The sequence below is a fragment of the Mobula hypostoma genome, chromosome 27 (genome assembly GCF_963921235.1).
Source record: "Mobula hypostoma chromosome 27, sMobHyp1.1, whole genome shotgun sequence".
In the NCBI taxonomy this organism is placed as follows: domain Eukaryota; kingdom Metazoa; phylum Chordata; class Chondrichthyes; order Myliobatiformes; family Myliobatidae; genus Mobula; species Mobula hypostoma.
Window position 1 is genome coordinate 36,533,692 of NC_086123.1, and position 288,358 is coordinate 36,822,049.

The following is a 288,358-nucleotide window of genomic DNA, read 5'->3' on the forward strand; positions in this document are numbered from 1 at the left end:
CTTGCTCTGACCATCGAAACATGGAGCAACCATCATGAACTCGCACAGCTCTCGATGATCCTATGATTTCAGTCTGAGGCCAACGTGTGGGCAGCCTTCGGGAAAGTGAACCCACGGAAAACATCCGGCCCAGGTGAGGTACCTGGCGAGTACTAAAGACCGATGCTGGTCGACTGACTGGAGTGTTCCACTGAGGTCTTTAACCCTCGCTTCAGCAGTGTGAGGTACCCACTTTCTTCAAGTGAGCTTCAATTATAAGAAGAACATTGTAATCTGCCTCAATGACTATCGTCCAGTAGCACTTACATCCACTGTGATGCAGTACTTTGAGAGGTTGGTGATGAAACATATCAACTCCTACCCAAGAAGCGACTTGGATCGGCTCCAATTTGCCTGCAGCACAACAGGTCCACAGTTGGCTCATCACTCAACCCTGGAACATCTGGACAGCAAAGATGCATACATCTTCATGCTCTTTATCGACTACAGCTCAGCATTCAATACCATCATCCCCACAAAATGAATCAATAAGGTTCAAGACCTTGGCCTCAATACCTCCTTCTGCAAATGGATCCCTTATTTCCTCACTTGTCAGTTCAAATTGGTAATGACAGCTCCTCCAGGAATTAAAATTTGCTGGCGACCTTTGTGGGATTTGAAATCCTTGGGTCTGGATAAATAATCCAGGCTTCTAGATATCAATACCATCACCCTGCAACTCAAATGAGCCGCTCTTTCCGCCATTCAGCGTCAGCACACACACCAACATCCAACAAGAGAAGATCTGCAGATGCTGGAAATCCAAGCAACACACACAAAATGCTGGAGGAACTCAGCAGGTCAGGCATCATCTATGGAAAAAAGTACAGTCGACGTTTTGGGCCAAAACCCTTCGGCAAGACTGGAGAAAAAAAGCTGAGTAGATTTGAAAGGTTGGGGGCCTGGGGGAGAGAGAAATGCCAGGCACTAGGTGAAATGTAGGGGGTGGGATGAAACAAAGAGCTAGGAAGTTGATTGGTGAAAGAGACAGAAGGCCATGGAAGAAAGACAAAAAAAGGGGAGGGGGAGGAGCACCAGAGGAAGGCAATGGGTGGGCAAGGAGATAACATGAGAGAGGGACAAGGGGATGGGAAATGGTGGGAGGGGGGGTGGAGGCATTACTAGAAGTTTCTGAAGTCTATGTTCATGCCATCAGGTTGGAGGCAACCCAGACGGAATATACGATGTTGTTCCTCCAACCTAAGTGTGGCCTTATCCCAACAGTGGAGGAGGCCATGTTTGGACATATCGGAACGGGAATGGGAAGTGGCTCGTTCGGCCAGGGCGGTATCACTCAATAAAGAATAATGAGAAATGGAGAATGATTGTCAGCTTAATGAAGAGTTTATTACTTTCCTGTTTGACAAATTAATTAAAACAATTGGAAAATACTTTCTCCTTGATCCATTTCATATATATACACACATACAATTATTGGGTTAGTGCAAAAGGTGCTTTCTTGAAGTTTCTCATTTATACAATCAGAACTTCACATTATTTTCTCACAAGTGTAAAAATCAGCTACATAAACGTGTTCACCTTTACATGTCATACACAGTCAACAGAGACACACAAACCTCATGGTTACATCGTCATGGAGATGAATGGGTACACCGTCAGCAAGGGCAGGACTTGCTACAAAGTGCAGTGGGCAGTGGTCAGAATAGGTCAGCCTTTTCTTGTCCCTTCACAGTCATCTCGATTTACCTCTTAAAAAACTGCACGAGTTCTACCAAAAGATTCCAGAATATGACTTTTTAAACAAAGAGCCAAGCTACAACAGTTCCAGCTTTGCTCAGTCATCTGGTCTGTCCCTCGTGAGAAGTTACCTCTCTTTTGCACACTTCTCCTTCTTACCCTCCGTTACCCCGTACACATGCAATATAAAATAGAGCAGACTTTGTCACAATACAAAGCTACAGGCACTTTGAGGAGAACCCGCTCTCGGGTCAATACAGATATACATACAGTATGTCACCTATAATCTAACTGTTACGGTTAAAATTGTTCAGGTGAGCAGAATAGATCTGGGCTCTGTCATGTATTTAACAATACGCTAGGACATGGTCTTGGATCCAAGTGATTTAGATGAAAACAGGAATCTAATTTCAGTTGAAATGTGGAGCCCTCACTTATTATAAAATGTTGGAGCAAGGGAAACTAGATTTTAGAGACTTTAGCATTCTTTGAAATACCCGAAACCCCAAGTGATGAAAGGTCACTGACCTGCAATGTTATCTGTGTTTCCCATTTCACAAATGCTGCCTGGCCTGTTGAGTGTTTCAAACACTGTGCTTTATTTCAGCTATTCAGCATCTGTACTATATTCCTTTCTGTCTGGCAATTCAATAACACATGCAAGGCCACACCAGCTAAATTAATAAACAGCCTCTTGAACGTTTACCTGGTATGATATTACCATATTATACGACCTTCACTAACTTACCAGCACTAGGGGCAGTTATTAAAATACTTGAAAATCAAAGCGTAAAATATCCCAACTCCAAATTTAGTGAGGACTAACAGGGAACAATTAAAATTTCAATCAGAAAATATTCTGGTAAAGCTGTCCAAGGTAGAAGTGTCGTATCAGTAATCCCATTGCAAACAGATCCAGTCACAGTCAACATGCTGCTAAACCATTGTCTCAGCGCATCAGCCAGCCTGAAAATGAACCAGGCAGATCTCAACTTCAGATCCCTGCCCTCTGTGGTTGGGCTAAAATACAATTAAACATCAAATCCAGAGATCTCTGGGACTACACTCCTATACAGTTGACAAATGGGCAAGGTAGTCAAGAGGGTGATTGACCTTCAAGTAAGAACACATCTTGGAATTCTTTGTGAAGGATGAGGGATTTTCTGAGAGAAGAATTAGAAGTGGAAGGGGTGATAATATGAGAATCTTTTGAAGACAGATTAAAGGAGGAGTTCCTTTAACCTCTGGGATCCATGGCATAAAAAGGATGGGAACCCCTGGATTAAAGGATTACATCTGGCAATCCAGCCCACCCACTCATCATCCTTGTATCAGACTGATCAGGTATCATTACTGTTCGTGTCGACCTTTTTAATTGACCACAAGATGCAGAAGAATGAGGCCATTTGGCCCAACAAACACACCCTATCCAACACTATCCTCTTCCCCAAACACTTTCTGTTCTATCAATTTGAAAGCATGCATTTCAAGGATAGGGATTAGCCATTAACACAATTAGGTAGGACATCAGGATTCTAGAATTGGAAGAAAGTGATAACTAATCCACCTGGAACTATGCAGTGGGGATCCTTCATTTGAGAGCCAGGCTATGGGTACCTGGATAACATTGGAAACCATTGTATTGTGTGATGCTATTCTCCATGGATGTGCACACCAGTGCACATTAGGGAGATCAGCTCACTGATGTGAAAACCCATGTTCACGAGATCGCCTACTGATGTGAGCACGTTCGGGAGATCGGCTCATTCTACTCAAATCTTTGGCCAGCCTTAATTGTGCAATTCAGTCTCAAATAGGATAGGCCAAGTAAACAGGTGGGACTGTATCTTCTGTCCACCAACGACAGTGGCAGGAAGTGTAAGCATCTCAGATGATGGCTGCAATCTCGTTCTGGTCTAGGAGGCGGTGCAGTACTATGGTGGCCCAGATCCGAGCTCTTCAGAAAGGCTAACTTTCCACCTCTCAACACAAATTTTTTATGAAACACAATGCTGAATCTAGCTTCTCGCATATTCAAGGGTAACAGCAAGTGTGGCCCGACCACTATCTCAGTGTGAAAAGGTTATCACTCCTCACTGGAAGAGCCAGATCTTACTGAAGTGCAGCAGCTGACACTTGTCCATGAAAGGCAGAACTGACACTTGCCCACTGCGCACACTGACCAAACCAACAGATGACCGAGGACACTGAACAGTTACATTCTGTAAAACTGAAGGTGGTGCAATACTCCTGGGGCAACAAATAAAAGGAAGACCATCAGAAAGGACAACTATCAGCTCTGAATCTGGGGAAACTCCGGTTAAATTCAAAACTGTCAGATGCTATCATTGACCCATTGCCTGCGGCAGCAGAAGGGAAGAGAACTGAAAGGATAAAGGTGAGTTACTTGCTGATTCCTACCCCTCCAACCTTCTCTAAACCAGACTGACAGATAAACAGGTACCCAGCATTACCAAGCATAAAACCTTGGCACTCTAGCTTGTAAACCTTAGCAATTCTCTCAGAGTTTATGATGCTTTATTCTTCTGCCAACATACCCAAAGCCTGAATAAAACTAGTAGGGTTTCCTTTGTTATGTCCAATTGGGAGGCAGGAGACAGACACTTCATTAAAGGGGTCAACCCTTTGTAATTTTGTATAGACAGATGTATCCATACAAACTCTGCCTGGAGTCCTCTGAACACCAACTCTCTACCAGTAAGAATTCCCAATAATCCATTGAGGGAGAATTCATTGACATACCTGTACTCCACAAGTGACAATTGCCTCGACTGGTCTGTTCAGACTTTGCACCAGCTCAGCTACAATTATTTCCATTGTAGTGAAATTAAAACATAGGCAATTCATACAGACTCCATTATTTATTAACCCTTCCTCTCCTGAAGGCATCAACTCTAACTGGGACATGGTAACCCTCGCATGAGACAATGAGGTTGGCAGTGCAAAGTTCGGGTACAGGCAGATGCTCTGACTTGGACAGCACAGCCTGGTGCTCTCCTCACACAAAATTCAATCCAGCAGCAAGAATGGGGTTTTCCTATTATGAGTCAGGGCCGATTCCAGAACCCCTCACTGCTGTTGTTGATTAATGGCACATATATCTGAAGTGAGAAGGTTTCTGGGATCTTTCTGGCCCTATGTATGGGTGCATTCACACAGTCAGTCAAGGACGGGATTTCTAGAACCTTACGTTGAACCTTCAGAGCTCAGCCAGGAATGTAGCAAGATGCCAGAGTACTAAGTACAGCTGTTCCTCCACTGTGGTCCATTTGTCCCTTTATGATTCTGACTCAAGAAGGCAACAGGACATTCCCATAATATTCAACCACTTCACGTAAAAAGTTCTCACCTAGTTCCATCAAAGTCCACATATACAGGATACAATTTACTCTCCTTATGGAGACATTAACTTTAGGTAATAAATTAATATTTTGATTTATTCTCCTGTTCTTTTGATTCACTGCACAGATTTCGAGGCAAGTATCAGGTCGGCATTAACCAGACTCCAGATCTTTTCAGATTTTAATTTCCCTTCCAGTGGTAAAGATTATTTGTCCCTTTACAGCACCGGCCTAGTACTCCAGCCACACTCACTCCTCCAGCACAAACTCGTGGCTCGTGTGCCTCACCAGGGGCCGGACTCGCTCGTAGAAGAGTAGGTAGGCATTGGAGGCTTGGACTTCCTGTAGGCTTGCTCTGCGTACCGTGTCGTCTGATATCCACATCCACTGGCTGCTCACTGCCAACGGGTTCCTTGAGGTGGATGGTGAGCGGCGGTAGGTGACAAAATGTCCTGAGTGTATGTTGCCATGGTGGACCACCACAGACATCAGTCGGAACAAGTACACTGAAGACCTGGGGGATTGCAACAGGAAGTAGTGTTTGTATTGAGGGAAAGTCTTCTTTATCACCCCTGCCACTATCACAAGACGGTACGAGGCAGCACAGTAGTGCTGTGGTTAGCACAACGCTTTACATTGCCAGCAACCTGGGTTCAATTCCCACCGCTGCCTGTACGTTTTCCCCGTGACTGCATGGGTTTCATCCAGGTGCTCCAGCTTCCTCCCACAGTCCGGAGACGGACTGCTTAGTAGGTTAATGATCATTGTACATTGTCCCATCATTAGGATAGGTTTAAATCACGGGGTTGCTGGGGGGGCACAGTTTGAAGGGCCGGAAGGGGCTACTTAGCACTGTACCCTAATGAATAAATAATTCTCCCCGCCTTACCTTGTGGTGCATCCAGTAAATGAAGACCTCACTAAAGAAACTTGCCCAGAACTTTATCTTTTGAAAATGCTAGAGTGGACATGCAGAGGATGTTTCCTATAAGGGAAAGTCTAGGACCAGAGGACACAGCTTCAGAAGAGATGGACATCCCTTTAGAACAGAGATGAGGAGGAATTTCTTTAGCCAGATGGTGGGGATTCTGTGGAATTCACTGCCAAGGATGGCTGTGAAGGCCGTGTCATTGGGCTTATTTAAAGTGGAAGCTAATACACTCTGGATTAGTAAGGGCATCAATGGTTATGGGAAAAGGCAGGAGAATGGGATTGAAAGATAAATAATTCAGTCATGACTGAATGGTGGAGCAGACTTGACGGGCTGAAAGGCCTAATTGTATTCCTGTGTCTTATGGTATTCCAAGAATTTCACTGTCTCATCTCTGGCTCCCATGAACTAAGAGGTTTGTTGAGCCAATTCAGAGGGCAGTTACGAATCAGTCATATTGCTGTGGATCTGATGTTACATGCTGACCACAGAATCAAGAGAGGCGACTTGTCCTGTCAAGCCCACACCGGCAATCTAATAAACCTGTAGGGCAAGGGGGTTCTCGAACGTTTTTATGCCATTAACCGAAGGGTCTGTGCACCCCAGGTTGGGAACCCCTGCTGCAGGAGAACAAATAACCATCTCTGAAGGATTTTAGTGAGCCAGACTTTTTCACAATTTTATGTTTAATGCTGTTGATAATGGCTTCAAAAATAACTTTCAGATAAATTTAAAAATTGAGTTTTTACATTCTCCATAATTTGCATCATACCACCGCATCCACTATGCTGTTAAAATCCGCATGTCTACATTAACTTTTTAATGTGGGTCTGAATCAGTGGGGAGTGTCAGAAGAACAAAATATTCATCATGTTTCCGCTTGCACAGTGTTGCATATTACCGACCATCTTAGTCGAGAAGATGGGAGATCATATCCACAGCATCATACTGTGACAAAACAGATAAGTTACTACTGCCTGTGACAGATCTTTCAAGGATCATCCAATTTTGTGCCACCCGACTCTTTCCAAGGAGAAACGAGAAGAACTGTATTCACAGTCTTTACTGCATTTGGTTTTGTGAAGTTAGGAACCATGAAACAAATATACCTTCTAAATCTGATTTGCCTCTGTACAAATGGAAATGATGCAATATTTGCTTCCACCATTACAGGGAGCACTGTGTTTTACTAACTTACTGTGGATCTCTGGCGTTCTGTATTACTACCTCCTAACACCAACTGTTTCCTTGGAGATCACCTGAAGGACCTTTTGATACTGGAGTAGATCCCAAAGGGCCTGCAATTTAATTTATTTCTATGTTTTGTAGAACAACATTGGGGAGGTGAGGGGGGGGGGTGAGGGTGAGTGGGATGAAGGAACATCAAATAGACTCACGGATAACTTCTAGTCCCCAAAGGTGGCATCGTTGAGAAAGGTGATAGCAAAGATGAACATGCTCCATTTGCAACTTGTGTTTTACCAAGGATGGGTTGTGTGGATCCTGCAAGAGAACATACAAGAAAGAGATTTATAGATTAATGAATTAATGGTGCTCTGGTTTCTCCCGCATTCAAAAAATACACAAGTTAGGATTAGTAAATCGTGGGCCAGCTTTGTTGGCGTTGAAAGTGTCGTGACACCTGCAGGCTACCTCAGCACACCTCTGACGCAAGTGACACATTTCACTGTGTTTTGATATTTCGATGTACAAATAAAGCTAATCTTTATGAAATTCCACAGCACCTCCAAGTCCTGTGTAACTCATGATAGCTTGCTCTATTTACCTTCCCAGCACTGTACACAGTTATGTGCAATACATCTTCAGTGAAATTTCGCTTTAGATCACGTTAACAAAATGACCAAATAACTTGGAGATGGATACTGACGCTGGATGAATTTTTGTGCATTAAACAGAAGCTGGGAGCAAAGGTTTTATTAAAAGACATAATTAATGTGTGCAGCTGATGCTGCCTAGATGTACCAGCTTCAATCTTTGTCTCATGTTATTAAATAAACATTAGTCTATCGGCTGAACTGTTTCTACAGACAGGGGAAGGGGCAAAGGTAGGTTACTGGCACCTTAAAACCAGTCACTTTGGGCCAGTGGGGCTTGTCAGTTGTGGTTGGCAGCTCAGCTCGGAGAAAGAAAACTCTGATCTTAAACCTCCACTGCCTTGTGGCTATACCCACTCATGGAGAAGACTTTGAGAGTAAACCCCGAGGGAAAAATATGGAGCTGGTGTCCCTAAGGACACCAAAGGACTCCATAAGGCAGTCCTGCATTGAGATCAACGCTGACTGGCATCTCCTGTGACGGTGCCAGTGCTAAACTGTATCGGTCTCTGTCGTTCCTTTGGGTTCATCGGCAACATGGAGAGGGGGAGTCTGCTGCATGGGCAACAGCTTGCTCTCCATATTGTGCTGCCCTGTCTTGCATATGTAGACAGCTAGGATGCAATATTCATGGTCAACGGAGACCTCAAGTCTACTAAGAGATATGAATGGTTGAGGGTGTGAAGATGAAATTGAGATAACAAAGCAGACAGCTGCGAAGATGATGGTGCTAAAGGAAGAGAGAGGAGGATTGAAAAAGGCGGAGGATGAGAGCATGGGGGTGAAGGTAGTTAATATCTAACTCATTACACACAGCTGAAAAGTGGAAGCACAAACCGAATGCAGATATTCCAAAAGAACATGTTCTACTTATGAATTTTTTTTCGTGAGAAACATAGACAAGATCATTGTGCCACTGACTTGGGATGCTGCCCGGCCATTTGCTGTTTTTTCCAACAGTACCTGACTTGCCCAGCATGGTGGCTTCCAGCACGTGAGGCAAGCTTCCAGTGCTGGCGGGTCTGCTCAGTCCGCAGTGCCCTCGTCTCTGGGATGGGCTGCGGTACTTGTAGGCATCGAGCGAGAGGAACTCGCCAAACTGCACGTGCTCATTGCGCTTCAGGGGGGTTCCTTGGCTGGACCACGACAACCTTTGCAGGTGGATACACAGGCACTGAGGAAGCTGAGGAGGCAGACAGGAGGAAAAGGTCAGGAACAGTAGCACACATCGGTTTTCTCAGCTGATGATGCCTCACAGAGATAATTCTCCACATTTTAAGTTAGACAGGTTGTCTGCAACTTATCAATGGATTCCATAATGTTTAGGTGGCGCGTTAATGTAGTGGTTAGTGTAATGCTTTATGGTGCTAGCTGTAAGATCAGGGTTCAATTCCCGCCACTATCTGTAAGGAGTTTGTATGTTCTCTCCATGATTTCCTGCCATATTCCAAAGGTGTACAAGTTAGGATCAGTGAGCTGTAAGCATATTTGGTGAAGAAGCATTACACTTTGGAAACACAGTGAGCACATTCTGTAAGTGTTAAGGTCGTTATAGTAGGAGATAAGGTTGATCTTCAAGTTCAGATCCAAAATTGGGGGAAGGCTAATTCCAATAGGATGCTTGCGGGTGAAACAACATCTGACAATTGGGAGACATTTAATGGGAGTTAGCAAGAGTTCAGGGACAGCACATTGTGGTAAGAGTGGAAGGAAAAGATGGAGACATTTGGGCACCTTGGATGAGAAAGGCTTGATCAGGAAACAGAAGCACGTGACAAGTGCAATCAATGAAAATCTAGTGAGACCCCTTGAGTAATACAGAGGAAGTACTTAATAAGGAAAGTAAGAGGGCAAAAGATGCTTTGGAATATTCCCGACAGGTAAGATTAAAGAGAATCCCAAGTCAACTTACAAGAATATTAGCAGAAAGACGGTAGCAGAGGAAGACTGGGCTCCCTTAGGGATGAAAGAGTAATCAATGTGGGCAAAATCCTAAATAAATGCATCTTCCACCAAGGAGAAGGACGTGGATGATAGCAAGTTGCTTTCCATCATAGGTTGGGGCATGCAATGTAAGAGATGGAATGTTATAATTATAACACAAACAACTAGGATTTGTGTAGATGGACAGAACAATCAGCTTGGAGGGGCTGAGTCAAAGAGTCCTCTTAAGTGCTCTACATGCTTGACTCTACTCTACCGTCAATATCCTGGTCCCATCATCACACCACCCCCACCATCAATAAACTGGGAACACCACTGACCAGAATCTCATCAAAGGCTGAAGGGCTTGTTCCTGTGCTGTTCTTGGGATTTGGCCTTTTGCTTTGAATGCTCAATCAAAAATAATTCTTTAACGCCTTTGTGGTATACAACTATTTACACCCAAAAGCAATTCCAATTCTTGATGCAAGCCCACCTTTCCAATCTTCAGCTGTTTGATGAAGGTTGTCCTCTGGTTTTCTGTAGTCTGTCCACTTTGGTTCTCCCCTGCCTGAATTTGTGAAAGAACAGAAAGGGTTGCCAGAACTTAAGAGTCGGTAAATCGAAATCTGATGGTCGATCCTCTCCAACATTACACACTGCACAGGGATGAGGCGCAGTGTATCCTTTTCCTTCCCTCCCTTTTCTCATCCTAGTGCTCTTGACTCATCCACGGTTAATCTAATGAACATATTGGAGCTGCTGCCAACACAACAATACCTTTAGTAGTATTTCTGGGAATTATACAGTACTGTGCAAAGTCTAAAGCACATATATATATCTAAGAATTTTGCACAGTTCTGTACATCGGTTAAAATAGGACGGTGGTTGGGAAAAGATATGAGTACTTAGTTTTATATTAGCTCAATAGTATTAAATGCTATTTGGTATCTTGGAAAAACATATTATACAGTACTGTGCAAAGTCTTAAGCACGTATCTAGAGTACCTAGGAAATTTTGCACAGTACTGTACTTGAAGGGTTACAGGTCACAAACTGCATTAACATGCATCATCATTAAATGGGCTGTGCAAACCCAAGAAGCTACCTACCACACTGGGGCTTTTTGCACCATTTTCCCTGAAGACTCCAATTCTTGAGGGACCATGTCTATCAGTTGTTCAATTACAGCCCACGCCTTCATTCAACACACAGCTTCCCCTTTAGGATTCATAAGGTTACCAATCAGGATAAGGAATCACTCCCTGTTCCCCCGGTCTCAAATCATTTCCACCCATCACTAAAGCCTTGTCATCAGCTAATTTCAACATAGACCAAAAATTAAACACATGACCGTCCAGATCAGCAAATTTCAACATAGACCAGGAACTGATCAAATGTTCCTCCTCCTTTGCATCATGTGACATTTACAGCTCAGCCATTGGGAAAGATCACAAATTTCTACCCTTGCCCAGTAAAAAAGTTTCAGCCCTCCTTTCTCCTCAATAACGTGGTTGCATTTCCTGACTCCCAAGTTATTCCATCCAGTGAGCGATCTCTGCGTTTTAATATGCGATTCTTTCAGACCAGCAACACTGAGGTAACAAGAACGAGCGGTGCGGTATTGCTCACCTTGCTGCAGTTCTCACACACCACATCCTTAATGGTTTCTGAGGAGATGAAGTGTTGCAGGCAGAGATCCAGTGACACTGGTCTACCCTGGGAGGTATTAACAGTCACAGAGTTAGAGAGGCATGCCGCACAGAAACAGGCCCTTTAGCCCCACTGACCATTAACACAAACAGTCCTTAGGATGCCTCAGACTTTAGCACAGTACTGTATAAGGATTAAAATAGGAAGGTCATTGGGAAACAAAAGTAAGAGTACTTAGCTTTGTATTACCTCAGAAGTATTATGTGTTATTTGGTAACTGGAAAGACATCTTATACAGCACCTTGCAAAAGTATTAGGCACCCTCGATATACAGTGGCATGCAAAAGTTTGGGCACGCCTGATCAAAATTTCTGTTATTGTGAATAGCTAATCGAGTAGGAGATGAACTGATTTCCAAAGGGCATAAAGTTAAAGATGACACATTTCTTTAATATTTTAAGCAAGAAAACCTTTTTATTTCCATCGTTTACAGTTTCAAAATAACAAAAAAGGAAAAGGGCCCGAAGCAAAGATTTGGGCACACTGCATGGCAGTACTTAGTAACACCCCCTTTGGCAAGTATCACCGCTTGTAAACGCTTTCTGTAGCCAGCTAAGAGTTTTTCAATTCTTGTTTGGGGGATTTTCGCCCATTCTTCCACAGATTCTCGATGATGTTTAGGTCAGGGGACTGTGAGGGCCATGGCAAAACCTTCAGCTTGCGCCTCTTGAGGTTGTCCATTGTGGATTTTGAGGTGTGTTTAGGTTCATTATCCTGTTGTAGAAGCCATCCTCTTTTCATCTTCGGCTTTTTTACAGACCGTGTGATGTTTGCTTCCAGAATTTGGGGGTATTTAATTGAATTCATTCTTCCCTCTACCAGTAAGTGTTCCCCGTGCCACTGGCTGCAACACAAGCCCAAAGCATAATCGATCCACCCCCGTGCTTAACAGTTGGAGAGGTGTTCTTTTCATGAAATTCTGCACCCTTTTTTCTCCAAACATACCTTTGCTCATTGCCAAAAAGTTCTATTTTAACTTCATCAGTCCACAGGACTTCTTTCCAAAATGCATCAGGCTTGTTTAGATGCAAACAACAGGAATTCTGCAGATGCTGGAAATTCAAGCAACATACATCAAAGTTGCTGGTGAACGCAGCAGGCCAAGCAGCATCTATAGGAAGAGGTGCAGTCGACGTTTCAGGCCGAGACCCTTTGTCAGGACTAACTGAAGGAAGAGTGAGTAAGGGATTTGAAAGCTGGAGGGGTAAGGGGGAGATCCAAAATGATAGGAGAAGACAGGAGGGGGAGGGATAGAGCCGAGAGCTGGACAGGTGATAGGCAAAAGGGGATACGAGAGGATCATGGGACAGGAGGTCCGGGAAGAAAGACAAGGAGGGGGGGGTTGACCCAGAGGATGGGCAAGAGGTATATTCAGAGGGACAGAGGGAGAAAGAATGTGTGCATAAAAATGAGTAACAGATGGGGTACGAGGGGGAGGTGGGGCCTTAGCGGAAGTTAGAGAAGTCGATGTTCATGCCATCAGGTTGGAGGCTACCCAGACGGAATATAAGGTGTTGTTCCTCCAACCTGAGTGTGGCTTCATCTTTACAGTAGAGGAGACCGTGGATAGACATGTCAGAATGGGAATGGGATGTGGAATTAAAATGTGTGGCCACTGGGAGATCCTGCTTTCTCTGGCGGACAGTGCGTAGATGTTCAGCAAAGCGGTCTCCCAGTCTGCGTCGGGTCTCACCAATATATAAAAGGCCACATCGGGAGCACCGGACGCAGTATATCACCCCAGTCGACTCACAGGTGAAGTGATGCCTCACCTGGAAGGACTGTTTGGGGCCCTGAATGGTGGTAAGGGAGGAAGTGTAAGGGCATGTGTAGCACTTGTTCCGCTTACACGGATAAGTGCCAGGAGGGAGATCAGTGGGGAGGGATGGGGGGGACGAATGGACAAGGGAGTTGTGTAGGGAGCGATCCCTGCGGAATGCAGAGAGAGGGGGGGAGGGAAAGATGTGCTTAGTGGTGGGATCCCGTTGGAGGTGGCGGAAGTTACGGAGAATAATATGTTGGACCCGGAGGCTGGTGGGGTGGTAGGTGAGGACCAGGGGAACCCTATTCCTAGTGGGGTGGTGGGAGGATGGAGTGAGAGCAGATGTACGTGAAATGGGGGAGATGCGTTTAAGAGCAGAGTTGATAGTGGAGGAAGGGAAGCCCCTTTCTTTAAAAAAGGAAGACATCTCCCTCGTCCTAGAATGAAAAGCCTCATCCTGAGAGCAGATGCGGCGGAGACGGAGGAATTGCGAGAAGGGGATGGCGTTTTTGCAAGAGACAGGGTGAGAAGAGGAATAGTCCAGATAGCTGTGAGAGTCAGTAGGCTTATAGTAGACATCAGTGGATAAGCTGTCTCCAGAGACAGAGACAGAAAGATCTAGAAAGGGGAGGGAGGTGTCGGAAATGGACCAGGTAAACTTGAGGGCAGGGTGAAATTTGGAGGCAAAGTTAATAAAGTCAACGAGTTCTGCATGCGTGCAGGAAGCAGCGCCAATGCAGTCGTCGATGTAGCGAAGGAAAAGTGGGGGATAGAACTTTCTGGCTGCAAAAAAGTGTCATCTTTAACTTTATGCCTTTTGGAAATCAGTTCATCTTTTACTCGCTTAGCTATTCACAGTAACAGAAATTTTGACCAGGGGTGCCCAAACTTTTGCATGGCACTGTATACCAATGTTTCAGAATGGGATCATTAAGGTGAACTATCCTTAGAGAAATATACCAACGTTATAGAATGGAACCATCAAGGTGACCAATCCCTATCTAAATATACCAACGTTTCAGAATGGGACCCTGAAGGTAACAATCCCTATAGAAATATACCTTCGTTATAGAATGGGACCATCAAGGTGACCAATCCCTATCTAAATATACCAATGTTTCAGGAAGGGACATCAAGGTGTACAATCCCTATAGAAATATACCAATGTTTCAGAATGGGGCTATAAAGATGAACAATCCCTATAGAAATATACCAATGTTTTAGAATGGAACCATCAAGGTGAACAATCCCTATCTAAATATACCAACATTTCAGAATGGGACCATCAAGGTAACAATCCCTATAGAAATATACCTTCGTTATAGAATGGGACCATCAAGGTAACAATCCCTGTCTAAATATACCATTTCAGAATGAGAGCAGTACATTATGAGCACACATTTCTAACAATGCTGTTACACACCAGGTGGCAATGTGACACATTCCTTTTCTACAGGTCTATCTTGTACCTCTTTTCCTCCTTGAATGCTTATTTTTATATATTCCCGTTACTCTTCCTTGTACATGAGCTTAATGTTTTTCTGGCGTTCCACATTATTAATTCTCACAGCAGTTCTCTTGACCAATCGTCCTTTTCATTGCGTAGGCAGATTCTGCTCTAACTCCACTTAGGAGTTTGCAGATGATACTATCACAGTGGGCCGTAGCTCATATAACAATGTGTCGAAAGGAGATGGAGAGCTTACTCAAGTTTTCCCTTTCCCTCAATGTCAACAGAAGAGTTGGTCATTGACTTTACGAAGTGGGATGGTGCACACGCTCCTGTCTGCAACAATGATGTTGAGGTTGAGAACTTCAAGTTTCTAAGAGTGAAAATCAAGAATAACCTGTCCTGGTCTAACCACATGGGTGATACAGCCAAGAAAGCTCACCAACAACTCTTACTTCCTCAGAATGCTAAGGAAATTTGGCATGAGCCCATCGATCCTTGCCAATTTTCATTGATGTAACATTCTATCTGGATGCATTACGGCTGGGTATGACAACTGCTCTGCACGACACTGCAAGAAACTACAGAGCTCAGCATATCATGGAAACCAGCCTTCCTACATTGGACCCTGTCTATACTTCTTGCTTAAGCAGCCAGCATAATCAAAGATTCCACCCACCCACTCTTCTCCCCTCTCCCATCAGGCAAAAGATACAAAAGCCTGAAAGCACGTACCACTAGTCTCAAGGGCAGCTTCTACCCCACTGTTGTCAAAATATTAAATGGATCTCATGCAGTAAAATGGACTTCTGACCTCATGATCTACCTCATTATGATCTTGCACTCTATCGTTTACCTGCACTGCACTTTCTCCGTAGCCGTTACATGGAAACTGTTTTATCTTGTACTACCTCAATGCATTGTGTAATATGATCTGTATGAATTCCCTCCCTTCTGCAACCCTGATCGCTGACCAATTCTTCTTTGGTTCCTCACTAGCGAATCTGCAGGGTTCAGTAGCTCATCCAGTGAGTGATTGGTGGAACCAGTTCCCTATTTTCTGGTACTAAACATACACAGCCATTTATTTTTTTAATCTTCAACTGGGGCACTTGAAGGCTGTTTCTGTAGTACTGCACCATTCACAGCCTTGAAACAACCCAAAACCATCTATAAATCTTGTTCTGGTTCTAACTCAGTCAATTTAGATTTAGAGTCCTACAGCACAAAAACAGGATCACTGTATCCATGCAGGCCATCAAGTACCTATCACATTCCCCAGAAATCATGCCACAGCCTTCAACAACATGGTATGCTGACTGCTTGTCTAAGTACCCCTTAAATGTTGTTAGAGTATCTCCACCATCCCACCATTTCTCCTGATCCTTCCTCAGGACCCAACATGACGTATGTTCTAGCCAAAATGTAACACATACGTTTTTTCAGGATTCCACCTCCCATCTCTCCAACTCCTGCACATAGCAACTTCCATAGTGCAGTAATAATAATAATCAGTTCACTGTTTTAGTAATTATTACTTGACGACTGAATATTGCTCATAGTTCCTGTGTTCTTTAAAGAGATCCTTTATGTCCGACTAACTGAGCAGACAAGCAAGTGTCAGTAACATCCTCAATGCTGCACAGGACAAGCAGCTTGGAATTGTGTTCCTACAATTCCGGCTTTCATTACATAAGGCCACTCTAAAGTGACACAGCCAAATTCAATGCCTTTATAAATATATGGTACAAAACAATTAACTGTTTAAAGTGCGGATGGTACGTACCCAGGTCACTGTTGGAATGCTGAGGGAGAGACTGTCAAACGTGTCGTACCTGACAGGACTCTGATGAAAAAAGGTGTAGTTAGTAACAGTAAACACGAGGAATTCTGCAGATACTGGGAATTCAAGCAACACACATCAAAGTTGCTGGTGAATGCAGCAGGCCAGGCAGCATCTCTAGGAAGAGGTACAGTCGACGTTTCGGGCCGAGACCCTTCCTGACGAAGGGTCTCAGCCCGAAATGTCGACTGTACCTCTTCCTAGAGATGCTGCCTGGCCTGCTGCGTTCACCAGCAACTTTGATGTGTGTAGTTAGTAACAGCATAGTTTCTCCCTATAGTGACAAATCTAATATGCCATGACTGGAGGGTGGGAGAGTACTGATAGTGATTGTAGTGCTAGCAGACATGGTCTGTTTGTCCTAGTTTCACAGCTCACTGGGTTGCGATGCCAGGGACACCGACAATGAGCAAAACTTGAGCAAACTCAGTACAGGCAGACGTAGTGGTCGGCAGGAGTAACAGCATACAGAGCTCAAAGACCAGTCTCTTTGCATCTGGCCATTTATTTCACAAATATATAACTTTTAAAGTACTCGAGGAAACTTAGTTCACACTGGGAAATTTTTATTTTATGCTATATATTATTTTGTTTTTAATTATTAAGAGAAACAGCACAGTAACCAGACCTTCGGGCCCAGCAAACACACGTCGCCCAGTTACATCCAAGTGTACAATTAGCATACTAACCCGCGCATCTATGGAATATGGGAGGAAACCAGAGCACCCAGAGGAAACCCACACAGTCACAGCGTACACTGTGACAGACAGCGTGTTTCAGTATGCCAGACAACTCCTTACAGAAAGTGGCACGAAATGAACCACATTGCTGGCACTGTAATAGCTTTATGCTAACTACTACGCTGTTACCCCAGCCAATTGACTGGCCAATTTCTGTTATCCAACTTACAGGCCCCTGGGAGGGAAATTCAGCGTTAGTGTTAAACTCACTTCAGTGACCATTTCTACCATCAAACACTGACAGCAACACATAGAATCTGCAAGGAATGATTACAGGCTAACAACCTTGCCTATGCTCAGCACTGGTGACAAAAGCCACATTACTCCACCCCTTGCACTTTACATCCATAAGTGCTGAAGCCTTGTGATGGAAATACTCAGCAGGTCAGTTAGCACCTGGTAAGAAGGCAGCTGTAATTGCTGAGTACATATCAACTAGTCAGATTGGAGATGATTGGATAATCTCCCTGTCAATCAAGTTTCATGGTCACAATGGTGTGAATGCCTAAGATTAATTAATCCTCATACCCATATCTAGCAATCCTCTACTCTTTAGATTTTGTTTTGTAAAATAAAATTACCTGGCTATTACTGGGAGAAGTTGCTATGGTTTGTTTCTGGTGCTCTTTGAGAAGACTAGTTACTGAATGAATTGTTTTCGTTTGCTAAGCTGACTGCTCTCTGAAAACTACACGCTTGGCCCTACCTCCAACTCATCAGCTCAAACAATACAGCTCATTCTAGAGAAATGATGATTGGAAGATAGATGTTCTGTTCACAGATACCAGCCAGCATGCTGAACATCTCTTGCACTTTCAGAGAGGACTTTCTTTCCAAATCTCCAATTCAGGGAAAGGATAGGAAGACTCTGGGCCATGAACAGCTCCAGCTAATCATTAAGAGGAGTGAAGAGTTTACACAATGGCAAATAACCCTGTTGTATTGCAAGCCAATAGTCCATAAGACAGAGAGCAGAATGAGGCCATTCGCTCATTGAGTCTGCCCTGTCATTCCACCATGGCTGATTTATTATCCCTCTCTACCCCATTCTCCTGCCTTCAAGCCCTAATCTTTGGCATTTTTTCTATTCTAGAACTTATCAACCTCCGCTTTATATATAGCTGATGACTTGTCAAAGAAGCACCTGCCCCTCTTACGATAGTGACACAAGTGGTTTTCAGCATTTGACTGGCACACAAGGGGGCAAATTGATATCTGATAAGTAAGACTAATATTTAGGATCCAAGTCTGGTTCTCCCTGCCCCATCTCACTCCACCATCCAAATCATCGTCAGTTTGAGTTCACAGCACTTTTGCCTGAAGGCTGCTAGAGTCAAGTTGAGATCAACTTGAGATCCCAAGCCAGATGAGATTGGACCAGATTTGGGCGAGGTTGTATACAGGTGCTGGTAAAGTATGCAGGTTGAGGTCGGACTGTGCTATCAGCCTATTCATTTGTTGAGATCACGATGATCTGTTGCATGTCCTTGATCAGTACCTGGTGTCCCATCCTCGCACAACAGTCAGTTGAGCTTCTAACATCTACAGCACTGGTCAGACTGGTTATGGAAAATCTCTTAAGTCCTTGTATCAGCCAGGATCAGGTCAGATTTCAGTTTTATATAAAACCATAAGACCATAAGATATAGGAGCAGAATTAGGCCATTTGGCCCATCGAGTCTGCTTCACCATTTCATCATGGCTGATCCATTTCCCTCTCAGCCTCTGTCTCCTGAATTCTACCCATATCCCTTCATGCCCTGACTAATTAAGAACTTACCAACCTCTGCCTTAAGTATACCCAATGACTTGGCCTTCACAGCCACCTGTGGCAATGAATTCCACAGATTCACACTCTCTGGCTAAAGAAATTCCTCCTCATCTCCATTCTAAATGGATGTCCCTCTATTCTGAGGCTGTCCTCTTGTCACAGAAATCCAACCTGAACAGAGCTCTAATGGAGCCCCGACAGAAAGAGAAAGGAGTATCTTGCTTCATGGATTCACTGGTATCACAAACACTGCAGAGCAGTCACCACACACACACCCCACCACACACCCACCTGTTGCTCACACTGTTTACACACCATGTTACTGGTTAGCCGGCCGTGGAAGGGGTGCTGAAACTTCCAAGGACGTGGTGGTGGCAGCAAAGGCCCTTGAACAACGAAAGAAATCAATTAGCAAATGCTGGAAACGCTGATCAGACCAAGCAGCATCTGTGACGGGAGAAATGGGTCCTTCAACAGTCCTGACCTCTCAGACCTGAAACATTAACGGTATTAATCTTTCCACAGACCTGCGGTGTGTTTCCAGTGCAACACACACATCACGCTGAAGGAGTTCAGCAGGTCAGGTGGCATCTATGGAAATGAATAAACTGTCGAAGTTTTGAGCCAAGACCGTCCTTCAGGACTGGAAAGGAAGGGGGAGAGGGGAAGGAGGAGAGTTATAAGATGATAAGTGAAGGCAGGTGGGTGGAAAACGTAAAGGGCTGGAACGGAGTGGAAGGAATCTGATAGGAGTGGAGAGTGGGCCATAGCAGAAAGGGAGGCAGGAGGGGAGCCGGGGGAGGTGATAGGCAGACGAGTAAGAGGCCAGAGTGGGGAATAGAAGAAGGAGGGATGGGGAAGGGAAATTTTTTTACCGGAAGTTTGGAGGCTACCCAGATGAAATACAAGGTGCTGCTCCTTCACCATGAGGCACAAGAGGAGGCATGGACTGCCACGTCAGAATGGGAATGGGAATTAAAATGTTTGGCCACTGGGAAGTTCCGTGTTTGATGGATGGAGCGGAGGTGCACAACGAAGCGGTCCTCCAATTTGTGACAGGTCCCACCAACGTAGAGGAGGCCACATTGGGAGCACCAGACACAATTGCTAATCCCAGCAGATTCTCAGGTGAAGTGTTTGGGGGCCCTGAATGGAGGTGCATGAGAAGGTGTAGCACTTCTTTCACTTGCAGGGATAATTGCTGGCAGGGAGATCGGTGGGGAGGGATGAATGGATAAGGGAGTGATCCTTGCCGAAAGTGGAGGCGGAGGAAAGTAATGATGTGTTAGATGGTTTCCAGTGTTTTAATTTTTGCTTTCATTTCACAATTGCACCATCAGCAGCTTTTCCAATTTTCCACTAGAAAGGGAAAGATACACAAATAGATCGGAACAGCTGGGAGAGCTTCACAGAGCATTGACTATAAAAGGCTCAAAACAACCTCCGAGAGATAGCAACAAAATCAGACTGTAACAAGGGGGCAACAATGAATTATTTTGTGTGCTGTTGTCATCTTGTGGAGCAAGTCATATTCATCTAGATATTATAGATGAAAAAAATTTATTGAGACAATCTCCAGAAGAAATGCTCAGCCAAATGTGTTGGGAACATCACAAAACAAGGAAATAGAAGCAGGACACCAGGTCCCTAAAGTCTACTCGATATGATCATGGCCTCAGTTCTTCATCTGTTCCAGTTTACAGCCCCCAATTCCTCAATCTGCCTAATACACTAGTGAGATGACGGACAGGAAGGAACCATGTTTCAGCTCTTGAAATGTGCCACATTAACTTGTATGTCTGTAGGGCAGAAGGAGTTTGGCATCTGACTCTGGGAGTGCTGTGATAGGGAATGAGAGAGACCTTCCAGAGGGCACACTGGTGATCGCTATTCAGCAATTCCTTGCTGGAAGTGGTTATGTTGGGATAGCAGGGTAGGGAAGAATGGCCACTGTGCCTTTGCACAAGTCTGTTAGTTCAATCAGGATGGTTTCTGGGGCTCAGGAAGCTGCTGTTAACTTCACTCTGCCACTTAGTAGGAGGGTGTAGGAAGATGGATGCCACGGTGGCTGATTGTTTCTGGAGGAGAGACATGCAGTTGGGTCAAAGCTGATGGAGCCTTACTCTGACCCTACTTCACCTAGTATTCTCGCCAGCCTCAGAAAGTGGAACACTGTCTCCCAGTAACAACAATTGTCAGCATTAAATCTAGAGAGGTGAAGATAAGGAAGATGATATGTAAATATAATTGCTCCTGCATATCTAATTCTGACTCCACTCGCTTCACCCGCCAGCGTGCAGGCTCTGCAACGGGTCCAAAACTTCAGCACTTCTGCCTTCCCTAATCTGTGTCTTTGACCAACTTTTTGGTTACTCGGTTGAATAGCCCTTAATCAACTCGGTTCAATTTTAACCAATGAGTAAAGTGTTTTTAAACTGAATGCAGGTCTTTACATGTTATTACACAAAACTGGTCACAATGGGTACCTTCAAATCAGAAATGATTCCCACAATTTTTCAATGGACATTCTGCTGTCTGTATGTCTCATGGGTTTAGTTTCTCAGCTGAGGTTGTGCTTGTTGCCCAGTCCTTCACCGTATTGACTTGGTTACTGTCACACTGAATTGAGTGCCAACATCACTAAGGTACATTTTACTATGAAGATTCTTACTTCGGCTCCTGCAGCTCATCTGGCTTTCCTCAAATTCTGGTGGACTCTATGAAAACCAAGGAGATAGAGAGATTACCAAGTCTGATGGAAAGCAAACAACAACGTTTTCTAAACTAAACAGTGTTTGCTGGTTTCAGCTCTGAGCCTTTGGGAAATAAGTCAAGTTGGCTCCAACCAGCTCTGAGATGACATGACTTTGCAATACATTTCAAAATACACATTGCTCACTGACCGATAAAACTTCCAATGTTCAGTGTATTTCATAATGCAGGATATCCCAAAACTCATCACAAACAATGAACTACTGTTTGTAGTGTAGTTAAGCATTTACATACAAGCATGGCCAAAAATGTTCAGAGGGGCTACTTTCTCAGGGGGCTAAAGAAATTTGACATGTCCCCATTAACCCTTAACCAATTTTTCTGAACGCAGCGTAGAAAACATCCTATCTCGATGCATCAGTTTGGTCTGGCAACTGCTCAGCAGGTGACTGCAAGGAAGTGCAGAGAGTTGTGGACATCTCATCACGGAAACCAGCCTCCCCTCCATGCGCTCTGTCTATACTTCTCGCTGCCTTGGTAAAGCAGCCAGCATAATCCCCACCCCAGACATTTTCTCTTCTCCCCTCTCCCATTGGGCAGAAGATACAAAATCTTGAAAGCACGTACCATCAGGCTCACAACAGCTTCTATGGAATAGTTCCCTGGTACAATAAGATGGACTCTTGACCTCACAGTCTACTTTATAATGATCTTGCACCTTATTATTTACCTGCACTACTGTTACACTTTATTCTGTATTGTTATTGTGTGCATATGATCTACGCTGTAGGAGCTCACCATCCTAAGATGATCTATGGTGTGTTTTCTTTACTACAACAAAGACACCTCAAAAACATATCTTAGATGTGGAAAATGACGTGAAAGATGTGCAGAATGCAGAAGTAAATGCAAGAATTCCTCTCGTCCAGTCTTGAGTTCAATGGGATCAGGAAAATTTCAATGCAGTGTTAATACTCACTTTAATTGTGTGACGGGGAAAAGTCACCCTCCTTACTTTAGCTTGAGCCCACTGATGTAAAACATGTCAGTCAGATTCCCAGCTGTTTGTCACATGTACGTCGACACATACAGTGAAATGCGTTAACATCCGACACAACCCAACCATGTGATGGGGCAGTCTGCAAGTGTCGCCTCATATTCCAGCGCCAGCACTGCTTGTCACGCAATTGTAACTTATTTCCAATTCTCTCTGTGGAAAATTGTTGCAGTAATCCTGAAATGTGAGAAGAGAATGCTCAGGATATTTAGTTCTGGACAAACTTTTGTTTTAAACACACCAGAAGGTAATCATCCTTCTCTTGCAGGGAAGATCAAGAGACCTCAAGACCCTGATCATGTTCACAACTGTTGGGACACAATCTGCTTTACCTCCAGAGACTGAATGTCGAATAAATGTGCAACTCGAGAATGGCGGTCTTGTTCATCCTCCAGAGCAGAGGTCAGGACGTGAAACAGTTCGTGAGCGTCCTGAAAACAGAAGAATAGTGTCAGCTAGCAGGAAAGCACTCAGACCAAGAACAACACACAATATAAACCAAAACCTTATGCTGTGAGACAAGGAACACTATGGCAAGATTGAACAAGTTTGATTTTATATCATATTACTGTTTAAGGGCAGGTGTACAGCACAGGAGCTGATATCAGCAATAGAAACTCAGCAGGCTACTGATTAACTCAGAGTCCTTAAGACATAGGAGCAGAATTGGGCCATTCAGTCCATCAAGTATGTTCTGCCAATTAGGCCATCATGGCTGATTTATTATCCCCCTAACCCCATTCTCCTGTCTTCATCCCATAACCTTTGACGCCCCTGGTAATCAAGAATCAAATGACCTCCACTTTAAATATACCCAATGACTTGGTCTGTACAGCCGAATGTGGCAATGAATTCCACTGATTCACCACCCTCTGGCTAAAGAAATTCCTCCCCATCTCTAAATGGACATGCTTACATTCCAACGCTGTGCCGTCTGGTCTTCGAAATCCAATCTGAACAGAGCTCTAAGGGAGCTCCCCCACCGTAGGAAACATTCTCTCCACGTCCACTCTACCTAGGTCTTTCAATATTTGATAGGTTTCAATGAGATCCCCCCTCATTCTCCTAAAGTCCTGTGCCTACAGGCCCAGAGCCATCAAACACTCTTAATACATTAACTCTTTCATTCCCAGGATCATCCTTGTGAACCTCCTCTGGACCCTCTCCAATGTCAGCAGATCCATTCTTAGATAAGAGGCCCAAAAGTGCTGACAATACTCCAAGTGTGATCTGACTAGAGTGTTATAAAGCCTCAGCTTCTACTGTGAAGTAATAATCAGATGAATTCTTCAATGTTTGCACATTGCAGCCAATTCACTTGACAACAGGCCAATTAGCTTAACTGTAGTGGGCAGAAAATTATTTCTGAGGAACAGTTTAAACCTTGATTTAGAAAGATTCAATCACAGCATGGATTAATGGGAGGTCATATTGGAGATTGATAAAGGCAGTAGGTTGATGTAGTTTTAATGGATTTTACCATGAACTTTTGACAAGTTCCCATATGGGTCACTGATCAATAATATAAAAGCAGTTGGGATTCATGAAAGGGAAGTGGATCTATAATTGGCTCAGTGGCAGGAAAGAGGAGGCTGTTTGATGGGAGTTTTTTTAGACTGGAAAGTTCTTACCTGTGGGGTATCATATTTGGCTCCATATTTGACTTCTTGCACAATATGTTAATCTGCTAATTTTGAAAGTTGTGGTGCGGTGAAGAAGATGGAATGGTACAGAAGTGTGGTTGACAGTGAGTGGAAGAGGGAAAGACTGCTGGAAGATAAAGGTGTTCTCAGCTGAGCAGAAGCACTGCAAATGGAATTCATTCCCAAGAAGTGTGAGGGAGATGTGACAAACCAAGACGACGTATAGTTAATGGGAGGATACTAAGAGGTGTTCAGGTAGCAGAACAGTTCAATTAAACATGGCAGATGAGATGCTCTCTTTTACTATCTAAGCACAGAAGATAAGAGCAGAGAAGTGATATAACGGCAAGGAGTAATGTCAGACCACAGCTTGAATACTGTATGTATTTCCTGTCACCACGTTGCAGGAGGGTGTGGCTGCAGTGGAGAGAGTTCAAGGGAGAGTTACATTCATGGAGTTCTATAGCACAGAATCAGCCTCCTTCGATCAACTGACCAAGATCTCCATCCACACTAATACTGTTTGCTTTCATTTGGTCCGTACACTGAACCGCTAAACCTTTCCAGTTCTATGTCTGTGTCAAAACATCTTTTGCAAATTGTGTAATTGTACTAGGCACTACCACTCACTCTGACTGCTCATTTTGTACTCATCACCCTCTGCACTTAAAAACTTGCCCCTCAGTTCCCCTTTAAATCTTCAGCAACACACACAAAACGCTGGAGGAACTCAGCAAGTCAAGGCAGTGTAACGCTCAGTTATATTGGCTCGTATATGTCTAGGGGAAATCCCACCCAGCACCTGCCTCAACGCTTCCTACAGAGTCGGTTGCCGCCCGAATCAATCCCAAACATCAATCAGCCAGCCAGCACACCCAGTACGTTTTACCAAGTACACTTTATAGATATTACTAATTCTATGACATTAATATAAATTCGATACAGAAAAGGAAGTAATGAAAAAAAGGCGCCAAGCCTTATCGAAGTCCAAGTTCTTCGTGCACAACCATTGGAGCTCAGTCGATTCCTGACGACCACCTGAATCCTGTCGACTCACGGCTCGGGATCACCCGGAGTGATCGACCGGAGCTTTTCCGCACGTCCGCCGTCCTCCCTGTCTCTCCCCCGACTCCCCGTCTCTCCTCCGTCCTCTCTGTCTCTCCTCCGACTACCCGCCAAAACTCCGTCCACTGTCCTCCCCGTCTCTCCTCCGACTCCCCGCCAAAAACCCCATCTCTCCTCCAACTCCCCACCGTCCTCCCCCGACTCTCTGTCTCTCCTCCGACTCCCCGCCAAAAACCCCGTCTCTCCTCTGACTCCCCGTCTCTCCACTGTCCTCCCCGTCTCTCCATCGTCCTCCCCGTCTCTCCTCCGACTCCCCGTCTCTCCTCCGTCCTCCCCGTCTCTCCTCCGACTCCCCCCAAAAACACCGTCCACTGTCCTCCCCGTCTCTCCTCCGACTCCCCTTCTCTCCTCCGTCCTCCCCGTCTCTCCACCGTCCTCCCCGTCTCTCCTCTGACTCCCCCCAAAAACCCCATCCACTGTCCTCCCCGTCTCTCCTCCGACTCCCCACCTCTCCGCCGTCCTCCCCGTCTCTCCTCCGACTCCCCTTCTCTCCTCCGTCCTCCCCGTCTCTCTGCCGTCCTCCCCGTCTCTCCGCCGTCCTCCCCGTCTCTCCGCCGTCCTCCCCGTCTCTCCGCCGTCCTCCCCGTCTCTCCGCCGTCCTCCCCGTCTCTCCACCATCCTCCCCGTCTCTCCTCTGACTCCCCCCAAAAACCCCGTCCACTGTCCTCCCCATCTCTCCTCCGACTCCCCGTCTCTCCGCCGTCCTCCCCGTCTCTCCTCCGACTCCCCGTCTCTTCTCGGTCCTTCCCGTCTCTCCACCGTCCTCGTCTCTCCTCCGACTCCCCGCCAAAACCCCGTCCACCATCCTCCCAGTCTCTCCTCCGACTCCCCGCCAAAAACCCCGTCTCTCCTCCCACTCCCCGCCAAAACCCCGTCCCCAGTCATGTGATACAGTATTACCATCCGCAAAAAACGATACATGACCACCCATTGGCTAATAGCACCCTGCTATCTGTAGTAACCCAAGCAACTGTCTAGCTGGAGACATTCTCAGCACTTAACATAACAACGAAGCATTCCCCAGTATAACATAGCAAAGAAGCCATTTTAAATTTAATATAAAAAAAAGACCCCATACAGCAGCATCTATGGAGGGGAATAGACAGCTAATGGTTTGGGCTAAGTCCTAATGAAATGTCCAGGCCCAAAATGTCAACTGTTTTTCCCCTCCATGGATGCTGCCGGACTTGCTGAGTTCCTCCAACACTTTGTGTGTGTTGCTCAAGATTTCCAACATCTACAGAACGTTGTGTTCCCCTTTAAATCTCTCCCCTCTCACTTTAAAGATATGCCCTCTAGGTTTAGACTCCCTTACCCTGCCTAAAGGATTAACTACTTACTCTAGATTGTATAAACCTCTGTCCCGTCACATCTCAGCTTCCTTCCCTCCAGGCAAAACAGCCCCAAGCTATCCAATCTTATAACTCAAGTCTCCATCCCGAGCAACATCCGTGGATCTCTGCTGCTACCCTCTAGCTTAATTACATCTTTTCCACAGGCTATCAATCAGAACTGCACACAGCACTCCAAGTGCAGTTTAACCAACTGTAACATGACCTCCCTACATGTATATCCAAAGCCAACCCATGAAAACAAGCATTCCATGCATGTTCTTCACCACTCTGTCTACCTGTGTCACCACTTTCAGGAAACTCTGTACTTGCACTCCAAGGACTTGCTGTTCAGTGACATTTGCTGGGGCCTGCCAATATGTCCTGGCTTGGTTCAATTTTCCAAATTATAACACTCCGCACCAAGTTAAATTCCAGGAGATGTTGCTGGGACTGGAAAATGCTGGCTGTGAGAAGACACTGATAGACTAGAATCGTCTTCAATGGAACAGAGGAGCTGAGGGGAGAATTAATTGAGGTGTATAAATTACATGGGTCACAGTACATTGACCAAATACAAACTGTCTATTTCCCCTACCAGATTGGTCAGAAAACAAGGCCACAGATTCAAAAGTAGAATAATTGGAGTGGAAGTGAGTATGGGGTGGGGGGGGGGGGGTTCTGTAAGGATGAGGTAGAGTCAGAAATCTTTGCTATGTTTAAACTGTACCTCAAGAGCTAGGATCAACCCAGTGGTGAGTGGTGAAAAGTGGGACTAGGCTGGGAGCAACACACACAAAATGTCGGAGGAACTCAGCAAGTCAGGGGAATAAACAGTTGACATTTCAGGTCCGAGATCCTTCATTAGGACTTCACCCCTTCTCTCCCCAACTTCTTATTATGACTTGTGTCCCCATCTCTTCAAAGGGGTATCAGCCCAAAACCTCAACTGTTTACTTGCCTCCATAGGTGCTGCCTGACTTGCTGAGTTCCTCCAGCGTTTTGTGTGTATGGCTCAAGATTTACAAGCATCTGCACAATCCTGTGTTTAGGATGACGCTGGGAACCACTTTCTTGACCAATACAGAGGTGATGGGCTGAATGGAGGGGGCACTCCTACAGATACGACACACTAGGAGATCAGCTATACTGGATTGGGTGTTTCTGGAGGTGATTAGGAAGCTTCAGGTAAAAAACCCCTTAGGAGACAGTGATCACAATACGACTGAGTTCAGCTTAAAATCTGATAGGGCAAAAGTCTGACATAGCAGTACTTCAGTGGACTAAAGGAAATTACAGTGGAATGAGAGAGCAGTTGGCCGAAGTAAATTGGAAAGAGATGCTGGCAGAGGTGACAGCAGAGCAGAAATGGTATGAGTTTCTGGGAAAAATGAGGAAGTTGCAGGAAAAGATGTATTCCATAAACGAAGAAAGACTCAAAAGGGAAAATAGTACAACCGTGGCTGACAAAGGAAGTCAAAGCTAATGTAAAAGTAAAAGAGATTGCAAGCTAGCAAACAATATCAAAGTGGATAGTAAAAGCTTTTACAAGGATGTAAAAAAATAAAAGAGAGATGAGAGTGGATATAGGACAGCTAGAGAATGAGACCAGAGAAAAAATAGCAGGGGTAAAGAGATGGCAGATAAACTAAATGAGTATTTTGCATCAATCTTTACTGTGGAAGATACAAGCAGTGTGCCAGATGTTGAAAGGTGTGAGGGAAGAGAGTGAGTGCAGTCACTATTACAAGGAAGAAGGTGCTCAAAAAGCTGAAAGATCTAAAGGTACATAAGTCACCCGGACCAGATAAACTGCACCCTAGGGTTCTGAAAGAGGTAGTGATAGAGATTGTGGAGGCATTAGTAATGATCTTCCAAAAATCATTGGACTCTGGCATGGTTAAGGATGAAGTTATGGAGTACTTTTTTTTAGATTAGATTACGAAGACACACAGTCCTCTTTTATTGTCATTTAGTAATGCATGCATTAAGAAATGATACAATATTTCCTCCGGTGTGGTATCACAAAACACAGGACAGACCAGGCTTGGTGACATAGGACAAGACAGGACAAAGTCAGCATGGTTTCCTTAAGGGAAAATCTTGCCTGATGAACCTGTTGGAATTCTTTGAGGAGATTACAAGTAGGATAAATAAAGAGGATGCAGTGGATGTTGTATATCTGGATTTTCAGAAGGCCTTTGACAAGGTGCCACACGAGGTTGCTTACCAAGTTAAGAGCCCATGGTATTACAGGAAAGTTACTAGCATGGTTAGAGCATTGGCTGATTGGTAGGAGGCAGTGAGTGGGAATAAAAGGATCCTTTTTTGTTTGGCTGCCAGTGACGAGTGGTGTTCTGCCGGGGTCTGTGTTGGGACCGCTTCTTTTTATGCTGTATATCAATGGTTTAAGATCATGGAATAGATGGCTTTGTTGCCAAGTTTGCAGATGATACGAAGATTGGTAGAGGGGCAGGTAGTGTTGAGGAAACAGAAGGACTTAAGACAGATTAGGAGAATGGGTAAAAAAGTGGCAAATGAATACAATGTTGGAAAATGCAAAGTCATGCACTTTGGTAGTAGAAATAAATACGTAGACTATTTTCTAAATGGGGAAAAAATCCAAAAGGTCTTTTTCAAGAGGTCTAGAACAGCAGTCCCCAACCACCGGGCCGCAAAGCATACGCTACCGGGCCGTGAGGAAACGATATGATTTGGTGATATGAGTCAGCTGCACCTTTCCTCGTTCCCTGTCATGCACTGTTGAGCTTGAATGCATGTGAGGTCATTACGCACGCATCATCCATGTCAGCGCGGGAAGGAGATCAACTCCTCGAGCTTGCAAATGATGGCGGGCTGAAAAGTATATTTGACATAACATCTCTGCTGGCATTCCAGATCAAAGTCAAGTCTAAATATCCTGAGATAGCCACGAAAGCACTGAAAACGTTGCTTTCAACATATTTCTGTGAAGCGGAGTTTTTTGCAATGAATGCAACGAAAACTAAATTGTAGAATAGACTGGACATAAGGAACCCCCTTTGAGTATCGCTGTCTCCCCTCACCCCTTGATGGCACCGTCTTGTTTCAGGGAAACAAGCCCAGGGCTCCCACTGATTCAGCGATATTGGTATGTTGCAATGATTTTATATGTTCATATGGGGAAAATATGTGCTGTGTGTTTAATGTCCAAACGTTACTTAAAATGTTATGATGCTATTGATTTACTTATATAACCATATAACAATTACAGCACGGAAACAGGCCATCTCGGCCCTTCTAGTCCATGCCGCACGGTACTCTCACCTAGTCCCGCCGACCTGCACTCAGCCCATAACCCTCCATTCCTTTCCTATCCATATACCTATCCAATTTTTCTTTAAATGATAATATCGAACCTGCCTCTACCACTTCTACTGGAAGTTCATTCAACACTTACTTCAAGCTCCACTGATAATTGACTTATCACTGTATTCATGCGAGGAAAATATGCGTTGTGTGTTTAATATTAAATTCGTGAGATAAACCCTTCTGGAAACGAAACGGAGTGTATTAGCCACTTATCACCTATATTCCGGTCGTGATTAACACCACCCCCTCCCCCCCGAACAGAATCGCCAAAACGATTTGCAAGGAAAATAATCGGGAGGCGCATGCATGCGCACTGGTGCCCGGGCAAGGCTTCATGGTCACTGTAGTCTTTCTCTGGGTGAACACAACGCATTTGACCGCTACTCTTGTCCGTTGGCAACCCTACCCCCCCCTCACCCCCCGGGTCGGCTGGTCCGCAAGAATATTGTCAATATTAAACCGGTCCACAGTGCAAAAAAGATTGGGGACCCCTGGTCTAGAACATAGGAGCAGGGATGTGATGTGGAGACTTTATAAGGCACTAGTGAGGCCTCACCTTGAACACTGTGAACAGTTTGGGCTCCTCACCTAAGAAAAGATGTGCTGGCATTTGAAAGGGTTTAGAGGAGGTTCACAAGGATGATTCCAGGAATGAAAGCGTTATCGGTCAAGGAATGCTTGAATGCTCTGGGTCTGCACTCACTGGAGTTTAGAAGGATGGGAGGGGGTGGGAATCTCATTGAAAACTTTCAAATGTTGAAAGGCCAAGACAGAGTAGATGAGGAAAGGATGACTCCCATGGTGGGGGAGTCCAGAGCAAGAGGGCACAGCCTCAGGATAGAGGGGCATCCGTTTAAAATAGAGTTGTAAAGAAATTTCTTTAGCCCAAGGGTGGTGAATTTGTAGAAATTGTTACCTCAGGCAGCTGTGGAGGCCAGGTCGTTGTGTGTATTTAAGGCAGAGCTTGACAGGTTCTTGATTGGACATGGCAACAAAGATAATGGGGAGAAGGCGGGGAGTGGGGCTGAGGAAGGGAAAAAAGGATCAGCCATGATTGAATGGCAGAGCAGAGTCGATGGGCCAAATGACCTAATTCTGCTCCTGTGCCTTATACCCCTGCACCCCTAAGGTTAAACACACTGAATACCCTCGCAACTCCTATATTCTTGGTATTTACCTGCTCTTCAAACAAAGACATCTGCCACTTGTACATCCGTAAGACTTCCAGGAGATTTCCTGCATCCACCACGTCCTCTGAGGAATCTTCAGCGTTGGAGAGCACTGCCACAGAGGAGACAATGAAGCTTGCAACTTGCAGCCTTCCACCCACCTCCACTTCTTTGCTACCATAAGTGAGAAAAGTTTGGGCATTGAAAGGGTCAACTGCAGCTCAACCAGATTGTGCAAAACTATCAGTGAGGAATTCGACAAAACGCTGTATTCTTGATCGTTTCAGAACCAGGCAGGTCGAATCTGCTATGCTTTTAAAAAGAGTAACTTGGTCACTATCTTAGTGTGCACAGATAATGAACTTCTATCTTTATACAAAACGTTTCTGACCAGGATATTTTTCCTGCTGCCTTAATGTACCAAAGGAATACTGTCTCCCATTGGAGTGTTTCAATGTATGAGAGAAGGAAGGAAAATTGGGAAATAAATAAGAACTGCTGTGGTTAATAAACAGAAGGAATTAAAGCAGGTTTTGAATGCAAGGTAAAGAAATCCTTGTTCACTGCATCATTCTGCTGTGCCTATGCAGTTCTTTGAAAGAGTTCCAATTAATCCCACATCCATACAAATTATTTCCTTTTGCATATTTATCCAATTCAGATCGAAAACATTTCAGCAACCTTTTGAGCAGTTTAGTCCATTGCATAACATGCTGCTTCATTAAACAAATGAGTGTCCCTCACCTGGTTCAAGACTATTCAACCCAAAGTGCTGAGAGAGAGAGAGAAAACAGGGAACACTGCAACCAACCATGACATGGAACTGCACGTCCACACTCAGGATTTCTTACAGCGAGTGTCAACTTTAATCATTCCAAACACAGATAATAAATGAGAAGCAGCAAATGTTCTCCAAATGGTTAGTTTTTAAAGAGAATACAAAAATGAAGAGCTATGTGGGAGGGAAGGCACATACTGATCTTACAGTAGGTTAAAAGGGAAGCACAGTAGCATAGTGGTTAGCACAACACTTTACAGTACCGGTGACCCGGGTTAACTCCTGATGCGTTGCAAGGAGTTTGTACGTTCTCCCCGTGACCGCGTGGGTTTCATCCAGGTGCTCCAGTTTTCTCCCACAGCAAAGACATACTGGTTGGTAGGTTAACTGGTCATTGCTAATTGTCCTGTGATTAGGAGAGGGTTAAATTGGACGATTGTTGGGCTGCACAGCTCGAAGGGCCGGAAAGGCCTATTCCGCGCTGTATCTCAATAAATAAACAAAATATTGTGACCCAAAGGGCCTGTAGTGTGCTGTGTTGTTCTATGCTTTTTAACTAAGCCCATGTATGTCAAGAGCACTTCTGAATATCCACCTCCCGGTTAATTTGGTGTCTGTGATATGAGACAGAGAATGGCAATGGGTGTGATCAAGTCAGAAAGTAAATGTCCACTGAAGCCACTGGGTTGCCAGTGAAGTGTTAAACAAGAAGTGATCATCACCACTGTCTGCTAAGCTTGCGCAAGCTCTGAGACTGACACCAAAATGTTTTTAAAAAATGGAAAAATAATGGAAATCTAAAATTTAAAAAGTAACATTTAGTGCTCTCTTTTTGCACTACTTATTTTTTATATTTCTGATTGTAGTGTACGGTATTTTTTATAGTTTGCATTGCACTGCACCAACAAATTTCATGACCTACATCAATGACAATAAACTTGATTCTGATTCTGAGGATATATGACTTTAAGATTAATTGCTGACAATCTGATCCCTGATTACTATCAAGTCAGAATGGTATTAGATTAATGTTCAAGCAGATAAAGGAGGAAATCTAGAGAGATTAAAATTTAATTACAGATCATTAGTACAACACAACACACAGATGAATGGGAAGCAACAAGAAGTTATATTACCATGACAACATTAAAAAGCAGACTTTCCCACTGCTGACTGTGCACCACCTCACACCTATCTCCCAAGAAAAGACCCATTTTCATTTAATTAATTAATTTATTTTCATTAGCAATACAGAGCGGAGTCAGTCCTTCCAGCTCGTCAAGCCACACCACCACAGCAAACCCAATTAACCCTAACCTAACCAAGGGACAATTTATAATGACCAATTGACCTACCTGGTACATCTTCGGACCGTAAGAGGAAACTGCAGGACCCAGAGTAAACCCACTCATTCCACGGGGAGGACGTACAGAGACCCCTCACAGAACGGCGCCAGAACTGAATGCTGAACTCCGTAACGCCCGGGGATGTAACAGCGTTGTGCTAACTGCTACACTACCGTGCAGCACATCTTAGGCCTTCAGAAGACAATGTAAAACTTCACCGTTCCCCAGCCCCAGGTCTCACCTCGGAGTAAGCGGAGAAGTGTGATAGACAGATACGGACACTGCTCTTCCTCTGATGTGTCCAAACTGTAATGCGCCGTGAAGTCACCGAGCCAGCGAATGAACGACGGACAAGCAGCCAGGCCCTGTAGCAGGGAGTTCATAAAGCAGGTGTTTCCGAGGTTCAAGAGACCAGGAACGAGTCCTAGGGAACAACAACATTGAATGAATAGACTGCAGCAAACTTGTTAGAATGCTTTTCTGCTAATCATAGCAAACTGGTTTGGCTATATACCATTGAAACTTGGGTGTCACATACATAATATTTAAGTCAGTACTTCTATTTAGCTGCACACACAAAATTCTCGAGGAACTCAACAAGTCAAGCAGCATCTATGGAGAGAAATGTAGTCAATATCTCACCTGGTCTTACCTACTACTTACAACTTCCCTCTCTCCCACCTTTTCAGTCAGGCTTCTGACCCCTTCCTTTCCAGTCCTGATGAAGGGTCTCGGCCCGAAACGTCGTCTGTTCATACTGCTGACAAGCTGAGTTCCTCCAGCAATTTGTGTGTGTTGCTCAAGACTTCCAGCACCTGCAGAATTTCTAGTGCCTATTCTACTGAGTTGCATGCATTTTGTGCTAACCAATCTATTTCTGATGTATGTTCATGGAAGAGCCAAAAGTATAATGAACCATCCTTTCCAAATTTCAGGCTCAAAAGCAGGTGTCAGTGGAACTGAGCTGTCTGGACCAGGAGCTGTATTACCTGGGCTCAGAGGCGAAGCAATACACGAGTTGTATTACCTGGGCTGAGGGGCAATACTCTGCCCCAAAGGCCACAGCTCAGACAACGCTGAAGATAAAGGAGACTGAATCTGCTGGAGGAGTTCAATAGGTCAGGCCACAGCTGCTGTAACACCATCATCTTAAGCGGAGTTAGATTCATTGTATAAAACACCATAGAGAGACAATTCAGTCCAATGTGCTTGTGCTAATGAACTGGCTCTCAAATAAGTCCTACGTGCCCATTCGCTTTCATGGACAGGCAGGATTTTCCCCTTTGTGTATTCTATTGCCTTCAGGAAGCTACTCTTGAAACTGCTTCCACTGACACTTCAGATTACAACTGCTCTCTGGCTAGAAAATAATTTATTTTCCCAAATCCCTTAAACAAGCACAAACTTCATTTGTTGTGTTTTTCTCCAGAATCCACCTTTAACTTTGCTTTTAGGAGGGGGCAGAATTATGGTCATTGGAGGCAAGTATAGGAGGGATGTCAGAGGTAAATTTTTTTCCTACACAGAGAGTGGTGGGTGCAGATACATTAGTGACATTTGAGTGAGACAGAACCTGATGCTTGGACAACGATTTGAGCCCTGGGTCGAATCGGAAAGGTTGGGTACAGGCCAAATCGAGGTGGCAGGGTCCAGGCCCCGGAGAGTATCAAGCGACACAACCTGCTGCTTGGACGATGATTTCAACGTTGGGCCAGATCAAAAAGCCGGTTCAGCTCACTCCTCTGCAATGTTTACTCGGCTCTGTGCTAAACTGGATCCTCTTTCGTGGACTTCAGTTCTGAACTTGCTTTTATTGTTTGCAGAGTTTGTTTTTATTCCCTCTCTCTGCACATCGGGTGTTCGATGGTCGTTTTTTAATGGGTTCTTTTGGGTTTCTTTGTCTTGTAGCTGCCTGTTAGGAGATGAATCTCAATGTTGTGTATTGTATGCAACAGACATAACAGTTGCTGGTGAACGCAGCAGCCCAAGCAGCATCTCTAGGAAGAGGTACCGTCGACGTTTCGGGCCGAGACCCTTCGTCTGGACTAACTGAAAGAAGAGCTAGTAAGAGATTTGAAAGTGGGAGGGGGAGGGGGAGATCCAAAATGATAGGAGAAGACAGGAGGGGGAGGGATGGAGCCAAGAGCTGGACAGATGATTGGCAAAAGGGATATGAGAGGTTCATGGGACAGGAGGCCTAGGGAGAAAGAAAGGGGGAGGGGCGAAGCCCAGGGGTATAGTGAGAGGGACAGAGGGAGAAAAAGGAGAGGGGAAAAAAAAAATTTATATATATAAATAAATAACGGTTGGGGTACCAGGGGGAGGTGGGGCTTTAGCGGAAGTTAGAGAAGTCGATGTTCATGCCATCAGGTTGGAGGCTACCCAGACGGAATATAAGGTGTTGTTCTTCCAATCTGAGTGTGGCTTCATCTTGACAGTAGAGGAGGCCGTGGATAGACATGTCAGAATGGGAATGGGATGTGGAATTAAAATGTGTGGCCACTGGGAGATTCTGCTTTCTCTGGCAGACAGAGCGTAGGTGTTCAGTGAAACGGTCTCCCAGTCTGCGCCGGGTCTCGCCAATATATAGAAGGCTGCATCGGGAGCACCGGACGCAGCATATCACCCCAACCGACTCACAGGTCTCTTACTAACTCTTCTTTCAGTTAGTCCTGACGAAGGGTCTCGGCCTGAAACGTCGACTGTACCTCTTCCTAGAGATGCTGCCTGGCCTGCTGCGTTCACCAGTAGTTTTTATGAGTGTTGCTTGAAATTCCAGCGTCTGCAGACTTCCTCGTGTCTGCAGTTGTATATCGTATACATACTTTGATAATAAACGTACTTTGAACATGCATGACAGAAAAATGAAGAGCTGTGTGGGAGGGAAGGATTAGATTGATTTTGGGGTCAGCACAACATTGTGAGTCAAAGGGCCTGGGCTATGCTGTACCGTTTTATGGAACGTTCTATGTTTAAGAATGAGCCCAGTTTACTGATGCAAACTTACTACATCAACTTGTTCTGCTAATACTTCCCTTTAAAACCATGTAAATTGCATTATACGTGATTTTTAAAAGGATTTTGGTGTAAACAAAAGTACCCAATGAAAACTGAGAAGATCAGGCCAAGGAAAAAGAAAGATTTTCAAAGGCAGAGATAAGAAAAAAAACAAACTCCTGAATGTTGGAGGAACTCAGCAAGTGAGGCAGCATCATGGGGAATAAACAGTTGATGTTGTGAGCTAGAAGCCTTCATCAGGACTGGAAAGGAAGGGGGAGAAGACAGAATCAGAAAGTGGGGGGGGGGAAGGGAAGGAGTACAAACTGGCGGATGACAGGTGAGAGGGAAGGTGGGTGGGTGGGGGAGGAGGATGAAGTAAGAAACTGGGAGGTGATAGGTAGAAGAGGTAAGGGACTGAAGACAGAGGAATTTGATAGGAGAGAAGAGTAGACCATAGAAGAAAGGGAAGGAGGAGGGGAACCAGAGGGAGGTGATGGGCAGGTGAGGAGAAGCTGTAAGAGGGGAACCAGAATGGGGAATGGAAAAAGAGAGGAGGAAATTACCAAAAGTTAAACAAATCCATGTTCATGCTATCAGGTTGGAGAATACCTGGGTAGATCATGACTCTCCTGAGGCCATCCCAAAGCATTTTACAACCAAGTAAGTACTTTTGGAGTGTGTTACTATACTGGAGTTGAAAGTGAGATGCCAGAGCCAGCTCCCACAAAATGCAAAGTGATAAGAATCAGTTAGTAAGTTTCTATTGATGAAATATGAGGGATAAATGTAAGTCAGCAGAAGAGGGAGAAGTCACCCTATTATGAATGGTAACATGGGATCTTTCATATTCACACAGAGAGCTAAATTCCCGGTTTGGTTTCTAATCCAAAAGCTTCAGCACAGCCTGCAGTCAGGGTTGATTTGCGAGCTCAAGTTCCTGCACAGATCCCGATGCCAGGTGCATCCACTGACATATAACTTTCCCTTTGCCGTGCAGTTCACAACAGTCAAAAACACTAGAGCTGGAAATGTGAAATAAAAACAGAAGATGCTGGAAACACTCAGCAGCCAGCCAGCACTGGGGGTGAGGGGGTGGAAACCATGTACATTTTATGGCAAAGACTTGACCGGACAAATAGGCCTTAACCTTATGCATTAAATCTGTTTCCCCTTCACAGATGCTGAGTGCTTCCAGCACTAATGTCATTGTAGTTTCGACTTGAGCAATATTACAATGCAGAATGCAGAGAACAGCTTACACTAGCAAAGCAACCTGGGGGGTTGGGGGGGGGGGGGGATCTGCTGCTAGTACAGAGGAATACGGCCAGCCAATTTCACAACAGAGTGAGTGGGCACCATATCAACTAGTGGTCAGAAACAATGTTGCAACAGTTTTAATCTCAGAATTTATGCACTTAAGAATTCTGCAGTGCAAATCTACAGAGTACAGAATGAACCTTATGTAAAATGTGTCAGGGGATGTCACTTAGGCTTGAATACAAAGAAAATAAAGATTACAGTGGAAACACAGGAGACTGCAGATGCTGGAATCTGAAGTTTAAAAAGCAGTCCAGACAGGTGGTCTCGACCCGAGATGTCCACTGTCCATTTCCCTCTACAAACGGAGGGTCTCCACCTGAGATGTTCATTGCCCATTTCCCTCTACAAACGGAGGGTCTCGGCCCGAGATGTCCACTGTCCATTTCCCTCTACAAATGGACGGTCTCCACCTGAGATGTTCATTGCCCATTTCCCTCTACAAACGGAGGGTCTCGACTGTCTACTTCCTTCTACAGAGGGTCTCGGCTGTCCACTTCCCTCTACAAACGGAGGGTCACGACCGTCCACTTCCCTCTACAAATGGAGGGTCTCCACCTGAGATGTTCATTGCCCATTTCCCTCTACAAACGGAGGGTCTCGACTGTCCACTTCCTACTACAAACGGAGGGTCTCGACTGTCCACTTTTCTCTACAAACGGAGCGTCTCCACCCCAGATGTCCACTGTCTGTTTCCTTCTACAGATACTCCTGAGCCACCGGGTTCCTCTGGCAAATTTTCTTTTACTGCCAAGTGTTTGCAGTGAGAAGGGGCTGAATGGAAAGGAGCGAGCTCTGTCTGAAACAACACTTGTGAACGTACCTTTCCTGCGTTTCTTCCTCTCTGTAATCGGCCCCCACAACACGTAGATGCTTGCTGCCAGGGCTGCTGCTATTCCGCCAATGACACCCCAGTTCTTCATTATTCTGCTTCTGTAATCAACAGGTTTAATTTTTATTTGTCAGTGTCAGATTTACTTCTCCTTCCTCATCTCCATGGAGCACCACAATCCCTTCACTGTGAGGATTTGTCAGCGTCAGATTTACTCCCGCTTCCCTTCCCTCTCTCCATGGAGCACCATACTCCTTCACTGTGAGGATTTGTCAGTGTCAGATTTCCTTCCCCTTCCCTATCTCCATGGAGCACCATACTCCCTTCACTAAATTGCTTCAATTTATTCTGTTTTCAGGACTGGGGCAATGCCCCGACCCCAGGGTGGGGGGCGGGGTGGGCACAGCCTGGCGCCCATAAGTGAGTGAACTTCACTCTCCTGTCCCTGCTGACACTGGCTGATGACAGGGAAAATAGGGACAGGAGCAGACCGTTCAGCCCCTCTAATCTGTCCCATCTCTCAAGGTATATCATTTCCAATGACCCATTTTCCTTTCTCTCTCTCTCCACCCCCCCCATACTCTTTGCTATTAATACATCAGCTTCCCTCATAAATGCATTCAGAGATGATGCCTCTATAACCCTGTGCAGCAGTGAATGCCATGGATCACCACACTGTTGCTGAAGAAATTTTGATTAATCTCTGTGTCTAATCTCTTGCCCTGCAATCTGGGACTGTGAGCCCTTGTTCTGCACACCAAAGGAGATACCTTCCCCATGTACAGCTAGTAATGTTGTAAAGTCCAATTAGATCCACTCTCATGGTTGCAAATCCACTCGACCTAATTTCTCCTCACAAAGCAATCACGCAACCTCAGGAATCAGCAGTTTACAGGAGGGCCCTGACTCAAGGATTATCTGACAACCAATGCCGCTGCTGTCTGTAAGGGGTTTGTATGTTCCTTCTGTGATAGCATGTGTTTCTTCCAGGTCCTCCCACATTCCAAAGTTGCAAGGGCATGTTGGTGGGCTGCTCCTGCCATATACTTGGACTGACCCAAACGACACATTACACTTTATGTTTTGACGTACATGTGATAAATAAATCTAATCTTTAATTCCACTAGCTCCACGGCAGCAGAAAGCAGAAAATTCAGCACAGGCTGCAATTTGCCGGTCTGAGGAGATCAGCCTGAGATAATATAAACACTGCAGGAAGTGAAGATCCATGTTAACAACCTCCACAGATAGCCGAACACAAACTCTCAAACACAGTCCATTCACCAACCTCCCACATTTTAGTTTAGAAACGCAATGTGCACAAGTTCAAAACTAAAGCCTGATGTCTGGAGTTTTTCCTTCCATCTTTTTGATGGAATCTCTCTTTCAGTGCAATCCACTTGCTTGTCCAGCTGTCAGCGCTGTCCACTTGACCTCCTGTAACGTAAGCTCTTAAATGAAAACCATTGTTTGAAAGGCACATTTTTAATATTGCCCCCATCCATCCCTCCCCTCCTCATTCACCATCCTACCCCTCACTCACCCATCCCTCTCCTCTCCCCACCGTCCCCAACCTCTGGCCCGGGAGAAAGAACAGCGCCCGGCCCGGGCCCACGCACCTCCGCCCACCTCACCTCACAGTCCCTCCGCCGCGCAGAAACTCTCGCACCAGCCTATCGCCCGCCTCTGACCGAGCGCCAGGCCCAGTCCGCATCACCCCTCCCGCCGGCCGCTGCCCCGAGCCGGTAACCGGGACCCCGGACCCCGGACCCCACCGCCGAGGCCGGAACCAAATACAACGCTCGGCGCCCTTGCCTCCTGCCGAACTGGAAATCGCACGCACCCGCATCGAGGAGCGCCGGGAGCGATAAGAGTTACGCACATGTTTTCGGAGGCCAGCGCGGTCCTCCCAGTGGCCGGGAGGCGCTCGCTTCACCAACGAGGCCGAAGTTGTCTCCAAACTCAAGAAAAGTTGGTACTTGTTTTTAAACCCCCCAAAAAGACAAAACGTCTATACCGTGATTTTCTGTGCTGGGGTTAGTCACTGTGCAGATGTTTCAGGAATTTGACTTGCAAACCTTTCATTATAATGAAGGTTATAATTGTAATTATAATGAAACCTTTTATTGTCTTGAAGAAGAGTCTGGTCCTGAAACAAATTCTCGTCGACTGTATGTTTACTCTTACTCAGATACCTGACTGGCTGAGTTTTTCCAGCATTTTGTGTGTTGCTCTGGATTTCCAGCATCTGCAGACTTTCTCGTGATTATGATGAGGTATTTGGTTTCACATCACCAGCGGAGTAAATCAAGTGCCAATCCTCTCGGCGATGAAAGGCGGTGGGGTACTGGCACAGAGGGGGAGCTGAGACCAGCATAGATCAGCATCGTTATATTGAATGATGGGTCAACTTGAGGGACGAATGGCCTACCCCTCCTGTTCTTTTGGAGTTCATTATCAAAGCCAGTTGTGACAAAGGGTCTCCGATCTGAAAACTAGTTCTGGCTCTTTCTACAGAGGCTCCCTGCCCTGCTGAATATTGCCAGCATTTTCTGTTTTCACTTCAGATTTTCATGATCTGTAGCCTCTGGTGAAGCTCCCAAAGACAGGAAAATGGTTATTCATAAACACAAAATGCTGGAGGAACTCAGCAGGTCAGGAACCTCTATGGAAGTGAATAAACAGTCGATGTTTCAAGCAAAGACCCTTCTTCAGGACTGGAAAGGAAGGGGGAAGATGGCAGAATAAAAAGGTGGGGGGGGGAGGGGAAGGGGGATAGCTAGAAGGTGATGGGTGAAGCCAGGTGGGTGGGAAAGGTAAAGGGATGAATCTGGTAGTTGAACAGAGTGGGCCGTAGGAGAAAGGGAAGGACGAGGGGACCCAGGGGAATGTGATAGACAGGTGAAAAAAAGGTAAGAGGCCAGAGTGCGGAACAGAAGAGGGAATGGGGAGGGAAAAAAGATTACCACAAGCAGAAATCGAATGTTCATACCATCAGGTTGGAGGCTACCCAGAAGGAATATAAGGTGTTGCCTCTCCAACCCAAAGGGGCCTCGTCGTGACGCAGGAGGAGGCAGTGGATCAACATTTTGGAAAAGGAATGGGAATCAGAATGTTTGGTCACAGGCTCTGCTTTTGGTGGATGGAGTGGAGGGGCTCAATGAAGCAGTCCCCCAATTTACAACAGGTCTCATCGATGTAGAGGAGGCCTCAACAGTACTTCCATACTCCTGTATTCTAGTCCTCTTCCGGGCACGGCCATTCAGAATTCTGAGAATAGACCTGTTCAAGCTTACAACCAAGATCTTAAATAAATTAAAATCATAGAACTACCAGAGGCTGGAAATCACCAAACAGTCAACGGTTTGGGCAAAGACGTTTCTTCAGGACTGAGAAGAAAGGGGGAAGATACCAGAATAAAAAGGTGGGGGAGGGGAAAGAAGTTAGCTGGAAGATGATAGGTGAAGCCAGGTGAGTGGGAAGGGTCAAGGGGTGGAGAAGAAAGAATCTGATATGAGAGGAGAGTGGACCACAGGAGAAAGGGAAGGAGGGAAGGAGGAGGGGGCCCAGGAAGACGTGATAGTCAGGTGAGAAGAATTAAAGGGTCAGAGTGGGGAATAGAGGAAGGGGTGGGGGGAGGGGTGATGTTGGTAGTCTGTTCACCGTAAGGAGAAGTCGATATTCACGCCATCAGGTTGGAGGTGATCCAGAAATATGAGCTTTGTCCCTCCACCCTGAGGGTGGGAGGCCATGGACTGACATGTCGAAACAGGAACGGGAATTGGCCTCCTCTGCATTGACACAGCTCTTCCAGGTAAGGAAACCCTGAAACTGTCTGTCCAGTGCTCTCGATGCAGCCACCTCTACATCGGTGAGACCCGTGGTAAATTGGGGGACTGCTTCGTCGAGCACCTCCACACCATCCACCACAGGCGAGTCTTCCCGGTGGCCTAATGATTCCCATTCTCGTTTCCACCTGTCACCTTCTAGTTATCCTCCTCCCCCTCCCCCCACCTTTTTATTCCAGTGTCCTCCCCCTTCCTTCTCAGTCCGGAAGAAGGGTCTCGGCCCGACACATCGTCTGCCTATTCACGCCCATGGATGCTGCCTGGTGTGCTGAGTTCCTCCAGGAAAGTGGTAGTTGGTCCATTGCTTCCGATAAGCCAGCGAACTACGGGCTGCTCAACCTGCCGTCAGTTACTAGAGGGGGTTCTGGGGGCGTCATCTACCAGCATTGGCATAGACAGTCTGATTAGGTGGAGGTACAGTTGCTTTTTGCTTTTTTGCACGTGTCATCATCGATTGACTTGACTCTGAAAACTTGCACATGTTCCACAATCACACTTTTATTTACTTATGCACAAGGAGAACAGCCGGACTGTTACCAAACTCTTCTGAAATTGAACAAAGATATTTTTATATGGAAATTGATTAGCTAGATATAGTTGGGAGTGTTAAGGATGGGGTTATGGAGTACTTGGTGATGCATAAGGGAAAATCTTGCCTGATGAACCTGTTGGAATTCTTTGAGGAGATTACAAGTAGGATAGATAAAGGGGATGCAGTGGATGTTGTATATTTGGACTTTCAGAAGCCCTTTGACAAGGTGCCACACATGAGGCTGCTTAACAAGTTAAGAGCCCATGGTATTACGGGAAAATTACTGTGATGGTTAGAGCATTGGCTGATTGGTAGGAGGCAGCGAGTGGGAATAAAAGGATCCCTTTTTGTTTGGCTGCCAGTGACGAGTGGTGTTCTGCAGGGGTCGGTGTTGGGACCGCTTCTTTTTATGCTGTATATCAATGATTTAGATCATGGAGTAGATGGCTTTGTTGCCAAGTTTGCAGATGATACAAAGATTGGTGAAGGGGTAGGTAGTATTGAGGAAACGGGTAGGATGCAGATCCTAGCTACAGGTAGGGGAATGGGCAAGAAAGTGGCAAATGAAATACAATGTTGGAAAATGCATGGTTATGCACTTTGATAGAAGAAATAAATGTGCAAATAATTTTCTAAACGGGGAGAAAATCCAGAAATCTGAGATACAAAGGGACTTAGGAGTCCTTGTGCAGAACATCCAAAAGGTTAACTTGCAAGTAGAGTTGGTGGTGAGGAAGGCAAATGCAATGTTAACATTCATTTCAAGAGGTCAAGAATATCAGATCAAGGATGTGATACTGAGGCTTGATAAAGCACTGGTGAGGCCTCACCTTGAGTATCATGAACAGTTTGGGCTCCTCATCTGGGATAAGATGTGCTGGCATTGGAGAGGGTTCAGAGGAGGTTCACAAGGATGATTCCAGGAGTGAAAGGGTTATCATATGAGGAACTTTTGATGGCTCTGGGTCTGTACTTGCTGGAATTTAGAAGGATGAGGGGGGATCTCATCGAAACTTTTGAATGTTGAAAGGTTTAAACAGAGTAGATGAGGAAAGGATGTTTCCCATGGTGGGGGAGTCTAGGACAAGAGGGCACACCCTCAGGATAGAGGGGTGTCCATTTAAAACAGAGATACAGAAACATTCCTTTAACCTGAGGGTGGTGAATTTGTGGAATTTATTACCACAGGCACTGTGGAGGCTGGGGAGTGGGTCTGAGGAGGGTAAAAAAAAGATCAGCCATGATTGAATGGTGGAGCAGACTCAATGGGCCAAATGGCCTGATTCTACTTTTATGTTTTATGGTCTTATATAGATATTGATCCAATAGTAACTTGGCACACTTCTGAATCCCATCATTTGCATATATAAGTACCAATCATAAGACATATTTCAGGTGTTTAACAACCAGTTAAATCTACTGTCTGTGTTAAATTTCAAAACAACTTTGTTATCAAATAATTGTCCAATAGTAAATGTTGCCCTGGAATCCTTTGTATCTTTCCCTTGTCTTGGTATGCCTGGTGACCTTGCTTCTCAGGGTTGAACTGAAATTCTGTACAAAGGAGAATTCAGTCAGATACCGTTTTAACCCTTGTGTTACTGCAAATTTCACACATGGACAGTTGTGCTTGACCAGGGGTTCCCAACTTGGGTCCATGGACCCCTCAATTAATGGTGGCGATCCATGGCATAAAAAAGACAACTCGACAAACCTTTTAGATTTTCGTGAAGTAACCTACAAGGTAGATGAGGGTAAGGCTGGTGATGTTGTCTTTTGGTCTTTAGCAAGGTTCTGCACGGTAGGCTGGTCTGGAAGGTTATCTCCCATAGAATCCAGGGAAAATTGGCTGAGATCTAGCAGGCAGAAGGTGGTGTTTGAAGGTTGTTTTGCAGAATGGATGCTGTGCTGCAGGGATCAGTGTTGGGACTCCTTTGTCAATATAAATGATTTGGATGTAAATGAATGAAACTTGATCAATAGTTAGTGGGTGATACAAGATGAGAAGGTGCTGTTGACAGTGAAGTTCAGTGTACAAAGTAACAGACACAAAATGCCAGGGGAGCTCAACAGGCCAGGCAGTATTGTGGAAAAGAGTAAACAGTCGACATTTTCGGCCAAGACCTCTCCTCTGTCCTGACGAAGAGTCCCAGCACGAAACGTTAACTGGTTACTCTTTTCCATAGATGCTGCCTGGCCTGCTGAGCTCCTGCAGCATTTTGTGTGTGTTGCTCTGTACATTAAACTTCACTGTCAATAGCATCTTCTCATCTTGTGTCATCCACTATTGATCAAGCCTAGTTCATTCACATCCAAATCATTTATATGAATAAGGAATAACAGCATCTGCCAACTTTCCCTTGTTAATGTCCAATGTAGTGCATATAAATAATGTAGATTACAGGCGTCTCCTGATCAGTTAATGACGTGGGCTGAAAATGGCAAATGGACTTCAATACAGCTAAGTATGAGGTGATGTACTTTGGAAAGTCAAACCAAGCTAAATGTAGAAAAAACACATGGTCCGAAAATATTTGGAACATTTATTTATTTATAGATATATCTCATATTTAAAATACACTCACCATAGAATTCATATATATTTATATATCTCTTTTTAAATCATATAATTTTACCCATTTGACTGCTAAACAGGATATGCTCTCAAGTCTTAGAAAAGAAATTTAATGATAAAATATATATTTTACTATAAAGTTACAACATAGGCTTCAGCAAGAGGCTCACGGGGCAGAAAACTGAACCATGGCACCATGTCAAGATATACACCACGGAGCGGTAAGGGGTCCAAAACTGCACTTCACTGCATGAGGAGATTCTGCAGACAAGCTCTTCATAAATCCACCAAAGCGTTATTTGCTTTTCCTTCTAAGGCTGGGGTCCATGGACCCCTCACAGTTAATGGTAGGGGTCTATGGCATAGAAAGGCTGGGAACCCGTTCTTTGAAATAAAGTGCATTGGGATCGGGGAAGTAAAGAGTGGATACTGGTTTCTTTCTACTTGGACTGGGATTGGAGGTGTGAGAAAGGAGGACTAAAGACACTGACACTCAATAATGTTACTGGAAAGGGAAGAAGCCACAGAATGGATAATTTCACTCACCACAACTCTGAACCGATTCCACATCCAATTCTCACTTTCAACCACTCTACAACTCATGTTCTCAGTTGTATTTGCAGTTTGTCTTCTTTTGCACATCGGTTGGTTGTCACTTTGTAGCTCTTTTTCATTGATTCTATTGTACTTTTCTACTATGAATGCGTGCAAGAAAATTAATCTCCGGGTAATTTATGGTGACCTACACAGACTTGATAATATATTTACTTCCAATTTTGAATGGAATGTAAGTTTTCTTTAAATGAGCACACTCCAACATCCAGAAGTTTGGTACCAATGATGCTCCTCAGAGTGTCCTCCTTTGGACTACAAAGCTCCCAATGCTTGGTTGGTATATTAACCAGGCACTAAGTTGCCTCTAGTGCAGTAACCTGGGGTCCACACAGCCCTCGGTTAATGGTAGGGATCCATGGCATAAAAAAGGTGGGGAACCCCTGCTCTAGTGTATAGGTGAGAGGCGGAATATGAATCAGGTTTTCTGTCGCTGTCGCATGTGATGTGAAATTTGTTGTTTTGTAGTAGTGGAAAGGCAAAAGACCAAACATTACTATAAATTACAAAATAACTAAGTAGTGCGAACAAAGGAATAACCACTCAGAAATCTGGTGGTGGAGGTGAAGGAGCTGTTCGTGAATCTCGAGCTGAGTGTGGGTCTTCAGGCTCCTGTAACTCCTCTCTAAAGATTCTAAGAAGAAGAGGGCATGTCCCGGATAGTGAGGGTCTTTAGTGATGGACGCTGCCTTGCTGAGTTGATGGGGGACATACGGAGACTAAAATAGCATTGGTGCCGGAGTTCCCAACTGTCTTTATGCATCAACCAATACCATTAAGCAAGGGTCTCAGCCCAGAACATCCGCTCTTTATTCCTCTCCATGGATGCTGCCTGACCTGCTGAGTTCCTCCAGCATTTTCTGTGTGTTGCTCTGGATTTCCAGCATCTGCAGAATCTCTTGTGTCTATGAACACATGTTAGTAAACCACTTTCAGAAGCCTGCAGTGAACCCAGGCACTAAACAGAACTGTCTGCAGTCAAATGCCCTTGTGCACCACACAAAGATTAATTGACAGTGTTCCTTAACTCAATTACCTGAAATCACACGAGCAGTGAAGTGTAGTCTCGGGCTTTACCAGAACTGCAAATACTGAAGTATGGAGCAGTGTTAGCAGACCACAGCGCAGCCCCTACACTGGAACAAAGAATCAACGTCTTGCATCATGTTCATTAATCTCATTGTTGAAACTGAGCAACTTTCTTTTCTTGGCGTTCTCATCGCTGGCCTAACTGCTGATTCCTCTCGTAATACTGTGATTGGAAGAGGCCAGCCACTGGCAGGACTAACCCGTGTCTGGGGAACACAGTCGACTTGCGCTTCTCATAACGTCTGTTGAGATTGAGCTTTTGTGTCTCTACGGGCTGTCACGGGTTCCCGGTGGTTGGCCTAACATTTTACATCGGCAGTTGGCTGTAAGGAGTCTGAATGTTCTCCTCGTGACGGCGTGGATTTCTTCCCGCATGTGTGGTGAGCGCTAGCAAGTTGTGGGGCTGCTACGTTGTTGCTGGAACCACATTGCCATTTGCGGGCTGCCCCCCCCGTACTGTGTTACCCATTGACATAAACAATATATATCTGTATGTTTCGATGTGCACATGACAACTAAAGTTAGTCCAACCTCTGTCTATGAATTTAAACCCTTTCCACACAACCCAGGGGCTAATTCAACACTTGAAATTACTCCACCTTCAAACAACTGCAAGAACTGTTTTCAACAAAACCCCTTCAATGTGGTTTGTAATTGGAGCTCTGATTGGTGAGCCAGTCTGAAACTTGTTAACCATGGACATGTGCAGAAGAAGGTTTGGAACTGCTAGTGCTTGTGGCAAAAGGCCCAGCAGGACAACATGGACCTGTCACACTGCTTTTCAGTGCCACACATTGGCTGATTCATTTCACTCGAGCACTGCTGGTGACTCACTAGTCTGATGCCCAGGATGGAGAGAGAGGCTCCCACTTGCTGCATGGTACTCTCTACGTTCTGGGCGTCAATATTCCAACTCAAAGGCACTGCTTGCCTTGTGGAATGGGCCACTGTGTCGAGCTGAGGCTCCAGCCTTCATTCCCTCACCCTCACTCGAAATACTGAGGCAGGCAGCTCACCCTCGTTATCCAGACTGGCCGGGCAGTGGGGGTGACTCTGGCCGAATGCCATGCTACCATGGATTCTGGTCACTCAGATGCATCAACGTTGTACATTTGCTGGCTCTCTGTTAGGATCATAAACATGACCTCTTGCTTTACCTAACAAAAGGAAACCCTCACAGTGTTGCTGCAGGTGAATCCCAACCCCAGGGTTGGTTAGATTTGAGACTTCAGCAAGAGATCTTACAGTCAATTTTCTTTTATTAAAAATAAACACTTTGGACACTGCTGCTGGTGTAAGATAATCCAATTCTGGGTTCCCATCAAACATTAACCAACCAAGCCATAAATATGACAAAGGGCAGGAACTTAGCATGTAGTGCAAATTGTGGTCCAGGGTATAAAGCACTAACTGGCTTTTTTATATCTCTGTAGAGAAAGCACAATTCACTTCTACAATATATATATTTTATATATGTTCATCTGTGTATATATAACTTTTCTGGGTTTAGACATTTAGATAACTTTACCACATTTAAGAACCTCTGTTTATAGAACGACATTTCACAACAAGGCAGTGACACACAGTTTCAAAGTTTACAACCAATGTGAATAACACGACTCAAACTGACGGGCACTTGGACTGGAAGGGGGCCACTTCTTCTCCATGGTGAAGAGGGCCCAGGTGAACATCAGGCTCCCAGCAGCCGATGGGCCCAACCCAGGACAGGATACCTGCACTGCTTTTGCCACTGATCATCGTTCATCACGAGAATCAGGAATGACCTGTCAAGCTAGATGCTTGGTCAAGAGGGGGAGTGGATAGTGGTGAAGGATCTGACCGTTCTGTCAATTGTCCCTTTAACAACGACACAGCTATGTAGTGGTTAGCGTGATTCTTTACACCACCAGCGATCAGAAGCTCGGGGCTCAATTCCTGCTGCTGTCCGTAAGGAGTTTGTACGTTCTCCCTGTGACCACGTGGGTTTCCTCCGGGTTCAATTCCCACCACTGTTTGTAAGGAGTTTGTATGTTCTCCCTGTGACCACGTGGGTTTCCTCCGGGTTCAATTCTCACGGCTGTCCGTAAGGAGTTTGTATGTTCTCCCTGTGACCACGTGGGTTTCCTCCGGGTTCAATTCCCACGGCTGTCTGTAAGGAGTTTGTACGTTCTCCCTGTGACCACGTGGGTTTCCTCCGGGTTCAATTCCCACGGCTGTCCGTAAGGAGTTTGTACGTTCTCCCTGTGACCGTGTGGGTTTCCTCCGGGTTCAATTCCCACGGCTGTCTGTAAGGAGTTTGTGCGTTCTCCCTGTGACCATGTGGGTTTCCTCTGGGTTCAATTCCCGCCGCTGTCTGTAAGGAGTTCGTACGTTCTCCCTGTGACCGTGTGGGTTTCCTCCGAGTTCAATTCCCACCACTGTTTGTAAGGAGTTTCTACGTTCTCCCTGTGACCATGTGGGTTTCCTCTGGGTTCAATTCCCGCCGCTGTCTGTAAGGAGTTCGTACGTTCTCCCTGTGACCGTGTGGGTTTCCTCCGGATGCTCTGGTTTCCTCCCACAGTCCAAAGATGTACGGGTTAGGGTTAGTAGGTTGTGGACATGCAGGAAGCATGCTGACACAGCGAGCTGCCCCTAGCACATCACAAGCAATGATACAAATAATGTATTTGACTGTGCGTTTCAGTATTCTGTACACGTAACAAATAAAGCCAACTTTTATCTTTAACCAGGGCTCGTTGACCCTTGACCGTAAAGCCAGGAGATTACAGCAGGGATTAAGGGGTTGCAGTACTAGAGGTGTGCCATTCACAGGAGATGAAGGCAGCCTGCCATAGGGAGCACAGGGCTCCCAGCACCAAGTCTCCTGGGCGGATAGAGAAACGGGGCAGAGGCAGAAAGAGAATCTGATCTGCGCTCCATCACTTACTCTGAATTATACTCCACACTGCAATCAGCTTCTGATGTGCACAGGGATAAATATGGATCACAGTAAGTCTTTAGTGTGCCTTTCCAATTTGAACTTTCCCACCTTTGGAGAGTACATCTAATACAACCCACCCTTGAGGAAGCAGGACTGACTTACAAACAGGAAAAAAAGGGCATAAAATCAGAAAATCTTACAAACTGCGAGAAGACATCCCTGTATCCAGAAACCTTTTACGGCTCACAATACAGGGTACGGTTAAGCTCCTCTATAGCTGTCCTCCCACAGGAATATCAGGGTCCTGCACCCTCCCTCCCTGAAACTCATCTTAGTGGCGGGCGGCATCGGTAGGTGTGTGTGTGGTCTTAGGTCATTCCAAAGATCCAATGATGGGAGGCAGGAGAAGGCCACACAGAAACTCTCAGCTCACAATCTCTATCTTTTCCAGGCCAGGAATAAAATTCCTTGATTCAGTTTTCAAACCCAGGGTAGGGAAATCCCTTGATTCAGTTTTCAGTAAGTATCCAGAGGCTGAATCATCTCTCTGGAGTAGCAATTTCTGAAGTTCTGAGACCCGTGGATCTAAATCTCACTGAGGATCACTCTGGAGCCCTGGCCAAGTGCAAGGTTGGAAAGTGGAGGAGATGAGAAGGGTTGAAAGATTAGGGAGTCATCCTAGTCAATGACTTCCCAAAATTGTCACTGAGTGTGGTCCTTGCTATAGTGCAGTTCACTCCCTCCAGGGGGACGTGGCTGTTGGTCCAACGGGAGTGTGTTCAATCCCACACCACTCATTCGTAAGGCCAGTGATGTTGTGGGGATGGAACTGGACCCTCTCACGGTGGTGTCTGAAAAGAGGATGCTGTCTAAGTTGCATGCCATCTTGGACAATGTCTCCCATCCACTACATAATGGACTGGGTGGGCACCGGAGTACATTCAGCCAGAGACTCATTCCACCGAGATGCAACACAGAGCGTCATAGGAAGTCATTCCCGCCTGTGGCCATCAAACTTTACAACTCCTTCCTTGGAGGGTCAGACACCCTGAGCCAAGAGGCTGTCCTGGACTTATTTCATAATTTACTGGCATAATTTACACATTACTATTTAACTATTTATGGTTCCATTACTATTTATTATTCATGGAGCAACTGTAACGAAAACCAATTTCCCCCGGGATCAATAAAGTATGACTATGACTGATCGGATTTTCTAATGCAGGGAATGTAAATAGAGGAACACACACAAAATGCTGCAAGAAAACAGCAGGTCAGGAAATGAACAAACAGTCAACGTTCTGGGCCGAGGACTGGAAAGGAAGGGGGAAGAAGCCAGGATGGGAAGTTGGAGGGAGGAGGAGTACAGGCTGGAAAGTGATAGGTGAAGCCAGGTGTGGCGAGGGAGGACGAAATGAGAAGCTGGGTGGGGATGGGTCAAAAAAGGTAAAGAAGAAGGAATCTGATAGGAGAGGAAAGTGGACCATAGGAGAAAGAGAGGTGGAGGGCAGCAGAGGGACGTGATAGACAGGTGAGGTGCAAGAGGAGGGGAGAGAGGGAGCGAGAATGGGGAATGGAGGAGAGGGGTGGGGGTGGGGGGATGAAATTGCCATAAATTGGAGAAATTGATGTTCAGGTTGGAGGCTACCTGGATGGAATATGAAGTATTGCTCCTGCAACATCATCCACCTATCTTCCCCCTCACCTGTCATCTGCCAGCTTCTCACTTCACCCCCACTCACCCACCATCCCACTCACCTGTCACCTGCCAGCTTCTTATTCTGGCTTCTTCCCCCTTCCTTTTCAGTTCTGATGAAGGGTCTCAGCCCGAACCAGCAACTGTTTATTCCCCTCTATAGATGCTGCCTGACCTGCTGAGTTCCTCCAGCATTTTGGGTGTGCTATCTTACATCAGAGACCAAGGGGTCTGTGGACCCCAATTTGGGAACCCCTGGTTTAGAGGTATAAGGGCCAATTAGGGCGAATGGGACTGGCTCAGGCGGGGAACTTGGTCAGGAAGGATGAGATGGGCCGAAGGGCCTGTTTCTATGACTCTGAAGATCTGTGGTAACTACATACTCACCCTGGACCTTGGTAGAGGGTGTCGGGGTGTCCAAGCCGAATCTCTGCAATAGATTTTGTTGGAATCACCTCAACCATTCATTCATGCCTGTTCTCCCCATCCCATCTGCTTCCAGTCAAACCATCCCATCCCAATTCTCAGCAGTAACCTTCGCTTCCCCATTCGCTCGGAGCACAGATCATCAGCTTGAGCTCCACTGTGTATGGAATTGGTTGTGGTTACCAGGATGAGGGCAAGCAGGGTGGCCTTAAAGGTCAGCTTAGCACCAAGGGACTCCAAACACAATGGGGAGAGGTGCCAGCGGGGGCTCCAAACACAATGGGGAGAGGTGCCAACAGGGGCTCCAAACACAATGGGGAGAGGTGCCAACAGGGGCTCCAAACACAATGGGGAGAGGTGCCAATGGAGAGCGGTTGGAAGAAGAGGGAAGGAGCTCCACCTCTATCAGGTGAGTGACCGATGTGCCGGTAGTTGAATGAATAGGCAGTCCTCAGGTTTGGTTCCTGAGAAATGTCCATTTGCTGATTTCTCCTACAGGTCCCATTTTATCAAGTATTCATTGTAAAATGGCTCATAATTTAATTATATACCGTAATCCAGTCTTCATTAACCTTTAACATCTGCCGGACGATGCTGAGGATGTTCTATGAGTCTGTGGTGGCCAGTGCTATCATGTTTGCTGTTGTGTGCTGGGGCAGCAGGCTGAGGGTAGCAGACACCAACAGAATCAGCAAACTCATTCATAAGGCCAGTGATGTTGTGGGGATGGAACTGGACTCTCTCACGGTGGTGTCTGAAAAGAGGATGCTGTCCAAGTTGCATGCCATCTTGGACAATGTCTCCCATCCACTACATAATGTACTGGGTGGGCACAGGAGTACATTCAACCAGAGACTCATTCCACCGAGATGCAACACAGAGCGTCATAGGAAGTCATTCCTGCCTGTGGCCATCAAACTTTACAACTCCTCCCTTGGAGGGTCAGACACCCTGAGCCAATAGGCTGGTCCTGGACTTATTTCATAATTTACTGGCATAATTTACATATTACTATTTAATTGTTTATGGTTTTATTACTATTTATTATTTCTGGTGCAACTGTAACGAAAACCAATTTCCCCCGGGATCAATAAAGTATGACTATGACCACCACTGCCACCTTGAAAACTGTACAGGAGAATTGGTGTAAAATGGGATTCTATAAAGTCACCCATAACATGGGACCCAGTGTACTTGTACAAAGATTAGAGCAAATTAAGAAAAAGACAAGTGGTTTACTAGCCACTATTGAAAGGGTTTGGATCAAAAGGGAAAGGAGATTCTACTCCAAATGTACAGATGAACCGCACATTATAGATGCTCAGTTTATGGAAATTACTCTCACAGTATTTGGACCAAAATTCACTGTCACAGAACTTGTGTCCAAAAATATTAAATTAATATAAATTCTCTTTTTTTTCCAAATCACATTTCTGGATGGATGCATGGATGAAGTAGATTTGAGTTATGAAAAATCGCAACACGGCCCATTTTCTAGGAACTCAACCCCGTTAGCATGGGGATTACCTGTGTAAGGTGATACAGGTGTACCATGCAGAGTTTTGCTCTCCTTTCCTATTGATGGAGATTAACTCCCGGGATTCTCACCATGATTCCTGGAATGCAAGGGTGAACTTCCAAGAGAGGTTGAGTATAGAGCCCAAGGTAACCAACGCGGAACCAGGCACAACTAGTCCGTGCCAGCTATGTTACCTGTAATCTGGCTGAGCCCAAATTTTCTGTAATTTAGAAGAATGGGAGATAAGTTTATTAAAATATACTATATACTTAGAGATGTATGGGTCCTAATGCTCTTCCGTTGGACAACATTGGTGCCGTGGAGAGGGGAGACTTTCAGCATAGGCAACTGCTGGTCTTCCATACAACCTTGCCCAGGCCTGCGCCCTGGAGAGTGAAGACTTTCCAGGTGCAGATCCATGGTCTTGCAAGACTAACGGATGCCTTTTACTTAGAGATACCACATTAATAATTATCAAGAGGCCTGTTCTGAAGAGGTGGATAGCTATTTAAGTCTGAGATGAGGTGAAATTTCTTCATGAAAAGGTTCTGACCTTTAGAATCGTCTGCGTTGGAGATCTGTGGACGGTCAGTCAGTAAAGATACTCACAATCAGTGGATGTTCTCACTGAATGGCAGAGTCAACTCGAGGAACTGAGCTCAAGACTCGGTTATGTTGTGGCTAAATCCTGCTATCATTACAATCCTTTTGAAGAGTAACCAAGTAATTTTGTTTTTCTGACCTGGCTAAAGATTGGATTCAAAAGATGGCTTCAAACTTAAAATCACAACCTCCAGATTCAGAAGTAATATACCTGTTAAATGAAACACTGCAATTCCAACCCAAATTGTTCAAATGGTGGGAGAATATGAAAGAGCAGGTTTGTGCTTTGGACCTGAGGAAAGTCCTGAAAGAACCAGGAAACTTTTCAATTAAAACCAGGAGAAAATTGTAAACACAGAAGAGAGAACAGGTTTGGAGGCTGCAGATTTGGTCTCAATAACAATCACCATAGGTCCCTGGACGTGGCATTTTCCGCCCCCTAGTGGTAGTCAGTGAATCCTGCAGCTGATCACAATACAGTACACGGCCCAAGTTGGCAACAGAATGGCAGTCAATCAATCTATCGCTGGCTACTGTGTAGGAATCTTGGCACTGGACTGAAATAATCCCTAAACACACAATGGCAGGGCATCAGCGAGTGAATGGCAACTTATTAAGAGCAAGGAAGGAGAACATCGTGCATCAAGTTCAATCCATCGTTGTTGTGCATCGAACATGGTCTGCTTGGCCTCTGACAGACTGTCCATCTCCCTGTCCTGTTGAACTCTTTTGCACCATCTGCTTTGATGGTCACCCCTGATCAAACTCCATAAACATTGGGTTTAAAACATCACCTCCTACAGTGGGTGCTCCACCTCCCACTGGCCCCTGGCCATTGAGTAAAAAACACAGGGAAGATCACACACAGGAATGGGGCCCCTGGACAGGCAGACTCAGCAACTTAAACAGAGAGGTACAAAAGTTGTGAAGCCACGACCTCACGGAGACGAGGGAGCAGAGTCTTTAATGTCACTCCCCAAGCGCACAGTGGCTAAACCAGAGGTCTCAGCACAAATGCAACACCACAAATGACAAGGTTTAGACGGCTCGAAGGCTTCACCCACCACCGAGGTGCTGCCCAGATGCTGTTGTCTCGCTGCTCCTCGCCCTCCTCCGCCTCACTTATTCTCGATCAGCTTCTGCACTTTGTAAACCAGATCTCGCGCCAGCTTCAGAACTTGCTTTGCGTCGTGGTGCTCAGCCATTTCTGGAAGGCAAGATAGAAACCATAGAAACTATAGCACAGAAACAGGCCTTTTGGTCCTTCTTGGCTGTGCCGAACCATTTTCTGCCTAGTCCCACTGACCTGCACACGGACCATATCCCTCCATACACCTCCCATCCATGTATCTGTCCAATTTATTCTTAAATGTTAAAAAAGAACCCGCATTTACCACCTCGTCTGGCAGCTCATTCCATACTCCCACCACTCTCTGTGTGAAGAAGCCCCCCCTAATATTCCCTTTAAACTTTTCCCCCCTCACCCTTAATCCATGTCCTCTGGTTTTTTTTCTCCCCTTGCCTCAGTGGAAAAAGCCTGCTTGTATTCACTCTATCTATACCCATCACAATTTTATATACCTCTATCAAATCTCCCCTCATTCTTCTACTGATGGGAAATTCAGGGGGGGTCAGATGTCACAGAGGTTCTGGGGAAGTCGAGGGGAGTGTTGGGTCAACTTTTGAACTGGCACTTGGATATTGAACAACCTGGCCCATTCTGAGTTTAATGGCAAGCCAGTGATTAAAGGGTATAATGGTCCATCACGGGTAAAGCTCCCCCCCCCACCAATTTAGCCCATCTACATGAAACACAGTCGCAGGGAAGCAGGGGCTCCCACCACCCAGGACGTGCTGTCTTTTCAGGAAGAAGGTACAGGAACCTCAGGACTCGTACCACCAGATTCAGGAACAGTTAATACCCCTCATCTGGCTCCTGAACCAAAGGGGATAACTTCACTTGTCCCATCACTGAAATGCTCCCACAACCAAAGGACTCACTTTCAAGGACTCTTCGTCTCATGTTCTTGATATTTATTACTTTATTATTATTTCTTCACTTTGTATTTGCACAGTTTGTTGTCTTCTGCACTGTTATTGAATCCTTAAGTTAGAGTGGTCTTTCACTGATTCTGCTATGGTTATTATTCTATAGATTTATTGAGTATGCCCTCAAGAAAATGAAACTTAGGGTTGTACATGTTGACATATATGTACTTTGATAATAAATTTACTTTGAACTTTGAACTCCAGGGACCTGCTTCAATCCCGGATGGGGTGGGCCTGCTCTGGGCATTCCATTTTCCTTCTCCATCCCGAAGACACATGTTAATTGGCCGGGGGTAAGCTGACGATCGTGTGGGCAAGTTACAAAGAATCAAAGGGGAGCTGATTGTGAGACAGGAAATAAGTCTCACGGCTATAGGGGGGTGAGAGTGATGGGGTTCCTCAGCTGTGAGTCAGTATTGACCCAATGGGCCAAAAAGCCTCTGTAATAACATCTTCTCTGCTGGAATATTCAATAGATTATTGTGTGACTCCTGAATGGGTAGGGGGATGAGTTTGTTCCTTTAACAACAATGTCTTCCACTATTAGCATGAGAAAGCTACTCAGAGTACGATACATACACACAGGAGATTCTGCAGGTGCTGGAAATCTAGAGCAAAACACACTAAATGCTGAGGGAATTCAGCAGATCAGGGAGTGTCTATGGAGGGGAATAAATGGTTAACATTTTGAGCTGAGACCCTTTGGGCGATAATAGTTGCATTCCACTGTACATTTTAGAAACATAGAAAATAGGTGCAGGAGTAGGCCATTCCGCCCTTCGAGCCTGCACCGCCATTTATTATGGTCATGGCTGATCATCCAACTCAGAACCCTGCCCCAGTCTTCCCTCCATACCCCCTGACCCCTGTATCCACAAGGGCCATATCTAACTCCCTCTTAAACATAGCCAATGAACTGGCCTCAACAGTTTGCTGTGGCAGAGAATTCCACAGATTCACCACTCTCTGTGTGAAGAAGTTTTTCCTAATCTCGGTCCTAAAAGGCTTCCCCTCTATCCTCAAACTGTGGCCCCTCGTTCTGCACTTCCCCAACATCGGGAACAATCTTCCTGCATCTAGCCTGTCCAATCCCTTTAGAATCTTATACGTTTCAATCAGATCCCCCCTCAATCTTCTAAATTCCAACGAGTACAAGCCCAGTTCATCCAGTCTTTCTTCATATGAAAGTCCTGTCATCCCAGGAATCAATCTGGTGAACCTTCTTTGTACTCCCTCTATGGCAAAGATGTCTTTCCTCAGATTAGGGGACCAAAACTGCACACAATACTCCAGGTGTAGTCTCACCAAGGCCTTGTACAACTGCAGTAGTACCTCCCTGCTCCTGTACTCGAATCCTCTCGCTATAACTGCCAGCATACCATTCGCCTTTTTCACCGCCTGCTGTACCTGCATGCCCACTTTCAATGACTGGTGTACAATGACACCCAGGTCTCGTTGCACCTCCCCTTTTCCTAATCGGCCACCATTCAGATAATAATCTGTTTTCCTATTTTTGCCATCAAAGTGGATAACTTCACATTTATCCACATTAAATTGCATCTGCCATGAGTTTGCCCACTCACCCAACCTATCCAAGTCACCCTGCATCCTCTTAGCATCCTCCTCGTTTTGATGAACATGTGATAATGAAATGAATCTGAAGGGAAATGGATCATCCAAGAATGACTCTAATGGAGATCTGTCCTGTAGGGCTGCCCCCGTTACTTTAACCCTCAGTTGCAGTGAGAGTGGGAGTCTGGTGTACTCTTTCCCTCCCTGACAGGTAGACAGCTCATCCGCTATACCAGCGGCGGTCTCCCCGGAGCTTCTCCCCAACAGATAGCAGCTCCTCCTCTCACTCACCGTTGAAGAACTTGATGATGTCTGTGAAGTCCATGTTATTCTCCAGAATGATGTCTCGGTAAAGTTCCACCATGGACAGCGCAATGAAGAGGACAAAGTGTGTAGACGAGGTGAACTTTGCGGCCCAAATGGTCTCCCAGACCGAAAACACGTCATCATAGACCAACTCTGTGCAAAGGGGAAAAGGCAGACAAGCTGCTGAAACTCAACAGGAATGAGGGACCTGCATTTAAAGATCACCAATCCACAACTATCATCAAACACCCATTAGCACTAAACAACACAGAACATCAATCAATACAACACAGTACAGGCCCACAATATTGTTCCAGCCTTTTAACCTCCTCCAAGATCAATCTAACCCTTCCAGCATAGCCCTCCATTTCTCTTTCATCCACCTGCCTATCTACTTTATACTTTATTGTCGCCAAACAATTAGTACTAGAATGTACAATCGTCACAGCGATATTTGATTCTGCTCTTCACACTCCCTGGATTACAAATATTAAATATTAAAAATAGTTAAAATTACTAAATATTAAAACTTTAAATTATAAATCATAAATAGAAAATAGAAAAATGGAAAGTAAGGTAGTGCAAAAAAACCGAGAGGCAGGTCCGGATATTTGGAGGGTACGGCCCAGATCTGGGTCAGGTTCCATTCAGCAGTCTTATCACAGTTGGAAAGAAGCTGTTCCCAAATTTGGCCGTACGAGTCTTCAAGCTCCTGAGCCTTCTCCCGGAGGGAAGAGGGACGAAAAATGTGTTGGCTGGGTGGGACATGTCCTTGATTATCCTGGCAGCACTGCTCTGACAGTGTGCAGTGTAAAGTGAGTCCAAGACCGGAAGATTGGTTTGTGTGATGTGCTGTGCCGTGTTCACGATCTTCTGCAGCTTCTTTCGGTCTTGGACAGGACAACTTCCATACCAGGTTGTGATGCACCCTAGAAGAATGCTTTCTACGGTGCATCTATAAAAGTTAGTGAGGGTCTTAGGGGACAGGCCAAATTTCTTTAGTTTTCTCAGGAAGTAAAGACACTGGTGGGCCTTCTTGGCAGTGAACTCTGCTTGGTTGGTCCAAGTCAGGTCATTTGTGATATTGACCCCGAGGAACTTAAAGATTTTGACCTGTTCCACTTGCGCACCACCGATGTAAATTGGGTCGTGCAGTCCGCTACTCCTTCTGAAGTCAACAACCAATTCCTTTGTCTTGCTGATGTTGAGGGATAGGTTATTGTCTTCACACCATGCCACCAGGTTCTTAATTTCCTCTCTGTACTCAAACTCATCATTACCCGAGATACGGCCTACAATTGTTGTGTCATATATTTTGAGTTATATATATCTAAGAATCTCTTTAACGTCCCTAATGTATCTGCCTCTACCATCACCCCTGGCAACACGTTCCGTGCACCCACCACGCTCTGTGTAAAAAAACCTAACTCTGACATCTCCCTAAACTTTCCTCCGATCACTCTAAAAGGATGTCCTCTGGGATTAGTCAGTGCCACTCTGGGCAAAAGAAGCTGTCTGCCCATTCTATCTCTGCGTCTTACACACCTCTATCAAGTTGCTTCTCATCCTCCAGCTCTCCAAGGAGAAAACCTCTAGCTTGCTCAACCTTTCAAATTCAAACAGAATGACACTAAGGTCTCAACCTGAAACGTCAACGGTGCTTTTTTCCATAGATGCTGCCTGCCCTGCTGAGTTCCTCCAGCATTTTGCGTGTGTTACACTAATGCTACAGAGTTTTTCATGTTTGTGTTACACTCATCCCAATTCTATATGAATTCCAGTTCCCCTCAGCTCTCTTCTGTTATTATAACAGTTTCCAAATAAGGATCTAATGCCATGTTACATGCAAACAGTGCAGGAGATGTTCTGCACGACTGAACACCCGAGCAGTCACACTGTCAAGTGTGCTGATAACACAACAGTGGTGGGGCTCATCACCAACAACGATGAGACAGCCTCCAGAGAGGAGGTGGAAGAGCTCGAGGCCTGGTGACAGGCAAATAACCTCTTACTCAAAGTCAACAAGATAAAGGAGATGGTTATCGACTTCAGGACTCGCAGTACTCACACCCCTCTTCACATGGCACCACAGCAGTTTCAAACTCCTGGAGTGCATTGCATTTCCTGCAAGTCTCTCATGGTCCCAGAACTTCTCATACACAATCAGGAAAGCTCACCAACTCCTTCACTTTCTGAGGAGGCCAGGCTATGCACATCTCGACTCATGTCATTCTATAGATGTGCAGCAGAAAACATCCTCACATATCGCATCACTGCCTGGTAAGCAAACTGCACTGTAGTGGACAGGAAGGCTGTACAACCTGCAGTCAAAACTGCACAGGCAATCACTCACACCAGCCTACATGCCATCGAGGACAGCTGTACAGAAAGTATACATGGAGTATACAGAAAGATGCTGGGAAAGGGCCAGTATCATCATGAAGGATCCCCCTCCACCCTGCTCATGGACTGTTTGTCCCACTCCCTCAGGGAGGAGGTTATGCAGCATCCACACCAGGGCCACCAGACTCAAAAACAGTTATTTTCTCAGGCAGTAAGGCTGATCAACATCTCCACCCACTAACCCACCCCTCCACACCCCCAACCACCACTACTTTATCATCCTGTCAGTCACCATATGTACAGACACTCCTGTACCTAGTGTCACTTTATGGACATACATTACAATCATGTGTATGTAAGGTGTTTATACATTTACAGTATATTTATTGTTTTATTATTATTATCATTGTGTTCATTATCTTTCATGATTTTTTTGTGATGCATCGGATCTGGAGTAACAATTATTCTGCTCTCCTTTACATCTGTGTACTGGAAATAACGTTAAACACTCTTGCATCCTAAATTTGAAGACTGTAATCACTTACTGTAAAGACACAAGGAATTCTGCAGATGCTGGAAATCTGGTTCAACCCAAACAAGATGCTGGAGGAATTCAGTGGGTCAGCATTTTGTTTATACCGATCACTCATTATAATTAGTAAGCATCCACGCTCAAGTTGATGAATACAAACGGTACAGCATTACTCCAGGGTTAAGGGGCAGAACACAGTAAGTCATATACAGTTCAAGGCACGTATATCAGTGAAATACAGTCAAACAAACAAAAACATTTAGTCTGAGTGGCCCTGAGTGCATGATGTTGGAACAACCTGCAGCTGAACACAATACAGCTTGTCTTGTGCCGAGCAAACACTGAGGGGCAGCATTGACTCCAGCGTGGATTCCACTCCACATTGCCTCCGATGCCTCTCTGCTGGGCAGCTGTAAACAGGCCACTCTGCAGCTTGATGCCTAGTCTTTGCTACAACTGAGCATTACAGTCAGCATTACTATTACTAATCTGTTGTTTAGGTGGGGGGAAGTGGGTTTAATGAGACACATTTCAGACAGAGGTAGGGGATTGGGAGTGGGATCTTTAGGTAATTCTTTCCCATCACGGGACACTACGATGCTCCTGCAGTGACCACATTTTAATCTCCCCACACTCCTCCCAACTCTCCCAAAGTTCTACCACTCCCTGACAAACCAGAGACTATCTACAGTGACAGGCTACTCCAACAAGCCCCGCATCTTTAGGATACTGGAGAAATCAGAGCCTCTGGAGGAGCTTATCCCCGAGGATGAACAGATAGCACCAGATTAAACTGGGGTTACTGGAGGTGTGGGTAGCCAATCGAGAACACGCATTGCAGCCCTGGTGGGCACCCTGTATTACCTTCCAGCCACAAAGCATATTTGAACCGTATTGTGGAAAATATTACTCTTCATCACACAACAAATGTATAAACCAGATCATCTGCTTCAGTAATTTGTGCATTTATTAATGAATCAGGAATGATACCAATAACACCAATGGTCATGAAATTATTAGTTTGTTGAAAACTCATGCAATTCACTCGTGTTCATTAAGGAAGGGTATCTGCCCTCTGTACAAGGTTGGGCCCATTGTGACTCTCAAACACTCTCTGAAATAGATAGGGTGGTTAAGAGGGTGTATGGTGGGTTGGTTTACACTAGTTGGCAGCTGAGTGTAAGAGCTGTGAAGTAACGTTGATAGGACAACAAGACATGGGATCAGAATTAGGCCATTCATTCCATCGAGTCTGCTGTACCACTCCATCATGGCTCATTTATTATCCCTCTCAAACCCCCTCTCCCCCAACCTTTGACGCTCTGACTAATTTGGAATCTATCAACCTCTACTTTAAATATACCCAATGCTTAGCGTCCACAGCTGTCTGTGGCAATGAATTGCACAGATTCATCGCCCTCTGGCTAAGTGAATTCCTCCCCAACTCTGTGCTTGCAGCTCTGTTCAACGCCGGTGAGACCACACCGTTGTTTTTCACAATCCAAAGACAAATCTACTTCAAGAACTTCGAGTACTGCAGGACTACTACATCAGTGAGTTGCTTGTTGATCAGAGTAGCTGGACTGGGGCCAACGGTGGAGCCAGACGAGGTGTCAAAGAGGGAGGCTGAGGTGCCAGAGGAGCTGGTTTGGGTTCGGAGGTGCCAGAGGAGCCGGTTTGGGTTCGGAGGTGTCAGGGGAGCCGGTTTGGGTTCGGAGGTGTGAGGAGCCGGTTTGGGTTCGGAGGTGTCAGGGAAGCCGGTTTGGGTTCGGAGGTGTCAGGGGAGCCGGTTTGGGTTCGGAGGTGTCAGAGGAGCCGGTTTGGGTTCGGAGGTGTGAGGAGCCGGTTTGGGTTCGGAGGTGTGAGGAGCCGGTTTGGGTTCGGAGGTGTCAGGGGAGCCGGTTTGGGTTCGGAGGTGTGAGGAGCCGGTTTGGGTTCGGAGGTGTCAGGGGAGCCGGTTTGGGTTCGGAGGTGTGAGGAGCCGGTTTGGGTTCGGAGGTGTGAGGAGCCAGTTTGGGTTCGGAGGTGTCAGGGGAGCCGGTTTGGGTTCGGAGGTGTGAGGAGCCGGTTTGGGTTCGGAGGTGTGAGGAGCCGGTTTGGGTTCGGAGGTGTGAGGAGCCAGTTTGGGTTCGGAGGTGTCAGGGGAGCCGGTTTGGGTTCGGAGGTGTGAGGAGCTGGTTTGGGTTCGGAGGTGCCAGGGAAGCTGGTTTGGGTTCGGAGGTGTCAGGGGAGCCGGTTTGGGTTCAGAGGTGTCAGGGGAGCCGGTTTGGGTTCGGAAGTGTGAGGAGCCAGTTTGGGTTCGGAGGTGTGAGGAGCCGGTTTGGGTTCGGAGGTGTCAGGGGAGCCGGTTTGGGTTCGGAGATGTCAGGGGAGCCGGTTTGGGTTCAGAGGTGTGAGGAGCTGGTTTGGGTTCAGAGGTGTCAGGGGAGCTGGTTTGGGTTCGGAGGTGTGAGGAGCCGGTTTGGGTTCGGAGGTGTCAGGGGAGCCGGTTTGGGTTCGGAGGTGCCAGGGAAGCCGGTTTGGGTTCGGAGGTGTCAGGGGAGCCGGTTTGGGTTCGGAGGTGTCAGGGGAGCTGGTTTGGGTTCGGAGGTGTGAGGAGCCGGTTTGGGTTCGGAGGTGTGAGGAGCCGGTTTGGGTTCGGAGGTGTGAGGAGCCGGTTTGGGTTCGGAGGTGTCAGGGGAGCTGGTTTGGGTTCGGAGGTGTGAGGAGCCGGTTTGGGTTCGGAGGTGTCAGGGGAGCCGGTTTGGGTTCGGAGGTGTCAGGGGAGCCGGTTTGGGTTCGGAGGTGTCAGAGGAGCCGGTTTGGGTTCGGAGGTGTCAGGGGAGCCGGTTTGGGTTCGGAAGTGTCAGGGGAGCCGGTTTGGGTTCGGAGGTGTGAGGAGCCGGTTTGGGTTCGGAGGTGTCAGGGGAGCCGGTTTGGGTTCGGAGGTGTGAGGAGCCGGTTTGGGTTCGGAGGTGTGAGGAGCCGGTTTGGGTTCAGAGGTGTCAGGGGAGCCGGTTTGGGTTCGGAGGTGAGAGGAGCCGGTTTGGGTTCGGAGGTGTCAGGGGAGCCGGTTTGGGTTTGGAGGTGTGAGGAGCCGGTTTGGGTTCGGAGGTGCCAGAGGAGCCGGTTTGGGTTCGGAGGTGTCAGGGGAGCCGGTTTGGGTTCGGAGGTGTCAGGGGAGCCGGTTTGGGTTCGGAGGTGTGAGGAGCCGGTTTGGGTTCGGAGGTGTGAGGAGCCGGTTTGGGTTCGGAGGTGTCAGGGGAGCCGGTTTGGGTTCGGAGGTGTGAGGAGCCGGTTTGGGTTCGGAGGTGCCAGAGGAGCCGGTTTGGGTTCGGAGGTGCCAGAGGAGCCGGTTTGGGTTCGGAGGTGTCAGGGGAGCCGGTTTGGGTTCGGAGGTGTGAGGAGCCGGTTTGGGTTCGGAGGTGTGAGGAGCCGGTTTGGGTTCGGAGGTGCGAGGAGCCGGTTTGGGTTTGGAGGTGCGAGGAGCCGGTTTGGGTTCGGAGGTGCGAGGAGCCGGTTTGGGTTCGGAGGTGTGAGGAGCCGGTTTGGGTTCGGAGGTGTGAGGAGCCGGTTTGGGTTCGGAGGTGTGAGGAGCCGGTTTGGGTTCGGAGGTGTGAGGAGCCGGTTTGGGTTCGGAGGTGTGAGGAGCCGGTTTGGGTTCGGAGGTGTGAGGAGCCGGTTTGGGTTCGGAGGTGTCAGGGGAGCCGGTTTGGGTTCGGAGGTGTCAGGGGAGCCGGTTTGGGTTCGGAGGTGTCAGGGGAGCCGGTTTGGGTTCGGAGGAGCTAACCTGGCTGCTGCTTGTTCCTCGGAAACTTCAAAGTTGGACTGTGGGAGATTGTCTCAACGACATTTCACTTGCAGTCACAAGACTCTCCTCTGTTGGACGTTGATAATGTAAGTTGCTGCAGGCCTGTTACCCTTGTCTGGTGGAAGGACAGTCGACGTGGGAGCTGTGTAGCCTCAGGCTTGCCTGCTGCTGCAGACCAGGAAGAGACACGGAAGCGATGCATCAGGGCTGAGCCCCACCCATTGGTGCTGCCCTCCTGTGGTCGAACATTGGAATGACAGGCTGAATTGCCTGCATCTGTGCATTGTCACTCCGGGTCTTGGACTATGTATGTTTTCTTCTCAAGTGACTATGCTTCTTCGCTCGATATTTTGAATTAAGTTCCTCACTGTTTTTGAAAGTTTGCTTGCTATTTTGGATGTTTTGCACCTTGGCCCCAGAGCGACACTGTCTCATTCAGCTAGCTGTATCTATATATGGTTTGAATGATAATTAATCTTGATTTAATTTGATTTGATTTGAAGGGGCATAGTTTTAAGGCGATTAATGGAAAATATAGTGGGGGATGTCAGAGGTAGTTTTATGTTACACAGAGAATGGAGGGTGCATGGAATGTGCTGCCATTGATGGTGATAGAGGCAGATACAACAGGGACGTTTGAAAGACTCTTCCATAGGTACATGGATGAAAGAAAAATGGAGGTTTACGTAGGAGGGAAGGGTTAGATTGATATTCATCATCATTATGAGCCGTGTCATATGACATCATCATTACGCGTCATGTTGTATGACGTGGGTGATCGTGGTCCTTCCATGACCATGATTGTTCTTGGCAAATTTTTCTACAGAGGTGATCTGCCATTACCTTCACCTGGACAGTGTCTTTCCAAGATGGGTGACCCCAGCCATTATCAATACCCGTCAGAGATTGTCTGCCTGGCGTCAGTGGCTGCATAACCAGGCCTTGTGACATGCACCGACTGCTCGTACGACTATCCACCACCTACTCCCATGGCTTCATGTGACCCTGATCAGGGGCTAAGGAGGGTGCTACACCTTGCCCAAGGGTGACCTGAAGGCTAGCGGAGGGAAAGGAAGGCCTCACACCTCTATCCCGCCACCCATAGATTGATATTTGAATAGGTAAAGAGATCATGGGCCGAAGGGCCTGTACTGTTCTATAGGTTTGTAAGTTAGGGCTTGTATGGTTGTACTGTATGTGTACTGTAGGACTTGCACTGTTCTATATATTTGCAAGTTGCCCTGTCCAAGGGCAATTAGTGATAGTCAATAAATCCCAACCCTGGAGAATGGATTGCATTAAATCGCCATGACAATGGCTACCTGTGGTCATTGTTGCAGGTTCTCTCTCAGAGTGAGGTGCGCTCTACGTCCTGCTTGCTACAAAGCCTCTTCATGCGCAGGTGCTCAAGGGAGAGGCTACTGAGTGAACGAGATAGCGGAAGTGGTACGTAGGGTTCGGTGAGGTTTAACACAAAGAGCGAGGAGTCCAGGATAGACACGTACCTCGTTTGAAGTCCAGCAGGAACCATCGGTAACAGAAGTAGAAGTGGGTGTAGTCCCCATTCTGATGCATCAACTCAAAGAGTTCCGAGTCAAGGATCTAGGGCAGAAATCTCATTAGAGAGCACGGCCTTTCTGTAAGGGTAAATTTGGCACACATCCCTGCCCTTCAGCCACTCGTTCCCCACCAATTCACCCTACCTCCATTTGTCCAAAGCTCCAACAGCACCAATGTTCCTTCGAAAGCCCTGCCACTTGCATCCCAATCTCTGCTTTTCTTATTCAGCAACTCTCGATGGGGGAGACTTCTTCCAACCCCTATCTTCCTCCAGTCCAACACTTGCACCATAAACCACTCCTTTCGTCTCCCAGTCTCAGCACACCCAACAACACAACACAACACAAACCTCACTGTGGAATACACCGGGAGCCCTCTGATTGAGGAAGATAGAGTCCAGCACAGACACAGGCCCCTGGTTCAAAACCGTGCTGACCATCAGCCATCCAGTTACACTATAGAGCAATGTCGTTTACCATTACTTTAAACTATGTTCCCCAAGTTCCCAACAACTACCCCGTCCCCCGATTCTACCATTCCTAAACATGGGGGCAATCTGCTGTGGACAGTAAACAGGACTGTAGGGATACAGGACAGTAGTGCTGAGACCAAGACTGTGTGAGTCACTCATTATCATCAGTACGTGGGCAATCATGGTCCCATGACCATGATTGTTCTAGGCAAGTTTTTCTACAGAAGTGGTTTGCCAATGCCTTCTTCTGGGCAGTGTATTTACAAAATGGTGAGCCCAGCCATTATCAATACTCTTCAGAGATTGTCTGCCTGGCGTCAGTGGTCGCATAACCATGACTTGCACCAGCTGCTCATACGACCATCCACCACCTGCTCCCGTGGCTTCACATGACCCTGATCAAGGGGCTACTCTTGCCCAACGGTGACCTGCAGGCCAGTGGATGGAGGAGTGCCTTACACCTTCTTTGGTAGAGACGTATCTCCACCCCACTGCCCAGTGTTACGAATGTGGATGGAGCCGGTTGCCATCTTCCACCTCACACTCAGATGCATTGATTTATCACATGAACGTTGAAACACACGGTGAAATGTGTCATTTGGGTTAACAACCACCACACTGATGGATGTGTTGTGGTCTTCAGACATTCCGATGGTAAGACAGCAATCCTCACTGTGTTCCACTGAATGTTCACCTGGTCTTGTAAACCAAAAACTAGCTTAAAGTAATGGTAGATGACATTTCTCATCAGAGCCCTCTGGTCCTTCAGGAAGGAAGTTATTCTTCACTGTATTCAGTATCGAGCTGCAGATAACAAACACTGAGCTGAACTGAATAAGCCCGGACTCTTTCGATTTTCTGTTTTATACTCGGTGTTTTCGCTCATTTCTTTCTGGTTGCCGACTGCCTTGGACCTCCAACCTTATTAGACCTCCCATGGAACCCCATCCTTGTAAAAGACCACATAGTTCCCTACCAGTTTAGTTATCACCCCTTCACTCTGCCCAACTTGCGCCAAGGACTACTTGGCATTCCAAGGACTGTGAGCCACTGTACCTGAATGAGAGAACGCATGTTGGCAAAGTGAGTGTCCATGGCCCCACCATGCGGAAAATTCTGATTCATTCTCTTCATCAGCTGCGAGAAACAGCTGAATGCCATGACCTCTGCGTGTGAAGAAACAGACCACGGTCAGTACAGAGCAGCGATGAACTGGAACACGATCCCTGACCTTCTCACCAACAAGGTCAGTGTGGTCGGGAATTCTCTCTCAGAGAGCCACGTCCTCCAGTTCAGACCGCTGCAAAAGCAGAGCTGAACACACCCTCTACTGTGTATAAGCTGCATCTGGTAGCACCTCTCACATCCCCTTCAAGCCTGGAGCATAGGAGAATGAGACAGGTATACAGAGGTATACAAAGTTATGAGGGGGTGAATACTTGCGGGCTTTTTCTCAAGTTTGGTGAGAGTAGAACTAGAGGTCACAGGTTAAGGGTGAAAGGTAAAATGTTTAAGGAAAGCATGAGGGAGATACAAGTGTGTAACAAGCTGCCAGCAGAGGTGGTAGACGTGAGGTCAATTGTAACAGGTAAGAGAAGTTTGGGTAGGGACATGGATGAGAGGGCAATGGTCCAGGTACAGGTAGATGGGACAATGCAGAAGACTAGGCTGGCATAGAACAGGTGGGTCAAAGGCCCTTTTTCCGTGCTGTAGTACTCCAGGACTCTCTCCTAAAGCACTTTGCTGTGAATGAACTACTTTTTAAATGCAGCCACTGTTCCAATATGAGCTACTTGGGTTAGTATTTACATAAAAGATACTCCTAATGTTTCAGTTCTACTAATGTTTTTTTGGTACAATAGTTTAAACCCAGGCTGAAATGTATTCACCATGGAAGCAAAGAGTTCTGATGGAAGAGTATATTCAGAGGAAAAGGGGTGAGCCTCGTCAGCCAGAGTAAGCCATTCGAGGGTGATGTTAAGAATCCATTCCTCACATGAAGAGTAAACACAAGAGATTCTGCAGAAGCTGGAAATCTTGGGCATTACACACAAAATGCTGGAGGAACTCAAGAGTTAGGCAGCATCTATGGAGAGGAATGAACAGTCGACAATTTGTGCCTAGACCTTTCATCGGGAAGAGTCTTGGTCAAAAAGCAAAGTTAACAGATGAGGAACATTTGATGGCTCTGGGCCTGTAGTCGCTGGAGTTTAGAAAAATGAAGGGTGATCTCAATGAAACTCAATCAAAATTGGAAGGCCTAGATAGCGTGGTTGTGGAGAGGATATTTAATTTAGTTGGGGAGTCTAGGACCAGCAGGCACAGCCTCAGAATAAAGGGACGTCCCTTTAAAACAGAGATGAGGAGGTATTTCTTTAGCCAGAGAGTGGTGAATCTGTGAAATTTGTTGCCACAGATGGCTGTAGGGGCCAAGTTATTTGGTGTATTTAAAGTGGAAGTTGATAGGTTCTTGATTTGTAAGAAGAACGGGGTTGAGAGGGATCATAAATCAGCCATGATGGAATGGCAGAGCAGACTCAATGGGCTGAATGGTCTAATTGTATTCATATGTCCTATGGTCTAAAATGCTGACTGTTTATCCCCCTCCATAGATGCTGCCTGACTTGTTGAGTTCTGTATGTGTTTTTCCCACACAGAGGTTTTGTTTTAAAAGAAACTAGACAAGACCAGGATATATTATCCAGCCCTAAATGCCCATCAGAAGGTGGCAGTGAGCTGCCTTCTTGGACCACTGCTCTATTTGGGAGAGAGATGCAGCGTTTAGACCTGGTGGCAATGAAGGAACAGCGATACTGGTCCAAGTCAGGGCGATGTGCGACTTAAAGGGGAACCTGCAGGTGATTAAGTTCCCCTGTACTCCAAACTGACAGAGGTGGGCAGGTTTGGGAGGTGCTATGAGCTAGTTTCTACAAAGTGCCTTGAGCTTATATATCACCGGCAGATATATCAGGGACACTTAAGCAACTCTTAGAGGCACACGGATGATAGGAAAATGGAGGGCTATGTAGGAGGGAAGATTATATTGATCTCAGAGTAGGTTAAAAACTCAGCACAACAACGTAGGCTGAAGGGCCGATACTGCTCAATGTTCATGTTCTAACTGAAAAATTGAAAACTAATTAACAAATTGTGATTGTTGTGGGTCTATGAGATATGATACATGCTACAAAGACGAAACTGAACAGAGGAACAAGATAGGAGAATTTGCTGGAGAATTTCTCCTGAGGTTACAGAAGCAGAGAAGATCTGCAGGTATAAATAGCGAGACAGAAAACAACAGGAAATTCATGAAAATATATTTAATATTAGCTCAGAAATCCCGTTTAGATTTATGACGGACAATTAGAAAAGAGTAACTTGCCATTGTCCAGAACAACCAGCAGAGGGGCCAGGAGGTCACACATCCCTTGCACATAACCAATTTCCAAATGCTGCCAGATGTAACTGCAAAATGAATGCGCAGATGTTAAAATAATCATCACGGGATATTAACAAAAAGGAAGCTGAGAGAGAAAAGAGTTATTGGAAGGAGAAAGAGCTTTTGTACCACCTTCTTGTCTCAAACAGATATATTTATATTTTACTTAGAGATACAGCATGGTAACAGGCCCCTCTGAACCAACGAGTCTGTGGTCCCCAATTACATAAGAAATAGGAGCAGGAGTAGGCCATCTGGCCTGTTGAGATAAGATCACGGCTGATCTGACCATGGGCTCATCTCCACCTACCTGCCTTTTCCCCAGAACCCTTAATTCTTCCACTATGCAAAAATCTATTCCACCTTCTCTTAAATATATTTACTGTTACACTCATGTGACCATCAACCTACAGACCCGTACGTCGTTGGAATGTGGGAGGAAACTGGAGCACCCCAAGGAAACCCATGCAGCAATCCTGAGATCAGAAGCCTGGAGGTCCTGCCCTTTAACCTAGCATCTAACTCCCTAAGCAGAATCTCATCATTTGTCCTGCACGTCCTTGGTACCTACACAGACCACAACCTCTGGCTGTTCACCCTCATACTTAAGAATGCTGAAGACTCTATCTGAGATTTCCCAGACCTTGGGACCCGAGAGGTGACATACCATCCAGAATCTCGTTCTTGCCAATTGAACCTTCTGTCCGTTCCCCTAACTAATGACTCCCCTCTCACCACAGTCTGCCTCTTCTCCCCCCTTCCCTTCCGAGTCACAGAGACAGACTCAGTGCCAGAGGCTCAACCATTGTGACTTTCCTCTGCTATCTCATTCCACCACCCCTCCGACAGTTGTTAAGGGGGACAGCCAAAGGGGTACTGTACTGGCTCCTTAACTCCTTCTCTTCCAGACTGTCACCCAGTTTCCTGTGTCCTGCACCTTGGGTGTAACCACTTCTCTATATGTCCTATCTATCACCCCCTCAGCCTCCCAAATGATCCAGAGTTCACCCAGTTCCAGCTCCAACTCCTTAACGCTGTTTGTTACTGAGGAATTGAGAAGGCTGTGAAAGAATTTGGAAGAGATTTGTAGAATCATGATGGGACTTGACAGGGTAGATAACAACTGTTCCATGGTAACAAAGTGATGGTGAATGGCAAAAAAAAACCTCATTTATATTCATGTCCGTGTCCGCACAGGTTCATTGAAAAACTCAATTGCAGAAGAATTACAGGCACACAACATAGATGCACAATATTCACAAGAAAAGCAGCAATTAGACACTTACTATACAAGAAAGAACACAATTAGAACCAAAACTTCTGTTGGAAACTAGAGAATCTGCAGGTGCCAGAAATCTTCTACAATACACACACATTGCTGGTGAAACCCAGCAAGTCAAGCAGCATCTATGGAGGGGAATAAACAGTTGTCATTTCAGGACAAAGTCCTTTGCAGTGCAAACTGGTCAGAGTGTTGCTTTTCTGGGGTAGTGATTAGAGTTGTGACATTTGGTTCAAGAACTGAATGGTTGCAGGGAAGGAGCCGTTCTTGAACTTTGGGTGTTGCGGGTATGACGAAAAACCAAGTTATCAGAAGATTGATACTGATGAGAGAGATAAGGGAGACAATGGAGAAGCGCTCAAAATGTTAATGAGAGAGGAGAGAGGTAACGGAAAAGAAACACAATTAAGAGTATTGACAGACTGGTTGCTTTGAACCTGAACTGTTTGAAGTTTGATGGACAAGCGATACCCCGGCAGGGGGATAAAAAGAGCGGGTTCGCTAAGGCACGACACACACCACGAGATCACGAGATAACGAGACCCTGGAAAAGCGGTGTGCCCCCACAAGTTGGTGGAAGTTTGGAGGTCTGGTCGTGGGAATCGACCATAGACGCACAGTGTGAAAAGGTACGATCGGCGGGAACCTGGTGTGTGTGTCCGCCCTTGCCTGGGTGCCGGGTTCACTGCGGAAGAACGGTCGTATCCGGAACGGAGGGGTCACAGTCGGTGACCACAGAAAACATAAAAGGGTTCGCCCGAAAGCTAACTGCGAAGAACGAAGGTCTGTGTGAATCAGAATTTGCATATTATCTCTCTCTCTCTCTCTCCAACAGCACAACAGCGATTACTGCGAACTGTACTCAGCTGAACTGAACTCTGCGTCACTTGAGACTGATCATTTTACCCCTAGACTGCAATAGAGCTTGATTGATTCCTATTATCCTAGTTCTGTGTACACATATGTTTTATCATTGCTAACCTGTTGCATTTATATCCTTACGATTAGAGTACTGTGTTACTTATTTCTTTAACAAAACTTTCTTAGTTCCAGTAATCCAGACTCCAACTAAGTGGTCCATTTCTGCTGGTTTGGCAACCCAGTTACAGGGTACGTAACATGGGTTGGCACAAGGATCCAAGGATTAGGAGTTCTGGTAGATTCTGGTAGGTGTGTTGAGGCTGGTCATTGGAAGGGTGGATTTCGATGAGCTATGGGGACAGGGTGGGTGAGCAGAGTTAGCTGGTCAGCTCATGGAGAGGTGTGGTACAGACAGTCCCAGGCAGACTAGCCCTTGAATCCACAACCCATGATCCTGGAATCCCTGTAGGTACTCTATCAGAACTCAGAGCAGTGCCCGTACCTGCACATGAATCCACAACCCGTGATCCTGGAATGTGTTCTCCCTGTAGGTACTCTATCAGAACTCAGAGCAGTGCCCGTACCTGCACATGAATCCACAACCCGTGATTCTGGAATTTGATCTCCCTGTAGGTACTCTATCAGAACTCAGAGCAGTGCCCGTACCTGCACATGAATCTACAACCCATGATCCTGGAATGTGTTCTCCCTGTAGGTACTCTATCAGAACTCAGAGCAGTGCCCGTACCTGCACATGAATCTACAACCCATGATCCTGGAATGTGTTCTCCCTGTAGGTACTCTATCAGAACTCAGAGCAGTGCCCGTACCTGCACATGAATCTACAACCCATGATCCTGGAATGTGTTCTCCCTGTAGGTACTCTATCAGAACTCAGAGCAGTGCCCGTACCTGCACATGAATCTACAACCCATGATCCTGGAATGTGTTCTCCCTGTAGGTACTCTATCAGAACTCAGAGCAGTGCCCGTACCTGCACATGAATCTACAACCCATGATCCTGGAATGTGTTCTCCCTGTAGGTACTCTATCAGAACTCAGAGCAGTGCCCGTACCTGCACATGAATCCACAACCCGTGATCCTGGAATGTGATCTCCCTGTAGGTACTCTATCAGAACTCAGAGCAGTGCCCGTACCTGCACATGAATCTACAACCCATGATCCTGGAATGTGTTCTCCCTGTAGGTACTCTATCAGAACTCAGAGCAGTGCCCGTACCTGCACATGAATCTACAACCCATGATCCTGGAATGTGTTCTCCCTGTAGGTACTCTATCAGAACTCAGAGCAGTGCCCGTACCTGCACATGAATCCACAACCCATGATCCTGGAATGTGTTCTCCCTGTAGGTACTCTATCAGAACTCAGAGCAGTGCCCGTACCTGCACATGAATCTACAATCCATGGTCCTGGAATGTGTTCTCCCTGTAGGTACTCTATCAGAACTCAGAGCAGTGCCCGTACCTGCACATGAATCCACAACCCGTGATCCTGGAATGTGTTCTCCCTGTACGTACTCTATCAGAACTCAGAGCAGTGCCCGTACCTGCACATGAATCTACAATCCATGGTCCTGGAATGTGTTCTCCCTGTAGGTACTCTATCAGAACTCAGAGCAGTGCCAGTACCTGCACATGAATCTACAATCCATGGTCCTGGAATGTGTTCTCCCTGTAGGTACTCTATCAGAACTCAGAGCAGTGCCCGTACCTGCACATGAATCTACAACCCATGATCCTGGAATGTGTTCTCCCTGTAGGTACTCTATCAGAACTCAGAGCAGTGCCCGTACCTGCACATGAATCTACAACCCATGATCCTGGAATGTGTTCTCCCTGTAGGTACTCTATCAGAACTCAGAGCAGTGCCCGTACCTGCACATGAATCTACAATCCATGGTCCTGGAATGTGTTCTCCCTGTAGGTACTCTATCAGAACTCAGAGCAGTGCCCGTACCTGCACATGAATCTACAACCCATGATCCTGGAATGTGTTCTCCCTGTAGGTACTCTATCAGAACTCAGAGCAGTGCCCGTACCTGCACATGAATCTACAACCCATGATCCTGGAATGTGTTCTCCCTGTAGGTACTCTATCAGAACTCAGAGCAGTGCCCGTACCTGCACATGAATCCACAACCCATGATCCTGGAATGTGTTCTCCCTGTAGGTACTCTATCAGAACTCAGAGCAGTGCCCGTACCTGCACATGAATCTACAATCCATGGTCCTGGAATGTGTTCTCCCTGTAGGTACTCTATCAGAACTCAGAGCAGTGCCCGTACCTGCACATGAATCCACAACCCGTGATCCTGGAATGTGTTCTCCCTGTAGGTACTCTATCAGAACTCAGAGCAGTGCCCGTACCTGCACATGAATCCACAACCCATGATCCTGGAATGTGTTCTCCCTGTAGGTACTCTATCAGAACTCAGAGCAGTGCCCGTACCTGCACATGAATCTACAATCCATGGTCCTGGAATGTGTTCTCCCTGTAGGTACTCTATCAGAACTCAGAGCAGTGCCCGTACCTGCACATGAATCCACAACCCATGATCCTGGAATGTGTTCTCCCTGTAGGTACTCTATCAGAACTCAGAGCAGTGCCCGTACCTGCACATGAATCTACAATCCATGGTCCTGGAATGTGTTCTCCCTGTAGGTACTCTATCAGAACTCAGAGCAGTGCCCGTACCTGCACATGAATCCACAACCCGTGATCCTGGAATGTGTTCTCCCTGTAGGTACTCTATCAGAACTCAGAGCAGTGCCCGTACCTGCACATGAATCTACAATCCATGGTCCTGGAATGTGTTCTCCCTGTAGGTACTCTATCAGAACTCAGAGCAGTGCCAGTACCTGCACATGAATCTACAATCCATGGTCCTGGAATGTGTTCTCCCTGTAGGTACTCTATCAGAACTCAGAGCAGTGCCCGTACCTGCACATGAATCTACAACCCATGATCCTGGAATGTGTTCTCCCTGTAGGTACTCTATCAGAACTCAGAGCAGTGCCCGTACCTGCACATGAATCTACAACCCATGATCCTGGAATGTGTTCTCCCTGTAGGTACTCTATCAGAACTCAGAGCAGTGCCCGTACCTGCACATGAATCTACAATCCATGGTCCTGGAATGTGTTCTCCCTGTAGGTACTCTATCAGAACTCAGAGCAGTGCCCGTACCTGCACATGAATCTACAACCCATGATCCTGGAATGTGTTCTCCCTGTAGGTACTCTATCAGAACTCAGAGCAGTGCCCGTACCTGCACATGAATCTACAACCCATGATCCTGGAATGTGTTCTCCCTGTAGGTACTCTATCAGAACTCAGAGCAGTGCCCGTACCTGCACATGAATCCACAACCCATGATCCTGGAATGTGTTCTCCCTGTAGGTACTCTATCAGAACTCAGAGCAGTGCCCGTACCTGCACATGAATCTACAATCCATGGTCCTGGAATGTGTTCTCCCTGTAGGTACTCTATCAGAACTCAGAGCAGTGCCCGTACCTGCACATGAATCCACAACCCGTGATCCTGGAATGTGTTCTCCCTGTAGGTACTCTATCAGAACTCAGAGCAGTGCCCGTACCTGCACATGAATCCACAACCCGTGATCCTGGAATGTGTTCTCCCTGTAGGTACTCTATCAGAACTCAGAGCAGTGCCCGTACCTGCACATGAATCTACAATCCATGGTCCTGGAATGTGTTCTCCCTGTAGGTACTCTATCAGAACTCAGAGCAGTGCCCGTACCTGCACATGAATCTACAATCCATGGTCCTGGAATGTGTTCTCCCTGTAGGTACTCTATCAGAACTCAGAGCAGTGCCCGTACCTGCACATGAATCTACAACCCATGATCCTGGAATGTGTTCTCCCTGTAGGTACTCTATCAGAACTCAGAGCAGTGCCCGTACCTGCACATGAATCTACAACCCATGATCCTGGAATGTGTTCTCCCTGTAGGTACTCTATCAGAACTCAGAGCAGTGCCCGTACCTGCACATGAATCTACAACCCATGATCCTGGAATGTGTTCTCCCTGTAGGTACTCTATCAGAACTCAGAGCAGTGCCCGTACCTGCACATGAATCTACAATCCATGGTCCTGGAATGTGTTCTCCCTGTAGGTACTCTATCAGAACTCAGAGCAGTGCCCGTACCTGCACATGAATCTACAACCCATGATCCTGGAATGTGTTCTCCCTGTAGGTACTCTATCAGAACTCAGAGCAGTGCCCGTACCTGCACATGAATCTACAACCCATGATCCTGGAATGTGTTCTCCCTGTAGGTACTCTATCAGAACTCAGAGCAGTGCCCGTACCTGCACATGAATCTACAACCCATGATCCTGGAATGTGTTCTCCCTGTAGGTACTCTATCAGAACTCAGAGCAGTGCCCGTACCTGCACATGAATCTACAACCCATGATCCTGGAATGTGTTCTCCCTGTAGGTACTCTATCAGAACTCAGAGCAGTGCCCGTACCTGCACATGAATCTACAACCCATGATCCTGGAATGTGTTCTCCCTGTAGGTACTCTATCAGAACTCAGAGCAGTGCCCGTACCTGCACATGAATCTACAACCCATGATCCTGGAATGTGTTCTCCCTGTAGGTACTCTATCAGAACTCAGAGCAGTGCCCGTACCTGCACATGAATCTACAACCCATGATCCTGGAATGTGTTCTCCCTGTAGGTACTCTATCAGAACTCAGAGCAGTGCCCGTACCTGCACATGAATCTACAACCCATGATCCTGGAATGTGTTCTCCCTGTAGGTACTCTATCAGAACTCAGAGCAGTGCCCGTACCTGCACATGAATCTACAACCCATGGTCCTGGAATGTGTTCTCCCTGTAGGTACTCTATCAGAACTCAGAGCAGTGCCCGTACCTGCACATGACGTTGCGTAGCTTCTCCAGGTTGCTGGGCGTGAAGTACCAGTAGTTGCGGTCACAACGCTGGACGTCTTTCTCTATCCGGTGCAGGTTGACCGTGTACATGTCCAGAAGTTCTTGCTGAAAGGTGTTTAGAAAGATTAGAAAGAAAGATTGGCTTTATTTGTCACACGTACATCAAAACATACAGTGAAATGCATCATTTGTGTCAACGACCACCACAATCCAAGGATGTGCTGGGGACAACCCATACATATATATTGCCATGCTTCTGGTGCTAACACAGCATGTCGACGTCTAACCTGTACGTTTTTGGAATACTTCCTACTTCACCCTCCACTGTCCACCTCCATGGTCACCTTGAGAAGAATTGCAGATCGTGGATATGTTCCACAAATGTTCAAGGCCAGTATGTATTGCTCATTCCTAATGGCAATCTGCCTTCTCAAACTGCAGTCGTCCTGTGGTGAAGGTGCTCCCAGTGCTATTGGACTGGGGGCGGGGGGGGGGGTGGAATTCCAGGACATGGACCCAGCGGTAATGAAGGGACAATGATTCAAGAAGCAGGATGGCGTGGGACTGAGAGGGAAACCTACAAGTTCCATGTGCCCATTCCCTTGCCCTTGCTGGTTCACGAGAATGATTTGATGGCTCTGGGCCTGTACTTGCTGGAGTTTAGAAGAATAGAGCAGGAGGGGAATCTCATTGAAATCCACCCGATACGAAAGGTCGAGATAGACTGGATGAGGAGAGGAGGTTTCAAATAGTGGGACAGTCTTGGACCAGAGGGAACAATCTCAAAACAAAAGAATGTTCATTTGGAGCAGAGATGAGGAGAAATTTCTTTAGCCAGAGGGTGATGAATCAGTAGAATTCATTATCACAGACGGTTGTGCAGGCCAAGTCATTGGGTATAGTTAAAACAGAGTTTGATTAGTCAGGGCATCAAAGGTTACGGTGAGAAGGCAGGAGACGGGGGTAGGGGGGTAATAAATTTGCCATGATTGAATGATGGTTGGGTTGAATAGCCTAATTCTGCTCCTAAATCTTCAGGTCTCGTGGAAGAGGTTGCGGGTTTGGGAGACAGAACTGGAGGAGCCTATGTGATGCATTTAACAATGCAGTCACAGTCAGCCGGCAGCAAAGCGAGTGACCTGGCCGAGAACTGCAAATGCACGGTGGCACATCATGCTCCTGTGGTGTAGCTTTAGGCTCAGGCTCAGTCCCAAGCTGCTATGTAGCTTTAGGTGTTGGGTCACCAAGGGGTCAGTCCCTCACCGGACAGACCCAACCTTCTGTGTAGCTTTAGGTGTTGGGTCAAAAAGGGTCAGTCTCTCACCGGACAGACCCAACCTTCTGTGTAGCTTTAGGTGTTGGGAGACCAAAGGGTCAGTCTCTCACTGGAGGGACCCAACCTTCTGTGCAGCTTTAGGTGTTGGGTCACCAAGGGGTCAGTCCCTCACCGGAGGGACCCCAAGCTTCTGTGCAGCTTTAGGTGTTGGGTCACCAAGGGGTCAGTCCCTCACCGGAGGGACCCCAAGCTGAGTGTCTGGTCAGTGGTTACCCCGCAGATGGTGGAGATCCAGCATTGATGGTACCATCGATGCTCAAGGGTAGGTGGTGAAAGTCACTGCTGATGGAGATGGACACTGCCTGGTACTTGTGTGGAGTGAACCTAACTCATGTAGGTCTTAGCACAATGCTATTACAGTACCAGCAACCTGACATAAATTCCTGCCTCTGTCTACAGTAAGTTTGTTCTTCCCGTGATCGCGTGGGTTCCCTCTGGTGCTCCAGTTTCCTCCCACTTTCCAAGGGCACCACAATAGTGTAGCCATTAGCACGACATTTTTACAAGTCAGGGCATTGCAGAGTTCAATTCCGGCACCGATCTGTAAGGGGTCTCTCTACATCCTCCTTGTACAATGTGTGTGTTTTCTCCAATTTCCTCTCTCAATCCAAAAACGTACTGGGAAGGTTAACTGGTCATTGTAAATTGTGCCCTGATTAGGTTACTGTTGAATCACTGGTCATTGTAAATTGTCCCGTGATGAGGTTAAGGCTGATTTATACTTCTGTGTACTAGCTTACGCCGCAGGCTACACAAGTGGGCTTCGCCGTTGTGAGCATTTATACTTGTGCGTTGGTGTGTCTACATCGTTCTGCAATTCACTGCCAAAACGCTAGTTGGCGGTGGGGTTTCTATGCCACTATGTTGAGTTTCTTCGTGTTGAAACTCAACACAAAGAAACTCAAACTTAAAACAATGGCGACTGAAACTGAAGGAGGGTGAATTTTCTCTGCTTGTCCGGCCACTGAGAGACATGGACGAGGAAATGCATTTCAAATATTTTCGGATGTCGGCAAGTAGATTTGACAATTTGGTTCATCGTCCCCAACCATGTATTTTGCATCAGTGTACGCACAGTATACTCAGAGAATGGCGATCACCATTCGAGTTTTAGCTTCCGGTGGAAGTCAACAGGCTGTAGCAGCTAGCTACAAACAGGCGTCAAGCACAGGGTCCTCCATAATTTCGGAGGTCTGTAAAGCTTTATGGAAAGTATTGCAGCCAGAGTTCCTTCCCTGCCCTTCAGTCGCCCAGTGGGAAGCTATTGCAACTTAGGAGGAAATGTGATGCTACCAAGCGGACCAATCACAGTTGTTACGGTCGGCGTCGCCACGACGCGTAGTTACATTTTTGGGGAGGTGCGCAGCAGGGTACGGTGTAGGGTACGCGGCTACGCCGTACCTACGGCATCAATTTGACGCACAAGTATAAATTGGTCTTTAGTGTTGAATCACTGGTAAATTGTGCCGTGATTAGGTTAGTGTTGAACAACTGGTCATTGTAAATTGTGCCGTGATTAGGTTAGTGTTGAATAACTGATCATTGTAAATTGTGCTGTGATTAGGTTAGTGTTGAATCACTAGTCATTGTAAATTGTGCCGTGATTAGGTTAGTGTTGAATAACTGATCATTGTAAATTGTCCCGTGATGAGGTTAGTGTTGAATCACTAGTCATTGTAAATTGTCCCGTGATGAGGTTAGTGTTGAATCACTAGTCATTGTAAATTGTCCCGTGATGAGGTTAGTGTTGAATAACTGGTCATTGTAAATTGCTTCATGATTAGGTTAAAGTTGAATAACAGATCATTGTAAATTGTGCCGTGATGAGGTTAGTGTTGAATAACTGGTCATTGTAAGTTGTCCCTTGATAAGGTTAGTGTTGAATCACTAGTCATTGTAAATTGTCCCGTGATGAGGTTAGTGTTGAATAACTCGTCATTGTAAATTGTCCTGTGATGAAGTTATTGTTGAATCACTGGTCATTGTAAATTATCCCGAGATGAGGTTAGTGTTGAATCAGGGTTGTTGGGGCTTGCTGGGACAGTGCAGCTCAAAGGGCCGGAAGGGCCCATTCTGTGTTGTACCACTAAATAAATAAAAAGGATCTAAGGGTTAGCAGGTTAATTGGTGTATTTGGGCCAAAAGAGCCTGTTTCAGTGCTGTGTCTCTGAATGAATGGATGAATCAATCAATCAATAAGTAATTAAACAAACAACAAACTAAAAGAGTGGGTAGAGGTGCCAAAAGAAACCTTAATGAGTGGATATATGGGGAAGGAGGAGCACTGGGTGTCGAACAACCCTGATGAACTGTCATTATTGGGGACCTGACTGTCCAGCCAATATGAGTGTGAGGCCTAACGTTGTGGCCAAGCCGATGATTCCCTGCCCGTCAGCATCGTCCACTGAATGTGGACACTGCCGACATGGGGCAGAATATATTTATCATTCTCCATCATAGACACTCATCCTTGGTGGGTGGAAGGAGAAAGCAGATGCTGGCTTGACTCAGATCACAGTATTTGCACCTCAGGTTACAAGATAAGATACAGGAGAAGGCCACTCATCCCATCAAACCCACTCTGTCATTCAACAAGGTCAAGGCTGATCTAATTTTGGCCTTGACACCTAATGTTGGACTGAAGACCACAGGTGGACTCTCACAGCTCTCTCACAGTCTGGTGGCGTCTGTACTCTGGTACTCACTGCGTATGTCACTCCAGTAGATGAGACCGGTGAAGCCACAGGGACGATACTCTCAGCCACACTCTGCACCTGGGTGAGTCCTTCTGTTCCCTCTCCAACGAGCAGCCCTTCCTCAGTCACCATCCCTTCAGCTCTGGATGTAGGGAGGCTACCTTCCAAACCCAACCCCTCACTGCCAGGAGCTTCCTGCCTCACAGACTCCGACATAGGTACAATTTCTGATCCATCAGACACACAGAGAACATCTTTGGATCCATCCACTGTAGGAGCTACTTCCAATCCATCTGCCACAGGGAGCAAACTTTCTAATCCGTCGACCTTAGGAACTACTTCAGATCCATCCACCGTAGGAACTACTTCAGATCCATCCTCCATAGGAACTACTTCATATCCATCCGCCGTAGGAACTACTTCAGATCCATCCTCCATAGGAACTACTTCAGTTCCATCCGCCGTAGGAACTACTTCAGATCTATCCACTGTAGGAACTACTTCAGATCCATCCGCCGTAGGAATAATTTCCAGTCCATCTGCCATGGGAACTACTTCAGATCCATCCTCCATAGGAACTACTTCAGATCCATCCGCCGTAGGAACTACTTCAGATCCATCCTCCATAGGAACTACTTCAGATCCATCTGCCGTAGGAACTACTTCAGATCCATCCTCCATACGAACTACTTCAGATCCATCTGCCGTAGGAACTACTTCAGATCCATCCACTGTAGGAACTACTTCATATCCATCCACTGTAGGAACTACTTGATATCCATCCGCCATAGGAACTACTTCAGATCCATCCGCCGTAGGAATAATCTCCAGTCCATCAGATTCACAATGCATACCTTTTGGTCCATCCACTTTAGGAACTACTCCTAGTCCATTTGACATGCCATGCATACCTTCAGATCCATCTGCCTCAGGAACTATTTCCGATCCACCTGACGCATGACTTGCATTTTGTAATTCACCTTCCTTAGGAACTTCAGATCCATCCATCACAATATCTGCTTCTAGTTCATCCTGCAGACGGAGTCCGCCTTGGAGCCAGTTTTGGGTGGGCAGTCCTTGGGGAAGAGGTTCTTCCTCTGAATTTGACTCTCTTGGCTCCCCCTCGCGCCTCAGTGCAGAGGAGCTGTGGCCACGCTGCTTTGCCTCCTCGGTGCTGAAGCTGTGCTCCGAATAGCCAGCTGTTGTGGGATGACTGCACAAGGATGGGTGCCCAGAGTCTGGGAAGCAGGGGCCATTCCGCACAGTGCCATTTGGAATGGCTGCTACCTGCTTATCGCCGCTGATCCCAGCTTCCTTCTCAATTTGCTCCGTCTCGGTATCTTCCACTGATTCAAAGACCTGAGGGAAAAGACAGCCCAAAGAAAGTTAACTTGGAGCAAAAGAAGCAAGCCGTTCTGCCTAGTCCTATCGACCTGCACTGGACCATAGCCTTCCATATCCTTCCCATTCATGTACTTATCCGAACTTCCATATCCTTCCCATTCACGTAATTATCCGCACTTCCATATCCTTCCCATTCACATACTTATCCGAACTTCCATACCCTTCCCATTCAGGTACTTATCCGAACTTCCATATCCTTCCCATTCACGTACTTATCCAAACTTCCATATCCTTCCCATTCAGGTACTTATCCGAACTTCCATATTCTTCCCATTCACGTACATACCCGAACTTCCATACCCTTCCCATTCAGGTACTTATCCAAACTTCCATATCCTTCCCATTCACGTAATTATCCGCACTTCCATATCCTTCCCATTCACATACTTATCCGAACTTCCATACCCTTCCCATTCAGGTACTTATCCGAACTTCCATATCCTTCCCATTCATGTACTTATCCGAACTTCCATATCCTTCCCATTCACGTACTTATCTGCACTTCCATATCCTTCCCATTCACGTACTTATCTGAACTTCCATACCCTTCCCATTTAGGTACTTATCCGAACTTCTATAACCTTCCCATTCACGTACTTATCCAAACTTCCATATCCTTCCCATTCACGTACTTATCCGAACTTCCATATCCTTCCCATTCACGTACATATCCGAACTTACATATCCTTCCCATTCATGTACTTCCCTGAACTTCCCATACATGTTGCAATTGGACCCACATCCACCACTCCTTCTGACAGCTCGTTCCAGATTCTCACCACCCTCAGGCTCCCCCTACATATTTCACCTTTTACCTTTGCCTATGACCTTTCACCCAACCTCAGTGGAAAAAGCCTGCCTGCATTTACCCTATCAATGCAGCTCATAATTTTGTATTCTGGCCAACCTCTGCAGGACCATCCAATTAGTCATTGAGCATCATGTATTCTGGTCTCACCTGCCGATAGCTCACCACCAGGTTCAGGTACCTACCCCATTCCAACAGGTCCGTCCATGCCCTCCTCTATGGCCGTGATGAAGCCACTCTCAGGTTGCAGGAGTAACACCTCATATTCCATATGGTATAAATGTTAATTACTCTAAGTTCCAGTCATTTCTCCCTCATCCTTCATTCTTTCTTTTGCCATCCTATTCTGGCCCGTCTTACACCCCTTCTCTTCTCTCCACCTGCCCATCACCTCCCTCTGCGCCCCTCTTCCTTCCCTTTCTTCAACAGTCCACTCTCCCCTCCTATCAGATACCGTCTTCAATCCTTTACCTCTTCCACCTGTCACCTTCCAGCTTCTTACTTCATCATCCCTCCCCCACACACCCAATCTCACCTATCACCTTCCAGCTTCTTACTTCATCGTCCCTTCCCCCCCCCCCCAACACCCGGTCTCACCTATTACCTCACAGCTTCTTATTTCACCGTCTTTCCCTCAGCCACCCACCTTCGCCCTCACCAGATCATACGACATAGGAGCAAATTGGGCCATTTGGCCCATTGAGTCATTCAATCATGGCTGATCTTTTTTTTCTCCTCCTCAACCCCAGTTCCAGGCCTTCTCCCCGTAACCTTTGATCCCATGTCCAATCAAGAACCTATCAATCTCTGCCTTAAATACCTGGCCTCCACAGCTGCATGTGGCAACAAATTCCACAAATTCACCACCCTTCGGCTAAAGAAATTCCACAAATTCACCACCCTTTGGTTAAAGTCCTGATATAGGATCTCAGCCTGAAATGTCAACTGCTTATTCCTCTCCATAGGTGCCACCTGATCTGCTGAGTGCCTCCAACATTATGTGTGTGTGCACTGGAAACTATAATTAATTCACCTAAATAGCTATATTTAATTTTGTTGTCAAAATACACACCACCTCAATATTGGCCCAGAGCCTGAGCTGGTTTGGTTGGTTTGAACACGAATGCACTTCATAGTCACTTCTCTGATTCCTATTTCCATTCCCATTTAGCTTTTTATTAATTCCAAAAATAGACTTTATTCTTGTTAAAAATAATAAATCTACAAAAGCCAGTAACAGAGCAAGAACATTTACGTAGAGAAAACATTAAAGAGAGAGAGAAAAAAAAACACAAATATAGCTCCATCGGCTCAATGTGAGGTGACAGCCCTTTCATTGTTTGAGGGGCTTCCCCATCCAAATCCTGCCCCTCAGTGTGTGGAAGCAGAAGGGGTCTACTCTGTGATCCCTCACAGACCCTTAGTGTTGGCTGCACCTAGCTTCAGTGTGCCCCCCTCTGCTTTTTGTAAGGTAATAGATAATTCAAGACTAAATTCGTAGTTTTTATCATAGCTTCTTTTTCACTGACACAATTTGTATTTTTAACAATTGTAGATTTTTTACAGCATGTGGTGTTTAGTCCCCACTTGGTATCAGAAACACAGTATAGTAGTGACATAACGGTTTGTCACCTTTTCATTTTTAATTGGCTGAGTGTTAGCACATTACACACCTGCTGTGATTGTGTGGCCTTTGATTGGGCTCTTTTATCTAAGGAACTTGTCTTATCTGAACTCTAAAGGTGATAGATTTTTCAAAAGCCCCAACTTTTTGTTCTCAGTCTGTCCCTTTAGTTTCACATGTCCTGTATCTGTTCCTTTGTTTAAACTTTAAAAATAAACGATCATGGAGAAATAATGTTTCACTCATTCTTGGACTCCTAAAAGAACCTGGGGATCGAAAATGACCAAGATCTGACACTGCTGAAGAAGTATTCGCTCTGACACTCAGTTCCAGCAGCAAAATTGCGCCCAACCACTTGCTGGTCGTGTAACCTCTTTACTTGATATGAGAGCTTTAGCAGCAAGGTCCCAACTGTAAATAGCATGAGTTCTGTAAAGCGAGAAACACTTTGTAAGTACCTGAAAGGAAAACAAAAATATGAGGGGTGCAGATGGGGTAAATGCAAGCAGGCTTTTTCCACTGAGGCTGGGTGAGATGACAATTAGAGGTCATGGGTAAAGTGTGAAAGGTGAAATGTTTAAGAGACATATGATGGGGAACTTCTTCACTCAGACGGTGGTGTGACTGTGGAACGAGCTGCCAGTGCAAGTGGGGATGTGGGTTCGAGTGCACATTTGGATCTGTACATGGATGGGAGAAGTATGGAGGGCTATGGTTCAGGTGTGGGTTGATGGGACTAGGCATACAAACAGTACAGCATGGACTAGATGGGCTGAAGGGCCTACTTCTGTGCTGTAGTGCTCTATGGCCGTGATTCTACGAATAATGCTTTAATGCTATTTTATAGTTTTGTGAAACACTGTATCTGAGGTATTGCATTCGTTTCTGGTCAGTCAGCTGGACAGCTGGGTCATGACTGGACCAAATGATCGATTAGCCAAACTGGGATCTAAACTGCCGATCTTGCACTTTGTCCTAGCAGCTTACACAACGTCAGCAACACGGTGGACACATGGACACAACCTTTAGGGATGACCCAGGAATCCCAGGCAGAAGGCACTGGAAAAGGCGGGTGGGGTGGGGAGGGATTTACCTGTGTGCTTGAGCTGGAATCACTCTGCAGCCGGGCGTGGTCCTGCCTGTCCGAGCTACAACTCTGCGAAGACTGAAACGTGAGAGTCAAATCCGTGAGCGAGAGAAATCCAGCAAATAAACACCAGACAGCTTCTTGTGAAGTTTGTGTCAACCAAGCTGTTAATTTCTACTTGGAGAATCTCTTCGGGAGGGAGGAGGAAAACTTGCTTCCAGTTGTGGTTCTGAGGTGACTAATGACACTCAAGCTACAAACTGTCCCTTGATAATGAACAAGCTCCTTCCCTGCACGTCTGTATACAGTATGTCCATTAGATGGAAAATACACAAGAAACACTCGATATTGTAACCACACCTCACATTATTGTAATGAAAGACATTAAAAACACATTAGACTGATAAGAAAGAACAATTAATTAAAGTAGAGAGAGGAAACGAGCTCTGCCATTCATAGAAATGAGGATATGCCAGCATATTGGACTTTTGAATTTAATAAGAGATTGCTTGTACGTAAACTGTCCGTAACTCAGGAATTTGCAACCGGGGGTGACCTGTGCTGACCAGTGATCTCCAGATTCTTGTAGCTTCTGCCCTGCAGGAGGTGTGAACGACTGGGTGTGAGGGGCTTTAATTTTTCCAAGGGAGGGAAGAGCCAATTAAATGGCTCCTAACAAGTGACCCAGCTGCCCAACAACCGTGTGCAGCCAGCTCCTGGGATAGGAAACCATTTGGGAGAGGTCACCCTAATCAGCTAGCAATCAAGTAAGCTGAACAGAAGAGCAGGTTAGTTACAGTACTGTGTAAAAATCTTAGGCAGACATATATATAACCAGGGAGCTAAGACTCTTGCACAGTAGTGTACTGCTGCCCCCAAAAATTACAAATTTCATGACATATGTGAGTGATGATAACCCTGGTTCTGATATGGGCCTCTATGGTGGACTGAGAGTGGGAAGGGGGCAGGGAGAGGGGAATCATGGTTAGGAAAAGGGGAAGAGAGAGGAGAGGGAGTGGGAAGGTCCAGAGAGACATTCTGTAATGATCAATAAACCAATTGTTTAGAATCAAATAACCTTATCTGGTGTCTCAGGGCTGGGTGTGTCTACACCTGCGCCTGGCACTCCCTCTCTGCCAGTTGTCCCACACCCCTCCCGCGGTGCTCCACTCTCCCCATTCCCAACATCCCTTGCTCCCACCAGATCTACAAACACGCTCTCCGCTTCATGTTGACAAACCGTACTGTGCAAAAGTCTTAGTTCTCTGGTTTAAGATGGCGCTACCAAAGGCATGTGACAACTTACTGGTAGTTCAAAAGCAAAGGAATTTGATTAAAAATATTACTAAGAACGTTTTTTTTTTGAACCAAACTGCGGTAAACTATCACTGCAAACAATCAAGAGAAAAGCAAAGGCAAAACAAATTCACGAGATGTGCCCTGCTGGTGCTCTGCTTGGAGCAGGAGCCGTGCTGGTTGGAGTGAATGATTCAGAGAAGAGGAAGCGAGTCAGAGGAGTTCCGATGCCCGTCCAGCTAATCTGGGTGTGAGGGTGGAGCGCTCTAACTGCTGAGCTGACTTGGAGATGTCCAGAACGGCCTCTTCAGCAGTGAAGTCTAGGCCTGGAACGGTTCACCACAGCAGAGCCCAAGTTCTAATGTGAGGCACGATCCGCTATTTGGACCATTTAAACACCGGCCCAGATAGACTGGAAAGGTAGTGTGTCGAGAGTTGGGTTGGAGTGCTCCTCTCTTCACAACATTAAGGCTGCAAGTCTGCCCCCAGCTATTGTGCTTCATGCCTGTGAACTTCGTGGCGACCTGCCCCGCTAATATGATGAACTGAAAATACTGAGGCCTTGGGCCCACTCCGGGGTGCTCTGGGGATTCGGATCTAAGGCCTCAGTTTGGTTCGGAATGTTGTTGTTGTTGCTCTATACTATAGGCATCCATTAGTCTCATGAAACCATGGATTTGCGCCTTGGAAGGTTTCCAGGGCGCAGGCCTGGGCAAGGTTTTATGGAAGACCAGCAGTTGCCCATGCTGCAATTCTCCCCTCTCCACGACACCAATGTTGTCCAAGGGAAGGGCACTAGGGCCGATACAGCTTGGCACCGGTGTTGTCCCAGAGCAGTGTGTGGTTAAGTGCCTTGCTCAAGGACACACACGCTGCCTCAGCCAAGACTCGAACTAGCGACCTTCAGATCACTAGATGAACGCCTTAACCACTTGGCCATGCGCCACTCCTATTGTTTACAAGATTTGTTTTTTCCTCTTTCACTGCAGGCACTGGGGGAAGGTCTTCAATTATTTTATTGGGTCCTTTCGGTTTTCTTGTGTTGTAACTGCCTGTAAGCAGACAAATCTCAAGGTTGTATAATTTATACATTCTTTGATAATAAATGTACTTTAAATCTTTGAATACACGTGGCAAAGACTTTTGCACAATACTGTATGTGAGATAATACACAGTATCAACTCAACTCCAATGCAAGTTAAACTTAAATGAAGAAACTTCAGACAATAACTCTGCTGGATTGGACTACAAAATTGTGATTTTTCTTGTGGTTTAATATTCCTCTGCTTGTTTGTATTTCACCTTAAAACATGTGACTGTTCAGAAAGTTTTTCAGTGGTTACCGTTGCCTCTGTATTCTTCCAGAAACTTCTAGATTTCAGTGGTGGATATCACATTATTTGAATCTGGCTATGTGAGTGGTTAATGTTATCAGTCATCTGGTATAAGAAGACCACACTATCTTGAATCTTTCTCTTTTCCACTCACTATTCCCGTAGTTTGTCTCTCTCTTTCCTCTCTGTCTCTCTCCACGCTTCTCCCTTTGTCCTGTTTGCACATGTAACAAATTTGAAGCAACATATTTTATGCCTCAGTGTGAACTTCCAACAAGCCTTTGGACTGCAAGAGCATTAGGATCCAGCAGCTTTCACTGTACTTTCAGTAAAACAACATGAAGGGTGGTTTAAAAAATGGTGTTAAGCAGCTGCAGTTCAGAAACAGCCTGATCAGCTCTCCCTTCTCCCTCTCTGGTGTGCTACATGTCATCTCTTTCACTATGTACCATCCTGACGGTCTACCAGAGGATCGTGCAGTGGCTGGCACCTACACTTTTTACTGTCCCCTCCACCTACATTCTTCATTGCCCCTCCACCTACACTCTTCACCGTCCCTCCACCTACACTCTTCACCGTCCCTCCACCTACACTCTTCACCGTCCCCTCCACCTACACTTTTTACTGTCCCCTCCACCTACACCGTCCCTCCACCTACACTCTTCACTGTCCCCTCCACCTACACTTTTTACTGTCCCCTCCACCTACACTCTTCACCGTCCCTCCACCTACACTCTTCACCGTCCCTCCACCTACACTCTTCACTGCCCCCTCCACCTACACTCTTCACTGCCCCCTCCACCTTCACTCTTCACTGTCCCCTCCACCTTCACTCTTCACTGTCCCCTCCACCTACACTCTTCACTGTCCCCTCCACCTACACACTTCACCATCCCTCCACCTACACTCTTCATTGCTCTTCCACCTACACTCTTCACCGTCCCTCCACCTAGTCTTCACTGCCCCCTCCACCTACTCTTCACTGCCCCCTCCACCTACACTCTTCACCGCCCCTCCACCTACACTCTTCACCGTCCCTCCACCTGCACTCTTCACCGTCCCTCCACCTACACTCTTCGTTCCCTCCACCTACACTCTTCACCGCCCCCTCCACCTACACTCTTTACCGTCCCCTCCACCTACACTCTTCACCGTCCTCTCCACCTACACTCTTCACTGTCCCCTCCACCTACACTTTTTACTGTCCCCTCCACCTACATTCTTCACCGTTCCTCCACCTACACTCTTCACTGCTCCTCCACTTACACTCTTCACCGTCCCTTCCACGTACACTCTTCACTGCTCCTCCACCTACACTCTTCACCGTCCCTCCACCTATACTCTTCACTGCCCCTCCACCTACACTCTTCACTGCCCCTCCACCTACACACTTCACTGCCCCTCCACCTACACTCTTCACCGTCCCTCCACCTACACTCTTCACCATCCCTCCACCTACACTCTTCACCGTCCCTCCACCTACACACTTCACCGTCCCCTCCACCTGGACTCTTCACTGTCCCTCCACCTACATTCTTCACCGTCCCCTCCACCTACACTCTTCACTGCTCCTCCACCTACACTCTTTACCATCCCTCCACCTACACTCTTCACCGTCCCCTCCACCTACACTTTTTACTGTCCCCTCCACCTACACTCTTCACCGTCCCTCCACCTACACTCTTCACCGTCCCCTCCACCTACACTTTTTACTGTCCCCTCCACCTACACTCTTCACTGCTCCTCCACCTACACTCTTCACCGTCCCTTCCACCTACACTCTTCACCGTCCCTCCACCTATACTCTTCACTGCCCCTCCACCTACACTCTTCACTGCTCCTCCACCTACACTCTTCACCGTCCCTCCACCTACACTCTTCACTGTCCCCTCCACCTACACTCTTCACTGCCCCTCCACCTACACTCTTCACTGTCCCCTCCACCTACACTCTTCACTGCCCCTCCACCTACACTCTTCACTGTCCCTCCACCTACACTCTTCACCGTCCCTCCACCTACACTCTTCACCGTCCCTCCTACACACTTCACCGTCCCCTCCACCTGCACTCTTCACTGTCCCTCCACCTACACTCTTCACCGTCCCTCCACCTACACTCTTCACCGTCCCTCCACCTATACTCTTCACCGTCCCCTCCACCTACACTTTTTACTGTTCCCTCCACCTACACTCTTCACTGCTCCTCCACCTACACTCACCGTCCCTCCACCTACACTCTTCACCGTCCCCTCCACCTACACTCTTCACTGTCCCCTCCACCTACACTTTTTACTGTCCCCTCCACCTACACTCTTCACTGCCCCTCCACCTACACTCTTCACCGTCCCTCCACCTATACTCTTCACCGTCCCTCCACCTACGCACTTCACCGTCCCCTCCACCTACTCTTCACCGTCCCCTCCACCTACTCTTCACTGCTCCTCCACCTACACTCTTCACTGCTCCTCCACCTACACTCTTCACCATCCCTCCACCTACACTCTTCACTGTCCCCTCCACCTACACTCTTCACTGCCCCTCCACCTGCACTCTTCACTGTCCCTCCACCTACACTCTTCACCGTCCCCTCCACCTCCACTCTTCACTGCTCCTCCACCTACACTCTTCACCGTCCCTCCACCTATACTCTTCACCGTCCCCTACACCTACACTCTTCACTGCCCCCTCCACCTACACTCTTCACTGCTCCTCCACCTACACTCTTCACCGTCCCCTCCACCTACACTTTTCACTCAGCCCCTTTCACCTTTGACACAACACGCAGGGAAAGCACTGACTTCCGGAATTCTCTCCCTAAACCCCTCCACGTAGAGTTGTACAGTCAAACAGCATGACATTCAAACACCAGATTACCCTTATCCCATCGTTTGCTTGGCACAATTCCATCAAACTCACCCCAATTTCAAACACTTACCAGCAAGGTCACTGTTTCTAACTTCGTGCTGTCACCTGTGACTGATTCCTCTGATCTACAACAGCTGATTCACAGCTCACACGTCTTTGAAATGTGGGAAGAAGGCGGAGCACCGGAGGAAACCCTCCGGGTCAGAGGGAGAGCGTGCAAACTCCACGCAGGCAGCTCCAAAGGTCAGAATTGAACCAAGGTTACTGGAACTGCGATGCAGTAGCCTTACCCTCAGTCCTCAGTGCCACTCTCCGTTCCCTTAAAGCAACTAGATTCAAACTTATTTATTTCTTCAGCCCATGTACATTGAAACCCACAGTGAAGTGTGTCGTTTGTGTTAACAACCTAAGGATGTGCTGGGGGCAGCTTGCAAGTTTCACCACGCTTTCTGGTGCTCCATATCATGCTCCAATGTTCATCAGAACAACTGCAAAACAAGCCCCTATCCCACCCACCCACCCACCCACACACAGACAAGCGTCCAACCCCAGGAGAGGCCCCCTGTCCTTGGTCCCAGATTTGCAGACTTGCAGAGGCCTAATAGGTATCTGTGTTTGGAATTGTAATTGTAATTGGTTTATTACGATCACAGTGAAAAACTTGTCTTACATGCTGTTCATACAGATCAATTCATTACACAGTGCACTGAGGTGGAACAAGGTTACACAGTGAAAGGGCACAGAATAAAGTGTAACAGCTTCAGAGAAAGTACAGTGCAGCTAAATGACTATGAGGGCAACAATGCAGCCTTGCGGTTCCCCCATCCCCCCAGCCCCGGACCGCTGCCCCAGCCGGTACCTCAGTGCTGACTGTGGAATCCCGATGCATCATCCGCTGGATCTGCGCGTCCAGGCTGACTGCAGACGAGCACTTGGCCAAGGCTGCCGCGTGCGACTCCCTCTCCCGTTGGCGGACCACGGCCTCACAAGCCATCCACTCCCCCATGGTCTGCTCATAGCAGTTCCGGATCTGATCGTCCACCTGGGACCAGGGGAAGAACAGGAAATGCACTTCACCAAGCCTGCCTCATCTGAGCACTTGCTTCAAACCAGCTGACCCAGCGGGAGCTCCCCCAACCCTTCCACAGGCAACCCAGAAGCACTCTGCCAATCCTGCCACCCTTACAAGTGGCTCACACACCAAATGCTGGAGGAACTCAGCAAGTCAGGCAGCAGGTATGGAGGGGAACAGGCTGTCGATATTTTAGCCAAGCCCCTTCATCAATTCACTTTGCCCTTTTTGTGCGTGTTGCTCAAGGATTCCACCATCCACAGAATCTCGTGTTCAAGTGGCTCGTCACCATTTGTACAGCTAGACAGAGGAAATCCAAGCTTCCCTGCTTCCTCCAGCTTAAAGAGGGCAGGTCCACTCAGATGATCAGGATCAGGGACCCAGTCCTACTTAAATAAGAACAAAAACATTCCTGAAAAGCTCAGCAGGTCAGGCAGCATCTGTGGCAGAACAGCCGACATTTCAGCACCAGTCACTCCTTCAGAACAGAAGGTAAAAGACCTGAAACTTTAATCATTTCTCTTTCCATAGATGCTGACTGACCTGCTGAGTGTTTCTAGAATCTTCAATTTTTATTTCGGACTTCCAGCTTCTGCATTTTTTTTTCTAATTTTCACCCCATCCAATGTCCTCACATATTGCACCAGAACATGAATATGGCTTATAGTGGTACCACTTCCTACTTTCAAACTCCCAAGGTACTGCTGCATCTTGCTATAACCACATCAGGCACTACCTCCTAACTTTGGTCAGCCGTACTGCTTCACAACAAACTTACATTCCAGGTGTACTGCCTCCAAATGGACAAGTCCTGAAGTCTGGAATTCCCTTCCCACATCTCTCTTTGCTGAAATGCAATCACTGAAACCTAGGCATTTGTCAAAGAGTTAAGTCACCAGCTTGGCTTAGTCTTAGCTCCTATCTGAATGTAATTCCTGTGAATCCTCCGCCATCTAGAGGGCCCAGAAACATTGGCCACATTCTCAGGATACCGGCCTTTCACTTAAGATTCGTCGTGGCTATCCCTCGAAGTTGAGGATGATGGTCTTCGTTCCATACAGAGCGAAGACACCTGTGCGTGTATTTGTTTAACGTGTACTTGATGTTGCACTCCAAGAAGCACACGATACTTCACAAATCAACCAACTGATTCCAATGTCACTTAAGATTAAGTACTGTTCACTTGGAATTCTGAATTGTTTAGAATTTTACAGCTCAAAGGATAGTTCTTTCATTATGTGCCGTGTCGTGTAACATGGGTGATCATGGTCTTTCCTTGACCATGATAGTTCTCGGCAATTTTTTTTTACAGAAGTGGTTTGCCATTGCCTCCTTCTGGGCAGTGTCTTTACAAGACAGTTGACCCCAGCCATTATCAATATTCAGAGATTGTCTGCCTGGCACCAGTGGTCACATAACCAGGACTTGTGATGAGCACCAGCTGACCATCCACCACCTGGCACCTGGCTTCATGTGACCCTGACCAGACGCTAGTCTGGCACCTCCTTTGGTAGAGACATATCTCCACCGCGTGCCCCGCCCCCAACCTACCAAGGACAGTCAATACTCAATAATTACCATCACGGTTACATACCCTTGTAACTGGGCTTTAATTAGGTTCAAGCCTTTAGTGTCTGATTTAAGGATTCCCTCTTGGACTTAACACAAAATTCTATCACACTTCTCCAGCAGTATTTCTTGCTTTGAAATTATTAATTACCTTGCACAAGAATAGCCGTTTCATAACAGGTGCCATGATACATTAATTTGAAATCTGTTCCATGAACTCCCCCTTCCAAAACAATTTTGCTACTTTGATTTGGGTGAAGTTCTGCACGATTAATATATATATTTTTTCTTGGTTACGCTATTCCTCACATCCTTTTTTACCTGTTACCTTTGACCCGACTGTACTGCATACTTACAGGAGAATGAAGAGTGATCTTATAGAAGTATACAAAATAATGAGGGGTATACATCGGGTGAATGCATACAGGCTGTTCCCCTAAGGTTGGCTGACACTAGAACTACACATCACAGGTTTAGCGGGAAAGGTGAAATGTTCAGGGGAAACTTCTTCACTCAGAGGGTAAAGCAAGTACATGACAAGCCACCCGAGGCAGTGGTAGATGCAGGATCACTTGTAACAAAAAGAAGTTTGGATAGGTACATGGATGACAAGGGCTTGGAGGGACATGGTCCGGATGGGAGGAGGAAGAAGGTCAGGCCGGCATGGACTATTTCTGTGCCGTAATACGTTACAACTCTGTGAATATACTTCGATATTAAATTTACTTTGAACTTTGAATTCAACATTGAGGTGAGACTTTTGGGTGCCCAATGAAACGAAGGATAGTTTGGGATGTTCTCAAGGCCCAGGTGTGCAATATGGATTGCTCCCCACTTGCTCAGATAAGTGCTGGGCCCGGCACTTAGATACAACCTCAGGGAAGGTGTCCCTAGTGTCCTCACTTTCTTCAGGAAGTTTAGCGTGTCACCGAACACTCGAACAATTGTCAGAAGTATCCTGACTGGTTGTATCACGGTCGGGTATGGCATTTTGAGTGAGCAACAATGACGCAGAGGTTTGTGGACTCAGCCCAGTGCATCAGGGGCACATCCCTCCCCACTGTTGTTAGAATCTACGTCAAGCGCTGACTCAAGAAAGCAGCACCTTATTATCATACCATCTTCTCACAGGTACCATCAGGCAGCAGATACAGAAGCCTGAAGTCCTACACCATTCAACCATTCAGTTCTCGACCAGCCTGCAGGGCCCTGGTTACTACCTCGGTAAAGCCCCACTACGACCAGGTTAAAATTGAAACTGTCATCCCATGTCCTTCTCTGTGGAGTTGTGTACACTGTATATGAATGTTTTTCTTGTGAATGATGTGTATTTAATGCGACGTGCCTGTGATCTGCTGCAAGTAAGTTTCTCATTTCACCTGTGCATACATGCACTTGTGCATTTGACAATAAATTCAACTTTGAAGGCAGTTCCGATGACACCACAACCATAAATGTTCAGCGCCTGCATCACCGGGGGCCTCTACCACGTGCACCATAGTTACTTGGCAGGGCTACTCTGACCGAGCTTGCCAAATGGGGTGGTACAGTGGTGTAGTGGTTAGCATAATGTTCTCTGGCACCGGCCTCCCCATGTGTCTAAGGAGTTTGTATACCCTCCCTATGACCTTAAGGGCACCTATGGGTGCTGCAGCTTCCTCTCACACTCCAAAGACATACAATAACCGTTAGTAAGCTGTGGGCACGCTATGTTAGTGCTGGAAGCACAGTGACACTTGCCGGCTGACCCCAGCACATCCTCAGACTGTGACACAAACAAATATTTCACTGATGAGAGAAAATCTGCAGATGCTGGAAAACAGAGCAACACACACAAAATGCTGGAGGAACTCAGGAAGAACTGATGAAGGGTCTCGGCCCGAAACGTTGACTGTACTGGCCTGCTGAGTTCCTCCAGCATGTTGTGTGTGTTGCAAATATTTCACTGTACGTTTCGATGTACGTGTGACAAATAAAGCTCATCTTTAAACCTATAAACTTTGCAAAAATGATGAGGCATAATTTTAAGGTGACTGGAGGGCTTCAGGTTTTTAGATAATTGGGCTTTGTTCCCGGGAAGGTGGGATCTGTTCCGACGGGACAGCTTACACCTGAACTGGAAGGGTACTAACATTCTTGCAGGAAGGTTTGCTAGTGCTGCTTGGGGGGTTTTAAAACTAAATTTTCAGGGGGCAGGGATCCAGAATGTGAGAGAGGATAGCGAGATGAAGTATAAAGGACAGGTGGGGATTACACGGTTCCGGAATATTAAGTGTGAAGTAGAGAAAGGTGAGGCAGAACGAGTGATAAGGAGGATACATGTGCAGAGGGATGGTCTGACGGAGCATGGAGTTAAATGTGCAGAAACAGTAAGTAAATTTAAGAAGGACAACAAAATTCAAGGGGCGTATAGCCCGGTGAGAGTTCAAGGAGCTGGGTTATGCACAATAGGCAGCGATTTAAACAGAGAGGGGAGAAATGGGTTAAAAATTCTATATCTGAATGCACCAAGTGTCAGAAATAAGGCTGATGAGCTTGAAGCTCAGGTGCGAATGGGTAACTATGATGTTGTTGGGATAACGGAGACATGGCTGCAGGGGGATCAGACCTGGGAATTGAATCTACAAGGGTATACGTGCTATCGAAGGGACAGAAAGGTGGGCAGAGGGGGTGGGGTGGCCCTGTTGGTGAGGAATGAGATTCAGTCCCTTGCAAGGGGGGGACATAGAATCAGGAGAAGTAGAGTCAGTGTGGATAGAGCTGAGGAACAGTAAGGGCAAAAAGACCCTAATAGGTGTTACCTACAGGCCCCCAAACAGTAGCATGGATATTGGGTGCAAGTTGAATAGGGAGTTAACAATGGCATGTGGCAAAGGAAATGTCGCAGTAGTTATGGGGGATTTCAAGATGCAGGTGAACTGGGAAAATCAGGTTGGTACTGGACCCTAGGATAGGGAGTTTGTAGAGTGCCTACGGGATGCATTTTTGGAGCAGCTTGTACGAGAGCCGACCAGGGATAAGGCTATTCTGGATTTAGTGTTGTGCAATGAACAGGATTTGATAAGTGATCTTGAAGTAAAGGAGCCATTAGGAGGTAGTGACCATAATATGATAAGTTTTTATCTGCAAGTTGAGAGGGATAAGGGCAGATCAGAAGTGTCAGTATTGCTGTTGAACAAAGGAGACTATGGAGCCATGAGGGAGGAGCTGGCCAAAGTTGATTGGTCAGATATCCTAGCAGAAAAGACAGTGGAACAGCAATGGCAGGTATTCTTGGGAATAATGCACAAGGTGCAAAATCAGTTCATCCCCCGGAGAAGGAAGGATTCAAAGGGGGGAAAGTACCACAGTGGTTGACAAAGGAAATCAGAGATAGCATTGTATTAAAAAAGTATAACAGAGCTAAGGTGAGTGGGAAGACGGATGATTGGGAAATTTTTAAGGAGCAACAGAACTTAACTAAAAAGGCAAAACGGGGAGAAAAAAATGAGGTATGAACGCAAGCTAGCTAGGAATATAAAGGAGGATAGCAAAAGTTTTTTTAGGTATGTGAAGAGAAGGAAGATAGTTAAGAACAATGTTGGGCCCTTGAAGAATGAATTGGGAGAAATTGTTATGGGAAACAGAGAAATGGCAGACGAATTTAATAAGTACTTTGGATCTGTCTTCACTAGGGAAGACACAAGCAATCTCCCAGATGTATGGATGGGCCAAGGACATAGGATAACAGAGGAACTGAAACAGATTGACATTAGGAAGGAAACGGTGATGAGTAGACTGATGGGACTGAAGGCGAACAAATCCCCAGGTCCAGATGGTCTGCATCCTAGGGTACTAAAGGGGTGGCTCTGGAAATTGCAGATGCATTGGTGATCATTTTCCAATGTTCCTTAGATTCAGGATCAGTTCCTGAGGATTGGCGAATGGCTAATGTTATCCCACTTTTTAAGAAAGGAGGGAGAGAGAAAACAGAGAACTATCGCCCTGTTAGCCTAACATCAGTAAGGGGGGAAGACGCTAGAGTCCATTATTAAAGATGAAATAGTGGCATATCTTGATAGCAGTGATAGGATTGGGCCGAGCCAGCATGGATTTACCAAGGACAAATCATGCTTGACTAATCTATTGGAGTTTTTCGAGGATGTAACCAGGAAGATAGATGCGGGAGATCCAGTGGATGTGGTGTACCTTGACTTTCAGAAGGCATTTGATAAGGTACCACACAGGAGATTGGTGGGTAAAATCAGAGCTCATGGATATTGACATGGATAGAAAACTGGTTGGCAGATAGAAAGCAAAGGGTAGCAGTGAATGGGTGTTTCTCGGAATGGCAGGTGGTGACTAGTGGGGTGCCACAGGGCTCGGTATTGGGACCACAGCTGTTTACGATTTACGCCAATGATTTAGAGGAAGGCATTGTGAATAACATCAGCAAGTTTGCTGATGATACTAAGCTGGGTGGCAGTGTGACATGTGATGAGGATGTTAGGAGAATTCAAGGTGACTTGGATAGGCTGGGTGAGTGGGCAGAAACTTGGCAGATGGCGTTTAATGTGAATAAGTGTGAGGTTATTCACTTTGGGAGCAAGAACAGGAAGGCAGGTTATTATCTGAACGGTGTGGAGTTAGGTAAGGGAGAAATACAAAGGGATCTAGGAGTACTTGTTCATCAGTCTCTGAAGGTGAATGAGCAAGTAAAGAAGGCTAATGGAATGTTGGCCTTTATTACAAAGGGAATTGAGTACAAGAGCAAGGAAATCCTTTTGAATTTGTACAGGGCCCTGGTGAGACCACACCTGGAGTATTGTGTGCAGTTTTGGTCTCCAGGGTTAAGGAAGGACATCCTGGCTGTGGAGGAGGTGCAGCGTAGGTTCACTAGGTTAATTCCTGGGCTTGTACATGCTGGAATTAAGGAGATTGAGGGGGGATCTGATTGAGACATATAAGATTATTAAGGGATTGGACAAGATAGAGGCAGGAAATATGTTCCAGATGCTGGGAGAGTCCAGTACCAGAGGGCATGGTTTATGAATAAGGGGTAGGTCACTTAGGACAGAGTTGAGGAGGAACTTCTTCTCCCAGAGAGTTGTGGAGGTGTAGAACACGCTACCTCAGAAGGCAGTGGAGGTCAATTCTCTGGATGCTTTCAAGAAGGAGCTAGATAGGTATCTTATGGATAGGGGAATCAAGGGTTATGGGGATAAGGTAGGAACCGGGTATTGATAGTAGATGATCAGCCATGATCTCAGAATGGCGGTGCAGGCTCGAAGGGCCGAATAGTCTACTTCTGCATCTATTGTCTATTGTAAGTAGAAGGGGAGGATGTCAGAGAAGTTTTTTACACAGAGAATGGTAGGTGTGAGGGAAGTGCTCACAGCAGTGGTGCCAGAAGCAGATACATTGGGGCATTTAAGAAACTCTTAGGTAAGCACATGGATGATAGAAAAATGGAGGATTGATCTTAGAGGACGTTAAAAAGTTGGCGCGACATCATGGGCCGAAGGGTTTGTACTATGCTGCAGTGTTTTGTGTTCTGAGATATGACCTCTGATGACCTCTAGCAACCAGCAGGGCAAAGGCAGCAAGTACATGAGGACACGACCACCCGCAGGTTCCCTTCAAGTTTGTAAATACATCGCCAGTACTTCATTATCTTCTTATTGGGCCGTTAGCTCCCAGTCGGCCATCGAGGACCTCCCACCTCCATCAACCTCTGTTCTGAGCCAGTTTGTCGAGAGTGGACCAGGAGTGTCCCCATTGTCAAATCTTGGCCTCGACGTCTCTCTTCTATGTGTTCTTTGGATGTCCCTTTTTCCTCTTTCCTTGGGGATTCCATTTCAATGCCTGCCTAGTGATGTTGTTGGTCAGCTTCCTCGAGCTGTAGCCAATCCACCTCCATTCCCATTTGCATATTTCTATCTCTATGGATTCCTGGTAGGTGTTTCCCCACAGTGTCTGGTTAGTTACTTTGTCACTGTGTCCAAATCCTGGAACACTTTCACAGAGAGCATTGGGGGAGCATCACTTCCAGAGATTAAAAAGGCTCACCACCACCACTTCGTGACCATAAGACACAAGAGCAGAATATAGGCCAATTGACCCATCCAGTTTACTCTGACATTCCATCATGGCTGATTTATTATCCCTCTCAATCCCATTCTCCTGCCTTCTCCCATAACCTTTGATGCCCTGACTAATCAAGAATCTATCAACCTCTGCCTTAAATATAAAGACTTTGCCTCCACAGCTGCCTGGGACAACTAATTGCACAGATTCACTACCATCTGGCTAAATAAATTCCTTTCCATCTCTGTTCTAAAGGAATGTCCCTCTTCTCTGAGGTTGTGCTCTCTGGTCCTGGACTTCTCTGCTGGAGAAACATCCTCTACACATCCACTCAATATTCAATATTCTTTCAATATTCAATAGGTTTCAATGAGATCCTCCCTCATTCTTCTCAACTTCAGCAAGCGCAGGCCCTGAGCCATCAATGCTCTTCACTGGCTGTGAGGGGCTGTTGGGGATGTGCAGCGATTGGTGGCCTTGCCTGGATCCTAAAAACGAAAATAAAAGATACGTGTATCCACCAGGAACAGAGACTTAAAGTTCAACCATGGTGCAGTAAAGCAGCTGGAGAAGATGTACGGCCTGAACCTACTTCTTGTGCTTAATTACATTAAATATGCTATAAATATTGTAACCTTGGCTGAGAGAAGGGGGAGGGCATCTGCTTAGTACAGCAGGAGTAAATCCAATCTCCATCAAAAGCTTCATACATGAAATACTGCTTTTCTCGACAAAGGATTGATGGCCCAGTTGGAAAAGTTTAATAATGCTTGGATAAATCTTACATTAAAAGTATGGCAGAAGGTGGTTAATTCATGTGGAATTAATAACATGTTAAAACTCTTTAGATGGTGTGCATATGATACCGAATTCCTTCCCAACAGAGGAGATAAAAGATTTGAGCTATGGATAAAGAAAGGTCTTACAACCTACCTCTCATTTATAGATAAAAGAGTATTACAAAGTTTCCAAATCCTGCAGGACAAACATGGCCTAGAACATAATGACTTTTTTAGGTACCTTCAAATACGAAACTATGTTAACCAGAGTTGTAGATATACAGACCTATCAACAGTAGAATTAGAATTTTTCAAGATTCTGAATTCGACTTGCAGTTCAATACCTAGTAAATCAGTTTCTCGCCTATATAATGCACTCTCCCATGCTAAAAATGTAAATACACTGTATATTAAAGAGAAGTGGGAGAAAGAAGCGGGGTTGGTACTTTCAGAGGAGGCTTGGGGGAAGATCTGCAGCTTTCAATGGTCCTCGACTAATTCTTTGACTTGGAGAGAACATTGTTGGAAAAACATTATAAGATACTTCAAGACCCCATATCAGGAAAAATATAAAGATACAAATGTGATGTGTTGGAGAAGGTGCGGCTCCAAGGAGGCAAATCATTTTCATGTTTTCTGGGATTGCCCTAAATTAAGTCTATTTTGGGAAGGTATTCATAGAACATTAGTTAAGGTACTTAGGTCCCAGATACCTCTGAACTTTGAGACGCTCTATTTGGGGCATGTATTGTTCCTTGAACAGAAGGAAGATATAAAGTTGCTGCAGGCCCTCTTAGCGGCAAATAAGAAATCAATCACTAGAAAATGGCTAAATCCAATACCACCTACATTAGAAGATTGGTACGAAATTATCTTGGAAATATTTAAAATAGAAAAGTTGACTTACTCCCTGAGAACTCAAAAAGAAACATTTTATCAAATCTGGAATAAATGGATTGAATATATAACCCCAATGCGAGCAGACTTTAGATGACTCTCCTAATGATTTATATTGCTCTTCTCATCAACACAGTAATATTGCTAACGTAAGCACCCCTAGTCTAAATGTTTTTTTTTGGAAAATAGAGAATTAACACAAGTAAAGGGAAAGATTTGGGAAAGGGATAAAAAAAATGAAAAAATTAAGTAAATAAGTACATAGGGATTGGATAATTATGTCTGTGGGCAGGAACAAGCACGAACAAATTGGGATATAAACACCTACAATGGTTGGTATACAGGCTTGTATGCAACATTTTGGACCAGTGGAAATGGTCCAGAAGGGTTGTATGGAAACTATTATTACAATTTTTCTTAACAACTAATTTCATTACTTAGCCTAATAGGTTAGATTTACCACAGTACATAATTATCTATTTAAATGTTTATTTTCCTTTTATATCATCTCAATGTGTACTTAAGAATGTATAAATAATTGTAGTTTTATACATATAAAAAAATGGAAAAGGTTATATGTGTGAAAAAAGTACATGATAATTGTGAATTCCTTATCCAAATAAAAATAAAATTTAAAAAAAAAGAAATACTGCTTTTCTCACCTCTTTCCCCACGGTGAAAGTGTTGAGTCCTTTAGGGAGACATTACATAAGCAGCAGCATTAAAGAGGAGACTCAATCCCACCCCCCCACCATTGAGCACACTAATGTGGAGCACTGCCAAACGAGAGCAGTATCCATCACCAAGGACCCCCAACGTCCAGGCCATCCTTTCTTCTCATTGCTGCCTTCAGGAAGGAGGTACAGAAGCCATAGACTCACTTTCAAGGACTCTACATCAGCGGTCCCCAACCACCGGGCCGCGGACTGGTACCGGGCCGCAGAGCATGTGCTACCGGGCCGCGAGGAAGCGATATGATTTGGTCAGCTGCACCTTTCCTCATTCCCTGTCACGGCCACTGATCAGCCATTACACATGCGAGGTCATGACCCGCGCGTCATCCGTGCCAGGGCGGGAAGGCGATCAACTCCTCGAGCTTGCAAATGTCGATGGGCTGAAAAGTATGTTTGACATAACATCTCTGTTGGCATTTTGGATCAAAGTCAAGGCTAAATATCCTGAGATAGCCACGAAAGCACTGAAAACGTTGCATCCATTTCCAACATTTTTCTGCAAAGCAGAGTTTTCTGCAATGAATGCAACGAAAACTAAATTGCAGAACAGACTGGACATAAGGAACCCCCTTCGAGTATCGCTGTCTCCCATCACCCCTCGATGGGACCGTCTTGTTGCAGGGAAACAAGCCCAGGGCTCCCACTGATTCAGCGATATTGGTGTGTTGCAATGATTTTATATAGTCATACAGGGAAAATATTTGCTGGGTGTTTAATATCCAAATATTACTTAAAATGTTATGATGCTATTGACTTATAAGTGACCTATATAACCATATAACAATTACAGTACGGAAACGGGCCATCTCTCCCCTTCTAGTCCGTGCCGAACGCTACTCTCACCTAGTCCCACCGAACGCTAATCTCACCTAGTCCCACCGACCTGCACTCAGCCCATAACCCTCCATTCCTTTCCTGTCCATATACCTATCCAATTTTTCTGTAAATGATCGTATCGAACCTGCTTCTGCCACTTCTACTGGAAGTTCGTTCAACACTTACTTCAAGCTCCCCTGATAATTGACTTATCATTATATCCATGTGAGGAAGATTTGCGCTGTGTTTAATACTAAATTCGTTAGATAAACCTTTTTAGAAACAAAATTGAGTGTATTACCCACTTATCACCTATATTCCGGTAGTGATTAACACCCACCCCCACGAACAGAATCGCCAAAAAGGATTGGCTCGGGGGGTGGGGGGGGGAAGGAATCGGCAGGTCACGACGTGCATGCGCATTGGTGCCCGCGCAAGGCTTCATGGTCATTGTAGTCTTTTGGGTAAACAATGCATTTGACTGCTATTCTTGTTCGTTGGCAACCCTACCCACCCCTCCCCCCACCCCACCCCGGTCGGCTGGTCCGCAAGAATATTGTCAATATTAAACCGGTCCGCAGTGCAAAAAAGGTTGGGGAACCCTGCTCTACATCTCTTGTTCTCAGTATTATTTATATGTTATTTAATTTGCACAGTTTGTCTTCTTTTGTATGTTGGTTGTTTGTCAGTCTTTGTGGGTAGTTTCTCATTGATTCTACTGTATTTCTTTGTTCTATTGTATTTGTCCGCAAGAAAATGGATCTCAAGGTAGTAGATGGTGACGTATAAGTACTTAGATAATAAATCCACTTTGAACTTTGATCGACAACCTGGATAAAATCAAAGCAAAACTTTTCTAAGCATTGTCACTAATTTGCCATAGTAGCAATGAGAGGCGTTTGCACTCAAAGGATCAGAATGGAATTAAAGGTAAGGATTAATTTTGTCATGGTTAATCCACTGTAAAAGATTTGTTAAGTCCACCAAGGGAAGACTGGAAAACCAGTCCCAAGCATTTAACAGCCCTGTTTTGGTGGCGAAACAGCACAAGGTGGTTCTTAACTACTGACCTCTTTCCTCTCCGCATCGTTCATCCCAAACTGGTAGTGTCCCAGGAGGAATGGCCACACTTCCTTCCGAATCTCTGCCTCAATTCCTCCATAGTAAATGAGTCGCAGCAGCTCCTGTTCCTCGTAGCTCTGCAGTTTTGTATAAAGAAGGAGCACACCTCATTATTTCTTCAATCTATTCATGGGGCAAAAGTCAACACTGAATGCCTCCCCCCTTCCCATAACCACAAAGGTTAATGCTTGGAAACCTTACATGTAGATCCCCTGATCAGGAAAAATATGCAATTATTCCTCGGTCTAGAAACTGGATGGCTTATCATTGGAATGAAAACAATGTCAGGTTATCAAGTTCTAACCTTACCTGGGCTAAGCAAAGATTTCTGGGTGAAACAGCACCGATTCCATTATCAAACCCGGTATTTCTGAGTGAAACTGCACCGATCCCATTATCAAACCCGGTATTTCTGGGTGAAATTGCACTGATCCTATTATCAAACCCGGTATTTCTGGGTGAAACAGCATTGATCCCATTATCATAGAAATATAGAAAATCTACAGCACAATACAGGCCCTTCGGCCCACAAAGCTGTGCTGAACATGTCCTTACCTCTGAAATTACCTAGGGTTACCCATAGCCCCCTATTTTTCTGAGCTTCATGTACCTGTCCAGGAGTCTCTTAAAAGACCCTATCATATCCACCTCCACCACCATCGCTGGCAATCGAGCCTGGCATTTCTGGGTGTAACTGTACTGATCCCATTATCAAACCCAGTATTTCTGGCTTCATTCCACACCCACTGTACCCTTGTGTCAGGCAAACATTCACTCTTGTCCCCCTCCTACTGGGAAGAAGATACAAACTCCGGCAACCACGTAACACCAGGCTCAAGGAGCGCTTCTATACCGCTGTTCTAAGATTACTGAAAGGACCTCTTGTATGGCAGGATGGACTCTTGACCTCATCATGGCCCCTGCACCTTATTGCCCGTCTCCACTGCACATTTTCTGCAACTGACTGTGGTATTATTGGTGATCCCAAGTACGACCTCAATGTACTGTTGTGATGAAATAACCTGTACATTTCTGTCTTAGGTATATCGATATAGTTAGGGTGATTTTATGTACTGCACTGCACTGCTACCACAAAAAATTAAACAGATTTCATGACATATGTGAGTGATGATCAACCTGATTCTGATACGGGTCTCTACTTGGGACTGAGAGTGGGAAGGTGGCAAGGAGCCAAGAATCATGGTTGGGAAAGGGGGAAGGGAAAGAGGAGAGAGCGGGAAGCACCAGAGGCCCATCTTGTAATGATCAATAAACCAATTGTTTGGAATCAAATGACTTCGCCTATTGTCTCAGGGCTGGGTGTGTCTGTACCTGCACCACCCCCACGCCCCCGGCACTCCTTCTCTGCCACCTGTCCCACACCCCTCCCGTAGCACTCCACCCTCACCATTCCCAACATCCTTTGCTCCCGCCAGATTTACAAACTCGCTCTCCGTCTCACGTTGACTACTGTGCAAAAATCTTAGGCATCCTAGCTACACACATGACTTTATACGTATATACATGCCTCAGCAACGACCTGGCACTCGACGTCAGTAAGACGAAAGAGCTGATTGTGGACTTCAGGGAGGGTAAGATGAAGGAACACATACCAATCCTCATAGAGGGATCAGAAGTGGAGAGAGGGAGTAGCTTCAAGTTCCTGGGTGTCAGGATCTCTGAGGATCTAACCTGGTCCCAACATATTGATGTAGTCATAAAGAAGGCAAGACAGCAGCTATACTTCATTAGGAGTTTGAAGAGATTTGGCATGTCAACAAATACACTCAAAAACTTCTATAGTTGTACCGTGAAGAGCATTCTGACAGGCTGCATCACTGTCTGGTATGGAGGGGCTACTGCACAGGACCGAAAGAAGCTGCAGAGGGTTGTAAATCTAGTCAGCTCCATCCTGGGCATTAGCCTACAAAGTACCCAAGACATCTTTAGGGAGTGGTGTCTCAGAAAGGTAGTGTCCATTATAAAGGACCTCCAGCACCCAGGGCATGCCCTTTTCTCACTATTACCATCAGGTCGGAGATACAGAAGCCTGAAGGCACACACTCAGTGATTCAGGAACAGCTTCTTCCCCTCTGCCATCCGATTCCTACATGGACATTGAACCCTTGGACACTACCTAACTTTTATTAATATACAGTATTTCTGTTTTTGCACGTTTTAAAAAATCTATTCAATATATGTAACACACATCAAAGTTGCTGGTGAACGCAGCAGGCCAGGCAGCATCTCTAGGAAGAGGTACAGTCGACGTTTCAGGCCGAGACCCTTCGTCAGGACTAACTTTGTTGTTAGTCCTGACGAAGGGTCTCGGCCTGAGACGTCGACTGTACCTCTTCCTAGAGATGCTGCCTGGCTGCTGCAACTTTGATATGTGTTGCTTGAATTTCCAGCATCTGCAGAATTCCTGTTGTTTGCATATTCAATATATGTAACTGACTTACTTGTTTATGTATTATTATTTTTATTTTATTATTTTTTTCTCTGCTAGATTATGTATTACATTGAACTGCTGCTGCTAAGTTAACAAATTTCACATCACATACCAGTGATGATAAACCTGATCCCGATTCCAATTCTAATTCTGACTTTTGCACAGTTTGTGTGTTGTATGTTTGTCAGGAGAGCATCCGATGATGAGATCCCATTTCCAGGTTTAAAAGACTGGCACAACATTGTGGGCCAGAGGGCCTACACTGTGTGGTACTGTTTTATATTCCAGTTTCAATGTACACTCAGTGGCCACTTTATTAGGCACCTCCTGCACCTCCTGTACCCAATAAAGTGGCCACCTAGTGTATAGTCATGGTCTTCTGCTACTATAGCCCATCCACTTCAAGGTTCAGTGTGTTGTGCATTCAGAGATGTTCTTCTGCACACCACTACAGTAACACATGGTTATTTGAGTTACTGTCGCCTTCCTGTCAGCTTCAACCAATCTGGCCATTCTCTTCTGTCCTCTCTCATTCCACAGTCAAAGTCACTTAGATCCCATTTCTTCCCCATTCTGAAGTTTGGTCTGAACAACTGAACCTCTTGACCATGTCTGCATGCTTTTATACATTCAGTTGCTGTCACATGGTTGACTGGATGTTTGCTTTAGCGAGGTGTACAGGTGTATCTAATAAAATGGCCAGTCAGTATGTCTGAACAATGTTTTATACAATCGCAACATGAATTACCCAATTTCTCCCCATTTTGTCATCATCTCTACCCTTCATCTACCCACACAGCCAATACCCTACCAAACAAACATGGAGACCCTCAAGGTCCAAAGAAAGATATTAAGTGCTGGTCAGGTCCAAAGGGCCGATCTGACTCTGCTCTACAAGCTCGTTTCTGCCCCTCCTTCGCCACTCACCCTTCTGTCCTGGAGGAAGCTGTGCCAAATCTCTCTGGTGAGGCCACAGCCTGCGTTGGAGGGTGCCACTGGACTGATGATGGTGTGGTTGACGAGCGCGGACAGGTGCGTCCTCACAGTGGACAGGTGCCTGCAGTAGGCGAGCCCTGAGAAGCAGAACAAGGCACAGGAGCTCTAAGCCGACAGTTGCATTTACATTTCCATCCCCGGTCAGTAGCATTAGATGTGTTGTACAATCACATCGGTGCATCCTACCCTCCTTCAGACCGCCATTCCCTCTGACCTCAACCCGATCAATTTCAGACACAAAGCACAATGTGTCAACGCCATTTACGTTTCTTAACTGTACTAATGTATCTGCATCTACCACAACTCCTGGCAGAGTGTTCCATGCACCTACCCACTCTCTATTAAAAAACTACCTCGATCTTTCCTCCAAACGCCTTAAAATTATGTCCCTTCATATTAGTCATTTCTGCCGTGAGAAAAAGTTTCTGGCTATACACTTGATTTATGCTTCTTTTCATCTTGTACACCTCGATCAAATCACCTCTCATTCTCCTTCACCCCAAAGAGAAAAGCCCTAGCTCGCTCAATCTGTACTCATAAGACATGCTCCCCAATCCAGACAGCGTCCTGGTAAATCACTTCTGCACCCTCTCTAAAGCTTCCACTTCCTTCCTACAATGATGTGAGCACAGGTGTGGTCTAACCAGGGGTTTACAATATTACTTCATGGACTGGACTAACCCCGTTTTTATTCCCTACGTTCCCATCAACGTCCCCCAGATTTCACCATTCACCTACACATGGGGGGAGCAATGTACAGCAGCCAATTAACTCACATCCCTGGTAATGTGGGAGAAATTAACCCTCCAGCCCCCACATCCCTGGTAATGTGGGAGAAACTAACCCTCCGACCCCCACGTCCCTAGTAATGTGGGAGAAATTAACCCTCTAGCCCCCACATCCCTGGTAATGTGGGAGAAATTCACCTTCTGACCCCCCCATGTCCCTGGTAATGTGGGAGAAATTAACCCTCCGACCCCGACATCCCTGGTAACATGGAAGAAATTAATCCACCCACCAATCCGCACGTCCTTGATATGTGGGAGAAATTAACTCTCCGACTTGATTGCACAGGATTGAATCGGGTCGCTGGAGCTATAAGGCAGCAGCTCTGCTCACTGCAGCACTGTGCCAACCCTTACTTGCAAAAACTCTTCGCATCCAAGCAACACACACAAAACGTCGGAAGAAATCAACAGGCCAGGCAGCGCCTATGGAAAAGAGTCAACAGTCGGCGGCTCAGGCCGAGACCTTTCATCAGGACTGGAGAAAAAAGATGAGAAGTCAGAGTAAAAAGGTCAGAGAAATACCAGATAGTAGGGGATAGGTGAAACCAGCAGAGGCAGAGGGGTGAAGTAAAGGGCTGGGAAGTCGATTGGTGAAAGAGCTACAGGGCTGGAGAAGGGGGAATCTGATAGCAGAGGGCAGAAAGCCATGAAAGGGAAGCGGGTGGGGCACCAGAGGGAGGTGATGGGCGGGTAAGAGAAGGTGTGAGAGGGAAAAGGGAATGGTGAGTGGGGGGGGGGGCATTACCACAAGTTCGAGAAATCAATGTTCATGCCATGTGGTTGGAGGCTACCCAGATGGAATATAAGATGTTGCTCCTCCAACCTGAGTGTGGCCTCATCGCGGAAGTAGAGGAGGCCATGGACTGACATATCGGAATGGGAATAGGATGTGGAATTAAAATGGGTGGTCAGTGCTCGGCAAAGCAGACTCCCAATCTACATCGGGTCTCACCGATATACAGGAGGCCACACAGGGAGCACCAGATACAGTAGATGACCCCAACAGACTCGCAAGTGAAGTGCCGCCTCACCCGGAAGGACTGTTTGAGACCCTGAATGGTAGTGAGGGAGGAGGTGTTGGGGCAGGTATAGCACTTGTTCTGTTTGCAAGGATAACTGCCAGGAGGAAGATCAGTGGGGAGGGATGAATGGACGAGGGAGTCACATAGGGAGCAATCCCTGTGTAGTAGAAAGTGGGTGAGGGAAAGATGTGCTTGGTGGTGGGATTCAGTTGGAGATGACAGAAGTTATGGAGAATGGTAGGTCAAATATGATGGCAGAATGGAGGATCAGAGGGATCTTGGGGTCCGAGTCCATAGGACACTCAAAACTGCTACGCAGGTTGACTCTGTGGTTACAAAGGCATACGGTGCATTGCCCTTCATCAATCGTGGGACTGAGTTTAAGAGCCAAGAGGTAATGTTGCAGCTATATAGGACCCTGGTCAGACCCCACTTGGAGTACTGTGCTCAATTCTGGTTGCCTCACTGCAGGAAGGATGTGGAAACCATAGAAAGGGTGCAGAGGATATTTACAAGGATGTTGCCTAGATTGGGGAGCATACCTTATGAAAACAGGTTGAGTGAACTCGGCCTTTTTGCCTTGGAGCGACGGAGGATGAGAGGTGACCTGATAGAGGTGTACAAAATAATGAGAGGCATTGATCATGTGGATAGTCAAAGGCTTCTTCCCAGGGCTGAAATGGCTAGCATGAGCGGGCATAGTTTTAAGGTGCTTGGAACTAGGTACACAGGAGATGTCAGGGGCAAGTTTTTTTACGCAGGAAGTGGTGAGTGCGTGGAATGGGCTGCCAGTGGCAGTGGTGGAGGTGGAAATGATAGGGTCTTTTAAGAGACTCCTGGATAGGTACATGGAGCTTAGACGAATAGAGGGCTATGGGTAAGCCTAGGTAGTACTAGGGTAAGGACATGTTCGGCACAGCTTTGTGGGACGAAGGGCCTGTATTGTGCTGTAGGTTTTCTAATTATATGCTGGACAGGGAGGTTGGTGGATTGGTAGGTGAAAACAAGAGGAACCCTATCCCTGGTGGGGTGGTGGGAGTACAGGGTGAGAGATGTGTGCGAAATAGAAGATGGAAGAGATACAGTTGAGGGCAGCACTGATGGTGGAGGAAGGGAAGCCCCTTCCTTTGAAGAAGGAGGACATCTCCTTAGTTCTGGAATGAAAAGCCTCATCCTGAGAGCAGATGCAGTGGAGACAGAGGAGTTGAGAGAAGGGGATGGCGTTTTTACAAGTAATGGAGTGGGTAGAGGTATTGTCCAGGTAGCTGAGAGAGTCCATGGGTTTATAATAGATATCAGGAGACAAGCTGCCTCCACAGTCAGACAGAGAGATCGAGAAATGGAGGGAGGTGTTGGAAATGGACCAGGTAAATTTCAGGGCAGGGTGGAAGGGGAGACAAAGTTGACGAAGTTGATGAGATCCACATGGGTGCAGAATAGGCTTGGAACATAAGACTATTCCATGTAGCCGACAAAAATGCAGGCAGAGATGGTACCCATGTCAAAGAAGTGGGAGGAGCCGAAGGAGAAATTATTGAGAGTGAGGACAAATTCCGCTAGGCAGAGGAATCCAGTTAATTTCCTTGTGGAAAAGGCCAAAATAACTGGAAAACAGGACGTTGCTTTGCAAACTGAAAGACAGAGTGACAGAACTGGGAGCTCAATGCACTGAACTCAAGGAAGGACATCAAAGCAGCGTCCATCATCAGGGGCCCCCACTACCCAAGTACGTACCAGCCCTCCCCACCAATGAGCACATCTACATGGAGCGCTGTCGTAAAGAAACAGCATCCATCGTTAGGGACCCCCACCACCCAAGACATGCTCTCTTCTCACTGCTGCCATCAGGAAGAAGGTACAGGAGCCTCAGGACTCACACCACCAGGTTCACGAACAATTACTACCCCTCAGCTATCAGGGTCCTGAACCAGAGGGGATAACTTCACTCAACTTCACCTGCCCCATCATTGAAATGTTCCCACAATCTATGGACTCACTTTCAAGGCCATCTTATGTTCTCGATAGTTATTGCTTATTTATTTTTATAATTATTTCTTTCTTTTTGTATTTGCACAGTTAGTCATCTTTTGCACATTGATTGAACACCCAAGTTGGGCGGTCTTTCATTGATTCTGTTAAGGTTATTATTCTATTATGGATTTATTGAGTATGCCCACAGGACAGTGAATCCCAGGGTTTTATAAGTTGACATATATGTACTTTGATAACTTTGAACATACATCCATAGAATGCTCTGGAGAGGATCTGGTACTTCATGTTGTCGCAAAGCATCTTCAGAGGTGTCCTGGTGGGAAAATGGAGAAAGATCACAGCAACTCTACTTTGTTTGCCTCTACTTTCTTACAAGTTTCGGCATGTCACCTTGAACCTCTATAGATGCACAGTGGAGAATATCCTGACTGGTTGTATCATGGCCTGGAATGGATTTCCCAGGAACAGAGAAGTCTGTAGGAAGTGGTGGATACTGCCACGTCCAATACAGGCAAAGCTCTCCCCACCATTGAGTACATCCACAAGGAGTGCTGGCACAAGAAAGCAGCATCCATCATCAAAGCCCCCACCATCCAGGCTGAGTTCTCTTCGGGCTAATTACAGGAGCCTTAGATCCCACACAACTAGTTTTGGGAACAGTTATTACCCTACAACCATCAGGCTCTTGAACCAGTGTGGATAACTTCACTCACCACTACTCTGAACAGATTCCACAACCTACAGACTTATTTTCAAGAACTCTACAACTCGTCTTCTCAGTATTATTTGTTTTTATTTGCACAGTTTGTCTTCTTTAGCACACTGGTTGTTTGTCAGTCTTTGTTTATGTAGTTTTTCATAAATTCCATTGTGTTTCTTTATTTTACCATAAATGTCTGCAAGAAAATGAATCCCATGGTGATATATTTGTAATTTGGTAATAAATTTACTTTGACTAAACCCATGAACTGGAAAAAGCATCATCACATCGAAGGGGCAGACAGCATCATGGCTTGTATCAGTACAAAACCACTCTTCTCACTGCCACCATTGGACAGGAGGTACAGAAGCCTAGGGTCTCACACCAGCAAGTTCAGTAGTGTTACCCTGAAACCATCAGGGTCTTGACCCGGTGTGGATAGGGTAGGTTCACTCACCACTGCTCTGAACTGATTCTACTACCTACAGACTCACTTTCACGGACCCTTTACAAGTCATGATCTCAGTATTACTTTTATTTGCCCAGTATGCCTACTTTTTCCATTCTGTTTGTCAGACTTTGTCTGTTTACGCACAGTTTTTCATAAAATTCTATTGTGTTTCATTTACCCTGTAATTATAGGCATCTGTTAGTCTCATGAGACCATGGATTGCGCCTTGAAAAGTTTCCAGGGCGCAGGCCTGGGTAAGGTTGTATGGAAGACCAGCAGTTGCCCATGCTGCAAGTCTCCCCTCTCCATACCACCGATGCTGTCCAAGGGAAGGGCACTAGGACCCATACAGCTTGGCACCGGTGTCGTCGCAGAGCAATGTGTGGTTAAGTGCCTTGCTCAAGGACACAACGCGCTGCCTCAGCCAAGGCTCGAACTAGCAACCTTCAGATCACTAGACAAATGCCTTAGCTACTTGGCCACGTGCCAACATTTATCCTGTAAATGCTGTAAGAAAATGAATCATGAGGTAGTTCATGGTAACTTATACCTACTTTGATAATAAATTTACTTTGGCATTTGAACTTAAAATGAGGTTCAGGCTAAGACTTCAACAATCCTTCAACACCCTCACCCCACCCATCGTTTTATAGCCTGACATTGGCCGAGCGAGCCAAAGTGTCCTGAACAAACGTGTCCTTGTGATTCACGACACACTGCACTCAGAGACAGAGCTAACTGCACAGCGTGCGCCAGTGTCAAGGCTGGAAGAGCTGCTGCCTCTCAGTGACAGTGGTACTGTCTGTGTGAGGCTGCACATTCTCCCTGTGGCCATGAGGGATTTCCTCCGGGTGCTCCGGTTTCCTCTGCCATCCCAACATTTCTGGTTGGCCACTGCAAACTCTCCCTGGAGTGGAAGAATCGAAGAAGTCAATCAGGGCCTTCGAAGGGGAATTGGAGAAGCACATGGGGAGAGAATAATTTGCAGTGCTGATGGGGAATGGAAGTATTTGACTCACTCTGCTGGGAGGTGAGATAGATCTAGGGGCGAAGGGCCACCTTAACCACTCTGTGCTACCACTGAATGATACATTTAGGATGCAAGGTTAGCAACAATCTGCTGAGGCAACCTCAGGGTTGGGGACGTGTGAGTGGGTAGGGGGAGAGCTGTTAGCGTTTTGGGTCAAAGCTTTACATCAAGGTGGGATTTAATGTCTTGTTTTATAGGGGCGGCACGCCAGTGTAACAGTTAGTGTAACGACTCAGGTTCAATTCCTGTCGCTATCTGTAAGGAGTCTGTACCTTCTCCTTCCTCCCACATTCCAAAGATGAATGGAAATAACAGGTTAGTTGGTCGTACAAGTGTAACTGGGCAGTGCAAGCTCGAAGGGCTGTCTCTCTAGCCAGACAGATGCTGGCCAGTTTTTCTAGACCTTTCGAAGAAGCTGTGCAGGTGTTCCCTCAAGCAGTGGAGAATTCCATCTATAACATTACTATTCAACCCCATCCCCAGCCCCCCACACTTTCCATTCCCCACCGTACCTCTCGTGATTGCAGCCATTGGATGGCCCGCCGTCGGACGAGCCGCTCTGGGAGCACGAGGAGCAGGAGGACTTCCGGACATTCGGCTGCCACATGAGAGGGATGCCGCCCCCCTGAACGTCCATCAAGTCCTGCGGTACTGCAACCAGACACAAGAACCAAGCGTAAGCCGCCAGCCGCCAGCCTCCAGGGAGTGAACCAACCGAGCACAAGGAAGAGGATGCATGCAACACTGGGAACAGCGTGATCATGGGCTGCCACAGGAAAGCAGCATCCAGCATCAAGGAAGCGCAATATCCAGGCCATGCTCTCTTCTTGCTGTTGTCACTGGGAAGGAGGAACAGGAGCCTCAGGTCCCACTCCACCAACTTCCAGAACAGTTACTACCCTTCAACCACCAGAGTAACTTCACTCTCCTCAACACTGAACTATTTCCACAAGCTGACTCACTTTCAACGGCTCAACAACTCACTTTCTCAGAATTATTAGTAGGTACTTAATTAATTAGTCAAAGGTTACGGCTACGGGGAGACTGCAGGAGCATGGGGTTGAGAGAGATAATAAATCAGCCCATGATTGAATGGCAAAGCAGATTTGATGGGCCAGATGGCTTAATTCTGCTCCTATGTCTTATGATCTAGATACGCTGGTTGAGAACACTTGTCTTCATAAGCCACGTTATAGAATATGGTCTTTTGGGCTGAAATGGCTAACTCATCTTTGCAAGAACCCTCCTTCTGAGCAGACCTGGACGTCAGTTACTTGAGACCACACCAGTCTAGTTCCAAAGACACCACATTCCTGCAGGAAGAATACCAGCAGTGAGCAGCAGTCCAACAACTCATACCTCACCCACCTAATACCAGACTCTTTGGGACTGGCACACCTGGTGATAACTTACCAATCTCGGGGTTGGTGCCTGGGAAGATGATTCTGAAAACGTAGTCTGTCGCCTCCTCCTCCTCCTTGTCAGAGTTGGACTCGGCAGATCCCGGGGGGCTTCTTTTCCGCAACTTTGGGAAGACCTTGCCCTGGAACCGAAAGTACAGAAAGGTGCCACTGGACCAACTAAGCCAGCCTGAGCTTTTGAAGTGACCAGTCTACAGTTCAGCAACATTTGCAATATTCTTCATTAAATTCCCTTTATACACAAAGGGGAATAAAAGTCCTAAATCTGCAAATGTACACAATAGCTTGTATTGGTTCAAAAGGTAATAATGCACACAATGAATTCCTTATTGCTAACTCCGAATATGCATGGAAGGGTATTTAACAGAGGGCAGCACAGTATCATAGCAGAGAGGGTAATGCTGTAAGTCTGTGGTTCAATTCCCACAGCCGCCTGTAAGGAGTTTGCATGTTCTCCTCGTTGCGGACAGGTTTCCTCTGGGTGCTCTGGTTCCCTCCCACAGTCCAAAGCCATGTGGGTTAGGGTTAGTAAGTTGTGGCCGTGCTAAGTTGGTGCCATAAGCGTGGTGACACTTGCGGGCCGCCCCCAGCGCATCCTCAGACTGTGTTGGCCATTGACGCAAACGATACATTTCATTGTGTGTTTCGACATACACGTGACAGATAAAACTCACCTTTAAATCTTTAACAAATCACAGAACCTGGATGATGATGGCATTCTGCAACTAATGGTTACTGACCTGAAATATTATCTCCTTACAGATGCTGCTGGACAATTTGAATATTTTCAGAATTTTCAGCTCCTTTCCATATTATACAGTAAATGTTAATGTAGTGATACAAATTTAGCAGGCTGGAATCCTAATTCCATGCGCTTACTGTGTGGAGTCTTCTTGTTCTCCCCGTGAGTGCATGGCTTTTCCTATAGTGCTCTAGTTTCTTCCTACATACCAGAGATGTGCCGTTTGGTAGGTTAACTGGTGTAGGTGGATGATAGGAGAATTGAGGTGGGCAAGTTGCTGGGTGGGTGTTGGAACAAGTTGATAAGCATCTGAGAGAAAAGGTTTCAGGAAAACGCATGTCAAATTGGATTTCTTCCTACATCCTACACACATGGAGACATAGAGAGGGTCAGAGGGGAGGGACAGTTTTGAGGTGATCAGTGTAAGGCTTTGCAGTGCCAGCTGTACCATCGAGCTACACTGGAGTTTGCACGTTCACCCCATGAATGCATGAATGCACCCCGTCTAGCCTCCTCCCTCATACCAAAGGTGCACAGGTTGGGGTTAGTAAGTTGTGGGCAAGCTCACCAGAAGTGAGGTGACACTTGCTGGCTGACCACCCACCCCCCCTCACCCCCCAGCACATCTCTGGATTGTGTTGGTCATTGATTCCACATCTAATCTACTTTAATGAATTGGCCAGTGGTGGTTACAACAATCAGTGTAAATTGCTTGCAGTGTGTGAGGGAGAGGTAGAGTGTGGGCACAGGGTGGGGAGTGGTTGTTGGTGGATAGGAGTGGGGCAAGGAAACGTAGGTGTGGTTTAATGGGTGTTTTATGGTCAATGCAGACTGGGTGAGGCAAAGCACGAACAAGAGAAAATTAGCAGATGCTGGAAATCCGAGCAACACACCCAAAATGCTGGGAGAACTCAGTCCTGCAGAAGGGTCTCAGCCTGAAATGTCGACTGTACTCTTTTCCATAGATGCTGCCTGGCCTGCTGAGTTCCTCCAGCATTTTCTGTTGGATGAGGCAAAGATCAGCTTACGTCACCATGACTGGAGAGGGTATCAGCTAGTCATGTCATCTTCGGTCAATCTCTCGTAGGTTAAAGATTTAAAGTAGCTTAGCTTTATTTGTCACACGTACATCAACACAGTAAAATTTGTCTTTTGTGTCAACGACTAACACAGTCCAAGACTGTGCAGTTCACACGAGTTACCACTACCAACACAGCATGCCCACAACTTACTATTCCTTACCCATACGTATTTTTTGGACTGTGGGAGGAAACTGGAATATACAAACACCTTACAGACAGTGGCGGCAATTGAAACCCGATCTTAAAGCTGAAGCTGTAAAGCTTTATGCCAACGTGCTGGCCCACAAAGTGCAAGCTTCCTCGTGACTGTGCTGCGGTGTAGAAGAACCCAATTCCCTCTGCCTTGAGGGTAACGGCATCTGCACCCGTCCTTAGCATCACGTTAAAAGAGCAAACAGTCTGAAAACATGTTACAGACTTTTGTTACCATAGATTCGACTTTGCAGGTGCAGGGTGTCAGTGCAGGGAAATTCTACTTCCTCAACTCTAGAACCTGGGTAGATGTGAACGGTACTTGGACAGTCCCCACACCCAGGTGAAGTTTGTCCACAGCACCATCACTTTCACTGGCAGTATTCTGCTCTCTGACAGTTCAGCACTCCTGAGATTAGAAAGGTTCAGCCCCATGGAAAGCAACACTGTTTCCAAACTATTTCCTAATAAAACCGACATTCCCAATGGTAGTGTGGCTGTTTCAAGCTTCTTCATCTACTGGGATCCCTCTAGTCTAATCTAAACAGACTTACATGAGATTATTGAAAGCTACAATTCTAAAATGACAAAATACCATTTAACCCTTCAAGCCAAATCTGCCATTCAGACATAACTTCTTATTTTTAACTCTATTCTCCTGCCTTCTGTCTATCATCCTTACCAATCAAGAATCGAGCAATGGCTTGGCCTCTACAGCCCATAGCTGTAAAAATCTCTTTCATATCTCCTTTTATTCCGAGACTGTGCGTCAGATCCTAGACCCTCTTACTAACGGAAACATCCTCTCCATTGGGTCGTTGTTCCTTTCCATGCCTTGTGGTGCATCGGGCCAGCAACCATGCCATTTTTTTTTTAGCATTTCTGTCCGTTTTTTTACGAGGCCAAGTTGCTAGCTTGATGCTCCATCCAGCACGGATAGAAAGTGTGCAAGGAGCTGGCAGGAACTGAACCTGGGACCACTCGCCTGAAAGTCCAGTGTGGAATGCACTGCACCACCGGCCAGCTACCTTCCATCGAGTACGTGCCCAAAAGCGACACCTTCCTCAAATCTTAAGCCTTTCATTCTCTCCAGGACCAGCCCAATATTCCAAATTGTCTGAACACAAGAAAGTCTGCAGATGCCGGAAATCCAAAGTAACACACACAAAATGCTGGAGGAACTCAGGTCAGGCAGCATCTCTGGAAATGAATAAACAGTTGACCCTTCATCAGGACTCGAAAGGAAGGAGAAAGATGCCAGAATAAAAAAGTGGGGGGGGGGTGGGGGGAAGGATAGCTAGAAGGTGGTTGGTGAAGCTAGGTTGGGCTGGAGAGGAACAAATCTGATCGGAGAGGAGAGTGGGCTTTTGGTGGATGGAGTGGAGGGGCTCAGTGAAGCAGTCCCCCAATTTACAACAGGTCTCACCGATGCAGAGGAGGCCTCAACAGTACTTCCATGCTCCTGTATTCTAGTCCTCTTCCAGGGATGGCCATTCTGTTCAAACTTATAACCAAGACCTTAAATAAATTAAAATCATTAAGATTACCAGAGGCTGGAAATCTCCTAAAGTGGTGCGAACAGTCATCAGATCAGGTTCTGTCTATGGGAAAGGGACCAATGCTTCAAAGTAAAGTCAAATTAAATTTATTATCAGGTGCGTACATGTCACCATTTACTACCCTGAGGTTCATTTTCTTGCAGGCATTCACATTAGAACAAAGAAATACAAGAGAATTAATGAAAAGGGACACACAAAGACTGATGAACAACCAATGTGCAAAAGACGACAAACTGTGTAAACACCTGGAGGAAACCCACATGGTCACGGGGAGAACGTACAAACCGCAGACAGGCAGCGGCGGAATTGAACACAGAACGCTGGTACTGTAAGAACCCACAAATAATAAACAAGTAAACAAACAATACAGCTCTGAAGCCCTTCAGTAGAACTCGGAAAGAGAAAGTAAGCTTTGTTTAAGTTGCTCTGAACATGGCAGGGAGGGTTAAGCTGTTGGTGAAACCTCTGGTTGATAGGTTAATGGGGGCAATTAGAGAGGGGAACACGGGATAGCCTCATCAACAACATCTCAACAACCCTGACACTTCCTGCTACCACAGAGGCTGCCTGACCTGCTGAGTGTTTCCAGCGTTTCAAGTATATACCTTTAAACCACTGTTTCACATCAAGAATGTCAGTGTGAGGAACCTCTCTTTACCTTCCCTCGCTGTGACCACAAAGGAGGATCCAGCTGCCCACGAGGCAAGAGGCCGTTCTCAAGACAGGAGAGGAATGCCAGAAGATGTCCTCCCTTGGGAAAGCGGAGCGGAGGTCTCTGAATGCCATCTTGACTCACCAGGACCACTGTACCACCACTGTCAACTGTGGATATAAGGGAGAATGAAACCAAAGCATTACCACCAGAACTGGCACACTACCGTATTGGGTGGCCATTAACATTTCAGGCTCTTTGGCCAATAGCTGGCCTAGCTGGAAGTACTCTCTAAGGCTGTTGTTAGCTGCATCTCAAATGATTCTGAGAAGCTCTGAGTGAAGGTGAGGACTGAGAATGGGCTACAAATAGATTTAGTGTACGTAAGTCAGGAAATCATGTTATTGACATATAAAACTCTGGTTAGGCTGTATTTGGATTTTGTGTCTGGGTCTGGTCACCATATTACAGGAAGGATGAGGAGGCTTGGACTTCATGCAGAGGAAGCTGACCAAGATGTTGTCTGGATTAAAGAGTATTAGATATTTTTTTAAATTTATTGAGATACAGTGTGGAATAGGCCCTTCCAGCCCATTGAGCCGTACCGTCCAGCAACCCTGGATTTAACCCTACCACAATCACTGGGCAATTTACAGTGACCAATTAACCTATCAACCAATACATCTTTGGAGCACCCAGAGGAAACCCACGCGGTCATGGGGAGATTGTACAAACTCCTGACAGGCAGTGGTGGAACTGAATAGAGAACGCTGGTATTGTAAGATGTTGTACACTACTACGCCATACAATATTTTACATATTAGAGACAGGACATTTTGGATTGTTTACTCAGTGGTGTCAGGAACTGAGGGAAACCTATTAGAAGTTTATAAAGTTCTAAAAGGTATGACAGAGCAGATGACTAGAGTCTTTTCCCAGGTACATATAGCAGAGGACACAGGGTTCAGGTGATAGGGAGATTTAGGAAGGACAGGTTTTACAGAGTCACAGGTGCCTGGATTATGCTACCAGGGAAAGAAGTGGAAATAGATATGACAGCTATGTTTAGAGGCAGGTACATGAAGGGGTTAAGGATGGAGGGATATAGACCACATTCAGACAGACGGGCTACGGGCTTGATCGGATTAGCATCATAGTTACCCCCTACATGCGGGCCAAAGGGTACTGTTCTATGGTCAAAGTAAATGGAGATAAAGATGGAGATAAATGGCTTAGTTCTGCTGCAGTATTGTCCAGAGGGCAGCAGTGGGGACCAGTGTTAGAAAGTAACTTGGTGCCTCAGTCTTTAGGATGAACTGGTGTAAAGACACAAACTTGGCAATAGGCGTTTCCGTTTCAAGGTGAAGATAAATTCCTTGCTGATTTTGCTGCATTTGCAACCTGCATCACGTACAGTGACGTTAGAAGGTTTATGGTCTGTGGAAGATCATCTGATTTATTTTCCAATTCACTGAGAGATTGTGGACAGTATTTATTGCTCATTGTTCACCGCCCTTGAGAAGGAGGAGGCGCCCTCAGAGCGAGCTGGAAAAGTCGACTGGCTTACTCAGCCAGAGATGCATTCATTTTTGGATATGAAGGGAAACAAGGTGTTGGGGGACAAGTAGAGGAAAGCGACTCTCCCACCACATGGACTGCAGTGCTTGAAGGCGTTGGCTCGTCACCCCCTCCCAAAGTCGGAAAAGGGACAATAAAGACTCGCACTGCCAACAAGCCCACAACCAACAATAAACCCTGAGGTGGTTGACTCATAATGACCAGACCCTTGGGCTTCTCCAGGCATCAAGAAGATGTGAAATTAAACTACAGAAATGGTGAAATATGGGACTGGAAATTTAAGCAGCATCAGATTTGGGTAATCTTCCCTAAACTGCTTCAGCAAGGATTTCTTTGACTATCTGTTACCTGTCTTGTGATCATTTCACCTAGTACCATAATTTAATTTTTACAGACCGGAGAAGTCAAACTCTTGGGCTATTCCAATGGGATCAGAACTCATTTAAGTTTGTTTGATCAATCCCTGCCATGCTGGGATTAGAACTCGTTTTCTCTAGATGATCAACCTGGTAACATGTCGTGCCAGCCCACATAAACTTTAGGTTAATCCCACTTCTCAGTCCGCACACAGATCTGCCCGTGGTTGGACTTCGAATGGTCGTCTGAGCTTCAGTAAATTTATTGTTAATAGTAATTTTGGCTCGTGGATCAGGGTGGCATGCATGTGCCCGAGAGTTGTGCAATGGAGTGAGAGGTATGACATGCAAGCAAGAAATCCTTTTCTTCTTACTCTGCTGGTGACAGTGAAGGTAAACAATCTCCTCCAGGCGGATGTTCATGGCATAGTCCCAGTACACGCTGGAAAACAAGATCAAACCTCATGCAGATCACCCAGCAATATTTCCCAGCACACATACATTTCCCACTCTTTGAACCAACTAGACCAGCTTTTGCCTTGGTATGACACACTGGCATGTCTCTCAGTTCATTTCTAATATTGATCTGGTCCAGTGTATAACTTCATCATGTAACCAAGCTCCAATGAACTTACCATGTGTCTTCCATTCATTATGAGGGGTATAGGCAGGGTAAATGCACGCCAGGTTGGGTGAGACTACAGTTCGAGGTCATTGTTTAGTGTGAAAAGTGAAACGTTTAAGGGGTGTCTGAGGGGGATCTTCTTCACCCAGAGGGCGGTGAGAGTGTGAAATCAGCTGCCAGTGAAAGTGGTGCATTTCAACTTTTAGGAGAAGGTTGGATAGATACATGGATGAGAAGGATATGGAGGACTATGGTCTGGATGTGGGTAGATGGGGCTTGGAAGGAAAGCATATCAATGCAGATTAGAAGGGCCTGTTCCTGTGTTGTGTGTTGTATGTCGTATGTAACTCTATAACTCTATTCACTCCTTTCACAGCTTTCCTTGTCAGTGGAGGGACCACCTTCCCTCGAAGGATAATCGAAGGATAGACAAGGTAAATGACCCAGTGGGATTTCAGTCCTGCAGATCCGGACAGGAATCTGGTGGTTCTGGGACCAGACATGCAGCTCGGACAACTGGAGGTCAAATCCCATTAGGGCTGGGGTTGCCAACCTGGGGTTCGTGGACCCCTCAGGTAATGGTAGGGGTTCGAGGACACAGAGGGACAAACAACCCGTTTCCTTGCTTCACACAGAAAATGCCGGAGGAACTCAGCAGGCCAGGCAGCATCTATGGAAAAGGTAGTTGACTTTTCAGGCCAAGATCCTTTGGCAGGACTCTCTTGTTTGTTTCCTGGCTGTGTATCTCTACCTTCTTTAAGGAAGGGGTTCCCAACCTGGTCCATGGACCCCTTGGTCAATGGTTGTTGTTTAGTGGGAAAGGTGAAATCACAGAAAAAGGGACGGGAGCCTCTGCATTAGAGTAACTTGCACTACCAGAAAGGGCAGTGACGCTGCTGAGCTGGTGTCAAAAGCCAGCAGATCCTTCAGTGAAGAGAACGTGGTTCGGCCTCCAGTCAATATTAACCATCAGCACGTGGTCTTTGACACGAGATGCACAATAAACCCAGTAAAACTGTGTTGCTGCTGTCAGCCATCTCTGACCACCATGCACAGGAGTGAGTTTTAGCCAATGTATGTGATCTTTTCAGGGGTAAACTTGATGGAGCGCCAACTGGGAGATAAAGAAATAGATTCATATATCCAGAGAGCACAGGACAGGCCCAACAGCTCACTGAGTCGGCACTAATCAAGCAACTATTTACACTCACCCCATTTTAATTAATTAGTTATTTAGAGATACAGCACAGTAACAGGCCCAATTACACCCATGTAACTCATTATCCTACTAACCCAGACATCTGTGGACTATGGGAGGAGACCAGAGCACCTGGAGGAAATCTCCCCATGGTCACGGGGAGAATGTATAAACTCCCTGCAGAATCAGAATCAGGTCTATTATCACCAGCATGTGACGTGGAATTTGCTAACTTGTCAGTGGCAGGAGTTGAATGATAGTCGCTGGCTACAGAGTCACCCAACCCCTTCCCAGATTCTGATTAATTCCCCCCCCCCCGCCACCCCGGGTCCATATTCTATCACTCACCTACACACTAGATTAATTACGGTAATTAATTAACCTACCAACCCACACATCCTTGAGAACGCACATCCAACGGAAGTGTTCCGCACAGGTCTGGCCAAGAGCTTTAAGAAGCCAGTCTCTATAAAAGAGAAGTACCATACGGCCTGGTGGAGTGGTCACTGAGGGAGCAGTCATCGTCAGAGTAGTCTGAGGTAGAGTAGTAAGGCTTTGGCTCAACAGGGCTTCGTCGAGAACAGGCAGAGGTGAGGTAATCAGGTATTATGGGAATCATGTACAGGACTCCAAATAGCAGCCAAGAAATGGGGTTGAGATTGCAAAGTGAGCTGGAAAAGGCATGTAATAAGGGTAATGACACAATTGTAATGAGGACTTCAATATGCAAGAGGATTGAGAAAATCAGGTTGGTGTCTGATCACAAGAGGGGGAATTTGTTGAACGCCTGCGGGATGGCTTTTTAGAGCAGCTTCTGCGTGAGCCTACTCAGGGAAAGGCCATCTTAGATAGGGTGTTGTGTAATAACCCAGATCTTATTAGGGAGCTTAATGTAAAGAAACCCTTAGGAGACTGATCATAATATGATTGAATTCATATTGCAATTTGAGAGGGAGAAGCACAAGTCACATGTATCAGTATCACAATGGAATAAAGGGAATTACAGAGGCATGAGAGAGGAGCTTGCCCAGATGGATTAGAGGAGGATACTGGTGGTGATGAAGGCAGAGCAGAAATGGCTGAAGTTTCTGGGAATAGTTCACAAGGCGCAGGATAGATGTGTCCACCAGAGGAAGAATTTCTCAAGTGGCAGGGGTAGGCAACAGTAGCTGATAAAGGAAGTTAAAGACTGCTTAAAAACCAAGGAAAGGGCATATAAGGTAGCAAAAGTGAGTGGGATGTTTGAATGATTGGGAAGCTTTTAAAATCTGACAAAAGGCAACTAAAAAAGCTATAAGAAGGGAAAAGATGAAATGAGGGCAGACTAGCCAATAATATAAAGTTCAATACCAAAAGCTTTTTCAGTTATATGAAGAGTAAAAGAGAGGTGAGAGTTGATATTGGACCACTGGAAAATGATGCTGATGAAGTAGTAATGGGGGACAAAGAAATGGCAAATGAACTTAATGGGTACTTTGTATCTGTCTTCACTGTGGAAAACACTAACAGTGTGTCAGAGGTCTGTGATTGTCAGGGAGCAGGAATGAGTGCCAATGCTATTACTAAGAAAAAAGTGCTAGGCAAACTCAAATGTCTTAAGGTGGAATGGCACAGCAGACTTGATGGGCTGAACGGCCTAATTGTGCTCCCATGTCTTATGGTCTTATTTCAGAGGAAAATGCAACACCCAGAAGAAACAGGCGGAACTTGAAAACTCCATGCAGACTGGAGGTCTGGACCAGATCTGAGTGCTGAGTCCGTACAACCATGAGCCAGTGGATCTAACAATGGTGCCAGCATGATGCCCAGAGGCAGGCTGGTAGAGTAATACTTAGATTTTGACCTTAATAGGCACGTTCCTAATCTAATGCAGCAAACATTGTCTACAATGATCCCAGCCGTTACAGAGAGGTTACCTTTTCTCATAATCCAGGTCTCCCACAGAGCCATTCATCAGCTGGTTGGGCGTCCACTTTAACGTCATCGTGTCTGCTGTCTGATGGAGTGAGAGGTATCCTGGGGTGGGCTCCATATCATCTTTCTGTAGGAGGAATGTAACTTTAAATGGAGGACTGAGCGACCACGCAGGGCCCATAGGGACTGAAGCTGGGGCGTAAGTATCTGTATACCATGGGCCAATGAGAAAATGGGTTAAATCGTCCCAGAAAAGAGCAGGATAGACCCAGGAGCTCTCATGTCCCACCATAAAGTGACAATCCCCCAGAACTTCAGGACTGGTTCAGCCCACATTAGCTCCTAATGAAGAAATAAATACATGTTTTCCTTAAGCAGATTTCTCATTCCATAATAATACTCTTGTGCTCCTTGCGATGTAACTGCAATATCCTCAAGGCCTCTGTGTAGCCTCATGGAGACACCAGAAGCTGTAGATGCTGGAAGTCTGCAGCAATGCACATAAAAACAGTGGAAGAACACGGCAGGACCTATGGAGGGAAATGCACAGTGGATGTTGTGGATCGAACACACACACACACACACACACCATAGAATAAAGATTAAAGCCAACAGAGTTGAGTCAGTGAAGAGGATTTTGATGAGAAGCTGTGGAAATTTGCAGCAGCCAAATCTTTGGCAAAGGAAATTCACTAATTCTACTTCCCTCTCCACAGAAGCTGCCCGAGCTGCTGAATGTTTCTGCTTCAGTTTCGGTCTGTAATTCCAATCAATGTTTCAGTCTTCTGAATGCTAGTTCAGCTACATAGTGACTACCAACGGAAAGTGTTTCAGTAACACTGGTTTGGAGAAAGATCGGCCAGGAAAATGCTCTTGCTGCTCTCTGGAACAGTACAAAAGAATCTCTCACATCCAGAGAGCAGATGGGGTTTTACGATGGATCAAGTCGAGTTTATCGCCTTGTGCACAAGTACGGTGAGGTTCAGGTACCATGAAAAACCTGTTTGTGGCAGCGTCACAGCCACGTAGGTGCAGACAACACAAGAAACAGAAATTATGCAACACTTCAACAAGGTGAGTAACTTTAGGCCCCTTATCTAGGGAAGGATGTGCTGCCATTGCAAAGGGTCCAGAGGAAGTTCACGAGAATAATCCTGGGAATGAAAGGGTTAAGGTATTAGGAGCATTTGATGGCTCTGGGCCTATACTCACTGGAGTTTCGAAGAATGAGGGGGGATCTCACTGAAACCTATTGAATACTGAAAGGCCTAGATAGAGTGGATGTGGAGAGGATGTTCCCTATAGTGAGGGAGTCTAGGACCAGAGGACACAGAGTCAGAGTACAGGGACATCTATTTAGAACAGAGATGAAGAATTTCTTTAGCCAGAGGGTGGTGAATCTGTGGAATTTATTGCCACAGGCGGCTGGGAAGGTCAAGTCATTGGGTGTATTTAAAGCGGAGTTTGATAAATCCTGGATTTGTTAGGGTGTCAAAGGTTATTGGGAGAAAGCAAAAGAATGGGGTTGACAGGGATAATAAATCAGCCATGCCAGAATGGCAGAAGAGAAATGATGGGCCGAGGGCCCAATTCTGCTCCTATGTCTTACTAACAGTGAAGAAAATGAAGCACAACAAGGCATTAGAGCAAAAATAAACACAGAGACAAGTCTGTGGCTGTGCAAGGGGTGGTCTGTAATGGCAGCGCCAGGGTTGTGCCTCACCGGAAAACAGCCCTTCAGTACTTCCTCACTGCTTCACTGGACTGTCACTCAAGCTCAGGTCTGATCAAGGCTGAAGTGTGAACCTCTGTGCCCCGTACACAGGCAGAGGCATCCCTCGAGGGATGCAGAGGGGAGCACATTTCTAGTTACCTCACTGGCAGGCAGCCTGCTGGAGAACTCGGCAAGTCAGGCAGCATCTGTGGGAGGAAAGGAAATGTCGACGCTTTGGGGCAAAACCCCACGTCAGGGCAGTTACTCACCGGCTGAACCAGGACGTTGTTTTTGCCATACAGCAATGTCGCTCGGGAATTCTGGTGCAGAGACTCGACGTAGTCACGGGCAGAGAGTGAGATCCTGTCATCCATGCTGCCACTCGAATGCCTCTTCTGAATCTGGGGAGAAAAACGGGGACCGAGTTAGTGAACGACCGCAGGAGAAAACGGGTTGTGAAGCAGATCGAACCAATGTCTTTCTGTGTGTTCCTGGAATGTGATCCGTACCAGAACTCACAATGAAGCATCACTGCACCAGAACTGAATGGTTTCCTCTGCCATTTCATGCGGTCATTCTGAATCAATGAATCAGCTACAGGCCAGACTGAGCGGCAGCAGATCCCCTTCCCTGAGGTGTACGGCTGAACCTGATGGGCTTTTATAACAACCACGAGTACTGAAACCAGCACGGCAGCCTCGGCCAAGACAGCTCACCAACACCTCGACCTGCTCCAAACATTTGTTTCATAGCACACAGAAGACAGCAGCACAGTACCAGCCCTTCGGCCCAAAATGCTGTGACAACCTTTAGAAGCCAATCTAACGCTCCTCTCCTACATACCCTCTAGCCCCCTATTTTCCTTTCATCCAAGTGCCGATCTAAGACTCTCTTAAATGTCCCCAAGGTATTGCCTCCATCCCCACCCCAGGCACACACCCCTCCTAGTGTATCAGTCTTTGACGTCTCCCCGTGTATCAGTCTTTAAAATCTGCCAGAAACGTTTCTCAACTCATCCTAAACTGATATACTATGGTATTGGCCATTGCCTCCCTGGGGAAAGCCCTGGGACTGTCTGTCCACTCACTCTATGAAACTCCTGGGACTGTCTGTCCACTCTGACTATGAAACTCCTGGGACTGTCTGCCCACTCTCTCTATGAAAGCCTTGGGACTGTCTGCCCTCTCTCTCTATGAAAGCCCTGGGACTGTCTGCCCTCTCTGTATGAAAGTCCTGGGACTGTCTGTCCACTCTCTGTATGAAAGCCCTGGGACTGTCTGCCCTCTCTCTGTATGAAAGTCCTGGGACTGTCTGTCCACTCTGTATGAAAGCCCTGGGGCTGTCTGACCACTCTCTCTATGAAAGCCCTGGGACTGTCTGCCCTCTCTCTCTATGAAAGCCCTGGGACTGTCTGCCCACTCTCTCTATGAAAGCCCTGGGGCTGTCTGTCCACTTTCTCTATGAAAACCCTGGGACTGTCTGCCCTCTCTCTGTATGAAAGCCCTGGGACTGTCTGCCCTCTCTCTGTATGATAGCCCTGGGACTGTCTGTCCACTCTCTGTATGAAAGCCCTGGGACTGTCTGTCCACTCTCTCTATGAAAGCCCTGGGACTGTCTGACCACTCTCTCTATGAAAGCCCTGGGACTGTCTGACCACTCTATCTATGCCTCTCATTATCTTTCACCTCTTTCAGCTCGCCTATACTCCTCTGCCACTTCCAAGAGAAAAGCCGTACCTCGCACAACCTTACCTCATCAGTGAAAGCCAATGAAGAGTCCTGGTTTCCATAGCTTTCACAGGGACATACTAATGGTGTCAGGCAGCTAGTCTGAAGGGGTTGTGCTTGTCCTGAACACATCCAACAGTTTTCTTGTGTGCACAGCGATCTTTCCCCTTGCAAAGGCTGTTCTGACTTGGGGTGGGGCTTGGTAGGATCTAGCAAGCTTCAAGTGAACTTACACACAAGGCCGGCCGTTTGGTTGGTGAATCCTGGCGACAGTGCGCGCTGTGGATGCGATGCCTCTGGACCAACTCGTCAGCTGAAGGGTCTGTCCAGAAATGATCAGCTGTCTTCATCTTGGTGTACTCGAGGGCACAAGGCCCAACTAGTGAGAGAGAGGGGGCAACAGTGAGGGCTTGGTAATGTCTATCTCAAGCTTTACAACAGCAGGAACTACAGGGAGGTAGTCACCCCTAGGTTGCAGGAGACAGGTAACTGGGTGACCTGGGAGAAGGAGGGGAAATGCACAGCCAGTACAGAATACACCTGTGGCTATTCCCCTCAATAATAAGTATACAACTTTAGGTACCATTGAAGGGGAACGACCTGCCTGGGTGGAGCCACAGTGACTGGGTCTCCGGCTGTGGCTCAGAAGAGCGGGGAAGTGACGAAGAATGCAGTGTTGATAGGAGATTCCATGGTCAGAGGGACAGAGATGAGGTTCTGTGGGCATGATAGAGACACCCGGAGGGTAAGTTGCCTCCCAGGTGCCAGGATCGGGGGGTGTCTCTGATTGGGTCCATGGCATTCTCGAGGGTGAGGTTGAGCAGCCAAAAGTCATCGTACATATTGGCACCAATGACACAGGTACACAAGGTGAGGAGGTTCTGAAGAGAGATTTTGGGGAGCTAGGTAGAAAGCTGAGAAACAGGACCACCATCGAAGTAGTAATCTCCGGATTGCTGCCTGTGCCACGTGCCAGTGGGGATAAAAATAGGATGATCTGGCAGGTGAATGCGTGGCTGAGGAACTGGTGCAGGGGGCAGGGGTTCAGATTTATGGATCACTGGGATCTCTTCTGAGGAAGGCATGACCTGTACAAAAGGGACGGGTTACACCTGAACCAGAGGGGGGCCAATATCCTTGCAGACAGGTTTGATAGAGCTGTTTGGGTTGGTTTAAACTAACTTGGCAGAGTGTTGGGAACCAGAGTGATAATGCTGAAGATGAGCTAGTTGGTTTACAAATAGAGCCAATGTGTAGTGAGATTCCATGCAAAGGGAGGCTGATAACAGAGCAAAATATGCAAAGAGAGGGTATATAATAGAACAAAATTTAGTGGAAAGTCTGAGGATTGGGAAGCTTTTAAAACAGAAGACAACTAAAAAGTTATTAAGAAGGTGAAGATGGAATGTGAACGTAAACTAGCCAATAATATTAAAGAAGGTAGCAAAACTTTCTTCAGATAGATAAAGTGTAAAAGAGAGGTGAGAGTGGATATTGGACAGCTGGAAAACGACACTGTTGAGGTAGTAATGGGGGACAAGGAAATGGAGGATGAACTCAATAACTACTTTGTGTCAGTCTTCACTCTGGAAGACACTAGCAGTATGATGGAAGTTCCAGGTGTCAAGGGTCATGAAGTGTGTAAAGCTACCATTACTAGGGAGAAGGTTCTTGGGAAACTGACAGGTCTGAAGGTAGCTAAGTCACCTGGACCAGATGGTGTACAACCCAGGGTTGCGAAAGAGGTGGCTGAAGAGATTGTGGAGGCGTTGGTAATAATCTTTCAAGAATCATGAGATTCTGGAATTGTTCTGGAAGAATGGAAAATTGCAACTATCACTCCGCTATTCAAGAAGGAAGAGAGGCAGAAGAAGAGAAATTATAAGCCGGTTAGTCTAACCTCAGTGGTTGGGAAGATGTTGGAGTCAATTGTTAAGGATGTGGTTTCAGGGTATAGTCAGCATGGTTTCTTCAAGGGAAAATCTTGACTGAGAAGTCTGCTGGAATCCTTTGAAGAAATAACAAGTGGGATAGGTAAAAGAGAACTGGTTGATGTTGTGTATTTTTTGAGAAGGCCTTTGACAAGGTGCCACACATGAGGCTGTTTAATAACCTATAAGCCCATGGTATTACAGAAAATAATCTAGCATGGATAAAACAGTGGCTGGCATGAGGCAAAGAGTGGGAATAAAGGGAGCCTTGTCCGGTTGGCTGCCAGTGACTAATGGTGTTGGGATCAATTCTTATTACATTATATGACAATGATTTCGATAATGGCTTTGTTGCAAAGTTTGCAGATGATACGAAGATAGGTTAAGGGGCAGGTAGTTTTGAGGAAATAGAAAGGCTTCAGAAGGTCTTAGACAGAATGAGAGAATGAGCAAATAAATGGCAGATGGAATACAGTGTCAGGAAGTGCATGGTGATGCACTTTGGCAGAAGAAATTAAAGGGTTGACTATTTTCTAAATGGAGAGAAAATACAAAAAACTGAGGTGCAAAGGTTTTGGGAGTACTTGTGCAGGATCACCTAAAAGTTAATCTGCAGGTTGAGTTTGTGGTGAGGAAGGCAAATACTTTATAAAGCACTGGTGAGGCCTCACTTGGAGTATTGTGAGCAGTTTTGGACCCCTTGTCTCAGAAAGGATGTGCTGAAACTGGAGAGGGTCCAAAGGAGGTTCACGAAAATGATTTCAGGATTAAACAGCGTTGTCATGTGAAGAGTGTTTGATGGCTTTGGGCCTGTACTTACTGGAATTCAGAAGAATGAGGGGTGACATAACTGAAACCTATCGAATGGTGAAAGGCCTTGATAGAGTGGACTTGGAGAGGATGTTTCCTATGGTGAGAGAGTCTAAGACCAGAGGTCACAGTCTCAGCAACGAGGGGCATCCTTTTAGAATGGAGATGAGAAGGAATTTCTTCAGCCAGAGAGTGGTGAATCTGTGGAATTCGTTGCCAAGGGAGCTGCAGAGGCCACGTCTTTATCTATATTTAAGGGAGAGGTCGATAGATCCTCAATTGGTCAGGGCATGAAGAGATACATGAAAAGGTTGGAGATCGGGGCCGTGAGGAAAAATAGATCAGTCATGATGAAATGGTTGAGTAGACTCAACGGGCCAAATGGCATAATTCTGCTCCTATATCTTATGAACAACCTGAACAATCTTTCTGAAGTTTCCAGCAGGCAACTCTCTTTAGTCTCATGAAGGCATCAGGTAGATGTACTGTAGAATGCTCACCCAACAGAGATCCCAGTATCGGCCCATCCACAGGGTCCATCAGTAGTGCCTCCTTCTCGTAGTATTTACTGCGGGGAGAAGAAAGATATTACCCGCCACATGTTCTGTTTTAATATGTTGTGTTACCATTTCTTTCCCCTACCTTGAGACATTTTCTCTGCGGAAGACATTTCTGTACTTTGGGCCAGTGATCAACACCAGTATTCTGCCCAGTGGCAAGAGTTATCCAGGTTTGGGAAACATCAGGACCATGCTCACTCATATATCTGCTGTTGACCTTTCAGACCACAGCCCTTCAAATGACCATCCTTCTACCTTCCAAATGTGGCAAGGACTTCTGTATCTACCGCCCGACTTTTTAATAACAGGGCTGCAATCTAGTGAAATGTGAATGCAAGGATCTCCCTAACGTTCTTCTTTCCTCCTTCCATTATTCACAGCTCCCTTCTGAGAAACCGTCTCGCCTCCGTAATTCTAGCAAAACCCAGAAGGGTCACTGCACTCCTGGGAGAGGTAATGGGGCTGGAATTAAGAGAGTATGGCCAGAGGTTGAGTATTTCCGCCAACAAAATCAGAATCAGAGTCAAAAGTTGTGAAATTTGTTGTTCTGCAGTGCAAAACATAAACATTACTATCGGCTATAAGAAGAAATACACAAAATATAAAGAGTGCAAAACGAGAGCAAAATGGTGAGATAGTGTTCATGGGTTCAATGTCCATTCGGAAATCTGATGGTGAAGCTGTTCCTGAATCACTGAGTGTGTGTCTTCAATGTCCATTCAGAAATCTGATGGTGGAGCTGTTCCTGAATCACCCAGTGTGTGTCTTCAGGCTCCTGTACCTCCTCCCTGACGGAAGCAATGAGAAGAGGGCATGACCTGGATGGTGAGAGTCCTTCATGATCAATGCTTCACTCTTAAGGCACCGTCTTTTGAAAATGTCCCAGATGGAGCAATATATCAACGAGAAATGTTGTAGAAAGTTAACATACCATGTGAAATGAATAATAAATACTAGATTTACTAACACACATCCCACGAACTCGCTAACAACACACATCCCAGGTTAGTATTTCATTGCTGACTTTCCTTCACATGGGAATCCTCCATCATTGACATCAGCCCCCCAGAGCCAAGGTTGTTCCGCACCTCAGCAACAACATCACTGCACCTGATGTGAGCACCCTGACCCCTGACCCTGCTCACACCAGGATGTCACACGTCAAAAGCTAAGTAGTGCAGGACTAGGAGATTTCTTGGGGATGGCAGCTGGGAGCCAGGGAGAACAGTTGCACAGAGGAAAGGTTCCAAAAACACATACGGGCAGGATAGAAGGCATCGTTCTCTCAGCATTCTCTACTTATTTCCTCCTCAAGTTTATGAGAATCCTCTATCGTGACCCCATTAGCCATGACAAACTGGGAATAAAACAGCTTGGAGGCTGGATTAGTTCACTGAACACAGGAGAGGGCGGAGTTCAAAGTTCAAAGTAAATTCATCATCTAAATTTGTATATGCCATCATCCACGACTTTGAGATTCATTTTCTTACAAACAGTTACAGGAAAATAAAGAAATACAAAATAATTATGAAAAAATGTACTTAACAAAGACTGACAAACGTCCAGTGTGCAAAAGGGGTCAAATCATGCAAAAAATAAAATTAAAATTAAATAAATAATGCTGAGTTGTAGACATTATAGATTGTGGAGAGACCTCAGAGTTGAGGTGAGTGATGTTACCAACGGTGGTTCAGGAGCCTGATGGTTGAAGGGTAACAACTGTTCCTGAACCTGGTGGTGTGGGACCTCCTTCCCGATGGTAGTGGAGAGCAATGGTGCAACTCTAAGAGCTACTGTTCCAGTGTGTTAGCACAGGTTCAATCTGCCACTGTCTGAATGGAGTCTGCATGTTCCCCCAGTGAGTGCCTGGGTTTCCTCTGGGTGCTCTGGTTTTCACATGCAAGTGACACTACGCTTCCTGTGCCAATATAGCAGCCCACAACTTGCTAACCTTAACCTGACCTGTACACCTTTGGACTGTGGGAGGAAACCAGAGCACCCAGAGGAAACCCACGCGGTCATGGTGAGAATGTAAACTCCTTACAGACAGCAGCAGGAACTGAACCTAATCGCTTGTGCTGTAAAGCGTTGTTGTAACCGCTACACAACCGTGCCACCCCCAGGGCCCGAACGGCGTCCCTCTGTGTCATAAGGAGAAAAGTTGACCATGGGATGGATCTACCCACCTGCAGTTCTCCACCAGGTGCTGCACGATCTTGTCCAGGACCTTCTCAAACAGAGCAGTGCGGATCCACAGGTGCTTGAGGGCCTGTGCAGACAGGTTTGGCACTTTCTGGGATTTCCGTGTGTTCTCCTGAGGGACTGCACCTTGGGCCTTCCTGCAGAATGCAAGTCATGCATCATCAGAATTATAACAAGCAAGTCCCATTTAGCCCCACAGGCTGTGAATAAACCAATTTTTAAAACTGTCCAAGTGAAGGGTCACACCCCACAACATTGTCTGTCCATTTCCTTCCATAGATGCTGCCTGGCCCACTGAGTCCCTCCAGCACTTTGTACATCGTTATACTGTATGTTACATTGCATCTTTGGTCAAGTCATATGTCCACAGACACAAGTCTGTACTACTAAATATTAGAACAGGTGACCAGAATCTCGGATGGAGCAGAAGACCAGGAATGGAATTCCTCAGCTTGGGGTCTATTACCCATTCACCCTGCCTATACTTGCAACCACCCTGACTCATTCCAAAGTCCAATCACCTGGCGGCCGGTAAATAGATTTAGGTCAACTCCCACTCTCAGTCCCAAATTCTGAACTTTTTAAACGGAATGGGTCAACAAATGTCACGATCTGCAGCAGCTCCCTCCACCCATGATCCTTCACTTCTGCTATTGCTGGTTGTGGCACACTGGTTAAACTACTGGACTGCAACACACATCAAAGTTGCTGGTGAACGCAGCAGGCCAGGCAGCATCTCTAGGAACAGGTACAGTCGACATTTCTGGCCCAGACCCTTCGTAAGGACTCCTCGTGTTTGCGTTTTTAAAAAAACTACTGGACTGGCCTGGATTAACAATCCGGAGATCTGGGTTCAAATCCCACCATGGCAGCAGTGGAATTTTACTGGAAAACAGCTAGTCACAGGCAATGGAGGCACAAGAGTCTGCAGATGCTGGAATTGGAGTGACAATTATTATTATTCAAATGATTATTAACGTTTTTCTCCAGATTCCAACATCTGCAGTCACTGATATCACCAGGTATTATTTTGTGATCACAACTCCCTGTTCAACATTGCTAATGTGGAGTGCTGCATGTCTGATTCACTCAAGCTGTATTGTATTCAAATGCAGACTGCTACAACATTCATGGACTCAGGGTCTTGGAGATTTTTTTTGTGTGACAGTATTTTACTGGTATCTTACATGTGCTTGCTATCTCGTACTGTGTGTGCTTTGTGCCACATGTGACTGTTGGTACTATGTTTTGCACCTTAGCCCTGGTGTAACACTGTTTCATTTGGCTGTATTCATGGGAATTCATGTATGTTGATTGACAATTAAACTTGAACTTGAACTGGAGTTATTTCTTTGCTCTGGACATTAGCAGGTTAAAACTCCCCTGGTTCACTCACATCATTCACGGAAGGGAAACTGTCAATCTGGTCTGTCTGGAGTGTGACCCCAGTCTCAGTCATGTGCCTGACCTTTTCTTTGTCCACCTCTAATGGGTGAGCGACCCTGAGGCTTGAAAAGGCATTTGTCCGACCACACATGGAGTATTGTGAGCAGTTGTAAGAAAGGATGTGCTGGGATTGGGAGAGGGTCCAGAGGAGATTCACGAGAATGATCCTGGGAATGAAAAGGTTAACATACGAGGGGTCCCAGGGCTTTCGTACAGAGAGTGGACAGACAGGAGAAAATCTGCAGATGCTGGAAATCCAAAGCAACACACACAAAATGCCAGAGGAACTCAGCAGGCCAGGCAGCACCTACGGAAAAGAGTAAACATTCAACGTTTCAGGTTTACAAGTCGTGATGAAGGAATAGGGTTAAGAGGGAAAATAAATCAGCCATGATGGAATGGTGGAACAGACTCAATGGGCCGAATGGTATAATTCTGCTCGCTTGTCCTATGGTCTTATGGATCCAAGCTCAGTTCAATGACAATAAAGAACAGGAATCAAATGCTGCTGTTACTAGCGACATCAAGAAAAATGAACAGGAAAAAAATTTGTGATGCAAAGGATACCAGAGGTTACTCAAGGAAAAGCAGGTCCTTGGAGATAGTCAGAAACGGACAGGATTTGCAGATGATAGCTGACACTGTGCTCCAGACAGGTCTCCTCCATTTGTATAAGGCATAGTGCTCTCTGTAAGTCATTCTGTTGGGCTCCAGGAGTGCTGCACTGTCAGACGTGCTGACTGTCAGTTTGGACATTATATCTGTCCCCATTCTGAGGGATGTTGTGAGAAGCTCTCACCGTCCTGACCAGTATTTATCCCCTATCCAACATTTCTCAACATTATCTGATCTCTGCTGCTTGCACAAAGACTACAACATGTTAATTACTGGATGTAAACAACTGAGGAGATGACAGACTCTACCCAAGTCCTCTTACTTCCATCTCCTGTCTGCTGCTTTACTGCTAGGAATGATTGACTGGTACCGTACTGTCTCACAGCTCCCACTGAAGCAGGTTCAATCCTGACCTTGGATGCAGTGTCTGTGTGTGCTCTTCCCTGAGATCCTGTGGGTCTCCTAGATTCCTGCCTTATCCCAAAGACACGCTGGGTGGTAATGTAACTAAGTAAATGAGCCGCTAATGATCTGGGTGGCAAGATGGTGTTACTGTAAGAGGGAATAGGCTCATTACTATCATCATCATGTGCTGTGTCGAATGACGTGGGCCAACATGGTCTTTTGACCAAGATTGCACTTTGCAAATTTTCCTGCAGAGGTGGTTTGCCATTGCCTTCTGGGCAGTGTCTTTACAAGACGGGTGACCCCAGCCACTATCAATACTCTTCGGAGATTGTCTGCCTGGTATCAGTGGTCACATAACTAGGACTGGTGATATGTATCAGCTGCTCATACAGCCATCCACCACCTGCTCCCATGTGACCCCGATCAGTGGGGGTGCTACACCTTGTGCAAGGGTGACCTGCAGACTAGCGGAGGGAAGGAACACCTCACACCTCCTTTGTTAGAGATGTATCCCCACCCTGCCACCCAGAGAACAAGTTACAGCGAAACAAGTTGGGTAACAGGACTATAGGGATTGTCCTGAGGGGCAACATAGTCTCATTGGGCTGAAAGGTATCCTCTTTTATGCAAACAGTAATGGAGTGGCTAGTGTAACGCTATTACAGAGCCAACAACCCGGGCTCAATTCCCACAGCTGCCTGTAAGGAGTTTGTATGTTCTCCCCGTGACTGCATGGGATTCCTCCGGGAGCTCCAGTTTCCTTCCACAGTCCAAACATGTGAATTGGTCACATGGGTGTAACCGGGCAAGCACGGTTCATTGGGCCAGAAGGGCCTGTTACCAAGCTGTATCTCTGAATAAATAAGTAAGTAAAATCTGCAGGAGTTTAAACCTCAGGTCACCATATTAATGACTGGAACAGAGAATAAACTACAGTACTGGGAGAACGCAACAGGAACATATTATGAAGACTCAAGTAACCGCAGGTGATGGAATTTGCAGCAAAATATTAAGAACAATTGACTAATAACTTTTACATACTCTGCATCAACACTCAGATTGTTTCCAGTCCTGCAGCATTATCTCTACATTGACCCCATCACCTCCTCTGTCAACTCGAGCCCACTCCCCACGAGCGAGAGAAGTCACGAACCCCCCGGCACACCGACTCTCTGCTGCCCACGAGGTTACCTGCTCTCAATCAGCTGCTCCAGCTCCTGCACCTTCCTGCACAGCTGCTCGGCCAGCGGGAACGTCTTCGCCACCTTCATGAAGAGGGCAGCGATCTTGTTGCTCCGCAGGAAGCCTGCCGCCCTGCGCCTGAGTCCGTACAACACGCAGGCTTCCACTGCAGCTGGGGGGGCGTAGAATGAGACCACAGGTGAGGAGGCATTAAAACGGCCCTCCCCGGCACTAAACCAACCCCCCTTCTTTGGACTACATTTGTTGGCGCTGGAGAGGTTCAATTGGAGGCTCACAAGTATGATCCGTGGAATGAAAAGCTTGACGTATGAGTGTTTGATGCCTCGGGGCCTGTATTCAATGAGAATTCAAAAGGATGAAGGGGGATCTCATTGACTCCTAGCCGGTACTGAAAGCATCTAATCGGAGAGGACATGGGAACATGGTAGAGCTGACACCAGGGGGAGGTGATGGGCAGGTGCGAAGAAGAGGAGGGGTGAGAGGGGAGCCAGAATGAGAAATGGACTCATTACTGTCAGGAAGGAGATACTGGAGCATCAGGATTAGGACTGCCAGACTGGGTAACAGCTTCTTCCCCTGGGCTGTGAGACTATAAATACCCTGCTGTTATTGAGGTCTCATCACCAACACAGCCAGCTTTTTATGGTTTACCTGTGCAGCGCACTACCTGCATTTTGAATTATATTTTGTTAATTTAATTGTGGTAATATCTGTTTTATGTGCTGTGTGTGATACATGTTTTGTGGGTGCACTATACTCCGGAGGAACGATGTTTCGTTTGTTTGCATATATGCACAGTCAGATGACAACAAACTTGAACTTAAGAATGGGAAGAGGGAAAAATTAGCAGAGGTTAGAGAAATTGATTAATTCCTTCTACTTCTGCCCTTTACCTTCTCCACCTATCATCTTCCAGCTTCTTACTTCATAAACCTTCCCCACCACCCACCTTTCCTCTCATCTGGTCTCAGATATCACCTGTCAGCTTGTACTCCTTCCCGTCCCCCACCTGCTTATTCTGGCTTTGGCCCCCTTCCTGTCCAGTCCTGAAGAAGGATCTCAGCTCAAAACATCACCTGTATATTCCTCTCCTGATCTGTTGAATTCCTTCAGCATTTTTGTGCGTGTTCCTCAAGGTTTCCAGCATCTGCAGGATCTCTTGTGTTTGTGTTAGAGGAAGTGCAGGTAAACGATAAGGTGCAAGTTCATAACGAAGAGCAGAAGATGGGAGAATGTGGCTGAAAAAAGAATCTGCCACATTTGAATGGTGGAGCAGACTAGATGGGCTGAATGACCTATCCTGCTCTTATATCTTATGAAGTCCATCTTCAGCTTTAACCTTGCTTCATGGACCACTGGATCCTGTCTTGCTGCATTGCTTGCAACATGACCTCTGAACTCCCCACCTAACCTATCAACCTTTACCCTCCCAAGTACCTGATGGTCAGCATGGGTCAAAGGCCAAATGGCCTGCTGTGGGACTGGATGACTCTGACTGAGCCACTTTGATTAACAGATGTGTTCAAAGGTACAAAAGACACAGCATATTTCCTCTAGAGTCTTTGAGTTATTTTTCTCCCAGATTAGAGATGGAGATAGAGGTAGATGTGGAGATGGAGCTGGAGAGGTAGAGAGGAAGAGAAAGAGAGAGGTAGAGAGTGAGAGAGAGAGGGAGGGGGGAGGGAGGGGGACAGAGAGAGAGGAGAGGAAAGGGGTAGAGACGGGGAGAGCGAGAGCGAGAGAGAGCAAGAGAGAGAGATTAACTAGATATCTCACATGCTAAAAGAGGAATACTTGATCTCTCAATCTGTGGTATCTTGTTGTGGCTCCTGCATTTATTTGTCTATCTGAACTGCACTTTCTCTGTAATTATAACACAATATCCAGCATCTGTTTTCCTTTTAACCACCTCATTGTAATGGTGTATGGTACACTGAACAAAAGCTCTTCACAGAACATAGAACCGTACAGAGAATACAGGCCCTTCAGCCCACGATGTTCTGCCAACCTTTTAACCTACTCCAAGGATAATTTAACCCTTCCCTCCCACAAAGCCTTCCATTTTTCTTTCCTCTATGTCCCAGACTAAGAGTTTCTTAAGTCCCTGATGTACCTACCCCTACCACCACCCCGGCAGTGTATTCCTTGCACTTATCACTCTGAATAAAAAACTTACCTCTGGCGTCTCCTCTGTACTTTTTTCCAATCACCTTAAAACTTTGTTCAAAAGTTCAAAATGAATTCATTGTCAAAATACATATACATCACCATACACAATCATGAGATTTATTTTCTTGTGGGCATACTCAAGAAATCCATAATAGAATAATAACCACAATAGAATCATTATGTTTAAAATGATTTTAACTGCACCAACTTGAGGGTTCAACCAGTGAGCAAAAGACAACCAACTGAGCAAATACAAAAAGAAATAAATTTTAATAACAAAATAAATAATAAATATCAAGAACATGACATGAAGAATCTTTGAAAGTGAGTCCATGGGTTCCTCCATGTTTTCACGGTCAAAGCGAGCTTCAAAAGCATCGAGCTCACCTGGAAGTGAATCCCTGTCGTCGCCTATGTCGCTTGGTTTAACGTTGTAAGAGATGACAGCATTCAAGCTCTGCCACAACTGTCAAGCATCATTTTCTGATTCAAGTTTAGTCTGGAATTGCCACTTCGCCTGTAAGATGGCTTTCCTGAGATCATACCTGGACCTCCTGTAACTTCCTTGGTCACCAGATCGGAATGTCTCTGATCTGGCCCTCAGCAGATTGAGGAGCTCATGGTTCATCCAGGGCTTCTGACTGGGGGAGACTCTGAATTATTTTTTAATAGGACAAGCTCATCTACAGCTATTTTAATAAAGTCCGTTACAACCCTTGTGTGTTCATTCAGATCTCTAGATTACTGCTTGAACACGAACCAGTCCACTGACTCTGAGCAATCCTGTAACCTCTCCCCTGCCTCCCGCAACCACCTCTTTGTTGTCCTAATCTCCAGAGCTTTGTACTTTAGCCTCGGTCTGTATGTAGGCAGGTAGGAAAAGGACAACCATGTGATCAAATTCACCGAAATGCAGTCTGGGCATGGAACGGTATGCATTCCTTATCTTAGTGTAACAGTAGTCTAGTGTGTTGGGACCTCCAGTTTTACAGGTTATATGCTGGTGGCAGATACCCTCTTGTATCAGCCATTTCTGGCCTGGGAAAACGTATTTGGCTGTCCAGCCTATGCCTCATCATTTTATACACCTCTCTCAAGTCACCTCTCGTCCTCCTTCCCACCACAGCGGAAATCCCTACCTCACTCAACCTTTCCTCATAGGACATGCTATCTAATCCAGGCAGCATCCTGGTAAGGCTCCTCTGCATCCTCCCTAAAGCAGGGGGTCCCAACCTCAGTTCATGGTAGGATTCTGACCTGGCTAATGGTAGGGGTCCGCCCTGGTTAATGGTAGGGGTCCGACTTGGATAATGGTAGGGTTCCGACCTTGGTTCATAGTAGGGATTTGACCTGGTTAATGGTAGGGTTCCAGCCTGGTTAATGGTATGGTTTCCAACCTTGGTTCATGGTAGGAGTCCGACCTGGTTAATGGTAGGGGTCCCAACCTGGTTAATGGTAAGGTTCCAACCAGGTTAATGGTATGGGTTCCCACCTGGTTAATGGTAGGGTTCCAACCTGGTTAATGGTAGGGGTCTGACCTGGTTAATGGTAGGGGTCCCAACCTGGTTAAAGGTAGGGGTCCCAACCTGGTTAAAAGTAGGGGTCCCAACCTGGTTAATGGTAGGGTTCTGACCTGGTTAATGGTATGGGTTCCAACCTTGGTTCATGGTAGGGGTCCGGCCTGGTTAATGGTAGGGTTCCGACGTGGTTAATGGTAGGATTCTGACCTGGTTAATAGTATGGGTTCCGACCTGGTTAATGGTAGAGTTCCGACCTGATTAATGGTATGGGTTCCGACCTGGTTAATGGTAGAGTTCCAACCTGGTTAATGGCAGGGTTCCAACCTGGTTAATGGTAGGGTTCTGAACTGGTTAGTGGCAGGGTTCCAACCTGGTTAATGGTAGGGTTCCGAACTGGTTAATGGTAGGGTTCCGAACTTTATGGCAGGGTCCCAACCTGGTTAATGGTATGAGTCCTATTGGAAAATGCATTATATTCTCTATGTATTGCAGTATTTATGCAAATTTACACATTGTAACAGCATTTACTCAAAGGGACATTGTATTTTCTATATTCACTATGTAACCACTGCTAGCTCAAAGGAAAGTATTCACTATGTAGCCATGACTTTTGACCTACTTACTATTGATTCATGAAGAGAACTGGAATGAAACCAAACAACAGGAATTCTGCAGATGCTGGAAATTCAAGGGGTTCCAACAGTTCATGGCAGGGGTCCAAACCTCGGTTTATGATAGAGGTCCATGGCATTAATAAAGACTGGGAATGTCTGATCTAAACATCTTTCCAATAAAGATGAGATCAGAACTGACCACAATATTCCAAGTGTGGTCTAACCAGAGATTTTTTTAGAGCTGCAACAATACTTTGAGGCTCTTGGACTTGCTGTATTTCGATACTTGTGACAATTACAAATGAATCCAACCCCATCTCCCATAATTCCCAGCTTGCTACGAGATTAACCCTCTAAATTACAGTGCCTTCAGGCACTCCCAGCCAGTGATCGACAGGTGCACGGCACAAGTCAGCTCCTGCACCCCATGAAGTGGTGGATTTCAGCACACCATCAGCACAGGAAACAATGGCATTTCCTGCCAGCTCCTGCCTTCCCCTTTGTGCACAGCTCAGCATTTCATTGGGCAGTTGGAAGTCAATGCCGATGCCGTGGAGATGGAGAGACCACACAGGCCTGGCCAGGCAACAAGGATGTACAAGGGTGAATTACCCCTCAGAGTCGGTGAGTGCTAGAAGGGGAAGTAACTGAAAGAGAGCAAGTTGCAAAGAATGGGATTGATGGTGTTGCTTTGCTGGGAGCCAGGATGAAATCAATGGGTGAAGAGGTCTCCTCTGTGTTGTGGTATGGGAGGGGAGGATTGTGCTGGCCAGCCTTACACCTGCACAAAGCATCATTGACAGTATGAAAGGTCAAGAGAGCAGGAAGAGGAAGGACGTGGTCCTGACACCCAGTACACAGGACATGGATTATAGCTGGTAGGCATGGAATTATGGAAGGTCTGGCAGAGGCTGGAGTTTAACGAGCTTTTCTTTACCCAAAAGATAGTGGTGGTGGGTGGGCGGGGAACGTATCTCACTGCCAAAGCAGTGGAATTTCTCTCCACAGTTGATTTGTGTCCCCACAGGGACTGGGAAGTGAAAGTAGTCTAAGAAGTACCCCCACCATCCAGGCAGTACTCGCTTCTCATTGCTGCCATCATAAAGGAGGTACAGGACTGTTAGATCCCACAACATCAGGTTCAGGAACAATTAATACCCTTCAACCATCAGGCTCTTGAATCAGCGTGGATAACTTCACTCACCATAATGAGCCTTAGTTCCCACAACATCAGGTTCAGTAACAGTTATTACCTTTCAACCATCAGGCTCCTGAACCAGTGTGGATAACTCACACACCACAATGAGCCTTAGATCCCACAACAGCAGGTTCAGGAACAGTTAATACCCTTCAACCATCAGGCTCCTGAATCAACGTGGATAACTTCACTCACTATTACTGTGAACTGATTCCACAACCCATGGACTTACTCTCAAAGACTCTGTGAATCGTGTTCTCAGTATTATGTACAGTATGTATATGTGGGTGGTGGGGTGGAGGTACGTCTCTACCAAAGGAGGTGTAAGGCACTTCTTTCCCCCCCCCCCCCCCACTAGTCTGCAACCACTGAGGTTAGGCTAACTGGCCTAAAATTTCCTTTCCTTTGCCTTCCTCCCTTCTTAAAGAGTGGAGTGACATTTGCAATCTTCCAGTCCTCCAGGACCATGCCAAAATCAAGTGATTCTTGAAAGATTACGAACAAAGAATCCATTATCTCTTCAGCAGCCTCTCTCAAGACTCTGTGATGTAATCCATCTGGTCCAGGTGACTGATCCACCTTAAGACCTTTGCGTTTGCCTAGCACTTTTTGCTTTGTAATAGCAATGGAACTGTAATAGATATGTATGTATGTATGTGTGTGCATGTATCTATTTATTTTCTTTATTTGTACAGTTTAACTTCTTTTGCACATTGGTTGTCAGTTTTTTTGTGTAGTTTTCATTGATTATATTGTATTTCTTTGTTTCAATGTGAATGCCCACAAGAAAATGTATCTCAAGGTGGGATATCATATCCTGTATGCACTTTGATAATAAATTTACTTTGAAATTTGATCATGATACAGCAGTGGTTTCCAGACTTTTTAATGTTGTGGATTTTTAACATTAGCCAAGGGGTCCGTGGACCCCAGGTTGGGAACCCCTGTGATACAGAAACAGCTACTCTCAGGTGTTCACAGCTCTAACCTTACCTCAGCAATGGAACACTATGACCACTCCTGGATTTGTTGTCAATTGTATGTTTGTGTCTCCCCCCAGCCCCACACTGTGGTCTTGACTTTTTATTCACTTCATGGAATAATTTATATTCTCTGTGTTGTCTGTACCTACGTGCCTATGATGCTGCTAAAAACAAGTTTCTCACTGTACTGGTGCTAATGACAATATCCTTGGCTTAACTCCTAGGCAACAAATTTCTGTGAATTGACAATGAGTTCACCAGGCTCCCCAGAGGTAGGGGTGATGTGATGATGCAGACTGCCCTAGCTGGATTTGAAATCTGCATTATTAATTCACCAGGGCGGCTTTGAAGTCCAGGAGAGGCTGAAGATCAACATGTGTGAGCAAGGCCTTGAGTCAGGGCCTGGTAAGCGAGCAGGTTCCCAGGACTGAGAGTGGAAAGCAAACAAGACGTGACTCTGTCCCACTGGGTACAATCTGATGAACAGCCAGCAGGCAAGAAGAATCTCCAAGTGAAATTAGAAAAGCAATATTCCTGGATCTATCTGAAGCTCCTGACCGCTCTGTTTCCATGGCAACCGTCGGCTCCACGGCTCCTGATAAACATTTCTTGCTGCTCTGACCTCCCACAGATAACAATATCACTCATAATCTCCATCACGTCTCATCTATGCAGCTCGGTCACCTCAATCCTGCCACCTGTTGCCATTTCCAGTCAAAGCCCTTCACAGCTAAAACTCCCTCCTCCATCCAACCCCTCCCCTCCAGCCTGTCCCTCAGCTGGGCCAGAGCTCTGCCAGATCACCGTCAGTAAACTGACCATCACCCAGAACTTCATCATCACTGGAAGCACGAAAACTATAAATGATATGGTTTCACGTGAGGGTCCAGAAGAGGTTCACAAGAATAATCCCGGGCTTGAGAGGTTCCGTGTATGACGAGAGCATTCAATGTCTCTTGTCCTGCACTCAGTCAAGTTTGGAACCATGAGGGCAAATCTCACAGAAACCTACCAAGTACTGAAACACCTGGGTGGAGTGGATGTAGAGGAAATGTTTCCATAGATCTGAGGGTGCAGCCTCAGAATAAAAGGGAAATGAGGAGAAATTTCTTCAGCTGCGTGGTACTGAATCTGTGGAATTTGTTGCTGCAAAGGCAGCCGAGGCCAATTAGGTGTCTTTAAGGCAGAATTTGACAGGTTCTTGATTAGTAAGGTGATTAAGGGACAGAGGGAAAAGGTCATGTTGCAGCTACATAAAAACTTCAGTCACAGCACACTTAGGAATTGTGTGCATTTCTAGCCGCACTATTACGCGAATGATGTGGAGAACCACAGTCGATAGACAAGTGCAGAGATATTTCAGGGCCTCGTTTCCTGCCTGGTAACTAATGGGGCAATGAAATACAAGCTACGTGTTCCAGATGAACCCTGAACATTCCCCCCCCCCGCCAGTTTGTACTCCTTCCCCTCCCTCCACCTTCTTATTCTGGCTTCTTCCCCAACTCCTTTCCAGCCCTGATGAAACGTTGCCTGTTTATTCATTTCCGCTGATGCTGACTAACCTGCTGAGCTCCCCCAGCATTTTATGTGTGTTGCTCAAGATTTCCAGCTTCTGCAGAATCTCGTGTGGTACAGGGCAATTAATCCTGTCCATTTTTAGCACACGGGGAGATAGCACACTCGACCACTGCTACTCTCCCTTCCGCAATGCTTACAAAGCGCTCCTCCGTCCACCGCTTGGGAAGTCGGACCACTCCTCCATCCTGCTTCTGCCCATGTACAGGCAGAAACTGAAACAAGAAGCAGCCATTGTTAAAACCATCCACTGCTGGTCCGACCAATCAGTCTCCATGCTACAGGACTGCTTTGATGATGTCAACTGGAATGTGTTTCTTGATGTGGAAGACTCCGAATTTACAGAAGGGGTCACGAGCTTCATCCAGAAGTGCAGCAAGGATGTTGTCCCCCAAAAATCAGTCAGGGTCTATCAGAACCAGAAACCCTGGATCAACAGTTCCGTGTGTGCTGCACTCACTGTGCAAGACAGAGCTTACGTTGCTGGTAACCAACAGGAACTCAAGAAATGCAGCTACAATCTACACAAGCTCATCAAAGTTGCTGGTGAACGCAGCAGGCCAAGCAGCATCTGTAGGAAGAGGTGCAGTCGACGTTTCAGGCCGAGACCCTTCGTCCTGAAACGTCGACTGCACCTCTTCCTACAGATGCTGCTTGGCCTGCTGCGTTCACCAGCAACTTTGATGTATGTTGCTTGAATTTCCAGCATCTGCAGAATTCCTGTTGTTTACGATCTACACAAGCTCATCAGGGCAGCAAAACGACAGTACAGGGAAAAGATCCATACACAACTCTCCACCAAAAACACACGCAGCTAATGGCAAGGTCTGCACAACATCACAGACTTCTGCCAACATTGCTGCCTCTCTCCCAGATGAGCTCAATCTAATTTACGTTTGGTTCAACGTCGCCAACACTGAGCCACAGAAGCAACCTGCACCTTGGTCATCTCTGAGGCTGAGGGACGCAGGTGTTTCCAGCAAGTGGACAGCCACAAGGCTGCAGGACTGGATGGCATCCCAGGGCGGGTACTCAGGATGTGCACAGCACAATTGGCTGGTGTGTCTGCAGGCATTTTTAATCTCTCCCTCTCCCAGTATAGAGTGCCCACCTGCTTCAAACCATCCACCATTGCCCCATACCTAAAAAGACCAAGGTAACATGTCTGAATGACTGTTGTCCTGTCACACTCATCTCAATAATAAGCAAATGCTTTGAGAGGCTGGTCAAGGACTACATCTGTAGCATGCTACCACCCACACTGGACCCCTAGAACTTCCCTACTGACACAACTGATCGACAGCTCAGTATAGCCACAGCTCTACACACTGTCCTTACACATTTGGAGAAGAAGGATGCTTATGTCAGAATGCTGTTCTTGGACTACAGTTCAGCATTCAACATCATAATTCCCTCCAGACTTGACAAGAAGCTCAGAGACCTCAGCCTTTACCCTGCCTTGTGTAGCTGGATCTTGGACTTCCTCTCAGATCGCTGGCAGGTAGTAAGAGAGGGCTCCCTCACCTCCGCCCCTCTGACCCTCAACACAGGTGCCCCTTAGGGCTGTGTCCTTAGCCCCCTCCTTTACTCTCTGTACAACCATGACTGTGTCGCCACCCACAGCTCCAATCTGCTAATTAAATTTGCGGATGATACTACACTGATCGGCCTAATCTCAAATAATAACGAGGCAGCCTACAGAGAGGAAGTCATCACCTTGACACTGTGGTGTCAAGAAAACAACCTCTCCCTCAGTGTTGCAAAAATAAAGGAGCTGGTTGTGGATTACAGAAGGAATGGGGACAGGCTAACCCCTATTGACATCAATGGATCTGGGGTTGGGAGCGTGAACAGTTTCAAGTTCCTCGGTATACACATCACCGAGGATCTCACTTGGTCTGTACATACTGGCTGTGTGGTGAAAAAGGCACAACAGCACCTCTTTCACCTAAGACAGCTGAAGAAGTTTGGTATGGGCCCCCAGATCCTAACAGCTTTCTACAGGGGCACAATTGAGAGCATCCTGACTTCCCGCAATTGGAGGATTCTGCAGGGAGTGGTGCAGACAGCCCAGCGCATCTGTGGATGTGAACTTCCCACTATACAAAGACCGGTGTGTAAAAAGGGCCCGAAGGATCATTGAGGACCTAAGTCACCCAACCACAATCTATTCCAGCTGCTACCATCCAGGAAACAGTACCGCAGCATAAAAGCCAGGACCAACAAGCTCCGGGACAGCTTCTTCCATCAGACTGATTAATTCACACTAACACAACTGTATTTCTAAGCTATATTGACTATCCTGTTGTACATACTATTTATTACAAACTACTATAATTTGCACATTGCACATTCAGATGGAGACGTAACGTAAAGATTTTTACTCCTCATGTATGTGAAGGATGTAAGAAATAAAGTCAATTCAAAAACATTGGGCTTGCTGAAAAACATTTGGATAAGCCATTCCAAAGAGCAACACGGTAACGTAGTGGTTAGCACAACACTTTACAGTATCAGTAACCCGGGATCAATTCCTGCTGCTGTCTGTAAGGAGTTTGTACGTTCTCCCCGTGACTGCGTGGGTTTCCTCTGGGTGCTCTAGTTTCCTCCCACAGTCCAAAGGCGTAGTGGTTGGTAGGTTAACTGGTTGTAAATTGTCTTGTGATTAAGCTAGGATTAAATTGGGAGTTGGTGGGCGGCGTAGTTCGAAGGGCCAGTAAAGGCCAACTCCACACTATACCTCAACAGAAACACAGAAAACATACAGCACAGTACAGACCCTTCAGCCCACAAAGCTGTGCCGAATATGTCCCCACCTTAGAACTAGCTAGGCTTTACCTATAACCCTCTATTATTCTAAGCTCCATGTAGCCATCCAGGAGTCTCTTAAAAGACTCTATTGTTTCCGCCTCCACCACCATCACCGGCAGCCCATTCCACACACTCACCACTCTCTGCGTAAAAAACTTACCCCTGACATCTCCTCCGTACTTACTTACAAGCACCTTAAAACTGTGCCCTCTCGTGATAGCCATTTCAGCCCTGGGAAAAAGTCTCTGGCTATCCACACGATCAATGCCTCTCATTATCTTGTACACCTCTATCAGGTCACCTCTCATCCTCCATCGCTCCAAGGAGAAAAGGCCGAGTTCACTCAACCTATTCTCATAAGGCATGCTCCCCAATGCAGGCAACATCCTTGTAAATCTCCTCTGCACCTTTTCTATGGTTATTAATTAAACATAAATAAATAAAAAGAACTGTTCCAACATTCTCACTGACAGCCCCACCATTGGGCACCAGTGTTGGCAGAGTAACACCTTCCTGCAGTCTGCCACTTTCATTAGCAAGTGGGTGCGAGGCACTTGTTAATCATTTTAACACAGTGAACTCACTGAAAGTACAACTACCAGAAGTCTATACTTTTTACTTTATTGTCGCCAAACAATTGATACTAGAATGTACAATCATCACAGCGATATTTGATTCTGCGCTTCCCGCTCCCTGGAGTACAAATCGATAGTAAATATTAAAAATTTAAATTATAAATCATAAATAGAAAATAGAAAATGGAAAGTAAGGTAGTGCAAAAAAACCGAGAGGCAGGGCAGGGATCAGGGAATACTGGTGTCGAGAATGTGGGCAGGTCTGAGCTGGCTATCTGTCAACTCAGCCCACACTGGGGAGAATCCAGAACAAAATGGTCAGCAGAGATTCCGTTTGTGGTGCTCCAACTGCACCAAGTCTGGGACCAGGGGCTCCCAAGACCCCCTACTGAGGGTCCATGGACCCCAGATTGGGAACCCCTAAGGACCTAATTGGCAGAGGAATAGCAACTTCAAACAGGACCTCCAAAGTAACGTAGGCAATCCAATACCTCAGTGCCACGTTATTTGCAAGTTCAAAGGTGAACAGGAAACACGGACATGCCTTGAGCTTACTAATCAGTGTCAAGACTGAGTTTTTCTCTTTGGAGTGAAGGAGGATGAGAGGCAACTTGATAGACACATAGAGCATTACAAGAGGCATAGACAGAGTGGACAGCCTGCATCCGTTTCCCCGAGGCGGTAATGGCTAATATCAGAAGACATCCTTTTATGTTGAGTGGAGAAAAGTTTAGAGGAGGTATCAGAGAGAAGTTTTTTATTAAGCAGAGAGTGGTGAGTGCGTGGAGCACACGTCCAGGGTGATGGTGGAGACAGAAACATTAGAGACATTTAAGAGACTATTAAATAGGCTTATGGATGAAAGGAATATGGAGGGTTTGAGCTGTGTAGTGGGGCGGGGGGTAGGATTTAGAAAGAAAGAACGGAGATTAACTTTATTTGTCATGAGGACTTGCTGGGGTTAGCCTGCAAGTGTCACCATGTTTCCAGTGGCACCATAGCATGCCCATAACTTACTAACACTGACCGGCATGTCCTTGCAATGTGGAAGGAGAGCAGAGCACCTGAAGAAAACCTATGCATTCATGGGGAGAAAGAACAAACTCCTTACAGACAGCGGCAGGAATAGAACCTGGGTTGTGGTCACCGGCGCTGTGGCCAACTGCTACACTACTGTGGTATGCAGGCTCCAGACTGATCATGAAGTAGGGTCAGCACAACATTGTGGGCCAAAGGGCCCTTACTGTACAGTTCTATGTTCTACTCCGAGTCACTTTGCTTGCCTTCCTGACGTCAAACTCTAAACAGGAGCTCTCTTCCAAACTCCAGACGACTGGGAAAACAGAGAGAACCACTCAACTCAAAAAAGTAACATCCCCATGACCTCATGGGAGCTTTGAAGGGAGAAGGAACTCGAAGGAAGGGACTGAGTACCTTTGTCTCTCCATCAGGAGTGCGGGAAAACACAATGCCCAGGCAAAGGGGGCGCACTACCTCGCAAAATCCCACTCGCATCTGCTCCCCCATCAGTGGGACCCACTCTGGCCTCATCAGCAGCCTGGAAGTCACAGAATCATAGAGAGATACAGTACTGAAACAGGCCCTTTGGCCCATCGAATCAGGGCTGATCACCCATTTACACCAATCCCATATAAAACCATAAGACATAGGGGCAGAATTAGGCCATTCAGCCCATCGAGTCTGCTCCGCCATTCCATCATGGCTGATCCCAGATCCCGCTCAACTCTATTTACCTGCCTTCTCACCATACCTTTGATGCCCCGACCGATCAGGAAACAATCAACTTCTGCCTTAAATATATGCACGGACTTGGCCTCCACCTCAGTCTGTGGCAGAGCATTCCACAGATTCACCACTCTCTGGCTAAAGTAATTTCTCCATATCTCTGAGCTAAAGGGCCACCCCTCAATTTCGAGGCTGTACCCTCTAGCTCTGGATACCCCCAACAGAGAAAACATCTTCTCTACATCCACCTTATCCAGACCTTTCAAAATTTGGTAGGTTTCAATGAGATCCCCCCGCATCCTTCTAAATTCCAGTGAGTACAGGCCCAAAGCTGCAAAACGGTCCTGAAATGTTAACTCCTTCATTCTCGGAATCATCCTCGTGAACCTCCTCTGGACTCTCTCCAATGCCAACACATCCTTTCTGAGAAATGGGCCCCAAATTGTTGACAATACTCTTAAGTACAGCCTGATTAGTGTCTTATAAAGGCTCAGCATTATCTTCTTGTTTTAATATTCTACTCCCCTTGAAACTAATGTCAACATTGCATTTGCCTTCTTTACCACAGACTCAGCTTGTAAATTAACCTTCGGAGATTCCTAAGTCTCTCTGCACCTCTGATGTTTGACACTAACCCCGTTTGATTTATTGGAACATAGAACACCACAATTTGGTTCATGAAGTTGAGCTGACCTTTTAACTTACTCTAAGTCAATTCTAACCTTTTCGTCTGACAGAACCTTGCATTTTCGTATCATCTATAAGAGTTTCTCAAATGCACCTAAGAGTCTCCAACTCTTAAAAGCCTCTACCAGCACCCTGCAGGCACACACTGACCAGTCTCTGCATGTTCTCACAACACTTCCATCAACCCCAGGTTCACCTACACGCTGGGAGAAATTTACATTGACCAGTTAACCTACCAAGCTGGCCTGCACATCTCCAGAATGTGGGAGGAAACCAGGAACGTGTGTGGTCACAGGGAGAACGTGCAAACTCCACACAGTGAGCACCATAACCTGTGTCCCCAGTGCTGTGAGGAGGGCAGATCTACCAGCTGCACCACAACACAGTCCTCACATCCTCCAGAAAAGGAGGCCAAGCAAGTTATCTTAAGCGCTGGGGCATTGCCTCAGACTAAGGGGAGAGAGATCTCCATTTAGCATGAAGGGAAAGGCAGAGGCTCATAGTGGATGTTTGGGATTAGTGTATAGAATTGTTATTTTTCTTTCTGGTATAACTTTCCTATGTTTACTTGTATTTTTATATAATCACCTACTGCGTAGACATGTGATTGTACAGTCAATTTTCCAGCAATTACAGTGCAATTGCTCCTGTAATTTGCTAGAAGCTTCTTGGTTTTCAGTAGCAGATGTCACACCACTTGAACCTGGCTATTTTATAGTTTATCACTGGAATGCTATAGAGTCATAGAAAAGTACAGTACAGAAACAGGTCCTTTGACCCATTTAGTCTGTGCTGGACCATTTAAACTGCCCAGTCCCCTCCATAGCCTTACCATCCATTACCCTATCCAAACTTCTCTAAAACACTGAAATCGAGCTCGCATGCACCAATTGGGCTGCTGTTATCTCTAGTTTGAGCACCAGAAAACCACAGCAGCTTTTTCATTTCTCCTTTCTTTGTTCTCTCGGCTCCTCGTGCTTTGTTCTTCTAACACTCAATAAAACGGCCATGTTTTATTCCTCATTCTTGACTTCGGAAGAACATTTGGATCACAAAACCATCAGGATCCAACAGTTACACACATAAAATGCTGGAGGAACTCAGCAGGTCTGAAACGCTTCAACAGTGTCAGCCCGAAATGGTTATTCATTTCCACAGATGCTCGCCTGGCCTGCTGAGTTCCTCCTGCATTTTGTGGGTGTACCTTTGGATTTCCAGCACCTGCAGAATCTCGTGTTTATTCTTTGGAGCTCCATCGCCTTCGAGAGTTGCCAGGTTCCTCCTTCAGCTGCCAATAAGATTCAGATTTAGATGAGTTTCTTGTCACATACGCCAAGATGCAAAGAAATCCCTTGTTCGTGTGAAGCTCGCAGAGGAAGCACTGTGCCTGGTAAGAGTACAGTGACGATCACAGAACAGCAGCCTGATGCAAAGCTTGTGCTGCACTCTGAGGTGGTGCCAAACAAAAGGCTACAGTGACAATAATGGAATAACTGAGACAGGGAGAGTTTTGAGTTTGAGAATGTCACTGGGATGGAAATGTCAAGGAGCTGACTGGTTCAGAGGACTGAGAGCACTGGGGAAGAAGTTGTTCTTGAGTCCGGATATCCAGGCTTTCAAACTCCTGTATTTTCTCCCAGATGGTAGAAGAAAGCAAAGGAATGGCCAGGGTGGCAGGCGACCTTGACGATCCGTTAGCCTTCCTGATGCAATGCATTATGAACATGGACTGGATGGAGAGAATTTACGAGCCTAGGATGGACTGGACAGTGTTTACCACTCTGTGCAGGTTCCACCAGTCCAGGCACGAACAACTGGGAGAGAGAGAGACCTTCAGAAATGCACAACCCAGCACACCATGAAGACCAGTGATCCCTGTGCTCAAAGACTGGTTTGCGGCCCCTGAGGATGAAGACTCGTGATCCCCCCAGTCAGAGAGTCCCAGGGTCAGAGGTTTCTGCGAGCCTAGAGGCCGAGGTTCAATGTCCCATGATCAGCATTTGGCCTCATGATAACATCTGGTCCTGAAGCAGGTAAAAACACCGGGAAGAATTGACTGCCCACAAGCCGCAGCAGGTCAAGGTGGCAGTGCAAGGAACCCTTTCAAACACAGTCAGGAATGGGCAAGTCCCACAATCTGTACATTATTACAACTGGAAGCAGTCATTGTGGGAAAGTGGGAAAGATTAGGGATCCAGCTGTCAATGTCAGTGTGATTAAAAATGAGAAGCCCCAAAATGGAGGGGGGGGGGCTAAGATCTTGGTCAGTGGTAAATGCAATAGGACTGACCAGCATATAAGGGAGCAGGACTTGGAGGGAAGGGAAGAAGGGAAGAAATCCACTGTACAGGAGAGGTTGGGATCAGCTGTAGCTGTCCCTTCCTGATAGAATACCATGGTTTTCACACTAGGAGCTCTTTTGTGGGCAATACCATTGCTGTAGAAATATACCCCAGAGAGGAGAGAAGGGAGAGAGAGAGAGAGAAAGGAAAATAGTAATTATAAGCACAAGAGATTCTGCAAATGTCGGAAATCCAGAGCAAATGGAGGAACTCAGCAGGTCAGGCAGCACCTATGGAGGGAATAAAGAGCTAACGTTTCAGGTTGAGACCCTCTATCAGGACTTTCATTCAGTAATTCTTCATCAGTAACTTTAAGTCCTTTTCTCTCTCTCCGTGCTCTGTGTGGAGATTGCTAACATAAGTTCTCTTCTACAGGGAAGCTTCAACTGGAATATCAATCAAACCAGTTTAAATCAGCTAATTTTCACCATTTAGACTGCTGAGTTACAAATACGTAAGCTAGTTTGATTTGGTAATTGACCTTCTCTGCAGAGTCTTAAAGGACCATCAGCCTGAGAATAGCTGTACAGGCAGCCACTGCAGCTGTCCTGTGCCTGTGAAAAACAGAACTTCTTTCAAGAATCCAACAGTACACAATTCCTGTCTCCAACCAGGCCAACAATGTTACTGATAAACAGAGCTGAGAGACAGATTAATGTGCAGATATGCAATCAATGAAGAATCCACATTATTGGTCTCTCCAATCTCCACAATCAAATTAATTCTACAACAAATGGGGCCTCCCAGTCACTGTGATAAGCAGTCTGGTGAATGGGGCTGAATCCAATTAAAACTCACTCCGTACTGTGGCCTACATTGGCAGGCTGGTGTTAATGGCAGCTCTTGGGACTCTTCATCCTTTTCGATGGTTTCTCATTTCTCCCACCTCAAGCTGGGTTGCAGCCCTTCCTAATGGAGCTACCTCACAGTGATACCTCTCAGCAGGATACATCATCCGTCTGCTTCTACTTAGCCTATCACCTCCACTGAGGCATTGGCCACCAGAGTTCTCTGTCCTGGGCAAAAGGTTGATCAGCTCTCTGGTTTCTGGTTTCACCACGTGACCTCATACACCTTCTAGGCAAAGACCCCTCCTCTCTGAGGGATGAGGTCTTTGGAGCTGTTGGCGTTTCCATAGCTCAGGGTTTTTAACGGGATGGGGTTGCGAGCCCCATACCCAACCCTCTTCCTCCCTCAGCCGGGCTTGAGACCGTCCATGGCAGAGTTTCATCATCTGAGCATCAGTCTCTCCTCTCCTAATAGCCACTCTACCTCAATCCACGAGTAGAGAACGACAGCCAATCTGCTTACTCTAGATTACCACAGAAACCAGGCATCTCCAGATATCTGGTGTAACAAATCCAAAAAGCTGGGGAAACTCAACATGTCGACTGTCTATTCCTCTCCACAGACGCTGCCTGACCTGCTGAGTTCCTCCAGCATTTTATATTTGTTGCACTGGATTTCCAGCATCTGCAGAATCTCTTGTGTCTGGTGAGGACTTCCATTCTCAGAGTAAAAAGAAGCACTTTCTAAAAATGCCCCAGAGGTGTACATATCATCGACGCATTACTGAATAATGCACCAATACCCACTGTCCTTCTATAGACACAAAATACTCTGCAGATGCTGGGGTCAAAGCAACACTCACAACATGCTGGATGAACTCAGCAGGTCAGGCAGCATCTGTGGAAACGATGAGTCGACGTTTCGGGCTGGAACCCTTCGTCAGGACTGAAAAGGGAGGGGACAGAGGCCCTATAAAGAAGGTGGGGGAGGGTGGGAAGGAGAAGGCTGGTAGGTGCCAGATGAAAAACCAGTAAGGGGAAAGATAAAGGGGAGGGGGAGGGGAAGCAGGGCGGTGATAGGCAGGAAAGGTAAAGAAGGAACAGGGGAAAGCACAATGGGTAGTAGAAGGAGGCGGAACCATGAGGGAGGTGATAGGCAGCTGGGGGAGGGGGCAGAGTGAAACTGGGATGGGGGAAGGAAGGGGAGGGAATTACCGGAAGTTGGAGAATTCTGTGTTCATACCAAGGAGCTGGAGGCTACCTAGATGGTATATGAGGTGTTGCTCCTCCAACCTGAGTTTAGCCTTATCATGGCAGTAGAGGAGGCCATGTATGGACATATCTGAATGGGAATGGGAAGCAGAGTTGGAGTGGGTGGCAACCGGGAGATCCTGTCTGTTGTGGCAGACGGAGCGGAGGTGCTTGACGAAGCAGTCTCCCAATCTGCGTCGGGTTTCACTGATGTAGAGGAGGCCGCACCGGGAGCACCAGATGCAATAGATGACCCCAACAGACTCACAAGTGAAGTGTTGGAAGGACTGTTTGGGGCCCTTAATGGTGGCAAGAGAGGAGGTGTAGGGACAGGTGTAGCACTTACGCTTACAGGGATAAGTGCCGGGTGGGAGATCCGTGGGGAAGGACGCGTGGATCAGGGAATTGCGGAGGGAATGACCCCTGCGGAAAGCAGAGAGGGGTGGAGAGGGAAAGATGTGCTTCGTGGTGGGGTCCTGTTGAAGGTGGCAGAAGTTGCAGAGGATAATGTGCTGGATCCGGAGGCTGGTGGGGGTGGTAGGTGAGGACAAGGGGAACTCTGTCCCTGTTGTGGTGGCGGGAAGATGGGGTGAGGGCCGAAGTGCGGGAAATGGAGGAGATGCGGGTGAGGGCATCATTGATGACGGCAGAAGGAAAACCATGATCCTTAAAGAAAGAGGACATCTGAGATGTCCTGGAACGGAAAGCCTCATCCTGGGAGCAAATGCGGCAGAGACAAAGGAACTGGGAATAGGGAATGGCATTTTTGCATGTAGCAGGGTGGGAAGAGGTATAGTTGAGGTAGTGATGAGAGTCAGTGGGCTTGTAGAAGACGTCAATGGACAGTCTGTGGAGACCGAGAGATTGAGAAGGGGGATGGACCAAGTGAATTTGAGGGCTGGGTGGAAGTTTTAAGTAAAGTCGATGAAATTGATGAGCTCAGCATGGGTGCAGGAAGCAGCACCAATGTAGTCGTCAATGTATCGAAGGAAAAGTTGGGGAGCAGTACCAGAATAGGTTTGGAGCACAGACTGTTCCACATAACCAACGAAGAGGCAGGCATAGCTGGGGCCCATGCGATTGCCCATAGCTACACCCTTAGTCTGAAGAAAATGGGAAGAGCCAAATAGAAGTTATCAAGTGTAAGTACTAGTTCCGCCAACCAGAGGAGGGTAGTCGTGGTGGGGAACTGGTGAGGTCTATTGTCCAGAAAGTAGCAGAGAGCTTTGAGGCCTTCTTGATGGGGAATGGAGGTGTATAAGGATTTAATAACTTCCAGTTCCCCAGTCCCGACTGCCTCATTTTCCCTATGGATGTCCAATCCATTCCCTATTCCCAGTTCCGATTGAGGCAACACTTCACTTGTGACATACATCAAAGTTGCTGGTGAACGCAGCAGGCCAGGCAGCATCTATAGGAAGAGGCGCAGTCAACGTTTCAGGCCGAGACCCTTCGTCAGGACTTCACTTGTGAGTCTGTTGGGGTCACCTATTGCATCCGATGCTCCCGGTGTGGCCTCCTCCACATCAGTGAAACCCAACGCATATTGGGCGACCGCTTCGTCCAGCATCTCCGCTCCGTCCGCCAAAACAGACAGGATCTCCCAGTTGCCACCCACTTCAACTCTGCTTCACATTCCCATTCGGATATGTCCATACATGGCCTCCTCTACTGCCATGATGAGGCTAAACTCAGGTTGGAGGAGCAACACCTCATATACCGTCTAGGTAGTCTCCAGCCCCTTGGTATGAACATTGCATTCTCCAACTTCCGGTAATTCCCTCCCCCTCCCTTCCCCCATCCCAGTTTCACTCTGCCCCCTCCCCCAGCTGCCTATCACCTCCCTCATGGTTCTGCCTCCTTCTACTACCCATTGTGCTTTCCCCTATTCCTTCTTCACCTTTCCTGCCTATCCCCTCCCTGCTTCCCCTCCCCCCCCCTTTTATCTTTCCCCTTACTGGTTCTTCATCTGGCACCTACCAGCCTTCTCCTTCCCACCCTCCCCCCACCTTCTTTATAGGGCCTCTGCCTCTTCCCTCTACAGTCCTGACGAAGGGTTCCGGCCCGAAACGACGACTCGTTTCCACGGATGCTGCCCGACCTGCCGAATTCCTCCAGTGTGTTGTGAGTGTCCTTCTATAGACACCTTCACGTACACTGCAGGAGATTCTCTGCCTGATCTTTGACCTCGTCCTTCCCACCCTAATCCCTCCTTCACCAAGGAAAGCAGTAATCTTTGTGCAGTTCTTCCAGTTTCCTTTACTGCTTTTGGGGCATCCACTGTGGCTTCAGATTCACAGAGTCACACACCATCAGTAATCCACTGTGGTTTCAGACTCACAGAGTCACACACCATCAGTAATCCACTGTGGCTTCAGACTCACAGAGTCACACACCATCAGTAATCCACTGTGGTTTCAGATTTACAGAGTCACACACCATCAGTAATCCACTGTGGCTTCAGACTCACAGAGTCACACACCATCAGTAATCCACTGTGGTTTCAGACTCACAGAGTCACACACCATCAGTAATCCACTGTGGTTTCAGATTTACAGAGTCACACACCATCAGTAATCCACTATGGCTTCAGACTCACAGGGTCACACACCATCAGTAATCCACTGTGGTTTCAGACTCACAGAGTCACACACCATCAGTAATCCACTGTGGCTATAGACACACAGGGTCACACACCATCAGTAATCCACTGTGGCTTCAGACTCACAGAGTCACACACCATCAGTAATCCACTGTGGTTTCAGACTCACAGAGTCACACACCATCAGTAATCCACTGTGGCTTCAGACTCACAGAGTCACACACCATCAGTAATCCACTGTGATTTCAGACTCACAGGGTCACACACCATCAGTAATCCACTGTGGCTTCAGACTCACAGGGTCACACACCATCAGTAATCCACTGTGGCTTCAGACTCACAGGGTCACACACCATCAGTAATCCACTGTGGCTTCAGACTCACAGAGTCACACACCATCAGTAATCCACTGTGGCTTCAGACTCACAGGGTCACACACCATCAGTAATCCACTGTGGCTTCAGACTCACAGAATCACACACCATCAGTAATCCACTGTGGCTTCAGACTCACAGGATCACACACCATCAGTAATCCACTGTGGCTTCAGACTCACAGGGTCACACACCATCAGTAATCCACTGTGGTTTCAGACTCAGAGTCACACACCATCAGTAATCCACTGTGGCTTCAGACTCACAGAGTCACACACCATCAGTAATCCACTGTGGCTTCAGACTCAGAGTCACACACCATCAGTAATCCACTGTGGCTTCAGACTCACAGAGTCACACACCATCAGTAATCCACTGTGGTTTCAGACTCACAGGGTCACACACCATCAGTAATCCACTGTGCTTTTAGACTCACAAGTCACACACCATCAGTAATCCACTGTGGCTTCAGACTCAGAGTCACACACCATCAGTAATCCACTGTGGCTTCAGACTCACAGAGTCACACACCATCAGTAATCCACTGTGGCTTCAGACTCACAGAGTCACACACCATCAGTAATCCACTGTGGCTTCAGACTCAGAGTCACACACCATCAGTAATCCACTGTGGCTTCAGACTCACAGAGTCACACACCATCAGTAATCCACTGTGGTTTCAGACTCACAGGGTCACACACCATCAGTAATCCACTGTGGCTTCAGACTCACAGAGTCACACACCATCAGTAATCCACTGTGGCTTCAGACTCACAGGGTCACACACCATCAGTAATCCACTGTGGCTTCAGACTCACAGAGTCACACACCATCAGTAATCCACTGTGGCTTCAGACTCACAGGGTCACACACCATCAGTAATCCACTGTGGCTTCAGACTCACAGAGTCACACACCATCAGTAATCCACTGTGGTTTCAGACTCACAGAGTCACACACCATCAGTAATCCACTGTGGCTTCAGACTCACAGGGTCACACACCATCAGTAATCCACTGTGGTTTCAGACTCACAGAGTCACACACCATCAGTAATCCACTGTGGCTTCAGACTCACAGAGTCACACACCATCAGTAATCCACTGTGGCTTCAGACTCACAGAGTCACACACCATCAGTAATCCACTGTGGTTTCAGACTCACAGGGTCACACACCATCAGTAATCCACTGTGCTTTTAGACTCACAAGTCACACACCATCAGTAATCCACTGTGATTTCAGACTCACAGGGTCACACACCATCAGTAATCCACTGTGGCTTCAGACTCACAGAGTCACACACCATCAGTAATCCACTGTGGCTTCAGACTCACAGGGTCACACACCATCAGTAATCCACTGTGATTTCAGACTCACAGGGTCACACACCATCAGTAATCCACTGTGATTTCAGACTCACAGGGTCACACACCATCAGTAATCCACTGTGGCTTCAGACTCACAGGGTCACACACCATCAGTAATCCACTGTGGTTTCAGACTCACAGAGTCACACACCATCAGTAATCCACTGTGGCTTCAGACTCACAGAGTCACACACCATCAGTAATCCACTGTGGTTTCAGACTCACAGGGTCACACACCATCAGTAATCCACTGTGGCTTCAGACTCACAGGGTCACACACCATCAGTAATCCACTGTGGTTTCAGACTCACAGAGTCACACACCATCAGTAATCCACTGTGGCTTCAGACTCACAGGGTCACACACCATCAGTAATCCACTGTGGCTTCAGACTCACAGGGTCACACACCATCAGTAATCCACTGTGGCTTCAGACTCACAGAGTCACACACCGTCAGTAATCCACTGTGGCTTCAGACTCACAGGGTCACACACCATCAGTAATCCACTGTGGCTTCAGACTCACAGGGTCACACACCATCAGTAATCCACTGTGGCTTCAGACTCACAGAGTCACACACCGTCAGTAATCAACTGTGGCTTCAGACTCACAGGGTCACACACCATTAGTCATCCACTGTGGCTTCAGACTCACAGAGTCACACACCGTCAGTAATCCACTGTGGTTTCAGACTCACAGAGTCACACACCATCAGTAATCCACTGTGGTTTCTGTCTCACAGAGTCACACACCATCAGTAATCAATCCACTGTGGCTTCAGACTCACAGAGTCACACACCATCAGTAATCAATCTACTGTGGCTCCTGTCTCACAGAGTCACACACCATCAGTAATCCACTGTGGCTTCAGACTCACTGAGTCACTCCAGGGAAACAGGCCCTTCGGCCCAACGCCCAGCCTATCCACCCACGTTTGGCCCATTGCTCTCTAATCCTCTCCTATCCGTGTACTTATCTAAACAGTTATTAAATCTTGTTAATGTGACACCATCAATTCCAAATATGGACCACATTCGTGCAAAAAATCTGATGTTGGCTGTCCTCAATCTCCCATGTTTCCAGAGAATACAATCCCAGTCCACACTAACTCTTCTCGTAACTCAGGCCTCCAAGTCAAGGCAACAGCCTGGGCAGGTGAGGCAGCAAACAACAGGAATTCTGCAGAAGCTGGAAATTCAAGCAACACACATCAACGTTGCTGGTGAACGCAGCAGGCCAGGCAGCATCTCTAGGAAGAGGTACAGTTGACGTTTCAGGCCGTGACCTGAGGAAGGGTCTTCCTAGACCTCCTTCTAGAGATGCTGCCTGGCCTGCTGCATTCACCAGCAACTTTGATGTGTGTTGCAGGTGAGGCAGCAATTCACTTCTCCTAGTCTTGTGATCGGCATACACTGAATGCTCACGACAAGACCTCCTCAGCACTGGAGAAGCCAAACACAAACTGGATGATCATTCAGCCTGCAGGAGTGACCCTGAGTGCATTTTCCACACTCCCACCAGCCTCTGTGTAAAAAATATCAAACTCTGACAAGCCCTCCGATCATCTTAAAAGTATGTCCTCTCGTGCCAATGCCAGCCTGGGATAAAGGCACTGGCCATCCTCTCTATGCTTCTTGTCATCTTATATGCCTCTTTCAAGTCTCCTCTCATCCTCCTTCAATCTAAAAAGAAACGTCCAAGCTCATAAGGCATGCTCTCTAATCCAGACAGCATCCTAGAAAATCTCTGCAGCAAACTGGAAAATCTCTTCTGCAGCATCTTGGTAAATCTGCTCTGCACTCTCTCTAAAGCTTCTACATCCACAACCCTGCTACTTTAACTCCCCATTGTACTCTCACCTTGACCTCTCTGGCTGTGACCTCCTGCATTCATTTTGACTCACTTTTCCCTTGGGTTTTGTACACACTGACCTGCCATATTTTACAATCAACCACTAGCTGTGCAGACAACTTGATCTTCGCTGCAACTTCACTACCACAGTAAGACATTTCGTCTTGCCTTATCAGAGATATTTACTTTCATCCACCCATCTCTACCTTCTCCGCTACCTAAAACTGACATGCTATCCTGCTGCCCCAGTTCTCATGGAAAGTCAGCTGTTTCTTTCCACAGATACTGCCTGACCTGCTGAGTGTTTCCGACATTTTCCATATTTTTTTGTCAGTTTGCCAGTATTTGGTTTTCACAGAACAAGCTGGACTGTTTAATCTTGACATGCCCACCATGTCAAGAATCAGTCTGGTGAACCTCTGCTTCAGTCTCTCTACCACACACACTCCTCATTAAGTAGGGTGACCAGACCTGTATATATGCAGACTCACCACAGCTCTATGTACAAACTGCAGCCACAAGTCTCCACTCTTGTACTCTGAGTAATGAATACTGAACAAAGCTGACAAGGAAGATTTGTTGCTGGAAAATGACAAGTCACCTTGAAAGGAAGGGCAAACATGCAGCTACCCAAGAACGTACCGATAGTACACTATGTGCTTTCATGCTTTCGTACCTATCCTGATGTCTAGCAGGAAATCCCTGGCCTCTATCCCTCTCTATCCACGCATGTATCCAAATGTCCGTGGGAGAAAGTTTGGCCAATATATCCCTCTAATCCAGGGGTTCCCAACCTGGGATCCATGGACCCCTTCCTTAACAGTATTGATCCATGGCATAAAAAACGTAGGGAACCTGTGCTCTGAACCTTTCCTAGCCATGTACCTGCCTCAGTATCTTTTACACATTGTAACTGAACCCACATCTACCACTTCATCTGGCAGCTCACTCTGTGCACCCACCACTCTCTGTGTGGAAAAGCATCTCCTCAGGTCCTTTTTAAATCATTCCTCACTCTCAAGTCTAGACTCTCCTACCCCGAAAAAAAACGACCATCCACCTTATCTATAACTTCCATGATTTTATGAACCTCAGCTTCCTTTGTCCCAGAGAAAGGAGTCCCACTATCCAGCCTCTCCTTATAGCTGAAGTCCTTCAGTCCCAGTAACGTTCTCTTGTACCTTCCTCTGCACCTTTCCAGCCGACAGAGTTCCCCTCGCTCTGAGCCCCTCACAAACGGGCAGGGTACCGAGACTCACCACAGAAGGAGATAATGTGGCTGCTGTCCTCATGTACAAACTTCCTGGTGACCGCTTCCTCCATGATCTGCTTCACCTGCACAAGCAACAAGGAAATGGCGTTAATCCCCACTGTGTCAACCATAGATTCCACAGGGATTGTAACTCACGACTGGGCTGGAGCTCGGGGAGAGGAGGCAGGGTCAGGAGAAAGAAGGGCGAGGATTCGCCAATTTTCAGAATCAGGTTTATTATCACCAGCATGTGACGTGAAATTTGTTAACTTAGCAGCAGCAGCAGTTCAATGCAATACATAATCTAGAAGGGGAAAAAAATAATAAATAAAATAATAATAACAAATAATCAAGTAAATCAATTACAGTATATGTAAATTGAAGAGATTAAAATTATAGGCATCCATTAGTCTCGTGAGACTATGGATTTGCGCCTTGGAAGGTTTCCAGGGCACAGGCCTGGGCAAGGTTGTATGGAAGAACGGCAGTTGCCCATACTGCAAGTCTCCCCTCTCCACGCCACCGATGTTGTCCAAGGGAAGGGCACTAGGACCGATACAGCTTGCTACCAGTGTCAGCGCAGAGCAAAGTGTGGTTAAGTGCCTTGCTCAAGGACACAACACGCTGCCTCAGCTGAGGCTCGAACTAGTGACCTTCAGATCACTAGACCAATGCCTTAACCACTTGGCCACGCACCAACACAATAGATTAAAAAACGTGCAAAAACAGAAATAATATATATTTAAAAAGTGAGGTAGTGTCCAAGGGTTCAATGTCCATTTAGGAATCGGATGGTGGAGGGGAAGAAGCTGTTCCTAAATTGCTGAGTGTGTGTCTTCAGGCTTCTGTACCTCCTACCTGATGGTTACAGTGAGAAAAGGGCATGTCCTGGGTGCTGGGGGTCCTTAATAATGGACACTGCCTTTCTGAGACACCGCTCCTTGAAGATGTCCTGGGTACTTTGTAGGCTGGTACCCAAGATGGAACCGACTAAATTTATGACTCTCTGCAGCTTCTTTCGGCCCTGTGCAGTAGCACAGCCCCCCATACCAGACAGTGATGCAACCTGTCAGAATGCTCACCACGGTACAGCTATAGAAGTTTTTGAGTGTTTTTGTTGTCATACCAAATCTTTTCAAACTCCTGATGAAGTATAGTCACTGTCTTGCCTTCTTTATAGCTGCATCAATATGTTGGGACTAGGTTAGGTCCTCAGAGATCTTGACACCCAGGAACTTGAAACTACTCATTCTCTCCATTTGTGATCCCTTTATGACGATTGGTATGTGTTCCTTCATCTTACCCTTCCCTAAGTCCACTATCAACTCTTTCATCTCATTTGAGTGGAAGATTGTTGCTGTGACACCACTCCACTAGTTGGCATATCTCACTCCTGTACACCCTCTCATCACCACTTTACCAACAATGGTTGTATCATCAGCAAATTTGTAGATGGTATTTGTGCTAAGCCTAGTCACACAGTCACGGGTATACAGAGAGTAGAGTAGTGGGCTAAGCACACACCCCGAGGTGCACCAGTGTTGATCGTCAATGAGGAGGATATGTTATCACCAATCCGCACAGACTGTGTCTTCCCGTTAGGAAGTCGAGAATCCAATTTCAGAGGGAGGTACAGAGGCCCAGGTTCTGTAAGTTCTGAATCAGGAATGTGGGAATGATGGTGTTAAATGTTGAGCTATAGTCAACGAACAGCATCCTGACATAGATGTTTGTATTGTCCAGCTGGTTTATTTTTGTGACACGTAATAGTTCGACAAGGACCCGATGGGCCAAGGGGTCTGTTTCTGTGCTCTGTGACTGTATTTTACGGATGAATTGCCATTCAATGGACTTATGAAGCTGTTGGCAACTTTGCTTCAAAAACAACTGTTCTTCAGTGAGCTGTGAGGTCATAATACCTCAGTCATCTCTTTGACCGAGCTGCCAACAGTAGTCTCAATATCACCTTCTGTAACCTAGTGCAAATTAACACAGCTGGAAGACAGTTTGTTCAGTTCTACTATGTTAAGAATGCCATATTTACACTGCTTTCTGTTCAGTGTCATCTTCCTGGTCCATGGTCGCCTCTATTGCCACAATGAGGACACTCACCGGTTGGAGGAGCAACACCTCATATTTCATCTGGGTAGTCTCCAACCTAATGGCATGAACATCGATTTCTACAACTTCTGAGAATTTCTCCCCTCCCCCTCTCTCCTTTTACATCCACTCTGGTGCCCCTCCGCTTTCCCTCTCTCCCATTCTCCACACTCCTCTCCTGTCAGATTCCACCTATCACCTCCCAGCCTCTCACTTCTTCCCCCCCTCCCACCCACCTTCCCCCTCACCTGGTCTCACCTGTCACCTCCCAGTGTCTCACTTCATTCCCCCCTCCCCCACCCACCCACCTTCCCCCTCACCTGTCACCTCCCAGTGTCTCACTTCATCCCCCCTCCCCCCCACCCACCCACCTTCCCCCTCACCTGGTCTCACCTGTCACCTCCCAGTGTCTCACTTCATCCCCCCTCCCCCCCACCCACCCACCTTCCCCCTCACCTGGTCTCACCTGTCACCTCCCAGTGTCTCACTTCATCCCCCCTCTCCCCCAGCCACCCACCTTCCCCCCCACCTGGTCTCACCTGTCACCTCCCAGTGTCTCACTTCATCCCTCCTCCCCCCACCCACCCACCTTCCCCCTTACCTGGTCTCACCTGTCACCTCCCAGTGTCTCATCTCATCCCCTCTCTTCCCCACCCACCCACCTTCCCCCTCACCTGGTCTCACCTGTCACCTGCCAGCTCGTACTCCCCCCCTTCCCCACACCTTCTAATTCTGGCTTCTCCCCCTTCCTTTCCTGTCCTGATGAAGAGTCTTAGCCTGAAATGTCAACTGTTTATTCCTCTCCATGCCTAACCTGCTGAGTTCCTCATGGCTGATCCAATTCCCTCTCAGCCCCAATCTCCTGCCTTCTCCAAATAACGTTTCACATCCTGACTAATCAAGAACTTATCAACCTCTGCCTTAAATATATCCAATGACTTGGCCTCGCCACCCTCTAGTTAAAGAAATCCCTCCTCATCTCCGTTCTAAATGGATGCCCCTCTATTCTGAAGCTGTGCCCTCTGTTCCTAGACTCTCCAACTCTCCCCACCATAGGAAACAGGCTCTCCACATCCACTCTATCGAGGCCTTTCAACATTCAATAGGTTTCAAATGTGCTATCCTTCTGGATATTGTACACGGGACTGAAACACAGCAAACTGATCTTGGAATACTGCCAACGTCTGAAGCATTTTTCATCAAACTCTTTACAATCAGCCAACAAACGAGCACAAAATTGCATAGCGATAAACATCCAAACTCAATGAAACATCTCCGATTGCATTCATTATTTCAGGACGCTGCACCCGTTTCCGGCTGCTTGCAGATAAAGGAGGCCATCTGGAGAAGTCTAGCTCGCTCATCCTAACTCAGATATCAACCAGTAATAGTAATGGTAGCACAAAGGGTAGTTTAACACTACACAACACCAGCAAGCAGGGTTCAAGTCCTGCTGCTGTCTGGAAGGAACATGTTCTCCCCATGACCATGTGGGTTTCTTCCAGGTGCTCCCGTTTCCTCCCATATTCCACCAGAGACATACAGGTCCAAGTGATGCATCCTCTGATGTTTCAATGTACATATGACAAATAAAGCCAATATTATCTTTACAACTGTGCGTGAACAATGTCAGTGTCTTCATAGCGCCAGCTGAAAGTCTCCGCCGCTTGCGGAGAGAATTTCTCATGACCACCTGATCTCCAAACAGCCCCGTATCGTCTTGAGGTGGATGGTCACAGCCTTTTTCCCAGGGGAGGGGCGTCTAAACCCAGGAGGTACAGGTTTATTCCACACAGAGTATGGTGGGTGTGTGGAGCAAGCTGCCAAAATGGTAGAGGCAGGTGTAATGAGTGTGTCTGAAAGTCACCTGGAGAGATACATGGATAGGATAGGTTTAGAGAGATTTGGGTCAAGTGCAGGCAAATGAGACCACCTCAGCTAGGCAAATCCTGATAGTCACAGACAGGCTGGGCTAAGGAACCTGCTTTATGCACTGCAGAACACTATGACAATGAACAATATTCACCAAAACAACGTGCTTTATATAGACACACTCTACACAAGAAAATAAGCAGGAAGAAGTCATTCAGCCCCTAAGCCTATTGATGCTAAGAAGCCCCTAAGCCTATTGATGCTAAGAACAGATTTATTATCAAACTTCACTCATTGTCTACACATGAGCTACTTGTTATGAGGTTATCATCACAAGTAAATGATTCCTTGCTGTTAGACTGGAATAATCACCCGTGTTTAGAATTCCAATTTCTGCAATTATTACATTAAATAGAACTTATTATCTTAGGATCTGCCGAATCCAAGGTTTCCAAAGTGGAACCAAAAAGATGGATTACTATCTGAGCCACGTGCAAAATGGCAGAGGGTCAAGAAGATTAGAGAGTTAAATGCATGGCTCAAGGATTGGTGTGGGAGAAGTGGGTTTGAATTCATGGGAAATTGGCACCGGTACAGTATTGAGGAAGGAGGGAGCTCTACGAATGGGACGGGCTCCACCTGAACTGTGATGGGACCTGGATCCTTGCGAATTGCGTAACTAGAGCTGTGGATAGGGCTTTAAACTAAATAGCAGTGGGGGGTGGGTTCAACAGATTGGAGGACTATGGATAAAGTGAAAAAAGAAAAGTGTAGATGAAGATAAAGAAAAAACAAAAGATAAAAAAGGGAAAAGTAAGAAAGGAGTGAAGAAAAGTCGTGCAAAAGAGTAAAAGATTACAAGATTTTAAAAGCACAATGAGTGTAAAGGCACCTTATTTGAATGCCTGTAGTATGTGAAACAAGGTCAGTGAACTAGTGGCTCAAATCAGTACAGAGGTATGACCTAGTGGCCATTACAGAGACATGGTGGCAGGGTGGAGAGGATTAGGAGTTAAATATCCAAGGATATCAGGTAATATGGAAGGACAGGCAGGAGGTAAGGGAGGTGGGGTAGCACTCTTAATTAAGGATGTGATCAGGGCGATAGTGAGAGACGATATAAGATCTAAGGAGCAGAATGTTGAGTCCATCTGGGTAGAGAGAAGGAATAGGAAGGGGAAATAAATCACTGGTGGGAGTTGGCTATTGGCCACTGAATAATAACATTACAGTGGCACAGGCAATAAACCGAGAAATATCTGAGGCATGTAAGAATGGAACAGCAGTTATCATGGGGGACTTTAACTTGCACGTAGATTGGGTGAATCAAGTGGGTCGAGGCATTCTTGAGGAGGACTTCATAGAATACATCAGTGATGGCTTTCTTGAACAGCATTTTACTGAACCTACAAGGGAACGTGCTGTCTTAGATCTGGCCCTGTGCAATGAGACAGGTAAAATTTGTGATCTTGTAGTTAGGGATCCACTTGGAAAGAGTGATCACAGTATGATTGAATTTCTCATACAAATGGAGGATGCAATAGTTCAACCTAAAACCAGTGCTTTATGCCCTGTTACGAGAATACACATAAAATTAAGATGTTTGCTGGCCTGGGCTAGCATCAGTGGCATCAGCAGTTGGTCTGCCACCTGCCCTCAGGGGAAGGAGAGATAAGGAACAATGGAGCAGCGTCTGGAGATGTGTAATGAAGGGATGTGGGAGGGAGAGCTGTCTGGAGCGGCTCCCCCCTTTAAACCCTGAACTGTTTGAAGTGATGGACAGGCGATACCCCAGCAGGGGGATAAAAAGGGACAGGTTCGCTAAGACAGACACACATGCCACCCGAGGTAACGAGACCCTGGAAGCGGTGCGCCTCTCACGAGTGGTGAGAAGTACCGAACAACGCCCAGGGTGGAAAGGTACGATCAGCGGGAACCCGGTGTGTGTCCGCCCTTGCCTGGGTGCCGGGTTCACTGCAGAGGATCGACCGCATCTGGAGGAGGGGTCACAGTCGGTGACCTCAGGTGACATCACCAAGGACCCGCCCAAATGCTGTTTGTGAGCCATCTCGCTGGTCTGTGAGTGAAGCTGTGCTGAATGATGAGTTGTTCCTATTCTATGTCTCTCTTCCCCACCTTGTCCATCGCCATGACAACGATTACTGCGAACTGAACTACAAACTGGACTGAACTTTGAGTCATTTTGAAATTGGTCATTTACCCCTAGACAACGATAGAGCTTGATTGATGCTGTTATCTTAATTCTGTGCACATGTGTGGTTATCATTGTTGAATTGTTGCATTTATTATCCTTTCGATTACTGTGTTGCTTGTTTCTTTAATAAAACTTTCTTAGTTCTAGTACTCCAGACTCCAACTGAGTGATCCATTTCTGCTGGTTTGGCAACCCAGTTACGGGGTACGTAACAGCCCAAATAATGGAGATTACAATGGGATTAGGGAGGATTTGGCTAGTGTAAACTGGGAACACAGGCTAGATGATGGGACAGATTAGGAAGACTGTCAAAGAGATTTTTCACAGTGCTCAACAAAAGAATATTCTAGTAAAAAGCAAGGACAGTAAGGTTGGGGAAAGCCAGCCTTGGATAACTAAGGAAATAAAAGAAGGTATCAAACTCAAAGCTCGTGTATACAAAGTTGCCAAGAGTAGTGAGAAACTGGAAGATTGGGAAGACTTTAAAAAGCAGCAAGTACCAACAAAGCGAGCAATAAAGAAAGGGAAGCTAAATTATGAAAATAAGATAGCACAAAATATAAAACAGATCGCAAAAGTTTCTTTTATAACTATATAAAGCAGAAAAGGGGGGCTAAAGTGAATGTAGGTCCCTTGGAAGAAGAGAAGGGGGAACTGATATTGGATAATGAGGAAATACCCAAGGCACTGGATAACTATTTTGTGTTGGTCTTCACGGTGGAGGACACATCTAACATGCCAAAGAGAGATTTATGCATGTGATGAGAAGTGAGGACCTCGATACAGTAGCTTTCACTAAAGAGGTAGTACTGAGCAAACCTGTGGTCCTATAGATAGACAAGTCTCCTGGTCCTGATGAAATGCATCTCAGGGTACTGAAAGAAATGGTAGAGGTTATAGTAGAGGCTTTGGTGATAATTTACCAAAATTCTCAGGACTCTGGGTACGTCCCGGCGGACTGGAAGACACTGAATGTCACGCAACTGTTCAAAAAATGATGTAGGCAAACGGCAGGTAGCTATAGGCCAGTTAGTTTAACATCTGTAGTTGGGAATATGCTTGAAGCTGTCATTAAGGAAGAAATAGCGAGACATTTAGAAAGGAGTGGTTCTATTAGACAGACGCCGCACGGATTCAGAAAGGGCAGGTCCTGTTTGACAAACTTACTGGAGTTCTTTGAGAAGATAATGAGTGCAGTGGATAGAGGGGAACAGGTGGATGTCGTATGCTTGGATTTCCAGAAGGCATTCGATAAGGTGCTGCATAAGAGACTTATAAATAAGATATGGATGCATGGAAGTGTATTGGGAGTGTATGGAAGCGTATTGGCATGGATAGTGGATTGGTTAATCAATAGAAGGCAGAGAGTTGGTATAAGTGGGTGTTTCTCCGGTTGGCAGTCAGTGGTGAGTGGGGTGCCGCAGGGGTCGGTGCTGGGCCCGCAGTTGTTTACCATTTACTTTGATGATTTGGAAGAGGGGACTGAGTATAGCATAGCAAAATTTGGTGATGACACTAAACTGAGTGGAAAAGCAAATTGTACAGAGGATGTGGAGAGTCTACAGAGGGATATAGATAGGTTAAGTAATTGGGCCAAGGTCTGGCAGATGGAATACAACATTGGTAAGTGCGAGATCATCCACTTTGGAAGGAATAATAGAAGAGCAGGTTATTATTTAAATGGTGAAAGATTGCAGCGTGCTGTTGTGCAGAGGGACTTGGGAGTGCTTGTGCATGAATTGCAAAAAGTTGACTTGCAGGTGCAACAGGTTATTAAGAAGGTAAAAAGAAAGTTGACCTTCATTGCTAGTGAGATTGAATTCAAGAGCAGGGAGGTCATGCTGCAATTATACAGGGTACTGGTGAGGCCGCACCTGGAGTACTGTGTGCAGTTCTGGTCTCCATACTTGAGGAATGATATACTGCTTTTAGAGGCAGTGCAAAGGAGGTTCACCAGGTTGATTCCAGAGATGAAGGGGTTAACCTATGAGGCGAGATTGAGTTGCCTGGGACTATACTCTCTGGAGTTCAGAAGAATGAGAGGGGATCTTATAGAAACTTAAAAAATTTTGAAAGGGATAGATAAGATAGAAGTAGGAAAGTTGTTTCCATTGGTCGGTGAGACTAGAACTAGGGGACATTGTCTCAAGATTCGGGAGAAGATTCAGGACGGAGATGAGGAGAAACTGTTTTTTCCAGAGAGTGGTGAATCTGTGGAATTCTCTGCCCAGGGAAGCAGTTGAGGCTTCTTCACTAAATATAATTAAGATATAGTTAGATAGATTTTTACATAGTAGGAGAATTAAGGGTTATGGGGAAAAGGCAGGTAGATGGAGCTGAGTTTACGGACAGATCAGCCATGATCTTATTGAATGGCGGGGCAGGCTCGATGGGCCGGATGGCCTACTCCTGCTCCTATTTCTTATGTTAAGTGGATCCATTAGGCAGACGCAGCATGGATTCAGCAAAGGCAGGTCCTTACTGACAATCTTACTGGAGTTCTTTGGGGATATAATGAGCACAGTGGATAGAGGGGAACAGATGGACGTTATTTACTTGGATTTCCAGAAGGTGTTCGATAAGGTGTACAAAAAAAACTTACCCGTAAGATAAGGATGCATAGAGCTAGGAGTGATGTACTTCAGTACAGGTTACATTAATAAACCAATGGACAGAGGACTGGTTAACTAATAGAAAGCAGAGAGTCAGGATACATGGGTGTTACTCTGGTTGGCAATCAGTGGTGAGTGGGGTGCCGCAGGGGTCGGTGCTGGGCCCACAACTGTTCACAGTATACATTAATGATCTGGAAGAGGGGGCCGAGTGTAGTGTATCTAAGTTTGCTGATGATACTAAATTGAGTGAAAAATCAAATTGTGAAGAAGTTACTGAGAGGCTACAGAGAGATATAGATAGGTTAAGTGAGTGGGCAAGGGTCTGGCAGATGAAGTACAATGTTGGTAAATATGAGGTCATCCACTTTGGAAGGAAAAATGGAAGATCAGATTATTACTTAAATAGTAAAAAATTGCAGCATGCTGCTGTGTAGAGGGACTTGGGAGTGCTTGTGCATGAATCACAAAAGGTTGGTTTGTTGGTGCAGCAGGCTATCAAGACGGCAAATAGAATGTTGGCCTTCATTGCTAGTGGGATTGAATTTAAGAGCAGGGAGGTTATGCTGCAACTGTACAGGATACTGGTGAGTCCACATCTGGATTACTGAGTGCAGTTCTGGTCTCTTTACTTGAAGAAGGATATATTGGCCTTGGAGGCGGTGCAGAGGAGGTTCACCAGGTTGATTCCAAAAATGAAGGGATTAGATTATGAGGACAGGTGGAGTCGCCTGGGACTGTACTTGCTGGAATTCAGAAGAATGAGAGGAGATCTTATAGAAACATAAAATTATCAAAGGGATAGATAAGATAGAGGCAGGAAACTTGTTTCCACTGGTAATTGAGACTAGAACTAGGGGGCACAGCCTCAAAATTTGGGGGAGTAGATTTAGGACAGAGATGAGGAGGAACTGCTTTTCCCAGACAGTGGTGAATCTGTGGAATTCTCTTCCCAGTGAAGCAGTGGAGGCTACCTCAGTAAATATATTTAAGACTAGGTTGGTTAGATTTTGCATGTGTAAGGGGTTTATTCTTCTATGTTACTGCATAGGCTGATTAAAATGGCTTCTTTGTTATGTTAACTGCTGAGAAAGTTCTCTCGCTAGCAGCTTGTTTGGATTATAGAGAGAGTGTATTCAGCTGCTAACCAATTGGGATAGATGTTATTCTTTCTTGTGTATCTGTAAGTTATTGTGATGCCCGGGTTTTTGAGCAGAAGGCGAGATGGGGACAGACAGAGTGGACGTGATGCTGTGAGCTGGCCGACGGGGCAGACCCCCAGCCAAAGTCCGAGGTCCAGGGTCTTCGACGAGGAGAGGAGACGAAGACAGACTCGTGTGGAGCGTCTGGTCAACCACCGTGGTTAGTCCCAGGCGGCGGGTCGAGGTGGTCAGAGGGGATCGAATGTTTAGAAGAGGACTGTTACTAGAGCTCCAATTGTTTGTGCACGAAGAGGTTGAACTTTGATAAGTCTGGCGCCTTTTACTTTCCTTTTATATTTTATCTCTATTAATTATATAGTTCCAGTAATATCTATAAATTGTAATCATTTAATTGCATCCGGTGTATTGTCTGTTATTGGTGGGGTGGAGTACATCACACAGCATCCACACAAACTTAATTACCCAGTTTGGCGGGGCCAAAGGCTGTTCCTCCTAGACAGAAGCGAGTTGAGGCTTACCGGGGGGCTGTACATGTTAGGAGAATTAAGGGTTATGGGGAAAAGGCAGGTCAGCCATGATCTTATTGAATGGCAGAGCAGGCTCGACGGGCCAGATGGCCGACTCCTGCTCCTATTTCTAATGTTCTAACGTTTTCCAGTGATTCATTTCATTCCTTCCTCTAACTTCGCCAACAAGTCTTTTCTTCTACCTCTTGTACCTAACGAGAGACATCTTAATTACAACAGGAAGATCTGGGGAATTAAGATCCAGGGGATCTGAGGGGGTATCAGGACAGTTGGATGAAAGAAGCCTCAAACCAAGAGAAAATCTGCAGATGCTGGAAACTGAAGCAAGACGCACAACTTGGCTTTCATCACAAGACTCTACACCTCTGGATTAAAGGGATAATCAATTTGGGAAACCCCAAAATCTACAGCAGGCACAGTGAACCTTCCTGTGTCGATTTCCACGCCTCTCAGTTTGGCACCAAAGGGTGGTGATGTGTGTGTGTGTGTGTGTGTGTGTGTGACATGACAATGGAGGTCACAGCTGCTGGACACCAGTGACAGGAAGACACCGGATATCCCACTATTACAGTCTAGACACCTGAGCAACACCATCAGGTGGATTCTGCTGGATGAGGGTCTCATTTACTATTTTTCTTGCGCTTGCTTTTATGTTTGTAAAATATTCAGTGAAATTTCAGTCATTCGTAGTGTATCTGGTTCTATCCTGCAATTTCTTTGTCTGAAAGACCGTGTCATGGCAGAATAAATCAAGACTGTCCCTGTTGTCCCATAGACTGTTCATATCACTAGTTAGAGGTATAAGTCCAGTCTTCAGTTCTGTTCACTTTACATGACTTGCTGCTGCAACCTGACCATAACTGACTTGTACTGTGAAGAGCATCTGATAAGATGTCTGTGACCATAAGATTTGCACCTGATTCTTGACTTCTGGACAATATCACCTTCAGGTCCAGCAGTTCCAAAGCAAGACCCACAGTGGGAGCCTGTGTTCAATTGGCAAATTGGTTTATTAATGTAACCTGTACTGAGGTACAGTGAAAAGCTTTGCTCAGCATGTCACCCATACAGATCTTTTCAGTGCAACAGTGCATTAAGGCAAAGCAATGGAAAACATTAACAGAATGCAGAATGAAGTGTTACAGATTCAGAGGTAGTGTAGGGCAGGCAGGCAGGCATATCAGGTCTGTCTGTCTGTGTGAGTGAGTGGGTGGGAGCGGAGGGGAGCGGTTTGTTTTGCTGTTGTCGTTCTGTTGCTGGTGTTTGTACTGTTCTGCTGAATGTTGTGGGCATGCGATGTTGGCACTAGTATGTGTGGCAACGTTTGCAGGCTGCCCCCAGTACATCCTCAGGTTGTGTCGGTTGTTAAGACAAGCGCTACATTTTGTTGTGTCTGTGCACAACTACATATCAATTAAATAACAGCATGGACACAGGAGATGGCTGTAACTGGTGTATTCACATTGCAGATTAATATGCAGGCATAGACAACAAGCCATAAAAGAAGTAGATCCACACATTACACTTCCTCTTCCTTTAGATTGATGCGACATAAACTGTCTACGTACAAAACATTGAATTTCCCTTTCACAACGTTCTCAGTTTCTGGTGTCAAGTTGCTGTCAGTGACATCATCACTGAGAGTTAAGTCTGGTGACTGTAATGTGACTGTCTTGTTTAATGCAATCTACTCAGGTTGAGTATCCAGTATCTGGTCCACATGATGTCTCCATGCCTGATCTCCAACGTCCACTGTGTACATCAATGGTTTAGTACTTGTAACTATTGTTACGTACCCCGTAACTGGGTTGCCAAACCAGCAGAAATGGACCACTTAGTTGGAGTCTGGATTACTGGAACTAAGAAAGTTTTATTAAAGAAATAAGCAACACAGTACTCTAATCATAAGGATATAAATGCAACAGGTTAGCAATGATAAAACACACATGTACACAGAACTAGGATAATAGGATCAATCAAGCTCTATCGCAGTCTAGGGGTAAAATAATCAGTCTCAAGTGACACAGAGTTCAGTTCAATTTAGTTCAGTTCACAGTAATCGCTGTTGTGCCGTTGGGGAGGGAGAGAGAGAGAATGAATATGCAAATCGGATTCCAAACAGACCTTCGATATTCCTCGCAGTTAGCTTTCGGGCGAGCCCTTTGTAATGTCTTCTGAGGTCACCAACTGTGACTCCTCCGTTCCAGATACGATCGTTCTTCTGCGGTGAACCCGGCACCCAGGCAAGGCCAGACACACACACCGGGTTCCCGCCGACCGTACCTTTCCACCCTGTGCGTCTATGGCTGGTCCCGCGACCAGACCTCCAAAACTCCCACCAACTTGTGGGGGGTACACCGCTTTTCCAGGGTCTCGTTACCTCGTGGTGTGTCTTTTGCCTTAACGAACCTGTCCCTTTTATCCCCCTGCTGGGGTATCGCCTGTCCATCAAACTTCAAACAGTTCAGGTTCAAAGCAACCGGTCTTGACAATACTCAGAACCGTGTCTCCTTTTCGTTAATCTCTCTCGTCCCCCATTAACATTTCTGAATGTTCCCCCATTGTCCTCTTATCGGCATCAATCTTCTGATAATTTGGTCTGTTGTCACACTATCTACTGGGTGTCCACCTGTATTCTCGGTAACCACGCGCTAGGACTTCCTGTCCAATCTCGAAGCTCCTTGCTGCTTCACTTGGCAATGGGCTGAACTGTTTATCCTGCACTTCCCTCTGCGGTCTGGTTTCAGGAGGTCTGTGCGAGATCTCAGATTCTTGTTCATGAACAGCATTGCAGGTGTTTGATTTATTGTCACATGAACAGAGTTCTGATATACAAAAGTGAAGTTGTCCACCCTGTGCTGTAGAGAAATGTCCTCCATGTCCACTGCTTTAATGGACTTCTTGAAGGTTTGGATAAACCTTTCAGCGAACCCATTCATTGCTGGGTGGTGAGGAGCTGACTTGAAATGATGCCATTTTTCTTCATGAATAGTCGGAATTCTTCTGACATGTATTGTGGTCTGTTGTCCCTCACAATTTGTTCTAGTAAGACATTTCTGGCAGAAAATAGTCCTCAGGATGGAGGGAGTCTTTGGTGAGGAGGTTGACTTCATTCTAATAACTTCCAGCCACTTTGAATGAGCATCCACAGCAAACAGAAACATGGAGTCCATGAATGACCCAGCAAAGTCAATATGACGATGGTCACTCCCACGGTGTAACGCTGCCTGCAGGGGTGTATTTTGAACTTTTTGGCATCCTGAACAGATTTTGGCCAAGTCTGATCTGTTTATCTATTCCCTTTTCAAAACCTTCTGATTAGCATTAAGCAGCTGTGACAACCTCTGGTTAGTGACACCATTTGGGCTGTCATTGCCTGTTGATCTCACACTGAGAGCTTTGATTCAGTGCCAGTCTAGTTGGATTTTTCTCAATCATTCATATCCAAAAAATGCTGGCCTTCCACTTTTCAATACATAAAGCCCTAACTGTTGTGTTTGACCTCCTTATGTCAAGTCACATTTACTTTCAGTTTGCCTTTGGGAGACACTTTTTCCCCTGTATAGGTCTTTAGTATCACTGAGGTCTTCTTTAATAGTACCTTAGAAAACAGTCTGTTGTAGTTCAGCTTCTGGAATTACGGACAAAGCTGACCCTAAATCCAGCTCCATTTTCAGTTTTACACCAGACACAGCTATTGTGATCCGTTTTATATATTGCGATCTGCTTCAGTAATGCTATGTAGTTCTAGGGATGACAGTTCACCTTCTTCAGATTCTATGTTGTCTGATTCTGTTTTACATTCAGTAACTTATGCCTTTGCTTAGTCGTATGTTTCAGACTTTTTGCCTGCCTTGCATAGTCTCTCGATGTGACCTTGTCTGTGAAACCTTCTGCACTTTTTTTTCTTGAACCGACAGTCATTTGCATCATGGGAAGATTTGCCACATCGATAACATTTTTAGATTTTGCACCATTCAAGGACATTTTGTGCATTTCATATTCTAACTTCTTTTTCTGTAGTTCTGCTGCATCCTTTGCTGCAACCTTTAAGGATATTGCAATGGTCAATCCCTGTTCTAAGATTAGGTCTCTTTTGGACAGTAGCCTATTTTGAGTGCTTTGACTATGCATACCACATACAAGTCTATCCCTTAACGTATCAGATAGTCCACCTCTAAAGTGACACTACTGGGAAAGTTTGCACAGTTCTGCAATGTATTCAGAAATGCTTTCATCTTTTGACTGGTTCTTTTTGTAAAATCTAAGGCTCTCAGCTATTACCAGCGGCTTAGGGCTCAAGTGATTTTGTAAAATTGTAACAGTTTCATTGAACGTCTGGCTTGCTGGCTTTGCATGGATTACTAAATTGCATAAGAGACTTACGTTCCTGGGCCCATTAAGCTAAGAAGTGTAGGGGCTTTCGTTTGCTCCTCCATATTGTTCACGTTACAATACAGTTCAACCCTCTCAATATACAACTCCCAACCTTCATTAGTGCTATCAAATTCATCAACTTTGGCAACTGAAGCCATCACTACATTATTTTCACTTTAAATTCAGCACATCTTTCACTGTTATCCATGTGTCCCTCGACTTTCTCGTGCTGGGTAACTCTCACTGTTTCGCCCCGTAACTGTTGTTTCAGTTTGTGGTATTTTCTGACATTCAGGTTCATACTCATCGCCAATTTGTTGTCTCTGTGCACAACTACGTATCAATTAAATAAAAACACGCATGTGGGAGACAGAGTTAGCTTTCACTGCTGTATTCACATTGCAGAGAGAGAGAGAGAGCGAGAGAACAAAGTGCATGCGTAGACAACAGATCATACATCGTGCTGAGGGGGATCATTGCTCTAAAAGAAATGGTTCCATACATTACACTTTTCACTGTATGTTTCAATATACATGTGATAAATAAATGGACCTGAATCTGAATAATGAGGTACAATGTGAGGTCAATAAATCATTTTAATATACCGGGGAACGTTCAATTGTCTAACAGTGGTGTCCAAGCTGACCTTGAGTCTGGTCGTGCGTGAAGAGACAGGTAGTATGGAGGAAGCAGAGAGGTGGCAGAAGGACTTCAGATAGACTGGGAGAAGGGGCAGATGGAATACAGTGTCGGAAAGTGTATGGTCATGCACTTTGGGAGAAGGAATAAAAGCGCAGACTATTTCCTAAACCGGGGTGGCAGGGCGGGGGGGTGGGATTCAAATGTCCGAGTTACAAAGGGATTTGGGAGTCCTCGTGCACGATTCCCTAAAGGTTAACTTGCAGGTTGAGCTGGTGGTGAGGAAGGCAAATGCAGTGTTAACCTTCATTTTGAAAGGACTAGAATATTAAAGCAATGATGTAATGTTGAGACTTTATTAAGCACTGGTGAGGTCTCACTTGCAGTTTTGGGCCCCTTATCGGAGAAAGGACGTGCTGACACTGGGTAAGGTTCAGAGGAGATTCATGAGAATGATACTGGGAATGAAAAGGTTATCATATGAGGAGTGGTTTATGGCTCTAGGCCTGTACTCACTGGAATTTAGAATGGGAGGGGGGGATCTCATTGAATCCTCCTCTCAGATGTAGGGTAGATGTGGAAAAGATACTTCCTTTGGTGGGGGGGGCGGTCTAAGGACACAGTCTCAGAATAGAGGGACGTCCATTTAGAACAGAGGTGAGGAGGAATTTCTTTAGCCAGAGGATGGTGAATTTGTGGAATTCATTGCCACAAGCAGCTGTGGAGGCCAGGTCACTGGGTGCATTTAAGGCGGAGGTTGATCAGTCAGGGCGTGAAAAGGAATGGGGAGGAGGCAGGAGATTAGGTTGCAAGAGATGCATGGTGAAATAGCAGAGCAAAATCAATGGGCCGAATGGCCCAATTCTGCTCCTGTGACACAGAGAAATCAGAACTCCACTGGAATCTGAGAGACAGAAATCCTACTGTGGGTCACAGCTCTCTCTCTCTCTCTCTCTCTCCTCTTATTCCGTTTCTTGAACTCCACTCCTAGAAAACAAGGGGAAAACCTGGACTGATTCACTCTGTTCAGTACAACTTCAGGTGGGCCAACTTGTTCAAGAGATTGTTAATTCAGCCTACTGTGTCTATTCTTGGAGAGAGCCACCCACCCTAAAACAGCAGCCCAGTATCAGAATCAAGCTTATTATCACTGACATATGAGATGAAATGTTGTTTTCTGGCAACAGCACAGTGCAATACATAAAAAAAAATCACCTTAAGATGCAATAAATGTAAAAAATCGATAAATAGTGCAAAAATGTAGTGTTCATGGGTTCGTGGACTACCCAGAAAACTGATGATGGAGGTCAAGAAGCAGTTCCTAAAAATGCCCGTCTTCAGGCTCCTGTGCTTCGTCCCTGAATGGAGTAGTGAGAAGATGGTCTTTAATGATGGATACCACCTTCTCGAGACATCACCTTTCAAAGATGTCCTCAGTCCTCAGTGCCATGATGGAGCTGGCTAAACCTATGGCCCTCTACAGCTATTTCCAATCTTGTGCATTGGCACCTCCACAACAAACAGTGATAGAACCTGTTAGAATGATCTCCAAGCCTGCAGAAATTTACTAGGATCCTTGGTGCCATACCAAATCTCCTCAAATTTGTGCTAAAATATAGCCGCTGGAGTACCTTCTTTGTAATTGTATCAGTATGTTGGGCCCAGGATAGATCTTCTGAGATATTGACATGCAGGAACTGGAAGCCGCTCACCTCTTCCATCGCTGGCCCCTCGATGAGGACTGGTGTGTGTTCATCCCTTTGCTGAAGTCCACAATCAATTCCTTGCCTTTACTGATGTTGAGTGCAAGGTTGTTGTAGCAACACCACTCAGCCAGCTGATCTATCTCATTTCTTAGTCCAGTGTTGTGATGACACCCCACACCATACCACCACAAAACTGGAGGGGTTTACCCACGCTGATCACTTCTGCAGAGCCAAGCTAATAAAAGGACTGGAGCACAAGAAACTCCAATGGTTCTTCAGCTCTATAGCATCAAGGCACCCAGCATGCGGCGTTCTTTGTCCATCAAAGTTCAAAGTACATTCATTATCACAGTATGTATACATTATACAACCTTGAGATTCACCTTCTTGCAGGCAGCCACAAAACAAAGGAGCACAAGGGAATCCATTAAAAAAAAACACGCAACAAAGACCGTCAAACATCCGATGGCTGAACGAAAGGAACGAATAGTGCAAACAATAAAGAGTAAACAAGTAAAACTCAGAACATTAATTGCAGAGTCCCCGAAAGTCAGTCCACAGTCGCTGAGTCAGTTCAGTGCTGAGGCGAATGAAGGTGTTCCCAGAGCCCGGTGGCTGCAGGCCACAGACACTGAGCCAGTTCAGTGCTGGGACAAGTGCCAATGGTTGCAGGCCTCAGGTTTGGAGCCAGTTCAGTGCTGGGGAGAATGAAGGCGTTCCCAGAGCCTGGTAGCTGCAGGCCACAGACACTGAGCCAGTTCAGTGCTGGAGAGAATGAAGGCGTTCCCAGAGCCCGGTAGCTGCAGGCCACAGACATGGAGCAGGTTCAGTGCTGGAGAGAATGAAGGTGCTCCCAGAGCCCGGTTGCTGCAGGCCACAGGCTTGGAGCCAGTTCAGTGCTGGGACAAGTAAACCTTGCAGAGTAGTGAGCGAACACTGGATCGTCCTTTGCCCTTGACCTTGATCTTTTTAATCTGGCTTAAATCGGCCTAACATTGGTTCATTTTCCGTGCCCTGCCACTTCAATACACCCCAAGTCTGCTCCACTAATGGTTGCTGCAACTGCAGCTGAGTTCTCGAGAGTCCAGTCCACTGAATCCTCCAGGGGTACCACAAAAATGCCCAATCGTACAAAAGCACAACTCCCAAAGGGGAATTACAGGCTATGGATTGCCGTGTTCATGGTCCAGAAAAAAGTGTAATTAACAGAATAGGTTTTTTTAGATTAGATTATGAAGACACGCAGTTCTCTTTTATTGTCATTTAGTAATGCATGCATTAAGAAATGATACAATATTTCCTCCGCTGTGATGCCACAAAAACACAGGACAGAACAAGACTGAAAAACTGACAAAAACCACATAACTATAACATATAGTTACAACAGTGCAACAATACCATAACTTGATGAAGAACAGGCCATGGCACAGTAAAAAGTTCAAAGTCCCTCGAAAGTCCCACATCTAACGCAGACGGGAGAAGGAAGAAAACTCTCTCTGCCATGCCCGACCACAGTCTGACTCTGAGTCATCCGAAAACTTCGAGCCTCCGATCACCTCTCCGACACCGAGTACCGAGCGCCATCTCTATCCGAACGCTTCGACCTCAGCCTCGGACGCCAGCAGCAGGCAAAGCCGGGGATTTTGGGGCCTTCCCTCCGGAAGATTCTCGATCGCCCAGTAGCAACGGCAGCGAACCGGCGTTTCAGAAATTTCTCCAGATGTTCCTCTATGCTTTCACGTCTGTCTCCATCAAATCAGAATTGTCCACGGCCCCTATTTAACAGATACGATATCACTTCACCAGAGAGCTGCGCGCACTGCGTCGTGCTGTCATCTTCTCCTCCCGCCTCAAAAAGTTAGTAGTTTACTGCCAGTAAAGTGTTGCTGTGTCAGCCTCAGCCACAGGAGATATCTTAATCCATGAAGCAATGCAGTCAGCAATGTGACAGCTACTCTGTTCCTATTCAACGATCAAAGTTCAAAGTAAGTTTATTATCAAAGTACGTATATGTCACCATACCCTATCCTGAGATACATTTTCTTCTAGGCATTCACAGGAGAACAAAAAAAAACAATTACGTCAATGAAAAACTACAGACAGACTGACAAGCAACCTGTACAAATAATAATAATAATAAATAAATACTAAATAAGTAAGACTGAGAACATGAGTTGTAGAGTGCTTGAAGTGAGTGGAATTGGCTCAGTGCTAAGGTGAGTGTCCCCAAACTAAGAGCAAGATGTACCACCAGGGAGCCCAGAGATTGTCATTGTCACTGCAACCGATAACCTGAAGATTTCTTTGTCTATAACCTCCGTTTATTCTCCGACAAAGCTTAAACCATTCGCTCTTCACTCTAACTTCAGGGGTGTGTGATTAGCCAACTGCTCTACTCTCTATATACACATGACTATGTGGCTAGTGTGACAAAAGACCAAGTTATCAGAAGATTGATGCCGATAAGAGAGATAGGAGAGAGACAAAGAGCGAAACATTCCAAATGTTAATGAGAGACGAGAGAGATTAACGAAAAGAGACACAGTTCCGAGTATTGTCAGACCGGTTGCTTTGAACCTGAACTGTTTGAAGTTTGATGGACAGGCAATACCCCAGCAGGGGGATAAAAGGAACAGGTTCGCTAAGGCAGACACACACCACGACATAACGAGACCCTGGAAGTGCGGTGTGCCCTCCCACAAGTTGGTGGGAGTTTTGGAGGTCTGGTCACAGGACTGACCATAGACGCACAGGTGGGAACCTGGTGTGTGTGTCCGCCCTTGCCTGGGTGCCAGGTTCACCGCAGAAGAACGATCGTATCCGGAACGGAGGAGTCACAGTCGGTGACCTCCGAAGACATTACAAAGGGCTTGCCGAAAGCTAACTGCGAGGAATATCGAAGGTCTGTTTGAATCCGATTTGAATATCATCATTCGCTCTCTCTCTCTCTCTCCCCCCCCAACGGCACAACAGCAATTACTGCAAACTGTACTAAGCTGAACTGAACTCTGCGTCACTTGAGACTGATCATTTTACCCCTAGACCGCAATAGAGCTTGATTGATCCCATTATCCTAGTTCTGTGTAAATGTGTGTTTTTATCATTGCTAACCTGTTGCATTTATATCCTTACCATTAGAGTACTGCGTTACTTATTTCTTTAATAAAACTTTCTTAGTTCCAGTAATTCAGACTCCAACTAAGTGGTCCATTTCTGCTGGTTTGGCAACCCAGTTACGGGGTACGTAACACTAGGCATAGCTCAAATACCATCTATAAATTTGCTGATGATACAACCATTGTTGGTAGAATCTCAGGTGGTGACGAGAGGGCATACAGGAGTGAGACATGCCAACTAGTGGAGTGGTGCCACAGCAACAACCTGGCACTCGACGTCAGTAAGACGAAAGACCTGATTGTTAACTTCAGGAAGGGTAAGATGAAGGAACACATACCAATCCTCACAGAGGGATCATAAGTGGAGAGAATGAGCAACTTCAAGTTCCTGGGTGTCAAGATCTCTGAGGATCTAACCTGGTCCCAACATATCGATGCAGTTATTAAGAAGGCAAGACAGCAGCTATACTTTATTAGGAGCTTGAAGAGATTTGGCACGTCAACAAATACACTCAAAAACTTCTATAGTTGTACTGTGGAGAGCATTCTGACAGGCTGTATCACTGTCTGGTATGGAGGGGTAACTGCACAGGACCGAAAGAAGCTACAGAAGGTTGTAACTTTAGTCAGCTCCATCTTGGGTGCTAGCCTACAAAGTACCCAGGACATCTTTAGGGAGTGGTGTTTCAGAAAGGCAGCACCCATTATTAAGGACCTTCAGCACCCAGGGCATGCCTTTTTCTCACTGTTACCATCAGTTAGAAGGTATAGAAGCCTGAAGACACACACTCACCGATTCAGTAACAGCTTCTTCCCCTCCGCCATCTGATTCCTAAATGGACATTGAATCTTTGGACACTGCCTCACTTTTTTTTAAATATACAGTATTTCTATTTTTGCACATTTAAAAAATCTATTCAATATACGTAATTGATTTAGAACATAGAACATAGAATAGTACAGCACAGAACAAGCCCTTCGGCCCACAATGTTGTGCCGACCCTCAAACCCTGCCTCCCATAGAAGCCCCCACCTTAAATTCCTCCATCTACCTGTCTAGTAGTCTCTTAAACTTCACTAGTGTGTCTGCCTCCACCACTGACTCAGGCAGTGCATTCCACGCACCAACCACTCTCTGAGTAAAAAATCTTCCTCTAATATCCCCCTTGAACTTCCCACCCCTTACCTTAAAGCCATGTCCTCTTGTATTGAGCAGTGTTGCCCTGGGGAAGAGGCGCTGGCTATCCACTCTATCTATTCCTCTTATTATCTTGTACGCCTCTATCATGTCTCCTCTCATCCTCCTTCCCTCCAAAGAGTAAAGCCCTAGCTCCCTTAATCTCTGATCATAATGCATACTTTCTAAACCAGGCAGCATCCTGGTAAATCTCCTCTGTACCCTTTCCAATGCTTCCACATCCTTCCTTTAGTGAGGTGACCAGAACTGGATATTTAGTTGCTTTATTTATTATTATTATTTTCTGCTGGATTATGTATTGCATTGAACTGCTGCTGCTAAGTTAACAAATTTCACATCACGTACCAGTGATAATAAATCTGATTCTGATCCTGAACACATTAGATAAAAGCTCCTTCCACAGGGATTAAGAAGATCCTTCGCTAATTGTGGAAACTACTTCACAATTTATCGTGGTAGTTACCAAGTTAATATCTTCCCAACCTGTTCTCAATTTCACAGATCAACTGTCTGCTAATTAAACATTTATTCAGAACGTACGTATTAAAATAGATTTAAAAGATTTATTTGAATGGAGTCTGTGTAAACATCATCTGTAATGTTCTGATAACCTCAGCTCTTTAAGCAAGGTAGCGAGAGCAGAGTAGAGAACATCTGAAGGGTCCATCTTGCAATACCTTGGAAGTCATTTGGAATATTTTGTAAGCTGCAAGAAGTCTCTCTTCTATCTCAGCTTCATGAGATAATTAGCGTGTTTCAAATCCTTTGCATTGTTAGTCGACGATCAATACGAAGACCCCAGCAATGCTAATCTGCCAAGTTCAGGACACCAGAGGTGTGACAGGAATGAAGTCAGATCACAAGATACAACTACATAGAAAGTCCACATTTTGGCTTCAAGAGGAATTAATTCTCAGAGACATAGTTTGGAAGATTTGTTTTCATGGAAGGATTTTGATAGTCTCAGGGAACTTGGCCAATGTGGTTATTCAATAGCAGTATGTGAATGGAGAGGACTGGGAGCAGGATGAGATGCTGAGCTGGGCAACTATTAAGTGTCATAGATCTACACAGAGATTATGTTATGCATCAGGGCAATCATGCCAGTTCTTAGTAAATATTTATGTGTATGTAAGAATACCCGAAATGGAAGCAGAATTAGCCATAAAGTCACAGCTGAACTTGACAATGGCTCTGTTCCATTTTACTCTTTGATCTTTTGAATCCTCCTTCTCCCTAGGTAACAAACCCTTGGCCATTTCAAACTCAAAACCAACTTGGTCCCTGGAAAAAATCATTACCTTCAGCAGAGTATTGACTGCTTCTCAGGTAACCATTTCCCCTGCCCATAGTTCTCAACCTTTTAGCAAATCCTTTATCAAAATGCCCGTTTTTCTAGATCATTATTTCGACTCACTCTTTGGTTTAATGACTTCTCTTCCTTACTCTCTGCTTGTCCAAGCCTGTACTGTTCTGTACGTTCTATGTACTCTGATAAATACAGACCCATGCACTGAAGCCATTATTTTGTATGCTCTCAAACTAGGTATATTGTAACCTCTCTCTCTCCAGTCCACATTCTTCCTGCAGTCTGGATGCCACAACTGAACACAATTTGCACTTTACTCTGAGTTTTACAGTTCAATTTCCTGGACAAAGCAGGAAATGACAGGTGAACTCGCCGAACATGACATCAGGAAATGCTGTAACTGACTATTAAGGAAGACATATCACAACAGTTAGAATATCATAAACAATTAATCAGAATTAATATGGCTTTATGAAGGAGGTATTATGTTTGATAAATGTGCCAGAATTTTTTAATCATAACAAGGTGGATAAAGGGGAACCTTTTCTTGGATATTTAGATTTCCAGAAGGAATTCAATTCCGTGCCATGGAACAGGTTCCTGCTCAAGTTAACAGCATCAAGGGTTGGATAGTCATTGGGTACATTTCAAGAGGAGGTCAATGGGTTCTCGGTTACTAAGGGAGTTAAAGGTTCTGGGCAGAAGGCAGGAGAATGGGTTGAGAGGGATAATAATTCAGCTATGATGGAATGGCGGGGCAGACTCAATGGGCCGAATGGCCTAATTCTGCTCCTATGTATTAAGGTCTTATGCATGTAATTTGAAAAAAAGAAAAGAATGGAAATACTCAGTACAACATTAACAGAAAGACCATTAGCATTTCAGATCCAGAACCCTCTGGAAGATGAAAGGTCTCTGACCACTTCCCTTGCCACAGACGCTGCCTGACCTGCTGAGCGTTTCCTGCATTTTCCCACTTTATTTCGGATTTCCAGCATCTGCAGATTCCATGATACTTTTCATTTTGTTTTGGGGTTATATAGAGGCATATATTGGGGGTTTATATCATCATCATCGTTCTGTGCCGTGTCGTATAACGTGGGTGAACATGGTCTTTCCATGACCATGATTGTTCTTGGCAAAGTTTTCCATTTAAGTGCCTTCTTCTGGGCAGTGTCTTTACAAGATGGGTGACTCCCCCACCCCCCAGCCCATTATCAATACACTTCATAGATTGTCTCCCTGGCATCAGTGGTTGCATAACCAGGACTTAAGATAGGCACCAACTGCTCATACAACGATCCACCTCCTGCTCCCAAGCTCACGTACCCCTGATCAGGGGCTAAGCAGGTGCTACACCTTGCCCAAGGGTGACCTGCAGGCTCGGGGAGGGGAGGAGTACCTTACACCTCCTTTGGTAGGTACGTATCTCCACCCCACCACCTATGCATTTAATGTGTGTGGGTGGGTGTGTTCGCTCACAGGGTGTGTGTGAAACGTCCAGTGCAGGAGTGCAGTAGTGCTAGCAGTTAGTGCATGCTGCATGCTGTATGCTGCATGCTGTATGCTGCATAGTGCTCTCTGCTTGCGACTCTCCGCTTACAGCTATTGCCGCTGGCTAGCCTTCTCAATAGAGGGTGAAAAGAGCTGCCGAGTGAGTAAGCCTCCTCCTGCCAGCACAGAGCCTCTCCTCCACCAAGACTCCTGCAGTGCCTCCTCGGGGCCACACACGGAAACTGGGTATCTCACGGTCCCAGGCTAAACTACAGGGGATGTCGGAGCAGCAGTGGGCCCCAGAGATGTGGCGTGCAGGCCCACCACTGTGTGGACACGCCCTGGCACCCGTCAACCACTGTCCCAGCTGTGGGCAAATAGCCCCACTGCCTTGTGGTAAGTCTGTCGAGACAAGGCTAACGGAGCACACATGACAGAAAAGCCGTGCGCTGGCGGCGCGCGATAGGCGGGCCTTAACAGACAAAGGATCCGGCAGCCTCCTGCAGCCAAGATGTGGGACCGGTTGTCCTGGGATCACCCTTGCCACCGGGATTTACCTCATCATGGTGAAGATAGTGCTACTGGGGATGGCGCAACCCCTGTGGCACTTTAAAATCTTCCTTGAGCAGGTCTCCACCTCTGACCACAATGAACAATACCTGGACCTTACATATGGTTGAAGTCTGACAGCGATGGGGCATCTGGCAACGGGAGCAGGTACAAGTGGACTGGGAGCTCCTAGTCAGAACCCTGCATGGCAGCGGCACAGGGTATTTGGCCGCCAGCAGCTGGGACTGGGTGGCAGCTGTTTTCGGCAGACCCTTGTGCGACTGAGCAGCCCTAGTTGGGGACCGTACTGCTCACCCCAGTTGGGGAAGGGCCTAGAAAAGGTGGCCTAAAAAATGCCCATTCAATCACTCACCTGGACAGGTTACCGCACCAATCAATTGATTCCACTACTGCAGTCGAAATAAGGAACAATACAACCTAAAACTGGCAACATGGAATGTAAGGACTCTCCTGGACTCGTATGGCATCTCTGACAGACCTCTCCGGAGAGCAGCCTTGGTCGCTGCTGAGCTGAGGCGCTACAACATCGACATTGCTGCCCTGAGTGAGACCAGGCTCCGGGATGAAGGCTCTTTAGCAGAGGAGGGGATAGGTTACATTTCTTCTGGAAAGGTTTCCCCCCAGGTGGACAAGATCTCCACGGAGTAGGCTTGGCCATCAAGAACACCTTTCTACCAAGTCTTACAGAATGTTGGCATTAGTGAAAGACTAATGACACTCCGTATCCCCCGGCAAAGAAACGTTATGCCATGCTTCTCAGTGCCTATGCACCAACTCTGCCATCTGAGAATGAGGCCAAGGAAGGCTTTTATCAGACATTGGATGAAGCTCTTTACCGGATCCCCAAGAATGATAAGATCCTTTTGCTTGGGGACTTCAACGCTAGGGTGGGACAGAACAACAGGATATGGAGTGGAGTGCTAGGCAGGCATGGTATTGGCAAGATGAATGCAAATGGCATGAGGCTACTTACTCTTTGTCCTGAGCATAACCTTACTAGAACTAACACCATCTTCCAGCAGAAGGCAAAATATCAGACCTCATGGATGCACCCTCACTCTAAATGTTGGCACATGACCGACTTCATCATTGAGAGACGTAGTGACATCAAGAATGTTCTTATCACCCATGCCATGAGAGTGCAGAGTGCTGGACTGACCACCGTATGATTGTGGCCAAGCTCCATATGAAACGCTGCAAAAACCCAATCAAAAGCGGCTAAATTGCAACCGCCTGAGAAACACAGAAGCAAGAAGTGAGTTTCAACGCATCCTAGCTGAGAAACTAAGGGAGTTGGAACCTTGTCTGAGCTCAGGAAATACCATGGAACAACAGTGGACCTATATCAGCTCTGCGCTCTATGAGGCAGCAGCCCAATCCATCGGCCATAAGAGCAGGAACCACCCAGACTGGTTTGACGATAACTCAGACACCATCTATAACTTGCTTAAGGCCTTGCACAAAGCACACCGGGCAACTTTAGACAACCCGTCATCCACCAGCATCAGGCAGCTCAGAGGAAAGTGCAAAAGGCAGTACGGGCCATATAAAATGAGTGGTGGACTGAAATCCAGTCCTTTGCCGATAATAATGACATGCATATTTTTTACAATGATGTCAAAACCATCTATGGCCCAATAAATCAATGTGTTACTCCCCTGAAAACAGCAGATGGTCTAACACTTCTGAAGAATCAGAATACCATTCTGCTGAGGTGGGCTGAGCATTTTAACACCTTGCTTAATCAGGACTCTGACGCAGACCCCACCATCCTGGACGAACTGCCTGAACTTCCTCCTATCCACAACCTCAGTCAACCACCAACCTTCCGGGAGGTTCGATCAGCTGTCCATTCCCTTAAGAACAACAAGTCCCCTGGCACTGACAATATCCCTGCTGAGTTACTGAAGAACGGAGGGTACATGTGTATAGGCACCCTCTACCAGTACATCACCAAGGCCTGGAATGATGAGAACATCTCACAGCAATGGAGAAATGCAAACATCACTGTCATTTATAAGAACAAGGGTGACAAGGCCATCTGCGGCAATAGTAGGGGCATATCACTCCTTTCTGTTGCTGGAAAGGTCGTGGCTAAGGTGATGCTTCAGAGACTCATCAGCAACATCACCGAGTCAATGCTGCCTGAATCGCAGTGTGGATTTAGGAAGAACAGGAGCACGATCGACATGATCTTCACAGCCCAGCAGCTTCAGGAAAAGTGCCGGGAGCAACATCAGAACCTGTTTATGGCCTTTGTCGACTTCTCCAAAGCATTCGACACTGTGCAAAGAGAATTCTTACAGGATGTCCTCCTCAGGTTTGGCTGTCCCAATAAATTTGTTAACATCCTCCTCTAGGTTCACGATGGGATGGCTGCTTGGGTGACCATAGGAGGACAAGAGTCCGAGCCCTTCCTTGTACGCACAGGGGTGAGGCAGGGGTGTGTGCTAGCGCCTGTGCTCTTTAACATCTTCCTCTTGTGTGTTACCAAGCCTCTCCACAACGAGATTGAAGACAGCAGCAGTGTAGCAGTGGACGTCAGATTAGATGGCATCCTCTTTGACATCAGGAGGCTCCACGCAACCACCAAACTCTGTAGAGAGTGGGTCCTGGAGCTGCAGTATGCAGACGACTGTGCTCTTGTGGCCCATACTCCGGAGGATCTTCAGACTGTCCTTGCTGTGGCGGTGAGAACGTACAGCAGGATGGGGCTGACTGTCAATACCACCAAGACAGAAGTGGTTTGCCAGTGTCCCACCCACTCTACCTGCCTTCACTGTTGCTGATGAAAAGTTGTCAGTAGTGCCATCTTTCAAATATCTGGGGAGCATTCTCTCTGAGGATAGCGGCATTGACAACGACATCCAGAGCCACATTAAACAGGCATCAGCTGCCTTTGGGAGACTTCGGCGTAGAGTCTTTCAGAACAGGAGCCTTCGTCCCTCCACAAAGGTCGCCGTATACCAAGCGGTCTGTGTCACCACCCTCCTTTATAGCTGTGAAGTTTCGGTAACCTACAGTCATCACATCAAGTCCTTGGAGCGCTTCCACATAAGCTGCCTCCAGCACATCCTGGGAATTACCTGGCGTGAGCGGGTGCCTCACACTGAAATACTTGTAAAGACCAACTGCAGGAGTATTGAGGCCATGATCACCCAGCGTCAGCTGCAGTGGCTGGGGCAGGTGATAAGGATGCCCCCATGTCAGCTACCCCACAGAGTGTTATAAGGCCAGCTACGTCATGGTTGACGCTCAGCCGGAGGGCTGAAGAAGCGCTATAAGGGTCAGATGAAGAATGCCTTAAGGAAGGGCAAGATCAGACCCCAGAACCTGGAGGAGGTTGCTGCTGACCGTACCACTTGGCGACAGCTGTGTAGGGATGGGGTTCGTAGTCTGGAGATGGAAAGAACAACCAGAAGACAGCAGAAGAGAGCCATGGTTGCCACCACTACCACATATACATGTCCCACCAGTAATAGAGCTTGTGGGTCCAGGGTAGGACTGTGTAGTCATCAAAGATCTCACCGTTAAAGGAGTGGACGTCGTCATCGGATTTCGACGGACAACCAAAGAAGGCCCCCAGCCCATTATCAATACACTTCATAGATTGTGTGTCTGGCGTCAGTGGTCCCATAACCAGGACTTGAGATATGCACCAACTGCTCATACAACCACCCACCTCCTGTTCCCAAGCTCATGTGCCCCTGATCAGGGGCTAAGCAGGTGCTACACCTTGCCCAAGGGTGACCTGCAGGCGCGGGGAGGGGAGGAGCACCTTACACCTCCTTTGGTAGAGAGTATCTCCACACAACCCATGCATTTAACACAAACAGATGAATTGGTGCAGTTCAGTTTAATACGTGACAGGAGGTCAGACAGAACGGTAACCAAATCCAGCAATCTTTTGCTTCAAGAATCACTAATAGGACTCTAACAAAAAGCAACAGATGAAGGTGGTAAATTACTCAGTGAGATTATAGATACTTGTGGGAAGGTGGAGTCAGTGAGGGGAGGACAAAGACACACACACACACACACACACACACACACACACACACACACACACACAGATACACGGACGCGCACACACACACAGATACACGGACACACACAGAGATACACACACACACACACACATAGATACACGGACACACACAGAGATACACACACACACACACGGACACACAGAGATACACACACACACACACACAAAGATACACACACACACACAAAGACACAAATAGACACACACACAGACACAAGCACACACACACACACACACAGATACACGGACACACACAGACACACACACACACACACACACAAAGATACACACACACACACACACACAGATACACGGACACACACAGAGATACACACACACACACACACGGACACACAGAGATACACACACACACACACACACACACAGATACACGGACACACACAGAGATACACACACACACACACACACACGGACACACAGAGATACACACACACACACACACAGATACACGGACACACACAGAGATACACACACACACACACACACACACGGACACACAGAGATACACACACACACACACACAAAGATACACACACACACACACACACAGATACATACACACACACGGACACACAGAGATACACACACACACACACACACACACACACAAAGATACACACACACACACAAAGACACAAATAGACACACACACAGACACAAAGACAGACACAGGCACAGAAACATTCACACACTCACAGACACACACAGGCACACACTCATACTCAGATACACAGACACACACAAAGACACAAGTAGACACACATACACACACGCACGCACACACAAAGACACAGGCACAGAAACATTCACACACTCACAGATACACGCAGACACAGACAGTCTGGACAGCACCAGTAAAGGAAGTACAAGCACAATCAGAGGGCTCCAATTAAAATGGCTCAGTCAGCGGGAGGACCACAACTCCTGGCCAATGCAGTGAGATGATTCACACCGGCTACTGGATGAAGATGAATTGGGCCTGTGCTCCAACAGATGTACGAGAAGGAACAAAACATTGTGTTGAGATCATGATGTCCTTCTGCAGGTATTCTCTCAGCACCAGGATGAGGCTTAAGGCTTGGGGCTGGTTGAGGATGCGGAATTGAGATTTTTCATCCATCTTTCTTGTTGTTTAACCTTCCTATGCTTGCTGGTAATTTTATATAATCACCTATTCACCAGCAACTATAGCATGGCTGCTTCTGTATATTTCCAGAAGCTTCTCAACTTTTCTGTAGCAGCTGGCAGGGACAATAAAAACTGACTGCTTTTATAGATATGTGAAAAGAAAAAGATTGGTTACAGACAAATGTAGGTCCCTTACAGTCAGAAACAGGTGAATTGATGCGTTAACACCATCTGCCCTGCTCTGCTGGGGGAGAAGCTGACAGCGATGCAGGTGGATGCTTCCCTGGTGTCATGGTTTCTTGATTACCTGACTGGTAGACCACAGTACGTGTGCTTGCAACACTGTGTGTCCGACAGAGTGATCAGCAGCACTGGGGCTCCACAGGGGACTGTCTTGTCTCCCTTTCTCTTCACCATTTACACCTCGGACTTCAACTACTGCACAGAGTCTTGTCATCTTCAGAAGTTTTCTGATGACTCTGCCATAGTTGGATGCATCAGCAAGGGAGATGAGGCTGAGTACAGGGCTACGGTAGGAAACTTTGTCACATGGTGCGAGCAGAATTATCTGCAGCTTAATGTGAAAACGACTAAGGAGCTGGTGGTAGACCTGAGGATAGCTAAGGTACCAGTGACCCCTGTTTCCATCCAGGGGGTCAGTGTGGACATGGTGGAGGATTACAAATACCTGGAGATACGAATTGACAATAAACTGGACTGGTCAAAGAACACTGAGGCTGTCTACAAGAAGGGTCAGAGCCGTCTCTATTTCCTGAGGAGACTGAGGTGCTTTAACATCTGCCGGACAATGCTGAGGATGTTCTACGAGTCTGTGGTGGCCAGTGCTATCATGTTTGCTGTTGTGTGCTGGGGCAGCAGGCTGAGGGTGGCAGACACCAACAGAATCAACAAACTCATTCGTAAGGCCAGTGATGTTGTGGGGATGGAACTGGACTCTCACGGTGGTGTCTGAAAAGAGGATGCTGTCTAAGTTGCATGCCATCTTGGACAATGTCTCCCATCCACTACATAATGTACTGGGTGGGCACAGGAGTACATTCAGCCGGAGACTCATTCCACCGAGATGCAACACAGAGCGTCATAGGAAGTCATTCCTGCCTGTGGCCATCAAACTTTACAACTCCTCCCTTGGAGGGTCAGACACCCTGAGCCAATAGGCTGGTCCTGGACTTATTTCATAATTTACCGGCATAATTTACATATTACTATTTAACTATTTATGGTTCTATTACTATTTATTATTTATGGAGCAACTGTAACGAAAACCAATTTCCCCTGGGATTAATAAAGTACGACTATGACTATGACTATGATCATGGGGAACAAGGACATGGCAGACCTATTGAATAACTACTTTGGTTCTGTCTTCACTAAGGAGGACATCAATAATCTTACGGAAATAGTAGGGGACCGAGGGTCTAGTGAGATGGAGGAACTGAGGGAAATACATGTTAGTAGGGAAGTGGTATTAGGCAAATTGAAGGGATTGAAGGCAGATAAATCCCCCGGGCCAGATGGTCTGCATCCTAGAGTGCTTAAGGAAGTAGCACAAGAAATAGCGGATGCATTAGTGATAATTTGTCAAAACTCTTTAGATTCTGGATTAGTTCCTGAGGATTGGAGGGTGGCTACTGTAACCCCGCTTTTTAAAAAAGGAGGGAGAGAGAAACCGGGGAATTATAGACCGGTTAGCCAAACATTGGTGGTGGGGAAAATGCTAGAGTCATTTATCAAAGATGTGATAACAGCACATTTGGAAAGCGGTGAAATCATCAGACGAAGTCAGCATGGATTTGTGAAAGGAAAATCATGTCTGACGAATCTCACAGAATTTTTTGAGGATGTAACCAGTAGAGTGGATAGGGGAGAACCAGTGGATGTGGTATATTTGGATTTTCAAAAGGCTTTTGACAAGGTCCCACACAGGAGATTAGTGTGCAAACGTAAAGCACACGGTATTGGGGGTATGGTATTGATGTGGATAGAGAATTGGTTGGCAGACAGGAAGCAAAAAGTCGGAATAAACAGGACCCTTTCAGAATGGCAGGCAGTGACTAGTGGGGTACCGCAAGGCTCAGTGCTGGGACCCCAGTTGTTTACAATATATATTAATGACTTAGACGAAGGAATTAAATGCAACATCTCCAAGTTTGCGGATGACACGAAGCTGGACGGCAGTGTTAGCTGTGAGGAGGATGCTAAGAGGATGCAGGGTGACTTGGATAGGTTGGGTGAGTGGGCAAATTCATGGCAGATGCAATTTAATGTGGATAAATGTAAGGTTATCCACTTTGGTAGCAAAAACAGGAAAACAGATTATTATCTGAATGGTGGCCAATTAGGAAAAGGGGAGGTGCAACGAGACCTGGGTGTCATTGTACACCGGTCATTGAAAGTGGGCATGCAGGTACAGCAGGCGGTGAAAAAGGCGAATGGTATGCTGGCGTTCATAGCAAGAGGATTCGAGTACAGGAGCAGGAAGGTACTACCGCAGTTGTACTAGGCCTTGGTGAGACCACACCTGGAGTATTGTGTGCAGTTTTGGTCCCCTAATCTGAGGAAAGACATTCTTGCCATAGAGGGAGTACAAAGAAGGTTCACCAGATTGATTTCTGGGATGGCAGGACTTTCATATGATGAAAGACTGGATGAACTGGGCTTATACTCTCTATAATTTAGAAGATTGAGGGGGGATCTTATTGAAACGTATAAAATTCTAAAGGGATTGGACAGGCTAGATGCAGGAAGATTGTTCCCAATGTTGGGGAAGTCCAGAATGAGGGGTCACAGTTTGAGGATAAAGGGGAAGCCTCTTAGGACCGAGATGAGGAAAAAACTTCTTCACACAGAGAGTGGTGAATCTGTGGAATTCTCTGCCACAGCAAACAGATGAGGCCAGTTCATTGGCTATATTTAAGAGGGAGTTAGATATGGCCCTTGTGGCTAAAGGGATCGAGGGTATGGAGAGAAGGCAGGTACAGGGTTCTGAGTTGGATGATCAGCCATGATTGTACTGAATGGCGGTGCAGGCTCGAAGGGCCGAATAGCCTACTCCTGCACCTATTTTCTATGTTTCTATGTTTCAAAGGAGGGGTATGGGGTGCAGATCACATCGCTAGCAAAGGAGGTGTACGGGGTGTGCGGGGTGGAGATCACATCGCTAGCAAAGGAGGTGTACACTGTTCCTTCCCTCTGCTCTGATTGCCCACGTCACATGATGGTGACATCCAAACATTGACATATAAAGTGAAATGTATTAATGACCAATCCAGTCCAAGGATGTGCTGGGGGCAGCCCCCAAGTGCCGCCATGTTTTCAACACCAACATAGTATGCCCACAGCTGAGTAACCCTAACCCGGATAACTTGGGAATATGGGGGGAAACCGGAGAACCCAAAAGGCACCCACGTGGACACAGGGAGAACATACACACTCGTTACAGACAGCAGCACACACGTGGAAATGGGGAATACACACTTCTTACAAACAACAGTACCCGCGTAGACACGTGGACAACACACACACTCCTTACAAACAGCAGCACCCACGTGGAGAACATACACACTCGTTACAAACAACAGCACCCACGGGGACACAGGGAGAACACACACACCTGTTACAAACAGCAGCACCCATGTGGAGAATAAAGACACTCATTACAAACAGCAGCACCCATGTGGAGAGCAAAGACACACTCGTTACAAACAGCAGCACCCACGTGGAGAACATACACACTCGTTACAAACAACAGCACCCACGGGGACACAGGGAGAACACACACACTTGTTACAAACAGCAGCACACACAGGGAGAACATAACACACTAGTTACAAACAGCAGCACCCACGTGGAGAGCAAAGACACACTCGTTACAAGCAGCAGCACCCACGGGGAGAACACACACACTCGTTACAAACAGCAGCACCCACGGGGAGAACACACACACTCATTACAAACAGCAGCACCCACGGGGAGAACATACACACTCGTTACAAACAGCAGCACCCACGTGGAGAATAAAGACACACTCATTACAAACAGCAGCACCCACATGGAGAGCAAAGACACACTCGTTACAAACAGCAGCACCCACGGGGAGAATAAAGACACACTCATTACAAACAGCAGCACCCACATGGAGAGCAAAGACACACTCGTTACAAACAGCAGCACCCACGGGGAGAACACACACACTTGTTACAAACAGCAGCACACACAGGGAGAACATAACACACTCGTTACAAACAGCAGCACCCACGTGGAGAGCAAAGACACACTTGTTACAAACAGCAGCACCCACGGGGAGAACACACACACTCGTTACAAACAGCAGCACCCACGGGGAGAACACACACACTCAATACAAACAGCAGCACCCACGGGGAGAACACACACACTCGTTACAAACAGCAGCACCCACGGGGAGAGCAAAAACACACTCATTACAAACAGCAGCACCCACGGGGAGAACACACACTCGTTACAAACAGCAGCACCCACGGGGAGAACATACACACTCGTTACAAACAGCAGCACCCACGTGGAGAGCAAAGACACACTTGTTACAAACAGCAGCACCCACGGGGAGAACATACACACTCGTTACAAACAGCAGCACCCACGGGGAGAACATACACACTCGTTACAAACAGCAGCACCCACGTGGAGAGCAAAGACACACTCGTTACAAACAGCATCACCCATGTGAACACATGGAGAACACACACACTCGTTACAGACAGCAGCACCCACGGGGAGAACATACACACTCGTTACAAACAGCAGCACCCACAGGGAGAACACACACACTCGTTACAAACAGCAGCACCCACGGGGACACAAACACTCCTTATAAACAGCAGCACCCACAGGGAGAACATACACTCTCGTTACAAACAGCAGCACCCACGGGGAGAACATACACACTCGTTACAAACAGCAGCACCCATGGGGAGAACATACACACTCGTTACAAACAGCAGCACCCATGGGGAGAACATACACAGTCGTTACAAACAGCAGCACCCGCGGGGACACGTGGAGAATACACACACTCGTTACAAACAGCAGCACCCACGGGGACACAGGGAGAACATACACACTCGTTATAAACAGCAGCACCCACGGGGACACAGGGAGAACATACACACTCGTTATAAACAGCAGCACCCACGGGGACAGAGGGAGAACATACACACTCGTTATAAACAGCAGCACCCACGGGGACACAGGGAGAACATACACACTCGTTACAAACAGCAGCACTCACGGGGACACAGGGAGAACATACACACTCGTTACAAACAGCAGCACTCACGGGGACACAGGGAGAACATACACACTCGTTACAAACAGCAGCACTCACGGGGATACAGGGAAAACATACACACTCGTTACAAACAGCAGCACCCACAAGGAGAACATACCCACTCGTTACAAACAGCAGCAGAAATTGCACCCCGATCTTACAGCTGCCACTATCCGCTACACCTAATTACACTGAAAGAGGTGTGTATTGAGCTCGTGGTAACCAAGGAGCTTCTGGGATCTGTGACGGAGAATGACAGAGACAGCCTTCTGGCTGAGGAACACCTTGCCAAGACTGGCTTTCATGTAAAACAATGCAATCAATAAATTCTCTCTGTAACTCATTAATAATATCTTGTCTCATTGAGATGGAACTTTGCTTGACCTATGCCTAAATTGCTCGGTAAGGCCGTAAATATTTAATTCCTCTCTCATCAGTCAAGGCCTTTGGTTCTGTATCTGTACATTGTTCCCACTTGGATCGACCTCTGTCTACTGCAGACAGCAGGAGAGGGATGTCTGGACAACGAGCTGGGTGCAGGGAGATCAGGGTGTTGAGGATCACTGGGAGCTAGACTGGACCATGACACATTCCCCTTCCCCAACACTCCGGCCAATATACCTACATCCGCAAGAGCTCCCCATGAAAGGGCTTTCAACCCAAAGAGACCGTGAACAACAGACACTCCAGACTACCTTTATACATCTCCTTCCACTAGTGGTGCCATCTGCTTCACAACTAATGTGCCACTCACAAGAGGGCGGGCACTGCCGTCATACAGGGAATGTGAAAGTCAATTTGCACGGAGCAAGATCCCAGAAACAGCGACATGGAAATGAGCAGGAAATTCAAGTAATTGAACTGACTGTAAAGGAAAGCTCATCTCAATTCCAAGCAGAAGCCTCCTGCTCTTTCCAGGGTTTGGTATATTCACCCCAATTCATATCTCAAGGGGGGCGGGGTCACTTTAGCCAACTAACGACAAACTAATACCAGGAGTGAGTGACGATTTCAGAAGCAAAAAGTAAACTGTTGGGAGAACTCAATGGGTCAACAGAGGCAAAGGGAGGTTGGTTAACGATGGAAGCTGGGGGTTTGCCGGACGGGCCGTCGATCTGATGCTGCAGCAGGCACTGAGGTTGGGGATGAGGGAGTAATAGGAAGAAGGCGAGGGCTTCAAGGTAAACAACAGGAATTCTGCAGATGCTGGAAATTCAAGCAACATACATCAAAGTTGCTGGTGAACGCAGCAGGCCAGGCAGCATCTATAGGAAGAGGCGCAGTCGACGTTTCAGGCTGAGACCCTTCGTCAGGACTAACTGAAGGAAGAGTGAGTAAGGGCTTCAAGGTGACTGCTTCACCGGCTATGAAACCGGCCAATGCTGAAGACCCAGGATGAGGTACCTCAGACAAACAGCTGACCTGGGTTCCACCTTCCTTGCTGCGCTGTTACTATCCTCTCCATTTCCTGGATCCACCTGCCCGTCATGGGGTGGCACGGCAGTTACCGCAATGCTTTACAGCACCAGTGATCGGAGACTGTCTGTCAGGAGTCTGTATGTTCTTCCTGCGACCATGAGGGTTTCCTCCGGGTGCTACGGTTTCCTCCCACATTCCGAAGATGGACGGGTTAGGGCTAGTGAGCTGTTGACAGGTTATGTTGGGGCCGGAAGTATGGTGCCACTAGCGGGCAGCCCCCAGCATGTCCTCAGACAGCGTTAGTCATTGACGTAAATAACACGTTTACTCTATGCTTCAATGTTTGGATGCACATGTGACAAATCAAACTAATTGCTCATCTCCTTTAGAAGAACAGCCACTGTTCCAACACTTCGAATGGCGCAGCCTGATTGTGTACAGGAAGATCCCATAAACAGACAACTCATTTGTGAAGTTTGTAAAGAGAAACTAATTTGTGGAGATTGTAAGCAATCGATTACTAAGAATCCGATCATCTGGACCATACCCTCTCACCATTCCTGCTCTCAGGGACTGGGTATAGGAGCTTCAAGTTTCTACCACAGCTTCTCCCCCATTATCATCAGGTTTGGAAACCTCTAACACAATCTATTTCCCTCAACTTGCATTATGTCTACTATTTATTTTGCTGTGCAACTTGCGTAAAATTATGTTAATTTAGGTTTATTAACTTAGGTTCTTTGTGTTTGTAACGTACTGTGCTGCTGTTTCGAAAAGCGAACTTTTATGGCATTAATGCCCTGGGTGTGTATCTTACACACCACGACTGGGGCTCAGGCTGCCGACGGCAGCTTGCCAGAGACCCCTGCCCTGGGACAGCCCTTAAAAGTTGTAACCTTCCCCTCCAGGGATGAAGTCTTTGGGGATTCTGTTGGCATTTTTGTAGCATTGGGTTTTTATGGGATAGGTTTGTTAGCCACATAGCTAACCCTCCACCTTGCTCAGGATAATAAAGCACCAGTTAGGCCTCAAGGGAAAATCCTTCAAAATAGCAGCCCTCTGATTTCCGTCTCCATGTGAGAGAGGAACTATTCTGATTGGGAAAACATCACCCCTGGGTGTGTGGCCCTCCCGCCCATTCTCCCCGAAACCTCAGTACCACACTAGGTTACCAGAAAAATCAATCTGGCTTTTGGGCTGACAGGCTCCTGACTCACAGAAGGCTGCACACAGCAAGCGGGAGAAGCTGCAGACACACAGGAAGAAAAGATTTGCTGTCCAGCTACAAACAGGTTAACTGTTAATGCCAATCACATCGATGACAAACACCTTCCTTAGTATGTGTGCAATGAGTCACCTCTCCTCCAGCCTTGTTATTAAGCAAGCAGCGAGCATGCTGGCATGAAAATTGCAGCTGGAATTAAAACCAAATATGAATGAGGTAATGCATTTTGGGAGGTCAAACTCAATGAGGATACACAGAGTAAATGGTAGGGTCCTGAGCTGTGTAGATGTGCAGAGGGACATCAGAGTGCAAATACATTTCACCCTGATAATGGCAACACTGGTGGATAGGGCAGTGAAGAAGGCATTTGGCAATCATGCCTTCAAAGACTAAACACTGAGGTCACAAGTTGAAAGGTCATGGAAGAGCTGTACTAAACACAGCAGACCAAAGTGGGAGTAGTGCCGGTCACCAGACTACAGGAACGATGTGGCAGCACCAAAAGAGAGTACAGCACGTTCAAGATCAAGATGAAGATTCACGCAAACATGAGAAAATCTGCAGATACGGGAAATTCAAGCAACAAACTCAAAATGCTGGTGGAATGTAGCAGGCCAGGCAGCATCTATAGGAAGAGGTACAGTCGACGTTTCAGGCCGAGACTCTTCGTCAGGACCAAGATGCATGGTTACTTTAACGAGCGCACATCCCAGGATGCGCTGAGGACAGCCTGTAATACATTCCAGCCCAACGTACAGAAACATAGAAACATAGAAAATAGGTGCAGGAGTAGGCCATTCGGCCCTTCGAGCCTGCACCACCATTTATTATGATCATGGCTGATCATCCAACTCAGAACCCCGCCCCAGCCTTCCCTCCATACCCCCTGTTCCCGTAGCCACAAGGGCCGTATCTAACTCCCTCTTAAATATAGCCAATAAACTGGCCTCAACTGTTTCCTGTGGCAGAGAATTCCACAGATTCACCACTCTCTGTGTGAAGAAGTTTTTCCTAATCTCAGTCCTAAAAGGCCTCCCCTCTATCCTCAAACTGTGGCCCCTCGTTCTGGACTTCCCCAACATCGGGAACAATCTTCCTGCATCTAGCCTGTCCAATCCCTTTAGAATTTTATACGTTTCAATCAGATCCCCCCTCAATCTTCTAAATTCCAATGAGTACAAGCCCAGTTCATCCAGTCTTTCTTCATATGAAAGTCCTGCCATCCCAGGAATCAATCTGGTGAACCTTCTTTGTACTCCCTCTATGGCAAGGATGTCTTTCCTCAGATTAGGGGACCAAAACTGCACACAATACTCCAGGTGTGGTCTCACCAAGGCCTTGTACAACTGCAGTAGTACCTCCCTGCTCCTGTACTCGAATCCTCTCGCTATAAATGCCAGCATACCATTCGCCTTTTTCACCGCCTGCTGTACCTGCATGCCCACTTTCAATGACTGGTGTATAATGACACCCAGGTCTCGTTGCACCTCCCCTTTTCCTAATCGGTCACCATTCAGATAATAATCTGTTTTCCTACTTTTGCCACCAAAGTGGATAACTTCACATTTATCCACATTAAATTGCATCTGCCATGAATTTGCCCACTCACCCAACCTATCCAAGTCACCCTGCATCCTCTTAGCATCCTCCTCACAGCTAACACTGCCACCCAGCTTCGTGTCATCCGCAAACTTGGAGATGCTGCATTTAATTCCCTCATCCAAGTCATTAATATATATTGTAAACAACTGGGGTCCCAGCACTGAGCCTTGCGGTACCCCACTAGTCACCGCCTGCCATTCTGAAAAGGTCCCGTTTATTTCCACTCTTTGCTTCCTGTCTGCTAACCAATTCTCCACCCACACCAATACCTTAACCCCAATACCGTGTGCTTTAAGTTTGCACACTAATCTCCTGTGTGGGACCTTGTCAAAAACCTTTTGAAAATCCAAATATACCACATCCACTGGTTCTCCCCTATCCACTCTACTAGTTACATCCTCAAAGAATTCTATGAGATTCGTCAGACATGATTTTCCTTTCACAAATCCATGCTGACTTTGTCCGATCATTTCACCGCTTTCCAAATGTGCTGTTATCACATCCTTGATAACTGACTCCAGCAGTTTCCCCACCACCGACGTTAGGCTAACCGGTCTATAATTCCCCGGTTTCTCTCTCCCTCCTTTTTTAAAAAGTGGAGTTACATTAGCCACTCTCCAATCCTCAGGAACTAGTCCAGAATCTAACAAGTTTTGAAAAATTATCACTAATGCATCCACTATTTCTTGGGCTACTTCCTTAAGCACTCTAGGATGCAGACCATCTGGTCCTGGGGATTTATCTGCCTTCAATCCCTTCAATTTACCTAACACCACTTCCCTACTAACATGTATTTTGCTCAGTTCCTCCATCTCACTGGACCCTCTGTCCCTTACTTTTTCTGGAAGATTATTTATGTCCTCCTTAGTGAAGACAGAACCAAAGTAATTATTCAATTGGTCTGCCATGTCCTTGCTCCCCATAATCAATTCACCTGTTTCTGTCTGCAGGGGACCTACATTTGTCTTTACCAGTCTTTTCCTTTTTACATATCTATAAAAGCTTTTACGGTCCGTTTTTATGTTCCCTGCCAGTTTTCTCTCATAATCTTTTTTCCCCTTCCTAATTAAGCCCTTTGTCCTCCTCTGCTGAACTCTGAATTTCTCCCAGTCCTCAGGTGAGCCACTTTCTCTGGCTAATTTGTATGCTTCTTCTTTGGAATTGATACTATCCCTAATTTCTCTTGTCAGCCACGGGTGCACTACCTTCCTTGATTTATTCTTTTGCCAAACTGGGATGAACAATTGTTGTAGTTCATCCATGCAACTTTTAAATGCTTGCCATTGCATATCCACCGTCAATCCTTTAAGTGTCATTTGCCAGTCTATCTTAGCTAATTCACGTCTCATACCTTCAAAGTTACCCCTCTTTAAGTTCAGAACCTTTGTTTCTGAATTAACTATGTCACTCTCCATCTTAATGAAGAATTCCACCATATTATGATAATGTCTACCCTGCTCGGAAGAACAGCACAGAACACAATAAATAACAAAACAACAACAGCAAATCAAACCTCATTCCTCCCTCCCACCCTCACCCACACACATTTAGCTCCATCACACACACGCAGTCCATGACCAATACTCTCTTACACACACACACACACACACACACACACACACACACACACACACACACACACAATTTATGCTCCAAAAACACAGGCAGTCCATTACCAACACTCTCTCACACACACTCACACAAACACACACACAGTCCCTTACCCACATTCTCACACACACAGTCCTATACCCACACTCTCACATAGTCCTTTATCCACACTTTCACACACACAGTCCTTTACCAACACTCTCAGACACACAGACCCTTACCCACACTCTCACACACACAGTCCTTTACCCACACTCTCACACACAGTCCTTTACCCTGTGACGAAAGAGGGTTACGAAAGTACACATAGACTAAGATGTTAACTGTCCTGTGCTAGCACCAGTGGGATCAACAGTTGATCTGCCACCTGTCTTCAGGAGAGAGAGATAAGTAAGACAATGGAGCAGCATTTGGAAATGTTAATGAAGAGACGAGAGAGTTTAACGGAATGAGACACCGGTCTGAGTATTGTCAAGACCGGCTCCTTTTGAACCCTGAACTGTTTGAAGTGTGATGGACAGGCGATACCCCAGCAGGGGGATAAAAAGGGGCAGGTTCGCTGAGACACCACACACGACACCACGAGGTAACAAGACCCTGGAAGCAGTGTGCCCCCACAAGTTGGTGGGAATTTTTGGAGGACTGCTCGCGGGACCAGCCATAGACGCACAGGGTGGAAAGGTACGATCGGCGGGAACCTGGTGTGTGTGTGTTGTGGTGGGAACCCTTGCCTGAGTGCCGGGTTCACCGCAGAAGAATGATCGTATCTGCAACGGAGGGGTCACAGTCAGTGACCTCGGAAGAATTACAAAAGGGCTCGCCTGAAAGCTAACTGCGAGGAATATCAAAGGTCTGTTGAATCCGATTTGAATATCAGCATTTGCTCTCTCTCTCCCCAACGGTACGACGGCGATTACTGCGAAGTGAACTAAACTGAACTCTGTCACTTGTGATTGAACATTTTACCCCGAGACTGCGATAGAGCTGATTGACCTTATTATCCTAGTTCTGTGTACATGTGTGTTTATTCATTGCTAACCTGTTGCATTTATATCCTTACTATTAGAGTACTGTGTTGCTTATTTCTGTAATAAAACTTTCTTAGTTCCAGTAATCCAGACTCCAACTGAGTGGTCCATTTCTGCTGGTTTGGCAACCCAGCTACGGGGTACGTAACAACCCACACTCTCACACACAGTCCTTTGCCCACTCTCACACAGTCCTTTACCCACACTCACACACACACAGTCCTTTACCCACACTCTCACACACAGTCCTTTACCCACTCTCTCTCACAGTCCTTTACCTACACTCTCACACACAGTCCTTTAGACACACTCACACACACACAGTCCTTTACCCACACTCACACACACAGTCCTTTATCCACACTCACACACAGTCCTTTACCCACACACTCACAGTCCTTTAAACACACTCTCTGAAACAGTCCATACATACACCCACACACAGTCCTTTTCACACTCCCTCACACACATTCCTTTGCCCACTCTCACACACAGTCCTTTACCCACACTCACACACAGTCCTTTAACCACACTCTCACACACAGTCCTTTACCCACACTCTCACACAGTCCTTTATCCACTCTCTCACACACAGTCCTTTACCCACACTCTCTCACACACAGTCCTTTACCCACACTCTCACACACAGTCCTTTACCCACTCTCTCACACACAGTCCTTTACCCACACTCCCTCACACACAGTCCTTAATCCACACACTCACACACACAGAGTCCTTTACCCACACTCTCACACACACAGTCCTTTACCCACATGCTCACACAATCCTTTACCCACACTCACACACACACAGACCTTTACCCACAGACTCACACAGTCCTTTACCCACATGCTCACACAATCCTTTACCCACTCTCACACACAGTCCTTTACCCACTCTCTCACACACAGTCCTTTACCCACACTCCCTCACACACAGTCCTTAATCCACACACTCACACACACAGAGTCCTTTACCCACACTCTCACACACACAGTCCTTTACCCACATGCTCACACAATCCTTTACCCACACTCACACACAGTCCTTTACCCACACTCTCACACAGTCCTTTACACACTCTCTCACACAGAGTCCTTTGCCCACACTCTCACACACACCCGTTTACACAAACTCTAACACACAGTCCTTTACCCACAGTCTCACTCACACACAGTCTATTACACACTCTCACACACACAGTCCTTTACTCACTCTCTCACATACCGTCCTTTACCCACACACTCACACACAGTCAATTACCCACACACTCACACACACACACAGTACTTTACACACACTCTCACACACAGGCCTTTACCAGACTCTCACACACAGTCGATTACCCACACTCACACACAGTCCTTTACCCATTCTCTCACACACAGACCTTTACCCAGACTCTCACACACAGTCGATTACCCACACTCATACACACCGTCCTTTACGCACACTCTCACACACAGTCCTTTACCCACTCTCTCACATACCGTCCTTTACCCACACTCACACACAGTCCTTTACCCACACTCTCACACAGTCCTTTTCCCACACTCTCACAAACTGTCCTTTGCCCACTCTCTCACACAAACCCGTTTACACAAACTCTCACACACAGTCCTTTACCCACACTCCCACACACAGTCCTTAACCCACACTCTCACACACACACAGTCTATTACATACTATCACACACACAGTCGTTCACCCACGCGCTCACACACAGTCCTTTACCCACTCTCTCACTTACCGTCCTTTACCCACACTCTCACACAGTCCTTTACCCACGCGCTCACACACAGAGTCCTTTACACACACTCTCACACACAGACCTTTACCCAGACACTCACAGTCGATTACCCACACTCACACACACCGTCCTTTACCCACACTCACACACACCGTCCTTTACCCACACTCTCACACACAGTCCTTGTCCCACACTCTCACACAAACCCGTTTACACAAACTCTCACACACAGTCCTTAACCCACACTCCCACACACACAGAGTCTATTACACACTCTCACACACACAGTCCTTTACCCACACTCTCACACACAGTCCTTTACCCACACGCTCACACACAGAGTCCTTTACACACACTCTCACACACAGACCTTTACCCAGACACTCACAGTCGATTACCCACACTCACACACACCGTCCTTTACCCACACTCTCACACACAGTCCTTTACCCACTCTCTCACACACAGTCCTTTACCCACACTCCCACACACAGTCCTTAACCCACACTCTCACACACACACAGTCTATTACATACTATCACACACACAGTCGTTCACCCACGCGCTCACACACAGTCCTTTACCCACTCTCTCACTTACCGTCCTTTACCCACACGCTCACACACAGAGTCCTTTACACACACTCTCACACACAGACCTTTACCCAGACACTCACAGTCGATTACCCACACTCACACACACCGTCCTTTACCCACACTCTCACACACAGTCCTTGTCCCACACTCTCACACAAACCCGTTTACACAAACTCTCACACACAGTCCTTAACCCACACTCTCACACACACAGAGTCTATTACACACTCTCACACACACAGTCCTTTACCCACACTCTCACACACAGTCCTTTACCCACACGCTCACACACAGAGTCCTTTACACACACTCTCACACACAGACCTTTACCCAGATACTCACAGTCGATTACCCACACTCACACACACCGTCCTTTACCCACACTCTCACACACAGTCCTTGTCCCACACTCTCACACAAACCCGTTTACACAAACTCTCACACACAGTCCTTAACCCACACTCTCACACACACAGAGTCTATTACACACTCTCACACACACAGTCCTTTACCCACACTCTCACACAGTCCTTTACCCACACGCTCACACACAGTCCTTTACCCACACTCTCACACACAGACCTTTACCCAGATACTCACAGTCGATTACCCACACTCGCACACACCGTCCTTTACCCACACTCTCACACACAGTCCTTTACCAACAGACTCACACAGTCAATCCTTTACCCACACTCTCACACACAGTCCTTTACCCACTCTCTCACACACAGGCCTTTACCCACACTCTCACACACAGTCCTTTACCCACTCTCTCACACACAGTCCTTTACCCACACTCTCTCACACACAGGCCTTTACCCACACTCTCACACACAGTCCTTTACCCACTCTCTCATACACAGTCCTTTATCCACTCTCTCACACACAGTCCTTTACCCACTCTCTCACACAGTCAATTACCCACACACTCAGACACACAGAGTCCTTTACACACACTCTCACACACAGTCCCATACCCACTTTCTCAAATACAGTCCTTTACCCACAATGTCACACACAGTTCATTACCCACACTCTCACACAAACCCCTTTACACAAACTCTCACACAGTCCTTTACCCACACTTTCTCACACTGTCCTTTACCAACACTCTCACAGACAGTCCTTTACCCACTCTCTCACACACACAGCATCCTTTACCCACACTCTCACACACACAGTCCTTTACCCACACTCTCACACACAGTCCTTTACCCACACTTTCTCACACTGTCCTTTACCAACACTCTCACAGACAGTCCTTTACCCACTCTCTCACACACACAGCATCCTTTACCCACACTCTCACACACACAGTCCTTTACCCACACTCACACACACAGTCCATACACACACTCACACAGTCCTTTACCCACAATCTCACACAAAGTCCTTTACCAACACTCTCACACACAGTCCTTTGCCCACACTATCACACACAGTGCTTCACCCACACTCACACACACAGTCACTTACCCACAAACTCAGACACACAGAGTCCTTTACACACACTCTCACACAGACCTATACCCACTTTTTCACATACAGTCCTTTACGCACAATCTCACGCACAGTCCTTTACCCACACTCTCACACAAACCCCTTTACACAACCTCTCAGTCCTGTACCCACACTCCTACACACACAGTCTATTACATACACTCACACACAGTCCTTTATCCACTCTCTCACACAGAGTACTTTACCCACAATCTCACACACACAATCCTTTACACACATTCTCACACAGTCCTTTACACACTCATGCACAGACAGTCCATTACCCACACTCTCTCACACACAGTGTTTTACCCACACACTTACACAGTCCTTTATACATACTCTCTCACTCAGTCCTTTACCCACACTCTCTCACATACAGTCCTTTACCCACACTCCCACACACACAGTCCTTTACCCACACTCTCACATACAGTCCTTTACCCACACTCTCACACACACAGTCCTTTACCCACACTCCCACACACACACATTCCTTTACCCACACTCTCTCACACACAGTCTTTTACCCACACTCTCACACACACAGTCCTTTACCCACACTCCCACACACACACAGTCCTTTACCCACACTCTCTCACACACAGTCCTTTATCCACACTCTCAGACACACAGTACTTTAACCCACACTCTCTCACACAGTCCTTTTCCCACAGTCACACACACACAGTCCTTTACCCTCACTCTGACACAAACTCCTTTCCCCACACTCTCACACACACTCCTTTACCCACACTCTCAGACACACACAGTCTATTACACACACTCACACACAGTCTTTTACCCACACTCTCACACACAGTCTTTTACTAACACTCTCTCACACAGTCCTTTACCCATTCACTCACACACACAGTCCTTTACCCACACTCTCACACACAGTCCTTTACACATACTCTCACACACAGTCCTTTACTCACACTCTCACACACAGTCCTTTACCCACACTCACACACACAGTCCTTTACGCACACTCTCACACACAGTCCTTTACCCACACTCTCACACACAGTCCATTACCCACACTCACACACACAGTCCTTTACGCACACTCTCACACACAGTCCTTTACCCACACTCACACACACAGTCCTTTACGCACACTCTCACACACAGTCCTTTACCCACACTCTCACACACAGTCCATTACCCACACTCACACACACAGTCCTTTACGCACACTCTCACACACAGTCCTTTACCCACACTCTCACATAGTCCTTTACAGCCATTCTCACACAGTCCATTACACACTCTTGCACACACAGTCCATTACCCACACTCTCTCACACACAGTATTTACCCGCACTCTCACACACAGTCCTTTACCCACACACTCACACAGACCTTATACCCACAATCTCACACACGCAGTCTATTACAGACACTCACACACACAGTCCTTTACCCACACTCTCACACACAGTCCTTTACCCACACTCTCTCACACACAGTCTATTACAGACACTCACACACACAGTCCTTTACCCACACTCACACACACAGTCCTTTACCCACTCTCTCTCACAGAGTTTTACCCACTCTTTCACACACAGTCCTTTACCCACACACTTACACATGGTCCTTTACCAACACTCTCTCACAAAGTCCTTTACCCACTCTCTCACACACAGTCCTTTACCCACACACACAGTCCTTTACACACATTCTCACACAGTCCATTACACACTCTTCCAGACATAGCCCATTACCCACACTCTCTCACACACAGTAGTTTACCCACACAATCACACAGAGTCCTTTACACATACTCTTACACACAGTCCTTTACCCACACTCTGTCACACACAATCCATACACACACTCACACACAGTCCTTTACCCACTCTCTCACACACACAGTATTTTTCCCACACACTCACACACAGTCCTTTACCCACACTCTCTCACACACAGTCCTTTACCCACACTCTCACACACACAGTGTTTTACCCACACACTTACACACAGTCCTTTACCCACAATCTCACACAAACAATCCTTTACCCACACTCTCTCACACACAGTCCTTTACCCACACTCTCTCACACACAGTCCTTTACCCACACTCCTACACACAGAACTTTAACCACACTCTCCCACACAGACCTTTGCCCATACGATCACGCACAGCCCTTCACCCACACTCACACACACAGAATCCTTTACACACACTCCGACACACAGTCCTTTACCCACAATTTCACACAAACCCCTTTACCCACACTATCACACAAACCCCTTTACACAAGCACTCAAACACAGTCCTTTACCCACACTCTCACACACAGTCATTTACCCACATTCTCACACACACAGTCCTTTACCCACTCTTTTCACACAGAGTACTTTACCCACAATCTCACACACACAATCCTTTACACACATTCTCACACAGTCCATTACACACTCATGCACAAACAGTCCATTACCCACACTCTCTCACACACAGTGTTTTACCCACACACTTACACAGTCCTTCACACATACTCTCTCACACAGTCCTTCACCCACACTCTCTCACACACAGTCCTTTACCCACACTCCCACACACACACAGTCCTTTACCCACACTCTCTCACACAGTCCTTTACCCAGACTCACACACACACAGTCCTTTACCCACACTCTGACACAAACTCCTTCACCCACACTCTCACACACCGTTGTTTACCCACAATCTCACAGACAGTCCATCACCTACACTGACACAAAGTCCTTTACCCACACCACACTCTCACTACAGTCCAGTACCCACACTCTCTCAAACACAGTCCTTTATCTACTCTCACACACATTCCTTTACCCACACTCTGACACAAAATCCTTTCCCCACTCTCACAAACACTCCTTTACACACAATCTCACACACACAGTCCTTTACCCACACTCTCTCACACAGTCCTTTACCCACACTCACACACACACAGTCCTTTACCCACACTCTCACACACACAGTCCTTTACCCACACTCTCACACACAGTCCTTTACCCACATTCTCACACACACAGTCCTTTACCCACACTCTCACACACACAGTCCTTTACCCACACACTCCTTTACCCACACTCTCACACAGTCCTTTACCCACAATATCACAGAAACAGTCCTTCACCTACACTCTCTCACACACAGTCTATTACAGGCACTCACACACACAGTCCTTTACCCACACTCACTCACACAGGCCTTTACCCACACTCTCACACACCGTCCTTTACCCACACTCTCACACAGTCCATTACACACTCTTCCACACATAGTCCATTACCCACACTCTCTCACACACAGTATTTTACCCACACACTCGCACACACACAGTCCTTTACACTCTCACACTCATAGTCCTTTACACACATTCTCACACAGTCCATTACACACTCTTGCACACACAGTCTATTACCCACACTCTCTCACACACAGTGTTTTACCCACACACTTACACAGTCCTTTACCCACACTCTCTCACACAGTCCTTTACCCACACTCTCTCACACAAAGTCTATTACAGACACTCACACACACAGTCTTTTACCCACACTCACACACACAGTCCTTGACCCACACTCACTCACACACACAGTCCTTTACCCACACTTTGACACAAACTCCTTTACCCACACTCTCACACACCGTCCTTTACCACAATCTCACACACAGTCCATCACCTACACTGACTCAAATTCCTTTACCCACACTCTCACTACAGTCCAGTAGCCACACTCTTTCAAACACAGTCCTTTATCTACTCTGACATTCAGTCCTATACCCACACTCTGACACAATCTCCTTTCTCCACTCTCTCACACACACTCCTTTACCCACAATCTCACACACACTCCTTTCCCCACACTCTCTCACACAGTCCTTTACCCACAATCTCACACACACAGTCCTTTACCCACACTCTCAGACACACACAGTCTATTACACACACTCACACACAGTCCTTTACCCACACTCTCACAAACACTCCTTTACCCACAATCTCACACACACAGTGCTTTACCCACACTCACACACAGTCCTTTATCCACTCTCCCACACACAGTCCTTTTCCCACACTCACACACACACAGTCCTTTTCCCACACTCGCACACACAGTCCTTTAAGCACACTCTGACACAAACTCCTTTACCCACACTCTCACACACCGTCCTTTACCCACAATCTCACACACAGTCCATCACCTACACTGACACAAAGTCCTTTACCCACACTCTCACTACAGTCCAGTACACACACTCTCTCAAACACAGTCCTTTATCTACTCCCACACACATTCCTTTACCCACACTCTGACACAAACTCCTTTCCCCACTCTCACAAACACTCCTTTACACACAATCTCACACACACAGTCCTCTACCCACTCACTCACACACAGTCCTTTACCCACACTCTCACACACAGTCCTTTACCCACACTCTCACACACAGTCCTTTACCCACACATTGACACAAACTCCTTTCCCCACACTCTCACACACACTCCTTTACCCACAATCTCACACACACTCCTTTCCCCACACTCTCTCACACAGTCCTTTACCCACAATCTCACAGACACAGTCCTTTACCCACACTCTCAGACACACACAGTCTATTACACACACTCACACACAGTCCTTTACCCACACTCTCACAAACACTCCTTTACCCACAATCTCACACACACAGTGCTTTATCCACACTCACACACACACAGTCCTTTACCCACTCTCCCACATGCAGTCCTTTACCCACACTCACACACACACAGTCCTTTTCCCACACTCGCACAGTCCTTTTCCCACACTCGCACACACAGTCTTTTTCCCACACTCGCACACACAGTCCCTTAACCACACTCTGACACAAACTCCTTTACCCACACTCTCACACACCGTCCTTTACCCACAATCTCACACACAGTCCATCACCTACACTGACACAAAGTCCTTTACCCACACTCTGACTACAGTCCAGTACACACACTCTCTCAAACACAGACCTTTATCTACTCTGACATTCAGTCCTATACCCACACTCTGACACAAACTCCTTTCCCCACACTCTCACAAACACTCCTTTACACACAATCTCACACACACAGTCCTTTACCCACACTCTCAGACACACACAGTCTATTACACACACTCACACACAGTCCTTTACCCACTCTCTCACACACAGTCCTTTACTCACTCTCAGACACAGTCTATTACACACTCTCACAAACACTCCTTTACCCAGAATCTCACACACACAGTCCTTTACCCACTCACTCACACACAGTCCTTTACCCACACTCACACACACAGACCTTTACCCACTCTCACACACACAGTCCTTTAACCACACTCTCTCACACAAAGTCTATTACAGACACTCACACACACAGTCCTTTACCCACACTCTCACACACAGTCCTTTAACCACAATCTCACACACACACACAGTGCTTTAACAACACTCTGACACAATCTCCTTTAACCACACTCTCACTACAGTCCTTTACACACACACTCACACACAGTCCTTTACCACACTCTCACACACACAGTCCTTTACCCACACTCTCACACAGAGTCCTTTACCCACACTCTTACAGTCCTTTTCCCACACTCACACACACACAGTCCTTCACCCACACTCCCACACACACACAGTCCTTTACCCACACTCTGACACAAAATCCTTCACCCACACTCTCACACACCGTCCTTTACCCGCAATCTCACAGACAGTCCATCACCTACACTGACACAAAGTCCTTTACCCACACTCTCACTACAGTCCAGTACCCACACTCTCTCACACACAGTCTTTTATCTACTCTCACACACAGTCCTTTACCCACACTCTGACACAAACTCCTTTCCCCACTCTCACAAACACTCCTTTACACACAATCTCACACACACAGTCCTTTACCCACACTCTCAGACACACACAGTCTATTACACACACTCACACACAGTCCTTTACCCACTCTCTCACACACAGTCCTTTACCCACACTCTCACACACAGTCCTTTACCCACACTCTCACACACAGTCCTTTACCCACAATCTCAGACACACACACAGTGCTTTAACAACACTCTGACACACAGTCCTTTACCCACACTCTCACACACAGTCCTTTAACCACAATCTCACACACACACACAGTGCTTTAACAACACTCTGACACAAACTCCTTTAACCACACTCTCACTACAGTCCTTTACACACACACTCACACACAGTCCTTTACCACACTCTCACACACACCGTCCTTTACCCACACTCTCACACAGAGTCCTTTACCCACACTCTTACAGTCCTTTTCCCACACTCACACACACACAGTCCTTCACCCACACTCCCACACACACACAGTCCTTTACCCACACTCTGACACAAAATCCTTCACCCACACTCTCACACACCGTCCTTTACCCGCAATCTCACAGACAGTCCATCACCTACACTGACACAAAGTCCTTTACCCACACTCTCACTACAGTCCAGTACCCACACTCTCTCACACACAGTCTTTTATCTACTCTCACACACAGTCCTTTACCCACACTCTGACACAAACTCCTTTCCCCACTCCCACAAACACTCCTTTACACACAATCTCACACACACAGTCCTCTACCCACTCACTCACACACAGTCCTTTACCCACACTCTCACACACAGTCCTTTACCCACACACTCACACACAGTCCTTTACCCACACTCTCACACACACAGTATTTTTCCCACACACTCACACACAGTCCTTTACATACACTCTCTCACACAAACAATCCTTTACCCACACTCGTACACAGAGACCTTTAACCACACTCTCACACACCGACCTTTATCCACACTCTCACACACACAGTCCTTTACCCACAATATCACACAAACAGTCCTTCACCCACACTCTCTCACACACAGTCTATTACAGGCACTCACACACACAGTCCTTTACCCACACTCACTCACACAGGTCTTTTCCCACAGTCACACACACACACAGTCCTTTAACCACACTTTGACACAAACTCCTTTACCCACACTCTCACACATAGTCCTTTACCCACAATTTCACACACAGTCCATCACCTACACTGACACAAAGTCCTTTACCCACACTCTGACTACAGTCCAGTAGCCACACTCTCTCAAAAACAGTCCTTTATCTACTCTGACATTCAGTCCTATACCCACACTCTGACACAAACTCCTTTCCCCACACTCTCACAAACACTCCTTTACCCACAATCTCACACACACAGTCCTTTACCCACACTCTCAGACACACAGTCTATTACACACACTCACACACAGTCCTTTACCCACTCTCTCACACGCAGTCCTTTACCCACACTCACACACACAGTCTTTTACCCACACTCTCACAGTCCTTTGCCCATACTATCACACTGAGTCCTTCACCCACACTCACACATACAGAGTCCTTTACACACTCTCACATACAGTCCTTTACCCACACTCTCAGACACAGTTCTTTACCCATACTCTCACACAAACTCTCACACACAGTCCTTTACCCACACTCTCACAGAAACAGTCCTTTACCCACACTCTGTCACACAGTCCCTTTCCCACACTCACACACACACAGTCCTTCACCCACACTCCCACACACACACAGTCCTTTACCCACACTCTGACACAAACTCCTTCACCCACACTCTCACACACCGTCGTTTACCCACAATCTCAGACAGTCCATCACCTACACTTACACAAAGTCCTTTACCCACACTCTCACTACAGTCCAGTACCCACTCTCTCACACACAGTCTTTTATCTACTCTCACACACAGTCCTTTACCGACACTCTGACACAAACTCCTTTCCCCACTCTCACAAACACTCCTTTACACACAATCTCACACACACAGTGCTTTACCCACACACTCACACAAAGTCCTTTACCAACACTCTCACACACAGTCCTTTGCCCACACTATCACACACAGTGCTTCACCCACACTCACACACACAGTCACTTACCCACAAACTCAAACACACAGAGTCCTTTACACACACTCTCACACAGACCTATACCCACTTTCTCACATACAGTCCTTTACGCACAATCTCACACACAGACCTTTACCCACACTCTCACACAAACCCCTTTACACAAACTCTCACACACAGTCCTGTACCCACACTCCTACACACACACAGTCTATTTCATACACTGACACACAGTCCTTTACCCACACTCTCACACACAGTCCTTTACCCACACTCACACACACACAGCCCTTTACCCACACTCTCACATACAATCCTTTACCCACACTCTCTCACACAGAGTCCTTTACCTACACTCTCACACACACAGTCCTTTACACACATTCTCACACTGTCCATTACATACTCTTGCACACACAGTCCATTACCCACACTCTCTCACACACAGTCCTTTACCCACTCTCTCACACACAGTATTTTACCCGCACTCTCACACACAGTCCTTTACCCACAACCTCACACAAACAGTCCTTTACCCACAATCTCACACACAGTCCTTTATCCACACTCTCTCAGACACAGTCCTTTACCCACACTCCTACACACAGACCTTTAACCACACTCTCACACACAGACCTTTGCCCATACTATCACGCACAGCCCTTCACCCACACTCACACACACAGAATCCTTTACACACACTCTGACAGTCCTTTACCCACACTCTCACACACAGTCCTTTACCCACACTCTCACACAAACCCCTTTACACAAGCTCTCAAACACAGTCCTTTACCCACACTCTCACACACAGTCGTTTACCCATTCTCTCACACAGAGTACTTTACCCACAATCTCACACATACAATCCTTTACACACATTCTCACACAGTCCATTATACACTCATGCACACACAGTCCATTACCCACACTATCTCACACACAGTGTTTTACCCACACACTTACACAGTCCTTTACACATACTCTCTCACACAGTCCTTTACCCACACTCACACACACAGTCCTTTACCCACACTCTCACACACACAGTCCTTTACACTCTCACACTCATAGTCCTTTACACACATTCTCACACAGTCCATTACACGCTCTTGCACACACAGTCCATTACCCACACTCTCTCACACACAGTGTTTTACCCCCACACTTACAGTCCTTTACACACACTCTCTCACACAAAGTCTATTACAGACACTCACACACACAGTCCTTTACCCACACTCACACACACAGTCCTTTACCCACACTCACACACACACACAGTCCTTTAACCACACTCTGACACAAACTCCTTTAACCACACTCTCACTACAGTCCTTTACACACACACTCACACACAGTCCTTTACCACACTCTCACACACACAGTCCTTTACCCACACTCACACACACAGTCCTTTACCCACACTCTCACACACAGTCCTTTACCCACACTCTTACAGTCCTTTTCCCACACTCACACACACACAGTCCTTCACCCACACTCCCACACACACACAGTCCTTTACCCACACTCTGACACACACAGTCCTTCACCCACACTCCCACACACACACAGTCCTTTACCCACACTCTGACACAAAATCCTTCACCCACACTCTCACACACCGTCCTTTACCCGCAATCTCACAGACAGTCCATCACCTACACTGACACAAAGTCCTTTACCCACACTCTCACTACAGTCCAGTACCCACACTCTCTCAAACACAGTCCTTTATCTACTCCCACACACATTCCTTTACCCACACTCTGACACAAACTCCTTTCCCCACTCTCACAAACACTCCTTTACACACAATCTCACACACACAGTCCTCTACCCACTCACTCATACACAGTCCTTTACCCACACTCTCACACACAGTCCTTTACCCACACATTGACACAAACTCCTTTCCCCACACTCTCACACACACTCCTTTACCCACAATCTCACACACACTCCTTTCCCCACACTCTCTCACACAGTCCTTTACCCACAATCTCACAGACACAGTCCTTTACCCACACTCTCAGACACACACAGTCTATTACACACACTCACACACAGTCCTTTACCCACACTCTCACAAACACTCCTTTACCCACAATCTCACACACACAGTGCTTTATCCACACTCACACACACACAGTCCTTTACCCACTCTCCCACATGCAGTCCTTTACCCACACTCACACACACACAGTCCTTTTCCCACACTCGCACAGTCCTTTTCCCACACTCGCACACACAGTCTTTTTCCCACACTCGCACACACAGTCCCTTAACCACACTCTGACACAAACTCCTTTACCCACACTCTCACACACCGTCCTTTACCCACAATCTCACACACAGTCCATCACCTACACTGACACAAAGTCCTTTACCCACACTCTGACTACAGTCCAGTACACACACTCTCTCAAACACAGACCTTTATCTACTCTGACATTCAGTCCTATACCCACACTCTGACACAAACTCCTTTCCCCACACTCTCACAAACACTCCTTTACACACAATCTCACACACACAGTCCTTTACCCACACTCTCAGACACACACAGTCTATTACACACACTCACACACAGTCCTTTACCCACTCTCTCACACACAGTCCTTTACTCACTCTCAGACACAGTCTATTACACACTCTCACAAACACTCCTTTACCCAGAATCTCACACACACAGTCCTTTACCCACTCACTCACACACAGTCCTTTACCCACACTCACACACACAGACCTTTACCCACTCTCACACACACAGTCCTTTAACCACACTCTCTCACACAAAGTCTATTACAGACACTCACACACACAGTCCTTTACCCACACTCTCACACACAGTCCTTTACCCACAATCTCAGACACACACACAGTGCTTTAACAACACTCTGACACACAGTCCTTTACCCACACTCTCACACACAGTCCTTTAACCACAATCTCACACACACACACAGTGCTTTAACAACACTCTGACACAAACTCCTTTAACCACACTCTCACTACAGTCCTTTACACACACACTCACACACAGTCCTTTACCACACTCTCACACACACAGTCCTTTACCCACACTCTCACACAGAGTCCTTTACCCACACTCTTACAGTCCTTTTCCCACACTCACACACACACAGTCCTTCACCCACACTCCCACACACACACAGTCCTTTACCCACACTCTGACACAAACTCCTTCACCCACACTCTCACACACCGTCGTTTACCCACAATCTCAGACAGTCCATCACCTACACTTACACAAAGTCCTTTACCCACACTCTCACTACAGTCCAGTACCCACTCTCTCACACACAGTCTTTTATCTACTCTCACACACAGTCCTTTACCCACACTCTGACACAAACTCCTTTCCCCACTCTCACAAACACTCCTTTACACACAATCTCACACACACAGTGCTTTACCCACACACTCACACAAAGTCCTTTACCAACACTCTCACACACAGTCCTTTGCCCACACTATCACACACAGTGCTTCACCCACACTCACACACACAGTCACTTACCCACAAACTCAAACACACAGAGTCCTTTACACACACTCTCACACAGACCTATACCCACTTTCTCACATACAGTCCTTTACGCACAATCTCACACACAGACCTTTACCCACACTCTCACACAAACCCCTTTACACAAACTCTCACACACAGTCCTGTACCCACACTCCTACACACACACAGTCTATTTCATACACTGACACACAGTCCTTTACCCACACTCTCACACACAGTCCTTTACCCACACTCACACACACACAGCCCTTTACCCACACTCTCACATACAATCCTTTACCCACACTCTCTCACACAGAGTCCTTTACCTACACTCTCACACACACAGTCCTTTACACACATTCTCACACTGTCCATTACATACTCTTGCACACACAGTCCATTACCCACACTCTCTCACACACAGTCCTTTACCCACTCTCTCACACACAGTATTTTACCCGCACTCTCACACACAGTCCTTTACCCACAACCTCACACAAACAGTCCTTTACCCACAATCTCACACACAGTCCTTTATCCACACTCTCTCAGACACAGTCCTTTACCCACACTCCTACACACAGACCTTTAACCACACTCTCACACACAGACCTTTGCCCATACTATCACGCACAGCCCTTCACCCACACTCACACACACAGAATCCTTTACACACACTCTGACAGTCCTTTACCCACACTCTCACACACAGTCCTTTACCCACACTCTCACACAAACCCCTTTACACAAGCTCTCAAACACAGTCCTTTACCCACACTCTCACACACAGTCGTTTACCCATTCTCTCACACAGAGTACTTTACCCACAATCTCACACATACAATCCTTTACACACATTCTCACACAGTCCATTATACACTCATGCACACACAGTCCATTACCCACACTATCTCACACACAGTGTTTTACCCACACACTTACACAGTCCTTTACACATACTCTCTCACACAGTCCTTTACCCAACACTCTCTCACATAACAGTCCTTTACCCACACTCCCACACACACAGTCCTTTACCCACGCTCTCTCACACAGTCCTTTTCCCACACTCACACACACACAGTACTTTACCCACACTCACACACACACAGTCCTTTACCCACACTCGCACACACACACACAGTCCTTTATCCACACTCCCACTCACACACAGTCCTTTACCCACACTCTCTCACACAGTCCTTTACCCACACTCACACACACACAGTCCTTTACCCACACTCGCACACACACAGTCCTTTACCCACACTCTCTCACACACAGTCATTTTCCCACACTCACACACACACACAGTCCTTAACCCACACTCTGACACAAACTCCTTTCCCCACACTCTCACAAACACTCCTTTACCCACTATCTCACACACACAGTCCTTTACCCACACTCTCAGACACACACAGTCTATTACACACTCACACACAGTCTTTTACCAACACTCTCTCACACTGTCCTTTACCCACTCTCTCTCACAGAGTCCTTTACACACTCAAACACAGTCCTTTACCCACTCTCTCACACACAGTCCTTTACACACATTCTCAGTCCATTACACACTCTTGCACACACAGTCCTTACCCACACTCACACACACAGAATCCTTTACACACACTCTGACAGTCCTTTACCCACACTCTCACACACAGTCCTTTACCCACACTCTCACACAAACCCCTTTACACAAGCTCTCAAACACAGTCCTTTACCCACACTCTCACACACAGTCGTTTACCCATTCTCTCACACAGAGTACTTTACCCACAATCTCACACATACAATCCTTTACAGACATTCTCACACAGTCCATTATACACTCATGCACACACAGTCCATTACCCACACTATCTCACACACAGTGTTTTACCCACACACTTACACAGTCCTTTACACATACTCTCTCACACAGTCCTTTACCCACACTCTCTCACATAACAGTCCTTTACCCACACTCGCACACACACACAGTCCTTTATCCACACTCCCACACACACACAGTCCTTTACCCACACTCGCACACACACAGTCCTTTACCCACACTCTCTCACACACAGTCATTTTCCCACACTCACACACACACACAGTCCTTAACCCACACTCTGACACAAACTCCTTTCCCCACACTCTCACAAACACTCCTTTACCCACTATCTCACACACACAGTCCTTTACCCACACTCTCAGACACACACAGTCTATTACACACTCTCACACACAGTCTTTTACCAACACTCTCTCACACAGTCCTTTACCCACTCTCTCTCACAGAGTCATTTACACACTCAAACACAGTCCTTTACCCACTCTCTCACACAGTCCTTTACACACATTCTCAGTCCATTACACACTCTTGCACACACAGTCCTTACCCACACTCCCACACACACACAGTCCTTTATCCACACTCTCTCACACAGTCCTTTTCCCACACTCACACACACAGTCCTTTACCCACACTCTGACACAGACTCCTTTCCCCACACTCTCACAAACACTCCTTTACCCACAATCTCACACACAGTCTATTACACACACTCACATACAGTCCTTTACCTACACTCTCACACACAGTCTTTTACCAACACTCTATCACACAGTCCTTTACCCACTCACTCACACACAGTCCTTTACCCACACTCACACACACACACAGTCCTTTACCCACTCCCACATACACACAGTCCTTTTCCCGCACTCAGACACACACACTCTCTCACACGCAGTCTATTACACACACTCACACACAGTCCTTTACCCACACTCTCACACACAGTCCTTTACCCACACTCTCTCACACAGTCCTTTACCCACACTCTCTCTCACACAGTCCTTTACCCACACTCTCTCACACACAGTGTTTACCCGCACTCTCCCACACAGGCCTTTTCCCACACTCTCACACACAGTCCTTTACCCACACACTCACACACACAGAGTCCTTTACACACACTCTCACACACAGTCCCATACCCACTTTCTCACATACAGTCCTTTACCCACAGTCTCACACAAACCCCTTTACACAAACTCTCACACAGTCCTTTACCCACAGTCTCACACAAACCCCTTTACACAAACTCTCACACAGTCCTTTACCCACACTATCTCACACTGTCCTTTACCCACACTCTCATACACACAGCGTCCTTTACCCACACTCTCACACACACAGTCCTTTACCCACACACTTACACACAATTACCCACACACTCACGCAGACCTTTACCCACAATCTCACACAAACAATCCTTCACCCACACTCTCTCACACACAGTCCTTTACCCACACACTTACACACAGTCCTTTACCCACACACTCACACACAGCCCTTTACCCACACTCTCTCACACACAGTCTATTGCAGACACTCACACACAGTCCCATACCCAGTTTCTCACATACAGTTCTTTACCCACACTCTCAAACAAACCCCTTTACACAAACTCTCACACAGTCCTTTTCCCACACTCACACACACACACAGTCCTTTACCCACACTCACACGCACACAGTCATTTACCCACACTCTCACACACGGTCCTTTACCCACACTCACACGCACACACAGTCCTTTAACCACGCTCTGACACAAACTCCTTTACCCACACTCTCACACACCATCCTTTACCCATAATTTCACACACAGTCCTTCACCTACACTGACACAAAGTCCTTTACCCACACTCTGACACAAACTCCTTTCCCCACACTCTCACAAACACTCCTTTACCCACAATCTCACACACACAGTCCTTTACCCACGCTCTCACACACAGTCTTTTACCAACACTCTCTCACACAGTCCTTTACCCACTCTCTCACACACAGTCCTTTACCCACACTCTCACACACACAGTCCTTTACACACACATTTACACACAATCCTTTACCCACACTCTCTCACACAGGCCTTTTCCCACATTCCCACACACACAGTCCTTCACCCACACTCTCACACAGTCCTTTGCCCACACTCACACACACAGAGTCCTTTACACACACTCTCACACACAGTCCTTTACCCACACTCTCACACAAACTCTCACACACAGTCCTTTACCCACACTCTCACAGAAACAGTCCTTTACCCACACTCTCTCACATAGTCCTTTCCCCACTCTCACAAACACTCCTTTACACACAATCTCACACACACAGTCCTTTCCCCACACACTCACTCACGGTCCTTTACCAAGACTCTCTCAAACAGTCCTTTACCCACTCTCTCTCACACACAGTCCTTTACCCACACGCTCACACACACACAGCCCTTTACCCACACTATCTCACACACAGTCCTTTACCCACACTCGTACACACAGACCTTTATCCACACTCTCACACACAGTCCTTTATCGACACTCTCACACAAACCACTTTACACAAGCTCTCAAACACAGTCCTTTACCCACACTCTCACACACAGTCATTTACCCACACTCTGACACAAACTCCTTTCCCCACTCTCACAAACACTGCCTTACACACAATCTCACACACAGAGTCCTTTACTCACACTCTCTCTCACACACAGTCATTTAACCACACTCTCACACACAGTCCTTTAGCCACACTCCCACACACACACAGTCCTTTACCCACACTCTCTCACACACAGTCCTTTGACCAACCCATCACACAGTCCTTCACCCACACTCACACTCACCGTCAATTACCCACACACTCAGACAGACAAGAGTCCTTTACCCATCCTCTCACACAATCCCCTTTACACAAACTCTCACACACAGTCCTTTACCCACACTCACACACACAGTCCTTTACCCACACTCACACTCACAGACACACAGTCCTTTAACCACACTCTGACACAAACTCCTTTAACCACACTCTCACATACAGTCCTTTACACACACACTCACACACAGAGTCCTTTACCCACACTCTCACAGAAACAGTCCTTTACCCACACTCTCTCACACAGTCCTTTTCCCACACTCACACACACACAGTCCTTTACCCACACTCCCACACACACAGTCCTTTACCCACACTCTGACACAAACTCCTTTACCCACACTCTCACACACCGTCGTTTACCCACAATCTCACAGTCCATCACCTACACTTACACAAAGTCCTTTACCCACACTCTCACTACAGTCCAGTACCCACACTCTCTCACACACAGTCTTTTATCTACTCTCACACACAGTCCTTTACCCACACTCTGACACAAACTCCTTTCCCCACTCTCACAAACACTCCTTTACACACAATCTCACACACACAGTCCTTTACCCACACACTCACACACAGTGCTTCACCCACACTCACACACACAGTCACTTACCCACAAACTCAGACACACAGAGTCCTTTACACACACTCTCACACAGACCTATACCCACTTTCTCACATACAGTCCTTTACGCACAATCTCACACACAGTCCTTTACCCACACTCTCACACAAACCCCTTTACACAACCTCTCACACACAGTCCTGTACCCACACTCCTACACACACACAGTCTATTTCATACACTCACACACAGTCCTTTATCCACACTCTCTCACACTGTCCTTTACCCACACTCACACACACAGTCCTTTACCCACACTCTCACACACAGTCCTTCACACACATTCTCACACAGTCCATTCCACACTCTTGCACACACAGTCCATTACCCACACTCTCTCACACACAGTATTTACCCACTCTCTCACACACAGACCTTTACCCACAATCTCACACACAGTCCTTTACCCACACACTCACACACAGTCCTTTCCCCACTCTCTCACACATTCCTTTACCCACACTCTCTCACACACACAGTATTTTTCCCACACACTCACACACACACAGTCCTTTATCCACACTCTCACACACACAGTATTTTTCCCACACACTCACACACACACAGTCCTTTACCCACACACTCTCACACAGTCCTTTACCCACAATATCACACAAACAATCCTTCACCCACACTCTCTCACACACAGTCTATTACAGGCACTCACACACACAGTCTTTTACCCACACTCACTCACACAGGCCTTTTCCCACAGTCACACACACACACAGTCCTTTAACCACACTTTGACACAAACTCCTTTACCCACACTCTCACACACCGTCCTTTACCCACAATTTCACACACAGTCCATCACCTACACTGACACAAAGTCCTTTACCCACACTCTGACTACAGTCCAGTAGCCACACTCTCTCAAAAACAGTCCTTTATCTACTCTGACATTCAGTCCTATACCCACACTCTGACACAAACTCCTTTCCCCACACTCACACAAACACTCCTTTACCCACAATCTCACACACACAGTCCTTTACCCACACTCTCAGACACACAGTCTATTACACACACTCACACACAGTCCTTTACCCACTCTCTCACACACAGTCCTTTACCCATACTCACACACACACAGTCCTTTACACACACATTTACACACAATCCTTTACCCACACTCTCTCACACAGTCCTTTACCCACACTCCACACACACACACAGTCTTTTACCCACACTCTCACACACAGTCCTTTGCCCATACTATCACACTGAGTCCTTCACCCACACTCACTCATACATACAGAGTCCTTTACACACACTCTCACACACAGTCCTTTACCCACACTCTCACACACAGTTCTTTACCCATACTCTCACACAAACTCTCACACACAGTCCTTTACCCACACTCTCACAGAAACAGTCCTTTACCCACACTCTCTCACACAGTCCCTTTCCCACACTCACACACACACAGTCCTTCACCCACACTCCCACACACAGTCCTTTGCCCATACTATCACACTGAGTCCTTCACCCACACTCACTCATACATACAGAGTCCTTTACACACACTCTCACACACAGTCCTTTACCCACACTCTCACACACAGTTCTTTACCCATACTCTCACACAAACTCTCACACACAGTCCTTTACCCACACTCTCACAGAAACAGTCCTTTACCCACACTCTCTCACACAGTCCCTTTCCCACACTCACACACACACAGTCCTTCACCCACACTCCCACACACACAGTCCATTACCCACACTCTGACACAAACTCCTTCACCCACACTCTCACACACCGTCGTTTACCCACAATCTCACAGACAGTCCATCACCTACACTTACACAAAGTCCTTTACCCACACTCTCACTACAGTCCAGTACCCACACTCTCTCACACACAGTCTTTTATCTACTCTCACACACAGTCCTTTACCCACACTCTGACACAAACTCCTTTCCCCACTCTCACAAACACTCCTTTACACACAATCTCACACACACAGTCCTTTACCCACACACTCACACAAAGTCCTTTACCAACACTCTCACACACAGTCCTTTGCCCACACTGTCACACACACAGTCCTTCACCCACACTCACACAGTCACTTACCCACAAACTCACACACACAGAGTCCTTTACACACACTCTCACACAGACCTATACCCACTTTCTCACATTCAGTCCTTTACGCACAATCTCACACACAGTCCCTTACCCACACTCTCACACAAACCCCTTTACACAAACTCTCACACACAGTCCTGTACCCACACTCCTACACACACACAGTCTATTTCATACACTGACACACAGTCCTTTACCCACACTCTCACACACACAGCCCTTTACCCACACTCTCACATACAATCCTTTACCCACACTCTCTCACACAGAGTCCTTTACCTACACTCTCACACACACAGTCCTTTACACACATTCTCACACTGTCCATTACATACTCTTGCACACACAGTCCATTACCCACACTCTTGCACACACAGTCCTTTACCCAGTCTCTCACACACAGTCCTTTACCCACACTCTCTCACACACAGTATTTTACCCACACTCACACACAGTCCTTTATCCACACTCTCTCAGACACAGTCCTTTACCCACACTCTCTCACACAGTCCTTTTCCCACACTCACACACACACAGTCCTTTACCCACACTCGCACACACACACAGTCCTTTACCCACACTCGCACACACACAGTCATTTTCCCACACTCACACACACACAGTCCTTAACCCACACTCTGACACAAACTCCTTTCCCCACACCCTCACAAACACTCCTTTACCCACTATCTCACACACACAGTCCTTTACCCACACACTCACACACAGTCTTTTACCAACACTCTCTCACACAGTTCTTTACACACATTCTCAGTCCATTACACACTCTTGCACACACAGTCCTTACCCACACTCCCACACACACAGTCCTTTACCCACACTCTCTCACACACAGTCCTTTATCCACACTCTCAGACACACAGTCCTTTTCCCACACTCCCACACACACAGTCCTTTACCCACACTCTCTCACACACAGTCCTTTATCCACACTCTCAGACACAGTCCTTTTCCCACACTCCCACACACACAGTCCTTTACCCACTCTCACACACACAGTATTTTACCCACACAATCACACAGAGTCCTTTACACATACTCTCACACACAGTCCTTTACCCACACTCTGTCACACACAATCCATACACACACTCACACACAGACCTTTAACCACAATCTCACACACAGACCTTTGCCCATACTATCACGCACAGCCCTTCACCCACACTCACACACACAGAATCCTTTACACACACTCCGACACACAGTCCTTTACCCACACTCCTACACACAGACCTTTAACCACACTCTCACACACAGACCTTTAACCACACTCTCTCACACAGTCCTTTACCCACACTCTCACACACGGTCCTTTACCCACACTCTTACACACAGACCTTTACCCACACTCTCTCACACAGTCCTTTACCCACACTCACACGCACACACAGTCCTTTACCCACACTCTCACACACAGACCTTTACCCACACTCTCTCACACAGTCCTTTACCCACACTCTCTCACACAGTCCTTTTCCCACACTCACACACACACAGTCCTTTACCCACACTCTCACACACGGTCCTTTACCCACACTCACACGCACACACAGTCCATTACCCACACTCTGACACAAACTCCTTCACCCACACTCTCACACACCGTCGTTTACCCACAATCTCACAGACAGTCCATCACCTACACTGACACAAAGTCCTTTACCCACACTCTCACTACAGCCCAGTAGCCACACTCTCTCAAACACAGTCCTTTATCTACTCTCACATACAGTCCTTTACCCACACTCTGACACAAACTCCTTTCCCCACACTCTCACAAACACTCCTTTACCCACGATCTCACACACACAGTCCTTTACCCACGCTCTCACACACAGTCTTTTACCAACACTCTCTAACACAGTCCTTTACCCACACTCACACACACAGTCCTTTACCCACACTCGCACACACACAGTCCTTTACACACACATTTACACACAATCCTTTACCCACACTCTCTCACACAGGCCTTTTCCCACACTCCCACACACACAGTCCTTACCCACACTCCCACACACACACAGTCCTTTACCCACACTCTCTCACACAGTCCTTTTCCCACACTCACACACACACAGTCCTTTACCCACTCCCACATACACACAGTACTTTACCCACACTCTCTCACACGCAGTCTATTACACACACTCACACACACAGTCCTTTACCCACAGTCTCACACAGACCCCTTTACACATACTCTCACACAGTCCTTTACCCACACTCTCTCACACTGTCCTTTACCCACACTCACACACACACACAGTCCTTTACCCACACTCACACACACACACAGTCCTTTACCCACACTCGCACACACTGTCCTTTACCCACACTCACACACACACACAGTCCTTTACCCACACTCACACACACACACAGTCCTTCACCCACACTCACACACACAGAGTCCCTTACACACACTCTCACACACAGTCCTTTACCCACACTCTCACACAAACTCTCACACACAGTCCTTTACCCACACTCTCACACAAACTCTCACACACAGTCCTGTACCCACACTCTCACAGAAACAGTCCTTTACCCACACTCTCTCACATAGTCCTTTCCCCACTCTCACAAACACTCCTTTACACACAATCTCACACACACAGTCCTTTCCCCACACACTCACACACGGTCCTTTACCAAGACTCTCTCAAACAGTCCTTTACCCACTCTCTCTCACACACAGTCCTTTACCCACACGCTCACACACACAGCCCTTTACCCACACTATCTCACACACAGTCCTTTACCCACACTCGTACACACAGACCTTTATCCACACTCTCACACACAGTCCTTTATCGACACTCTCACACAAACCCCTTTACACAAGCTCTCAAACACAGTCCTTTACCAACACTCTCACACACAGTGTTTTACCCACACTCTCACACACACAGTCCTTTACCCACACTCCCACACACAGACAGTCCTTTACCCACCCTCTGACACAAACTCCTTCACCCACACTCTCACACACCGTCCTTTACCCGCAATCTCACAGACAGTCCTTTTCCCACACTCTCTCACACAGTCCTTTTCCCACACTCACACACACACAGTCCTTTACCCACACTCTGACACAAACTCCTTCACCCACACTCTCACACACCGTCCTTTACCTGCAATCTCACAGACAGTCCATCACCTACACTGACACAAAGTCCTCTACCCACACTCTGACTACAGTCCAGTACCCACACTCTCTCACACACAGTCCTTTATCTACTCTCACACACAGTCCTTTACCCACACTCTGACACAAACTCCTTTCCCCACTCTCACAAACACTGCTTTACACACAATCTCACACACAGAGTCCTTTACCCACACTCTATCTCACACACAGTCATTTATCCACACTCTCACACACAGTCATTTATCCACACTCTCACACACAGTCCTTTACCCACTCTCTCACACACAGTCCTTTACACACTCTCTCACACACAGTCCTTTATCCACTCTCTCACACACAGTCCTTTATCCACACTGTCACACACAGTCCTTTACCCACACTCTTACACAGTCCTTTATCCACGCAGTCACACACACAGTCCTTTACCCACCCTCTCACACACACAGTCCTTTACCCACACTCTCACACACACACAGTCCTTTATCCACACTCTCACACACAATCCTTTACCCACTCTCTCACACACAGTCCTTTACCCACACTCACACACAGTCCTTTACCCACACTGTCACACAGTCCTTTACCCACTCTCTCACACACAATCCTTTACCCACACTGTCACACACACAGTCCTTTACCCACACTCTCACACACAGTCCTTTACCCAGACTCACACACGGTCCTTTATCCACACTGTCACACACACAGTCCTTTACCCACACTGTCACACACACAGTCCTTTACCCACACTCTCTCACACACAGTCCTTTATCCACTCTCTCACACACAGTCCTTTACCCACTCCCTCACACACACAGTCCTTTATCCACACTGTCACACACACAGTCCTTTATCCACACTGTCACTCCCTCTGTCGTTTCACCTCAGACACGCCTGTAGCCTTCAGCCTCCAGTACCCTCGGACTTGCAGCCGTTGGTTCGGCCTGATCTAGATTCAACAAGGCGTTGCCCAGATTTTAAGGCTTTTATTAAAAGGAGAGTTTGGTTAGGGTGGGGTCGTTCTCACAGGAACAGGGAACTCTATGGGGTTACCCTCTCGAGGTTTTTAAAACTCTGCGGGTTATATCCAAGGTAGATCATTGTTTTGCTAGTATGGGTTGTCTACTATGTAAGAAGGTTGATATTAGTAATAATTCTCATGTTTTTACACAAAGGGCAGTGTTTGCATAGATCCTGTTGTCGTGTCTCGGCCCAAAACTTTGTCTGATTTCTCTCCTCCTCAGATGCTGCCTGACTTGCTGTGTTTCATCAGCATTGTGTGCGTGTGTTGCTGTGATTACATGTAATGGGCTTTAAGAGGAAGTGGTAGAAAGTTCAAAAGGCATGGGATAAGGCCATAGACATGAAAGAAGCCAAGGGGTAGGGACTTAATGAGGGAAAAAGGGGAGGATGTAGCTTAGCACAGACAAGTTGGGTTGAATGGCCTGTTTCCCTGTTCTATAACTCAAAGAAGGTGTTAAGAACGTTATAAATGAAAAGTTGCTGTCATTCGTCACATGATAAACAAAGAGGTGTCAAGTTCAATAAAATAACCTTTCAACTCTGCCCTGAAACCCATCCATATCAATGGAATAGAAATCTCAATTAGCAGATGATTTTAGGATTCGGATACACACACCAGCAGACGATATCAGTACAGGTTGGTATCTGAACACAAAGACTGGAGGAATTTGTATTTGACACATTTGCACTGAGGATGGAAATTAGCTGAACTAATGTGCAAAAGCCAAGATTAACTGAACCCACCTTCAAGCTAATCAATGAGATCTGATCTACCGCTGGGATCACATCTTGCCCCAGTTCATGCTCCAAAAAGGACAAACCCCTCTTCCTCCCACTGAATTGCAGCACAGAAAGGAAACATAGAAACACAGAAAACCTACAGCACAATACAGGCCCTTCGGCCCACAAAGCTGTGCCGAACACGTCCCTACCTTAGAACTAGCTAGGCTTTACCCATAACCCTCTTTCTTTTCTAAGCTCCATGTATCCATCCAGGAGTCTCTTAAAAGACCCTATCATATCGGCCTCCACCATTGTTGCCGGCAGCCCATTCCACGCACTCACCACTCTCTGCATAAAAAACTTACCCCTGACATCTCCTCTGTACCTGGTTCCAAGCGCCTTAAAACTTTGCCCTATCGTGCTAGCTATTTCAGCCCTGGGGAGAAGCCTCTGGCTATCCACACGATCAATGCCTCTCATTATGTTTAGAGTTGGCCAAGTCATTGGGTGTATTTAAGGCAGAGATTGATAGGTATCTGAGTAGCCAGGGCATCAAAGAGTGAGAGGGCGGGGGAGTGGGACTAAATGGGAGAATGGATCAGCTCATGATAAAATGGTGGAGCAGACTCGATGGGCCGAATGGCCGACTTCTGCTCCTTTGTCTTATGGTCTTATGGTCTTATTATCTTGTATACCTCTATCAAGTCACCTCTCATCTTCCGTCACTCCAAGGAGAAAAGGCCAAGTTCACTCAACCTATTCTCGTAAGGCATGCTCCCCAATCCAGGCAACATCCTTGTAAATCTCCTCTGCATCCTTTCAATGGTTTCCACGTCCTTCCTATAGTGAGGCGACCAGAACTCAGCACAGTACTCCAAGTGGGATCTGACCAGGGTCCTATATAGCTTCAACATTACCTCTCAGCTCTTAAACTCAAAGGCCCCTCGTTATGAAAGGAAGCTTCTCTTTTTCTGATAAATAACTCCAGCACCTTATGAACAGGCAGCAAATGGGAAATGACCTTTGATAAGGTGCCACACATGAGGCTGCTTAACAAAACTAAGTGCCAATGATATTACAGGAAAGAAACTAGCATGGGCTGATTGGCAGGAGGCAAAGAGCGGGAATAAAGGGAGCCTTTTCTGGTTGGCTGCCAGTGACTAGTGGTGTTCCACAGGGGTCTGTGTTGGGACCAATTATTTTTATGTTATGGATGAAGGAATTGATGGCTTTATGGCCATGTTTGCGGATGACAAGAAGAGAGGTGGAAGGGCAGGTCGTTGAAGAATCAGTCAGGCTGCAGAAGGACTTACACAGATTAGGAAAATGGGCAAAAGAGTGACAGGTGGAATACAGTGTCGGAAAGTGTACGGTCATGCAATTTGGTAGAACAAAATAATTTAGAAGAATGAGGGTGGGGGGTGGATCTCTGAAATCTATCAAATATTGAAAGGCCTTGATAGAGTAGATGTGGAAAGGATATTTCCTATGGTGTGGGAGTCTAAGACCAGAGGACAAAACCTCTGAATAGCCGGGTATTCATTTAGAACAGAGGTGAGGAGGAATTTCTTTATCCAGATTGGGCTATTTTTTAATTGGGGAAGGGCAAACTATGAGGCTATAAGGCTGGAACTTGCCGGTGTGAATTGGGATGATGTTTTTGCAGGGAAATGTACTCTGGACACGTGGTCGAGGTTTAGAGATCTCTTGCGGGATGTAAGGGATAAATTTGTCCCGGAGAGGAAGATAAAGAATGGTAGGGTGAAGGAACCATGGGTGACAAGTGAGGTGGAAAATCTAGTCAGGTGGAAGAAGGCAGCATACATGAGGTTTAGGAAGCAAGGATCAGATGGGTCTATTGAGGAATATAGGGAAGCAAGAAAGGAGCTTAAGAAGGGGCTGAGGAGAGCAAGAAGGGGGTATGAGAAGGCCTGGGTGAGTAGGGTAAAGGAAAACCCCAAGGCATTCTTCAATTATGTGAAGAACAAAAGGATCACAGGAGTGAAGGTAGGACCGATTAGAGATAAAGGTGGGAAGATGTGCCTGGAGGCTATGGAAGTGAGCAAGGTCCTCAATGAATACTTCTCTTCGGTATTCACCAATGAGAGGGAACTTGATGACGGTGAGGACAATATGAGTGAGGTTGATGTTCTGGAGCATGTTGATATTAAGGGAGAGGAGGTGTTGGGAGTTGTTAAAATACATTAGGACAGATAAGTCCCCGGGGCCTGACGGAATATTCCCCAGGCTGCTCCATGAAACAAGGGAAGAGATTGCTGAGCCTCTGGCTAGGTTCTTTATGACCTCGTTGTCCACGGGAATGGTACCAGAGGATTGGAGGGAGGCGAATGTTGTCCCCTGGTTCAAAAGAGGTAGTAGGGATAGTCCGGGTTATTATAGACCTGTGAGCCTTATGTGGAAGGCTGTTGGAAAAGATTCTTAGAGATCGGATCTATGGGCATTTGGAGAATCATGGTCTGGTCAGGGACAGTCAGCATAGCTCTGTGAAGGGCAGATCGTGACTAACAAGCCTGATAGGGTTCTTTGAGGAGGTGACCAGGCATATAGATGAGGGTAGTGCAGTGGATGTGATCTATATGGATTTTAGTAAGGCATTTGACAAGGTTTCACATGGTAGGCTTATTCAGAAAGTCAGAAGGCATGGGATCTGGGGAAGTTTGGTCAGGTGGATTCAGGATTGGCTTACCTGCAGAAGGCAGAGGGTCATGGTGGAGGGAGTACATTTGGATTGGAGGGTTGTGACTAGTGGTGTCCCACAAGGATTGGTTCTGGGACCTCTACTTTTCGTGCTTTTTATTAATGACCTAGATGTGGGGGTAGAAGGGTGGGTTGGCAAGTTTGCAGACGACACAAAGGTTGCTGGTGTTGTAGATAGTGTAGAGGATTGTCGAGGATTGCAGAGAGACATTGACAGGTTGCAGAAGTGGGCTGAGAAGTGGCAGATGAAGTTCAACCCGGAGAAGTGTGAGGTGGTACACTTTGGAAGGACAAACTCCAAGGCAGAGTACAAAGTAAATGGTAGGATACTTGGCAGTGTGGAGAAGCAGAGGGATCTGGGGGGTACATGTCCACAGATCCCTGGAAGTTGCCTCATAGGTAGATAGGGTAGTTAAGAAAGTTTATGGGATGTTAACTTTCATAAGTCGAGGGATAGAGTTTAAGAGTCGCGATGTAATGATGCAGATCTATAAAACTCTGGTTAGGCCACATTTGGGAGTACTGTATCCAGTTCTGGTCGCCTCACTATAGGAAGGATGTGGAAGCATTGGAAAGGGTACAGAGGAGATTTACCAGGATGCCACCTGGTTTAGAGAGTATGCATTATGACCAGAGATTAAGGGAGCTAGGGCTTTACTCTTTGGAGAGAAGGAGGATGAGAGGAGACATGATAGAGGTGTACAAGATAATAAGAGGAATAGATAAGAGTGAACAGCCAACGCCTCTTCCCCAGGGCACCACTGCTCAATACAAGAGGACATGCTTTAAGGTAAGGAGTGGGAAGTTCAAGGGGGATATTAGAGGAAGGTTTTTTTACTCAGAGAGTGGTTGGGGCATGGAATGCACTGCTTGAGTCAGTGGTGGAGGCAGATACACTAGTGAAGTTTAAGAGACTACTAGACAGGTATACGGAGGAATTTAAGGTGGGGGGTTATATGGGAGGCAGGGTTTGAGGGTCGGCACAACAATGTGGGCCGAAGGGCCTGTTCTGTGCTGTACTATTCTATGTTCTATGTTCAGAGAGTGGTGAATCTGTGGAATTTGTTGCCACAGGCAGCTATGGAGGCCAAGTCATTGGGTATATTTAAGACAGAGGTTGATAGATTCTTAATTAGTCAAGGCATGAAGGGATACGGGGAGAATGCAGGAGAGTGGGGTTGAGAAGGAAATGGATTGGCCATGATAAAAAGGCAGAGAAGTCTCAATGGGCCAAATGGTCTAATTCTACTCTATATCTTTTGGTCTTGTGGTTTACAAAGTGTAAAGCAAATAACAAGTCGTGACAAACAGTGACTATGTGTGTTGCAAATCAGTTTTAAGCTCACAGCTTTTAAATAAATGGCATCTCATGTATTTTGACGTTTCTGATACAAGGGCCTACATTATCCCATCCCTTTGGCCTAATCTCCATTGGTTGGCATGGCAACACCCACCAGCCACTCAACACCACACTCTCGGGCTGATGATAGCCATTTCCTGGAAACAGCTAAAGGCTTCTCACCCTACAAAAGCACAGATGCTAAAACCTTTCACTGTCTCGATAATGAAAGCTTGTATATCAGCCACTCTGCATCCTTGTCAGCTGCCTCGATCTCAGTTATATTCCCAGGGAGAATTTGCTTCTTGTGGTCGCCGTCAGCACAAGGATAAAGAGCGATCCATCAGACGCTTCCTTTTACAGGAGATTGTCAGCAAGCTCAGTTCTGATTGTATGGAGATGGCTACCGACTGAAGCTTCTGTCCAGATGCCTTCACGCCCGTTCTGGACAAAGTACAGCCACTCATCTGCAACAAGGTCACCACAAAGGGAAATTCCTCAAACACTCCATCATGGCAGAAATGGGAAACTCTGTCCCATGACAAGTAGACAGCAGCTCTATTTGTCATAAAGTTATAGAACACCTACAGTAGGGAACCAGGTGCTTCAGCCCATCTAGTCTGAGCTGAACTATTCTTCCTAGTCCCATTGACCTGCACCCAGACCACAGTCCTCCACATGCCTCCCGTCCATCTAGCCATCCTCTCTTAGATGTTATCACTTATCTAGTTTATTTATTCAGAGGTGACCAGCCCTACCAGTCCAACGAGCCCACACCATTCAATTACACCCACGTGACCAATTCACCTACTAAGCTGCACGTCTATGAAATGTGGGAGGAAACCAGAGCACCTGGAGGAAACTCACACATTCACAGTCAGAACGCACACTAGGCAGCGGCAAGAATTGAACCCAGGTCACTGGCACGGTAATAGTTTTACGCCAACCACTACACTACTATGCTGCTCCCCGTTATCACGCCGCCCCAAGATGCCATTAAGCTGCGAAGAGTGTGGCAGACTCGAGGGACAGAGTTACAAATGGAAGATGGCACATTGTCATTGTGGGCTGAAGGGCCTGTACTGTTTTGTTGTTTTCACCTGCAGTTTTGTCCTCTGGTACATTTCCAGATCCTGAGGGTCTACCAAAATATCCCTCATGGTCATTTCTATCTGGTAACGGGTGGTGGGGTGGAGATACGTCTCTACCAAAGAAAGTGTGAGGTGCTCCTTCCCTCTGCTAGCCAGCAGGTCACAATAGAAACATACAAGAGTCTCTTAGATGGGCTCATGGATGAAATGAAATGGAGGGTTAGACTGATGTTGGAGTAGGATAAGAGGTCAGGGGAACACGGCGGGCCGAGGGTTTGTACTGTTCTACGTTCTAAACAGCACAATCGGAGCAACAATCGGTGTTTTGGAATAATTGTCAGACTATTAGATCTATTCGTTCACTTTGTACAGAGCACACAGGCCAACACTTCCTGCAGTATTTGTGTTCCACCAGAGCCTCCTCCCAATCTTCTTCTTCCAGGTAGAGAGCGAATCCTCCTATTGTGTAGCTGTTCCTTCCTGGCGGCGTCCACTACCCCACGTGGCACTCAGCTCCACATTCTGCCCACTCTGAGGAACTACACTGCAAGGTTTAATCACAACTCTTAAATAGGAGCCCTATAAATGCTTGGACATGAGATATGGGCTCATGTGTGAGTGGAAATGTCTTTCTCTTGTCTTAAGCACAAGGGATTTTGCTGATGCTGGAAATCTTGAGCAACACACACAAACTGCTGGAGGAACAGCAGGTCAGGCAGCATCTATGGAGTCAACCTTTCAGGCTGAGACCCTTCTTCAGGACTGGAAAGGAAGGCAGAAGAACATGAATAAGAAGGTGGGGGAAGGGGAAGGAGCACATGTTGGCAGGTGGTAGGTGAGGCCAGGAAGTTGGGTGGATGTGGGGTCATGATGAAGTAAGAAGCTGGGAGGGATTGGTGAAAGGGGTAAAAGGGCTAAAAAAAAAAAGGAACTACCAGAAGTTATAGAAATCGATGTTCATGCCTTCAGGTTGGAAGCCACACAAACAGAATTTGAGGTGTTCCTCCTCCAGTCTGAGATTTTTCTCATCGCGGTAGCAGAGGAGGCCATGGACAGAATGGGAATGGGAATGGGAAGTCAAACTGAAATGGGTAGTCGTCAGGAGATCCTGCCTTTGATGGTGGAGGGAGTGAAGGTGCCCAACAAAGTGGACCCCCATCTATCCTGGGACTCATCAAAGTAGAGGAGGCTGTACCAGGGGAAACAGATACAATAGATGACTGACAGATTTACAGGGGAAGTATCGCACTCTCGTCTGTTCTGTTACAGCCCTTGCACAAAAGCCTACAGCTTACCAATGCACAACTCTATGAGGCGTATCTTACGAATCATTCTAATACCTGTGTTGACCTTGCACACCATCACTACCACAAACCCTCCCCACCTGCAGTCCTAAAGTCTTGAGAAAACAATCTCCTGACCTTGACAAACACATCCGATTCAGCATGTTTTCAGCACCTCAGCTGGTGGACAGCTCAAGGCTTCCATTATCCCCTCTTGCTCCATCCTACCGTTGAGAAACTGCCGGTCAGTTGAATTATCTGGATGTGCCAAAGCCGTGTTGGAAAGTAACAGTGAACAGTCCAAGGCAACGTTGGGAATCAACAGTGAACAGTTCAAGGCAGTGTTGGAAGGTTCAAACCAGTATCTGGTCATTGCCCCCAAAACACTGACCAGTAGGCCATTCAGCCCATTGAGTCTGTTCATGGCTTGTCTCTATCCTAATCCCATTATGATTCAGAGGCTTGTCTAGCAAAGACTCTCCTCATTTCAGATTTAAAATAATGTAACTGAGCTGCGGGGGGGGGGAGTGTACAGGGGACAGAGAGAGAGACAGAGGGAGGAGAGTGACAGAGGGAGGGAGAGAGAGTGTGTGTGTGTGTGTGTGTGTGTGTGTGTGTGAGAGAGAGAGAGAGAGAGAGAGCACACAGAGACAGACAGAGACAGAGAGTGAGGGAGAATACATAGAGATAGAGTCAGAGACACACACAGAGACAGAGCGAGAGAGCGAGAGACAGACAGACAGAGACAGATCTTTACTACTCCTAGGGAAGAGATCCTTCCTTGTGACTATCATAGTTGAAAGTAAAATTTATTATCAGAGTACATACATGTCACCACATACAACCCTGAGAGTCTTTTCTGTTAAACTGAAATCTGAGCTCAGGTCTTCCTGCTCTGCACTCTCCCCGCTAGAGAAGGGAATATCTATTTATCTCCTAGACTCTGCCAAATCCATCAAAAGAAAGCTCATTCTAATCACCCCTTAACCCTCTATATCCCCGGGAATACAACTTATGCTCAGATGATCTCTCCACAGAATTTCACTCCACGGATTTCTCGCAGGAGTGCAAGGGGCGCTCAGATTAAAGAGCGAGACGGGCTTTCTTCGCTCACTCCTAACGCTCCCATTACTTCCATCGTTACTAATGAGCTTGTGAACACACACAATAAATACTACACCCTCCCTCCCATTTAATTTCCCCGTCATTGCCAGAGAAACGAGGTAAAATTGTAAATACTCAGCGCCTGAAGTGAGCCGTCCACAGAACAGAATCCCCTCAGGTAGTGGTCCCGCCTGCTGCGCGGGTAACGCAAGCACGAAGGAATTAGGCACACATGTCTTATATAACTGGCAAGCAGATGGTGCAAACAGAACGCACACTGATGATACTAGCCTCTGAAACCATGTAAATAAACACGTTGGAAAGAGAAGATGGGGAATTCTCTCAGATTTGAGCGCATCTGAAACGCTCCCCAATCTGCCAGCGCCTCCAATGTCCCCTAAACCCCATGGGATCGGGCTTGGGCCGCTGTGGTTACCATATGCATCGAGGATTCAGGCAATAATTAATTTTGGCCAAAACAAACAATTCAAATTCACGAGCAGAATGATATCGTGCCTTCAGGATCTCTTTCGGAGTCTCACTAAATACAAATGGTGTACATTATGCACTAGGACAATGAAACCAAGTGAGCTAGCGACTCCCAGTCTGACAGATCTCCAATGCCTACCACACTCGCTGAGCAGGTACAACGCTCCTCTCAAAACCTCTAACTCACGCTGGACCCAATTCTGCAGAGAGCACCGTCTGTATGTTTTTATTCCAATGTAAATAAAACAAGTATTGACGGTTTTCTTTCCAGATCTTCCCCCCTCCCCCACCTTAACACGTTCACCCGAGACAGCTTCCATGACCCCATGGACCCGGGAGGCATCAAATATTCCTCATCAATGGGGCCGCCACGTAGATTATGTTCAACATTTGGACTTTTAAAATGCACACGGCAGCGGAGTGGAATGTACCTCAGAATAAACTTAGTAAAACAATTATCTCCCAAATTAATGAGACTAGTAAAAGGGAAAAGGGGTTTGGAATGGGGGTACCTGCAAAGTAATAATAACGCCAACCGTCCTTGTCAATTGGCAGGGAATACTGTGCAAAGATGAGATTGTTGTTTTTCAGCTATTACGCGGCTCTGTACTGAGGTTCCGATTCACATTTCCTTACAATGTACAAAAACCTACTCACCTCCTTCTTCACTGTGCGCAGCAACCTCTGACGCATCTCTGCATCTATTGCAACAGGAAAGATGTTATATTTAATGCAAGCAACGGAGAAGCACAATTAGCAAATATGATTTTTTTTTTTGGTAACAGAAGATGCCTGACTGCTGGATTGATGTCAAAGGCATCCGATTTTTGCCCCTACCTGCCATGATCCAGCAGGTAACGAAGCCAAAACCCTCTCGGCTCCTCCAAGCAGCTGCAGCGCTCGGTTCTTTGATTGACAGCTAGCCGGCGTGACGTCAGGATCTCTACGAAACGTCCCCGCGTGCGACTTTGATTGACAGCCTCGGCAATCAAAGCCCTTGCGAGCCCAGATTTAAAGGCACACGACTGTTGTGAATTGGGCACTGGCTTAATTATTTTTCCTTCTTCATACCGGTTAATCCCTTTTAAAATTAATTAAATGATTATTTTAAAGCATCTGAATCATAATACAGGAAAAACAATTCGTCATCCCGCCAAATAATGTAAATTCACCATTGAAGTTGCACCTCTACACTTTTATCCCCCCTTGTTCAATCCCTTCCTACCTATGTTTGTGACACTTCTCACGCTCTGAATTTTTTTAAATGATTTTAAGTTCCCTGGCCTCCACAGCTATATTTTCACCATAGATGTCCAGTCCCTATATACTTCCATCCCCCACCAGGAAGGTCTCAAAGCTCTCCGCTTCTTTTTGGATTCCAGACCTAACCAGTTCCCCTCTACCACCACTCTGCTCCGTCTAGCGGAATTAGTCCTTACTCTTAATAATTTCTCCTTTGGCTCCTCCCACTTCCTCCAAACCCGTATGGGTCCCAGCTATGCCTGTCTTCTTGTTGGCTTTGTGGAACAATCCATGTTCCAAGACTATACTGCTATCTGTCCCCCACTTCTCCTTCGCTACATCGACGACTGCATTGGCGCTGCTTCCTGCACGCATGCTGAGCTCATTGACTTCATTAACTTTGCCTCCAGCTTTCACCCTGCCTTCAAGTTTACCTGGTCCATTTCCGATACCTCCCTCCCCTTTCTAGATCTTTCTGTCTCTATCTCTGGAGACAGCTTATCCACTGATGTCTACTATAAGCTTATAGACTCTCACAGCTACCTGGACTATTCCTCTTCTCACCTTGTCTCTTGCAAAAATGCCATCTCTTTCTCGCAATTCCTCCGTCTCTGCTGCATCTGCTCTCAGGATGAGGCTTTTCATTCCTGGATGAAGGAGATGTCCTCCTTTTATAAAGAAAGGGGCTTCCCTTCCTCCACCATCAACTTTGCTCTTAAACGCATCTCCCCCATTTCACGCACATCTGCTCTCACCCTATCCTCCCGCCACCCCACTAGGAATAGGGTTCCCCTGGTCCTCACCTACCACCCCACCAGCCTCCGGGTCCAACATATAATTCTCCGTAACTTCCGCCACCTCCGACGGGATCCCACCACTAAGCACATCTTTCCCTCCCCCTCTCTCTGCTTTCCGCAGGGATTGCTCCCCACGTGACTCCCTTGTCCATTCGTTCCTCCCATCCCTTCCCACTGATTTCCCTCCCAGCACTTATCCTTGTAAGTGGAACAAGTGCTACACATGCCCTCACACTTCCTCCCTCACCACCATTCAGGGCCCCAGACGGTCCTTCCAGGTGAGGCGACACTTCACCTGTGAGTCAGCTGGGGTGATATACTGCGTCCGATGCTCCCGATGTGGCCTTCTATATATTGGCGAGACCCGACGCAGACTGGGAGATCGTTTTGCTGAACACCTACGCTCTGTCCGCCAGAGAAAGCAGGATCTTCCAGTGGCCACACATTTTAATTCTACGTCCCATTCCCATTCTGGTATGTCTATGCACGGCCTCCTCTACTGTAAAGATGAAGCCACATTCAGGTTGGAGGAACAACACCTTATATTCCATCTGGGTAGCCTCCAACCTGATGGCATGAACTTTGACTTAGAAACATAGAAGCTAGAAAATAGGTGCAGGAGTAGGCCATTCGGCCCTTCGAGCCTGCATCGCCATTCAGTACGATCATGGTTGATCATCCAACTCAGAACCCTGTACCTGCCTTCTCTCCATACTCCCGATCCCTTTAGCCACAAGGGCCATATCTAACTCCCTCTTAAATATAGCCAATGAACTGGCCTCAACTGTTTCCTGTAGCTGAGAATTCCACAGATTCACCAATCTCTGAGTGAAGAAGTTTTTCCTCATCTCAGTCCTAAAAGGCTTCCCCTTTATCCTCAAACTGTGACCCCTCGTTCTGGACTTCCCCAACATTGGGAACAATCTTCCTGCATCTAGCCTGTCCAATCTCTTTAGGATTTTATACGTTTCAATAAGATACCCCCTTAATCTTCTAAATTCCAACGAGTACAAGCCCAGTTCATCCAGTCTTTCCTCATATGAAAGTCCTGCCATCCCAGGAATCAATCTGGTGAACCTTCTTTGTACTCCCTCTATGGCAAGAATGTCCTTCCTCAGATTAGGGGACCAAAACTGCACACAATACTCCAAGTGTCGTCTCACCAAGGCCTTGTACCACTGCAGTAGTACCTCCCTGCTCCTGTACTCGAATCCTCTTGTTATGAATGCCAGCATACCATTCACCTTTTTCACTGCCTGCTGTACCTGCATGCCCACTTTCAATGACTGGTGTATAATGACACCCAGGTCTCATTGCACCTCCCCTTTTCCTAATTGGCCACCATTCAGATAATAATCTGTTTTCCTGTTTTTGCCACCAAAGTGGATAACCTCACATTTATCCACATTAAATTGCATCTGCCATAAATTTGCCCACTCACCCAACCTATCCAAGTCACCCTGCATCCTCTTAGCATCCTCCTCACAGCTAACACTGCCGCCCAGCTTTGTGTCATCTGCAAACTTGCAGATGCTGCATTTAATTCCCTCATCTAAGTCATTAATATATATTGTAAACAACTGGGGTCCCAGCACTGAGCCTTGCGGTACCCCACTAGTCACTGTCTGCCATTCTGAAAAGGTCCCGTTTATTCCCACTCTTTGCTTCCTGTCTGCCAACCAATTCTCTATCCACGTCAATACCTTACCCCCAATACCGTGTGCTTTAAGTTTGCACACTAATCTCCTGTGTGGGACCTTGTCTAACTTCCGTTAATGCCCCATCACCCCTTCGTACCCCATCCCTTGTTTGTTTGTTTGTTTATTTATTTATTTATTATTAATTTTTTTCTCTCTCTCCTTTTTCTCCTTCTGTCCCTCTCACTATATTCCTTGCCCATCCTCTGGGCTTCCCCCCTCCCCCTTTCTTTCTCCCTAGTCCCATGATCCTCTCATATCCCTTTTGCCAATCAACTTTCCAGCTTTCAGCTCCATCCCTCCCCCTCCTGTCTTCTCCTATCATTTCGGAGCTCCCCCCCTCCCCCTACCACTTTCAAATCTCTTACTATCTCTTCTTTCAGTTAGTCCTGACGAAGGGTCTTGGCCTAAAACGTCGACTGTACCTCTTCCCATAGATGCTGCCTGGCCTACTGCGTTCACCAGCAATTTTTATGTGTGTTGCTTGCAATGAGATAGATTATTACTAGTCAATAAAACTGAACTGTCCCTGGGCATGTTATCCTTTGAAATTATCCTTTAAACCCACCTTTCTCCCAGTGCTTGGCAACATAATCCATTGTTTCGAAGATGCTGGGTGATGCATCCCATTGCTAGGAGTTGTGCAAACTGCAAATTGTTATGTTGAAGCTGTAAAAGACATTGGTGAGGACTAATTTCAAATATTGTGTGCAGTTTTGGCCACCTACCCACAGGAAAGATGTCAATAAGATTGAAAAGGGCAAAACAAGATTACAAGGATGTTGCCAGGACTTGAGGACTTGAGTTATAGGGAAAGATTGAATAGGTTAGGACTTTACTCCCTGGAGCTTAGGAGAATGAGGGGAGATATATAGAGATATACAATGTTATGAGGGTATAGATTGGGTAAATGCACGTAGGCTTTTTCCACTGAGGTTGGATGAGACTACAACTAGAGGTCATGGGTTAAGGGTGAAAGGTGAAATGTTTACAGAGAACATGAGGGGGAACTTCACCACTCAGAGGGAGGTGAGAGTGTGGAACGAGCTGACAGTGCAGGTTCCATTACAAAGTTGGAGAGGAATTCAGTTAAGTATGTGGATAGGAGGGGTGTAGATGGCTGTGGTCTGGGTGCAGGTCGATAGAACGAGTCCGAATAATAGTCTGGCACAAACTAGACGGGCCGAAGAGGCTGCCTCTGTGCTGTGGTCTTCCATGACTCTATAACCGGGCGCAGCTTAGGTGAACAACTTGGTCGATAAGGGCTACTTGAGCTGGTGCCCGTGCTGTATCTCCCTACGCTCACTGGCCACTTTATTGGCTGACCTATCATTAATGCAAACATCTGATCAGCCACACATACAACCCAATCAGCCAATCATGTGGCGGCAACTCAACGCAAACAAAAGCATGCAGACATGGTCAAGAGGTTCAGTTGTTGTTCAGACCAAACATCAGAACGGGGAAGAAATGTGATCTAAGCGACTTTAACCATGAATTGATTGCTGGTGGCAGGGGTGGATTGAATTCTCTGCAACTGTAGACTCCTGGGATTTTCACCCACAATAGTCTCTAGAATTTACAGAGAATAGTGCGAAAAACAAAAAAAAATATCCAGTGAGTGGTAGTCCAGTGGGTGAAGACACCTTGTTAATGAGAGCGGTCAGAGGAGAATGGCCAAACTTGTTCAAGCTGACAGGAAGGTAACAGTAACTCAAATAACCACACATTACAACAGTGGTGTGAAGAAGAATGCACAACACGTTGAACTTTGAAGTGGATGAGCTACAGCAGAAGACCAGAAACATACTCTCAGAGGCCACTTTATTAGGTACAGGAGGTATATCTCTATGTCTTCAAGAGGTGAGAGGAAACCAGATCAGCGAGGGGCAGTTCATGCTGTCAGACGGCGAATGTGCAAATTTCAGCCAGACAGCCTCAGAGGTTAGGAATGAACCCAGTTACCAGAGATGTGAGGCAGCTGTTCCAATAACGGTGTCACTGAGCAACTGATGAAGTTGGAATGAAGTATAATAAGAAAGTACTGGGAGTATTCAGCAGGTCAGGTAGCATCTGTGGAGGGAGAAATAGGCTATGAAAGGAGGAGGGTTGGACATGGGGCTAGCAACCCCGGGGCTACAGAAACGCCAACAGAAGCTCCACAGACCTCTTCCCCGGGAGTGGAAGGATCTTCACCCCGAAGACATATGAGATCACGTGGTGCAAGTGGAAGCCACAGAGCTCAGTGGTGGGGAGGGCTTTACCGGTGATGGACTGGGCCGCATCCACTACTTTTTGTAGGATTTCCCATTCAAGGGCATCGGTGTTTCCATACCAGGCTGTAATGCAGCCGGTCAATATACACTCCACTACACATCCAGAGAAGTTTGTCAAATTTTTAGATGTCATGCTGAATCTCTGTAAGCTCCTAAGAAAGAAGGGGCGTTGCCGTGCTTTCTTCATAATCGCACGCACGTGCTGGGCCCAGGACACGTCCTCCAAAATAACCCATTCAGTTATTGCTTCCCTTTTCCCTTGTACTACTCCAATATGCTGATGAGATCAAGCAATCTGTATGGATGGCATGCTAGTTTAATTGGGTGGGAGTTCTCCAAGGATGCTAACCCTGGCACGGTGGAGAGCCCGGCCAGTTACTGAGAGGAATGCCATCTACAGCTTTGCCCTGGTAGGGATACCCATGGCGTAAGGTTCCAGAAAAGAACGATCCAAACAAGACCTCAACTGTGGAACTGGCGGAAGATGACGACACACTACAACTGCAGTGAAGTGTCCCCAGTCATCTTGCATTCCATGACCCTGATCTGTCAAGGACAGTGTGGTGTCTGCCCTGCATCGGTCTCTGTAAGAGAGCAAAGATACGCACAGGCATTCTCCACTAAGGGAATAACACCTTGGGAGAACATCATGCTCGACTCAGTGACCACGGTACTACTAATAATTGTCTGAAGTGAATGCCCTGCTTTCTGTGAAGGGAACATAACTCTGCAAGTTGCCTCGTGTTGTTAGTGTACTGGAGCAGCTTGGCCGGAGGCACAGGAGTTAGCTTTGCAGACTAGGTTATCAGTGCTAACTCTGAGATGATGCATGGTCACCTAGCCTTTTCTGGGATATACTTTACATGGGCACAGTTGTGTGCCTAGTACACCCACAGCCTCCCAGTGCTAGAGACCTGGGTGTAATCCAGGCCTCGGTTACTGGTTGTGTGGAGTTTTCATGTTTCCTCTGGGTGCTCTGGTTTCCTCTTACATCCCAAACACAAGCGGGCTGAGAGGTTAATTGGGCACTGTAAATTGTTCCAAGTGTGTGGCTGATTGCAATGAACTGGAGGGAGATGAAGGGAAAATGTGGGATTAAGATAATTGAATGGTCAATGGTTGGCATGGATTTGATGGGCCGAAGATCCTACTTTGTGGTGTATCTCTCTCTCTCTGACACTCTTGCAAGAGCACTCAGCCTTTTCGTGATATCACGTGGGGTAAATCAGATTGGCTGAGGGCTGGGCTCTCCAGTAGTGGAGATCTCCAGAGGAAGTTCAACTGCATTGTCCACTAGGTTCATCTGGTTTCAGAGCTGCCTTTAACACTCAGGTTTCAGGTTGAGACTCTGCATCAATGTGGCTGCTGGGTCCTGACTTGAAATGTCCACAATACCTTCCCTCCCCACACAGATGTTGCTCCTGATGAAGGTCCTCGGTCCAAAAAGTCAACTGTTTATTCATTTCCATAGATGCTGCCTGGCCTGCTGAGTTCCTCCAGCATTTTGTGTGTGGTGCTGCTGTTCGACCTAAGTTCTGCCAGGAGTTTGTTTTTGGATTTGTAATGTCCACATTACCTCTATCGGGAGGAAGTCCATAAGCGCAGTGCATCTTTCACCTGTTCTTTAGTTTTCCTCTTTTATTTTGATTATTAAGAAAGGGACCAAGTTTCCCTCTGCCCAGACAATAATCACAAAGTTGACTGTGAGCGCCCTCTAGAGTCCATGATCTTTTTTACCTCAGTGAATGATTCGACCATTAGTTCAAATTCAAGATTATTATTACCTGACTGTACACGTATACAACCAAATGAAACAATGTTCCTCCAGCCTATGGTGCACCCACTAAACATATATCACACATAGCACATGAAACAAAATATTATCACAAATAAATTTTATCCTGTGCCTCCAAGTACCCTGAGATCTCATCCTTAATAATCAACTGCAACATCTTCCCAATCACTTAGCTCAAACTAACCGGCCTATAGTTTCCTTTCTTCTGCCTCTCTCCCTTCTTTAAAAGTGGAGTGATATTTGCAATTTTCCAGTTTTCTGGAACCATTCTAAAATCTAGTGATTCTTGAAAGATCATTACTAATGCCTCTACGATCTCTCCAGCCACCTCTTTCAGAACCCTGGGGTGTACACCATCTGGTCCAGTTGACTTATCCATCTCCAGACCTTTCAGTTTCCTAGGAATCTTTTACCTAGTAATGGTAACTTCACACACTTCATGCCCCCTGACTCCTGGAACTGCCACCATGCTGCTAGTGTCTCCACAATGAAGACTGATGCAAAATACTTATTCAGTTCGTCCATATTTCATTGCTCCCCCATTACTACTCCATTGTTTTCCACTGGTCTGATATCCACTCTTGCCTCTCTTTTACACTTTATGTATCTGAAGAAACTTTAGGTATCATCTTTAATATTATTGGGTAGCTTACTTTTGCATTCCATTTTTACCTACCTAATGACTTTTTTAGTTGCCTTATGTTGGTATTTAAAAACTTCCCACTAATTCTTGCTCTATAATATGCCCTATCTTTGCCTTTTATGTTGGCTCTGTTAGCCATGGTTGTGTCATCTTTTCTTTAGAAAACTTCTTCCTCTTGGATGTATATATCCCGTGCCTTCTGGATTGCTTCCAGAAATTCCAGCCATTGCTGCTCCTCTTTTCCAACCAATTCTGGCCAACTCCTCTTTCATGCCTCTGTAATTCCCTTTACTCCACTATAATACTGATACGTCTGACTTTAGCTTCTGCTTCTCAAATTTCAGGGTGAATTTGATCATATTATGATCACTTTCCCCTCAGGGTTCTTTTACCTGAAGCTCTCTAATCAATTCCAGTTCATTGCACAACACAATCCAGAATAGCTGATCCCCCAGTGGGCTTAACCATGAAAAAGCCATCTCATTGGCATTCTAGAAATTCCCCCTATTGGAATCCAGCACTAACCTGATTTCCCAATCTACCTGCATATTGAAATCCCTCATGAATATTGTAGCATTGCCTTTTTCTATCTCCCATTGTAATTTGTAGATACGTCCTTACTACTGTTCGGGAGTCTGTATACTGCTCCCATCAGGATCTTTTTTACCCTCACAGTTCCTTAGCTCTATTCGCAATGATTCAACACCTTCCAACCCTATGTCACCTCTTTCTAATGATTTGATTTCATCTTTTAACAACAGAGCAATGGCACCCCTCCTGCTTTCCTGCCTGTCCTTTTGAAAACAAAGATAATAAAGATCTCTGATAGCTGGGCCACACAGCCCCTCAGCACCTGACCAGGTACGTTGTGTGACCCTGCAGCTTTGCCTGGGTTTACCCTGGCTCGGCTTCTCCTCAGCTCGGCTGTGGCCAGACAAGTGCCTGTTCCTCAGGAAGAGAGGAGGCTTTCCTCAATGTCACATTACTGGGTTGGTTAAATTATGTCGAAGGCATTCAGCCTATCAGGAAGGGATGTGATGCTGCTGTCGTTGCACAGAGTTGAATTGTAATCTGTTAGGTCCCCACACTCTACCTTCCTGGTGGCACGGGGGAGCATGACTTTCGCTAACCTGTCCCCTGATCTGCAGGCAGCGTCCTGATACCTAAGCAGTGCCTGAACCTCAGCAGTCAGCCGTGCTTTCTGGTTTGCCCTGGCAGTGTAGTGTTTAATCACAGTAACATCCTCAATGCACTTTCCCATGCAGCCAGTCACCGATCCCACATATCCATCACTGTTGGTGCGGTGATCATACGTAGCCGTCCCCCCGAACATGCCGCAGTCCGTGCTGTCGAAACACTCCTGCAGCGCAGGGGTGCACCTTCTGGCCAGGTCCTGACCTCTCTGTCAGCTGGTTTGACTCGTTTAACTAGTGGTCTGTATGTGAGGATTCGCAAACAGATACGTGGCCTGAGTATCCGAGGTAAGGGTAGGAGGATGGGAGTGGGGAAGCCTTGTAGGCTTCACTAACATGAGTAGAAACCAGATGTAATATATTGTCTCCTCGGGCTGTGAAACTGACACACTGGTAGAACTGGCAGGAGTGTTTTTAAGTTGGCATGATTGAAGTCACCAGCAACAGTGAAGGCACCATCTGGGTGAGTGGCTTCGAGGTCGCAGATGGCGCCACAGAGCTCCTGCAGCGCTTCCCCAGCACTAGAACCAGTGGGGAGATGTAAACAGCCAGAATTACAATGGCAATGCACTCCCTCGGTAAATAGAAAGGCCTGCACTTCACCACTAAAAACTCTGTCTGCGGTGAGCAGTGGGCCATTACAACCAAGGCATTCACACACCAGTTTTTAATGATGGAGACACACAGACCTCCTTCCGCGGGTTTGCTGGTCGTCGCACATTTCTGTCTGTCCGAAAGCTGATTAGGCATTCCAGCTGGTGTCTGGAGCCATGTTTCCGTCAGGATGAGTGCGCGTCAGTCCCTCGTCTCCCACCGGTTCAGACTCAGACGTAGGTAATCCATCCTATTTTCTAGCAATCGTACGGCTTAGCGAGTAGAATTACCTGAAGTGTGGGCCTGCGGGGGCTCGCTTTTCTTTTTTCACACGATGCCTGCACTGCCGACACTTGGCTGCTGATCATTCACCGTGACCTCGCCATCCCTGATTAGCTCCAGTGTTAACCATACTTCACCAGGCCATGCTCTCTTCTTGCTGCTACCATCAGGAAAGAGGTACCAAAGCCTCAGGTCTCACACCACTAGCTTCAGGAACAGTGATTACCCCTCAACCATCAGGTTCCTGAACCAGCGTGGATAACTTCACTCACCATGACTCTGAACTGATTCCATGATCAGCAGACTCACTTTCACGGTCTCTTTACAACTCACATTCTCAGTCTTTCTCTGTTTATGTCTAGTGTCTCGTAAATTCTATTGTGTGTCTTTTTTCCCTGTAAGTGCCTGCAACAAAAAAATCCCAAGGCAATATATGATAACATATACACAGTAAGTTTCCTAGGATGGAAAATCCCACATTGAATATATTAAATGTCATCCTGATGAAGGGTCTCGGCCTGCAATGTTACCTGTTATTCCTCTCTTTAGGTTTTGTTTGCCCTGCAGAGTTCCTCCAGCATTTTGTGTGTGTTACTCTGGATTTGCTGTATCTGCAGAATCATTTTTGTGTTTATATTTAAATATTCATCATTTTTCTAGGTGTTTCTAAAGCACGACAGTGTCTGTGCTTCCTTAGGAGTTTACAAGGAGTCAGCATGAGATCTAAAACTTTGACAAACTTCTATAGATGTGTAGTGGAAAGCATATTGACTGGCTGCATCACAGCCTGGTATAGAAATACCAATCCCTTGAATGGAAAATCCTACAAAAAGTAATGGATTCAGCCCAGTACATCATGGGTAAAGCCCTCCCCACCACTGAGCACAACTACTTGAAACGCTGTCACAGGAAAGCAGCATCCATCATCAGGGACCCCCACCACCCAAGACACGCTCTCTTCTCACGCTGCCAAAAGAAAGAAGTTAAAACAGCTACAGGACTCACACCATCATGGTCAGGAACAGTTATTACCCCTCAACCATCAGGCTCTGGAACCAGCAGGGTAACTTCACTCACCCCTTCATTGACCTGTTCCCACAACCTATGGACTCACTTTCAAGGACTTTTCATTTCATATTCGCTTCTTATTTATTATTATTAGTTCTTTCTTTTTGCTTTTGCAGTGTACTGTCTTCTGCATATTGTTGAACACTTTAGTTGAGCGATCTTTAATTGATTCTGTTATGGTTAATATTCTATAGATAAGTGAATTTCAGGGTTGTATATGGTGACATACAGTATATGTACCTTGATAATATATTTACTTTGAACTTTGAACATTCTTTGATAACAAATTTACTTTCAACTTTGATACTCAACCTTGACGGCATCCAGGCTGACAAGTATTTATGCTACAACCAGTGTCTGGGTTGCACCGTCACGAAGCTCCCTGCTGCAGCCTCTTGTAGTCTACAATTATGTTACCAGTCTTTAATTGAGGAGCTCAGTTCAAATCTCAGTTTGACAGCTGGAATTTAAATTCACATCACTGAAGAACGCCGAAAAGCTCGTGTTAGCTAGGGCCCATGCTGGAGCTGACTGAGTTCACAGCTTTCGGCAGCAAATTTCAATTCCGTGCAGCGATCAAAATAAGCTGCAGAAAGTTGTAAATTCAGTCAGCTCAGTCATGGGCACTAGCCTTCCTAAAATCCAGGACACCTTCAAAGAACGATGCCTCAACAAGGCAGCATCCATCATTAAGGGCCCCCATCACCCAGGACATGCCCTCTTCTCATTGCTACCATCAGGGAGGAGGTGCAGGAGCCTGAAAGCACAGACTTAATAATCCAGGAACAGCTTCTTCCCCTCTGCTGTCAGATTTCTGAATGGACACTGAACCCTTGATCTCTGTCTCAATACTTTTCTTTCCCTTTTGGCACCACTTGAATTTATTTAACTTTTTCAATATATAGTATATAATGACTGCAATTCACAGTGTTTATCATTTTGTATTGCGATGTACTGCTGCCACATAACTACAGATTCCACAACATATATCAGGGATTTTAAACATGAATCTGATTCGGATTAGGAGAGATCTATGAATATTGTGGCTGGTCATAAGGTCACATCTGGTTTACTGAGCTGCAACCTGAACTTGCTGCACGATTTATGTCATACCCCACTCTAGACAAAACACAATTCGCCTGGCGAAGGATCTGGAGAGGGTGCAAGGGAAATTTCCAAGATTCTGCCTGAATTAGAAAGTATGTCTTTTGAGCAGAGGTTGAGGAAGCTCGGGCTTTTCTCTCTGGAAAGGAGGAGGATGAGAGGTGACTTGATAGAGGTGTAAAAGATGATAGAGTGGACAGACAGCCTCTTTTCCCTGGGTGGAAATGGCTAATGGAAGAGGGCATCATTTTAAGGTTAGTTTTAATTTTAAGGTGATTGTACGATGTCAGAGGTATTGCTTTTACACAGAGGGTGGTGGGGGTGTGGAACACTCAGCCAAGGGTAGTAGTACAGGTAGAGTCATTAGGGACATTTGAGACTCTTACATAGGCACATGGACTCAATTTATATTTAGATTTAATTTCCTGAGCCGGTGGGTGGTGAATCTGTGGAACTCATTGCCACAGATGGTTGTGGAAGGTAAGTCATTGAGTATATTTAAAGCAGAGGCTGATAGGTTTCGATTAGTCAGGGTGTTAAAGTTACAGGGAGAAGACTGGAGAATGGGGTTGCAAGGAAAAAGAAATCAGCCGTGATGGAATGGTGCAGCAGACTCGATGGGCCAAAAGGCCTAATTCTGCTCCTACACTATGTCTTATCATGATCTGCTTCTCCAGCTCAGTGTACAGCAGTGGGGGCCAAATGCAAACCATGACCAATTCCCAGCACCTCCCTCATTCAAAGTACTGAGACCAACTTTAGATCCACCAGCAGAACAGAATTAACTTTGTGAATTAACAACATACATTCTAGAATGACAACATTTGGCCCATCTTGGACGTGCTGACTCTTTGTAGAGTAACCAATTACCTCCTCCTTCCTTGTGTTTTCTCCATAGTCCTGTGAGAATTCCATTCCACCTTTGTGAATCCATTCATTATTAATATATTTAGTTTTCTCTTGATCTGTTTGGCCATCACTTTCTCCCCACCCTCACTTATTCATTCCCCGCGCTCCTCAGGAGGCTAAGGAAACTTGGCACATCTCTGTCTTTATCGATGCACATAGAAAGTATTCTATCTGGATCAGTCCTGCCTGCCAAAAGATTTCAGCCCAAAACGTCAACTGTACTCTTTTCCTAGATGCTGCCTGGCCTGCTGAGTTCCTCCAGCATTTTGTGTGTTTTGCTCGGATTTCCAGCATCTGCAGATTTTCTCTTGTTCAATCTGATTGCATGACAGGTTGGTACAGCAACTGTTCTGTGTGTGACTGCAAGAAACTGCCGAGTTGTGGACACAGCTCAGCACATCATGGAACCCAGCCTCCCCTCCATGGACTCTATTTATACTTCTTGCTGCCTCAGTGAAGTAGCCAGCATAATCAGAGACCCCTCCCACTCCATACATCCTCTCCTCTTCCCTCCCCCTTGGGCAGAAGATGCAAAAGCCTGAAAGCACGTACTGCCATGCTCAAGGATAGTTTCTACCCTTCTGTTATCAGACTCCTAAATGGACATCTTGTACAATAAAATCTTAACTTCACATTCTCTCTTGTTATGACCTTACATTTTATTGTTTACCTGCACTGCACTTTCTCTGTAGCTGTTACACTTTATTCTGCGCTGTTACTGTTTTATCGTGTTCTACTTCAATGCACTGTGTAATGATCTGAACTATACACGAGACAAGCTTTTCACCATGACAGTAATAAACCAATCCCAATACAACTATTACTGCCACCTACATCAGGGATGCAAACTTCACCTACTCCACATCCCCAGACTCTCTCATCTGTGAGGATAATATGGACCATACTAGATGGGAGTTTGTTGCAAGTTACTAATTGTGGTAAACCATGTATATAGGTTGTAACATACATCAAAGTTGCTGGTGAACGCAGCAGGCCAAGCAGCATCTATAGGAAGAGGTGCAGTCGACGTTTCAGGCCGAGACCCTTCGACTGCACCTCTTCCTATAGATGCTGCTTGGCCTGCTGCGTTCACCAGCAACTTTGATGCATGTTGCTTGAATTTCTAGCATCTGCAGAATTCCTGTTGTTTGCGTTTAAATTCACTACTGCGAAGCCTCTTCCGGTGATGCCTACACCGAAGAAGTTTAGATCCTCTCTTCGGACGAAGGGTCTCGGCCTGAAACGTCAACTGCACCTCTTCCTGTAGATGCTGCTTGGCCTGCTGCGTTCACCAGCAACTTTGATGTATGTTGCTTGAACTTCCAGCATCTGCAGAATTCCTGTTGTTTGTATATTGGTTGTAACTGGGTTACCTGTCCTCTGCTGACCGCTCTTGTGACTCCTTCCACTGACCCCTGAATAAAGGCGATTGTGTCACTGCTCCTCCCTCAGTCCAGGGCAGATACTCAGTATGGACATTGGTCCATTTACTGTTAATAAAAGCCTTTCAGTATTTACTCTACTTCCCGTCTTTTGGAGTAATTGATATTGCATCACAAATCACCCTGGCTTGGACACTTTACCATTCCTGCATCATCACTAGATCGAAATCCTGGATCTTTTCCACATAGCAGCATTGTTTCAAAGTTTCAAAGTGCATTTATTATCAAAGAAAGTATAAATTATACAACATTGAGATGTATTTACTTAGAGGCAGTCGTGGGAGTACCTGCACTTCAAGTTTATTGTCTTCTGACTCTGCAGCCCAACGAAACAACGTACCTCCGGACCACGGTCAAACAAAATATATGCATCACCCACAGCACGTAAAACAAAATATTATCACAAGTAAGTTAATACCGTGCTGGGTCCGTTGTTAGTCATCTACAGTATGGATTATAATGTGGTAAACTGGATCAGTAAATTTGCGGAGGACACCAGGAATGGGGGGTGCAGTGGAGAGCAATGAAGACTATCAAAGCTTGCAGCAGGATATAGACCAGCTGGAAAAATTGTCTGAAAAATGACAGATGGAATTTAATGCAGACAAGTGCGAGATGTTGGCACTTTTGTGGGTCTTACACAATGAATGTTAGGGCACTGAGGAGTGCTGTAGAACAAAGATCTGGTAATACAGGTCCATAATTCATTGAAAGTGGCAGCACAGGTAGATAATGTCATTAAGAAATCTCTTGGAACATTGGCCTTCATAAATCAACATATAGAGTACAGAAGATGGGATGTTGTGTTAAAGTTGTATAAGACTTTGATGAAACCTGATTTGGAATATTGTGCAGTTTTGGTCACCTACCTACAGGAAAGATGTAAATAAGGTTGAAAGATTTCAGAGAAAACCTACAAGGATGTTGCTGGGATTGGAGGGCCTGAGTTACAGGGAGGACTGAATAGTTAGGACTTCATTCCCTGAAACACAGAAGACAGAGGGGATATTTGATAGAGGTAGACAAAGTTACAGAAAGCACAAACGTAATCAGGCTTTTTCCACTGAGGTTGAGTGAGACTACAACTAGAGGTCATGGGTTAAGGGTGAAAGGTGGGGAAATTTCTTGAGAGAGTGTGGAATGAACTGCCAGCACAAGTAATGATTTCAACATTTAAGAGAAGTTTGGATAAGTACGTGGATGGACGGCTAATGTCCCAATGCAGTTTAAATGATTTTGCACAGACTGGATGGCCCAGAGGACCTCTTTCTGTGACTCTATGATTTAAATATAATTCAAAATGCATGTGAAGTGTACAGCTCGCTGTCCTAGTGACGAAACGTCATTGGCGGTAGGGTATTCATTAGTCTTACAGTCTGGTGGAAGAAGCTGTCACCCAGTCTGGCAGTCCTAGTCCTGATGCTCCTGTACCTCCTTCCTGATGGTAATCGATCAAAGAGATTGTGGGATGGGTGGTAGGGATCCTCAACAATGCTTCGGGTCCTTCGCGTACAACACTCCTGGTAAAGCTCCAACTTCACAGACTGCAGCGGTTTAAGAGGATAGCTCATCACCACCACCATCTCAGGAGCAATTATATTTGCCCTCATTCCAGGTTGATCAGCAGAGTTATTCAGTTATTATTTTTGCAGATGTATTTACTGAGTTACTGCAAATGATTACACCTCAGACTTATTTCATCAGGAATCTCTCAATAGAGTTAGATTACTGAAGTTTTGTTTTCTAGAAATGGCTGAAAAACTTAGGTTGTGCTCTCAAGATCCTCACCCCAGGAATAGGTTAAGAAAAAGACATGAGAAAGACCCAAAACCTGTGGTTCTCACATTTGTTTTATTTTTCTTAGGTACAATAGCAGGGAAAATTTACAAGGATATTGCCAGCACTTGAGGACACAAGTTACAGGGAAATGTGAAATAGGTTAGGATTTTATTCCCTGGAATACAGGAAAATGGGGGGAAATTTGATAGAGGTCTACATAATTATGAGGGGTATAGATGGGGTAAATGCAAGCAGCCTTTTTCCAGCTGCTGGCCAAAGGGTGTAGGCACAATAATAGCTCGGCACAGCCCAGATGGCCTGAATGGCCTGCTTCTGTTGTAGTGTTCGATGATTCTGAGCACTTCCAGACATCACGTAAAGATTAGCATAATGTGAGAATAGGTTAGGGGAATCACGAACTCACCTTTGATCAATAAACTAATTAGTTCTCTGATAACGATGTGCCATTTTCTAGTGCTGGTGGTCAGACTAATTGATCTTAATTTCACAAATTGCCTTAGTGAGATTTAAACTCTTGGCTATATCCTGGCAATGACCACAATCATTCATCATCCTCAGTGTGAGAATTGACTGTGAACTGCAAAACAATAATACAATACCTATGGCAAAACTCAAACTCTCCAGATAATTCATCAACTTCCAATGGAAACTCTCCGGGAAATCCATCAACATTCCAATGAAATTCTCCGGGAAATCCATCAGCATCCAACTTAAGCTCCCTTGGAAATCCATCCGCATACAACTGAAGCTTCCTGGGAAATCCATTGCCATCCAATTTAAACTCTCCGGGAAATCTATTGGCATCCAATTGAAACGTCCTGGGAAATCCATCAGCATCCAGTTGAAACTCTCCAGGAAATCTATCAGCATCCAATTGAAACTCCCTGGGAAATCCATCAGCATCCAATTGAAACTACCTGGGAAATCCATTGGCATCCAATTGACATACATCAAAGTTGCTGGTGAACGCAGCAGGCCAGGCAGCATCTGGCTGGCCTGCTGCGTTCACCAGCAACTTTGATGTATGTTGCTTGAATTTCCAGCATCTGCAGAATTCCTGTTGTTGGCATCCAATTGAAACGTCCTGGGAAATCCATCAGCATCCAGTTGAAACTCTCCAGGAAATCTATCAGCATCCAATTGAAACTCCCTGGGAAATCCATCAGCATCCAATTGAAACTACCTGGGAAATCCATCAACATCCAATGAAACTACTTGGGAAATCTATCAGCATCCAATTGAAACTCCCTGGGAAATACATCAGCATCCAATTGAAACTCCCTGGGAAATCCATCAGCATCCAATTGAAACTCATTGGGAAATTCTTATTAGATCGGTATCCAATTGAATTAAAAGCAGAAAACAAATGCAGGTATAATCAAAATGAATGTACACTCAGTGGCCACTTTATTAGGTACATCTGTTCGGTAATGCAAATATCCAATCAGCTATTCATGTGGCAGCAACTGAATACATAAAAGCATGCAGACATGGTCAAGAGGTTCAGTTGTTATTCAGACCAAACATCAGAATGGGGAAGAAATGTCATCTAGGTGACATTGACTGTGGAATGATTATTAGTGGTTTGAGTGTTTCAGAAATGACTGATCTCCTGAGACTTTCATGCACAACAGTCTCTAGAGTTTAGAGAGAATGGTGCAAAAAAAAACAAACAAAAAAGAACAGGCAGTGAGCAGCAGTTCTGTGGGCAAAAACACCTCTTTAATGAGAGAGGTCAGAGGAGAATGGCAAGACTAGTTCAAGCTGACAGGAAGGTGACAGTAACTCAAGTAAACCCACGTTACAACAGTGGTGTTCTGAAGGACATCGCTGAATGCACAACATGTCATTTGAAGTGGATGGGTTACAAACATACGCTCGGTTTCCTCTTTGCTAGGTACAAGGGACCACTGAGTATACAAGTCACAAGCTAATGAAGATTAACCAGTTGTTTAACTCTGGGATTAAGACACAGTGGAAGGTACTCATTTATAGCAGGGGTTCCCAAACTTTCTTTTTGCCATGGACCCTTATTATTAACCGAGGGGTCCGTGGACCCCAGTTTGGGAAATCCTGAACAGTGCAGAATACATCCTTCCATCCTTCGAGCTGCACCGCCCAGCAATCCCCGATTTAACCCCAGCCTAATCACAGGACAATTTACAAAGACCTATGAACCTACCTGGTATGTCTTTGGACTGTGGGAGGAAACTGGAGCAGCTGGGAAAACCCACAGATTCTTAGGGAGGACATACAGACATAAATACCGACGATGTCAGAATTAACTCTGAACTCCGATGCCCTGAGCTGTCATAGCGTCCTGCTAACAACTACACGACCATGAAGATATAATATGGCAATCATGATGCTTCACCGTTTAAAGCACAATCTTCTTTAACTGTGACCTTGTGAGTCCTGTTACTCAGTGTAATAATTGACTTTAAAAGTCACTAATGCCACTCGTGTCTGCAGGACATCATTTTTTTAAACCTTCATCTGTTATATCTATTGTAGTTTGCCAGTTCATGCTTTGTTGAATATTAAGATAATGGATTCCCATCCAGAAACTCATTAGCAGCCTGTGTGATCATTCACGTCTGAGAAGTTTGAATAATGGTGTTGTTAACATAATGCGATTGTGTTAGTATGTAATGGCTTCGGAGTTCAGTCACTGTTACCGTCCAGATTAATAAAACTCGTTGAAGCAGTCATGGTAAAAATTACATCTTTGGCTTTTCTCTTTTTATTAAGTTAGAAAGCCACAATGAGAATTTAGAAGGAAACATTAGACCCAGCAAGGGGCTCATTCTTTTCCTCTCTTCTTTCCTCTAAGTTCCAGGTGGCCCTGGCTATTCTCCTGTTATTGAACCAAGTGATTGTTCCCTCTGCGTGAACAGAGAAAAGGGGCACATTTGTATGTGGGATTTGTTACAGCACATCTGCCATCCAGCTTTTTATTTATTTTAAGACCATAAGACATAGGAGCAGAATTAGTTCATTCAGCCCATCGAGTGTCCTCTGCTATTCCATCATGGTTGATTTATTATCCCTCTCAACCTTATTCTTTTGTCTTCTCCCTATAATCTTTGAAAACCTACTGCTCAAGAACCTATCAATCTTTGCTTTAAACTATTGGGCAAAATATGGCAAACTTGGACCAGTGAACAGACGAGTCAAACTAAATTAACAGCAGTGCTGTGAATGATGAATTCTGTAGTGTGTAAGTCATCAGCATGTTAGAACCAGTATTGTGCATTGGGAAAGGGTCAATTAATAATCTGGTAGTCAAGGGGGCTTTAAGGAACATGATCATCATAGATCAGAAAATAATATACAAACTGGAAGTGATTTATTGCTATCAGACGGGTCACCTGACCCCTCAAGTCTGACGTGCCATTAAATAGGGTCATGGCTCATCTACCTCATCTCCTCTTCTGTGTCAGCTCCCTTCAATACCCACATCTTTGAAAACGTTATCTACTTATTAGATAGTTCAAAGTGCACTTATTATCAAAAGTATGTATACTGTATAAAACCTTGAGATCTGTCTTCTTGCAGGCAGCCGCAAAACCAAGAGGCCCATTGTAAAATTCCACACAACAAAAACCAAACACCCAATGCGTGAAAAAAGAACAAATTATGCAAACAATAAAATGTAAACAAATAGCACACAGAGCGTGAACCACAGAGTCCCCAAACTTGAGCCAGCTAAGCTGAGGTGAGTGAAACCTGTCCAGGACTGCATGGCAGTAACTAGCTCAAACCTGACGCGCGAGACTTGCACCTCCTGCCCGTGGTAGTAGTGAGAAGAGGACGAGACTGGTCAAGCACAGGAAGACAGCGCTGACCACCTGCTCGTTTTTTGCTCTCAACGTTGACGATTTTAATCTTGCTCCATGACTCAGCAGGCGCTGCATAATGGAGTCGACCGTGAGTTTGAGTTCAGCAATCAGCCCCGACTCCCAGGTTGTTTAGTCAGCTCAAAAGAACATCCTTCAAAGGGAAATTACAGGTGCTGACTGCAGCGATCACAGTTCAGAAGTATACCTACTAAAGTATCTAGTAGCTTTGTCAGCTGTCTGAAAAATGTTGTTGTTGGATACTGGTGCCATAATGTTCTGCCATATAATATAATGCCATAATAAGTTATAGAGTCACAGCGTCAGAGTCCATGAAAATGGGGCCTTTGGCCCATCTCATCCATATCCACTGTGTTGCCCAGATTTAGTCCCATCTGTTCACTTTTGGCCCTGTTACGTACCCCGTAGCTGGCTTGCCAAATCAGCAGAAATGGAACACTCGTTGAAGTGTGGATTACTAGGAACTAACAAAGTTTTATTAAAGAACTAAGTAATACAGTACTCTAATCATAAGGATATAAATGTGACAGATTAGCAATGATAATACACACACATACACAGAAATAGGGTAATAGGAATCAACCAAGCTCTATCGCAGTCTAGGGGTAAAATGATCAGTCATAAGTGACGCAGAGTTCAGTTCAGTTTAGTGCAGTTCGCAGTAATTGCTGTTGTGGTACCACTGGGGGGCGGGGGGGGAGGAGAGAGAGAGAGAGAGAGAGAGATGCAATTTGAATCAGGCATATCTTTGGTGTCTTCACAGTTGGTTTCGGGCCGAGCCTTTTATGTCTTCTATCCCGCTGTGGTCACCGACTGTGACCCCTCCATTCCGGATACGATCGTTCTTTCGCAGTGAACCTGGCACCCAGGCAAGGGCGGACACACACCCCAGGTTCCCACTGATCGTATCCTTACACCCTGTGAGCCTCTGGTTGGTTCCCACGAACCGGACTTCCAAGCTCCCACCACTTGTGGGGGCACACCGCTCTTTCCAGGGTCTCATTGTCTCGTGGTGTCGTGGTGTGTCCTGTGCCTTAGCGAACCTGCTCTTTTTATCCCCCTGCTGGGGTATCACCTGTCCATCAAACTTCAAACAGTTCAGATTCAAAGTAAACGGTCTGTCAATATTCTGAATTGTGTTTCTTTTCCGTTAATCCCTCTCTTCTCTCTTATTAGCATTTTGAATGTTTCTCCATTGTCTCTCTTATCTCTCTCACTAGTATCAATCGTCCGATAGCTTTGTTTGGCATCACAGCCCATAGCTCTCTAAACCTCTATCCACATATTTACCTAGACATCACCTATTTCTTCTTCAAATACCTCCAGTGATCTAGCCTCTACAATTCAAGAATGTCAGACACTTACAATCCATAAAACCATAAGATTTGGGAGCAGAATTAGGCCATTTGGCCCATCGGGTCTTCTTTACCACTTCATCATAGCTGATCCATTTTTTTCTCTCAGCCCCAATCTCCTGCCTCTCCCATCCCCCGCCCCCACCGGTATCCCTTCATGCCCTGACCAATCAAGAATCTATCAACCTGTGCTTAAATATACATAAAGACTTGGCTTCCACAGCTGCCTGTAGCAAAGAATTCCACAGATTCACCACACTCTGGCTAAAGAAATTCCTCCTCATCTCCATTCTAAAATGGCGCCCCTCTATTCTGAGGTTGTGTCCTCTGGAAACATCCTCTCCACATCCACTCTATCAAGACCTTTCAACATTCGATAGGTTTAAATGAGGTCACTGCTCATTCTTCTGAATTCCAGTGAATACAGGCCCAGAGTCATCAAACGCTCTTCATATGACAAGCCATTCAATTCTGGAATTATTTTCATGAATCCCTTTTGAACCCTCTCCAGTTTCAGCACATCCTTTCTAAGATAATGAGCCAAAAACTGCTCACAATACTCCAAGTGAGGCCTCACCAGTGATTTATAAAGTCTCAACATTACATCTTGGCTTTCAAATTCAAATAACTTTGAAATTAATGCTAACTTTGCATTTGCCTTCCTCACCACAGACTCAACCTACAAATTAGGAAATCCTGCACAATGACTCCCAAGACCCTTGCATCTCAGTGTTTTGTATTTTCTCTTCATTTAGGAAATAGTCATCTCTTTCATTTCTTCTGCCAAAGTGCATGAGTATACTCTTCCAGACACTATATTCCTTCTGCCATTTCTCCGCCCATTCTCCTAATCTGTCCAAGTCCTTCTGTAACCTCTTTACATCCTCAAAACTATCTGTCCTTCAACCTATCTCCATATCATCTGCAAACTTTGCGACAAAGCCATCATCCAAATCATTGACATATAACATAAGAAGAATAGTCCACAACATAGACCCCTGTGGAACACCATGAGTCACTGGCAGCCAGTTAGAAAAGGCTCTCTATTCCCACTCTTTGCCTCCTGTCAACCAGCCATGCTTTATCCATTCTACAATCTCTTCTGTAATGCGATGGGCTCGTAGCTTGTTAAGCAACCTCATGTGTGGCACCTCGTGAAAGGCCTTCTGAAAATCCAAGTACACAACATCAAATGATGCTCCTTTGTCTATCCTGCTTGTTATTTCTTCAAAGAATTCCAACAGATTTGTCAGACAAGAGTTTGTCTTGGGGAAGCCATGCTGACTACAGCCTATTTTATCATGTGCCTCCAAGTATTCTGAGACCTCATCCTTAATAATTGACGCCAATATCTTCCCAACCACAAAGTTCAGAATAACTGGCCTATAGTTTCCTTTCTTCTGCCTCTCTCCCTTCTTGTAAAGTGGAGTGACATTTACAAATTTGCAGTCTTCTGGAACCATTCAAGAACCTAGTGATTCTTGAAAGATCATTACTAATGCCTCCCCAGTCTCTTCAGCCACCTCTCTCAGAAACCTAGAATGTACACCATCTGGTCTAGTTGACTTATCTACCTTCAAATCTTTCAATTCCAAAAAACCTTCTCCCCAGTAATTGTAACTTCACATACTTCATGACCACTGACACCAAGAACTTCCACCATACTACTAGTGTCTTCCACAGTGAAGACTGATGAACTGAATAAGTATTCTGCATCAGTACCATTTCCTTGTCCCCAGTATTACCTCTCCAGCATCATTTTCAGCACTCCAATATCCACTCTCGGCTCTCCTTTACACTTAATGTATCTGAGGAAACTTTTGGTATCCTCTTTAATAGTATTGGCTAGCTGATTTTCATATTCCATCTTTACATTCTTATTGACTTTTTTAGTTGCCTTCTGTTGGTATTTAAAAGCTTCCCAATTCTCTAAAACTTCTCACTAGTTTTTGCTTTATTATATACCCTCACTTTGACTTTTATGTTGGCTTTGACTTCTCTTGTTAGCCATGGTCGTGTCATCTTTCCTTTAGAGTACTTTTTAATATTTGGGGTGTATATATCCTGTGCCTCCTGAATTGCTTCCAGAAATTTCAGCCATTGCTGCTCTGCTATCATCCCTGCCAGTGTTCTTTTCCAATCAATTCATGCCAACTACTCTCTCATGCCTTTGTTATTCACACTGCAGTGTTTCCCGAGTTCCCCCCCAAAGCATCACAATGTCCCCCTAAAGCATCTTTATACTTGCCAACACCCTCTCAGGCAAAATCTACTTTCCACTGCTCCCATAGTGTAAAAGACATCTGCCATATTCTAACATGAGAAAAATGATACTGTTTCAAATTTTTATTTGTCTTTAAACCTAGCTTACATAGTACCTGTGCACTGTACAGCAACTTTGATATCAATGTGATCCTTGAGCATGACGGTTTTTCACAAAAGTTGAAATATTGAGGATATAATGAGCGCAGTAGATAGAGGGGAACAGATGGATGTTATTTACTTGGATTCCACAGAGCTTTCGATAAGGTGCCGCATAAAGGACTTATCCATAAGATAAGGATGCATAGAGTTGGAGGTGATGTATTAGCATGGATAGAGTATTGGTTAACTAATAGAAAGCAGAGATTTGGGATACATGGGTCTTGCTCTGGTTGGCAATCAGTGGTGAGTGGGGCGCCACAGGGGTCAGTGTAGCCACATACCACAAAAGCCGACATTTTGAAAGGCACTTTTGCTTCTTCATCGTTCTGAATTTTGATGATTTCATATTGCGGTCTCTCTTCCTGTTCTTCCATCCTGCAAAGAAATGGGTTAATTACCCAGTCCGGAATTTCCATATCAAACAAATTCTTGAATCAATTCTGAAAATCTTTCTTCAGTGACTGCAGGTATAAGCAGTTCTCCTGCAAATCACCACCTTTGAAAGAGAGTGCCATAATTTCCATGCAGGGAAACTGTGAGAACTTTCTTCTCCCAATGTTTTGCTTATATACTTCCAATTTTCTGATAAAAGTTGACACCGTACCTTTTTGTGTGGATTAAATTGAAATTCATACCCTGCAGTTTCATAGTTAGAATGTTCATTTTGTCATACAGACCAGCTAGGTATGTCACATCTCAACGTAAAAATTCAATCTTGTTTCTCAAGCTCTTGTCAACTTTGAGCAAAAATTCAACCAGTGTCAAAAAAATCGAAGAAATATTTTAAGCAGCAGCCTTTTGACAGCTAAGGTACTTCAGTGTGAAGAAGCAAGCATTCAAACTCTTCATCGTTATCTTGGCATAACTAGTGAAATATTCTGCTATTTAATTTTGTTGATAGCAGATATTACATAGAAACATAGAAACATAGAAAATAGGTGCAGGAGTAGGCCATTCGGCCCTTTGAGCCTGCACCGCCATTTATTATGATCATGGCTGATCATCCAACTCAGCACCCCGCCCCAGCCTTCCCTCCATACCCCCTGACCCCCGTAGCCACAAGGGCCATATCTAACTCCCTCTTAAATATAGCCAATGAACTGGCCTCAACAGTTTCCTGTGGCAGAGAATTCCACAGATTCACCACTCTCTGTGTGAAGAAGTTTTTCCTAATCTCGGTCCTAAAAGGCTTCCCCTCTATCCTCAAACTGTGACCCCTCGTTCTGGACTTCCCCAACATCGGGAACAATTTTCCTGCATCTAGCCTGTCCAATCCCTTTAGGATCTTATACGTTTCAATCAGATTCCCCCTCAATCTTCTAAATTCCAACGAGTACAAGCCCAGTTCATCCAGTCTTTCTTCATATGAAAGTCCTGCCATCCCAGGAATCAATCTGGTGAACCTTCTTTGTACTCCCTCTATGGCAAAGATGTCTTTCCTCAGATTAGGGGACCAAAACTGCACACAATACTCCAGGTGTGGTCTCATCAAGGCCTTGTACAACTGCAGTAGTACCTCCCTGCTCCTGTACTCGAATCCTCTCGCTATAAATGCCAGCATACCATTCACCTTTTTCACCGCCTGCTGTACCTGCATGCCCACTTTCAATGACTGGTGTACAATGACACCCAGGTCATGCTTGACAAAAGTTGCTGGCTGAGGTTTTTGCTGCAAGATGTTGATGAAGAATTACACAATGGATTGCAAACAGAATTACAATTTCTTTTTTCATAAATGCCACTAAACCAGCATGGTGACTTGTCATATATGGCGTTCTATCTGTTGCACAAAAAATCATGTTCCTTATCGGAATACTTTTATCCTCAGATGCATTTTGAGCTTTTCATAGATTGATTCTCCATTGATATTTATTTTTAACTTTTTACAAAAGAGAATCTCTTCAAACTTTTCCATTTTTGATAAACCGTACGTATGCCATTAACATTTCCCTGTTGTCTCGCACAGTTGACTCATCCAGTTGTATCGCAAATTCTGTTTTTTGTAGCTCTGTGCATAGTTGATACTCAATGTCTTCACTTGTTTCATCAATATGACGAGCTACAGAGGAATTGATTTTAAAATACTGGAATCCATTTTGAGAACAGTGGTGAGCATTTCTGATTCAGCAGGCAATATTAATCTTTCACCAATTGTATGAGATTTTCCACACTTTGCAATCATTTTGGAAATATGACTCTAACGTGCAACACTTTTCAAATGATTCCTTCATCTTTTGGAACTGAGTCATACCAGGTGTAGCCTTTTCAGGGTGCCTTTTATGGAAATGTTTCTGCAGTTTTGATAGTTTCAAGGTTTCATTAGACAGTACAGCATTACAAATAAGACACATGGGTGTCACTGATCTGATGGGAACAGAATAAAACCATTTCCCATCTATGTAAAATTATACTGACGCACTTTCTGTAGTTTCTGTTTCTCAGCAGGATTAGAATTCAAGGCTTCACCGCCTCCAAGCTCAGAGATCACGCCATACATATTTATCTATCATTAAAAGGGCTAGATTAAAATTAAAAGTTAACACAAACTGGGAATGCCTATCAGATGTTGACGACGGCAATGAGTTAACACGGATGGAATGATGGTGTTGGCAAGCAAAGGTACAGCAAGGTGAAGATGAAGACAATCACAACAGTGAAAATTACGTTGACAAGGATTCAGATTGGAATCTGAATGTTAGTCAGGATAAAGCTGGTGTTCAACAAGCTAGCTTTATACTATTCCAGTTAGTGTGATTGATCAATCACATAAGGCCTCAAAATCCCTTAAGGTGGTTCTTGACTGCACATATGAAGCGGAGGTCACTTTGAACACCTCAAGAGGAATCCTTGGGGTCAGCAGGTTCACTGATTGGCTCTATTTCACTGTTTGGTTTTGGCCAGCACTGTATTGTTGAGCGACCTGTTTTCCATTGGTTTGTGGAGAACGTTGAGAGGGCGTACTTGACCTACCAACTGTTAAATTGCATGAACTCGTTCTGTGCCACAAGTCAAGGGGAACTGTTGGGCACCCTGGTTGCTAATTTATGCATCCTCTATAATGTCTGTTTGGTTGGTAAGGTCGGATGAGATTGCTGAGTTTCAGACCCATTGTGACGATGAGTGCTCACCTCCTGCAGAGCGATGGTTCTTCCCGTGTTTCAGCGCCTCGTCCTCTTTGATTGGAAGTACCTGCTTGACTAACAGTCAGTTATATCTCAACCATCAAGTTAGTGCCTGCTTATTGCCCCCCCCCAAGGATTTTGAACCCCCCAGTGACTTCTATTTCCCTCAACGCCACCTTAGGACACATAACTGCCCCCGTGGGGGTTGGTATGAGCCCCGTTGGGAATCACTGCTCCACTATGGTACTGATACATCTGACCTTTGCTTCTCCTTCACAAATTTCATGGTGAATTTGATTATATTACAACCACTTACTTATAAGGGTTCTTTTACTTTAAGGTCTCTTATGAACTCCACAACACCCAGTTCAGAATAGCTGATCCTCAAGTGGGTTCAACCACAAGCTGCTCTAAAAAGTCAACTCATAGGCATTCTAGAAATTATCCCTCGTGGAATCCCACACCAACCTGATTTTTCCAATCTACCTGCGTATTGAAATCCCCCATGACTATTGTAATATTGCCCTTTTGGCATGCATTTTCTATCTCCTGTTGTAATTTGTAAGCCACATCCTTTCCACTGTTTGGGGGTCTGTATATAATCCCATCAGGATCTTTTTACCCTTGCTCTATCCACAATGATTCATGTCTAATGATTTGGTTTCATTTTTTACCAATAGAGCAATGCCACCCCCTTGGCCTTCCTGCTTATCTGTTCAATACAACATGCATCCTTAAACATTAAGTTCCCAGCTATAATCTTCTTTCAGCCATGATTCAGTGATGCCTACATCACACCTGCCAATTTGCAACTGTGCTGCAAGTTCATCTACCTTATTCCGTATACTGCGCACATTCAGATACACTTTCAGTCCTATATTCACCCTTTTCGATTTTGTCCACCTTTTACATTGCAACTGAACCTGTTGACTGCAATTTTGCCCTATCAATAGCCTCTCCTCACTGCACATTGCCTCTGTTTGTAAACCAGCTACCTCATCTTCAGCTCTATTATCCACCTTTCCTACGATACTTCTTGCACCTCAGGACACTAGCTGCACCATTTAGTTCCTGTCTTTATCTGAGGTCTTACCAACATCTGCCTCCACAACCTCCCAACTAACTGTTCTGGCATTCTGGTTCCCATCTCCTGGCAACCCTAGCTTAAACCCCACCATGCAGCACTAACAAACCTTCCCACTAGGATATTAGTCCCCCCTTCAGTTTGGGTGCAAACTGTCCCTTCTGTACAGGTCCCAGCTTTCCTGGAAGAGAGTCCTATGATCCAACAATCTAATGCCTTCCCTCCTACACCAACTCCTCAGCCACATATTAAACTGTATAATCTTCCTAGTTCTGGCCTCGTCAGCACGTGGCATGGGTAACAATCCTGAGATCACAACCCTGGAGATCCTGCCCTTTAACTTAGCACTTAACTCCCTGAAATCCCTATGCAGAACCTCGTCACTCATCCCTCCCATGTCATTGGTACCCACATGGACCAGGAATTCTGCTTTTCACCCTCCCACTCAAGAATGCTGAGGACTCGATCCAAAATATCCCAGATCCTGGCACCCTGGAGGCAACATACCGTCCAGGAATCTCTTTCTCATCCACAGAACCTCCCGTCTGTTCCCCTAACTTACAAATCCCCTATCACCACAACATGCCTCTTCCCTGCTAAGTCACAGAGGCAGACTCAGTGCCAGAGACTCCACCACCATGACACTCCTGTTATGTCATCCGGCCGACAACATCCAAAAGTATCCTGTTGTTGAGGGGGATGGCCAAAGGGGTACTCTACACTGGCTCCCTAACCCCTTTCTCCTTCCTGGCTGTCAACCCGTTTCCTGCCTCTTGCACCTTGGGTGTGACTACCTCTCTATATGCCCTATCTGTCACCTCCCAGCTTTCTGAATGATCTGGAGTTCATCCAATCCAGTTCCAACTCCTTAATGCAGTTTGTTAGATGCTGCTGTTAGATGCGCTTCTTGCAGTTATAGTCATCAGGGACAATGGAGGTCTCCCTGCCTTCCCACATTCTACAAGAGGAGAATTCCACCATCCTGCCTGTCATCTCTACTGACGTAGCTGAGGAGATATAAAGAAGGGAACTTGAGCATTTCTTTGCTTTGCTTTCTCTGAGTGAAGCCTCGAGGAGCTAAAGCCTCAAGATCACCACTCCGACTCTGTCCACTCAGATGATGGCCACTGTGCCTTCCTTTAATTTGCTCTTGCTAATCAATCCTAAACGCTCCTTTTCCCTGTAGCATCTTGCTGCTGCCTTTTATCCTCTGGCAGTGGACCTTACTGAAGTCCCCTATTCTCAAAACTTCTGATATCTGGATTGGCCACTGGCCACTCTTGGAATTCTTCAAAGAACTCCAACAGATTGGTCACGTAAGATTTGCCCATGCTGATACGGCCTATTTTACCATGTGCCTCCAAGTACTCCAAAATCACATCCTTAACAATCAACACTTAACTATTGAGGTCAGACTCCTTTCTTCCGCCTGTCTCCCTTCTTGGAGTATAGAGTGATATTTGCAATTTTCCGGTCTTCCGGAACCATTCAAGAATCTAGTGATGCCTTCCCAATCTCTTCAGCCACCTCGTTCAGAACCCTGGGGTTTAGTCCATCTGGTCCAGGTGACTTATCTACCTTCAGATCTTTCAGTTTCCCAAGAACCTTCTCCCTAGAAATGGTAACTTCACACACTTCATGACCCCTGACACCTGGAACTTCCACCATGCTGCTCGTGTCTTTAACAGTGAAGAATGATGCAAAATACTTATTCAGTTCATCTGCCATTTGCTTGTCCCCCATTACTACCTCTCTAGCATCATTTTCCAGCAGTCCAATATTCACTCTCACCTCTCTTTTACACTTTATGTATCTGAAGAAACTTTTGGTATCCTCTTTAAAATTATTAACCAGCTTACTTTCATATTCCATCTTTACCTTCTTAATGACTTTTCTAGTTGCCTCCTGTTGGTATTTAAAAGCTTCCCAATCCTCTAACTCCCCACTAATTTTTGCTCTATTATATGTCCTCTCCTTGGCTTTTATTTTGGCTTTGATTTCCCTCGTTAACCATAGTTGTGTCATCTTGCCTTTAGAATACTTCTTCCTCTTTGAGATGTATATATCCTGTGTCTTTTGAATTGCTTCCAGAAATTCCAGCCATTGCTGCTCTGCCATCTGTCCCTACCAGTGTTCTTTTCCAAACAATTCTGGCCAACTCCCCTCTCATAACTCTGTAATTTCCTTTATTCCACTCTAATACTGATATATCTGACTTTAGCAACTCCTCCTCAAATTTCAGGGTGAATATGATCATATTATGATCACCTGTCCCCAAGGTTTCTTTTACATAAAACATAAAGCTCTCTTAATCAATTCTGGTTCATTGCACAACACCCAGTCCAGAATAGCAGATCCTCTCATGGGCTTGAGGACAAGCTGCACTAAAAAGCCACCTTGTAGGCAAGAAGCTCCCATGCATCCAAACTTTAAATGACAGGCCCTTAATCTTTTAACTCCCGTCAATATCGCTCTCAATGTTTGCATTACCTTTGCCTGCAACTGACCCAGAGTGAGATGAGGAACTGCTGCGTGCTTGTTCTTGCAGAAACATGGCTCCAGGGCAACATCCCATGCACTATCAATGTTTAGGCCATGCCTCTCAGGGTATTGTGCTTTTACATAACTGTATGTGCTCTGTGTGACTGTACATACCACATTTTGCATCTTGGCCCTAGAGGAACAATGTTTCAGTTTGCTATATATTGTACATGTGTATGGTTGAATGACAATAAACAAGAACTTGATGTCCCTCATTTCCAATCTATCACTCAGAGAAACATCTCAATATCTAACCTGTCAGGTCCCATCAGAATCTAATTTCTGTATTCTTTATTGCATCTAAACAAAGCAAACTACAATGAGACAAGTTATGGTCACTGAAACCTACTGAATATTGAAAGGCCTAGATGGAGTGGACATGCAGAGGAGGTTTCCTATATTGGGAGAGCCTAGGACCAAAGGGTACAGCTTTAGGATACTCGGATGTCTCACTAGAACATAGATTTAGAGGAATTTCTTTAGCCAGAGGGTGGTGAATCTGTGGAATTCATGTCACTGATGACTGTGGAGGCCAAGTCATTGAGTATATTTAATGCATAGGTTGGTAAGTTATTGAATATTACAAACATGAAAGGTTATGGAAAGCAGGAGAATGGGGTTGGGAGGAGCAAGATTGTCATTATTTGCTGTATATATTTTCACAAATGAGGAATATGCTGTGGCAACATTCAACATTTAAAAGTAACAAAGAATGTAGAATAATATATAAATAAAATTATAAGTATGGATATTGAATACAATATGAAGAAATACACAAATACTAGCATGTATTTACAATGTAACAGCATGATAAAAAGTGTTTCAAAGTGTTTACAGTACAGTGATGAAGGTAATGGATAGAGGGGGATGGAGTGTTAGCTAGAATGGTGGATCAGATTATCTGTCTGGGGAAAAAACTTTTAGGATGGCATGACATTTTTGTTCTAATAGTCCTATAGTGCTTTCCAGAAGGGAGTTTTTAGAAAAGGCAGTTTGCTGGGTAGGTGGTGTCCACAATGATTTTTCCTGTCCACTTCTTTGACCTGGACACATACAAGTCCTGCACTGCTGGTAGACTGCAGTGAGTGACCTTTTCTGCTGCCCTCCTACTGTCCAGCAAAAAATAAATCAGCCAGGTGTGATTGAATAGTGGGGCAGAATCCATTGGCTGAATGGTCTAATCCCGCTCCTCTGCATTATGGTCTTCACTGTATAATTCACTGAAAGTTAACATAAAAGAGACAACAAGCCTTTAGGAGTGCTTTGAAAGGGGAATTAAGTACAGGCGAATAGCACGAGCTTGAGCATGTGGATATGAAGAAAGAGGTTGTGCTGGAGCTTTTGGAAGGCATCAAGTTGGATAAGTCACTGGGACCGGATGAGATGTACCCCAGGCTACTGTGGAAGGCAAGGGAGGAGATTGCTGAGCCTCTGGTGATGAACCAGAGGATTGGAGGGTTGCTTATGTTGTTCCATTATTCAAGAAAGGGAGTAGAGGAAATCATAGACCAGTGAGTCTTACTTCAGTGGTTGGTAAGTTGATGGAGAAGATCCTGAGAGGTAGGATTTATGAACACTTGGAGAGGTATAATATGATTAGGAATAGTCAGCATGGCTTTGTCAAGGGCAGGTCCTGCCTTACGAGCCTGATTGAATTTTCTGAGGACGTGACTAAACACATTGACAAAGGAAGAGCAGTAGATGTAGTGTATATGGATTTCAGCAAGGCATTTGATACCCTATGCAAGGCTTATTGAGAAAGTAAGGAGGCATGGGATCCAAGGGGACATTGCTTTGTGGATCCAGAACAGGCTTGCCCACAGAAGGCAAAAAGTGGTTGTAGATGGGTCATATTCTGCATGGAGGTCGGTGACCCGTGGTGTGCCTCAGGGATCTGTTCTGGGACCCTTACTCTTTGTGATTTTTATAAATGACCTGGATGAGAAAGTGGAGCGATGAGTTAGTAAGTTTGCTGATGACACAAAGGTTGGGGGTGTTGTGGATAGTGTGGAGGGCTGTCAGAGGTTACAGCGGGACATTGATAGGATGCAAAACTGGGCTGAGAAGTGGCAGATAGAGTTCAACCCAGATAAGTGTGAAGCAGTTCATTTTGTTAGGTCAAATATGATGGCAGAATATAGTATCAATGGTAAGACTCTTGGCAGTCTGGAGGATCAGAGGGATCTTGGGGTCCGAGTCCATAGGACACTCAAAGCAGCTGAGCAGGTTGACTCTGTGGTTAAGAAGGTCTACGGTGTATTGGCCTTCATCAATTGTGGAATTGCATTTAGGAGCCGAGAGGTAACGTTGCAGCTACATAGGACCCTGGTCAGACCCCACTTGGAGTACTGTGCTCAGTTCTGTTCGCCTCACTACAGGAACGATGTGGAAACTATAGAAAGGGTGTAGAGGAGATTTACAAGGATGTTGCCTGGATTGGGGAGCATGCTTTATGAAAACAGGTTGAGTGAACTCGGCCTTTTCTCCTTGGAGCGGCGGAGGATGAGAGGTGACCTAATAGAGATGTATAAGATGATGAGAAGCATTGATCGTGTGGATAGTCAGAGGCTTTTTCCCAGGGCTGAAGTGGCTACCACAAGAGGGCACAGATTTAAGGTGCTTGGGAGTAGGTACAGAGGAGATGTCAGGGGTAAGTTTTTTTATGCAGAGAGTGGTGAGTGTGTGGAATGGGCTGCTGGCAATGGTGGTGGAGGTGGATACGACAGGGTCTTTTAAGAGTCTTTTGGATAGGTCCATGGAGCTTAGAAAAATAGAGGGCTATGGGTAAACATAGTAATTTCTAAGGTAGGGACATGTTCGGCACAACTTTGTGGGCCGAAGGGCCTGTATTGTGCTGTAAGTTTTCTTCTTTTTTTTGAAATTTAATTTTTATTGAAATTCGTCATCAAACATTTCCACAAGGTGTATTTCAGATACTGTACATTGTTACGTACCCCGTAACTGGGTTGCCAAACCAGCAGAAATGGATCACTCAGTTGGAGTCTGGAGTATTAGAACTAAGAAAGTTTTATTAAAGAAACAAGCAACACAGTAATCGAAAGGATAATAAATGCAACAGTTTAGCAATGATAAACACACATGTGCACAGAATTAAGATAACAGCATCAGTCAAGCTCTATCGTTGTCTAGGGGTAAATGACCAAATTTCAAAGTGACTCAAAGTTCAGTCCAATTTAGTAGTTCAGTTCGCAGTAATCATTGCCATGGCGATGGACAACGTGGGGGGAGAGAGAGAGAGAGAGAACAGGAACAACTGATCATTCAGACACGGCTTCACTCACAGACCGGCGATATGGCTCACAAGCAGCTTTTGGGCAGGTCCTTGGTGATGTCACCTGAGGTCACCGACTGTGACCCCTCCTCCAGATGCAGTCGATCCTCTGCAGTGAACCCGGCACCTAAGCGAGGGCGGACACACACCGGGTTCCCGCTGATCGTACCTTTCCACCCTGTGTGTTGTCCGGTACTTCCCACCAACTCGTGAGAGGCACACCGCTTCCAGGGTCTCGTTACCTCGGGTGTCGTGTGTCCTGCCTTAGCAAACCGGTCCCTTTTTATCCCCCTGCTGGGGTATCGCCTGTCCATCACTTCAAACAGTTCAGGGTTCAAAGGGGGAGCCGCTCCAGACAGCTCTCTACACATCTCCAGGTGCTGTTTCATTGTGTCCCTTATCTCTCTCTTGAAGACAGGTGGCAGACCAACTGCTGATCACACAGGACAGCTAACATCTTATCTATGTGTATTCGTCACAACATATATATCATATATTCATATTTGCCATATATCTACACAAAGTATTTATCTGAGGTATACACCTATAGAAAAGAAAGAAAGAACAAGCGAAAGGAAAAAACTATGTACGAGTAGGGAGTGATCTTTTTTTTAACAATATATTCATTGATTTGTGAGAATAAAATCAGGCCTATGGGGTGTTATGTAATTAAACTATTTTTACCAGTATGAATCAAATTGTTCCAACTTATGATTAACAGATGCTGTTATCTTCTCCATTTTGTAATTGTCCATTGTAATTTCCATTCATGCGTTTAACATTGGGCTCCCCTGTGATAACCACTTCCTGGTAGCTGACCATTTCCTGGTCTTTTTACCAGCCACCAGTAGTATATTCATTAAATATTTATCTCTTTTCAACCATTCTTGGGGTATATACGTGAGAAGCACGGAGGAACACCTGGAGAAACTTCTGAAATGCCTGCTTTGCTGCCGCTGCTACTGTGCGATCGAGAATCTCCCGAGACGAAGGCCCCAAATCCTCGGCTTTGCCTATTGCCTGTTGCCGGGGCTGGGGTCGAAGCGCTCGGCAGAGATGGTGCTCGGTGCTCGATGTCGGAGAGTTAGTTGGAGGTTCGAAGTTTTCAGATGGACTCGGAGTCGGACTGTGGTCGGGTGCTTCCAGGCTGCTGCATCGGCAAGTTTGTGGCGCTGGAAGCTCATGACAGGAAGAGTTTTCTTCCTTCAACCGTCTGCGTGAGATGGGACTTTCGAGAGACTTTGAGACTTTTTTTAACTGTGCCCGTGGTCTGTTCTTCTATCAAATTATGGTATTGCTTGCACTGTTGTAACTATATGTTATAATTATGTGGATTTTGCCAGTTTTTGAAGTCTTGGTTTGTCTTTTTGTGTTTCTGATATCATTCTGGAGGAACAAATTGTATCATTTCTTAATGCATGCATTACTAAATGACAATAAAAGAGGACTGTGTGTCCTCATAATCTAATAATCTAATAATCTATACCCAAAATATATGGTCTTACTTTCTAAGGGTATTTCATATTTTAAAATGTCTTGTGTATCCCACTCCAATAGTTTTTGATAACGGGGCAATTCCAGAAAATATGATAATTGTTTGCATTTTGATTTCCACAATTTCTCCAGCAAACAGGGAGGTTATTATCATAATGGGATTTCTGAGAGGGTGTAATAAAGTATCTTATCAGGTTTGTAGGTTTTCTATGTTTCTATGAATACCTATATTCAATTATAGGGTCCTGGTAATCTGGAATACTGTCACAGGTCTGGTGTTTTCACCAAACATTTACAATAGAAAAATGCAGAGAGGGTTGTCCAGACTAATCAGGCTTTGTCCTTTGAGGAGAGGTTAAACAGACTGGGCTTATACTGCCTGAAGTTTAGGAGAATAGGAGTGGATCTCACTGAAATATACACTCAGTGGCCACTTTATTAGGTACACCTGCCTGTTAATGCAAATATCGAATCAGCCAACCATATGGCACCAACTCAATGCATAAAAGCATGCAGACGTGGTCAAGACGTTCAGTTGTTGTTCAGACCAAACATTAGAATTGGGGAAAACTGTGATTTCGACCGTGGAATGATTGTTGGTGCCAGATTGGGTGGTTTGAGTATCCCAGAAACCGCTGTTCTCCTGGGATTTTCACGCACAATGGTCTCCACAGAATGGTGCAAAAAACAAAAAAAAATCTAGTGAGTGGCAGTTTTGTGGTGAGAGGTCAGAGGAAAATGACCAAAGAAGTTCAAGCTGTCAGGAAGGTGACAGTAACTCAAATAACTACACATTACAACAGTGGTGTGCAGAAGAGCATCTCTGAACGCACAACACATCAAACCTAAAAGTGGATGGGCCAGAGCAGAGGACCACAAACATACACTGTGACCACTTTATTAGGTACAGAGGTACACAGTAAAGTGGCCAGTGAGTGTATTTACTTGCAATTTTTATTGTTTTTTTTGTATTTGCAGTTTGTCTTCCTTTGAACATTGGTTGCGTCAGTTTCCTTTCCCTGTAGCTTTTCACTCAATCTACTGTATTTCTTTTCTACTGTGAATGCCAGCAAGAAAATTAACCTCAGTAGTATTGGGACACACTATAGTTTTGAACTTTGAACAGATCAGGAACAGGGACAAATGGCACTTCCATCTGGTTACCCAAAGCCTGCTTTCCTCTGCCAGACTGGCGATTAATCTGCATTGACAGATGGATCAGTATTGAAGGGCATTGATATTGCATGCCAAGAGATGGATAGACAAGTAACCACATTCTGTTGTCTGAAGGAAGCAATGTTAATGAAGACCACCACCGAGACCATCATATTTTGCAAAGCAGAATATAAACTCAGTGGCCACATTATTAGGTTTGTCCTGTACCCAATAAAGTGGCTACTGTGTGCATGCGTGGTCTTCTGTTGCTGTACTCATTCACTTCAACATTTGATGTGTTGTGCATTCAGAGATGCTTTTCTGTACATCACTGTTGTAATACGTGGCTATTTGAGTTACTGTCACCTTCCTGCCAGCTTGAACCAGTCTGACTATTCTCCTCTGACCTCTCTCATTAACAAGGCATTTTCACCCACAGAACTACCACTCACTGGATGTTTTTTTGCTTTTTGTACCACGCTCTATAACCTCTAGTGCTGTGAGTGAGAGAGTGTGAGTGTGAGTGTGTGTGTGTGTGTGAGTGAGAGAGAAAACAGATCAACAGTTTCAGAGATACAGTACTTTGATTGTTGCTACTGTCTAGCACCAACAATGGAAGTGACCACACCTGCATGCTTTATGCATTGTGTTGCTGCCACTTGATTGGCTGATTAGATATTTTGCATTAAAGAGCAGGTGTACATAATAAAGTTGCCAATGAATGTATATTTAAATGAAGAGCTTTTAGAAAGCCCTGGCTAGTGATGGGCTTATGCAATTCAGGAAATGCTGATATTTTCCTCTCTACTGCCGTGTATGGCTGGGTTCAGATTCAATGTCTCTCATTATTAGTTGGATTACGAGGGTGCACGTGGTCAATTTGCTCTTGAAGAATGATTAAATATACCTGGAGTACAGTGAGTGCCTGCTGGGGGAGGACATTGTGTTCTGTGTACATCACAGATACTAGTCTTCCCTCCATGGGCTCAGCAAAGCAGCCAGCATAATTATAATCAAAGACCTCACCCACGCACACATTCTCACTTCTCCCCTCTCCCATCGGGCAGAAGATACAAAAACCTGAAAGCACGCACCACCAGGCTCAAAGACAGCTTCTATCCCACTTAATAGATGCTGGAATGGACCTTTTGTATGATAAAATAGACTCCTGGCCTCACAATCTTCCACGTTATGATCTTGTCCTATCACTTGGCTGCACTGCACTTTTACATTTTATTCTGCATTGTTATTGTTTTACCTTATTCCCCCTCGATGCATTGTATAATGATCTGAACTGTATGAGCAGAATGCAGGACAATTTTTCACTGAATGTCAGTACATGTGACAGTAATAAACACAAATACATTTGTGTTTGTGTGTGTGCCAAAATCAATACATGAGAGACTGAGAATGTGTTTAAGATGAAATGCAAAGGGATTTATCTTCTCCTGCTTCAAGTAATACCCTTCGAGTATCTGATGTTATTTTTCTTTAAGCATCAGGAAGACAGACGATTAACAAGTGGAATATCGGTGCACGAAGTTTTTCCCCTTCTGCAAGTTCATTGCTTTGACTCAAGCTTCTGTTGTCTCATACAAACACAAGTAGCAGGACGAGGCAACCTTGACCCTTAACTTGTCCCAGTATTCAATGCTCAGTGATCCACCCCAGCATCTGGAGTAGAGAATCGGGATTCACTATTGTGTGTGAGAAGGAATTTCATCTCAAAGTCCCAGAGAATTCAGACTATGCATCAATGTGGTGAAGTCACTGTAAAATGGGGCATTTTCTAACCTTGGTTCTAAATTGCAAAGTATTTAAAATAAGTATTTATATATAGTTTCAAACATATAAGATGATAAAAATATTAATTATACAGTAAAAAGTATTTAGATAATGGGCTAGGATTTACTGTAGTTAGGGACATAAAACATAGAAGCAGAATTAGGACCTTTGGCCCATCAAGTCTGCTCCACCACTCAATCATGGCTGATTTATTATCCCCTTCAACCTCATTCTTCCGTCTTCTCCTTATAACCTTTGCCACCCTACTAACCAACAACCTCTAAGCCTCCACTTTAAATATCCCCAATGACTTGACCTCCACAGCCACTGGTGGCAAGAAATTCCAGATTCACCATTCCCTGCCGGAAGAAATTCCTCCTCATCTCTGTTCTAAAGGGTTGGTTTATAATCTGAAATTGTGCCCTCTGGGAATTTGAACAGCTAGGGGCCAAATTAAAAAGCAGAGCCAAAAAAGCAGCAGTCTCTGGATTACTACCTGAGCCATGTGCAATTTGGCATAGGGTCAAGATTAGAAAGTTAAGTGCACGACTCAAGGATTAGTGGAGAAGTGGGTCTGAGTTCATGGGAAGTTGGCACCAGTATCTGGGAAGGACGGAACTGTTCCACTGGGATGGGCTCCACCTGAACTGCGATGCAACCTGGATCCCAGCGAATCACATAACTAGGGCTGTGATAGGGCTTTAAGCTAAATAGTAGGGTGTTGGGTTCAACAGATGGGAAAAGTGTGGATAAAGTAAAAGCAAAAGATAAAAAAGTTTATGCTTTTTCCCAAGGCTGAAATGGCTAGCACGAGAGGGCACAGTTTTAAGGTGCTTGGAAGTAGGTACACAGGAGATGTCAGGGGTAAGTTTGTTTGTTGTTTTTATTTTTACGCAGAGAGTGGTGAGTGTGTGGAATGAGCTGCCGGCAATGGTGGTGAAGGCGGATACGATAGGGTCTTTTAAGGGACTCCTGGACAATTACATGGTGTCACGTACCCTGTGACGGGAATAAAGAACCAGCAGAAATGGAAAACACTTCGGAGTCCAGTATTGCTATTAACTACTATTATTTATTGGTAACTATGCAATACAGTAATTTAAATCCAGATAAATCAAACAGGTTAGCAATAATTATATATAAGTAAGTGTGGAATATATAGGAAAACCAAGCTTCTTCAAGTCTAGGGGTAAATAGATAGTCTTACAACAATGAGTAAAGTTTAGTTCAGTTCATGGTATTGAGTTGAGTAGTGATGGAGAGAGAGAGAGAGGGAAAGATTTGAGTCTTCAGGTGAGCTGATGCCATCGATCTTCTCGTTGTCCTCCGAAATCCTTTAAAAGTCACCGACTGTGACTTCAACACAGGGGACCATTTTTCTGTGGTGGAGCTATCAACCCAGGCAAGGCTTGGACACATGGGCAACTCCCCACCGGTCACTCCCTTTTCACACTGCAAGAGCCACTGATCGATCCTCCAAAAACCCACTTTCTCTGTGGGCACAACAAAGCTCATTCAGTGTCCAGAAACATGTGCTGTAGGTCTATCATCTGACCTCCTATTTATCTCACCGTACTGAGTACTAACTGCCATTCAAATAACTCCTCCCTCCTTTCTCTGTGTAAGAATGCGCTAGCAGGCCATGTCCTTGGGAAGTATAAACACACTCCAGAGAAACTGTAACATCGATTGTCCATCAAATAACACCACCCTTGGTCACCATAGCGACTTACGAGCTGCTCAGTGCCCTCTCTCTCCAACTCAGATAAATCCAAAAGTTAGTCTTTGTCTCTCTCTCTGTTTCTTTCTCTCTCTCTTTTCAAAACAGGATGTCGGTGTTAAATGCCCCTCTCTCTCTCTTTTCAAAACCACAGTTCATAGGGATAATTCAGGACCCCATCACACCCCCTTCCTTCAGAGAAAAAAAAATTTGACGAAGGCGAAATATTTTTTTAGTCTAAATGTAAATTACAGAGTTTGAAACTATACATGTATGATCATCAGATGACAGAGCAAAAATTTGTACAATTTCCAACTTAACATCTGGATAAATAATCAGTTATAATATTGTCAGTATCTTTCACGTTTGATTTTTAAGTCACATTCTTGCAACATTAGACTCCAATTTAACAACCTTCTATTCTTATCCTTCATCTTAGTTAGAAACACCAACGGATTATGATCTGTGTAAACCACAAGAGGTCTCTGGGCGGGACAAATATAGACCTCAAAATGTTGTAAGGCCAGAATAAGTGCTAGTAATTCCTTTTCAATAGTTGAATAATTTTTCTGGTGCACATTAAAGTTCTTTGAGAAATAAGCTACTGAGTGTTCAATGTCATCCACACTCTTCTGTAACAATACTACCCCATCAGCTTTATCACTAGCATCTGTTGCTATAGAAAATGGTTTTGGAAAATCAGGTGCTTTGAGCACAGGATGATAACACAGGATGGTTTTCAGATGTTCAAATGCCTCCTGGCAAAGGTCATTCCATACAAATCTTTCACTCTTCACTAGAAGTTTTGTTAGGGGGAGAGTGATGTCAGCAAAGTTCTTACAAAACTTACAATAATACCCAACCATTCCTAAAAACCTTCTCAAAGCTTTTTGCCGGTCGGAACAGGAACTTCAGCAATCGCTTGAACCTTGGCCTCTACAGGAGCCAGTTGAGCCTACTACATAGCCCAGATATGTAACTGTGGCATGGCCAAACTCACTTTTAGCAAGGTTCACAGTAAGATTGGCCTTGGAAAGTCTGTCACACAGTTTTTCCACTGCTGCAACGTGCTCTTCCCACGTGTCATTCCAGACTACTCAATCATTGATATAAGCCTCTTTGTTTTCTCAACCTCTAATTCCAGAATTGATCATTCTTTGAACTGTCTCTGGAGCATTTTCCATCCTGAAGTGTAAAGCATTATACTCATACAGTCCAGATTGGTGTTACAAATGCTGATATCTCTTTAGCCCTCTCTGTCAAAGGAACATCCCAGTATCCCTTTAACAGGTCAATCTTTGTAGGGTATTTAGCCTTCCCCACTCTATCAATAGTCATCCATTCTCTTTCCTTGTTCTTTCTTGTTTCTAATTTCTTCTTCAACTATTTTACTTTTCCCAAAGTTCACTCTGTAAAGATGTTGTTTCATGGGCTGGGCTGAATTTATAATGACGTGATGCACTGCACCTGTGCACCGTTTCAGAATGTCAGAAAATAAACCTTTATGCTTGTCGATTAATTCTTTCACTTGTTTTTGTGGTGTAGAATCCAACTGATGGACCTTATCAGTAATATTTTTCAAAACAATGGAATTCTGACATCTTGTTGATACTAGATTCAGTGGGTAAACATCTTTTTTGATCCATTTATCAGATTCCACAGCCTTTACGACACCTTTTGGTTTCATAACAATTTTCCCAGGTGCAATCCTAGCAAACAAGTGTTTTATTTTAATTCGCCCATTCTGTAAACTTTTGCAAGGTCACAAATCTTACTAAATCCTTTCCAGAATTTTAAAACATAATTAAGCACACTGACACGTTTCCAAATCAGACCATAGTTCTCTGAGCAGGGTCAAAGGTCCTTTTGGCCTCTTACAGAACACAGGTTCCAATAGACTACACTCCAATGGCTTTTGAATTACATCTCCAAAAATAAATAAGAGTAGGGGAACCCCCTCATCCCAGTTTTTCCCATTTTTCACACAATATGTTTTAATCATGGTCTTGAGAGTGGAATTGAACCGTTCCAAGGCTCCCTCGGACTCTGTGTGATATGTAGATGACACCATGTGCTTAGCTTCCAATTCTCCAACTATCCCCTGGAATGTTCTCGAAATAAAGTTACTACCCTGATCAAATTGAATTTCTTTGGTCAGACCTACCAGTGTGAAAAACTTACTTGAATGCTTTTACCACAGTCTTGGCCTTGATGTTTTCAAAGGACACGGCTTCAGGGAACCTAGACACAGCACACATAATTGTTAACACATACTGATAACCAGCTGCAGTCTTTGGCAATGGGCCTACACAATCCACTATGACCCTAGAAAAAGGTTCACCAAAAGCAGGTATCGGATTAAGTGGTGCTACTTGAATAACCTGATTAGATTTCCCGTCAACTTGACAGGTATGGCAAGTCCTGTAAAAATTCACAACATCCTTTCTTAAACTAGGCCAGTAAAATTCCTTCACAATCCTGTTCACTGTCTTTCTCACTCCATGATCACCTAAAGGCATACTGTGAACCATGTTTAAAATTTCAGCCCTGTAAACTTTCGGAACCACCACATGATGTTCATTAACCCAGTCTTCACTTGCATGCACAGTGGCTGGTCTCCACTTCCTCATCAACACCCTATCTTTAAGGTAATATCCCACTGACTCTCTCTGAACCTCCTCTCCTATGAGAGCTATCTCCTTTAAAGCCACCATTTCAGAATCTTGCTTCTGTTCTATAAATTCCTTCCTCGATCAGGACAAACCTTCCTTATACACCTTACTCTTATCAGCTGTACTACCCGCTAAGTCCTGCTGAAATCTGGAAGGTAGAAAAGTCTGTGACACATTCTCATAATTTATACCTCTGGTTTTGCTATCATGGGCCTCAGCAGGCTTCCTAAACATGCTTCGAGTATCTGTGCAAGTGGGATAAACATCAGTCTTTCTGTGTGAATTCTCAGCAGCAGCTATATCAACCTTATCTTGGAGAGGTGTCAACATTTCCTCCATTGTTTACTTAACTTACCACCATCACCAGGCTTATAAGAACCACGTGGAAGAGGCCAAACAACCCATTTATCTGATTACGACCTTCACTTCGACTTGCCTCCATAACAACTTCCACCTCAAAACCATAACAATCCTCCTCCTTCTCCACAACATCATAACCTTGAAGGTGTTTACCTCCAAATGTCCAAACAAAATTCAACAGAGTAGCACATCCTTCCTCAGCAGGCCTTTGTCCTGCACGCAGGGTCAAGGGTCGCACAACCAATCCAACCTTTTCAAGTACTTTATCCAGAAGTCCAGGAACAGCACTTTTCCCATTACCTCCATTAACAGTTAACTCACCACTTTTCACCTCATCACTAACTTTTAGCTCACTTGCTAATACAAGTAACTGAGAATCCTCACATTCCACTGGTACCAAGGTTAACCCCTTATTCACTGAACCAAGATCATCTGACACAAAAAAACTGCATTCCTTTTCAACCCAGTCAGGCACCTCAGACTTTAACTGAGCTTCAACACAAGGTTCAGAACCCTGTGAACTCACAGGTACTTCAACAACCTGAACACAGGCAATCCGGACAGCTGCTTCTTCTGGGTTGTCATCACTTGTCCCAGTTTCAAATTCAAGGTCACCCCGAACCTCCCAGCTACTCTCTGGGAAACTCTCATCTGGAGTAAACTCAAGCTCGTGTGTTAAAACAACTTTGTCTGCTTTCTGAGCAGACCCCCGCAGGGTGGCAGCATCCTCTGCATCGGGTTATGCCCTTACATCATAGGGGACACAACTTTTAAATTCATCACACAGAACAAGCCCTTCCGAGCTGTAAAAATCATCAGGGTCCGACTCAACCTCTCAGCTGCCACATCTCCCTTTTAAACTGTCTCTATCTTTTTCCCTCTTCTCTCTGTCTGCCTCTCTGGCCTCATGGATCCTCTGCCTTTCTGTTTCATCAGCCTTGAGCTGTTTTAATTTCAATTTCAATTGCAACTGAACCTCAGCCTCAGTAAGTACCTTACCTTCAGCAAATAACTCTAACACCTCCTCATCAAATGTTTCCTTATCTATATAATGCTGGGCTATTACCGTCTGTATCTCAGCTTTCCTCATTATAGTGGACACCTTTAGTCTTAACTTTTGAGCAATTCCCAACAGCACATTCCTCGTAGCATCATCCAACGCTTCCGGGGTTGGTTCCAACAGAAACTTCTCAACACTAACGTCCAATTCTGCCGTATTTCCACACAAGAAAATCAAAAGGGAATTTCCCCAATCAATTCAAAGAGGCCCCCCCAACCAATTTCGTTTACATCACGGATGCAGGCCCCAATTTTGTCATGTACCCGTGATGGGTTAAAGAACCAGTAGAAATGGAAAACACTTGAGTCCAGTATTGCTATTAACTATTAGTTATTAGTAACTATGCAATACAGTAATTTAAATGCAGATAAATCAAAGAGATTAGCAATAATTATATATAAGTATGGAATATACAGGAAAACCAAGCTTCTTCAAGTCTAGGGGTAAATAGATAGTCTTACAACAATGAGTTAAGTTCAGTTCAGTTCATGGTATTGAGTGATGGAGAGAGAGAAAGAGGGAGAGATTTGAGTCTTCAGGTGAGATGACACCGTCGATCTTCTCATTGTCCTCCGAAATCCTTTAAAAGTCACCAACTGTGACTTCAACACAGGGGACCATTTTTCTGTGGTGGAGCTATCAACCCAGGCGAGGATTGGACACATGGACAACTCCCCACCGGTCACGCCCTGTTCACACTGCAAGAGCCACTGATCGATCCGCTTGATCAATCCTCCAAAAACCCACTTTTTCTGTGGGCACAACAAAGCTCATTCAGTGTCCAAAAACATGTGCTACAGGTCTATCATCTGACCTCTTATTTATCTCACCGTACTGAGTACCAGCTGTCATTCAAATAACTCCTCCCTCCTTTCTCTGTGTAAGAACGCGCTAGCAGGCCATGTCCTTGGGAAGTATAAACACACTCCAGAGAAACTGTAACATCGATTGTCCATCAAATAACGCCGCCCTCGATTACCAGAGCGATTTACAAGCTGCTCAGTGCCCTCTCTCTCTCCATTTCAGCAGATATCCAAAAGTTAGTCTTTGTCTCTCTCTCTCTTTTCAAAACAAGATGTTGGTGTTAAATACCTCTCTCTCTCTCTCTCTTTTCAAAAGCACAGTTCATAGGGGTAATTCAGGACCCCGTCACAATGGAGCTTGGAAAAATAGAGGCCTATAGGTAACTCTATGTAATTTCTAAAGTAAGGACATGTTTGGC

At 46.0% G+C, this 288,358-nt stretch overlaps 2 protein-coding genes across 2 annotated transcripts; both read right to left on the minus strand.

The window, feature by feature from the left end:
* Positions 1-1,371: 1,371 nt before the first annotated feature.
* LOC134338407 (ubiquitin carboxyl-terminal hydrolase 30-like) lies at positions 1,372-40,608 on the minus strand. Its single transcript, XM_063034209.1, has 13 exons — positions 40,363-40,608; positions 38,720-38,829; positions 33,821-34,003; positions 31,464-31,567; positions 23,169-23,267; positions 21,739-21,784; positions 19,359-19,453; positions 16,500-16,559; positions 11,421-11,507; positions 10,285-10,359; positions 8,829-9,048; positions 7,428-7,533; positions 1,372-5,613 (listed from the first exon to the last, which is right to left on the minus strand). Exons 1-13 carry the CDS (start codon positions 40,575-40,577, stop codon positions 5,349-5,351), a joined length of 1,665 nt encoding a protein of 554 aa, XP_062890279.1. The 5' UTR covers positions 40,578-40,608; the 3' UTR covers positions 1,372-5,348.
* Positions 40,609-45,648: 5,040 nt separating this feature from the next.
* On the minus strand, positions 45,649-243,302 carry sgsm1a (small G protein signaling modulator 1a). The gene is made up of 25 exons (XM_063034063.1): positions 243,208-243,302; positions 243,028-243,071; positions 164,287-164,362; positions 138,563-138,725; positions 134,887-135,039; positions 132,641-132,708; positions 129,633-129,778; positions 127,942-128,073; positions 125,961-126,085; positions 122,596-122,663; positions 120,294-120,457; positions 116,053-116,182; positions 115,152-115,290; positions 112,707-112,771; positions 108,588-108,733; positions 105,157-105,285; positions 93,013-93,195; positions 86,666-86,737; positions 81,746-83,095; positions 77,685-77,809; positions 70,555-70,637; positions 68,229-68,338; positions 66,646-66,742; positions 58,461-58,628; positions 45,649-55,755 (listed from the first exon to the last, which is right to left on the minus strand). The coding sequence occupies exons 1-25, from the start codon at positions 243,212-243,214 to the stop codon at positions 55,667-55,669; spliced, it is 4,032 nt and encodes a 1,343-aa protein (XP_062890133.1). The 5' UTR covers positions 243,215-243,302; the 3' UTR covers positions 45,649-55,666.
* Between the last annotated feature and the right edge of the window lie 45,056 nt (positions 243,303-288,358).

Coding starts and splice junctions, on each gene's coding strand:
- sgsm1a (XM_063034063.1), bottom strand. Junction 120,458..122,595: donor CCTTCACTGTCACCAGCAGA/GTAAGAAGAAAA, acceptor TTATATCCACAG/TTGACAGTGGTGGTACAGTG. Junction 112,772..115,151: donor AATGGCTGCAATCACGAGAG/GTACGGTGGGGA, acceptor TTTTCCCACCAG/GACACCTCTGAAGATGCTTT.
- LOC134338407 (XM_063034209.1), bottom strand. CDS start 40,577: ATGCGGGTGCGTGCGATTTCCAGTTCGGCAGGAGGCAAGGGCGCCGAG. Junction 34,004..38,719: donor GAGGAAGAAACGCAGGAAAG/GTACGTTCACAA, acceptor GTTGTTCCCTAG/GACTCGTTCCTGGTCTCTTG. Junction 21,785..23,168: donor TCGACATTCAGTCTCTGGAG/GTAAAGCAGATT, acceptor TGGTTTTCATAG/AGTCCACCAGAATTTGAGGA.